This window comes from Acanthochromis polyacanthus, chromosome 7 (genome assembly GCF_021347895.1).
Source record: "Acanthochromis polyacanthus isolate Apoly-LR-REF ecotype Palm Island chromosome 7, KAUST_Apoly_ChrSc, whole genome shotgun sequence".
In the NCBI taxonomy this organism is placed as follows: Eukaryota; Metazoa; Chordata; class Actinopteri; family Pomacentridae; genus Acanthochromis; species Acanthochromis polyacanthus.
The window spans coordinates 10,187,081-10,427,876 of NC_067119.1; the positions used below are offsets into that span (position 1 = coordinate 10,187,081).

General features: G+C 40.6%; 18 protein-coding genes and 1 long non-coding RNA gene across 63 annotated transcripts; 12 read left to right on the forward strand and 7 right to left on the reverse strand.

Annotated features, from left to right (window-relative positions):
* The first annotated feature begins 12,193 nt into the window (after positions 1-12,193).
* On the forward strand, positions 12,194-30,191 carry LOC110945268 (LIM/homeobox protein Lhx6-like). Of its 4 annotated transcripts, none has more exons than XM_051951171.1 (9): positions 12,194-13,136; positions 21,185-21,315; positions 21,775-21,906; positions 22,170-22,291; positions 24,230-24,450; positions 26,824-26,924; positions 27,009-27,104; positions 28,346-28,517; positions 29,480-30,191. In XM_051951171.1, exons 2-9 carry the CDS (start codon positions 21,313-21,315, stop codon positions 29,560-29,562), a joined length of 930 nt encoding a protein of 309 aa, XP_051807131.1. In that variant the 5' UTR covers positions 12,194-13,136; positions 21,185-21,312; the 3' UTR covers positions 29,563-30,191. The 4 variants fall into 4 exon arrangements, with proteins under 4 accessions (XP_051807131.1, XP_051807132.1, XP_051807130.1 ...); XM_051951170.1 differs by lacking the exon at positions 12,194-13,136 and adding an exon at positions 15,644-20,610; XM_051951172.1 differs by lacking the exon at positions 12,194-13,136 and having other exon boundaries at positions 15,639-21,315; positions 24,233-24,450.
* A 5,942-nt stretch (positions 30,192-36,133) lies between these two features.
* On the forward strand, positions 36,134-50,291 carry LOC110969672 (keratin, type I cytoskeletal 18-like). The gene is made up of 9 exons (XM_022219801.2): positions 36,134-36,246; positions 36,836-37,242; positions 38,095-38,177; positions 39,546-39,702; positions 43,178-43,342; positions 43,429-43,554; positions 46,457-46,674; positions 47,349-47,377; positions 47,914-50,291. The coding sequence occupies exons 2-9, from the start codon at positions 36,844-36,846 to the stop codon at positions 48,027-48,029; spliced, it is 1,293 nt and encodes a 430-aa protein (XP_022075493.1). The 5' UTR covers positions 36,134-36,246; positions 36,836-36,843; the 3' UTR covers positions 48,030-50,291.
* A 3,644-nt stretch (positions 50,292-53,935) lies between these two features.
* shoc1 (shortage in chiasmata 1) lies at positions 53,936-72,005 on the forward strand. Its single transcript, XM_051951117.1, has 28 exons — positions 53,936-54,020; positions 54,364-54,433; positions 54,700-54,829; positions 55,639-55,729; positions 55,811-55,986; positions 56,074-56,236; positions 56,326-56,434; positions 56,512-56,653; positions 56,741-56,839; positions 56,994-57,120; positions 57,389-57,483; positions 58,640-58,870; positions 59,281-59,673; positions 61,536-61,712; positions 62,102-62,296; positions 62,403-62,495; positions 63,025-63,206; positions 63,399-63,471; positions 63,683-63,749; positions 64,585-64,760; positions 64,840-64,945; positions 66,004-66,115; positions 66,250-66,371; positions 67,515-67,602; positions 68,099-68,230; positions 68,573-68,722; positions 70,158-70,890; positions 71,553-72,005. Coding segments are annotated over exons 1-28 (4,320 nt in total). The 5' UTR covers positions 53,936-54,018; the 3' UTR covers positions 71,639-72,005.
* On the reverse strand, positions 62,164-76,018 carry LOC127534845 (uncharacterized). Its single transcript, XR_007943410.1, has 3 exons — positions 75,896-76,018; positions 67,482-67,590; positions 62,164-62,269 (listed from the first exon to the last, which is right to left on the reverse strand). It is a non-coding gene; the product is annotated as an uncharacterized LOC127534845 (long non-coding RNA).
* Positions 76,019-76,410: 392 nt separating this feature from the next.
* Positions 76,411-78,689, forward strand: tal2 (T-cell acute lymphocytic leukemia 2). Its single transcript, XM_022219802.2, has 2 exons — positions 76,411-76,632; positions 77,458-78,689. The coding sequence occupies exon 2, from the start codon at positions 77,472-77,474 to the stop codon at positions 77,808-77,810; it is 339 nt and encodes a 112-aa protein (XP_022075494.1). The 5' UTR covers positions 76,411-76,632; positions 77,458-77,471; the 3' UTR covers positions 77,811-78,689.
* A 4,842-nt stretch (positions 78,690-83,531) lies between these two features.
* On the forward strand, positions 83,532-95,428 carry LOC110969675 (UDP-glucuronosyltransferase 2C1-like). Of its 3 annotated transcripts, XM_051950496.1 has the most exons (7): positions 83,532-84,294; positions 90,588-91,236; positions 91,424-91,572; positions 91,737-91,868; positions 92,487-92,574; positions 93,012-93,231; positions 94,537-95,428. In XM_051950496.1, the coding sequence occupies exons 1-7, from the start codon at positions 83,584-83,586 to the stop codon at positions 94,820-94,822; spliced, it is 2,235 nt and encodes a 744-aa protein (XP_051806456.1). In that variant the 5' UTR covers positions 83,532-83,583; the 3' UTR covers positions 94,823-95,428. The 3 variants fall into 3 exon arrangements, with proteins under 3 accessions (XP_051806456.1, XP_051806454.1, XP_051806455.1); XM_051950494.1 differs by lacking the exons at positions 90,588-91,236; positions 91,424-91,572; positions 91,737-91,868; ... (1 more) ...; positions 93,012-93,231; positions 94,537-95,428 and adding exons at positions 84,461-84,609; positions 84,774-84,905; positions 85,475-85,562; positions 86,670-86,889; positions 88,504-89,362 and having other exon boundaries at positions 83,550-84,301; XM_051950495.1 differs by lacking the exon at positions 83,532-84,294 and having other exon boundaries at positions 90,504-91,236.
* LOC110971137 (apoptosis-enhancing nuclease-like) lies at positions 88,576-175,741 on the reverse strand. Of its 24 annotated transcripts, XR_007942908.1 has the most exons (5): positions 156,647-156,661; positions 123,873-125,287; positions 104,915-105,030; positions 104,037-104,584; positions 88,576-88,725 (listed from the first exon to the last, which is right to left on the reverse strand). XR_007942908.1 is itself a non-coding variant. In XM_051950498.1 (4 exons), exons 1-4 carry the CDS (start codon positions 130,617-130,619, stop codon positions 104,575-104,577), a joined length of 510 nt encoding a protein of 169 aa, XP_051806458.1. In that variant the 5' UTR covers positions 130,620-133,587; the 3' UTR covers positions 104,354-104,574. The 24 variants fall into 24 exon arrangements, 1 of the variants encoding a protein (XP_051806458.1); XR_007942918.1 differs by lacking the exons at positions 123,873-125,287; positions 156,647-156,661 and adding an exon at positions 175,727-175,741; XR_007942912.1 differs by lacking the exons at positions 104,915-105,030; positions 123,873-125,287; positions 156,647-156,661 and adding exons at positions 122,711-122,826; positions 175,727-175,741 and having other exon boundaries at positions 104,037-104,909.
* Positions 98,678-124,203, forward strand: LOC110969671 (UDP-glucuronosyltransferase 2A2-like). 5 transcript variants are annotated; one of them, XM_051950493.1, is made up of 7 exons: positions 98,678-99,425; positions 110,373-111,021; positions 111,189-111,337; positions 111,502-111,633; positions 112,130-112,217; positions 112,742-112,961; positions 121,611-122,446. In XM_051950493.1, exons 1-7 carry the CDS (start codon positions 98,715-98,717, stop codon positions 121,894-121,896), a joined length of 2,235 nt encoding a protein of 744 aa, XP_051806453.1. In that variant the 5' UTR covers positions 98,678-98,714; the 3' UTR covers positions 121,897-122,446. The 5 variants fall into 5 exon arrangements, with proteins under 5 accessions (XP_051806453.1, XP_051806452.1, XP_051806449.1 ...); XM_051950492.1 differs by lacking the exons at positions 110,373-111,021; positions 111,189-111,337; positions 111,502-111,633; ... (1 more) ...; positions 112,742-112,961; positions 121,611-122,446 and adding exons at positions 101,215-101,363; positions 101,528-101,659; positions 102,286-102,373; positions 103,338-103,557; positions 123,732-124,203 and having other exon boundaries at positions 98,678-99,432; XM_051950489.1 differs by lacking the exons at positions 110,373-111,021; positions 111,189-111,337; positions 111,502-111,633; ... (1 more) ...; positions 112,742-112,961; positions 121,611-122,446 and adding exons at positions 101,215-101,363; positions 101,528-101,659; positions 102,286-102,373; positions 103,338-103,557; positions 103,815-104,649 and having other exon boundaries at positions 98,678-99,432.
* Positions 125,333-169,165, forward strand: LOC110971136 (UDP-glucuronosyltransferase 2A2-like). 10 transcript variants are annotated; one of them, XM_051950488.1, is made up of 7 exons: positions 125,333-125,659; positions 141,071-141,638; positions 141,826-141,974; positions 142,139-142,270; positions 143,546-143,633; positions 146,617-146,836; positions 148,284-149,409. In XM_051950488.1, the coding sequence occupies exons 1-7, from the start codon at positions 125,510-125,512 to the stop codon at positions 148,567-148,569; spliced, it is 1,593 nt and encodes a 530-aa protein (XP_051806448.1). In that variant the 5' UTR covers positions 125,333-125,509; the 3' UTR covers positions 148,570-149,409. The 10 variants fall into 10 exon arrangements, with proteins under 10 accessions (XP_051806448.1, XP_051806445.1, XP_051806443.1 ...); XM_051950485.1 differs by lacking the exons at positions 141,071-141,638; positions 141,826-141,974 and adding exons at positions 135,916-136,064; positions 168,924-169,165 and having other exon boundaries at positions 125,467-126,227; positions 148,284-148,526; XM_051950483.1 differs by lacking the exons at positions 141,071-141,638; positions 141,826-141,974; positions 142,139-142,270; ... (1 more) ...; positions 146,617-146,836; positions 148,284-149,409 and adding exons at positions 135,916-136,064; positions 154,753-154,884; positions 155,055-155,142; ... (1 more) ...; positions 156,506-156,748; positions 168,924-169,165 and having other exon boundaries at positions 125,472-126,227.
* On the forward strand, positions 171,968-176,592 carry LOC127534672 (UDP-glucuronosyltransferase 2C1-like). Its single transcript, XM_051950497.1, has 6 exons — positions 171,968-172,724; positions 172,875-173,023; positions 173,188-173,319; positions 173,919-174,006; positions 174,505-174,724; positions 175,586-176,592. Exons 1-6 carry the CDS (start codon positions 172,007-172,009, stop codon positions 175,869-175,871), a joined length of 1,593 nt encoding a protein of 530 aa, XP_051806457.1. The 5' UTR covers positions 171,968-172,006; the 3' UTR covers positions 175,872-176,592.
* zgc:152968 (uncharacterized protein LOC564848 homolog) lies at positions 176,372-182,307 on the reverse strand. The gene is made up of 15 exons (XM_051950478.1): positions 181,924-182,307; positions 181,743-181,838; positions 181,383-181,638; positions 180,844-181,160; positions 180,613-180,756; positions 180,416-180,530; positions 180,228-180,299; positions 180,005-180,145; positions 179,754-179,867; positions 179,408-179,481; positions 179,215-179,319; positions 178,774-178,889; positions 178,309-178,447; positions 177,590-177,710; positions 176,372-176,505 (listed from the first exon to the last, which is right to left on the reverse strand). Exons 1-15 carry the CDS (start codon positions 182,236-182,238, stop codon positions 176,417-176,419), a joined length of 2,214 nt encoding a protein of 737 aa, XP_051806438.1. The 5' UTR covers positions 182,239-182,307; the 3' UTR covers positions 176,372-176,416.
* Positions 182,308-182,503: 196 nt separating this feature from the next.
* LOC127534846 (RNA exonuclease 1 homolog) lies at positions 182,504-184,614 on the reverse strand. Its single transcript, XM_051951118.1, has 3 exons — positions 184,473-184,614; positions 182,622-183,374; positions 182,504-182,511 (listed from the first exon to the last, which is right to left on the reverse strand). Exons 1-3 carry the CDS (start codon positions 184,612-184,614, stop codon positions 182,504-182,506), a joined length of 903 nt encoding a protein of 300 aa, XP_051807078.1.
* Positions 184,615-184,949: 335 nt separating this feature from the next.
* Positions 184,950-192,907, forward strand: poli (polymerase (DNA directed) iota). Of its 4 annotated transcripts, none has more exons than XM_022191507.2 (10): positions 184,950-185,162; positions 185,274-185,381; positions 185,474-185,638; positions 186,172-186,318; positions 186,512-186,748; positions 186,978-187,156; positions 188,194-188,285; positions 188,384-188,517; positions 189,294-189,514; positions 190,476-192,907. In XM_022191507.2, exons 1-10 carry the CDS (start codon positions 185,060-185,062, stop codon positions 191,232-191,234), a joined length of 2,145 nt encoding a protein of 714 aa, XP_022047199.2. In that variant the 5' UTR covers positions 184,950-185,059; the 3' UTR covers positions 191,235-192,907. The 4 variants fall into 4 exon arrangements, with proteins under 4 accessions (XP_022047199.2, XP_022047200.2, XP_051806349.1 ...); XM_022191508.2 differs by having other exon boundaries at positions 185,339-185,381; XM_051950388.1 differs by lacking the exon at positions 184,950-185,162 and adding an exon at positions 185,173-185,191 and having other exon boundaries at positions 185,339-185,381.
* Positions 192,908-193,028: 121 nt separating this feature from the next.
* Positions 193,029-199,269, forward strand: LOC110949433 (ras-related protein Rab-27B-like). The gene is made up of 5 exons (XM_022191511.2): positions 193,029-193,401; positions 194,344-194,429; positions 195,724-195,827; positions 195,977-196,100; positions 197,317-199,269. The coding sequence occupies exons 1-5, from the start codon at positions 193,249-193,251 to the stop codon at positions 197,504-197,506; spliced, it is 657 nt and encodes a 218-aa protein (XP_022047203.1). The 5' UTR covers positions 193,029-193,248; the 3' UTR covers positions 197,507-199,269.
* Positions 198,932-207,662, reverse strand: LOC110949431 (sia-alpha-2,3-Gal-beta-1,4-GlcNAc-R:alpha 2,8-sialyltransferase). Its single transcript, XM_022191509.2, has 4 exons — positions 207,001-207,662; positions 205,613-205,735; positions 204,167-204,724; positions 198,932-203,091 (listed from the first exon to the last, which is right to left on the reverse strand). Exons 1-4 carry the CDS (start codon positions 207,156-207,158, stop codon positions 202,809-202,811), a joined length of 1,122 nt encoding a protein of 373 aa, XP_022047201.1. The 5' UTR covers positions 207,159-207,662; the 3' UTR covers positions 198,932-202,808.
* A 1,042-nt stretch (positions 207,663-208,704) lies between these two features.
* On the reverse strand, positions 208,705-215,016 carry LOC110949432 (cyclin-G2-like). Its single transcript, XM_022191510.2, has 8 exons — positions 214,820-215,016; positions 214,166-214,289; positions 213,915-214,052; positions 213,183-213,433; positions 212,976-213,054; positions 212,785-212,883; positions 212,100-212,302; positions 208,705-209,556 (listed from the first exon to the last, which is right to left on the reverse strand). Exons 2-8 carry the CDS (start codon positions 214,286-214,288, stop codon positions 209,445-209,447), a joined length of 1,005 nt encoding a protein of 334 aa, XP_022047202.2. The 5' UTR covers position 214,289; positions 214,820-215,016; the 3' UTR covers positions 208,705-209,444.
* A 410-nt stretch (positions 215,017-215,426) lies between these two features.
* Positions 215,427-220,007, reverse strand: LOC110949401 (UDP-glucuronosyltransferase 2A2-like). Its single transcript, XM_051951255.1, has 6 exons — positions 219,259-220,007; positions 218,924-219,072; positions 218,628-218,759; positions 217,929-218,016; positions 217,206-217,425; positions 215,427-216,060 (listed from the first exon to the last, which is right to left on the reverse strand). The coding sequence occupies exons 1-6, from the start codon at positions 219,974-219,976 to the stop codon at positions 215,775-215,777; spliced, it is 1,593 nt and encodes a 530-aa protein (XP_051807215.1). The 5' UTR covers positions 219,977-220,007; the 3' UTR covers positions 215,427-215,774.
* Positions 220,008-222,772: 2,765 nt separating this feature from the next.
* smc5 (structural maintenance of chromosomes 5) lies at positions 222,773-236,221 on the forward strand. Its single transcript, XM_051951151.1, has 24 exons — positions 222,773-222,995; positions 224,814-224,955; positions 225,199-225,251; positions 225,419-225,581; positions 225,701-225,835; positions 226,056-226,196; positions 226,313-226,474; positions 227,117-227,188; positions 227,440-227,695; positions 227,854-228,008; positions 228,665-228,778; positions 228,871-228,965; positions 229,116-229,248; positions 229,645-229,818; positions 229,989-230,158; positions 230,311-230,434; positions 230,799-230,921; positions 231,088-231,213; positions 231,349-231,444; positions 231,783-231,887; positions 231,998-232,117; positions 233,397-233,576; positions 233,914-234,009; positions 234,797-236,221. The coding sequence occupies exons 1-24, from the start codon at positions 222,838-222,840 to the stop codon at positions 234,929-234,931; spliced, it is 3,228 nt and encodes a 1,075-aa protein (XP_051807111.1). The 5' UTR covers positions 222,773-222,837; the 3' UTR covers positions 234,932-236,221.
* A 752-nt stretch (positions 236,222-236,973) lies between these two features.
* LOC127534906 (nuclear factor 7, ovary-like) lies at positions 236,974-239,487 on the forward strand. The gene has a single exon (XM_051951283.1). It carries the CDS (start codon positions 237,098-237,100, stop codon positions 238,529-238,531), a length of 1,434 nt encoding a protein of 477 aa, XP_051807243.1. The 5' UTR covers positions 236,974-237,097; the 3' UTR covers positions 238,532-239,487.
* The last annotated feature ends 1,309 nt before the right edge of the window (positions 239,488-240,796 follow it).

Consider the following 240,796-nt stretch of genomic DNA (forward strand, 5'->3'; position numbering starts at 1 on the left):
CATTCTTCTCCTCTTCTGTTGCCTCAGGTTAATGTGCACTAACCCCCTAATTTGCTTATGAAAGTGTCAGGTGAAGTGTTTATTCCCATTTTGAATATAAGAGACGCCCCTCTGCTACACTGGGCTGAGAATTAACCAGATTCACATTCTTCTGAAAATGTAAAGAAAGACTGAGCATTAAATTTGAGCCTGTTTGCAGCTTAAGAGGTTCTTTTTTTTTTTTTTTTTTAAAGCTGAGCCTCTGATTGGTGACACCTTCTTACTGAGGCCTTATCTGAACCAATACCTGTGTGAGATTTTTGCCTCTTGAAGTAACTTTCCTGCAAAATGTAGTAATTATCCTGTTCCATCTTGGCGTGTTAATTGTTTTAAACTTTGCATATTTGTCAGATTCTGGTTACTGAGTGTGTTGTTGAAGTTAAATCAGGTTAGTGTTGTTTAAAAAGAAGTCATGACATTTAAAGTAATCCTACTGATCTACCTACTGAGCTACTATCATCAGAAAGAATTTTGGCTTTAAAAAAGTGTGTTTTCTGACTGAAAATTCAGCTAAGATAGAGAAAATGCTTGTATGGTTTGCAAAGATGGACTTGGGCAAATTATAATTAATTCTTATTTAATGTTTTATTTCTGCATTAAGAAGTCTGAAGCAGGATGACAGTAGAAGCCTCACAGTCCTGTAACTGATCAGTGTTATTTATTAATCAGTTGCACACAAACTGCTGCAGATTTTGCACTTTTGCCTTGTTGTGTTTTTGGAATTTGCATTCTTTTTTTTTAAAGTTGTTGATTTTTGGCTTCCCATGCAAATAATAATGTTGTGTGCTCTTATTTGTGTTTGTCACACATAATAGACGCTTTTTTCTTTCTGCGTGCTATAGATAAAACGTCATAATTGAGAAAGAATTAGCGATGAATGAAAGAGCTTGTACATAGGAAACCAAATATGGTGCTTCCTGGAAAGTGCAAAGACAAAATATTTTAGTAAATTAGCATAGTTATTGTCCAAAATTGTGCTTTGTACAACCTTAGACGGATAAACAGGAGTATATTTCTCTCAGTGGTGCTGGATTTAGCATCTTGAAGGTTTATAAGTAAAAAACTACACACCCATAAATCACTCTTTAGTTGGTTTTCAAACCAACCAGCCGACCGACGTCTCTGGCTTCAAACAGAAAACTGTATTTGAGTTACATTCTGCTTCCTAGACATGATCGATCTGAAAAAGAATGGGACGCATCAGGAACTAATTATCAAGTCATCATTTCCCGCCTTACAAGTGCCTGAAAATGCCTGGTATCCGCGCAGGGCTGGTAGACGTGCCGCTGGTTGCCATGGCGCTGTTGGCGCAGGCTGCAGGCCGAGGCTCGCTGCTTCCTATAGCATTCCTGGTAATTGAGATCAGATGCTCCTCTGAGTGGAACCTGGACTGGGAGTAACCTGGAAGCATTTATTTTATGGAGAAGATGTTTAGTTAAGCCGTGCTCCCACTCTAAATGAGCCTCGGCCCGGCTCTGGTGATGAATACGATTGGTGAAAGCACTGAAGGCTGGTTCCTGACTTCTTCCTTCCCTCGGTTCGGGTTACAGATTAGCAGACTTCCTGTCCAGTTGTGGAACGAGCCAATCCGACTGACGGATCAGCGATTGGCGCACAGGCGAGGGCATCATGTGTTATCTCAGTTGGGGTATCTGACAGAGCCACACAGCGGTGGACCCTCAAAGTAGCATTTGTTAAAGCTGTTAGAAGAAGCAGCTGATTGTGAAGGAGGACAGACCTCCTCTGGAGTCAGATGGTGGTCCACGGCAACTGTATTTTGTAGCTACACTGGTAACATTTTGTATAGAAACACTACATGTAGAGTAAAGGGTGTCTTTCATAATGACAAATTAGCATCGGCAGTTCCCTTCCGTTTTATGGAGCTTTTTTAGCAACATTTAGCTTGTTTTCATATCAGAAATCCCTGCAATCTAAATCACTTAGTTTGGACTACAGCTAACCTCACAAAGTGAATTCTGTTGCATGCAATCAAACTACCAAGACCTAAGCATCACTCCTATATGTTTATTATTAGATCTATTTTGAACTGTACTTTTCTAATGCTCTATGTTGTTGTAAATACCAACAACTTTACAACTTTTTTGTAAATACACGCATTTCTGACACCTTATTTCTTCGACCAGCAATATTTGCATGTTAATTGCACTTTTTTTTTTACGTGGTTTTCCTTGCCCATCTTCAATGAGATGTAATGCGTGTAAGCTGCCAAATACCTTGAATTTTCCCAGAAGGTTGAGTAAAGCATCCATCCATCCATCCATCCATCCATCCATCCATCCATCCATCCATCCATCCATCCATCCATCCATCCATCCATCCATCCATCCATCCATCCATCCATCCATCCATCCATCCATCCATCCATCCATCCATCCATCCATCCACTATAGTATTTCACTTTAAAGGCTCCCTCTAAAGACAATCAAGTTGTTGTTGTTTCATCTTGTAAACATGTCTTCTAAAAGCAAATTAAAAGTCACGTTTCTCAAAGGTTATATGAGGAAAACATCTGTACGGCAGGAGCCAACCCATGTACAAACACATGGCGGATGTTTCTCCAATGAAAAACAGTTTTTATAGGCTACATTTCTTTTAGAGTATTGCTACGTTTGTGTTGCCGCTCTTGTTGAACAATGCAACCCTGAATCATTTCCCTTCTTATATTCACTCTATATGTAAAAACTGTAAATAATCTTTACATGTTGTGTCTAGACATATTCACGGTCTCATAAGAAGGCATAAGATGATGTCACTGTTGTGTTTTCTGCTCATTCTGCTGCAGCCAAGTGGCCAAAAAAGTAAAGCAGCTTTTCCTATTCACTATGTAAATGAGGCTTTTGCATGTAAAGCATATCATCATAATGACTACTAACAGAACAAGGTAAAAAAAAAAAAAAAAAAAATAGAGAGAAAAGGAACCCATCTTCATCTTAAGTTGCCTCCTTAATTATCTTAAAAGAAATCATTCTGTTTCAAGCACCACGCCATCAATGACATGATTGTTTAAGTGAGAATTCAAGTGTGGCGCTGATGAGAAGTGAAGGAAGCAGCTACAATTTGAGGAAGGTTTCTTTAGCAACTGAGAGTGGAAACATTTATGAACATTTAGAAACAAATGACAGAACTTCAGCAACAAATCTTACCTCCGTGTATTGTCCTGTGAGTTTAAGTGGTTGCAGTGCTCAGGCCTGTACATGCTGCAAATGATTTGAGATCTGTGGGAGGAGCGAGATTTGGAGTAATTCATCAGCTGTCAGGGAGCTGGCACAGTTCACCATAGAAAAACACAGAGCCCCCTCTCTGTAATGTAGTCACTCTGCCTGCAGAACACATTTTAAGTGTTCACAGTTTAAGACCTGAAGGGTCGGATCCTTGTAAGTTAAGGGTGCATGAAATACAAACCTGAAGTGTGTGAATGCACCACCTGAGCAGAAACTACCTTGAAATGTGTTTTTTGGTTGGAACCTGCTCACCTCTTGCACCCTCAGCTTTATCACACACTCCTGCTCGGTTTGGTGAATGAGGGCTCTTACCAAAACAAACGGTGAGGGCGTCCTGCTCGTGCTCCAGGTTATAGATCCTCCTCAGTGCCTCTTTTGCTAAAGCGCCCCTCTGTTTCCTGTCCCACCTTCCTTCCACGCTTCCTCCTGGCTGATCAGAGCGCCGTTCACCTCTGCTTGACACGGCTCGACTCTGCCACCCCACAGCCGGAGCTGCTGGGATCAACTTAGCAGCAGGATATTGCAGTCGGCATCGAACTAAACACACAATGCGTCCTGCACCAAGTAATCTCCACGCTGAGCCTATTTGAAGTGACAGTTTAAACACTTGAACTCGTAGTTGGAGGTGCTGTTGGAGGAGGCTGGGTGGGCCGTGGAGGGCTGCACGTGTGCTGACCTGAAGGGGTTTTTTCGTGATTAGGAGCCCTGTTCACCTCTGATTGCTCCGGGTCACCGCAGGTGAGTGCAAGTGGTCGGAAGGAAGTAATTTTCTTTCTGGAGCTGGTTACCTGATTGGGTAAGTAGCTGATCTTTGACACTGACCCTCGAACATAACTGGAGCCGAAGCAAAGAGCTGGACTCTGATCAGAGGCGAGATCAGAGCTAAATTTAATCTGCTCGTGAAACTGAACCTTCTATGTATAATTGTCATATTTTTGTTGTTACACGGAGAGCTGTGGAGTTGCTGCGCCAACAGGAACTTGACTTAAACTTTTTTCTTGTGTCTTATTGTGTGTCATGTCTAATTGGAGATGAGGAAAAGAAACCCTCGAGTTTCTTCACACTGATACATCTACATGTGTTTGTCATTTCCAGCAGAGAAGACAACAAACAAACGAGCCGCTCAAAGAAAAACTCTCCTGGGAGGTGAAGGGTCAGAGTCACTTATAGGGTATAAAAGGAAGTTTGCAGGTCAGATTCTTTAAAAGATCAGAGATTCTGAGTGTCTTGCTAATGGATTGTCCAAAACGTAATGACATAAAGAAGGGCGTTTTCTCAGCATTCAGAAAACTATTCTAGATCCAAAAAAGATATGTTGTCACATGCTAAATAGTGCACCTCATGACAAGTAAAATGTGCAGAATTGCAATGGTAGTTTGTTGCAGCAGAGTCCACATTAAAGAGCAACCTTCCCTTTTTGGGATGTCATTTTTTAGTTTTCTATCCAATACATTCATAAAGAAGCGAACTTTAGCTACAAATAAAACAAAAACTGCTCTTTGTGGTGAAGTCTTTGTGAAATTTTTTTAATGTAGAGTTTTTATTTAGCACATCTGTGTCTTAAAGCTGTACAAGGCAGCATTTTTTTTGGCATCTTGGGTAAAAATCCCCAAATAACCTTTTTAGCTTGTTGTAATTTTAATTTAGAGAGGAAATTGGATTTTTACATCTCCTATTGGCTTAGTTTTTAGGCTAAAGAAGTTACCTTGCAATGGGAGACTTTAGTCAGTGAGCACAGCAGGTGAGACAATATGAATCTCAATAAAGACCATAAACTGTATATAAAGATAGCCGAAGCTTTGGTGACATCACCTATGAATAACTTTAAGCTTTAATATAATTTAATTTGATGAGTCATATAAACATGCAACCTCTGTACAGTTGTCACAAATGGAAAAATTAGCTATAGAGTCGAAAACTGTTGTCTGTACTGGGCTGTAAACATGTTTATTTTTGCTGTAAGATTTGCCATTTTAACACTAGCGTCTATGAAGATTGACTGTCTTTTGGAGCCAGCCTCTAGTGGACATTTAAGAAACTGCAGTCAGTTTTTCAGCACTTTCACAGTGGTTTAATTTTTCAGGTCCAGAGGTGTCTTAATTAAGAGGGTTGGCTTTGATTCCCAAATGAATGTTGACTTTTAGTTTTGCTATCTTTGCACGTTTGAAACTTGTGCTTCTCTAGTCTGAGGGACTTTAAATAAAGTGGAGCGAAGGAAGATTTCTGTTTTTGCAGGTTGTTCATGCTTTTCTCAATAATTTTGCGCACTGAAAAAAACTAACTTGGCGCAGTATTGTGCAGAAGACTGTGTTTCATGTGATTTATGACAATATAATGTATCATTTGGCTTTGCAGAAGAGCTTTATAGCACGTTTCATCCCATCACTCATCGATGTGGCTGCAGTGTCTCTAACGTAGTTCACTCATTGTTCATTTAGCATCGTTTTGAACTCTAGCATGCAACAAATTTTCAGTGAAGACATTCTGTATACAACCTGCCCAGCATGACAGACACGGTCAACAGCAAGTTGGTGAACATAAGGGAGCTTCAACACCGTAAAAGCCAGATATGTCTCTCAGATGCTGGTAGAGCCCAAAAACGGAGCAAAAAGAGATTGAATTTTGGCATTACATTCACCATGTGGACCCAAATGCTTCTTAAAATAAATGCTAATGTTTCTCTGTAAGTGTTAGATGTGTAAATAGAAAGACAGTTATTTTGACGGGTTGTTTGTGCTGCCCCCAACTGGCCAAAAAAAATTAAATCGATTAGCCCAGGTTTACGTACTAACATGGTAAGATGTGTTCTTTCAAAATTTGATGTACATTTTGGATAATTTTGAGACTTTGGCTTCTCTAGATGTTTTCTTTTGTGCTGGAGGAAACAATCTGCATTTAAGCTCACATTGGCTACTTGAGGTTTATATTTTTACCTACAGCAGAAGAAAAAACATCAGCTCTTCTGTAGTGGAATTGATCAGCTGCTTCCTGTCTGTAAATAAAGCGGCATGCTGTAATGCACTTGATAAATATCAAGGAGAATACGGCAATCAGCTGAAAGCAATTTGCATGTCTGTGCGCAAGCCAGCGGCTCGTGATTTTCTCTCCTGTCATCTATCATAGACCACACGCTTGGGCCAAAATACACAATGCTCCCAAATTGCTGTCATATGGAGTGCAAGCCCAGGAAAAAAAAGCCCTTCATTTTTCTTTGTCTGTACTTCAAATAAACTTGTATTTGTTAAATAACTGGAGAGGGGTTTTTTCTCTCTCTCTCTCTCTCTCTCTCTCTCTCTCCAATGCAACTGTTCAGAGAGAGGGATGGTGTAATGTGCCGTTTCCTTTGTTTGTTGAAAGCTTGGCTGCAGGACTGTAATCTAGATGGGTTTGATCTCAGCCTGTTGAACGTTGGACGCTGCTGGATGGTGAGTCTTCTAATGTCAAACTGATCTGCAACAAGCTCCCATAGGCAAACATCCATTGGCAGCAGCTCAGTGTCTCAGTTTTTCTAGTATTATTCATGTATCTTCACGTTCTCAGCAGCTACACCCCCTTGAAATTTTTCTTTGCCCACATCACAAAGGAGGATTTAAACAAACATCCAGTGGACACTTTTGTCTTTCAGCAATTGTTCCCAGCCTTTTTTTTTTCTGACCCTATGTGAGCTCTAGTAGCCTTTCAATGGCACCATCCATCATTTTCCAAATGTAGCTGTTATAAACCACATTATTACCGTTAAGAGTAATGATGTGGTAATCACTGATGGGGCTGTTAATAATAATAAAAAAGTGTTACACATCATTTGCTGCTTTTTTTTAAAGTAATGCATTATTTTTCTCAACATTCTGTATATTAAGCAGTTTCTGGCTGTTTATTTGCTCCTGTCACATTTTTTACTTACTGTGGGCTCCTTTTTCTCTGCAATATAAAGTCCTTCACCTCAAGGGAAACAACATACATGACTAGAAGTAGAGAGAACTCAGAAATGTCCTCTGTGCAATATGACACAGTTCTTATGCCATAAATCATTTTAAAAAATTAAGAACTAAAGTTGAATTTCTTTTAGTATTTATTTTACTTCAATTGAAAATATATGGAATCAATATATGCAACATTATTTCCAAATGCCCACACATGATGTCACCAGTGGAAAACAATGGTAGCTCTACTCACTATCAGTATTTTATGTATATTTTTATTGCTGGGCTGCACAGTGGACAGTGGTTAGCATCGTTGCCTTGCAGCTACAAGATCCCCGGTTCTTTCTGCATGGAGTTTGCATGTTCTCCCTGTGCGCGTCTGGGTTTCCTCCAGGTTCTCCAGCTTCCTCCCACAGTGCAAAAACATGTTGAGGGTAACTGGTACTCTTAATTGTCTGTAGGTGTGATTGTTTGTCTCTCTGTGCAGTCCTGTGATAAACTGGGGGCCTGTCCAGGGTTTCCTCTCCTTTCCCCCAAAGTCAGCTGAGATAGACTCCAGCTTCCCGCAACCCTAATGAGGATTAAAGAATGCATAGATGATGGATGGATTTTTATTGCTGTTATGAACTCTGTGTTTTTACCTCTAGTTTGTGCATCAACCCTTCAAGGATGTTTCACCATCCAGAACATATCTTCCACCAACTAAAAACCCACCTCTGTATACTGTTTTTGAGCCATGCTGCTTTCATTTCATTTATCAGGTATTATTTTATTTTCCTCTCAGTCTCACTGATTCATTTAGATACTTGTCCTCTCTGTTCACACATTGTGCCACATGACTGTCGGTCGCATGGATTCTCAGCTGCGTTGCACAGCACAGGTTTTGTTTTTGACGTTGTTTTATAGAGTCTGGTTTCTACTAAAGGTTTGTTTCTGGTGACATTTTGAGTGAGGCATGTAGAGTATAATGAATTTAATGAAATATCAGAATTTTAAGCTTAGATTTGGTTCATATTCTTGACAGAACCACGTCACACATAATTTGTTCAAGCATCATAGGAAATTAGAAAATTTTGATGATCCTATTTTTAGTTTCTGGTTCTGATAAATGGTGAAATTTTGGCTTTTTAAAAACAAAACAAAAAAAAAATAAGCCTTTTAAACCCGCTATCAGGTCTTGGGGTTCAGAGTGAACATGTAGAAAGTAATTATTTGTATTAATCACATTCTATTTATATTTACTTCTGCAATACTTTGGAACATTTACATATTTCAGAGATAACAGAATTACATGAAGCCTGATGTATGGCAAAATATCAGCACAAATCCCTGCCTTAATAGCAAGACCATATAGATGATTAGTTTATGTTCTTTAACACAGTATGACCACAAAGCCGACAGAAAAGTCGATGAAAACAAGCTCTAAGATAACTTCACAGAAGATTATTGTGACGAGAGAAAGGCTCAGTTGAATGTCTGAAAGAATCAAAGTGGCAGTAACGATACTGCCTCAAAATAAAAGTAGTTAGCAGCTGTAATGTCATGACTGAGTTTAGGAACAGTAATATGTCACATTACAGCTTTACACACTATTATAAATGCAGCAATGCATTCATTTCTAATGTGTTACTGTGGAAAAATGAACATTAACCCAGGTTTGAAGCAATTTTTTCCCCATTCTCTCAGAATATAAGAATATATTTTGCTTTCTTAAAGTAAGTCGTAACTTCTGTGTTTAGTAGAAAATGTTGAGGTTTCCACATTCCACCCTGTTGACTGCCGATTTACCCCCGAGGTACCCCTGGTCTAAAATCAGCTGGTAAAGCAGGTACACGACAGCTGCAGCAGTGAATATTTTAACCCTGCTCTCACACAGAACCGGCCTGTGATCCTGCTCTTATCTCCAACATCTAACAATATTCACACGGACTTGCCGAGGCAGAAGTTCTACAGAAACAAGATAAGACCTCAGTGTTGCGTTTAGGGCTCGCTCCACCCTTCTCCAAACATTTTCCTCCAGCCAGCATGCCAAGCAGAGCATCAGTCATCGCCGTAACGTGACTTTGTGCTGGTTCTCTGTAACGTGTAACCCCTGGAAGAAAGAGGAATGAATCTCGCTCGCTGCATTTTGTCTGCAACTTGCCCAGAGGAACTGCAGAAAAAAGAGGACATTGTTGTTCATGTTTTAACTGTGTAATCCCACAATCAAAAATGTATGTTTTTGTTCATTCAACAAGAACAAGACAGATAAACACTATTAAATAGGAAGAATTAATGCAAGATGTCATAGTGTCTCTGTTTAGTAAACTGGACAACTAAACAAACAAATGAACAAAACAGATTTGGGATGAAAGCAGCCAAACAGATCAGACTGGCTGATAATACATGTGTACTGTATGTTTGCTGTGTTATTGCAGCAGAGTGTGTGAGTACATACAGGTGTGTAACAGTGGATCTGTACCATTATCATTATCATGTCACTATTTCTAAATTCACTGTCTGTAATTTCCTGGTTTGTTCAGGACCACAGCTGATCCCAACGTGACCACAAGCTGTTGTAATGAGGCTTTATTCCAAAATGAAGCTTTTACAGCAAAACAGTTGACATGTAACAAGACAAGTTTAGTTTTAGGTGACAAATACGCTTCTTGTGCCTTTTTCAGCTCTGTGTGTTGCTGTGACCACTGGCGGTTGTGGACAGATTGCAGACAAATTATGTTTAATTGAGAATAATCCATCAAATTTTGCTGCATAAATATGATATGAACAAAAATAGACTGATATGTTTTTGCACAAACATAATAAATGAGCCTGAGAATTATGGTTAGTCATGTTTCATGTTTTTAGCCTAGTTTCAGATATGAGATGTGAATATTTTTGAGCAATTGGGCAACTAGCAAGCACATTTTTGGATTATTTATTCGTAGTTTGATCATCATGAACTCTACCATACTCTGCATCAAGGGGCTTTACTTTAATCACATTTCATAGACAACATGACAACCAGTGCTAAATCCTGATTTGTGCTTGAGCTTCGTGGAAGTGAACTCCAGACTCACTACAAACCAAAGAAGAGCAAATCTGCAGAAACAAATTTCTTTCACATGAACTAACTGCAGCTGGTCCAAGTTTGGCAGAAAATACTGTGTCCATGTCGGATGCTGTCGCTCAGAGCAAGACGCTGATTGAAGAAAACAAAAACAGGTTTCAGCGATGAGAGAGCGTTCTGATGTTGGAAGTAATTATTGCATGATTTTAAGACGTAGGAGTGAAATTAACATTTGTCACCATCCCAGCAGCTGTTGGCTGTTCTAAAGTCCTCACACTCAACAGTTTCACATCTAATTAAACAATGTACATGAATGATTTAAGCTTGATTGCGTTACTGTCAAATGTAGGTATATTTCCTCCGCTAAGGAACGGGTTTGTCTGTCTGTTGTCTGTCTGTTTGCAACATTGGTCAAAAACAGGCAAACAGATTTGGATGAACTTTTCAGGGAAGATCAGAAATGACACAGGGAACAACTGATTAGATTTTGGCATTGGTGCAGCTTATAGTCTGGATCTACAGGTTTGTTAAAGATTTCTGTGTCATTGCAAGATAGCGGCACAGCGTCACTGTAACTACGACAAGTGAACACTACATCAGATGCCTGCTGACGATCACGTGATTGTGATCCTACTACAAATCCACCGCTGCAGATTTATCGGGACTTAATGGTCAGAAATGATAAAAGGAAAAATTTATTAAATTGTGGGGGTGTTTGAGTCCCATCAATTCCCGCCGCCTGCTACATATTTAGGAGATGTGATTCGGTATCTGTACATAACGTACACATGCATAACGCACGCCTGTGCTCAGCAAAGGTCATTTAGTTTGTGGGTACATCTATATTAAATGGACACATTCTATGGTGCAATGATTTCTGATCATCAGTAACTAATCTCCCAATTCTGTATCAATATTTGTCTTCAGAATCCGTTTCTGGTTTGAATATGTAGCAGCTGAATTTCTCCAAGATTACAAAGTGACATTGTGTAGCCTACACTAGTTTTACAGTGTTTGAGCAGAGTCATAGGTTGGGCTGCCATGACTGGAATCTCCCAACACAAAGGCTCAACAGGACACCACCCAAACAACAGGACAGCACACAACTGCTTGTGGCTGTAACACTCTACAAGATGTAAAGGAGCCCCATTAATGTTTACTTTTTAATGGCAATCACAATATTGTTGAAGGTAGAATGATGGGTTTTTTTGTGGATAATTGAACAATACAATGTAATGTTATTAGTCTTTCTCTGGATTTTGTGTTTGCCAAAACTAAGAAGTTTCCCTTTTGAGTTTTTTGCCAGTGAAGCTTTAGGTCAGAAAGTCAGGTGAGGTAGCATAAATAGCGACCAAGTCCACACAAGGATGAGTTTGGGGTGGATGAATGGGTCAAATACAAAACCTTCACTTAGGAGACTGTGTGAAACCAAAAGTCAGTATTGACTTAGTATTTTTAAATGTCCCTCAGCAGTTGTTGATTTAGCCTCTAAAAGCTCATCTCTGTTTTTCATAGTTACATATTCAAAAATGTCTTTCTATTTCTGCCTGAAATTGGCTTAGATGTAACCCTGCACCATTTCTTTCCCTAGAATGTATAGTTTTATGTAGTTCCTGGCAGTATCTCTCTCATAGCCTGTATTAAAAGATATTTCTCTCCACCACTTCCCAGTCATGGCAGCCCAACCTATGACTCTGCTCAAACACTGTAAAACTAGTGTAGGCTACACAATGTCACTTTGTTATCTTGGAGAAATTCAGCTGCTACATATTCAAACCAGAAACGGATTCTGAAGAAAAATATTGATACAGAAAATCCCTTTCTTAAAGTTTTTACAGAATTGGTTTCTTAGGTTTGTTCCACATGAAACCCTGGAAATCAAACTTACAGTTTTTTAAATTGTCTTACAACTTCACATTTAGTGTATTTAACTTCTAATATCAGTTTCAGCGCTTACAACATTTAAGTTCAATCAAGTTTTGTACCCATTTCCTCCGTTTTCTAGAGTACATTCAACACATATAGACTTAAAGTGAAGATGAACCACTCATGTATTGCAAAATAACTACCAGTGAGGAATCAATGCAATTAATGACTAAACCTCCATACAGTAACTATATAGTCTAAACAGAGTTTGAAATAAAGAATAAATACACGTACTGGGTTAGGCTTAGGGAGACTGTGCTCATGTTTGTTCTTACAGCCTCTGTATTGAACAAACTGAAGACTCTTTCTTGAAAACCCTTTTGAAGACTCCAAGTTTTGATCCAGAATGTGTTTGACAAAGCTGCCTGATCTATCACTGGAACAGCGTCATCAGCTCTGCAAATATCACCATATACCAGAATAAACCTCAATAGTATTGCTTCCTTTGCACCCACACAGTTTTGCACACTTCTCTTTGCTGTTGAAACCACTATAAGAGAACTACAAGCTTAATGGCTGCCATGAAGGCTGAGAAAAACATCCTCCAGTTTTCAGACTTGAACAAATAATCTTCATGAGTGAAGGCCAATATGTTGTGCAAGCATTGTTTTTAAGTTTTGGCCAAAGGACCCCGCCTTCATGCCCGGTGCTTCCCAACATTCAGCTCTGTGAATAAGATTTCGCCCTCATTTGAACCTCGCTGCACCTCCACAGCCAGCGGACGTCACACATTGTTGACATACCAGCCATCAAACGCTCCTCCGGGGCCCATTGGATGAGTCTAATAGCTTTAGCATGTGCTACGGTTTGTGTCTAACTGCTGGTTGCTTGTGTGTGTAGCAGCGCTGTCGCATCCACGGAGCTGATCAGGAAGCATCAGGGGACCCATCCTCAGGTGTTTGTCCAGAGGTGGACGTTCGCTTCATGTTGCCAGATTTCTGAAGAGGAAATGCTGTGAGGGTGAGGTGCAGGGAAATGAGAAGCCACACATGTATGAAAAAAACTAAACTTGTTGCATAATGCACATTTTTCTAGATAGCCTCATTCTTGAATAGCGGTTGAGAAAATAATCTGCACGAAAAGCTCATTTACTTGCTTGTTGTGGAGCTTTTGATTGCATCACTGTTTTCATTTGCATCCGAGCTTGTCATGAAACTACAAATGCTCAAAACTTCTGTCACTTGGTAATGATCATAAGGCCTATATACTCAAGAACAAACATGTCTGGGGACTTTTTGTCCATATATACAGGTGTAGAGTTTCAGGTGTTTAAATAATCCAAATTCTAATTAAATATGTTTAGTCATGACCAGATAATGGCATTTTCTCCCTTGATTCTAGTTTTAAAATCTCCTTTTTCTTAATGTGCATGAAACTATTAACTTATGATATTTTCTTAGTTTTTATCAGATGTAAATAGTGAACCTAATGCAGTTTTACAGGTGTTCAGATGGTCAAAATATTTGCCGTTTGTTGTTTTTAGGGATGAAATCAATCTTTTTTAGCTTCTTTAATGGTTAAAATCTACCTTGATAGCTTTAGTAAACATACGGTCGAGGTTGGGGTGGATGAAGGGGTCAAACATAAAACCTTCACTCTGGAAACTGAGGTTTGTGTCCTGAGTGAAATGAAAAATCAGTGCTGCTTTTCAAGTTATGCTTGAACCGTCTAAAAACACTTGTGTTGACATCAGCGAACTAAATCCACTCTGCATTGGTCGGAAACTGGTCGAAACCAGTCAAGAATATGGTCCAAACTGGTCCTTGCACAGCATCGCTAAAGAGCAGCGATAATGGAGGTGAAATGACACTCTTCCCTCCTTTAAGTCCTCCTGCATCTTGACCAGTCCACTTCCAGCTGACCCCCCTCCATCTGGTAATTACAGTTAATGCACAGAGCTGCTGAAGTGCGTTACACTGACAATACAAAGAGACTGAGACGATGTAATTGTGCTGTTACAGATGCTTTTTAAGTGATCAATAGGAATTAAATTTTCATTGATTTCATGGAAACCTTTACTTATGGTCATTTTATTGCCTCTCTGGAGGTGTTTTGAGTGAAGCCTTCTTCCCACGGGAAGACTTCCTTCATGATGTCATTCATATCAAATAGAGCTTTTCTAAGTTGGCACTGACAAAGGGAGAAGAGTTAAGAATCACTTTTACATTGTGGACCTCTGCTGTTAAATTGAACATAATGACGTCATTTCTCCTAAGAAGAATGACTGAAATGTTCTTTTTGGCTGGGATGAATTCAATTACAGATATCTGCATTACATATCCAGTCTAGCTATTAAATTGTAACCGCATATGGCAAGCCTGAGGCTGAAGATCAACTAAATTTCGACCACAAGTCTCTGATGAATGAAGCTCTCATTCTCCACAAACCTCTTACTGATAAGCTCTTCCTATTATTTTTATTCACTGCAGAAACCACCTTTAACCTACTTCTACTAACGCTTGTTCAAAAGTTGGGTTAAGGCTCATATGAGCAGCGTAACACACAACAATTCAGAGTAGCTGTAATGATGTTTAGGATATCTGCAATTATTGTTTTGACAAGTCAAAGCTGAATTACAGACACCTCTGTTGCTTTGACATGGCCAGTAAAGTGATATCAAAGCTTTTTAAAGATGAGCAAGGCCATGAAATCCAAGAAAACAGAAATGAAAATTAACTACTAAATTACACCATTGTTGGGTAAAGGGAGCTGGTTTGATGATTTCCCAGCTATAGCATCTCTGATGTCTGTGTATATTTGAATCACTGTAATTGTCTTGCTGCTGAGGACACCTGCACCAAATCTTCTACTGAGGAGGAGCAGCCCTCCGTTCTTCAGAGATGTTCTCTATCGTCTGGTTTGCATCGTTGTGCAGAAACACTAAAGCAGGATGAGAAACCAAAATGAACTTTAAAGCTTTGGCTTGAAGACTAAATAAACAAAGAGTGTCACTGACTTTCCTTCACAGTAATCTGACCTCAACCCAATTGAATATTTACAGAAACCCAAACACTACTGACATGAAGAGAAGCTCTTTGGAGAGGATTGTTCTATAATGTGTTCCTTGAGAACATCAACGAAACATCCTGAGAATACTGCAGCTATAATCTTCCACTTTGGTTCATATATCTCTGCATAGGAACATCTGAAAAAGAACGTTCTGTCTGAAGTCTCATAACATTTTTTTTTAAAAAGTTGTATCAAAAACTTCCCTTATCATTGTGGAACTGTCCTAAAGAAGAACATCATGTAAGGTTCCCTTAACAAAAAGACTAAATGTTCCACATTTAATAAATCAAATTACAGGAACTTTACAAAAAGTTCTGTATTAGAAAAAAAAATGTTCTTCTGAGGCCTCAGTAACATCTGGAAAATATTTTTTGATTTTGGTGTGAGAAAGCTCTTCATTTTGTTATCATGGAATACTGAGATTGTTTTATAGAAGAACGTTCTATAATGTGTTCCTCAAGATCAGCAAAACATTGTCAGGAAATTGCAGCCACAATGTTCCACCTTTGTTACTACATCACAGGAACATCTTAGAAAGAATGTTCTGTCATCTGAGGTCTCAGTAACATTCTTCTTTAATGTTATATTGCAAACAGCCTTCTTTTGCCTTTGTGGAACTCTGTTATAGAAGAATGTTCTGCAATGTGTTCCTCAAGAACGTCCCCAAAACATCCCTAGAACACTGCAGCTACATTGTTCCACCTTTGTTAATATATGGCGGTACAGGGAGGTGGCTGAGATCCAGTTCCAGGGAAGCAGCTACAGGCAAGTACTGCTCCTCCACCTCTTCATCCTCTAGGACCCTCCTGATCAGCAATACCTCTGCTTTCTTTTCAGGTCTCTCCACCCACTCCTTCAGTAGGTTCACATGCAGCACCCTACTTGAGCGGGACTGACCTGGGGTGGACACTTTGTAGGTGGTTGGTCCCATTCTCTGTTGGATCTCAAAGGGTCCTTGCCATTTTGCCAACAGCTTACTTTCGTCACTAGGGAGGAGTATGAGCACCTTTTGGCCAGGATTGAAGGACCTCTGCCGAGCTGATCGATCATACCAGACCTTTTGATGCTGCTGAGCCTCTGCCATGTTGGATTGAGCAAGTTCACTCATCTTTTCCAGTCGATCTCGCATCTACACAACATAAGATATGACATTAACAGCCTCCTTTCCAGTCTGATCGCCCTCCCAAATCTCTGAGTAAGGCGAGAGGACCCTTCACTTCATGACCAAACAGCAATTCAAAGGGAGAAAAACCAGTGGAAGCTTGAGGTACTTCTCGATATGCGATGAGGAGGTAGGGCAACCATTTATCCCAGTCATGACCAATATCATTCACAAATTTTCGTAACATCTGTTTCAGAGTCTGGTTGAAGCGTTCAGTGAGGCCGTCTGTTTGAGGATGGTATGGAGTTGTCCTCAGACTCCTAATACCCAGCAACTGATAGACCTGTTTTAAGAGTGTACATGAAGTTAGTTCCACGGTCTGTGAGGATCTCACAAGGAAAACCAACCCTTAAAAATAACTGCACAAGGCAAAAAGCTACCGATTTTGCCTTTATGGACTTCAAAGGGAAAACCTCAGGATATTTCATAGCATAGTCTGCCATTACAAGCATATAGCGGTTACCAGCTTTACTCCTCAACAGGACCAACAATATCCATTCCCAGTCGCTCAAATGGGGTGCTGATAATTGGCAGGGGCTGGAGTGGGGCTCTGGAGGGGATTTTGGGGGAGGTCCTCTGGCACTGAGGGCAACTTTTACAAAACTGGGCTACATCTTTACGCAAGCCAATGGAAGTGGTTTTTAATTCGAGCAAAAGTTCTGTGTTTTCCAAGATGGCCAGCCCAAGGAACAGAGTGTCCCAGGGTCAACACAGTTTCTCTAGCTGCTCCAGGGACCACCAGTTGCATGTCTGATCCCTGCTGACGATAAAGGATACCACCTTTCAGGATGAAGACCTCACTGCTGCAGGAAACCAAGTCCACTACTTGTTTCTTATCCTTAGCTCTCTGCAAAAGAGGTGCCAATGTAGGATCACTTTGTTGCATTTCAACGACATTGTTTCGGATTTGGAAACCCAAGTGCAATTCAGGCTCAGGGCTAGAAGATAGTGTTACAACAGTGTGGTGAAATTTCTCTTGCCGTCTCTGTCGGCATGACTTACGAGATTTCCCAGGTGCCGTCTCCAAGTCTGCATCGTAGAAAGGCAGGGTACCAAGCATCTGGGATGACTCCTCCAACGTTGTAGCTTGAGCTCTAGTCACTGCCACATTACATCTGTGGCCAGAATCCAGTAAATCAAACAATACAGGCAGGTCTCGACCAGGCACAACAGGAAAAGGCAGATTATCAACAATACCAATATTCAAGAAGCAAATCTGTCCTTCCACCTTTATGTACATGTCTGCTGTTGGATATGGCTTTTCATCTCCGTGTACACAGCAAACAGGGATAGTCTCATTAAGGCTGATAGAATTTGTAGGTACAAAATGCCTGTGCACTAGGGTCTGGTCACTGCCTGAGTCAATGAGTGCTTTTAGGGTTTTACCATTTATCTCAACCGAGGTCATTTTAGCACATGAATCAAATTTGGCTCCAGTTCCAACATTCCGTGGCACAAAACACATTTGGGTCACCCTGGATTAATTCTGGGGACATCTTGGTTTTGTATGACCCTCCATTCCACACAGATAGCAGATTAGCTTCTTAGCAGGAGGTTTTAAAAACATATTGGTTGCCCGATTCTCCCACCAGGGAGACTTACTCACACCTGTGGTTGATTTTTGCTGCTACCGAGGAGTTGGCTTGTGATTGTCCCTCCTTTCCCATGAGGAGTAACTCCATGGCTGCCCATTTCTCCGTGCAGCCACAAACACATCAGCAAGCTTAGCAGCTTCAGCTGCAGACTTTGGATTGGGCTCTTTTAACCAGACTTGCAACTCTGGAGAAAGCATTCTCAAGTATTGCTCCAAAATTATAATTTCACCAGTCGCCTGAACTGTTTTACCTTTTGGATTAATCCACTTCCCATATAACTCCTTCAACCATGCATACAGCTCCTTTGGATTTTCATCAGGATGCACATCAAGAGCATGGAACCTCTGGCGATATGTCTCAGGATTTATATTGTATTTGTCTAGAATAGCTACTTTAACTTTATCATAAACAGAATCATCAATATCCATATGAACATATGCACCTCTAGCTTTTCCAGTAAGTAATGGTATAAGATGAGAAACCCAGTCATCTCTTGGCCAGCGGCAAGCTAGAGCAATACGTTCAAAAGTAATCAAAAAATGTTCAACATCATCATCATTTGACAGCTTCTCCAGTCTAGGCTCATGAGAGCGAAACTGACCTGATGTGTGCTGAGGATAAGTAACAGTCTCACTGGTGGGAGCAGCTTGTGGAGGGACAGCGACTTCCAAAAGGTCAGGGTCCAGTAATTCAAGTTCACCTTGCCGAGAATCAGGGACTGGGGTGGTGGGTTCGTGCACTTCCGACTGCAGAAGCTGGAACTGGTGTTGGAATGCTCTGAAGCGCTGTTCTTGCCGGGCATTTTCCTCCTTCTCTTTGGCCTCTCAGGCCTCCTGCTGCCCCATATGGGAACGAAGAAGGGAAACCAGGTCTGAGAGTGTTGGTTCTTTGCCTTGGTCCTCAGTGCTATCCACCCCTCTAGAAGCTCCATTCTCCTCTTCATCCTCTATCTGTGCTTCCAGTACTGTTGTGCGGTTTTGAGTGTCTCCTCGTCCTCCTCTTCCACTTTTCCCTCCTCTCTGCATGGCTCTGAGGTCACCAAATGTCGTGGGCCAAGCAAACGCAAAATGACACAGGTTTAAAATTTAAAAAAGAAGAACTTATTTTCAAAAAAACAACTTTTACAAACAAATGACCAAAACTAATTAAATCAGAACTATAGGGCCCTTAAAAGAAAGGCCAACAAAATATAACTCTACTTAAAATAAAAGTGACAAAACCTAAACAACTCAAACAACAGACCTCCTCAGCATGAGACACCAGGCAACATATATACCAATGGGACAGACCACACCCACACACAGGGGGAACCTACATATACAGCAAACAAAACCAGCTAAACAGAACCGTGATTCCCCCTATGATGTAGCCCTTCTTGGTGCGGTCCACTTGAGGGCCCCCAGCACAAGGGTCTGCTCCGCCCTTCGCCTCATCCTTTGATTGCCCACACCAGGATTCCATGCCGCAATCAGGTAACTCAAACAAAAGAAACTACCAACAAAACCAAATAATGCAATATGTAAACTAAATGTGCATGCTAATAAATCATTTAAACAACTGTGTGTAATAATTTAAATGACTGTAACTAAAAAATACTTAAACATGTGAAAATAATGTTTGTGAGTGACTGACTGCTGGGACTTTCTGTGTGGCTGTGGGCACGGCCATCACAATTTGTGTTTTTGACAACATCTTCTGAACGGTTATGATGAAATGCTGTATTAACTTCAAATGGACATTACTGGAAATGAAAATTCTTCTTTGAACATTTGATTGAAACATTTTCTTGAAAAAAAAAATCACCAGAACTTGCCGATAATGTTGTGGGAACGTTCCCTGCCAGCTGGATGTTCTGGCTATTCCACATTGCACTGCATCTTTTCTGCTTCTTTTGCTTGAACTTTGCTTTGAAATAGCAGTGACGTAGAATCTAATATCACGTTGTTGCAGCTCTCAGGATGCAGAAAAAATGTTTTCATTAACAAAATAATCTTATTTTTTAGGATTAGAACATAACGAATGCTTCTGTTTAGTGGGAAAAGTAACACAATGAGGAACTTTTCGGCAAAAAAACCAAAACCCCCACAGCTTTGGACTCATCAGATCTGCAGGGAAAAAGCAGACGAGGCTGCAAACATGGAAGGAAGAGCAGAAAAGAAGTTCTATATGATGGATAATTAACATCATTTAACACCTCTCACCGGCACCAACTCTACAATCAGCGCTGATAAGGAAGTGGTTCCAATAAAGTGGCCTCAAATCTGCAGAGAGGAGTTAATTAGTGGCTGTTTACTCGTCTCTCTTTTTTTTATGAATTCATGCTGTAAATCTAAATGTGTCTGTGCCAGAGGAGGGTAAAACCTGCTGGCCCAGCGTGCAGCATCACATCCTGTCTGGGTGTAAAACTCGGAGCTGAGGCGGGCAGAGCAGCAGTACTGGGAGGGACGCTGGTGCCACTGGTTTCCACTCCCAGTCCCACAAAGTTGGATTACTGCATTTTTACGCACGGACTGGAATTGTCTGGATATTTCTCTCTCCTTGCCATGTTCTGGAGAAACTTTGACTGGACGATGTTTGCGCAGCTTTTGGGAGGTTTTCTCTGTAGGAAGTATATGTTCTCAGGCCGTCTCGTCTCATGTTGCTGCCTCCAATATTTATACCGTAGCTGGTAATTAACATAATCTTGCATTCCTGTTAATTTCGGTAAATGAAGGACAACACGCAGTCCGGATTGCCACCCAAACGCGCGTTTTTTGGCACTTTATGAATGCAGCTGTAATCACGCAGGGGAGCCTCGAGTACTTAAATGGGTCCATCACGAGAAAGAGACAATCAAGCTCCTTTATGTCTCAAGATCAGCTGCAGTTTGCGCGCATTGTCTATTATGAATAGACCGATCTCCAATTGAGCCTCTTCACTTTGGAGATTTTTCGATTTTCGATTATACAGCTATTGAAATTAGGATGCGCTGCTTCTGTTTTTTTTCTCCTCCTCTCTTAGCTTGGTGGCTCGGTTGCCTTCTTTTGATTGACACGTGAAATTGACACTCGGGTTGCCTCTTATCAAGCGAAGCGTTTCAATCCAGCGCTAATTGCACATATAGTGCCATCCTTTTCTTTTCACTGCGTTTGATTGCGCTCTGGATACAGCCTCCTATTGCGCACAAGAGGAATGATCGATTATATATAGTTTTTTTTTACCCCCCTCTCTTCTAATTGCATCAAAATTTCTTTTGTTGCCAGGGTTTAAATGCAGGAGAAAGCGTTATTCGTTGTTTTGGACCGGATATAGTGTGGGTTGTGGCAGAGATGCGTAATGCGCAAAGCAAGCTCCGTCTCCTCTCCAAATAGGCAGCGCTCAAGACCCGAAAATGGTGAGTCACAAACATCTGGGCGAGTTTTTGGTTTGCAACCTTTTCATTTCTTTGTTTGTCTCTTCGTCAACTTTTTTTTTTTTTTGCCTGTCGGTGTAACGTTATTTTGGCGGAGGGTTTGATCAGGAGGAGGCTGGAGCTGCAGGGAGATGGAGCAGAAACACGCCAAAACTGCGTTCGTCCACTTTTCATTTGCGGATTGGAGTTCACACAAGGCAACAGTTTAAACTGAGATACACGAGTGTGTTAGAGGGTTTAAATTGCATGTTGTGCGTGGATGGATGTACAGTTAATAGCGAACACAAATGATAGAAAATTGTTTTGTTGCCACAGGATGTTTGTGTGGATTTTTCTGTAAATCTGCTCTTAGAAATAAACAGAAAAATACACAGGAAGTGATGAAATTATTTTAGATTTGCTTTAAAAGTGTGTTGTGTTTTTTCCTTTTTTTCGGTTCAGTCTAAGTCGGAGGTGAAGAAGGAGTCCGGGGAGTCCAGCCCGTCGGAGGCCGCCTGCCTCTGCTCTCCTCCGGCGGCCAAGAACCAGTGCGCCAGCTGCGATATGGAGATCCACGATCGCTACCTGCTGAAGGTGACAGAACCCCAGAAATATAAACTAGAAGACCTCTACACTGCAATTTATTTAGCTCTTTTTATTCTTAAGTGTACGGCTTACTTCTAATCTGGATAAAATAAGATATATCAGGCAATCCTTCTGTTTTTCTTAGAATCTCTTAATAAATACAGGTTAAATATACATTAATTGAGTTTTTAAATTCCCTGTGAAGCATCCTAATAAGAGCTCCAGCGCTTTAATCGTCGCTGCTTTAGTCTGAGGGTGTTTCTGTGTTTCAGGTCAACAACCTCAACTGGCACTTGGGCTGTTTGGAGTGTTCAGTCTGCAGAGCTTCTCTGCGCCAACACAGCAGCTGCTACGTGAAAAACAAAGAAATCTACTGCAAGCTGGATTATTTCAGGTAAGAGCCGCGTTTTCCTACACCGAGTGCTTTTATTTATTTATGTATTTCAGTTGCAAAGCTGCTAACTGATTGTTTTTAAGGCAGTAATTTCTAAAACAATAAATAAATACGTGTCAAATTGAAATGTGAATAAATGTGAAACTCGGTTCATTTATTTTGAAAAACTACCTCCAGTGGATTTAGTTCTGTCGCCGCAGCACTAAAAATGAAGGGTTTTGTTTTTCTAGGAGGCCTGACTTAATCATTTATTACTATATTGTGAATTACGGCCGTAAATTAAAATTCGTAAATTGCGCAAATCCAATTATTAAATTCCAAATTCAAGTTGGTTTATTTCTGTAGAAGGTCTGATTCTCTTTTTTTCTGCCTTATGTCGCTTTAATTTCACCAAGTCAGTCGTTGTTTCAAACAAATCAAATGCAGATTATCTTTATTAAAACTAGAAGTTTAACTGCTAATATCTTAAAATGTAATTTTATTTTATTAATATTGTTATTTTGGAGGCAAAACAAGCTGATGAATAGTAGATTTTTAGACAAATATAAATAAATAATATGACCGGCTCGTTTTTGTGGAACATTTCTGTTCCTGCAAAATCTGCATCGATGCAACATAAGATACTGATTATAGTTTCTTTTTGTTGTTCTTTTAAACGATCATTTGTAAATGTTATGCTTTTATTGCGGTATTCTAAAAACATCCGGATCCGCTTTTATATCAATAAAAAAAACACGCAGGCAAATGAAATGTGCGCAGAAATATCATTGAATATTTTTAGAAACTTGCGAGATAATGAGATGTTTTGCAATATTTCAGATTGAATTAGACCTCAAACAATGTCTTAATGAGTTAAGTATTATTTTGTCCATGTGATAAATCACTGCACGTAATTTGATTCATTTCTGGGTTTTATGGTAAATTGATCTTTGCTCTCCAAGGTGATGTTTGATCTGAATATTATTGAAAAATCTGTTGTGTTACTGAAAGCAGAATCAATCCCAGAAGTTAAACCATTAGAACAGATTGTGAGCAGCCTCTAATGGGCTCCAGCTTCCAGAGAAAACAGCTTTGGGTCATTTGATTGATTGTGAATTTGTTACACAGTTAGCTCCAATAAATGTGCAACATTAACGACATTATGAGGGAATTTTGCAGCTCTTTCTCACAGTGGGAGCCTTATTGTGTATTTTAGTTTATCTTGTGCCACAAATTAACAAACTGGGAGGAATGTCTGCCTTTCTTCTTCTTCTTTTTTTTTTTTTTTTAACAGTTTCAGTTTGATTTATCATCCAAAATCTTTAGTTTTTGCTCTAAAATGCAGCCAGATTTTGGCTTCTATAACTGCTTTGCTCTGCTTTTTGAATTCAAGGCCTCGTGTAGATTAAATGTGTTGATCTATTATTGATTAATCAGAATTAGCTTTAATGATCAACACAACATACAAGGAATTTGCTTTCAGCTGTTGGTGTCACCCTAGAAATAAGGAAAGAGAATAATAAAATACTACAGAAAGAAAAAGAGAGAAAAAATAGTAATAATAAAAATAAATATAGCACAACATATACAGAATATATAAAGACATTCGTGCAACAGGCTGCAATGTGTAGAAGAGAATTTCAAATTTGCAACAAAATTAGTCAAAAAGAGATGCCGGATCAATTAAAAAAGACAATATAGGACAGTGTGTTATCTGTTGGTTTAAAAACTGCAGCTGAACTTCGTTCTGGCACAAAGAGAAGCTGTCTGACTCCAGATTATATCACCAAAAATAAAAACCCACTCTCCTGCACAAAAACACTGATATTCATGCTGCTCTTCTGCCATAAGGTGCTTCATTACTGTGTTTTAATGTTGAATTAAGGACTAACCGTGCTTTCCCTGAGCTCCACAACCTGCAGCCAGCCTTCATCTGCCCCTGTCTTACCCCCCTCACAGTAGGTTTGGCACTAAATGTGCCCAGTGTGGCCGGCAGGTTTACGCCAGCGACTGGGTGCGCCGGGCTCGGGGCAGCGTTTACCACCTGGCCTGCTTCGCCTGCTTCTCCTGCAAGAGGCAGCTGTCGACCGGGGAGGAGTTCGGCCTGGTGGAGGGCCGGGTGCTCTGCCGCAGCCACTACGACATCATGCTGGACAACCTGCGCAGGGCTGCAGAAAACGGTAGGACTCACTTCAAACATGAATCCCTGATGAATTTAGATCACAAGCTTTGTCCTCTGAGGTTGCTGGGAGCCTTGCTGAGCCTCACGGTGCAGATTTAAGACCCCCAGAAACCTGCTAGCAAGGATGAGAGCTTGATTCATCAATAAGTAGCAAACTTTATGAGTAATTAATCATTTTTTATGGAAATATACTGATACTAGCTTCACAAATGTGAGATTTTCATGTAGTTTTTGTGTTGTTGTTTTTTAAATGATAATTAATGCATCATCTTTGGGTTTTTGACTGTTGGTGTCACACAACAAGACATAAGAAGATATTAGTTTGATATTTTGCAGATTGTACACTCAGTAAATTGTTAATATTGACGTATTTACTACATATCTTGGTCAGTATAAGAGCTATTCATGTCTTGTTTTGCTTCAGAACCGCCTTGGATGTTTAGATTTTCCATCATTTGCTTCCAGATTTTGTATATTAGCCTTTAAATGAGGAAATTGAAGGAGATTGTCATATTTTTACATATATCTCACTAAAAAAATGCCTGTAAATAACAGTAGATATATTTTTGTATGACAATGTAGAGGAGATTGTTTCTATCGGTTCAGACTCAGCAGGCTTCAAGCTTCCAGAGAAAACAGCTTTTGGTCATCTGAACGCACAATTAGCTGCAATAAATGTGCAACATGAACAACATTATGGAGGAATCGTACAGATCTGTCTCACAGAAGGAGTCTTATTGTGTATTTTAGTTGATAAGAAGATATTAACTTGATATTTTGTAGACTGGACTTTCAGTAAACTGTTAATTTTGAGCTTTTGGCTGTTTAACGGTAATTTTATTACATATAGCTCGGTATAAGAGCTATTAATACCTTGTTTTTCTTTAGAACCACCTTGGATATTCAGATTTTCCATCATTTGCTTCCACATTTTATATACTACCTTTTAACTGAAGGAAAATCAACATTTTATATGATGGAATTGTTGTATTTTTACTTGTATCTCACCAAAAAAATGCAGACCACAGACATATCTATGTAAAGGAGATTGTCTGGAATGTGGAAATATCATGATGCTGGGAAAAATACGTGCCTCATCTTGACATAGAGTCGCTTAAATTGGCAAACCAGCTAAATGTTTGCATCCACTGCATTGCATAGAGAGGTGCTTGTCTAGATATGAACACATGAGCAACTCTGACCGGATTAAAACATGTGAAGATGAACTCACAGCTGTGTGCAGGTGTTAAATCTGATATAAACTCAACATTTCTTCCCAGAAACAAGCAGCTACCACTGTTTGATAGGTCATGCCCTGTGGTTTTATTTAATATGTGCTACAGTAAATGCTTTGAGAGCAATTCAACCAAAAAGAATGGATGTGAATTTGGATGCAAAATACGTCTGTCGAGCTCCAAGCGTCAAAGAAAATAACCGTCAGACTTACTGACGGTAAAGAAAAAAATTAAAAAGTGGAATAATAGCACAATGCCAGAGAGATTTTTTTTGTGTTAATTGCTTTAAATGGAAGCCATTTTTGAAAAAACTCCAGCTTCACAGATCATGAGCTCAACGTAAACTAATACTTTTGGTCTCTGTCCAAGATGGAGGAGCCAGCATGGTTTATATTCTGCCTCAGTGGTGCAAATTTTCCCACAGTCATGATTGATCAAGTTAAACTAATGATACGGAGCGATTCAAGGGGCTTTTGGGCAGTTTGGCTTTGCCTGTTTGGTATTTGAGCCTCAGTAACGCAAAATATTCTGGCAACTTGAGCTCCAAGTTTCCAACACGTCTTCAAGTGGACCAACAGATTCACTGTGTCTGAGCTCAGTCCAGCTCTTTGTTGCAGTGATGAGAGGTGAAGCTCTTATTGCCGGAAAGTTTTCTCATTATGGATGCATCATTACATCGGATATAAATTCCAGCATAAGCCACTCATATTTGGTGTTTGTCGAATTCTTGAGTGAGAATAAAGCCGTGAAATGAAGCAACGAACCTGCAGCAACATCTAAAAGAATCGCTTTGAACTGAACAAGCTCCAAACAAAAGCAATATTTCACCCACTTTATCATTTTACAGCTGGAAAAAAAGCCCGTTTCCCTGCATTTTTCGCACTCTGTTGTGTTTTCGTGGAGGAAAGTGCAGCCCATAATGATCTAAACACTTTGGACTGTGCGGTTGTTGGCAAGAAAACACTTTAATTATGCGACACGGCTTGTTTGGACAAAACTTCAGTTTCCTGACACAGACTTTTTCTTTACTGCAGAAAGATTAGCTTTTACTTTTGAGCCGTTTTGTGTATTTTCACAATCTGATGACTGAATTCGTGGCTGTTGTTTTTGTGTGCGATTGTGCTGTTTCTGTTCAGGCACAGGGCTGACTCTGGAAGGAGCGCTGCCCTCTGATCAGGACTGCCAACCCAAACCAGCCAAGAGGGCGCGGACGTCGTTCACCGCCGAGCAGCTGCAGGTAGACGCCGCTCTGATGTGTGTGTTTAGAGACAATGCTGTGTTTCATATGCATGTATATTTATGTGGTTTTGTGTCCTGACAGGTGATGCAGACTCAGTTCGCTCAGGACAACAACCCCGATGCTCAGACGCTGCAGAAACTGGCAGAAGTGACGGGACTGAGCAGGCGAGTCATTCAGGTAGGCCAAGAAGTTTACACCGTCTTATATCAATAATGAACCCTCGTGTCATCCTGAGGGTCAAAATTGACCCGTTTTAAAGTTTGAAAATGTGTGTGTGTGTGTGTGGGGGGGGAATAAATCGCAGTGAAACTTCTAATGTCCACATTTTCAACATTTTTGGGAAATTTTTTGAACGTTTTTTGATGAGAAAAAAAGAAACATTAAAAATATTTCTTAAGAACATTCACAACAAAAAAAAAATCTATTTTTTTTATTTTGTATGTGAATGTTCTTCAAGAAAATATTAGAAATTTTACTGATATGCATGTCATCACTGCAGATATTTGTAGGATTTTTACTAATTTTTTGAATATATTTACAAGAATTTTCTTGCCAAATTTGGGGGATTTTTTAAAAATAAAACTTTAAGGGAAACTTTTAAGGAATAATTGGAATTTTCTTCCTGAAAGTTTCTCACATTTTCATAAATTTGGTTTTTTGTTGTTTTTTTTTTCAGACAAGGAAACAATATTTTTTGGTGCCCGTAAATGAAGACAACAGAAGGGTTAATTAAAGGAGCTGGGAGATAATTACCAAGAGAAAAAAGAAAGGAAAAGCAACATTTCAGTTCCACAGAGTTATTTTTAGTTAAAACTTCTACAATCTTCACTCTTTTTTCATTTTTTTTTCCACCTTTTTAGGCCCCTGATAGTTGAAACTATTTGTGTTTTGAGGGATCATATGCAGTTTGCTTTAATCAGTTTGTAAAATTATAGAGAGTTGGTACTGATCCCATTATTTTTTTAAGCATCAAAACAGGCTGGAATAATCTCTAAACGCCTTTATGACTACTAGCTCCCACTATTCTGGCTTGTAATCCATTAAAATCCAGCTTTATCTTTCTATAGCCTGGTTTTCCTTCTGAAATTGCCAACTTTAAATGATTTTTACACCTATGTGGGGAGACATTTGAAGTAATATTCCCTTTTTGTTCTTTGTTTTCCCTTTAAAAATTACGTGACCCCTTAGATTTGGTCCTTTCACATGACTAATTTAGTCATTTTTAAACACTCAAACTCCTCAGTAAGACCTTAAAAATGAAAACATTCAGCACCATCACTCTGATGGGTAAAATCATCCCACACCACGCTGCAATCATCTCCTGGCTTTAGACAAACAAACTAATAAACAGAGTCTGAGAGGAGCCACAGTGAAACCTGGACCCTTTCCATGTTCACATCATCTGTACTATTTCCCAGGTTTGGTTTCAGAACTGCCGTGCGCGACACAAAAAGCAGCCGCCTCAGAGCAGCTTCTCTCAGAGCGCTCCGCTGTCCAGGATGCCGCCGTCGCTGCCAGACGACATCCACTATTCTCCGTTCGGCAGCCCGGACCGACCACACCTGCTGGCCCTGCACGGATACCTGGACAGTGAGTGTCGGGTCTGCTGTGGGTGACACATTCGGCTTTCAATGCTTCCATCAGAGCTCATTTGATCATCTATTTCCAAACATTTTAACTCCACAATCACTTCACTGGGTTTGCTTGTCAAATCAAGACTCAGAGGTTTGATTTGCTGCATTATAAAACCCAGTCAGTGCTGCAGTTAAACTCAAACTTGAGCTTATTCCTACTTTATTAGGAAATATTCTACTAAACTGTATTTTGTGGACAGCTGCAGTCATCTAAAAAGGTGTGATCATCTTAGAAAATGCAACACAGTGTTCTACTTTAAACCACGAGCAGTTTTCTAAAATATCACAGTAAAAAGGCTTCTTACAGAGTTTAACCAAGGTTTGTGTTTTAACCATTCAGCTGCAAGTCGCCCTAAAATATTTGTTCACAAAGCAGCGACAGACAATTTATCATAGGTGGAGTTTGGCAGTTTAGTTTAAGTTTATATCCTGGAAAAATGACAGACTTTTCAGTAAATTATTTACATTCAGCCAGTTTATGTTCTTTAGATCCACTACAGCACGTAAAAACAGCAGTTTTTTCCCTTAACTTGTAGGTTTTCCATCATAACATTGCTGTTAAGACACTGTTGAACTTCAGCTTTGTGCTCTTTTCTACTGAGAAGAGAAGCTGTTTTCTTTCATTTTAGCTGCATTAGTGAAATGAAGCTGTAAATCACAGAGTGTGTGATGGAAAAGTGTTTTTTATGATGCAAATTGAGGCTCTAAGTAAGTCATATCTTTAAGATGAATATTGGATTTGTGCATTTATAAGTTTGGAATACTTAACTGTAACTTTACAAACATGAATTCTGAATCCTCATTTGGTCTCTTTAGGGCTTTCTATCAGTCACCAGCAGCTTTTTCTTCCACTAAATCACACCAAATTGCTCACTTAGCTTCCCAATCTCATGTTGTTTCTCCTCTCTTGTTTTGCAGCTCATCCCTTCTCCGTCCTCGCCGCCCCGGGCCACTTGACCCATCCGTCCATCTCTTTACCGCAGCTTCCCATCAGCCGCTGACCTGCTGCGACCACTTTTCCTCCATCATCACCCCCCTGATGATATTGTGAAAGAAAAAAAAAACCCCAACAAATCCTTTGGGACGTCCTGTCAGCGATCTGCTCCGTTTGGGAGTCTAGTCTTCGGGGGGCAGCAGGATTTCTGTTTCCACTCAGCCGGATTCTTCGTTGCAGACTGCTGAGCTAAACTGTGGTGATGCCTCCAAGCTAACACAGGAGTTACTTTTTTCATGATGCGGAGAAGAAGACCACTTTCCTTTTATTTTCCTTTTCCGCGGGACACAAAACATTGCATCAGGTCAGGATTTGTTTCCTTTTTTTTGTGTTTTCCCTTTTGTACAAGGTATTTTAATTGCTACAACATGGAGAGAAAAAGAAGAAAAGAGGAGTAGCAGTATTACAGTAAAACCTCAGCATTTTTTCCTTTATTTTGTACTGGTGATGAGCACATTTGCAGCTTTACTGTTGTTTGTTCTTGTATTGTTGTCAGGAAATGGAATCTCTTATTTATTCAGAGCAAAACTTCACTTTAAAAAAAAAAAGCACTTTTAAATGTGTCTTGAAATGGAATAATTCAGTGATTGTACATTGTAAATACTGCTATGTTTTAATAAAATGTATCAGATCTGTTATGGAGATTTTAGTGTTTGAATAATAGAAGATGAGGCTGACTTTAAAAGCACGAGGGAGAGTGTTTTCATGTGTGTGTGGAGCAGAAAAATGTGAATCAGAGTATTTCAGGACTGTATTTTTACACCCACTGCTACTAAATCTAAAGGTCGCCTGTCGGAGGTCAAGTGCCTGCAGGAACCTGTTATTGAGAGCAATATCCTGCGACAAAACTGCAAATCATCTCCAATTTACATGCTGTACTTAACAGGAAACGGGATCAATCCTGCTGTGAAAACGATTATAGACGTTTTTGCTCAAAGCGTGGCCATCGATCAGACAGTTTGTTGGCTTTTATGAGCTCTTTTAACACAGATTATCCACAGCTGTTACATTGATTGGCAGCACTTAAGCTGCTGTGATGGGGGGAATGAATGGGATACTTTGAGTTGAAGGATATCGTTAGATCTGGATTTCAATGTGCCAAATTCTCAGTGTGCCACGCCTGTCCTTTTTGTACAAGCATCGACAGTTTACAGGATTTGACAGTTTTTGTTGAAAATTAACAGAAAAGGATGCTTTGGTTAGGCTCTGTGACAAAGTATGTGCTCAAATTGCAGGTTAAAAAAAAGTACATTTTTTTTCAACTAAGTGGAATTTATTCAGTTTATAATTTATAGACTGTTTAATTTGTGAAAACACATTTAAATCAGGAGTATTTCATGCTTTTCTTGCCCTGATTAATTAATTACTAAGCTTTAAAGATGCATTTGTCACCTACAGATGCTTTCTGGGCCCATGTTTCCAGCCTTTCTGTTATGCTAAGCTAACTAGCCGCTAGCTATAGCTTCTTTTTAACAACAACACACAAGAGGAGTGTCAATCTTCTCATCTAGCTCTCTGCAGGACAGTGAAGAAGCTTATTTCCCTAAACAAAATCATCCCCTTGCAGGACTGCTTTGTTGTAAATGCATTTTGCTGGTTTTCCATCTGGAACCATGAGATCACGTCTTCATTAGCAGAGATTTGAAGGATAGTGATGATTGCTTTTAGAGGAGCAGTAAAGTCAGTTTGACACAGGGCTAAAGCAGATAAAAACAGACACAATGTTGCTTTAATAACGCCCAGAGATTTAGCTGAAGATACCCCAACATTGACTAGACCAGCCAGGTGTTTGTGAGCTTCTACATGAAGGACTCTTGTTCTTTCCAAAAACTTTACGAAACTTTCCTCTAATCAATCGCTTTCAATCAATTCAATCCGGGAGGAAACCTGTTCAGGAAAGCGACGCCGCTCCTCGTGAAATCTTAGAACAAAAGCTGTCTTCATGCAGAGCAGAGATGATTATCAGGCTGACACAGTTTGGGCCACCTGCCAGCACTACACTGTAAAAACCCACATTTTCTTCCCCTCTCAGATACGAGCGCTTGAAGGCAGCGTTTAGGCATGTCTCTCTTCGTGCACAAGCATCCCTCGAGCGTTTAAGCCGCCTCGTTTTGTCATGCTGTCATGCGTCCGCCTCTCTGATTGGCAGCCTCAAGTGGTTGCAGATGAAAGCGGGCCCCCCATGCTAATGAATAGGCCCCTGATTGCAGAGCCGCTCGCTCGCTGAATTACAGCGTCGGCCGCCTAATGAGCAGATACACTGCAGTGCCCCTTCTTCTCCGGTATTCACATTTCCCTCCTTCACGCTGATGAGCTCTCCCCTGCACAACAGTCAACAAAACCTCTGTGGAAGATTGCAATATGAGCCATCTTTATCAGCTCCCTCCTCCTCCTATGCTGCCATATGCTGGCAGGGTCTTCAGTTGTTTTTTTTTTTTGTGGGTTTTTTTCTCCCCCTGCTTTACTTGAGGATATTATTTGACTCCGCTGATGATGCTATGCAAAGTATCTGAATGGCTGATGAGCTGATAATGTCTCAGTTTCAGCGCTTTAATAAGAGAGAGTAATTTTTTAAAAGTACGCTGTAAAATTATCTCCTGAAAGAAAACTTATCAAGTAGAGTAAAAAAAATAGGCTCACATAGGAGTATGCAATTAAATTTAACCTATAGTTGGCTGTAACCTGACTATTACATGGATTTATAGCACATATTATTCTGTTTTGCTCAGGGTTTTCAAGCTTTAATTGTGCCATCCAGCTTTCTCATCAGCGTGCTTGGTGAGCAGCAGTTGCTTATTTTTGGAAACACTTCTCTAAATGTGATGCCATCTATCAGCTGTTTGGTGACACAAGAAAAAAAAACAACAGTTTAATCGCCTCTCAAGTCAGAAGGTCTGAATTTGTCACTCTTAACTGGACCGTAAGAGGTTTCAGAGCCAGATCACTTCAACAAACACAAACAGCGCGATGGTTAACACTACATGGGTGAACAGTTTTAGGTGAAAAGTCCTCTTTTTAGGCAAACTGGACCACAGCGAATTTACTTTGTGGCCTAGGGTGTTTTGTTTAACTGTGGATACTGCACAGGCCTACCATTTAACCCCGGTTAGAAAGGCTCCTCACAACTGGACTCAGTATCAAGTTTCCAAACAAAGCCAACACAAAGGAAAGTGAATTTATTTGACTCTGGACTATGGGCGAGTATATAGTGTGCTATAGAAATTCTGAGAAATAAACAAAGAGCCCTCTTTTTCATGTGTAAACTATGATTCTTACAGTAGCACGGGAGAGCAGGAGGGCTGACAAAAAGCAAGGAAATAGCTGAAACTTATGATTCACTTCACCCAGGCTGACGGCCAACTGTGCACTATGCAAAAATAAACACAGGACTCCACAGCAGGTTCCCAGAAAGTGTTTATTTTGGGGGGGACGACAACGGCTTTTGAAATATCACAGCACTTCAGTTTGATTTATAAGAAGCTGGAGCAGGGTCTAAATCACTCTCCTGAGGCGTGTTGGGGGCACAAAGTGCTGCATGTCAGGCACAGATGGTGGCAGAACAGCACACCTGAAGACCGACGATGCTGGGAATGACTCAGGATTACGTTCTCAGAAGAAGAAACCCTCTAAAATTAGCTGCTTGAATACTATTTAGCTTCCTCATATTTCCAAAGACAGACTAGGAGAAATTAAATTTTGCTGTCCAGATGGAAAAATAGGAGAGCGAACCATAGGACTACAAATTTCCAGGACAGGCCTGGCATTCATGTTAGCTTCCTGTCTTGTTAAACCAATAAAAAAATAATAGAGGAGGCCAATCTGGTGCATTCAGCTGTATTACAGATATGAAATAAATGGTCTGACCTCTGCACTCGTCCATTTTAGTTCTGTACATTATGTGAGTATTGCTGTAATTAGTTGCTGACGGCTGGTTAAATGTTATCCAAGTGGTCCTAATGCATTCTGCTCTCCATTACTGATAAAAAATAAGAACATTTTCTGAAATTATACCCAGTGGGGACGCTGTTTTAATGTTTGAAGTATTATAATCAGATTTTGATCAATTGAAACCACTTAAGTTGTGTTTAATACGTGGTACAAGCTGCCACAGTCACGCTTTTTACTAACAAAGAAGTTCTCTGTGATTATGAACCCATAACTGCCATCCAGTTTAGCTTCTGGTCACTAATTATTTGGGCTATATGTTGCACTTGTACTCTGTGTTCTTTCCCATCGAGAACATGTATCAGCTTTTAAGAGTCGGTGGAACCCAAAGCAAAGTGAGAAACAAATAGCATAAGCATATTTACACTCCTATAAACAATTTCATATGCCCACCGATTATCACCACACAGCAGACCACACCAAACAGATGTGGTTCTTTTTTAAAAGGAAATGTGTCATGTATATTACAGGTTGTATGTAAAGATCTTTGGTTATGTTTTGTAGTACAGTGTAGTTTTGTTATGAAGATGGTTACCAATAATATACTGATTGCGGTGCTTAATAAGCCAGACTATAGGGAACAAGGGGGTAGTAATTGGCCACCTTAGGGTTATTTTAAAGGTATTTAAGTGAATACAAGTTGCAGTATCATGTAAAAAAATAACACTTTTTTTGGAAAATGGCCTTTACCACATTGTGGTTTTGTGTAATTTAAATAAAAAGGCAACACAGCATATTTCAGTCCATGTGTCTTATTATGCAGTTAATAATTAACATAGCTCCACGTTTTAAAGCCGTTGTAAATTTATGAGAAAAATGATTATTCTCATTCTAGATCACACAGTGACCACAAAGTCACGAGTGAAACGACAACATGCATTTTACATTTAACAGTAATGATGCATTAATAGGTTTATAATCTTAAATTACACCCTAACAACCAAGGTTAACACCAGTTACCTCCTGTTAGTATTCAGCACTGTAGCCTTTATGAATAATTACACAAAATACGCTGTGAATCATGGGCTGTATTACCAAAATATCAGATCTTAATATATCTTTATATATATAATGGATAGCTTTTAAAGTATTTACTTGCGACGATGTCACAATTTAAATGCCTAATTTTTGAAATTTTGAACCTTAATACTGAAATTACAATGAGTTGCAAATAGACTAGAACTATGTTTTTGGGATGTAGTATGTAATTATACCCACATGGTGGCGGTGTATCCACACTGTAGTAGCTTTTGAGAACTTTTTCAATAGTTTTCTTCTTTTGCTTCGATCTGATTGAAACAATAAACTCAAACAGATATAAAGAAGTGTGGGGAAGTAAAAACACCTGCAGAAATCTGTTCTTACCTACTTCCATGAATCATCTCCTACATATGCCACGTTTTGTACAATATATACTAAATGCATTCAGTTGTGTCGTAATAATTATGTCTGTACAAAAATAGTCCAAACACAATAATCTTTTTTAAAGGGTTTAATTTTTTAAAGGGTTGAATTTATCCTTTAAGACGACAAAGTGTGATTTTCTTGTTGTTTCCGACTTGGTTGATTCATCCTCGTTGTGTGCAGCTCTGGGTTTCTGGTTCAGATAAGGGACAACTTTTATATTCAGATTACAAACAGCACAAAGGATTCAATAATGAGCAATCCACGAGTGAAATGAGTTCACATAGGGCTGTTGCAGCATGTGAGGCAGTAAACCAGGTCAGTGCCACAAAGGATCTGATCTTTTCCTGGAGAATAATGCTCAGAGGAATCAAGAATCATCACAATACACTACAGTAACAAGGGATTACATACTGTAGGATCGCAGCACAGGGCTAGGAGCCGGTTGACTCTTATTAAATGTGTGTGAATATAAGCCAGGTTTCCAGTTCAGTCAGACCCACGCCCTGCATTTCTCAGGGGTCTTCGCTTTCTGTTCATTCTGTCCCTCCATTGTTCCCGCTTCCTCCCGTTTCTCCCCGACCTGCCGGGCCGTCCTCAGGTGAAACCGGCTCCTCACGTGGCTCTGAATGCTTTGTGTCCGGCCTCAATACGATCACTGTGGAGACAGCCGGGTCCCTGTTTCCAGCCAGCGAGCCACACCGGTTTCACCAATCAGGTCAGACGAAAACTGAGGAGGTTGTTGTCATTGCTTGGAGGTATGAGGCCAAATATAGCCCTGAAAGCCCTATTATGTGCTGGGGATAGTACACTGTAGATTTATGTCATAATAGCAAATTATTTGTTGTTTTAATCACATTTGATCCCATATTAGCAGGTCAAATACTTAGTGGCTTAATTTCTACCAATATTCCAGCTTCTCCATCATTTAGATTTGGTACAACAAGCAAAGTTACCAGCACTGACAGTAACAGCACATCTGCTAACATAATGTGTTTAGTAACAAACATGTTTAGTTTTTTCAAGAAACAAGCAATAAGAGAGTTGACCATCTGAATTTTGTTCTTTGAATCAAGATTTATTGAAGTCAGATGTTGATTTAGTGTTACTCATGTACACCTCAGATATTTTTCCTCACTCCTCTACAGGGTGTCATGTTGCCTCCTCCTCTTTGTCACAGTGGGATTGGACACATCAGTGGCTCCTCCCCACAAAGAGTCGTGCCTCTGCAGCCAGACTCACCTGAGAAATGTGGACCAGCAACAGCAGTCAGTCACACCATCAGGGGCAAAAACCTGAGCAAGCAGCACAAGGGAAGACTTATCAAAGAACTGAGCTCCATGTAAGTAGAGTTTGAGGGTTTTTTCCCGTCTTATCCATCAAATAATCACTGAATGAGGGCTATAGCTTTCTACTTCAAAAAGAAAGAGGCAAATTTAAAATTGAGGATGCTTTGAAATCTGCAAGATCTTCCTTGTTATTTTTTTAGAGAATTCTTTTTAAAGAAGCTTGTCAGGAATATCACATCTCATTTCTTATCTTACAGAACTAAAGAAGAAGAGAATCCTAATGTTTAGGATTCAGAGTTTGTATTTTACTGTCATCTGTAAAGTTAACAACAATCTCATCATTTAGTAGGTTAGACACAGGGGCACGTTGGCTCGAAAAGAGACACAGACTGACTACAGAGACACAAAACAACCACGAAAAGATGACAAAGAAGCACAAAACTACAGACGCCAAACACCCGTGAAAGTTTTGCAAAAATAACTGCCAAAGATAAAGCTTCCACCAAAAAAAACTTCATGTTGGCTTTTAGGTTGACATGTTTCCTGCCTGATTTCAGGTCTGTTATTTTGTCTTTTAAGACAAACTGTGTAGATAAGACGTGCCATCATGATAAAACTAACACTAATCTGAATGTCCTGCAGTGGACACCATGGCCTCTTCTCTCTCCATGCGCAGCTACTCAGTGCGTCAGCCCTCCTTCTCCAGCATGTCAGTGAGGGACAGCGGACGCAGCCTCCGGCCCAAACCCTCCGTCTCCCCGCTGTCCACCGGCGGTACATTGTCTCTGTCTCGCTCCTTCTCTGTGGGCAACGGCCTCAACATGCTGGGCACCAACCTCTCCTACAACGGCCTCGGCGTTGGCACCAGCGAGAAGGAGACCATGCAGGGCCTGAACGACCGGCTGGCCAACTACCTGGACAAGGTTCGGTCACTGGAGAGGTCCAACGCTGAGCTGGAGGTCCAGATCAAGCAGCTGATGCTGGAGAGAGCACCGAAGGGACACGACATCGAGGGCATGATGGCACAGGCACATGCCATCGGACAGGAGGTCAGTGTCCTCTTTAATACCGTAAATCTAAGACTGGGTTTTTGAAACTTCTACTTGAAAAACATCCCTAGTTTTATGTAGAAACAGCTGCAAAACCGTTAAGTTGAATGAATGATATTTCTCTGTGGGAATGAAGAGACATTTGGGAGAATCTTAAAAATTAAATAAATGTCATTGTCCTTGTCTTCAGGTAAACAACTGCATCTCTAATGGACATTTTAACTTACTGCCTGGTCAAAAATGTAAATTACAGAGTAAATAACAGCCTGATGTTTTTGAAAATGGTCTAAAAAATAATATCTGAAACTTTACAAAATTTGATGCATCACACATTGAGTATTTTGACACATGCCACATCCATTTTACTTTGGTAAAAATGCCAAACTGGGTTGCAGGTTTCAAATAGTTATGACCAGGCCTCAGTACTGGGACCTCCAGCAGGTAACGCTTTTGCTGCAGACTTTCATATGAAATCTCCATCTCTGAATTTTGTGTTGACAGATTGAACATTACTTGATAAAGACATAATGTTGTAACATCAAATGTTTACTTAATTCATCATAATGGGAGAATCCATTTCGTGTTTTGGGATCTTTTCTTTCCTTTTTTTTAAAAAAGTCTTTTCTTCTGACTTCTCTAATGCACCTGATCTGCATCCACTACTGTGAAGCACAGAACTAAAGATAATAGTGCAGCTTTTGATGGTCCTGGTCAGCATCAGCCTTGAAAGTCTGCGGTTTAAAACTCTAAAGGAAGTAAAATGGCATTTGGGCATATTGAGACATTATGCACCTTATTAAAAGTGCATATTGTATGTTTGTAACCAACTTTGCCTGTTGTTTACCTGCTCAGGTGAGGAAGAAGACACTGGAGAACGCCCGCATTATGCTGGAGATTGATAATGCCAAGCTGGCAGCCGACGACTTTAGGGTCAAGTGAGTGTCACACAGGCCTTTCTTTCTTTTACTTGCCTGCGAGTGTTCACATGGGAGCGCCAGACTGCGAGGCAATGTGAATAAATGACCTTTCTGTCAGGTTGCGAAATAAGAGCCCCATTCCCACGGTGCTCCGGCACCGAGCAACCGAGCCATCAGCTGGTGCAGGATGTGATAGATCGAGCAGGTCAGAAAGACGCTGTTGGTTTCTGAAGAAGGGAAGCTGAAGGGAAAGGTGGCCGAGTCAGGAAACGCCCACTGCTGGCATTTGTTTTTCCACAGTGTGTTGACGGTGTGTTCTGTGGCCTGATGCGATGGAGTGATACATCAACTGACAGTGATTTATGACATTCACAGCGAAGTGCATGTGGAGCTTACATGCAGGTCTTTGCATGAGTTTGCTCGCTATATTTCGCGTCATTCTGGGATTTCCTGAGTGGTTTCTACCCTGAATTTGTGCCTCCAATGTCCAATGAACAAAAGTAAATTTGCTCCTTCAACTACAGTTTTGCAGTCTTTACTTGAGTACTTTGATTTGTGCCACTTTCTACAGGTAATCCACTACATTTCAGAGACATTCATATTCCACTATATTAATCTGTGGTGACTAGTTATTTCAAAATGAACCTTTTGCATGTAAAAATGTGATAATTTTCCATAAATCATACCATAAAACAGCATATCCAAGTATATAATAGCTTCAATTTGACCAGCTACTACATTAAAACCCATTTTTCACTTAACTGCATTAGTATTTAACACCATCTGTCTTTAGACCCCTAATAATCATTTTATTTACTTACAAATATTTTGAATGCAGTTTTGTTTACTTATAATGAAGAATTTTTACAATGTGTTAATAATACTTTTATTTAAGTAACCAATCCAAGTACTTTCCCCACAAGTAATTACCATTAAATTTAACCTTTTAAACCCCAGATTTGAACATCAGCTGCTGTTATAAAAACTCTTCTGCACATGTGGATGGAAGAATATCAAGTCTTCTACACATTTAACTTGTCTACGGAGTCTATTGCTAATCCAATAATGAGGCAACAGGATGAGACTGACATTACTATTTACATAGAGTGATTATTTTTTTGTTTGCTAACCATCTTTGTTTGGATTAAGATGATCACATTGTGGAAATGTGGTTAAAAATCCTACTTTTTATGCAGCAGACATCCTACATTTTGATCCACGTGTATGGAAGACTTTTGAAGATGTGTAAATTCTGGATTAAGTGACACATTTGCAGTAATTTCAAATGCCATAATAGTATGAAACGTGAGAGGACTTTTGTTGCACATGTTTGCTGATGATGTTCTTTCCTCTCATTGTAATCCTCTGTTGTTTTTGCTCCTGCAGATGGGAGGCAGAGGCCACCTTGTGCCAGTCAGTAGAGAGGGACTGCCAGGCTCTGAGGAGAGCGAAGTCGGACCACGACCAGATTATCGCCACTCTGCGAGGAGACCTGGACAGCCTGAAGGAGGAACTGTACTTCCTCAAGAAGAATCACGATGAGGTGAGATCTCTGCTGAAGCAGAGGCCACAGCAGCCATGATCAGTCAACTTTTACTTATCAATAGACGCACTTTTTAGAAGACGTCAAACATAGCCATGTCTAGGTGAAGGATGTCTTTGAACACAGTGGGCTCTCTGAGAAGCATGAAAGTAAGATTTCTGCACCTGGACTTGATAGAATTTTGGCAGGAAGCTGGATTATATAGCAGCTCTGTGCCAGTTTGTGTGTTCACTCAGTCAGGCCGCAAGGGTTTAACAGTGTTCAGTGTCTGAAACATGATAATGTGAAGTGTACAGACACACCCTTTGTCTTTGTGAGTACAGTGCTGGAGGACAGCAAGATAACACCCATGTACACAAGACAGGAGTGCATGAGCTCGTCCAGTGTGTGTTTAGACAGTCAGGCGTGGTGTCCAGGATGTAGAGCGTGTCGGCAATGAAAAGTCTCTGTTATATGCTGAGGTGATCCAAAAGCTGGTTGACCAGAAACCACTAAAGATGTGTGAAACAGACAGTAATTATGGGAATATGGAGGAAATAACAATTCTGTCTTATATCTTGAATAATTAGAATAAACAAACAAACAAAAAAAGAAAAACACTACCGTTCAAAAGTCTGGGGTCAGTTAGAAACGTCCTTATTTTTGAAAGAAAAGCATTTTTTCTGAATGAAGATCACAATCATAAATACAGTCTAGACATTGTTAATGTGGTAAATGACTATTCTTGCTGGAAACTGCAGATTTTCAATGGAATATCTCTATAGGGGTACAGAGGAACATTTCCAGCAACCATCACTCCTGTGTTCTAATGCTACATTGTGTTAGCTAATGGTGTTGAAAGGCTAACTGATGATTAGAAAACCCTTGTGCAGTTATGTTAGCACATGAATAAAAGAGTGAGTTTTTAGGGAAACATGAAATTGTGTGGGTGACCCCAAACTCTCGAATAATAATGAAATAATGCAGATAACTAAAAGGAAAAGAAAATCAGAGGAGAGGTTTCATGTCGTCAACTTTAAATCTATAAATACTGTATGTATAATAAGCAATATTTCATGTATTCATCTTATACAGAGGTGAGGTATACATTATTATTTGTGAAGCCGCTTCAAATTAGGCATTTTCTTGTCTCATGAATGAAAAAATTGTCATGTAAACATTTACAATGAAGTTAGATTTCTTGAGAGCAATGAAACAGTGCATCAGTGTATTTAAGTCCTCAATGTTTGGGCGGTTGTTCGACAGGTGTTTGTGGAGTTTCTGTATTAGAAAAGTTCTGACATCAGGGCAGGACTTGGAGCTGACTTCATTCCAGCAGCACCTACTTAACAATGACGGAGGCTGGTTTCATTTTATTGGGGATAAAGAATAACTGGTGTGGTGTTCAGGCTGTTTACAAGTTTACCAGCCTTTTCAATTTCACAGCTATGTGGCGGCTGCGTCACACACTGGATGGAAGTGATCAGTAAAAACCTTTAACTGTAAACTGTGAGGTCACATGCTAATATTGTGTAATTGGGTAGAGTTGATTCCAAATTTAAAATGACCACGACCCAGTTTGAATCCAACCCACATCTGCCCTACAAACCATCTGACTTGTTAAATAGACAACAATAACTTAGACACAGTTAGCAATGCTAAATGGAAACTCTGGGCCTTTGTGATGGTTACTCACCAAAGAGATTTAAATAAACTGTGTGCTCGGACATGAATACGAACATTTTCTTTTTCTCAGTTTCCCACAGTAGCAGAGTTACTTCCAACAACAACAGTTAACATATAATTAGGTAAATTAATAGGTTAGGAAAAGCTCCATTCTTGACAAATACATCTGATAGCAGCTGTATCAGATTTAAAAATATTAAAGTAGCATTTCAGTCTGCATTTGAGAAGTGCCTTTGCCAAACTTATCGATTCATCCTGATCCTCAAATACCAGAATACTAAAACCAAACAGTAAATATTCTCCGTTTTCTCATTGTAACTCACAGAATGTGCTGCAATATGCTTCCTGCCCCACAACACAACACAACACAACACATTTAAGGTCATAAATGGGGAAACCAACAAAAACATCACACTCAGAATGGGGTAAAAAATAAAAACGGGACCTCTTTTTCTAAAGGGTGACAGTGAGATTTGTCACCCACTGAATCCGTTAGAAGGATAGAACAACTAAAGTTTATAACCCAAAACACAACTTATGTGGGAGTTTTGTAAGGGGATGTTTGGGTGGTGGTGGTGGTGGTGGTGGGGGGGCAGATAATAACTTGATTCAGAAACTCAAACCCAGCATTTCTAAAGAAAGTCAGCTGATGGTGCTGAACCTTCTGAGCCTCCCTCCCCAACTGACTTGGGAGTCAATAAACCTCTCTTTATAAAATCTCCCAGCCAGACTGATCACCAACGACATACAGCTGAGCTCTACTTCAGGTGTAGCTGATCTCCCTAATGAGCACGGTGAGCTGAGACCTGGCTTTGTTTTTTTTTAAAAAAAAAAAGCAAAATCCTTTTTGTATCAGTCCATAACATCTGCAATATAAACACATTCCCAGATTGTAAAATTTGACCTCAGTCCTATTTGCATCAATATATCATCAATTTTCGACTATTTTCAAACTATAAATTCCTAATTATTTGAACAAGTTTATGCAAGAAATAAGTGGTTGTCTTCCAAAGTTAGTCTTTTTAGGACAGAATTCCCTCTTGTTGTTGATCTTTACACTGCAGTGAACCATGTAGGAGAAACATACAGTTAATATCACACTAAAGCCACGACATCCTTGGAAATAACCATTTAATTTATTTGACTTCAACTACAGAAACATCATATTTACATTCTAGTCAGTTCTGGGATTTCTGATGTTGTTGCACAGAAGAGCAGATTTTGTCTTGGAAACGGAATAAATACTCATCTACTTACACCCAGTATGATATACCCAGAATGATTACAGTCATTAAACTGTTTCACCTCAAATGTGACTATTCCAAAACACTGTTAAAAAGTTGTGTACCTGTCCCTGGTGACTGGCGAGTTACAACTGATGATACCTGCTAGCAACAGTTGTCATTTCATCTACTTCTCTCTGAAATCAACAGTTATGGACTTGAAACAAACAGTAAAAGCAGAATTTTTATCAGCATTAACTCCATGCATGCAGTTGGATTGGAAAGCCATAAAGATGTAGCAACAGTCACAGAGAGAAAGAAGGGCTTAGGAAAGGGAAATTTAACAGAAATGACTTGAAAAATAACGTGAAAGACCCTTGAAATCCCTGTACAGCATAGCAAACTCAATTCCTCATCACCATAATACATTAAGACTATCAATAACTCAAGGAGACAAGTTAGATGGTGTTTAAAATCAGATTTCACCAACAGAGATCTTTTATAATCAGGAGCTTAAATGTACTACATCTACAGGAAGACGTATCAATAAATAGTTTTTGTTCTTACTCTGTTTTGTATGATTGCAGGAGATGAGCTCAGTGAAGCTGCGTCTGGCCAACGAGCAGGTGAACGTGGAGGTGGATGCAGCTCAGGGTCCTGATCTGGGGGCCATCTTGGCTGAGCTCAGGGTCCAGTATGAGGGCATCGCTCGCAAGAACAAGGAGGAGGCAGAGGCCTGGTACCTCAAGAAGGTCTGCATGAACCAGTAATACTTGTCTTTTTTTGTATATTACACACCTTACAAAGGTTGACATATTATCCTGGTGTGTATCCACAGCTGGAGGCAGTACAGTCGGAGGTCAAAGAAAGCAACGAGGCTTTGCGTTGTGCTCAAAGTGAGCTCAGTGAGAGGCGACGTTTCCTGCAGGCTCTGGAGGTCGAACTCGACAGTCTTCGCAGACAGGTACAATACAGCTTATATGTACACACCGATCAGGCAAAACATCATGACCACCTGCCTAATGTTGTGTTGGTCTCCTTCATGCTGCTGAAACTCCTCTGACCCAGTTCAGCATGGACACAGGACCTCTGGGGATAATGGCAGTGAATTCTGTGGGTTGTAGGGTGGACCCGTGGGACTAGATCAGTCTTATCCTGACACGCCCAACAGATACTCAATAAGACTTGGATCTGGGGAGTGTGGAACCCGGATGAACACCTTAGCTCTTCTTGGGCCACTCCTGAGCGGTTTTTATGACGTGCCGGGGTGCACTGTCCTGCTGAGGGTGACAACTGGCATGAAGGACTGCTGTTGCAATGAGAAAGGGGGATTGAGGCGTTGCTTGACTTGCAAGGTTTAGGTGGGTGGTACATGTCAAACATCCTCATGCATGTCAGGACTTAAGGTTTCCCAGCAGAATGTTGCATTGTAACAAGATGATCAATGTTTTTCTCTTCACCTGTCAGTGGTCATAATGTTGTGGCCGATCAGTGTATTTTACTACACTATTGTTCAAAATTTTGGGGTCACTTAGACATGTTGTTATTTTTTAAAGAAAAACAGTTTTTTTTGATGAAGATAACATTAAATGAATCAGAAATACAGTCTAGACATTGTTAATGTGGTAAATGACTATTCTAGCTGGAAACGGCTGATTTCTAATGGAATATCTCCATAGGGGTACAGAGGAACATTTCCAGCAACCATCACTCCTGTGTTCTAATGCTACATTGTGTTAGCTAATGCTGTTGAAAGGCTCATTGATGATTAGAAAACCTTTGTGAAATTATGTTAGCACATGGATAAAAGAGTGAGTTTTTAGGGAAACATGAAATTGTGTGGGTGACCCCAAACTTTTGAACAGTAGGGGATATTTATATATACACACACATATTTATTCTAAAAAAAAACAACTTAGACAAACAGATGAGCCGAAGAGCTTTCAGCGGTGAGGTTTTGGAGAGACGCAGTTACGAGAAAGCTTATAAAATGGCACATTAACAACCAATCCTCTACCAGCTCCTCCTCTGCACTGCACAGATGTCGACACCGTCTGTAGATAACAGCTGCTTTCTTGTCAACAAAGAGCTACATGCACAGAGGCACAACATACAGTGCATAGCAAATTTATTATACTCCTGTAATCATCACTGAACACAGACTAAGCAGCATGAAGATGTGTTCAGTGAAGGCAAATATAGCTCTTCGATGTTTGCTCAACCTGATAGTGAGCACACAGCAATGAATGCAGGCATATTATGGTGCTGACAGTCTCTCGTATCTCTGGTTGAGTGGATGAGCTCAGCAGGTAAACATACAAAGCAGCACCGGGTGGTAAAAGTGAGAGATGGATTGTCTTTGCCTTCCAAGAGTGATGACCGCAAGATTGATCCACGTACAGTAAAGATAATGAGTCTGTGTTACTGTATTTCAAAAATCAATGCCCTTTCATGCTATTGTCATAATTTGATAAATATAAATGTTGATTATACTGAAGTAAGTGAAAGCATAATTTAAAAAAATGGTTAAGTGGTCCTTTGATGGCTCACGTTCCTTTGCTGTTTGTCGTCTCTGCAACTTTCACTATAATAAAGGCAAAATAGCTCAAAATTCTAGTTCAGATTGTTTTCATCCTCAGTTTTGATGATTTCTCTTTGGGGCTAAAACATCTTTGAAAAAATTCCCTTGATGCAGCAACAGTCTAAGTTTATCCAAAAACTTTAACCTTTCATCACCCTCAGTGTTTACATTTAAAGTTAATGTCACTGCTGTTACATGTCGCCTGTACTACCATTTCAAATGTATTCTCTCACATTTACAGTCGCACTTCAAAATCTTTTCAAAAAACAATGCATCAAATAACTATATAGACTGTGATGGCAGTTGGTCATAGTGTGAAACCAGCAGAGAAACATCAACAATGTCTGCAGTTTTCAGCTCTACAGAGTATTTTTTAAAAATCTTTCAGCTCTTTGTTTTGGTTTAATAAACCAATCATACACCAACTGCTGTGTGTTAAAATGAAAATATCTGTCTGTCAAACCCCTCATTGTTATTTATAAGTTCAAGATTAAACCATGCAGGTAAAAGTGTAATGCAAAGGTCTGAACAAGAAAAGCACTCAGAGAGCGCAGTACTCCGCCAAGGCTGCTCAGTCGTATCATTTTCGACAGATGAAAAAAAATTTGTGGCAGAAATCACGGCACCATAGAATGTGTCCATTTAATATAGATGTAGCCACAAAATGACCTTGTGCTGAGCACAGGCATGTGTTCTGAATGTGTACATTATGTACAGATACTGAATCACGTGACCTAAATATGTAGCAAGCGACGGTAATTGATGGGACTTGGAAACACCCCCACAATTTAATCAATTATTCCTTGTACATTTTCCAATGGATAAGTCCTGATAAGTCTAGAGCAGTCAATTTGGAGTAGGATCGCAATCATGTGATCATCAGCTGCGTTCACTAGTCATAGTTACAGTGACGGCGTGTTGCTATCTCACAATGATACAGAAATCTTTAACAAATCCGTGGATCCAGACTATAAGCCTCATCACTGCCAAAATCGAATCACTTGGTCCTTGTGTCATTTCTGACCTGTCCTGAAAATTTCATCCAAATCTGTTAGTCTGTTTTTGAGTAATGTTGCTAACAGACAGACAGACGTATGGCGATTGTCACACATGTTCCTTGGTGGAGTAATAATGAATCATCTGTAGAGAACGGATTTATACAGGATGCACCTTTGACTGACTTTGACATTTCAGAACAATCCTGCCTAATTGTCATTGTTTTGTAATGCAGAGGACAAAATCTTACCTGCTGTCGCTGATCATCAGCTGTGTGTCGCGTTTACAGGTCGCCGTGTTGGAGGGAAACCTGGGAGAAACGGGACACAAGTATTCTGTGGAGATGGACCGTCTTCAGGCCACGCTGACGCAGTTGGAGGACGAGTTGTCTCAGCTGCGTCTGGACATGCAGCGCAACAAGACCGACTACGAGCAGCTGCTGCGCATCAAGCAGAACCTGGAGATGGAGATCGCCACCTACAGGAGGCTGCTGGAAGGAGAGGAAACGTAAGTGAGGGCCGGGAAATTGCATACATTCTGAAAGAACAAGAGTTTGTATTTGTCTGTTTGTATTTAGGCAACATCAATACACCTTTGATTCTTGTAAGACAGTTTGTAAGGATGGAAAACAGGCGACAACAACTAGCCCAATGTTGTTGAAAACATAAATCTGCTTTCCAGCAACTCTACACTCCATTAATGACCTTAAACACCTTAAATCTCAATAGTTTAATTAGTTTTGACACATTTTGCACTGATTACATTGTGGACGCAGCTAAAGCTAAGCTAGCCAGCAGCTATGGAATTCTATGGAAAACTCAATATCCTCTGATTCTTTCTGTTTCTACAGTTTCAGGCTCTGATAAATAGTGCAATTTTGGTGACTTCCTCAAAGACAACCTGCCTTTAAAACCCAGCAGTGGGTTTTGGGGTTCATGGGGTTATTATTGCATTAAAGAATGTTCCATAAGCAGCTGGCTCTAATTTTATATTTGTTATAAACACATGAGAATGGTATAAATTATCTTGTTTAACTCTCAGCAAGAACGAGAATAAGCATATTTCCAAAAATGTCAAATTGTTTCTTTAAAGCGTCCAGTGTTGGCTGTTTGGATCGGATATGTGAACTTTCTTCCTGCTTTGCTCTCACTTATTACAATCTCATGTTTTTTGTCCTACAGGGTGAAAGAAACACCTCTACCTCCTAAAAGTAAGTTTAACCTGCTGAACAGTTTTTTTTGGCGCAGTTTCGTCACATGAAGTCCTGTCTACACTTCACAGTTCTTTCAGAATGTAGAAAACCACCTGCATCTTGTTTCTTTAGTCTCATCAGATCCAGTGTTCAATGTCACACCCAAGGCCACATTTGTTGGGAGGAAGTGGGGAAATCTGTAACTTTTCAATAGAAATATTAATCTACTGTTGTCTTTTCTTTCTGCTACAGTTGCTGATAGTTAGTCTGGTTTCATACGTTTTTCAGACTCCTTCTTTTGTCCGCGTGTTCACTCGATACCCACACAGGATCAGGAAAAGACACTGAGTTAAACAGCACCAAGCAAATATGAGTCCTCTGCTTTTCACCCTTGTTGCAGTTTTGTTGGCCAAAGCGTTAGACTTCAGAGCAGCTTCATAACCTCAAAATGGCAAACTACTTATGCAGACAGTATTTTCATTACACTATTAATGATTGCTTTCACAGACGTTAAGTATTAATGTGACTCACCCTGGTTCACTCCTGCGTTACAGAAGACCCCGAAGTGAGGACCAGGAAGATTGTAAAAGTCGTCACTCAGACGATGATCAACGGCAAAGTGGTCGACGAGTCCAGTGAGGTGGAGCAGATCGAGGAGCGTAAAAAATGAGCCAAAGAGTGTTGACACAAAGCAGCAATTAAATCCAAAGTGCCTGCTGACTGGATCAAATTAACTTCTGTCTTATTTAGTCTTCATGTTTTAATACCTAAATCTTGTCAAAAATATACTAAAAAGGAACTGGATATTAAATATACAGTCCAGTTTAACCATCTTCACTAAATACATTTACTCTGCACTGTACCTTACCACAGTTTTGAGGTGTTTATACTTTACTAGAGTGTTTCATGGTTCTGCTGCTGCTTGGTACTTTCTTATTTTACTACATTTTGCAGGTTGCAGTTTTACATGATCAATACGATGCACTGTTCTGTCCGTTGTTTTGCTTTACTGCTTTAACAGTCTTTAACTGACAAGTCTTAATTTCTAAAAAGAGACAAATAACAATAAAAAGTCTGACATTTTTCACATAATTTCAACCTGTTTTTAAAGCAAATCAAGTATTTCAAAGTCAAGTTTCATTATTCACAGTCTAGTTCAATAACCTGATTGTTTTCAGAAAATACAGTTTAGTGCTCGGTTATGTAAATAATATGCTTAAAAGATGAAATTTTCAGCAAAATTAGTCATTTTATTTATAATTACTTTTAATTTGGATTTTGATTCCAGGACTTTTACTTGTATTGGAGTATTTCTACAGTGTGCTTCAAGAAGACATTACCTGAATGTCCACTTACTGGCATTTATAACCATCTTACAGTCTTGTCTTTTAAGATGGAGTTTGCTCAGTCATAAAAATGTGAGATATTCAAAAAATGCTCACATGTGAAGATTTATTTTGTTAAGCTGCTGTTTACAAGGCTAAAAATGAACACATTAGCTTTGGTTTCTTGAAGCTAAAACAGCAAATTGACACTCATGTTCCTGTGCTCAGTTGAAAATGCAGCTAGTGACTAGTTAGCGTAGCTTAGCATTAAGACTGAAACCAAGGAAACACTTTTTGAGGCTAACAATGAGCTTGTTAGCTTTCTTCCTGGGAATTAAAACAACAAATTGAAACCTAAGTGCCTGTGGTCAATTGAAACTGAAGTTAGTGGCTAATTAGCTTAGCATTAAGACTGGAAACAAGGGGAAACACTTTTCAAGGCAAAAAGTGTGCTTCTTAGCTTTGTGATTGGGACTTCGAAAAGAAAAATGGCACTAATGTTCCTGTGAAACCGCAGCTTGTGGCTGTTTAGCTTAGCATTAGGACTGGAAACAAGGGAAAACAACTTTCATCGTGAACAATGTGCTTGTTTGCTTTCTTGGTGAGACTTAAAAGGGTAAATTGACACTTCTGTTCCTGTGATCAATTTTAACTGCAATTACTGGCTAGTTAGCTTAGCTTAGCATTAAGCCTGGAAACAAAACATTTTTCATGGCAAACAATGAGCTCGTTAGCTTTCCTGTTCGGAATCAGAAGAGCAGATTGACACTTTTATTCCTCTGATCAAGTGAAACTACAGCTATTGGCTAGTTAGCTTACCATTAAAATTGGACACAAGGGTAATGGCTAGCCTGAGCACCTAGCAGCACCTGTAAACATCACTACATAACATGTTATATTTGCTTCATCCAGAAAGCAAAGAATTTCTTTCAGTTAGGCTAAGCTCACAAGCTGCTACCTGTAGCATCATTTAGGTTCATCTGAAGTGAAAAATACTGTTTCCTTTAAGATTGATGCCAGAGATACGGACCCGTACCCGTAGCATCTGTACTATACGGATATAGGGCATATATGACATATACATTGCCATTGTTTCATGCCGTGATTTTGTTTGTATGTATACAGCCGTTATATAACTTTAACCATGACATAGATCTACTGAAATACATCTTATACTCTATTATAAACCTTTCTACACCACGGCGATCTCATTCATCTTTATTACTTTTTAAATAACTGGCCAAAGACAGCGGGTGTAACTATAGTGAATGCAGTAGAGACACATGTATATAGAGCACAAGCCAGTTCATATCGACATGGAAGTCCCGTTTGTCGTGAAAATGGCCACTCGATAGGGGGCGCTGGGGTATTTCAGGCAGCGAGAATTAAAGAAGCAAATGGAAGGTGCCGTATCCGTAGGCCACAGGCTACTCGTACGGGTCCGTATCTGTAGACACTACGTTCCTTTAATACTAATCAAAATCTAAATGTGATTAAAATTTGTCTTAACTTAACTCAACACTGCTGAAAAACTGACAGTATCGCCTGTTTTTGTGTGATAGTTTCACTTTAAAATACTTACGGGAATGTTATTTTAGAAATAAAGAAACCAGCTGTACAATGTCAGTAAAACATTGTGTTTAAATTTTGCTCAGATTTTAGCTCCAGCAGGAACTTCGACTGATACTTGGAGAACAAAAGAAGAGGCAGAAACAAAGAAACGTGATTCTGCACCAAGAGGGCAGAAACTACTAAACCTGTATTCATCGGTGTCGGATAACAAACCAGCTGTGTGTGTTTCTTTTAGGCTTGTGTGCAAATGTGTGGAAATTACAGTAAAAAAAAAATCTCAAAAAGCATTACAGATCGAGACTAAGAACAAAATCTTGCAAAGAAAAGCTGCTAATGTGGGTCACAGCGGGTCAGATGTCAGAAAACACAAAGAACCACAGTTTAAAATCATGTCGGTTCTCCACCTGAGACTTTTTTTAGGCGTCAACTTGAAGGATCGAGAGGATTTTTATTGTGAAACTCTCTTTTTGTCTCTTTTTTAAGCCAATACCCGTGAAACTCGATCATGTCTCGAAGCGCTCTGTCTGCAATCATGCTGTCATTTGGGGATTTGAGTTTTGTAGCTGATCACTGAAGCGTGTCGTTGACGAGAAGTTTCTCAGAGGGATCTGTGGAGTGAGGTTACATATAATTCAAAAGCATATGCTATGTTTACTGCATTACTAGTGTATTAGAGCTTTGTTTAATTATAAAAGGCTCTAATTTTCAACCTCAGTGCCACTAAAGGGAGTCTCTTCATTAATGTGAGATTCCTGTTTTGTTTTTTGTCTTTATTTTCAATGACACTTCTGATTTTTCTGGGTTTGATCTGATGATCTGCAGAGAGATGCTCTTCACAGATGATTACTTCCAGCTGCTCTACGCTGGAGGGATTCTTCAAGTCAGAAGAAATACTTGGCCAGAAGAGTCTTTCACTTTTTTTTTCTGCTTTAGAAACTCTCGTGTGATTGTTGCAGTGTGTTTGGCATCGTTGTCATGTTGGAAAATTCTTCTACTCCTGCCAAGCTTCTTGAGACTGGGAGTCATTTTTTCGTTGTGTATTTATTTGTAGTGCCGTCTATGAATGTCAGCGCCACTCCACCCTTTGAACTGCCTCATATCAGCACATTCACTGTGGTATTTCTTGGACAAACAACATGTTGGGCTCCGTCCGATCCAAATGAATTCATTTTGGTTTCATCTGATCGGTGAAAGTGCCCCCAAAATTCATCAGGAAAACTTTAATCTTGCAGTTTTGTGAGCGTGCTTCATCCTCAGCATCTTAACCTCTGCTGCAGCTGTGTTTCAGCTTGTCTTTAGCAGCCCTCTGATGTTCTTGTAACCTCTCACATCTTTATAAGGTCTCTCTGGGTTCTTACCTGTTACAGCAGTTCCTCTCAATGTGGAGCTGTGCAGGATTAGACACAACCCACGCCAAATCTGATGAAGTTGTGACATTCTTTTCCCTGATTTACAGTATATATCCTAGAAAGAGACACAAAACAACCAAATGAGGCACTGATGAGATGTAAATGATCACAAAATTATCAAAATATGGGGCAAAATGACCAAAAAAATCTATGACAGCAACTGCGAAGAGACACAAAATCAATCCTAAAGGTATATAAAACATCACAAATGTGACACTAGATGCCAAACGAGTTAAGAAAAATGCACAAAGTAACTCACATGTAACACAATTTAAATCAAAGAGGCAAAAGATGGCCATAAAGAGATGAAAAACTAATAAAATGTGACAGAGAAAGACCAAAAATGCCCCTAAAACAACTTTAAATAGATACAAAATGGTCACAAAGAGGCACAGATTAATAATATGAGACACAAAATGATCAAATTGGGACAAAAATTACTTCAACGAAACAGAATGACAACATTGAGATGAAACATAATCAAAATCAGATACAAAATGACCATAATGGGATAAAAACGAAGAATAAATATATATAAATTACCAAATTAATACATAGCATATCACAAGTGAGAAACAGAGATTGAAAAACAACCAAAATAAAACCCACATGTCACACAAATGATCTCAAAGATACAAAGAATGGCCACAAAGAGATGCAGAATGATTACATGTGACACAAAAGAAAAATTTGACAAAAAGAACTTTAAAAAACATGCACAATGCCACAAAGAGGCACACAATTAACAACTAAACTGAGATACAACATCTCCAAAATGAAACAAAAAACAACCACAAAGATAGTGAAAATGATCAAAAAAAGACAGAAAATGTCCCAAATGTGAAAAAATCGATACAAAACTGCCAACATGAAACACAAAACGACTAAAATTGGACAAAAAAACAACCATAAAGATAAATAAAACAAGCCATAAAATATCCTAAATGTGACACAGGATGGCTACAGAGAGATACAGCACCACAAAAATACAACTAATGATCAACATTTTAAGCAAATGACCACAAAGAGATGCAAAACTTTAGAAGTGAGACATGCAATGGCATAAGATTTTACTGTTTGTTATACTTGTTATGCTTGACAATTAAATAGTTTCTAATTCTGACTGTTGACAATGATTTAAAAAACAGCCATAAAGATACACTGACACAAAATGTCCTGAATCTGATACATAAGATACAAAAAACCCAAACAAAACAGACATAAAATGACCTAAAGGGGACCAAAACAATGATCACAAAGATACAAAACACCTGCAGGGTGCACAGTTCGACACACAACAACCACAAATCACATCTCTTTCAGTCCTAGTCCTCAACTAGAAATTATGTTTTTATTTTTACTGTATTGAGGTTAAAGTTTTCATATTTTCATGCAGTCGATGAAAACCGTTTGCCTGTTAGTTACACATAAAATCAGATACATTGCACCTGTTGTATTGGATGACTGGATGGTTTTGAAAGGTGCTAATCAAACATTTAGCGCAGTTTGGTGTCAACTGGAATTTTTCTGCAGTTTCTCACTGAAGTGTAAAAACAGGCATTGCTAGAGTCAGCTTTTCACTGAATGTGTCTTAAACTGCAGCCCATGAAATTCTCACCTGGATGAGAAACTAGTAAACTCCAAACATAGAAATTTAAGAGTCCATTAACTTTCAGACCGTCCAGTCAAGTCACACGCAAGATTTACAAGCTCGCAGAGGAGACAAAGAAAGATGGAAAAAAGAAAGAAAGAAAAAACGACAGTTTTCCTCAGAGACTGAACAACAACATCTTTTCTTTCACTTACAGTAACATATTTTACATATTCATTCAAATTTGATGGGGAATGAAGTGATTTAGTGGCTTAAAATTAATAAAACTTTGTCCTGCTTGTCTAATTTTCAGTTTTGGATTTGAGAACTTGCACCAACCACTTTACATCCTCAGTAGCAGCACTTTATTTATTAGCCTGGTCAATGGTGCCTCCCTGTGGTGAAAAATATACAGTGTTCCTGCAGAAAAAAAATCTGGAAATCAGTGGTTTTTGGTTAATTCTTATTAGTCCTTTTGGATGGTTATTATTTAATTTACCTCTTTGTAATGTATATTTTTGTGGAAAAAATATTTAAAAATTACTCTAATGTTATGATATTCTCCGATTGTAATCTTCTGGTTAAAAAATACAATTATTAAAACAAGTTTTAAAATTACTTATATTTCTTGTCAAATTATAATCGTTTAGGTTGGCGCTGCTTCGTACAAGAGCGCATGCGCAGACGTCAGACCCATTGACGGGTATTTGACATAAACTCATAATATTCTCATCGATTTCTGATTGCACCAAAACAGCCATCATGTAAGTATCATATTAACCAACACAATGTCGTTATAGAAATTCGATTTGTTAAATTTGAGCTGCTGAAAGCTTAAATTGTCGAGTTAAAAGCTTTAGAAAACAATTTAATTTCAGCTAGCTAACATTGTAGCTTAGCTAGCTTGAAGACGTTAGCTAGCTAAGCTAAGGTAGCATTAAAAAAAGATTGTGACACATTTATTTTAGTGACATATTTATGCTGGCTAAATATTACATTAATAAATCAAATAGTAAACAATAATAATATGAAAACATGATGCTGTTTTTTCCTGAAAAGCTGCTTTATTTTTGTGGTTTTTTGGATTGTTATTTTTGCTGTTTTCAGGTCCGAGAAGGATGGCTGTGCTGAAGGCTTCTCTGCTATCAGATATAAAGCTCTGGACTATGTTTTTGAGGTGGTTTTGTGACTTGTTTATTTTACCTGCCAGCATCTCATAAAATGTTGTTGTTCTGCCTGCTTTCTTTCTAAGTCAGGGGTATTCAGCATTTTCAGAATGCACGTTTTTGCACTATAACAAAGATGGAAAATTTAAGTTGTGGTTATTTATAGGTTATTATGCTTTGATTTTACTGGTCACTTGAGATCAAATTGGGTTGAATGTAGCCGCTGAACTAGAATGAGTTTGACACCGCTGTTCAAAGTGTTGTGTGTTAATTTCAGTCCAGCACCAGTCTGAAGGTGAAAATGAACCTGCTGGCTCTGCCGACTCCCTACCTGACTGGAACCAGTGACCAGTATCCCCACAGTGGAAAGCTGCCTGAAGTCACCTACAGGACACCATGGGTCAGAGGTACGCAGGAGTCCAAATTATTAGATTGTTCTGTAGCTTTCTGTGTTGTGGCAAATCTTTACATTAAATTTTAGTGGGGTATTTGGCACAAATAGTGTCCTGTTTTGTGTTAGCCATGCATTCGTTAGAAAATACAGTTAAAAATGTGTTCTCTGGTGTTATAGGGACCTGCTTACTTCATAATATTCACATTATTAATGATTTTTCTCTTTAAAATATCGTTTCCAAGTTTCATCACCCTCTACATAACTCTTCAAAGATTTTCCTTTATTAGTTTTTAACTAAATCTGCTACTGCACCTTTACTCTAAAAGGAAGCATTGTGCACAGAGAAGCAATTGCATCCCACCTACAGCCATTTGGCTGGGCACCCGTCAGCCACAACATGAAAACCACTTGATTATTATTGTGTAGGTCCCTCTGTTGCTGCTAAAATAGTTCTGGGCATTTACCTTGAGATCTAGTGGATAGCAGGGTCCATGATTCAGGCTTGTTCCACTGAATCCCATCCATTCTTCTGTTTCTTGAGGCCTTCTTGAGTTGATTATGTGGTGAGATGGGCTGTAAGGTCCACTGCTGTTGCAATGTGGTGGTTTTCTGTGGTGGGTAGTACGTGTCATCAACATCCAGATGATTGCCATGACTAAAGGGTTTCAAGCAGAACTTCAGTGTTTTAATGCTGTGGCTGATTGGTTCACATTGCTGTATAAAACTTGGAGATAATTCTCTGTTGTCTCAGCCTGTAGGTGTCTGTGATTGTGTGTTACACAATTTATTGCAGTACTGTTTCTATATTATCCTCCTTAATAGGAAAGGTGATCTCTACCTGCAAACTCGTCGTCAGTGGTTCTGTGCTTGATGATCTGGGACGAAAAAACCAACCAGTTAATTCAGTCGAAAGGTTCGGTTACTTTGAAACTTAATAAATTCATAATTTCAGTGTCCGATGAGAGATTTTAATAATAGTTCTGTTGCATTTCAGATTTACCGTGAAACAAGATGTGGAGGTGGTACCCAGTTCTAATCCTGATTCACTGGAGGATTTCAATCTGGATCTGCATTTTTGTCTCTTCAAAGAGTCTCTGATCAGTGATCCGTGTCAGGAGTTGTTTTCTAAGTGGACAGTTGAGCAGATGGAAGCTGGAATTAAGAGCAAAGGTAACTTATTTCATGTCAGAGTTTACTCCTACAATAAGGTAAAGGAAATATTTGATTCTGACCAAAACATGTTTACATCTGTCAAAGATCTGCGCCTACCAGAGGAACTTATGGCTGCTGATCATTTAGGACAGTTTAGGAGACATTTACCGGCACTGAAAGCCAAACTGTCCAGACTGAGGACGCTTCCTGTGGCCGACCCTCTGCTGAGTCCAACAGGAAACATCGTTTCTGAGGACACTGTGTTCAGGTGCATCTTGAAACCTGCTCATTACCGACAAGAAAGAGCAGTTCCGCCTTCATTTCCTCATGTAACAATAATGCTAAATCCTCGTACAGCTGTTTCAGGCGCTGTGTGTCTTACAAAAAACCTCCAGATTTGGACGCCGCTGACCTTCATGCAGGCGTTCTTGAGGAGTTTGTGAAGGAGTCACTCACAAAGGGAGAGGTAATTACAACAAACACAAGCTCTAAACACCAATTATGTCATCAGTTTATTCCTCGTCATGTTCTTTTTTTGTTTAGTTGCTGCTGCTACCCGCTGTGGTTGACAATCTGCAGCTGACCAGAGAAAACTACACCTCCTTTTCAAGCGTCTGTGGTCGTATGAACGTGTCTCCTGAACTGCTGGATGACGAGTGTTCAGTCCTGGATCTGCTTCATAAAGGTAAAGACAGGATACAAGTGCTTTTAGATTAAATAAAATTGCACAAGAGTAAACAGCAGAAACATAAACAGATATATTTGTTTTTAGCTGCCGGTTCAGATGTGGATATTTCACAGTATGAAGCACCAGAGGAAGCTGGTGAAGAACGAACAATGAACGGAGGACTGATGGAGTCAGATGTTCCAGGTTCAAGAGAGCTTACAGTTGTTTTTTTGTATCAGGAAACAAATCTACAGAATCTGTCTCTTAGACTGTTTTAGTAGCCAGTAGTTGATTTTTAAAATGACACTAATAGTGCTGCAGACCTCTGCAAATATCCTAAATTTAATATTTCTCTCAGGACGTGCGTGGCTTCCAACTGAAATGGAGCTGGACTTGACTCTGAGCCCGACTCCTAAGAAGAGTCAAACCTACATCTATCTGTCCACATCTGACCTCCAGGAGGAAGAGATGTCTCCTTTTAGACTGTAAGTTACGATATAAGGCCGCGTTGTAGTCAAACTACCGATTAAACAGGTATGCTGATGAGGCTTTAGTTTATTTTTATACATATCAGTGACTGCACGAACAAAAATAGAAATATCACATTTTAACGAAAGTATTTATGTGTTAGGAATGTGCATGAACACCACACCAGATTTAAATATCAGGCAGAGACTCAATGCTATAAAGTAATGTCTCTGTGTTACTGTTTGCAAAGAAGCTCCTCTGACTTTAATTATTATTGTCATGTAGCTCTTTGGTGTCAGCGAGAGCTCAGAGAGAGATGAAGGTGGCACTTTGGAAAGCAGAGAAGCATCCGACCTTTGTGGTTGGATTTCTGTTATCAGGTAACAAGATGTTTAACGTCATCGTTTTGTAATTAAAGGGGGACATGGTTCAGCTTACTTCCCCTTAAGGAACGACACAAAGGCATCTCAGCCATCACTGGTGCTTCAGAAAGTGCTTTAGTCAGTTTTGCTGAATGATATGCTCAAGGGATTTTATTTTAATTTTTTTAAATAACAGAAGAATAAGAAATACGATGATGTTTACGGGAACATTTCCACCATGTACCATCGTCAAGAAATACAAGTAGTGTTTTATGAAATATGTAATGTAAATATCTACCATAAAGTTAAACTACTTGATTCCACAGAGGATACTGGACAGACACATGAAGACTTATTGGAGGATTTATGTGTATTTACTGCAGCACTTCTGAACAAAACCCTTTCTGGAATTTTATTGCACATAAACAATACAGAAACTATAAACTACGAGGCTCAGATCCCAGATAATGATTAAGCCTCATCCTAGACTGAAAACTTTAGTCAAGGAGTGCTGTGTTTAATTCATGTTTTAGTCTAAGATTGAGATTAATCCATGTTATGTCTTGGAAGCTGCCTCAGAGAGTTGCTGCAGTGCTTTGGCCTCAGCCTCTAAGAGCTGCTGTAAGTTCTGCAGACCACCAGATGTCATCATGTTTCCTGAGTTTAAAGTTGCAAATCTTCACGTCTTCATCCCCAGACAGCGACTGAAAACAGTTCTAACGTCTTCTGCAGCTCTGGAGGGAGATTTACAAAATGTCAGGTTGGATGTGGAGATTTAAAGTCTGCTCTGCAAATGAGGGGCGAGAGTTAAAAGATAGAGTCAAGTCACCAAGACTTATACTTAAACACATTTAAAGCAAAAACTGTCGTTCCAAAGTGCTTTCCAGTAGAAAAGAAAAGATTAATGCGATGAAATAATGTTAAAGTCTTGAGGTTCAGACCCTACAGTGTTATTTATGAGATGGATTTACTCCTGAGCTGCACTGTAGGATCCAGTATATTTAGATCTTGACACATTCTGCTGCACCAGATTTTGCTTTTGAATACTATTCCGGAGACAGTCAACAATGTTAATAATAATATGCTTTCTTCTTCCACCTGTGAATGTGGCGAGTTAAATGAAGCTCTAGCCCTGTCAGATTTACAGAGTATGCTACTGTACTTTTATTCACAGAGCCTCAAATGTATGAACCGACCGCTGACTTCCAGCCTCTGAGTGAAGCCTTGAGAGCTGTTAAATTAGAAAAACAAAGCTTTGCCGTCGCTGGTGACAAACTGCAGTCAAACGTGGAGGTGAAGCTGTGCTGCAGTCGTGAGTTCACAGAGAGCTTGATGTCTGAGTTTTCATCCAGCGGGGAGGAAAAGATGGAAGACTTCAGAAAACTCCCACTTGAGCATGTGGAGGGTGAGTGTTAGTTGGTGTAATTGAATGACTGTTGGTGAATTGGCGATGGATTTCAAACAGAAGTGTTTCTTTTTATGAGAAGTAGAGATAAAACTATTTGACGAGTAATTTATTTTTATATAATAGAAAAAAGAACTATCTATTTATTGCATTAGTAATATATTTGTTCAATGTGCCAAAACTATAGAGGTACCTTATCTAGGAGGATAAACTGAACATATTTTGATTTTAGACTAATAATCTGAAAAAAACAAGTAAGGTTTAATGAACGTAAACAACATGGCTATGGACAGTTGAGAGCAACAGTTAGCCTGTTCATAAAAAATTAAGTATTTAGACCCTATTTCTTGTTTCTAGCCTTGTTTTTTGCTGTACATTTGTGACATATGCATTTGTTCTTCTTGTTTCAGTCAAATCCATCATGCCAAATCACACAAACAGAGGATGTCTCCAAACAGATGTATCTCCGAACACATTTCTGATGCATCCTGCCAGCACAGACAGAAATCAAGTAAAATCTGCTGCCTCCACCAGCAGCAAAGACGAGGAGACGTTTTCAGGAGCTGCAGCCACGTCTTCAGCTCAAACATACTTCATCAACACTGGTGAAAATGACTGGAAAACAGAGGAGAATGTCCACATTTCTGAGCAGACTGTGTCCTCCAGAGATGATCACACAGGTCTGCTGTTTACCAGACGTCCACCAGAGAAGGACCTCGACCCTCTGTCCACCTTCATGATGCTGAGGTCCCAGCAGGCTGCTCCAGTTACTGTGACAGCTCCGGGTTCAGACAACTCTCCAGGTAATCTGTAGTTACTATCTGTTCCTCTCACAAAGCCTGACCATGATTTTCAGCACCTACTTCATGTTTCTGCAGCCTTAATTGCAATTTTTGTCTGATGACCTCATTGTTTTTGTATCCATAGATGAAGTTTTTTTTCTTTTTCTTTTTTTTTGCTATTCAGTGTTCCTTTTATCTGAACAGAACAGAAACTGTTGTTAATAATTTAACCAGACAGTCTGACATTATGTATATCCATAATAAAAGTAAATTAAGTCACATAACTAAAATAGACACATAAAAAACCTCATCACTCTTTTGTTTTCACAGATAATGACTTAACACGCTTACCATGCTGGCTCAGAGATAGTCCATGTTGTCAATTTAAACTTTAAGTTGGTAGAATCCAGAAACTTAACAATCAGATACACGCTACAGGGGAAATGATACAATTCTACAATTTCATTTAGCAGACGCTTTTGTCCAAAGCGACATACAACACAAGCAAGAATTCAGACATAAGGAAAAACCTTCAGTAAGTGCAAAAGTGCTTCAAGTGCGATTGGTCAAAGCTGTTGCCATCAAGTTGCAGAAGAATTGCTAACACCCCCCCATGATAACTGTTTATGTTGTGGGTGCATTATTGGTACAATATTTGTCAAACTGTTAGAGAAAGACCTAATTTTATATGTGATGTGTTCGTATGAAGCAGTTTTTAAATATAGACCTGGTGGTGGATTTACTGGGACATAAACGTACTCTTCAGGCACCGAGTACTGAAATTGTTCCTGTATGATTGAAGTTTCACTTTGTCTCCATCTGGTGGTCCTATCAACACACGAACACCAGATTTGGGACTTAAAAGACAAACAATGATTTCCCTTTTGCCAGCGTGGCTCCTCACTTCCTTCCCTCACATCTCTACCCCACCACTTGCCAAGAATGAAATGTGACAATGGAGGAAACAGATTCACCAAACAGTGAGGAGACTGTGGCCTGCTGCTCCAACAGTTAATGTAGATCATGTTCAGCACTGGAATTAATGTGACTGAGAAGTAACACAAACAATTACATGTTTTTTAAAAATTTAAATAAGAGAACAGACAAGAGGCAACAATATAAACTGATCTAGATGTTTTGAATGAAATCTGTGACATAAATAGTTGGTGGCGGATCACAAGTAGAGTCAGTCTGACGCTCCTCAGGATCAGTTCCAGAGCTTTATTCAGAAACATCCTCACTGTTTGTCTCTCTGTATTTAAAAGATTGAAACATCCTCAGCAATGTTAGCACTCAATATCTGGACAAAGAAGTGAGGAAGGAAGGAGAAGTAGTTAAAAAAAAAAAATCACCCCCAAAGCGACCGTCGATTGTTGTAATTTTCCTGCTGAATGTTGCACATTTCTACAAACACATCTAAGGCCTTCAGAACAGTTTGAAGATCTACTGTTCCATATTTGATTTTACATCTACATATGAAGTGTATAAATCTCCAAATAGTAATGTTATTAGCAGTGTTTTTAGCTGATTACAGTAAAATAAATCAGGAGCATGATAATTATTAATCGTTTGAAGAAATGTTTTAAGCAAAAATGGCAAAATCTCTGTTTGATGTTTTTTGGAAGGATTGTGGACTGTATAAACAAAAAAGTAAACTTTGGTATTTATTGACATTTTACTGACAATATGATTGACGGACAGATGGTCAGTAGATTTAACAATAATGTAAATAATCGCTCGTCGCAGCACCAATCTGACTGCTGTCCCACTGACATGATTTAATCCACATGTAGAACGAGCTGTAAGGAAGTTCATCTTCAAGTATAAATAGTGTCGGGTTCAAGCTAAAGTTACGCGCTGTGATCTCATCTCATTTTTATCAGAACCAGAGGTGAGCAAACCATCACTGGAGCTGCAGACTTCTGCAGACCAAACACCAAACAGGAGACCAACGTACACGAGTGTCGCTGCATCAGGAAATGCTACCAGAGAGCAGAATCTCATCAGTCAGTCAAACCTTCAGGAGAAACAGAACAGAGTAGTTCTGGTCCAAGCTACAGGTGCCACACAAACACCACACCTCCAGCTAGACTACATTACCAGGCTGGAAAGTACATTTTAATGTTACTTTTAACTTTTTATCAAGTAGTTTTACACATTTTCCTCCTTAAATTTATTTGGAGGTTGTTATTTTTTGTGTTAGCTTTATACAGAATCCATCATTGGAGGTGATTAGACATTATATGTAATAATTAATGAACCAAAAACAACATAAAAATACTTAAAGCTAACCTACATTAAATGCCTTTTAAAATCTCTTTGCAAGAGATTTTTATTCTTATACCTTTCACTGCTAATACTGATTTCAGTGCTATCTGAGCACTTTCTCACTCACCAATCTGAACTGCAGTGTCTTTGTTGTTGTATTTAAACCTCTGCTCCCGTACAGACAGCCAGCAGCGAGCCTACAGTGAGCTGCTGGCCTTGGCTCAGCCTTGTTTGAGCTTCGCCAGAGAGCTGGGGCTCAACTTCCCGGTGTGGGGGGACTTCAGCTGCCTGGCACCCGACCAAACTCACTTCCTCCTCAAGCAGCAGGAGAGGGCGCTCTGCAGGACTCCTGTACAGAACGCAGAGCTGGTCAGAGGTATGAAATGTCACTTTAGTGACACATTTGTGAGAGTTTTATTCAAGGATTTATCCATTAATCCTACACTTCAAAGCTGTACTTTTTACCGCTGTGTTGCATGCAGATCAGGAGCAGCTCTTCAACCAGGTGGCTCTGATGCATGTGTTGGTGACGTTCAAGGAGCTGCTGCTGAAGTGCAACCTCAGTACTGCACTGGGTCTGTCTGAGCTCCAGCAGTTTGACTTTAAAGCTACTTAAACCTTATGTTTATCAGCCACAGCATAAAAACCCTGACAGCGGTTTTATAACATTAGTTACAGTACAGTGTTGTGCTGGGAAACGTTGGGTCCTGGCATTCATGTGGATGTTTCTTTGACACGTACCACCTACGTAAATGTGTTGCAAACTTGAATCCATGCCCCAATAAATAGGTCAGAGCTGATTTTTGCAGGGACCTACATGATATGAAACAGGTGGTTTTAATGTTTTGGCTGATTATTGTATAATTAAGAGAATTACCAGTAGTATTTAAAATAAACCTCTTTTAGTGGGCTGGAAACATATGAAACAGCATTCTGATTTAAATACAGAAGTACTTGCTATAGATGAAGCAGAGTTTTGTAATTTTGTCATCATGTTATCATCGCTGCTGAATGAGTTTTAAGCTTCAGAGATTCCACAGTGGCTGTGACCTAATACTGTATTTAAATACTGTGATATTGACGGTGTTTTTCTCTACACTAAAGAGTACCTGACCAAGGCAGCGGAGGCTTGTTTAGAGGAGAGTCTGCAGCAGCTGCTGAAGAGGCTGCAGATCATCCTCTACCTCAGTCACAAGAACCAGGAGCCCAACCTTAAACTACTGGAGCTGCAGAAGCTGATGGCTGAATGGATCCACAGCAGGACAGGACACAACATCACAGAGAAAGTCAGTGTCACGACAAAAGCTGCTAGTGACTCCTGGCACTGTTTTATTTTCATGCAGTTATAAAATGCATTATTTAAATGTTGCTGATTAATTTGTGCTGCGTTATTAGTATGTAAAGTTAATTGTGTGCAAAGTCATCAATGTTTGTGTGAAACACTTGATATGATCCTGGCTGACTTTTCTCGTCTGTAGACTCTTATCATAATGTCAGTGGACTCTGATGAGAGCAGATCAGTAATCATCAACAGCTTGAACCAAGTGATGGGTGAGCAACACTTTGACCTCTAATCACAGTATCAGCAGCACGTCTAATGAACTTCACACTGTGGCTAAAGTCAGCCAAGCTGGAATAAAAATTAACCAGCCACAGACTAAACCTTGCTACAATCCTTGGAACAAAATGAAAAACATTTTTAGTTTAACATGATTGTGGTTGTGTCACACAGTTAAATAAGTTTGTGTGTTTGTTGTTTCAGGTGCTGCTGTGACTGCAGTTTGTCCTGAGAACAAGAAAAAGCTGAATGGTGCCAGTGTGGTCAGCAGGTAAAAATGTACAGTTGTCTCAATTCAGCATAGTTTACGTCTATATTTCAGCAGAATCCTCTTAAATATAGATTTGTGAGTATTTATTATCTTGGCATTAATAAAATAAAAATACATAGAACAGATAATGGTTTGTACTTCTTTATAGTTTAACCCTTGTGTCGTCCTGTGGGTCAGAATTGACCCGTTTTAAAGTTTGAAAATGTGGGGGAAAAAAAATGTATTCACAGTGAAACTTCTGATTTCCACATTTTCAACATTTTTGGGAAATCTTTGAACATTTTTTGGTGGAAAAAAGAAATGTTAAAAATGTGTCTTAAGAACATTCACATAAAAATCAACCAAAATCCAGCGAATTTCACTGGATTTTGGTTGATTTTTTTTTTGAATGTTCTTAAAGAAACTATTAGAAGTTTTACTGATTTATATGTAATCACTCGAGATATTTTTAGTATTTTTTTTGAAGATTTTAACTTATTTTCTGAAAATATTTACAATAATTTTCTTGCCATTTTTTTTTAAATAAAACTTTTAAGGGAAACTTTTAAGGAATCATTCAAATTTTCTTCCTGAAGGTTTTGCAAATTTTCAGAAATTTGAGGAATTTTTTGCTGAATTTTTGGTGTGTTTTTTTCAGACAAGGACACAATATTTTTTTTGCATGCCTGTAAGTAAAAACAACAGGAGGGTTCAGAACACTGAGTAAAAAAACAGCTTCTTTGTAAGGAGAGGCTGTTGGCATACAGAAGTAAACGCTGTGTTAAAGGAAATATTTGAAGCTGCTATGTAATGCTGTACCAAGTGTTGTTTTCACACTCCCATCCTGTTCCACCAGTGTGCGTGACGGTGTGTGCGTGGTGGTGTACGAGCAGCATATAGGCCCAGACTTCCCCTGGAACTGTTTCTCTCTGGTGGTGGAGTACGACCGTCCAGGCCAGTCTCCGTGGGCCACAGTCTGCAGGGAGAGGAGCATCGGCCACCTCGCCTTCAACACCTGCATCTCTGACACCGGTCTGCTGCCAGCACAACCACATTATTCACATCGTTATACTGAATTAATTTTCTCTTCTCTGAATGTGTTTCCCTAAAGACAATGAGAAAGCCCCATGGTGTCTGGAGGACAGTGTGCCCTATGTGTTGTTTGTAACTGAGGGGCTGATGAACTGTCCAATGCTGCTGCAGGCGCTAGAGTCAGGGTGAGTTTTCTTCTTCAGCCAGTCAAGTAAAAACATCAATTTCCATATTTAGAGAATGCACATGGGGTGGTATGAGCAGCATAAACATCATGATGACTTTATGTGATTTGGGCAGCTATGGCTTCGCTCTACCAGCATTTTAAATGTACTCAAATACAGTCGGCTCAGCGGTTTATTTTACCACCGTCAGGATTCCTGATATCTACACAGACGCTCCAAATATGACAGCATATTAACGGGGAACTCCACTGATTGTAAACGCTGAAATCAGCACTGCATAGATGAAAGAATAAAACCTTTCTAAAGGCTTTGCGGCTCTAGAAATAATCCTAAGGAATTTCTAGTACTCAAGTTGCATTGTGGGTAATGTTAGCAACCACGTTTTGATAAGAGGAATTTATAGACATAAAAACAATGGAAAGTCTTACATTTTGTGACACATTTCAGGAGTTTGGCCTTAAATACAGCTTTAAAAAGAAAAACGGGAAGCTTTTACCAAATATACCAACATCCATTTCAGGTCTGAAATATTTTGCTCTTCATGGGTTAATTTAACTGCTCTACAAATTATACGAAAAGCAGGTAAAAGATCTTGACATAGATATTAAATGCTTATTCTCTGATTCTTTGTGGGTTGACACTAACTACACCTGCATTTTGAAATCTGTGTTTTAATTGTAATGTTTGTCCTGTTGTGGTTTTGACAGATTCAGGTGAATTTCCAAAAAAACGATAAATGAAACTATTATTTCCATTACTGTTAAGTCTGCTGATTGCTTTTTTCATCAGTCATTTTATCCGTTCTTGTTCTGAGATGAAGTTGATTGTATGTGTCCAAAAAATTAATTCAAGAAAAGAAGTTAGAATCACATTTGGACAATGAAAAAACATTTCTTCATTTTTTCCTAAAACGTTCCACGGCACTCACAGCTAGAAATGCCATGGCTAGCCTTATTTCAACAAAGAATATTCCTACAGAGGCCATGTTCCACCTAGAGTAGCAGTGATAAGTCTCCATTGAAATGCCAAATGGTGAAAAATGTCTGCTTGTTTTACAGCTTTAATATAACTGTGCTGGAGAGGCCTCACTGTCCGACCCTGCAGATGCTTGGAGGGATTCACTGCTACACCGTGATCACAGTGGATGAAAGCACCGCTATCATCATTCAGGTACCACACACACACAGATGTGTTGTGTTGCTGGATTTCTATCAGTGTTTTGTCTCCTGTGCTAATAATATCTGCAGAACTAGTACTTAGCTCAGTGTCAGCAGGTATGCTTGTGTGTGTTTTTGTGTGTTTAGGAGCAGGATGAACTGTGTCGGGAGCGAGCCAGCGAAGGACTGGTGATGAGGCTGACCGCTCTGTCTCTTCAGTACAGCTGCTGTTGGCTCATCCTGCACTGCCCAGACAACCCAGGAGGAGGGTTGGTGTTTCCATCTCCTCATAACATCACACTGACTGGCATTCATTTCCTAAAGACGTACACTACCAGTCAAAAGTTTGGATGCACCTTGTTTTTTCTTTATTTTTATTATTTTCTACATTGTAGATACATACTGAAGACATCAAAACTATGAAGCAAGACATATGGAATTATATGGCAAGGAAACAATTGTGAAATACCTCTAAATATGTTTTATATGTTAGATTCCTCAAAGTAGCCACTGTTTGCTTGGATTACTGCTTTGGAAACCCTTGGCCTTGTCTTAATGAGCTTCATGAGGTCGTCACCTGAAACGGTTTTCACTTTACAGGTGTGCCTTGTCAAGGTTAATTTGTGGAATTTCTTGCCTTCTTAATGGGGTTGGGACCGTCCGTTGTGTTGTGCAGAAGTCAGATTGGTTCACAGCTGACAGCAGTGTTTGACAATTGTTACAATCCATATTATGGCAAAAAAACAATCAGCTAAGTAAAGAGAAATGACAGTCCATCATTACGTTAAGAACTGAAGGTCAGTCAATCTGGAAAATTGCAAAACGTTGAATGTATCCCCAAGTGCAGCTGCAAAAACCATCAAAAGCTACAACGAAACTGGCTCACACGTTACCTCTTGTTGGCAAAAGGACCAACAAGTGCTCAGCATCTCTGGGAATTCCTTCAAGACCGTTGGAAAACCATTTCTGGTGACTTCCTCATGAAGCTCATCCAGAGAATGTTAAGAGTGTGCAAAGCAGTAATCCAAGTAAAGGGTGGCTACTTTGAAAAATCTAAAACATCTTTTGAGTTATTTCACACTTTTTATTTACGACATAATTCCATATGTGTTCATTCGTAGTTTTGATGCCTTCAGTGAAAATCTAAAATGTAAACATAAATGAAAAATAAATGAAAAAACATTAAATGAAAAGGCGTGTACAGACTTTTGACTGGTTGTGTTTTAACCTTACATCAAGTCTGTACCCTAAAATTGAATGATTTACATTATGGAAACTTGTTTTTGTGCCTAAATGGGCGCCAGTTACCACAAAATGGCTGTTCAAGTAGATTTATGTTCCCACAACATGAAGCACACACACGCTACATAAAGGCTCACCATCACTGCTTCTGCTTGTGTTTGTCATGGCAGATTTTCCAGTGAAGCCTTCAGCAACTTGGTGTTGGTTTATTCGTCTCTGGTGCTGTTTGGCATGAAGTCCGAGGACCTGGACGTGAAGGTAGAACATGTAACAAACATTACTCATTTCCCCGCCTGTTACGGTTCATAGTTTTCAACAGTGTGTCTAAAGAAAGTACCAAAAATGCTGGTAAAAGTTCAGCACATCATTTAGCCGTTTATCATCATTAAAATGGCATTAATGGTAAAAGTAGTGATGCTGAGGTGTCGTTTTACTCTGTATAACGGTAGGGCTTCTGTGCAACTCTGGTGAAAAGAGAATTTTATGATGATTTTGATGAGAGTTTGAACAAAAAGTTAATTTTGCGTTTCAGTTAATCTGCACATTACTTTCTCAATTTGTGATTTACTTTTTCAAGTGGAAGAAATTAGAAGGAAAAGGTAGATTCTGACACTTAACTAATCAGAATATACCCTTAACGTTCACTAATGACTATGAAACAAGCAGATCCTTCATTTGCTTCAGCCATAATGACATTATTGGTGGAACAAAACAAAAATCAACAGGAGCCAGTTATTTATCTGCTGTCTTTCAGGTGCTGATAGTGTCTGAAATGTTGGAAATGGCCAAATGGATCAGTCAGATCTGCTTCCACAGTCTGATGTCCAGCAGCAGAGAACTTCTCAGCTTCCTGAACAGAGACTGGCTGAGTGTGATGCCTTCACAGGTGAACACATCATCCTCAAACCAAAGCCCTTCATAGAGAAACACACAGGAAAAAGTACAGTCATGTTTTGACTCCATCCACAAGAGGAAGTTTTTAGCTTTTATTTGCATGGTTTGGTCTCCTGTTTGAGAAAGGCTTTTTTTTAGTTTTATTTCCAGCTTTGGCTTCATCCATGCAGCATAAATACACAGTAAATGTTTGAATAGGAGCTTTAGCTGTGCTTAGGGTTCATATAATTACACAACATATTGTTTCATTTTTACACAGAAGATTCACATTATCTACACTTTATTTTACCCCTAAATCTGCTTTGTGCAGTTACACATTTTTCATTCCCTGCAGGAGGAGAAGTGTCTCCTACAGTTTCCTTGTATCAACCCTCTGGTCGGTCAGCTGATGCTGAGCAGAGCCCCATCAGTCCAGTGGATCCTGGAGGCTCCTCTGTCTCAGCTGAAGGAGCTGCTCCCTGAGGTCCCACATAAAGTCCTCAAGGTGATCCACCGCTGTACAAAGCACTTAAATATGCTCAGCAACGCAACTATAATGAATAGAAAATAAAAAATAAGTTTTCAGAATCAGATTACTTTGTCATTCAGGCAGATTACATCAGAGATGCTCTGCAGAATGAAATGATGATGCGGGGCCAGCAATAAAAAAAAAAACACGCAATTAAAACCATCTGAGATAAAATACGTTCTAAATACTGGTGCAGTAGTGCCAGGGGGGTGGGCTGACTTATGGTGAAGGCAGGACACACTCTGAACAGATCATAGTCTATCACAGGACTACATATGGAGACAATCAATCACATTCACACCTATGGACAATTTAGAGTCACCTGTTAACCTCAGCATGGTTTTGGACTGTTGGAGGAAGCTGGAGAACTTGGAGAAAACCAACACAAACTGATGCACAACCGGGGATCTTTTAGCTGCAAGGTGAAAGTGCTCATCACCAAACCACTGTGCAGCCCGTGTGTTTATCCAACGTTTTCTAATCATTTTTTCGATATCATAAACAAGCTACTGTGTTTTTGTATCCAGGCAGATCACACAACTTCATACCAGCTTTGCAGCATGATTTACACTGACAGACAAAAATAAGCAGTGAGGAGGCTAAGCTGCTGCACGTTAAGAACAGAAAACTCAGTATTTTGAATAGACTGAAGGCCATTCACAGCAGGAGAGCATGTTGATGAGTACCTGCAAAAGACCACAGATGACCTAAAGACAAAGACCAAGAGAATGAGAGATGAAGTATGCCAGAGACACTTCAGTATCACTACGCAGAACAAGCCATGTCTTTAGGATGTTCAACACTGAAGGACGAAAGCAGAAGAAGTGTCCTCCTGAACAGTTAGGCGACGACCTGAAGGTTCTATTAGGGAGAACCAAGGACAGGTCGACTGTGACACTAAGAGACTTTTGTTAGGCCATGGAGCAACAACTCCCGTCACATTAGGTCTTGTGTCAGACATACAAGGATGCATGCTGAACATTTTCTGAAAAAATAACGATGTTGAGCATAATAGTGGTATTTCATAAAATGCCAGTAGCTGCAAGAAACAAAATCACCCAGAAAAATAAAGCTAGGATCTCTACTTGTTCTACAATAAAGATTGATTTAAACCCATTACCAGGTGTTTTTCCTCCCAAAAGGCATCTGTAACCTCCCCCTACTATTAGTCATCTGACATTTTGTGTGGGATGAATAAAAGGTTTTATTCGATGAACAACTGTGCCTGGAACAGTTCACAACTCTGAGACAGGTTGCTGACATACAGGAGTGGATGAAGTATGTGACTATAAAACGGTATCCACGGCTGCTCCACCAGGGCTCCATTAGCACGTTATTAAATATACCATCCATGCCATAAATCTGTACTGAGGATCTTTTCAGTGTTCTTCCTCTTTCTTCCTGGTTTTAGCTGTTCAGTGACACCACCTCGTTGTACTCACCGACCACAGATCCCAACCAGCCTGATACAAACCAGCAGAGAAGCCAACCCATCAGCCCCTGGACCCACAACAGCAGCAGTGAACACATGGACCCCCTTCATCCACAGCAGCTCCCTACAGACCACCACACCAGCTTCCTGTTGGAAACAGCGAGCGCAGAGGGGAGCTTCTGTGAACGAGCGGTCCAGGAGGACAACTCGGATTTCAAACTTGCCCTGAGTTGTTCCTTTGGCAGCCCAGATGTTAGCATCCAGAGGAGCTGGACGAGCGGCGATCCGTGGAGAGAGGAGGGGCAACTTCCTGGCTGTAGAAGCAGAGCTGGAGCGGTGGGGAGGGTTGTTGAAAGAGTGGCTGATGAGTGGAGACAGTGGGCTCCACCAAACGACTGCCCCTCCTACCTCCATACCGCTGACAGTCCTCTCAAACTGACCTCCACATTCAGCCCCGTCCTGCAGCAGCCAGCCAGCGGTCACATATCCACACACCCTGCAGTCTACAGCGACCTCCAGGATCCTCTCCACCATCACCTCAGCTGCAGTCTGAGCCCGTCTACAGACAGCACGTGGGCTCGAGGTCAGAGTGGTAACGACTGCTTCTTCAGAAGTGGAGGGTTGACGCCTGTTCCAGCTCAGTACGGCTCCAGATGTTGGATTGGACAGGAGAGGAAGAGGAGTGGAGAAGCTGCAGGCCCGGTGGGAGAAGGTGAATAATGGCAGCTAAACGCGTTTCCATCCACATGATTTTACCTCAAAGCAAAATGCAACAAAGTGCAAACATGACTAGGGCTTCAGTCAGTGATTATTTTCACTGTTGGTAAATATCTTGCTCAGTTGTTTGGTCTAAACAAAAGTCAGAAAGTTTCAATTGGTGTCTCCAAGACCCAAGATGATGCCACTTTTCTTTCAAAAGAGAAAAGAAACCAGATAATATTACAATTTTAAAAGAAAATGTAGAGTTTTGCTGTTAACCAGTTACTCAAACCGATCGATTATCAAACTTGTTTGCATTTAATTTGTTATTTTTGATAAATCATTGCAGCTCTAATCTCAACACATGAAAAACTTGTGATTTAAACATCCAGTAAAAGAAAGGGGGGGGGGGGGGAACCTATAACAAATGACATATTTTCAGTGCGTTGTTTTCCCTTCCAATCTTCAAATCACTTGTTTAATGAAGCCTGACTGAAGAATTCAATCACCTGTTTATGTCGATGAACCAGCTCTTAACATCCATCAAACATTTTTACAGATTTTCTGAATAAAAGTCATGCTAGTACATGTGGATGGAATCTGTGTTCACTTCTTCATAAGCTTCTTTCTTTGTTAAACTGAACAGACAGAGATGTTTTGTTGTTTGTTTTGCAGTGCTGACGCCACTGAAGAAAGGCAGGCTGAGCTATGAGCGAGTTCCCGGCAGAAGTGACGGACAGACGAGGCTTAGATTATTTTAGACCTGAATAGAAGACAAGGAAACGATTTGTTCAATTTAAGTCATTAATGGAATCTTTCAGGTTTTTATTCAAATGAAATGACTAAATTTTACATGTTATGGCATATATTCTGTGTTGAAATAAAAGCTTTTGTCCATTTCTGTTTTGTCTTATAAAATCTCGTGTTCAAGGAACGTTAATTAGCAAAAAAAATAAGAAAAAAGCTGAACAAATTTTTTTCACACTAATAAAATACTAAATTTATTACCATTTTATTATATTAGTGTTACATGTTCTTGACTTTAGCAGCTCTAGTCTATCTGATTTATTACTCAGAATTAATTTATTTCTATTAATAACATGTAATTCCTCCTGTTAAGCCGGTATATAAACAGATAAAGATAACGACAGGTTTTTCTTCATCTGTAAAGTTGTAATTGATGAAACTATTTAGTGCTTTAAATCAACTTAAAACTACACATTAAACAAAGTATTGTACATTGAGATTCTGCTTCCAAGCAATAAAGGTGTTATAGAGGGTGTTCTCTTCACAAAATAAGATTAAACATAATTATAACTGTGCGCACGTTTGGTTTTCCTCCCATTCTGAGCATGCTCAGTAGTGGAAAACAAATTGTGATTTATGGTTGGAGGAGTGGGATCGGGGGTCTTTCCCAGCTGAACTGATAAAGTCTTTCATTTTAGCAGCTCCAATGGTGGGGCTTCTCTTTTTTTTATATAATTTAGTGAAGCAATCCCCTTATCGTTGTCTCTCAGCATGTGGAGAGAGTGCTTATCTTCACGAGCCAGCAGAGTGAAGCCGGCTCCCTCAGGAATGATCCCCAGACAAAGACGACCCCGGGGACATCGACTCCCAGCCTCCCTCCTGCCTCTGGACGGCCACATCCAGCACTGGCTAGCCACCATCAATAACTCGCCAGGTTTTTGTTTTTTTTAAATGTCTCTCTCTGTCTGTCTCCCTGGCCTCTGCCTTCTAAGAAGCAGTGGACAAACAAAGAGAGAAATAGATTGTTTTTATTTAATGGCACGTGAACAAAAGCAGTCAGGCTGGTCAAAGGAGTCCAGCGTTTACAGCGAGGTAAACAGCAGCCTAATGGTGCGGTAATGGCCTCTGACTATACTTAACACTGGACTGAATGGGGTAGGAGACATACTGTGGGAATTAACAGGCTGTTTAAACCACAGCATCCTTTAGTTTGGATCCCACTGGCTTCAGCTGTAAAGGTCACTCTGCTGTTATCTGTAATCACAGGCGGCAATTAACTGTCACCTGTGTGTTTCCTCTGGTCTGTAAATAGGACTGAGCCCCAGCAGAGGCACCTTTTTAGTTAAATGCTGATTTTAGATAAGAGGAAACCAAGATGTATGGTGTGTTTTTGACACAAAAGCAGAACAAACAGGAAGATACAGAGAGGAAGGAATAAGGAAATAGACAGTATAACACATCTAATAATCACAAACATCCGCCTGATGAGCAGCAACAAAACATCCAGGCGTTTTACATCCACATGCAGAGAAATATTGATTTTATGTGATAATGAATATGTCTGCAGATATATTATACGTTTATCTTTTTATCTACAAATTATTCACAATCAGCTCCATAAACAGTGACACGATGTTCACAGACGTGCAGAAATGTTGGCTCCATGTTCATACACGCATTGATTTAGGAGCAACCACGCCTAAAAACATGAAAGAAAAACGTTACCGTTTTGCTCCTCCTATTGCAAGAAATGCTTGTTTGTTTGTTTAAATCATACTGAACCTTCACACTGCAAAAACTCAAAATATTACCAAATCTATTTGTCTTCTTAGTTAAAATGTCTCATCTCACCTGGTTTAAGATAAATTCACTTACCAAGTGACATTTCAGCAAGATGGAGGGACTTGTTTTAAGACAATGCATCTCCAATATCTTAAGTCAAACAATCTTTCAATTATCTTGCTTTGAGTTGAATTTTACATGAAAACTCAAAATAAGTTTAATACAGCTCAAATTAGGAGGTTACATCAAAGCAAAAACCTAGTTTTGAGTGAAAAACTGCTATTTTTTAAGCGTGCCTGTCTTATTTTAAGACAACTAAGCTAAACAGTCGTGGTAAAATAGAGCTTAAAATGAGTTTACCAGCTAATTTTGAGATCTCAATATTGTAAATATCACATCTTATTTCAAGAAATCTGACCAAGCCATTTTTTTCACTTATTTCAAGGTAAAAGTTCCTTGAAATAAGTTTTTTTTTCTTGTTTTGAGAGGCATTTTTTCCAGTGCAACACATCTGTCTGAAGAAATGCAACAATTTCTTCTTAATAATTGGTTCATCTTGTCTTTCTAATGAATCTGCTGATAGACTGAGTGGCAAATGAACCTACAAGCATTGCTCACTGAACTGCAATCGTGCTAGCGGCTGTACTTTAGCATGGAGGAGCTAAACGCTGACGTGCTCGTGATCAGCCGGTGTACAAACATTAAGAACTAAACACAAAGTACAGCCAAGGTAGACAAAAGTGTTTGTTTTTCCAGGTAAAATTGAACAAATCAACACTTTGATGGCTCCAGAGGAAAAAACAGGGAACATGAATTCATGTGCTACATTTTATCAGCAACAAATCCAAAAGTTGTGAAGACATTTCAGTCACAACCGTAAATCTCAGTGTTGCAATAGGAAAAGTCATCAGATTATTAGAATTTATCCTTTAGGCACCATTAATGTCTGTAAAATGCCGTGTCTGCTCACATGGATGTAGATCTATTTCACTGCTTATGTGAAGACACTAACCTGCTCATTCTGCTGCATTAACCGTCCTGTTGTCCTCATTTACAGGCACCAAAAAATATTGTTTCCTTGTCTGAAAGAATACAAAAATTCAGCAGAAAAAAATTCTAAAATTTCTGAAAATTTGCAAAACCTTCAGGAAAAAAATTCCAAAAATTTCCTAAAAGTTTCATTTGAAAAAAAAAAACAATCCCCCAAATTTGGCAAGAAAATTCCTGTAAATTTTATTTTTTTTTAAATGAGTAAAGATCTTCCCGAAAAATCCTAAAAATATCGAAAGTGATTATTTATATATTAGTAAAACTTATAGTATTTTCTTAAAGAACATTCATGTAAAAATCAAGGATCCTCTACCTTAACCCTCGTGTCATCCTGTGGGTCAAATTAACCCGTTTTAAAGTTTGAAAATGCAGAAAAAAATTAATATTTTCACAGTGAAACTTCTGATGTCCACATTTTCAACATTTGTGGGAGATTTTTGAACATTTTTTGGTGGAAAAAAATGTTAAAAATGTTTAAGAACATTCACCAAAAAAAATCCACCAAAATCTAAAATTTTGGTGGATTTTTTGTGAATGTTCTTCAAGAATATATTAGAAGTTTTACTGATATATATGTAATCACTTTAGATATTTTTAGGATTTTTGGAGGATTTTTACTCATTTTTTGAAAATATTTACAAGAATTTTGCCAAATTTGGGGGATTTTTTAAAAATAAAACTTTTAAGGGAAACTTCCTGAAGGTTTTGCAAATTTTCAGAAATTTTGTGGAATTTTTTTGCTAAGTTTTGGATTTTTTTCAGACAAAGAAACAATATTTTTGGTGCCTGTAAATGAAGACAACAGGAGGGTTAATTAAATGTAATATATTTTAGGAGTTTGTCCACATTCTGTTTCCATCCTGACCTGTGTGATAGCAGGCCCGGTTCAGTCATCACCTGGCCCTGCAGGTGAGATAAATATCAACAAACTGGTCAAACCACCCCACAGAGAGTGTGTCTGCAGACCCAGTGGAGGCTGGACCGAGGCAGAGAGCAGCGGCGCCTGGCCTGCAGGTGCAGCCTCTTGGACGTGCAGCAGAGCCCATGAATGGCCGATTCAGAAAACGGCCCCCATCGGGCCTGTTCTCCAGGCCCGGGGCTAATCCCAGCCCCTAATCGGATTATGTAAATTCCTACTCCACACAGAGACTTTTATGGAAGGCTGCGTCTTTGAAACAACACTTGAAGGGTGTAAAAAGAGCAGTGACAATTGGTTAAACTAGACTTGTTTTTTTTTATGTGGACGGAGGTTGAAAGTGGGAGGCAGAAAAGGGGGGAGACAGGAGTGAGGAGTGGCTGCAGAGAGGTGAGTCAGACGCTGTGCTCTCCATGTTTCCTCTGTAATTTATGTGTGGCCCCTTGGAATGGCTCAACAAGATTACCATAGTCATAACAAAACCCATATTGTTCGACTGTCAATCTGGATATGGTATTTTTACCTTTTGTGGCCCAATCAGGCTGAATTCAAAAGCAGAGCAGCCAGTGATATCAAGGTCTTTTCCTCGGTGGAGGGGACGGTGGGTTGTCCATGCCTAATGTCAGAGAAACAGAAAGGAATCAGTGTCCACAGCACTAAGAGACGGATCAGAGAGACGAACGTCTCAGTTTCACTTCAATAGGAATGTATTTGTCACCTTTAGTGCTAACCTTCAAGGATTAAATGAGCAATGAATCATAAAAGCAGCACAAATAGTCACTTAAAAGGCTGTTGGATCATGAAAGCTGCAAAAAAAGACCTTGAATCCCTTCAAATGCAGCACAGAAAGACCAAGGAAAATTATTTTAAGTCATAACTTCTGGACAATATCATCCTAAATCCACATCTGTTGGTTGTAAATGACAGAGAATGAGGGGGTGTGTGTTCAAACACTCACACCAACCTCACACAATGAACACAGAGGCTCCACGACAGCACACGTCACACAATAGGGCTCACCCTGCTATAAAATGTGGGATGCGAGCATGCAGCATCATCACCCCTACTCTCTCTCTCTCTCTCTGTTCCCCATCCCTCCCTCTCTCTCTGTCTCTCTCCCCTTCCTTCTCACTCATTAGGATCTCGGTGAGCATGAGAAGACACGACTAAGTGGACATTCACACCGGACTCCTGGACACTGATGACCTGCAGACAACAGCTCTGCCACTGAGATTTCTGCACATTTCTACACACTTACAGGTGAGAGATTTGCTTTGTACTGATGGATTTTCCTTCTCTGAGGCCACGTGTTTCCACTTCGGTCAAATAAATAATAAATTAAAAAACAAGGACATGTAATACACGGTGACTGTGTGCTTTTTGCTTGTAGTTGTAGCGTCACATGAGATAAATCTGCGATAAGTGGAGGATGAACTTATTATTTGTTCTTGTAGAACAGTCTCATACAAGCAGAAAGTCTGTTAAACACACAAATTCTGCATTTAGAAAGCAAATACTTTATCAAGTTTCACATGTAGTTAGGGTTAAGGTATAGGAAGTTGCTGAAAAATATTTGACTATTTTTCAACAGATTATGCTGCGTGTATATACTAAATACCATAGAAGAGGTTATAATCTGAATGTTACTTACATAAGTCAAAAAACTTCTTCAATACGTAGCAATCTATAAACAGAAAGAGGAAAAATAAGAGTGGTACATTTTGGAGAAAGTAGGAGCAAACAGCCAAATAAATTAGACTAATTCTGGTCTGTTCTTGTACATTTCATTTATAAATTTAGTCATTTGTCATTTTTGTGCAAAAAAATACTAGCTGCTGAGTTTTCCACTTGGCATTGACTCTTTTTCCTCCAAGTGTAAGCGCTGCCTGTGAGTTTTTTGTTTTTTTGTACTTAGAATGTCAAATAAAAAAGTCTTGTTTTGATTCCAAAACTCCAACATAATCAGTTACTGTCATTGATTTGTCAGATTTAAGAAGCTGGACTTGTCTAATTGTCTAATTATTGAGTTAAACGAACGTCAGAATAGCTCCTAATTAATTTTCTGTTGATGGGTAATTGTTGCAGTCGTACTCAGCACCATGACCAGGAAGGTGTTCACCAACACCAGGGAGCGTTGGCGCCAGCACAACGTCAACACCGCCTTCGCCGAGCTCCGCAAGCTCATCCCCACCCATCCCCCGGAGAAGAAGCTGAGCAAGAACGAGATCCTGCGCCTGGCCATGCGCTACATCAACTTCCTGGTGCAGCTGCTGGAGAGCCAGAGCGGTCAGCCGGCCAGCCACTCGCCCACCGCTCTGCTCACCTTTCTCAGGGGGAACATGGAGCAGCTGCACTCCCCTCCGCACCCCTGGGCCCTGAACAGCGACACAGAAGCTCCGTCACCCGGATCCAGCTGCGACAGCTCCGAGGCCTGGTAGAAGCACAGTGAGAAGACACTCCTGAGTGGACTTTAGGACCCTTTTCTTGGGTCTAGAACCTGTCCTGAAGACTGCGTTTTGTCTCTGCGTCGTGTTCTACTGCAGAACATCGTGTGACATTCGTGGAATCCTGAAGAGTGGCGCCGCCTCTATGCTGATCAGTGTTAAAATATGAAATATAATTTGCAGGTGAAAATTAATTTGTGTTCTGCATGGATGTGTAAAACCTGGATGTACAATATTCCCTTCATGTCTTCATGTTAATATTCCTTGCTGCCGGCCCGCCTGGAACTAATTTAGTTTTGCAATAAGGGGGTGTTTGCCGATGAGGAAAATGGAGGGGATTAAGGAATTTCTCATTTCAAGCAATAGATTGAGCAAAGCATTTGAATAGATAATGGCTCAGCCCATTCTCCAGACTGCAATCGTCTCGAAATAGCCAAGGGCACTTTTTTTTTTCCAGTCGACATGCTGTTTTTTTCCTTGAGAAGCCTAAATCTGACCTTTCTTTTCTATTATGAAGGTTATGCCTCATCAGAAGATTCCGTTCTGAGAAAGGCTTTTCCTGTTTCACACAACAACGTTCAGTCTTTGTTGATGAATGATTTCTGATATCTGGATTGGGCTAAGGGATTTTGGCCAAAATGACAATCCTCATTCAGTAATTCTATACAAATGTCTTCTCATTTCAGTGTTTTCACTTGATCTTTTGTAAAATACGCATGTCATATAGCCAAAGATAATGAATTGATTGTCTACTGTGAAGAGTGTGCTGATTTTCTTCTTATACCTCCTTTGTAAGTTATTTTGGTTTTGCTTGTGAATATATAGTATGTTATTTATTTGAACTATTTATTTAATAAATGATTTGTTAATAAATCACTGGTTTTTGAAGTTTTATTGAAGAAAAACCTTCTTGCATTACACTTAAAAAGTAGCTCTCCTAACAACGACGACCAAAGAGTGCTTAAAATAGAGAGAAGTTCTGGGTATCGAGTGCACTGAAACGAAAAAGGAATATTGTAACCGTTAAGTATGTAATATTTATGTGTGCTGCTGAGTAAACTGATAGATTGAGAAGCTACACATAGTTGGAAAAACTTTGGTGGTGAAACAGCTCTACGAACACACTAGATAACAATTACAAATCCTTGACAAACATACGGACATTTATCAGTTAATTTAAGTAACAAGCATATTGTGATGTTCATATTGAATCATTTCCTTTAAGCATTAAAGGTTTGTTGATCTTTGTATGCCATCACAATTAGTACATACAGTGCAAAGTAATGGCTGTAGTGTTAAACTGTTGATTCTACGGACATTAAGGAGCAGAGCTGCTGCCTCTTTGTTCGAGCTCACTAATCCAGGAACACTTGTTTGCTGCAGTCCTGTGGCGACTGTGTGGACACAAAGCTGACCTCTGCTCTGTCCACTGACCAGAGGCTGGGAAACAGCACTCCATGCGAGCGCTTAACTTGTGCCCCCGAGGTCAGAGGTCGCTCTGGAGTCAAACACTGTCCGGTTGACCAGCGTGCAGATGGAGCTTTCTGACGGTAAACGCCACTTTGTTGCTGCACGGAGTGTTTGACAAGCTCTGAAGCCGTAACTACTGAGCAGAAAGGCTGGAACTGCTTGAAAGGAGGCCGAAGAAGCCAAACAGTTCATTCCTGGTAGGTTTAAACCATCCATGTGGACACTAAAAAATCTAATCAATGATAGATGCTGCTGTGCAATTAGACGTGTGCTTTAGTTAACACCATTAAACGATCAAAACAGATGAAAATCAATGACAGTTCCAAATTACAGTTCTAACTCCACAACTGCAACCACAGATTATTTTAGATGTACGTAGTTTAGTCTTTAAAATCCCCAGAAAATAGTCCAAAATGCCCATTATAGTCAGTCCAAATTTAGACTAACAGTCCAAAACAAAAAAATATTCAGTTTGCAATGAGAGAAAAGCAACAAATCCCTCCAGTATAGAAGCTGTTACTAGCAAATATCTGGCTTTTAATTTTTGTAAGTTATCAAAAATTGTTGTATATCAATTTTCTGTCAATCAATAAACTAATTAATGGACTATTTGCTTTACATATCCACAGTTTTCTTTGCCCCCTCTCCCTGTTTAGCAGCCATTTAAACTGAGGTCAGGCATTTACTCGCCTAATCGTCTGTTGTGACTGTAGAAAATGTGGCCCGTTTTAACCAACTGAGCTGAAGAGTAAACACAGAGATGCTTTCGGGTGCTTTAACTCCGGCTGTTAAAACTCTGGCTAATGGTGTGTAAACGACACAGAGGGCAGCTGGACACACCGACTGCAAGCCTGTGGGAAGCGACAGGTGACTCTTTGTAATCCTACAAAAATACTAAACTAATCATATTGCACTGGCAGAATGACAACTCCTGTACAGCAGCAGTCTGGCTCTGACAGCATACGTTTGGGGGGTGTTTAAGTCGTGTGCAATTTCACAGTGAATCCAGCAATTTCATGAAGAATTGAAAAAATAAGAACTTAAATGGCTGTTTATTAATAATTCAACCTCCGGTTAATGAGAAAAAAACAGTTTTTGTTGAAATTCAGACTCCCTAATGTTCTATTATTCAATCATATCCTAAAACCGGATAGAAAAGCATGTGACAGCGTTTGCCTACATGCTGTCAGGCTGTGAAATGCATTTTGCTGATGCACCTTATTTACAGAAACCGCCCAATCGCAGTACAAGCACTACTCTGACCTCAACTTTCCGGCAGGATTATGAAACCCTGCATTGAAAATAATAACAAATCTGTACGCTCCTCATTCCCTCCACCAAGTATATTTGCCTGATTGACTATTCTCTCCCAAGTATGTGGGTAATCGTCTATTGAGAGCACATTTCCTTATCAGCGTCTAGCACACTGTCTGAATCCGTTATCACAATGGGCCAGATCAGTGCAGGCAGCCCCTCGCTCTCCCGGCTGAGGCGCCCATGAAAAAGAATTTCTGGAGTTGGGTGCCAACCGATAGGCCATGAGCTCTTTATCCCCTTAAAGCCAATTCACACTCTGCATGTTTAAATATCTCAGCTCAACCCCTGCCCTCCCACTCCCGTCACACACTCAAACCCCCTCCTCCTCCTCTGCTCTTGCTCTCCCTCACCCATCCACGGCTGCAAGTCCAAGCGAGGACCGCCGCCGTGTCCGACCTGCAGCCCGGGTGTGTGGGTGGGTGGGATGCAGGTGCAGGGCTGGTTAGATGGTGAGAGAGGAGGGGAGTCCTCCATTGTTGGCCTGGACAGCACCCTCTCTCCTCTGGAGCACCCTCTGATGGGGGAGCCCACTGACAATCACACATCCTAATCTGATTATGCAAATATCTACTTCAAAAAGCAATACGCTGTAACCCTTAGCCTGTGGTGGAAAGACAGCGAGAAAGAGGGAAGGAAGGAGAGGAAGCAGCAGGAATGTGGATAGGAAACGGGAGACGGGTGAATTTCAGAGGAAAATTAAATACAAGGGCAAAAATGCAGTTAGAGACTCGCAGGTTCTGCAAGTCTGTTTGCAACACCCTGATTCACCCATTATTAGTTTGTCTCAAACATCCTCTGCACCACCAGGGGAGGTCTAAGGATGAAAACAGTATACACTTACTCGCTCTGAATGGCCACTGATTCCCTCAACAGGGCATTGAATCCAATATTCAAATGCTCATTGTTTTTCCAGGCGCTCCTGAGTCCAGTGTCAAAAGGAATCTACAATGTTAATGAGGGGGACAAAGTACCCAGAGTTAAGATTTAGACGCCCAAACAACCAGAGGTGACATTTCCCAAGAACAACACTGACTCCAGAAAGCATGGCAGACAACCCCCACCTACCAAATATTCAGAGAGAGCTGACCTCTTTGGCCCCAGCCAGTTTCTGAGATCAGCTGCCTGTTTTTCTATTAGCAGATATGTCTCTTGGGGAAACGTTTATAAAATGTCATGTTAGCACCTACAGAAAGCTGTAGGAAGGAACAACAGTACTTTCAGCTAAATGCTAACATTACAATGTTCAACATCACAATAGCTGAGTGTATTAGTGTGGCAACAACAATGCTAACTTAATGCGATGATGCGATCAGAGAAGTTATTACAGTTCTGCCTGACAAAAACAAAACTGTGTAACAAAAGTTAGCAAACTGTCTGATGTAAAGCTTGTGCCGATGGTTTACTACAACTCAGGAGGTGAGAGTCACTAGGAAACGTGCAGCATGAATACCTAAACAACATCCTGAGCCATTTCAACCAGAAGATGCTGATACATTTCATTGGATATGTAAAAATTTTAACCTGTTTATGGCATTAGATGAAAATTATTATTGTCAATTGAAGAAGGCAATTTCTGGGAGTTGATTTAACACCAAAGAACTGATTTCTTTTTCAAAGTTACATGTGTCCACGTTTTAGTCTGTGAAAATGATCCCTTCCTGCCGTAGCCCTATAAGGTGCAGTCAATTCCAGCCATTTTCAGTACAAAAAATCACTAATATTTTATTTGTAAATAAAAATATGACGAGAAATACAGGGAATATTCGACGCACATCACGAGGTGCATTTCCTCGAAAACAACCTATTCGTGGATTATATACCAACTTCAAGACATGTTTTGGACAAAATAGTTTACTGGCTTGTTTTGTCTAGATGTCCAAGATCGGATTATGGCCGTTTTTTTGTGGAATATTTTCATCTGTGTGCAATAATGAACCCGCAAATGCGAGTCGCGCTGTGTACATTAAAGCCGTGTATAGAGAACGGATGGATGGATAATCGTTGTCGGACAAATGTGTTTTTCTCACCCGCTGTGGTAATCACACCTGAAAGTGGTTTATACCGGCGGATTCATGAGAATCTAAGCTTTCCATAGGTGTATAATGTTTCTATCATCGAGTTGGCAGTGTCGTTCTATTTTGAAAAATGCTTATGTAGATATCAAAACGGCCCGCCCGCGGGCCGCTGAACCTTAACAGTTAAACTGGCTCACACCATTGCTTTGTCTACATTGTGCGGATTTACATATATCCTGCCCCTCTGTCCACTCACAACAGCTCAAAGATTTCAATTGGAATCATCCCAAACTCTACCAAATCTCATTTGCATCTATCCAACAGTTGGTGCAACATTCACTAAAATAAAAAAAAGTCAACCTCTTGGTGCCAATGAAGTAAAAGTCAGGGGAGCTAAAGTCAGTCAGCTTCATCCTCTGCAGAACATGTCCAAAGAACACAGCTTCACATTCAAAAGAAATATTACCAACCAACACAGCCATCCCTGGAGCTACAACCTTTATGTGGACAAAACTTAAAACACTTTGAATCCTAAAAGCCCAATAACGGTAAAATGACCGAAAACAACATCTTAACCTAAAAAAGAGCACTTGCTCTGTCTAACACACAGTCACAATTCAGAGATATGCGGGGAAATTTTGCACTGACCCCCACTACTTCCTCAGATTATGCAAGAGTGTCCAAACTCATTGAGCTGCAGTCATTCTTTTGTGTTACTTCACTACGTCTCTCCTCTACCAGCAGCTACAGTCTGGAGCTCTGAGGACAGTCTTCGCATTCCATTTGTGGATTTCTTGTACAGGTTTTTGCTTTGTATTACCGTTACCTTTCACCTGTTATCTCATATGTCATGCAGCTCAAAGAAGAACATAGGTCGACTTTATTTGGTTAATAATTACCATTAGAGGAGCACCTTTGAAAAAATATCTGGGCACAGCTGGCATTTCCACTGAACAACAGCCACCATGGAGCTGCGTCTCTCTGCTTGTGTCCTGCTGGTACTTTGCATGACTTGGAGTGTAAATGGAGGAAAGATTTTAGTATGGTTTACTGAAGGCAGCCACTGGATTAACATGAAGCCGGTGCTGGACACGCTGATCGACAGAGGACATCAGGTGACAGTCCTGGTCCCAAGCTCATCATTATTCATGAACAGCAGTGAACCCTCACGTTTTCGCTACGAACCCTTCAATGTCTCTGTTTCAGTGGAGGACTTGGAGAAACTGTTGAATGACTTCCTTGAATTCTCCATGTATGAGATGGATCATATGAGCTACTTGCAGATTTACATCAGAGTCATAGAGTTAATGAAGAATGAAATGAAGAATTCTTTACAAGTATTGGACGGTGTGCTGAAATCAGAAACCATGATGAAGAAGTTGAAGGAGGGAAACTATGACCTTCTCCTGTCTGACCCCATTTACCCTGGCAGTGACTTAGCCGCAGACATTCTGGGCATTCCCCTCATCTTCTCCTTGCGCTTCTCCTTAGCTAATAACTGGGAGAGGCTGTGTGGTCAGGTACCTGCTCCACCTTCCTTTGTTCCTGGTGCTATGAGCAAACTTAGAGACAAGATGGATTTCTCAGAGAGGATATGGAATGTTCTCTTCTACACTGTGCAGGACGTTCTGATGGAGTATGCCATGTGGAAAGACCTAGATAAATATTACTCTGAAGTCAAAGGTAAGTGGCTGAGAAAGAACACATTTTGTTTGGATCACATTAAGTCCAATGAACTGCAGTGATTATATATTTAACCACATGGCATAACATGAGAAAATGTCCTGTATATTCTCAAGTACTGGTGAAACTTCATAATCCATTTCTTTTGCAATGCAACAGGAACACCCACCAGTGCCTGTGAGATGATGGGCAGAGCAGACATCTGGTTGATGAGAACCTACTGGGATTTTGAATTCCCTCGTCCTCTCCTCCCCAACTTCAAATATGTTGGTGGGATCCACTGCAGACCTGCTAAACCTTTACCAAAGGTAGGACTGTCTCCACTTTTACAAGCCTGTTAATCTGTCATTACAACACAGCTGTACAGTATTCCTGACTTAAACAATGAAGAGAGCCAGCAGTCAAAATGCTGAGCAAGGAAACGTAAACAGCTGTTTGACTGACTGATAGAGAATATTCTTCTTTCTGACAGGAAATGGAACAATTTGTCAATAGTTCTGGAGACGCTGGCATCGTGGTCTTCACATTAGGATCCATGATCAACAACATCACCACAGAGAAGGCAAACATGATAGCTGCAGGCCTCGCTCAGATCCCTCAAAAGGTCAGAAGACCATCAGTCTGTGCTAACTGGAACCACCTTCAATAACCCTCAAACTATTTTATAGATGAAGCATCATCTGCTACAGAGTCAGTGCAGAACTCAACCCAGTGCTTTCAAATGTCTCAGTCAGTTAACTGTGAACCTCTATACATTAGTGCTGACTGCAAGATTAAGAAATTTCAAGCTGGAAGAGCTTTGATCTTTTAAAAATCCTCTTTGCTCTGTAGGCATCATTTAGCTCCATTCTCAGATCCTCAGTCGGTTGGTCAGAGGACCCCCATGGTTATTCTGTTACTACCATGTTTGAAGAATTTAACAGCTCTGGTTTGTCACCATGACAACTCTAATGAGTCCAAATGAGTTTACTGCTTGAAAAACTGTTTTAAAATCAGAAAATACACATACAACTACATTCCCTATGTCAAGTAAAAATAAGTTATCATAAATGACTATTTTTCTAAATTGAAATATGGCACCATAGATCTTTTAATCCAAAGCTATAAAGTGAATGATGACAAAATGATCACTGCGTTAGTCTAAGAATTCGTTTTTTTTACTGTTGTCTACAGGTTCTGTGGAGATACAGCGGAGAAAAACCAAAAACTCTGGGTCCCAACACCAAATTATATGACTGGATCCCTCAGAATGACCTATTGGGTGAGTAACTTTGGTATCCATCACGTTATTGAAGGATATGAAAAAAAAACAAATAACTTTGTTTTTTACCATCAGGAAAAGATACAATGTTCATACAATCAAATGACAATCAAATCACTTTAACAAAAACCTTTTGCTGTTTGCTAAAAAGTGTACCTGGAGCTTATCTCACTAAAATAAATAATAATTTTTTATTGTTTTTTTTGTTTGTTTTTTTTAGTTGTGGGCATTTCCTTCATTTACTTTGTGGATTTAATGCAACGTAAAATACTATTTCTGCTTAAACAATGTGAGCACAATACAACTTGTTGTTCCTACAGCAATAAATGTTATCTTAATTTAATATTGTATGTTGTGTAAACCCTTGTCCTAGTTTACTTTAGATTTTGATCTGTTATCTTATTGCCAGGCGTGAACTAACCATGACGTCACTCGTTGGTTTCAACGCCGAGAAAATGAAGCCCGGATTTTGCTACTTCCTGGTTGCCATTTTGGATTTTTTGGAGCCAGTGACGTAAAAAGCGTCATCAAACAGGCTGGACCGGAGAGCAATTCGGGGCAGGACCAGTCTATGGGCGGGCCAGACTGAGAGCTGAAGACTCTCTTATCCCGCCCACATTTTACCGCAGAGGGTTCTGTTGCTGCTTTTGGAATAAAAGGATCTGTCAATCATTCCAGACAAGACTGTCTATCAAGTATAGCCACGCCTCCTGGCTCCGCCAACTTTAACGATTTATTTAAAATTCAGTATTGATTTATTTTAAGATCGGCCACCTGATCTCTCATTTTGACCATGAAAACTAACAGGAAAAAAATCCTGAGTTGTAGAAAATCAGTCTATCAAATTTTATTTTTCCGGTGATGAATTGGGGTCAATAGAGCAAAAGCTTTTTGGAGCCAACCATAGCGGACGGCATGATATTGCAAGTTTTTGACACTTCCGGGTGGGCTTCATTTTTGGAGCCAGATGCTACGTCCATCTTTATATACAGTCTATGCTTATTGCACAGTTCAAGTATTTGTTTGAACATGCAAATCTATTTCTGTCTAACTCCTCTGGTCATCTCCAGTAATAATACATGTTTCATGATTTCTGCCACAAATCAGGTCACCCTAAAACCAGAGCTTTCATCACTCATGGAGGCACAAACGGGATTTACGAGGCCATCTACCACGGTGTTCCAATGGTGGGCATCCCCATGTTCGCTGACCAGCCAGACAACTTGGTCCACATGAAGGCTAAAGGAGCTGCAGTTACTGTGGACCTGAACTTCATGAAGAGTGAGGACCTTACAGACGCCATCAACACTGTCATCAACAACAAATCGTAAGTTCTCCTACAGTCTGCACTTTCAGGGCATTAAAGGTATTGAAACATTGTTTTCTTTGTGCTTTTTTTGGAGCGTTCACATTAATAATACAGTTGCTCACTCTTGGCATTCTCTCAATGAGCTTCATGAGGAAGTCACCAGAAATGGTTTTCCAACAGTCTTGAAGGAATTCCCAGAGATGCTGAGCACTTGTTGGCTATTTTGCCTTCACTTTGTGGTTCATCTAATCCCAAACCATCTGGACTGGGTTTAGGTCAGGTGACTGTGGAGGCCAGGTCATCTGACGCAGTGCTACATCACTCTCCTTCTTGGTCAAATGGCACTTACACAGCCTGGAGGTGTGTTTGGGGTCATTGTTGTGTTAAAAAATAGGCCAAAGATCAAAGCACATTTTTCCACTGGTCTAATGTCCATTCCTTGTGTTTCTTGGCCCAAACAAATCTCTTCTACTTGTTGCTTTTCCTTCGCAGTGGTTTCTTAACAGCTGTTTGTGTGATTTTCCCAGTCTCTTCTGAACAGTTTATGGAGAGATGTGTCTGTCTTTACTTAGCTGGTTGGTTGGTTCTTGCCATAATAGGGATTCTAACAGTTGTCAAATACGGCTGTCAACTGTGAACCAACTGATGGTCGCAACCTCATTAAAAAGGGAAGAAATTCCACAAATGAACCTTGACAAGGCACACCTATGAAGTGAAAACCATTTCAGGTGACTACCTCATGAAGTTCATTGAGAGATGGCTAAGTGTTTCCAAAGCAGTAATTAAAGCAAAGGGTGACTACTTTGAGGACTCTTGAATATAAAACATCTTGATGGTTATGTCAGAATTGTTTGCTACATAACACCATATATATCTTACTTCATAGTTTTGAGGTCTTCAATATGTATCTACAATGTAAAAAAGTGTAAAAGAAAGAAAGAAGGAAAGAAAGAAAAAAAAACATAGAATGACAAGGTGTGTCCAAACTTTTGAGTGGGAGTGTACGTCGAGAGCATTTTTATTGGAGGAAAAATCTGCTTTGGTCATTATTGGAAGACCACCGTCTCAGATACAAAAGTCCCATTGTAGAGCAGTATTACTGAGGACAACCATTCAGCTCATGGTCTGGTTTCATTCCTGCCCTCAGAAAAATGACAAATAAATTTGGACCAACGACATGAGAAACAAGTTTGATCACCAAGCAGTTAGATTACTGAACATTAGATATTTTACATTCTCACAGCGAGTGAAAATGTAAATGATCATTACTGATTAACATTGATAATTTTCGTTCATATTTATTGTTACTTTTAGGAGCTGAGAGAGAGCCAGGGCATGTGCATTTCATTGTACAACTTCCAACAAACAACTGTACCTTTAAAATGTACATAACAATGAACTTGACTTCAATTCAAACCACTGACTTTCAAACGTCACAATAAGATAATAAAACCCTCGGATGGCTTTTACCCCCTCACACATGTGCTTATCTGAAAGAAATGTAAGTTGGAAATACAAAATAAAACACATGTCCCTGCTTTTATCCCTCATCTTGATTCGGTGAACAATCTTGGAAGTATTAAAGTTAAAACTACAGTGTGATAATATGTATTCATCTCTATACATTGACAGGTACAAGGAAAATGCTATGCGACTGTCCAGTATCCACCACGACAGACCCATGAGTGCCCTGGATGAGTCCGTGTTCTGGATTGAGTTCACCATGAGAAACAAAGGGGCAAAGCACTTGAGGGTCCAGGCCCACCAGCTCACCTGGTACCAGTATCACAGCCTGGATGTCATAGCCTTCCTCCTCACCATAGTTCTGCTCCTGATATTCCTCTTTGTCAAGACCTGCAGCTTCTGCTTCCAGAGGTGCTGTGGCAGGAAAGGAAAGACAAAGAGAAAGGCTGAGTGACGGACTGAACAGAAGTGTGATTGATAAAGAACTGATGCGCGAATAAACTGGTTGTGTATTGGTGGAAAAACATGTAACGTAACCTGGATTTGAGAATTTGTCACCACTTTCAAAGTTGCTTTTAAAAACTCTTTTTGATTTGCTCTTTTAAATATTAATTTCTGACATTAGTGCTAATTTACATCACTGATGTCAATTTCACATTAAATTCTGAATGTTTATTGGCTGGTGTGAATTTAAGACACAGATTTCATTCTGTGTCTTTACTTGAATAATACTGATGTCAGGTTTTCTCAGCACACTATAGTGCCATCACAAATATTTCTACAGACATGGACAAAAGAGCTGAAAATACATTTTTACACAAATCAAGTGATACAATTAAACCAAAAACTAAATTGCCTTCCATGTCTCAGAACCAACAGAGCTTCACAGAAACAGACATGACATTTACGCATAACTATCCTGTCATGTATGAACAGTGAAGATTGTTTTGTTTTATTTCAATCATTTTTTTCAGTTTTCCCATCTTCTTTGATTTTCTTTAAAATAAAATGTTTTTTCTGCTTCAAATATATGTTTATTTGATTACATTTCATTAGAATGCCTAACAATACTCAGTGCCACAAGTGCAACAAGTCTTCTACATACAAAGGCAGAAACACAATCTACTGAATTAGCCAATCAAGGTTGATCAAAACAAGCAGAGGAATACAGTTTCTAAATGCCTGGCTGATAGTTCACCTCTTATTGTGTGAAGTTGACCAAATTCTATCAACACTTGTTAATGATTAAAAGTAACCACAAGCTTATTGTGTAGCTGTGGGTGTGTTTATAGTGCAGTAGACCCAGAACTTCCTGGAGAGATTCCCCCAGGAAGAACTGGAAAGTATCGCTGAGGGGAGGGATGTCTAGAATGACCCGTCTCGTCTGCTGCCTCTGTGACCCAAACACAGATATGCATAAGAACATAAATGGATGGATTATTACTGATAAAACCCTCTTAACAACTATCTATAGTCTAATGTTGGGTTCATTATAAATCCAGGTGGAGTATCACAGTAACATTACTGAATTTCATATTAAACCTCCACACAAACAAGAAATAGCTGCAAAATGTGACACTGTTGGTCTTTGTCATTGCATCATGTTCTTTGCATATTTTATCATAAATTATCAAACTGTTCAGAGGTAATTAAAGTTAGTTTGTAATGTAGCTTTTAAATTTAATGGAGGTCTTGCATTACCCAATTTATAGTTTTATTATGGGTCAACACACATTCACAAATTCATATATTGACTTCAGACTCCTGGGTTGTCATGGTGTAAACTAGAGGCTCAGTTACTCTCTTCATCTTCCCTAACGACCTTACTCTCCTCCTCCCTGCCATTGAATCCCTCTAATTTTACAGGTAATCCTTTGATGCTTTCCTGCCTTAAGATTTGGGTACAATTCAGGCGCCATTTTAAATTTGTGTCACCATCCAATTATCCATGTCTTTAAATTCATTCATTTTTCCTTCCTTTTTATTAAAATTCATTTATATATGGTTTTTATCTACCACCACTGTGCACGTTGCATAGTTACATTACCGTTTATCTGTTATCTCATACGTCACGCAGCTCATAGAAGAACACAGGTCAACTTTATTTGGTTAATAATTACCCTTACACGGGCATCTCTATAAAACGATCTGGCCACAACTGCCATTCCCACTCAACAGCCACCATGGAGCTGCGTCTCTCTGCTTGCGTCCTGCTGGTACTTTGCATGACTTGGAGGGTAAATGGAGGAAAGATTTTAGTGTGGTATACGGACGGCAGCCACTGGATTAACATGAAGCCGGTGCTGAACACGCTGATCGACAGAGGACATCAGGTGACGGTCCTGGTCCCAAGCTCATCATTATTCATGAACAGCAGTGAACCCTCCCGTTTTCATTATGAACCCTTCAACATCACTGTTTCAGTGGAGGACTTGGACAAACAGAACGACGACTACTTTGAATTCGCCATGTATGAGATGCATGATATGAGCTACTTGCAGTTCTACATCAGAGTCATAGAGTTAATGAAGAATGAAATGAAGATTTCTTTACAAGTAATGGACGGTGTGCTGAAATCAGAAACCATCAAGAAGAAGTTGAAGGAGGGAAACTATGACCTTCTCCTGTCTGACCCCATTTACCTTGGCAGTGACTTAGTAGCAGACATTCTGGGCATCCCTCTCGTCTTCTCCTTGCGCTTCTCCTTAGCTAATAACTGGGAGAGGCTGTGTGGTCAGGTACCTGCTCCACCTTCCTTTGTTCCTGGTGCTATGAGCAAACTCACAGACAAGATGGATTTCTCAGAGAGAATATGGAGCGTTCTCTTCTACACTGTGCAGGACGTTGTGGTGGACTATGTCATGTGGAAGGAAATGGATAAATATTACTCTGAAGTCAAAGGTGAGTGGCTGAGAAAGAACACACTTTTTGTATGGATCACTTTAAGTCTAATGACGAAAGAATTGCTTTGGATGAACTGCAGTGATTTTATATTTAATCACACGGGATAAAATGCTATGAGAACATTTGCTGTATATTCTGAAGTACTGGTGAAACTTCATAATCCATTTCTTTTGCAATGCAACAGGAACACCCACCAGTGCCTGTGAGATGATGGGCAGAGCAGACATCTGGTTGATGAGAACCTACTGGGATTTTGAATTCCCTCGTCCTCTCCTCCCCAACTTCAAATATGTTGGTGGGATCCACTGCAGACCTGCTAAACCTTTACCAAAGGTAGGACTGTCTCCACTTTTACAAGTCTGTTAATCTGTCATTACAACACAGCTGTACAGTATTCCTGACTTAAACAATGAAGAGAGCCAGCAGTCAAAACGCTGAGCAAGGAAAAGTAAACAGCTGTTTGACTGACTGATAGAGAATATTCTTCTTTCTGACAGGAAATGGAACAATTTGTCAATAGTTCTGGAGATGCTGGCATCGTGGTCTTCACATTAGGATCCATGATCAAGAACATCACCACAGAGAAGGCAAACATGATAGCTGCAGGCCTCGCTCAGATCCCTCAAAAGGTCAGAGGACCATCAGTCTGTGCCAACTGGAACCACCTTCAATAACCCTCAAACTGTTTTATAGATGGAGCATCATCTGCTACAGAGTCAGTGCAGAACTCAACCCAGTGCTTTCAAACGTCTCAGTCAGTTAACTGTGAACCTCTATATATTACTGCTGACTTCGAGATTAAGAAATTTCAAGCTGGAAGAGCTTTGATCTTTTAAAAATCCTCCTTGCTCTGTAGGCATCATTTAGCTCTATTCTCAGACCCTCAGTCGGTTGGTCAGAGGAGCCCCATGGTTATTCTGCTACTACCATGTTTGAAGAATTTATCAGCTCTGGTTTGTCACCATGACAACTCTAACGAGCCCAAATGAGTTCATTCCTAAAAAAAAAAAAAAAAAAACAGTTTAAAATTCAGAGAACAGAGAAATATTAAATAAAAGGACATGACCATTTGGAGGAAGTCTTACTTCTGCAAATTATTTGATGGCATCAATTCATATTGGCTAAATTCTGTACGTCAATTGAAAATAATTTATAAAAAATTATGTATTTAATCCAATGATTAAATACATTGTGCAAAAATGATCATGGTGTTACTCTTTAAAAACATTTTTGACTGCTGTTAATAGGTTCTGTGGAGATACAGTGGAGAAAAACCAAAAACTCTGGGTCCCAACACCAAATTATATGACTGGATCCCTCAGAACGACCTACTGGGTGAGCAACTTTGGTATCCGTCACATTTCTGGACAACTGATCCAAAGGTCAGAGGTTCAAACCCTGATGCGGCCACTGTCGGGCTCTTGAGCAAGACCCTTAAGCCTTCCTGCTCCAGTCGCGCCATTCCATGCTCTGATCTGTGAAAATTGCAAATTTCCCTTCATGGGATTCATAAGGATAAAAAAACAAAAACAGCTATTTGTTTCTGCTTGAACAACGTGAGCACAATAAAACTGGTTGTTCAAACAGCAATAAATATCATCTGGATTAAATACTGCTTGTCATGTAAACCCTTGTCCTAGTTTAGTTGATTCTGATCTGTTATCTTGTTGCACAAGTTAAGTATTTATTTGAACATGCAAATCTATTTCTGTCTAACTCCTCTGGTCATCTCTAGTAATAATGAATGCTTCATGATTTCTGCCACAAATCAGGTCACCCTAAAACCAGAGCTTTCATCACTCATGGAGGCACAAATGGGATTTACGAGGCCATCTACCACGGTGTTCCAATGGTGGGCATCCCACTGTTTGCTGACCAGCCAGATAACATGGTCCACATGAAGGCTAAAGGAGCTGCAGTCACTGTGGACCTGAACTTCATGAAGAGTGAGGACCTTACAGATGCCATCAACACGGTCATCAATGACAAATCGTAAGTTCTCCTACAGGTCTGCACTTTCAGGGCATTAAAGGTATTGAAACATTGTTTTCTTTGTGCTTTTTAGAGAGTTCACATTAATAATATGGGTGTCAGATTGACATGTCCTGAAGGAACCATGGTCTTTCTTTGGATTGTGGCATTTTGTTGCTGCTTTTTGAGATCTTTTGGCCAACTTCACTTTGTCAGACAGGTTCTATTTAAGTGATGTCTTGATTAAACAAGTCAAGAGGTAATCAGGCTTGGGTGTGGTCAGTAAAATTGAACAAGCTTTCCAAAAAATGTGATTAGCCACAATTAACTCTAAATTTAACGGGGGGGTTACTTCATTTTCTCATAGGGTCAGGTAAGTTTGGATAGCTTTTCTTCTTTTAAAACATTAAATCATCATTGAAAAACTGCCTTTTCTTTTACTTTGGTTATCTTTGTCAATATTTAAATTTGCTTGATGTTCTTAAAAATTAAAGTGGGAGAAATCTTTAAAAAAAATAAGAATTCGAGAAGGGGGGCAAATACTTTTTCAGAGCACTGCTTGACTGTGCTGCAAAATTTCACAGTATTGTGAGACTCAGACACCACAGTGATTCGACAACAATTAGGACACCTCAAGGAAGAAGAGGGACCAATCGATATGGTGTCAAGAAAAACTGTTCAGCAGCCAGTCTATTAACAATGTCTCTGTTGAACCTGAATAATTTTAGATTCTCAGACAGTCAGATCTCAGATTTGCTCTCCTGATCTTTAAGCACCAGTGAAGATTCTCTGTGATACCTTGATAAAACTGAAATATTGTCAAATTCCAATGGGATACATAGAGAGCAAAATCTGCTTTGGCCATTACAGTAGGACTACCATCTCAGATGTCCCACTGAAAAGCAAAGCACTAAAGATTATTGAAGATGTCATTTAGCACGTGGTCTGGTGTCATTCCTGTCCTCAGAAAAATGACTAATAAATTCAGACCAACCACCTTAAAACAGGTCTTGTCTTTAGGCAGTTAAATTACTGAACATTAGCCCATTTACATTTTCACAGTGAGTTATCTCAGATTTGGGGAATTTCATATTTGCTGTTGTTTTTAATTTCCTTTGTATTAAAATAGGATACTAAGATAATAAAACCATTGGATGATTTTATCCCCTCATATACCTGCTTATCTGAAAGAAATTTAAGTTGTAAAATACAAAATATTACATATATCCCTGTTTTCATCCCAAGTCTTTAAAAGGTGAGCAATCTTGAAGTATTAAAGTTAAAACTACAGTGTGATAATATGTATTCATCTCTATACATTGACAGGTACAAGGAAAATGCTATGCGACTGTCCAGTATCCACCACGACAGACCCATGAGTGCCCTGGATGAGTCCGTGTTCTGGATCGAGTTCACCATGAGAAACAAAGGGGCAAAGCACTTGAGGGTCCAGGCCCACCAGCTCACCTGGTACCAGTATCACAGCCTGGATGTCATAGCCTTCCTCCTCACCATAGTTCTGCTCCTGATATTCCTCTTTGTCAAGACCTGCAGCTTCTGCTTCCAGAGGTGCTGTGGCAGGAAAGGAAAGACAAAGAGAAAGGCTGAGTGATGGACTGAACATAAGTGTGATTGATAAAGAACTGATGCGTGAATAAACTGGTTGTGTTATTGGTGGAAAAACATGCAACTTATCCTGGATTGGAGAATTTTTCACCAGTTTCAAAGTTGTTAAAAATAATGTTTTGGTTTGCTCTTTTAAATATTAATTTCTGACGTGTGCTAATTTGCATAACTGCACTGGATGTCAGTTTCACATGAAATTCTGAATGTTTATTGGCTGATGTGAATTTAAGAAAAAAAAGAAAGAAAAAAAATCACAAAGTTACTTAATTCTGTGCCTTTACTTGAATAATACTGATGTCAGGTTTTCTCAGCACACTATAGTGTCATCACAAATATTTCTACCAACATGGACAAATGAACTGAAAATAAAGCTTTTACGCAAATTAAGTGATGTAATTAAACCAAAAATTAAATAGCCTTTCATGTCTCAGAGCTGACAGAGCAATCATAGAAACAGACATGACATTCATGCATTACTGTGTTTGTTTTTTCATGTATGAACAGTGAAGATTGTTTATTTCCTTTCCAGAATTTTTCAGTTTTCCCATCTTCTCCGACTTTCTCAGAAATAAAATCTCTGTTCTGCTTCAAACATGTGTTTATTTGGATTTTTATTTAGATTTCAAGTTGAGTAGATGGTGATCTGCAAATGTTAAGAGGATACTGAAAGAAGTAAAAACATTGTGATAGGATTACTAAGAACTGAAAGAATCATAAAAGTGGATATGTCGGTACTAAAGAAAAAACAAAATACATTTCATCTTCAAGATTGCTACATAAAATTTATCTCACCAACTTGGTCTATAATTCATCTCGTATTTATTTTTTGGGGATCGTGTCCAGTCCACCTCTCTTTCCCTTCAAAGGACACGAGGACAACTCAATTCATGTTTCCAACTCAAACTTTTGTTTTCCATTTAGTTGATTGGTTGTGTTCTTGCAATATGTTGTAAACCTTTAAAGAACACGACCAACCAACTAAATGGAAAACTTTTGTTTTCCATTTAGTTGGTTAGTCGTGCTCTTGCAATATGTTGTAAACCTTTAAAGACAGAAAAACAAAGTTAACACCATCAAACACAGAACCAAGAAAATTTACATATTAACCATTTAAATGAATCAATCGTTTAAGCCTTTTAAAGCAAATAAAAAATAATCCAATTTTTATTAAGTTTCCACATGGTAAGCCTTTTAAATTGAATAACGAACAATCAGCATTTTAGGAAAGTTTAGTAAAGTTTTAACATTTAACAGAACATATATTATATATATATATATATGTATATATATTCTATATTTTTACTTTACTTAAACTCAAAATGAAACATCTTAATTCAAACTCATTGACATAAAATCAATTTAGTAAATGCTGCAGTGCTTTCATTAGCCAATCACACAGCAGTTAACATAAACTCGACCATAAGAAGAAACATTCCAGAATACCAAGAAAGCAAATAAACATTTCACCAACCACTGGTGTCTTTGGACTGAATCCATGAGTGGATTTGGATCTCCTTTGTTCTTTCCTTGTTTCTTTCTCCTCTGAAGACGGTTTGTCTGAATGACTGAGCTTCCCCCAGTCCTTCCCAGGTGCTCTCAATCAGTGATGACTGATCAGGTATCAAGCACCTGTTTGCTGCTACCGGTGCATTCTGGGAAGTTTAGTATTTAGTCCCATGTCCTGAGATTCAGCTCAACACTAGGTTTGTATGTGATAGGTAATAGCACAGAGACCATGCTCTTGGTGACTGAGAGAAAAGCATGATTATCCTTCATTAGAATGCCAAACAATTCTCGGTATCACAAGCACAACAAGTCTTCTACATGTAAAGGCACAAACACAATCAGTCTACTGAAATAGAAAAAAAAAAAAGATCAAAACAGGCAGAGGAACACAGTCCAAATGCCTTGCTAGAAGTTCACCTCTCACTGTGTGAAATTGACTAAATTCTATGAACACTTGTTAATGATTAAATGTAACCACAAGCTTATTGTGTAGCTGTGGGTGTGTTTATAGTACAGTAGACCCAAAACTTGCTGGAGGGATTATATATCTTGTGTGACCTAGCAACGCCTCAGGATCCCCCAGGAAGAACTGGAAAGTACCGCTGAAGGGATAGACGTCTAGAATGACCTGTCTAGTCTGCTGCCTCTGTGACCCAAACACAGATATGCATAAGAACATGAATGGATGGATGGCTTATTACTGATAAAACCCTCAGAACAACTATCTATGGTCTAATGTTGGGTTCACTATTAATCCAGGTGGAGTATCACAGTAACATTACTGAATTTCATACAAAACCTCCATACGAATAAGAAATAGTTGCAAAATGTGACCACTGTTGGTCTTTGTCATTTCATCATTTCTGTTGCATATTTTATCACAAATTATCAAACTATTCAGAAGTAATTAAAGTTAGTTTATCCTGTAGCTTTAAACCTATGAGGACTGAAAAATTTAAATCTACCCAATGAAGTTACAGAGATTGTGCCTTTTCATCAGGCGTTTCAATTGCTTAGTCACTCAGCTGTACATCACATCATCAGAGTCAAATCTATTATTAAAAATAAATGCATCGATAAAAGAACATAAACATAAAATACAGTGTTCGAATGACTAGATGAGAACAAGAATTATTCAGAAGAATTATGTGTGAAACAACATTTAAAGATGCTAAAATGTGACTGGCTTTCTGTAACAAACCTCCTGTTTTATGTGAACACACTCATTCTGATTTTTAAAAAAAATCCAGGGCTTTTATAATCACCTGTGTAAGATGTGGCAGATGTGAAAGCAGCTGTGCAAAAGTCAGTGTTGTTTTAAAGTTTGTAGTGGTCACCTTCAGTAAACAGAGGTCTGTTTCACGGCCATGTCCAATGAGAATGGTGCTGATGAAGCTCAATAACGTCTCTTGAACCTCTCTGAGAGACGTGTGGGTACACGTAGGAAAACAAATTAATATCATTACATTACCTGGTGTTATAGCCGATAACTTCATTATCAGGTCTGTCTTTGACGACTCGAAGGCTATAGTTGACGACCATCACTCTGGATTCCTCAAACCATGAATTGTATGACACTATAAAGACAGACAACAACACAAAATATATTATCTTGACTGTTTGTCCACAAAGCCACTGATCAATGTTTGTTTTGATGTCAGGTACCCTCCCACCGTGTGTCCACAGAACTGTCTTGCAATGATGAGACTGCCTCCTTGGACCACAGTCTGACTTCTCGGAGTGCTGATTTGTTTCGTTTCATCATAGATTTGTACATCGCTTTAAGCCTGACAGCTCGGTGACCAGAGTTGCTGACGAGGGGTGAGGCTGCTCTGGAGGAATTTCTTTTGTTTGTATAAACATAATGTGTTGTTGCCCCTGGTTGTACATTTCGCATGCTGATAAAATTTGCCTGGTTGAAGTCTCCAGCTGCAATGAAGAAAGCTTCAGGACTAGCCATCTGCAGCAGGCTGATGTTGTGGTTTTGTTCACTCATAGTCTCCATCACATTGGCACTCAGCAGAACATAAAGTAGAACAATGATGACTGCTGTCAGCTCATGCAGCAGGTAGAAAGGTCAGCCTGTCACAGTCATGTACTCCAAGAGCAGTGAGAAGTGTGTAGAGACCACTTTAGGGCCTGACACCACAATCTGTTGACAAAACAAAAAACAAAGAATGTGTGCAGGTTAGATGTTGTTGATTTGTAATGCTGTAACCTTTATGGCCATTACCTTTTACCTGTTACCTCATATGTCATGCACCACAAGGTGGAACACAGGTCAACTTTATCGGGTTAATAATTACACTTAAAGGAGCGCCTATTAAAAAGGATCTGGCCACAGCTGGCATTTCCACTGAACAACAGCCACCATGGAGCTGCGTCTCTCTGCTTGTGTCCTGATGGTACTTTGCATGACTTGGAGTGTAAATGGAGGAAAGATCTTAGTGTGGTATACTGAAGGCAGCCACTGGATTAACATCAAGCCAGTGCTGAACACGCTGATCGACAGAGGACATCAGGTGACGGTCCTGGTCCCAAGCTCATCATTATTCATGAACAGCAGTGAACCCTCACGTTTTCGCTACGAACCCTTCAATGTCTCTGTTACAGTGGAGGACTTGGAGAAACTGTTGAATGACTTCCTTGAATTCTCCATATATGAGATGGATCATATGAGCTACTTGCAGATTTACATCAAAATTGCAGAGTTAATGAAGACTCAGTTTCAGGCTCTTTTAAAGTTGTTGGACGGTGTGCTGAAATCAGAAACCATCATGAAGAAGTTGAAGGAGGGAAATTATGACCTTCTCCTGTCTGACCCCATTTACCCTGGCAGTGACTTACTAGCAGACATTTTGGGCATCCCTCTCGTTTTCTCCTGTCGCCCTTCCTTAGCTAATAACTGGGAGAGGCTGTGTGGTCAGGTACCTGCTCCACCTTCCTTTGTTCCTGGTGCTTTGAGCAAACTTACAGACAAGATGGATTTCTCAGAGAGAATATGGAACGTTCTTTTCATCGCTCTGCAGGACGTTGTGATGGAGAACGCCATGTGGAAAGAAATAGATAAATATTACTCTGAAGTCAAAGGTGAGTGGCTGAACAAGAACCACTGCAAGTAGACATTTTTTGTGGGGATCACATTAAGGAATTGCTTTGGATGAACTGCAGTGATTGTACAGACGTGGACAAAATTGTTGGTACCCCTCAGTTAATGAAAGAAAAAACCTACAATGGTCACAGAAATAATTTGAATCTAACAAAAGTATAATAAATAAAATTTCGATGAAAACTAACCAATGAAAATCAGACATTGCTTTTGAACCGTGGCTCAACAGAATTATTTAAAAAATAAACTCACGAAGCAGGCCTGGACAAAAATGATAGTACCCTTAACGTAATATTTTGTTTCACAACCTTTTGAGGCAATCACTGCAATCAAACGATTTCTGCAACCGCCAGTGAGACTTCTGCACCTCTCGGCAGGTATTTTGGCCCACTCCTCATGAGCAGACTGCTCCAGTTGTCTCAGGTTTGAAGGGTGCGTTCTCCACACGGCATGTTTCAGCTCCTTCCACAGATGTTCAATAGGATTTAGATCAGGGCTCATAGAAGGCCACTGCAGAATAGTCCAGTGTTTTCTGCTTAGCCATTCTTGGCTGTTTTCAGCTGTGTGTTTTGGGTCATTATCTCGTTGCAAGAGCCATGACCTGCAACTGAAACCAAGCTTTCTGACACTGGGCAGCACATTTCTCTCTAGAATACCTTGCTATCTGTGAGATTTCATTGTACCCTGCATAGATTCAAAACATCCTGTGCCAGATGCAGCAAAGAAGCCCCAGAACATAACAAAGCCTCCTCCATGTTTCACAGTAGGGACACTGTTCTTTTCTTGATATGCTTTATTTTTGCGTCTGTGAACATAGAGCTGATGTGCCTTGCTAAAAAGTTCCAATTTTGTCTCGTCTGTCCATCGAACATTCTCTCAGAAGCTTTGTGGATTGTCAACATGCAGTTTGGCAAATTCCAGTCTGGCTTTTTTTATGATTTGTTTTCAACAATGGTGTCCTCCTTGGTTGTCTTTCATGAAGTCCACTTCGGCTCAAACTGCGACGGATGGTGTGATCTGACACTGATGTACCTTGACCTTGGAGTTCGCCTTTAATGTCTTCAGAGGGTGTTCTAGGTTATTTTATTACCTTTCCTATTATCCGTCTCTTCGATTTGTCATCAATTTTCCTCCTGCGGCGACATCCAGGGAGGTTGGCTACAGTTTCACGGATCTTAAATTTCTGAATAATATGTGCAACTGCGGTCACAGGATCATCAAGCTGCTTGGAGATGGTCTTATAGCCATTGCCTTTAACATGCTTGTCTATATTTTTCTTTCTAATCTCCTGAGACACTCTCTCCCTCGCTTTCTCTGTTCCATGTCTAGAGTCTTACACATCATGTCACCAAACAGCACAGTGACTACTTGTAACCCTATAAATAAGCTGACTGACTGATCACAAGTTTGTAGGCACCTGTGATGCTAATTAGAGGACACACCTTGATTGAACATGTCCCTATGGTCACATTATATTCAGTCTTTTCTTGGGGTACCATCATTTTTGTCCAGACCACGGTTCAAAAGCAATGTCTGATTTTCATTGGCTAATTTTCAGAGAATTTTTATTTATTATTACTTTTGTCAGATTCAAGTTATTTCTGTGACCATTGTGGGTTTTTCTTTCATTAACTGAGGGGTACCAACAATTTTGTCCATGTGTCTATATTTAATTACATGGTATAAAATACAATGAGAACAATTGCTGTATATTCTGAAGCACTGGTGAAACTTCATAGTCCATTTCTTTTGCAATGCAACAGGAACATCCACCAGTGCCTGTGAGATGATGGGCAGAGCAGACATCTGGTTACTGAGAACCTACTGGGATTTTGAATTCCCTCGTCCTCTCCTCCCCAACTTCAAATATGTTGGAGGGATCCACTGCAGACCTGCTAAACCTTTACCAAAGGTAGGACCGTCTCCACTCTTACAAGCCTGTTAATCTGTCATTACAACACAGCTGTACAGTATTCCTGACTTAAACAATGAAGAGAGCCAGCAGTCAAAATGCTGAGCAAGGAAAAGTAAACAGCTGTTTGACTGACTGATAGAGAATATTGTTCTTTCTGACAGGAAATGGAACAATTTGTCAGTAGTTCTGGAGATGCTGGCATCGTGGTCTTCACATTAGGATCCATGATCAAGAACATCACCACAGAGAAGGCAAACATGATAGCTGCAGGCCTTGCTCAGATCCCTCAAAAGGTCAGAGGACCATCAGTCTGTGCCAACTGGAACCACCTTCAATAACCTTCAAACTGTTTTATAGATGGAGCATCATCTGCTACAGAGTCAGTGCAGAACACAACCCAGTGCTTTCAAATGTCTCAGTCAGTTAACTGTGAACCTCCATACATTACTGCTGACTTCAAGATAAAAAAATTCAAGCTGGAAGTGTTTGATATTTTAAAAGCCCTCCTTGCTCTGTAGGCATTATTTTGCTCCATTCTCAGATCCTCAGTTGGTTTGTCAGAGGAGCCCCATGGTTATTCTGTTACTACCATGTTTGAAGAATTAATCAGCTCTGGTTTGTCACCATGACAACTGTAACGAGTCCTAAATGAGTTTATTGTTCTTAAAAACTGTTGTAAATTCAGATAATAGGGAAGTACAAAATAAAAGGACATAAAGGTAAAAATAAAAGTATAAAAATCAAAAGCCTTATTTTTCAAAAACAAGTGATTGAATCAAATCCCAATGGCTACATTCTATATGTTAATTAAAAATAAGTTATCATAAATGATCATTATTCAATCCAAATTATACAGTGAATGATGACAAAGGTGTCGCTGTGTTATGTTATGACTTTGTTTTTTTACGGTTATCTACAGGTTCTGTGGAGATACAGCGGAGAAAAACCAAAAACTCTGGGTCAAAACACCAAATTATATGACTGGATCCCTCAGAATGACCTACTGGGTGAGTAACTTTGGTATCCATGACATTTTGTTTGATGGAGGGATACAAAGAAAGTCTAATATATATATATATATATATATATATATATATATATATATATATATCGATATCGATATAGATATATTACTATCAGGAAAAGATACAATGTTCACACAATCAACTGACAGTCAAATCACAACTTTGACAGTAATGCCGCCAATTTAACAAAAATGTTTTGCTGTTTGCTAAAAAATTTACCTGGGGCTTGTCTCACTTCCATCGATATGAAGCTAATTTTTTTTGAAGCTGTTGGAATTTCTTTAATTGACTTTGTGCTTGGCTGTACAGTGGTCTCGTGGTTAGCACTTTCGCCTTGCAATGAGAAGATCCCTGGTTCGCATCCCGGCTTTCCCAGGATCTTTCTGCATGGAGTTTGCATGTTCTCTCTGTGCATGCGTGGGTTTTCTCTGGGTACTCCAACTTCCTCCCACAGTCCAAAAATATACTGAGGTTAATTGATAACTCTAAATTGCCCGTAGGTGTGAATGTGAGTGTGACTGTGTGTCTGTATATGTAGCTCTGCGACAGACTGGCGACCTGTCCAGGGTGTACCCTGCCTTCACCCGAGTCAGCTGGGATAGCCCCCCCCCCCCCCCCCCCCCCCCCCCGCGACTCTAGTGAGGATTAAGCAGTATATAGAGAATGGATGGATGGACTTTGTGCTTTTAATGTCATGTCAAATACTATTTGTGGTTTCTGCTTAAACAATGCGAGCACAATACAACTGGTTGTTCATACAGCAATAAATGTTGTCTTGATTAAATATTCTATGTAGTGTAAACCTTTGTCCTACTTTATTTGATTTTGATCTGTTATCTTGTTGCACAAGTCAAGTATTTATTTGAATGAGCAAATCTATTTCTGTCTAACTCCTCTGGTCATCTCCAGTAATAATACATGTTTCATGATTTCTGCCACAAATCAGGTCACCCTAAAACCAGAGCTTTCATCGCTCATGGTGGTACAAATGGGATTTACGAGGCCATCTACCACGGTGTTCCAATGGTGGGCATCCCACTGTTCGCTGACCAGCCAGATAACTTGGTCCACATGAAGGCTAAAGGAGCTGCAGTTACTGTGGACCTGAACTTCATGAAGAGTGAGGACCTTACAGATGCCATCAACACGGTCATCAACGACAAATCGTAAGTTTTCCTACAGGTCTGCACTTTTAGGGCATTAGAGGTATTGAAACCACCACCAGAGTGAGAATGTGTGAGTGAATGAATAATGGATTCAATGTGAAGCGCTTTGAGTGCCCTGAAAAGCGCTATATAAATCTAATCCATTATTATTATTATATCCCTGTTTCTGTCCCTTGTCTTTATTATGTGAACAACCTTGAAGTATTAAAGTTAAAACTACAGTGTGATAATATGTCTTCATCTATATACATTGACAGGTACAAGGAAAATGCTATGCGACTGTCCAGTATCCACCACGACAGACCCATGAGTGCCCTGAATGAGTCCGTGTTCTGGATTGAGTTCACCATGAGAAACAAAGGGGCAAAGCACTTGAGGGTCCAGGCCCACCAGCTCACCTGGTACCAGTATCACAGCCTGGATGTCATAGCCTTCCTCCTCACCATAGTTCTGCTCCTGATAGTCCTCTTTGTCAAGACCTGCAGCTTCTGCTTCCAGAGGTGCTGTGGCAGGAAAGGAAAGACAAAGAGAAAGGCTGAGTGATGGACTGAACAGAAGTGTGACTGATAAAGAACTTATGTGTGAATATACTGGTTGTGTACTGGTGTAAAAGCATGTAATGTAAGCTGGATTAGAGAATTTGTCACTCTTTTTTGGTTTGCTCTTTTAAATATCAATTGCTGAAATGCTAGGGTGAGGGTTGTGAATGGTGATAAAAAATTGCAGAGAGATACGCTAAAATGTGACTGGCTTTCTGTAACAAACCTCCTGTTTTATGTGAACACACTCATTCTGATTTTTAAAAAATCCAGGGCTTTTATAATCACCTGTGTAAGTTGTGACAGATGTGAAAGCAGCTGTGCAAGAAAAGTTAATGCTGTTTTAAAGTTTGTAGTGGTCACCTTCAGTAAACAGAGGTCTGTTTCCAGGCTGTGTCCAATGAGAATGGTGTTGATGAAGCTCAACAAGGTTTCCTTGACCTCTCTGAGGGAGGTGTGGTTACCCTTCACATCTTCCTCACTGATGCCTGAAAATCGAGAAGAGTCAAGTGTCAATAGACCTGTCAACTGATTAAAAACACAGATAAACACAGTAGTAGCATAATTTTGTTATTTTTAATCACCTGGTACCTTTCACATAGTGGCAAGCCTATTTCTTTGTTTTTTTTTACTGCCACTCTACATCCTCATTAAGATACAGCACAAGTGCTCAGCCTTTAGCTTCTTGCCAGGTTTCTTATCAGGATCTTGTTGCCAGTAGGAGGAAGGTAGATTTTAAGTAGGTACACAGTAAATGTGTTTCGCTTAAGAAAAGATGAGAAAAACAAAACAAAAAGCAAAAAATACACTTATCTTACCTGGTGTTATAGTCAATAACTTCATTATCAGGTCTGACAAATGTGTCATAGACGACTTGAAGACTAGAGGTGACCACTGTCACTCTGGATAGCTCCAAACCATGGATGGTATAACACTATAAAGACAGACAACAACACAACATATATTATCTTGACTGTTTGTCCACGAAGCCACTGATTAATGTTTGTTTTGACGTCAGGTACATGCGCACGTGGAATGCTCATACAGTATTAGTATTAATCTGAATTAATTACTTTAGCATATGCACAGTGCTAAATATATATATATATATATATATATATATATATATATATACTAGACCACCTATCATGAAAACCAGAAAACAAATATTTTAGAAATCTGTCAAAAAATTGTTTCAAGTTAAAAATGGCATTGTTACTTTATAGGCAAATAAGAAACTTGAAAAACTAAATTGTCCTTCATCATATATATTAACATATTATATTAACCAAAATATGAATATTTTGTTTTTCCAACACTCGGTGCAACATTCAGGAAAGAACAGAAAAGTAAACCTTTTGTACCTCTTTACTTTGCAATGAAGTAAAAGTCAGAGGAGCAAAAGTCAGTCAGCTTCATCCTCTGCAGAACATGTCCAAAAACACAACTTCACATTCAAAATTTATTTTACCAACCAACACTGCCATCCCTGGAGCCACAACTCTTGTGTGGATAAAAATATCAAAACTTAGAACACTTTGAATTCTAAAAGCCCAATGATGGCAAAATGACATTTAAAAAATCTTAACCTAACAAAACTAGACGAGCCCCCACTAGAGGGCAGAACCACGCCTATGCATGATACTCTATATTAATTTTGATCATCCTACGTATATCCCTTCCTACTTGATCTGCTGACCTGTAACTCCACAACTGAGCGGGGGACCGTAGACTGATCTTCAGTGCCAAGTTTGATTATCCTGACTTCAGCAGTTGCAGAAATATCTGCTTGGACACACACACACACACACACACACACACACACACACACACACACACACACACACACACACACACACACACACACACACACACACACACACACACACACACACACATACATACTTACCCAGCCAGATACCGCACCGAATGCAGTAACCCCGCTGACGTACGTCAGGCGTGGTTAAAGAGCACTTGCCCCCACTAAACCCTCAGATTACACAAGAGTGCCCAAACTCATTGAGCTGCAGTCATTCTTCTGTGTTACTTCATTCTGTCTCTCCTCTAACAACAGCTACAATCCAGAGCTCTGAGGACAGTCTTTACATTCCATTTGTGGATGTCTTCACGATTCACAATTTCTTTATTGGTCATTTCTCTGTGCATCTGTATACACACAAAAGGGAAATAGCATTTCCCCCCAGCCCACATCAGCACCACAGAAAACACAACAATCAACAGTTGGTCAAAAAAGTAATAATAAAATACAATAAACGGAGATTTTTTAAAAGACAAGTACTGTAACGTAAAAACATAAAAACTCAATGGTGGGGCAGGAGCCCAGTATTAAAAGTGCTATTTAGCGCTCACTTAGCAGCAAAGCACGTCCAAAGTGCTAGTGCAGGTCAGCGGGGAGCAGCACAGTATGCTAAGGCGCTACAGTAAATACAGATTCAAACAGAGGCATCACAATATTTTAAAGTGCTAGAAAATTGCTGAATCAGTGTGTTTGCATGTTGATGTGAGGAGAAAAGAGTGGGGGTGTGGTGTTGAGGGGCATGCCAGGGGGAGGGGGTAGTGTCTGTTAATAATTCTGACAGCTTGTGGGAAGAAACTTTTCAGTATGCTGCTGTATCTGGCACAAAGGCTCCTGTATCTATTCCCTGATACAGGAGGGAGAAGAGACCATTGGAGGGGTGATGAAGGTCCCTTATTGATTGTGGGGGTCCTGTGCATGCAGCGTTGGTTGTAGATCTCCAGTAGGGAGGAGAGAGGGGTGCCAGTTATCTTGGTGGCTGCTTTTACAATCCTGCTCTGCTGATGTTTCTCCGCTGCTTTTAAGGTGCCGAACAGGAAGTGAGGCCATATGAGATAATGGTTTCAACGGTGCCTCAGTAGAATGTGGAAAGATGGGGGGGCGAGAGGACTATGGAATAAGATTACTGTCAAAAGTATTCATCCACGATTCTAACCATTCGTATTCGTAATGCTAAACATTTGTATGTTAATAAAAAATGTGTACACAAAATTCTGCTGTCATATGCATGAGTTTGATAAATTAAGGGTTAGGATTGTTTTTACGAGTATGAACCTAAAAGTTGTGAGTGCAACTCTAATTTCTACGACTACGAAGTCTTCCCTGTGAGGACGAATTCAAGTTTATGGGTACGAGTAGAAAAATACTGGAATGACGTCACATAGGTCACAGGGGAAGGTAATCGAACACCGATTGCTTCAAACGCGCATGCGCCATTTATAAAGAGTAGACGCCATAGATATATACAAACACGAGATGGCTCATGAGCGCTGTCAGCCTCTGGGGAGCAACGTCGCCACATGGCGGCCATCTTGGGACAGGGCTGCTCGATCACTCAACATTAAAGTCAATGGAGCATGGATTTTAAAATCACTGTAGATTGCTCAATTTTCAACCGATTTTAGAACAGCTTTGTTTGTTATAAACGTCAGAGATGTACTTCTTTTACTGCTTACAAAAGAATAATTAAAACCATTGAATTCATATAATAATGAACACAGATATCATCTTTTTTCAGCATAAACGGATGTAAATGTAATTTTATTATTTAGCATTGCACTTTTTTATTACTATCAGCTTTCTAATGCACAGATAAAAACAAAGCTCAACCAAAATCAATGCACAACAAACAGAGATGTTGTCTTTTCTTTTCATGAACCTGGTGCCTACATTACCCACAATGCATTTCGGCTGCAGGCTAACTAATCCAGGCATAGATGTATACAAACAATAAGTCTAAGGTCTCAATCAAAGTCTCTTAACAAGCAAATAAATACAACCACAACCACAAAGAATGTAATTTCGCCTAAAGATTAGGTTCTAAAAAAACGTTGGTCTCAGGAAAACCTAATAATTGAAAATCAGATTGTGAGTAACACCATCTTCAATGTGAGTAGCCAGGCAGAAAAGACACACAACTATGCCGCATTTTTCAAAACGAAAAGCTGCGATTTCGGAATTGAGCCCGAATCATAGCCACGTTAACAAGGTTTGTAATAAACTAAACCGTTTGTAAATCAATCAAGTATTGAGCGAGTTGTGAGTGTTAAAGTGAGGAAATCATCCACCTTACCATTGACTACAGTACAGTGCGCCAGAGCAGTCCCCTGTCCTAAGATGGCCGCCAAGTGACGACGCCGCCGACTCCGTCTTGAGACATCTCGTGTTTGTATATATCTATGGGTGGACCTACCGGGGCAGGTGACGCCTCACAGGTCAAGTAAATAACACATCCAACTTCTTGTAATTTATTTATTTCATGAAACTGTACTGTTTTAATTGATATACAGTTTATGGACGAAAGACGGTACTGCTTAGCTTGCACGCTAACGAGCCGGGCCGGTGACACATTAGCCTTCTAATGCAAGGAGGCTAATGAGGAGGCTCAGGAGGCTTAATAACAAAACAAACATAATTTGAGATTATGAATCGTGGCAATTGGCGTATGAATCAGCCCATTGTACAGCCTAAATTGCTGTAAATTAAGTCCAGTTTTAGTTCTTTGCAAACTCAGACACGTGCATTAGTTTAGTTTACAATGAATCTGGCGGAGTTCGGTAAAGTTGGAAAGATATTCACAGACTTCCGGCATCAATAACTCATGAGATATATGTTGTCAAAACATGAACGATGCCTCTTTCAAATCGTTGTAAGGTAGACAATGTGCTACAAGGCCAATTTTATCAAAAGTCGCTGTATTTCAAGCTACAGAAATAACATTGGCGTCTATGAGCAGCCGGCGGTGCAACGAGTGAACAGGGACCGTCTGCAAATAGCAAAACCGCTGCAGTCCAATTAATTTTTGCCCAGCTGGATTATTGTATTTCCAGACAATGTCTATATTTCTCTGATTCACTTACCCGTAGTCTGGGAGTTATTGAAAAGCAGAGTAACAACAGTCCATTCAGCAGATGGTGTCCAGCCACTTCTGATGAGGCAGGAGTTGACTCACTATAACCATTTTAAGACATACACAAAATATATATTCAAGAATAACAACTCATTATGCTTTGATGAATGAAATAGTATGTTTTATTGACAATGGGAGAAACAATGAGGGTGTCTTCAGTGAGGGCTCTCGGGATACTGGCGGATAGATAGATATTAATAAATATATTTGTTAAATACTTACAAGTATAAGTTTATGCATTATAAAGGGTCTCATATAAAGGACGTAGTCTTGACAATTAAAAAGAGGTAGCGATGTAGCTAGGTAGCCTTCAAAGAAGCGCTAACAAGCACATAGCAATGCCTGAAAGTCGGTCATCTGCCAATATTCACAAATACAGATAAATGTATGCACCACAAAGGGCTTCTGCTATGATATAAAGATGTTAAAATTAAAAAGAGGTAGCGACTCATCAACAATTAATCCGTCAATATATCCCTGGAGATAACTTCACAGCTAACAGCAGAGTCGAGCTAAAAAAAAGTAGCAGAAATTCAGTCGTCTACCAAGATAAAAAAATATATATAATTACGCTGCGCAAATACAAATAAAGCTCAGCATATGCATCATAAAGAGCCTCTGATAAAATATAGGCAGTTGACAATTCAAAAGAGGGAGGCATTTCATCAACTTACCTCCACATATACTCAACGACCCGCAGTGCAAATGAACGGTGGCTATCACTGTCGAAGCGGTGCTTGGAACTAAACAAGCCTCCACAACCCGGAAGTAGACTGGAAGAAAGCGTACAACGGCACCCTATGGGAGTGTCGCAACTCTTACTATCTCTCGAGCTCTGGTCAGGACTAGCCGTCTGTAGCAGCCTGATGATGTGGGACAGAACACCTACATTGGCACTGACCAGTACATAATCTACTACAATGATGACCGCCATCAGCTCCCGCAGCAGGAAGGAACGTCGACATTTCACTGTCATGTACTCCAAGAGTGGTGAGCAGTGTGTGGAGACCACCTTAGCGTCCTCACACTGAAGGCTGGTGGCAAAAAAAAAAAAAAAACTAAACAGATCTGCAGTTTAGATGTTGTTTTTGATTTGTAATGCTGTCACCTTTATAGCCATTACCTTTTACCTGTTATCTCACACGTCATGCAGAGCAAGGCGGAACACAGGTCAACTTTATCTGGTTAATAATTACCATTAAAGGAGCGCCTTTAAAAAGGATCTGTCCACAGCTGCCATTCCCACTGAACAACAGCCACCATGGAGCTGCGTCTCTCTGCTTGTGTCCTGATGGTACTTTGCATGACTTGGAGTGTAAATGGAGGAAAGATTTTAGTGTGGTTTACTGAAGGCAGCCACTGGATTAACATGAAGCCGGTGCTGGACACGCTGATCGACAGAGGACATCAGGCGACGGTCCTGGTCCCAAGCTCATCGATGTTCATGAACATCAGTGAACCCTCACGTTTTCGCTACGAACCCTTCAATGTCTCTGTTAGAGTGGAGGACGTGGAGGGATTGATGAACGAATTCCTTCAATTCTCCATATATGAGATGGATCATATGAGCTACTTGCAGATTTACCTCAGATTTGCAGAGTTAATGAAGGCTCAGTGGCAGAGCGTTTTAAAGGTAATGGATGGTGTGTTGAAATCAGACACCATGATGAAGAAGTTGAAGGAGGGAAATTATGACCTTCTCCTGTCTGACCCCATTTACCCTGGCAGTGACTTACTAGCAGACATTTTGGGCATTCCTCTCGTCTTCTCCTTGCGCTTTTCCATAGCTAATAACTGGGAGAGGTTGTGTGGTCAGGTACCTGCTCCACCTTCCTTTGTTCCTGGTGCTACAAGCAAACTTACAGACAGGATGGATTTCTCAGAGAGGATATGGAATGTTCTCTTCTACACTGTGCAGGATGTTGCGACAGAGTACATGATGTGGAAAGAACTCGATAAATATTACTCTGAACTCAAAAGTGAGTGACTGAGAAAAAAACACATTTTTTGTATGGATCACATTAAGTCCAATGAACTGCAGTGATTTTATATTTAATCAAATGGTATAAAATGCTACGAGAACATTTGCTGTATATTCTGAAGTATTGTTGAAACTTCATAATCCATTTCTTTTGCAATGCAACAGGAACACCCACCAGTGCCTGTGAGATGATGGGCAGAGCAGACATCTGGTTGATGAGAACCTACTGGGATTTTGAATTCCCTCGTCCTCTCCTCCCCAACTTCAAATATGTTGGTGGGATCCACTGCAGACCTGCTAAACCTCTACCAAAGGTAGGACTGTCTCCATTCTTACAAACGTATTAATCTGTCATTACAACACAGCTGTACAGTATTCCTGACTTAAACAATGAAGAGAGCCAACAGTCAAAATGCTGAGCATGGAAAAGTAAACAGCTGTTTGACTGACTGATAGAGAATATTGTTCTTTCTGACAGGAAATGGAACAATTTGTCAATAGTTCTGGAGATGCTGGCATCGTGGTCTTCACATTAGGATCCATGATCAAGAACATCACCACAGAGAAGGCAAACATGATAGCTGCAGGCCTCGCTCAGATCCCTCAAAAGGTCAGAGGACCATCAGTCTGTGCCAACTGGAACCACCTTCAATAACCCTCAAACTGTTTTATAGATGGAGCAACATCTGCTACGGAGTCAGTGCAGAACTCAACCCAGTGCTTTCAAATGTCTCAGTCAGTTAACTTTGAACATCTATACATTACTGCTGACTTCAAGACTAAGAAATTTACTACCATGTTTGAAGAATTTATCAGCTCTGGTTTGTCACCATGACAGTTCTAACAAGTCCAAATGAGTTTGTCATTCTTGAAAACTGTATTTTCCCTACTATCTGTTTTAAATTCAGATAACAGGGAAATAAAAGTACATGAAAGCCTGATTTTTGAAAAACAAGTGATTTCATCAGATCACACTGGCTACGTTTTGCATGTCAATAAAAAATAAGTTCTTAGAAATGATGATTATTTAATCCAATGATTAAATACATTGTGCCAAAATTATCATGGTGTCATTCTATAAAAAAGTTTTTGACTGCTGTTAATAGGTTCTGTGGAGATACAATGGAGAAAAACCAAAAACTCTGGGTCCCAACACCAAATTATATGACTGGATCCCTCAGAATGACCTACTGGGTGAGCAACTTTAGTATCCATAACATTTTGTTTGATGGAGTCACATGAAAAAAAAAAACCCTAAATAAGTTTTATAACATCAGGAAAATATACAATGTTCATATAATCAGATGCCAGTAATTCCACAACTTTGATAGTGGCACTGATAATTGAACAAGAATGTTTTGCTGTTTTCTAAAAAGTGTACCTGGAACTTGTCTCACTTCAATTCATGTGAAGTTATTCTTTCTGAAGTTGTTGGAATATCTTTGATTGACTTTGTGCTTTGAATGTCATGTAAAATACTATTTGCTGTTTCAGCTTGAAATGTGAGCGCAATACAACTGGTTGTTCAAACAGCAGTAAATGTTATCTTGATTAATTCTTGCATGTCATGTAAACCCTTGTCCTGCTTTAGTTGATTTTAATCTGTTGTCTTATTGCACGAGTCAAGTATTTAATTGAACATGCAAACCCATTTCTGTCTAACTCCTCTGGTCATCTCTCATAATAATACATGTTTCATGATTTCTGCCACAAATCAGGACACCCTAAAACCAGAGCTTTCATCACTCATGGAGGCGCAAATGGGATTTACGAGGCCATCTATCACGGTGTTCCAATGGTGGGCATCCCACTGTTTGGTGACCAGCCAGATAACTTGGTCCACATGAAGGCTAAAGGAGCTGCAGTTACTGTGGACCTGAACTTCATGAAGAGTGAGGACCTTACAGATGCCATCAACACTGTCATCAATGACAAATCGTAAGTTCTCCTACAGGTCTGCACTTTCAGGGCATTAAAGGTTTGTAACATTGTTATCTTTGTGGTTTTTTGGAAAGTTCACATTAATAATATGGTGTCAGATTGATAAAATGTTCTGAAGGAGTCATGGTCTAATGCAGTGACTGACATGACATGACAGTCTGTCACTCTACAGTCTGTTCACATATGACTGTGCTGCCAACAGTGATGGGAATAACGGCGTTAAAATAAACGCCGTTACTAACGGCGTTACTTTTTTCAGTAACGGGTAATCTAACTGATTACTTTCTCTGCCGTTACAACGCCGTTACTGTTACCAACACGCCGTTTATGCGGTACTTTATTGAAGCTGTCATCCTTTTTTTTTTTTTGTGTCTGCAAGTCCGCTCAAAAATGACACCAACCAACCATGGTGTCATTGCTTAAGCTTCATGTGCAATTTTTTTTCTTCTTTGTGACTGTGACCATCACCTGTCCTCATGGCAAATTAACCTATCATGTTTATTTCAAGCTGTTTCCTACATTATGCCATTGAGGGTTGTGCACACCCAAGTGAAACATAAAACAAACACAGGACAGACAGAAAGGTGAGGCATAGACAGTGTTCTAAGAGAAAAGGTGCATTTTATTTGTTTGTGCTCTTTAATTCACACCTTAAAACCAGTTACAAATCTAAGACCCTTCACAAACACCAAATACGACAAAATCCCAACTGGATCAATGATGAAGATGTCAGGAGACCACAAGAAGGATAGATAGAGCAGAGTGAGATCCACAGACACTAACCCAGCAACCTCCACTGACTCAGCGACCGGAGGAACAAACTCTATTGAGTTTTGGTAGGTGCCAGAACGGGCCATAGCAGACCCCCACGGCGCCCCACCGGCCCACAGCCCCACTTCCCCCACGACCACCCGCCCCCCCATCCTCCCTCACAACCCGCCCCCCCGCCCCCAAACCCCGCCCCCCCACCCACACCACCCCCTCTCCCCCACCATGCCGCCCCCCCACCAGGCCACCCCCCCACCCCTCGCCCAGCCACCCCACCCCACCCCATCCAGCCACACCACCCACACCACCCTCGCCACCCCTCCCACCCCCAAATCCGGGAGGCCACCCGCTCACCGGAAAACAGCACCAAGGGACCGGGCAACAGCACTGCAAGGGCAAACAAGCCCAGCCCACCCCTGGCCGCCCAGAGAGATGCAACCCTGAGGGGGGGAGGGAGGGAGAGGAGGGAACACCAGGTGAGGCACAACAACCCGGACCCTCGGGCCCGGCAGGGAGAAGCCCCGGAGATCACACCAGTAAACCTATTGTGATTTACACTGTTACTGAGTTCATCAGTTCCCAGACTGGTGAACACTAGCCCTGCACCGTGAATGTGACCTACCCAAGTGTATATACAAGTGTGTGTGGTGCCTTAAGATTGGGGGTTGGTTAGGCAGAGCAGAGGGTAACGAACCCCCCCAGTCTCCCCGCAAGCCCAAAATGTGAATGTGTATGTAGTGCGTTAAAATTGGGGGAAGAAGTGTCAGGGTGGGGGCATAGACGGGGGACCACAGTACAGCTGTCATCCGACTCATCTTTTTTTTCCTCCTTTGGTGATGGTGGGAAGGGAGAGGCGCGATAACTGCCTTCGTAATGATGATTGGCTAAGGTAGAGTAAGATTTCATGTTCAGCCAACCAGAGACATCAGGTGGGCGGGTGCTGCTTTACACACAAACCCAGCAGCACATAGCAGCACACATACACACACAAACTATGATGAGATGGCGAGTCCGGAGTTGAGAGGAAAGACGGCGTTTTCAAGATGGAAATACAGACACTACTTCAACCTCATCGAGGTAAAAGGCAAAAATGTACATGCTGAGTGTACATTATGTCGTCCCTGTGATGACCCTGGGTCATTTTGTGTAGTGTTCATGTTGAGAAACTTGGTCTCCTCTCCTCCTCCTCCTGTGTGTGTGTGGCTGTCCAGCAGAGTCAGTAGCAGTGATTAGATCCTGGTGCTGAGGCTGATTGGACTGCTGGGAGGATTGCTGCCACCTGAGAGCCTGCCTGGAGGCTACAAAAACCAGCTGCTGCAACCTGCTCATTCTCTCCCGATCCGGCCACCCTCGATGAAGCAGCCTGTTGTCAGCGTGATAGACAGTGGCGGTTCTAGCCTTATTGACTCCCTAGGCAAGTCTGTCTGTCGCGCCCAGTCACCGGTAAACACGCACCCCTCTCGCCTTTCCTGTTGACGGGGGGGGGCGGGGGGTGGATTTATACACTATCGGACCATCTTCGCCGTCTCCGCCGCAGCCGCGCGCCCCCACGGTCTTGTCGGTTAGAGAGCAGAGGGCGCACCTCTGAGTCTTGACCCGAAGAGGGCGCCATTTGTTATGTAACGTAACACCATCAGAGTGTCAATGGATGCTTACTCAGCTGCGTGCTTATGAAGGGAATTGTATTTAATGATTTTTTTTCCCCCTTCATCATGCCGCCCCCTTGAGTTTCCCGCCCTAGGCGGCCGCCTAGTTGACCTGTGCAAAAAACCGCCACTGGTGATAGACTTGGAGACTGATCCTGTGGTAGGAGCAGGAAGCCCAAAGACCTGTTAGTGACTAAGTTTGTTAATTGTTTATTCTAGGAACCCCAGTCTAGAGTTGCTTTATAAAATTAGAATTTTATGTTACTGGGAGTTTTAAGTTACCTTTGTTTGCTTTGTTTGAAAAATAAACCTTTTGTGCACTTTTTGAGAATTTTCCAGGCTGGCTTCATTGGGGGTGGCTGAGTCCAGAGCATTATCATGTTGCATTCATGGTTCCCCTAGACTAGGGACGTAACATGATTTGGGGGCTCGTCGTCTATTTTCAATTTCGTTCGTTCGTTGCTTCGTGTGTCGACTTCGGTGAGTATTTGTTTTTCTTCTTTGATGGTCTTGTTGGCAGTTTTTTCTTTGGTGGTGGGGTCAGGTTATGGAATTTAAATTAGAGGAGTTTGCTGAGAACCCAACAAAGGAAAAGTTGGCTAAATACAAAAAGAATGAGTTAATATCAATTGCTGAAGCTTCTGACATTCAGGTGCCTTTAAATGCAAAAAAGGCTGAAATAAAAAGCCTCATTTGTGATGCTTTGAGTAAAAAGGGCTTGTTTGGAGAGTCTCCAGATGACCTGGCAGGTATTTCTGCCCCACTCCCTGAGCAGCCTCTTAAAGCTACCACCTCAACAGAGGACCTAAAACTTACCCTCCAAATAAGAGAGGTTGAGCTCAGACAAAGGGAGTTGGAGGTGAAAGCCATGCACTTAAAGGTCAGGGCCTTGGAATTGGAGCAGGGAGCCACTGCTGCTGGGCCTGCATCCTCCCAAACATCTTCTTCAAGCCCTAAAGAGCCCTTTGATGTGAGTCGTCACATTGCTTTAGTTCCACCTTTTAGAGAGTCTGAGGTTGACTCTTATTTCAATGCCTTTGAACGCATTGCTGCGACGCTACACTGGCCTAGGAGTGTGTGGCCACTGTTATTGCAGTGCAAATTAGTTGGGAAAGCCCAGGAAGTGTGTAATTCTTTGTCAATTGAAGAAAGTCTAAAGTATGATGTGGTTAAAGCTACTGTCCTGCGTGCCTATGAATTGGTGCCTGAGGCATACAGGCAAAAATTCCGCAAATGTGAAAAAACTGCCAACCAGACTTTCGGTGAGTTTGCAAGGGAGAAAGCAGCTCTTTTTGATAAATGGTGCCAAGCTGGTAAGGTTGGCACATTTGAGAACGTTTGGGAGTTGATATTGCTGGAGGAATTCAAAAGTCATAAGATTGTAGTTTATTTAAATGAGCAAAAAGTCACCTCCCTAGCTGCTGCTGCTGTGCTTGCAGATGAGTTTGCGCTGACCCACAAGCATGTGTTTTCCCCTTCTGTTCGTCGTGACCCAGTTTTGAATGGAAAAAAAAATAAACCTCTAATCAGTGGTTGTTCTAGTCCCCCTTTGTCCCCTGAAAAGCGTGAATGCTTTTAATGTCGCGAACAGGGCCATCTCATTGCTGTTTGCCCCATTCTTAAAAAGAAAGATCAGTCAAAAAAGGTTAAATCTCCTTCTCCAGTGGGGCTTATTCAAACAAAGGCTCCTCTTAAAAATCCTGTGAGTTCGACAAATTTTCCCAAAACCGAATTGGATGAGGATTTCAGACCATTTATTTCACGTGGGTTTGTATCCTTAGGGGAGTCAGCAGAGAGGGTCCCTATCACTATCCTGCGAGATACGGGCGCTAAACAGTCCCTAATCCGTGGCGATGCTCTGCGTTTTTCAGAACAGTCCTATTGTGGTTCAGACATTCTGGCCTGGGGAGTGAAAATGAGTGTAGTCCGTGCACCTTTGCATAATGTTTGGTTGTCCTCTAAATTTGTGTCCGGCGTAGTCCGCGTTGCTGTGCGACCTCAGCTGCCAATTTCAGGTGTTGATCTGATCCTCGGGAATGATTTGGCCGGTGAAAAAGTTTTCCCTTCTCCCGAGGTTGTTGATAATCCAGTGCTCGATGAAGTTAATTCTCATTCCGCGGCGCGTGACGCAGCCCCTCTTTTCCCTGTGTGCGCTGTCACTCGTGCTCAGGCACACAAACTTGGAGATGTGGTGGATCTTAGTGATTTTTTTCTGGTTGATGTTAATCCATCCAGCTCCATTTCAGATTGTGAACCAACCCAAGTCTCGTTTGAGCTTCAGCCTGACAAAGAGTTAACATTACCCATTAATAAAGAGACTCTAATTAAAGAGCAGGAAGCTGATGACACTCTCTCTTCTTGTAGGTCTCTAGTATCAGAAAAGACAAACAAATGATGTAGCTCATACCTTTTTGAGGATGGTGTTCTCATGCGCCGATGGTCTCCGCGCTCTGGCATTCCTCATGGCTCAGTATGCCAGATTGTAGTGCCACAGTCCTTTTGTTCCTATGTTCTGAGTTTAGCCCACGAACATTACATGTCAGGTCACTTGGGAATTAGAAAAACGTATCACAGAGTTCTTCGTTATTTCTTTTGGCCAGGAATTAAGGCAGACATTGTTAAATTTTGTCGTTCGTGCCATGTTTGCCAAGTGTCCGGAAAACCTAACCAGGCAATTCCTGTTGCTCCGTTAAAGCTGATCCCTGTTGTTGGTGAACCTTTTGAACAGGTTATTGTGGACTGTGTTGGTCCTCTGCCCAAAACAAAATCAGGTAACCAATACATTTTTACTGTAATGTGCGCCGCCACGCGCTATCCAGAGGCCATTCCGCTGCGCTCCATAAAGGCTCGTGGTATTGTTAAGGTGTTAGTGAAGTTTTTCTCCACATTTGGTCTCCCCAAACAAATTCAGAGTGACCAAGGGTCCAACTTCATGTCCAAAATCTTCTCTCAAGTCATGACAGAGCTAAACATCCAGCACCACACTTCCAGCGCCTTTCATCCTGAAAGCCAGGGAGCTTTGGAGCGTTTTCACCAAACGTTAAAAAGCATGCTGCGTAAACACTGCTCGGAGGCAAATCGTGAGTGGGATGAGGGTTTGCCTTGGCTGTTATTTGCGGTGAGGGAGACTCCGCAAGAGTCCTTGGGGTTTAGCCCTGCTGACTTAGTTTTCGGTCACTCTGAGCGCGGCCCTTTACACTTACTGAGGGAGCAGTGGCTCTCTCGCTTCAACCCAAGTGAAAATGTGTTAGACTTTGTAAGTTCGTTTAGAGAGAGGCTGCACAAAGCCTGTGAGGTGGCCCGTGAATCCCTCTCTTCTGCTCAGTCCAAAATGAAGACTCGTTATGACAAAAAATCCGTTGCCCAGTCATTTCAGGCAGGCGACCGTGTGCTGGTTCTGATGCCCGTTACTGGCTCTAGTCTTCAGGCCAAGTTTTCCGGGCCTTATGTTGTTGAAAGTAAACTGAGTGACACTGATTATGTCATCCAAACTCCTGATCGAGGAAAGAAAACGCGTGTGTGTCACATAAACATGATCAAAAAGTATGTTGATCGTGATAATGATGTGTGCTCATTACCTGTTGCCACTGTTTCCTCTGTTACAGTCGCCTCGCCTCCTTACTGTCCTACCTTGGATGGGTTAGACGACAGCCGCAGCGCAGTCTCCGGCGCCGTATTAAAAATTCTGAAATCCTGCCAAAGTTAGATGCTCACCTTGGCCATTTACCTGACTCCACTCGCTCCGATATGTGTCAGCTTGTTAAAAAAATATTCTGTTCTTTTTGGTGACATTCCATCTCAGACCACGGTGCTCAGCCACGATATTGATGTAGGTGACCATAAGCCAATTAAACAACATGCATATCGTGTCCATCCAAATAAGAGACCAATTATGAAAAAGGAGGCAGAATATCTACTTGAAAATGGCTTTGCTGTACCCAGCAACAGTTCCTGGAGCTCACCTTCACTTCTGGTCCCCAAACCTGATGAAACTCCACGTTTTTGTAATGATTATAGGAAAGTGAATGCAGTCACCAAACCAGATTCCTTTCTCCTTCCACGCATGGAAGACTGTGTGGACCGAGTAGGGTCATCCCAGTTTGTCACCAAACTGGACCTTCTTAAAGGTTATTGGCAGGTCCCCCTCACTCAACACGTGTCAGAAATCAGTGCTTTTGTTACTCCAGATCATTTCCTTCAGTACACCGTAATGCCGTTTGGGTTAAGAAATGCGCCTGCAACTTTCCAGCGACTCATGAGCATCATTTTGAGAGGAGTGGATAATTGTGAGGTTTATCTTGACGATATTGTGGCTTATTCTTCCACCTGGCCAGAACACCTGAAAATCCTCAGAGAAATTTTTGAACGTTTGCGTCAGGCTTCCCTGACTTTAAATCTAGCCAAACGTGAATTCGGAAAGGCTGTGGTTACCTATTTAGGTAAACGGGTAGGACAGGGACACGTCAGTCCAGTAGTTGCAAAAGTTCAAGCCATCCTTGATATTCCTGTTCCCCAAACGCGTCGTGAGCTCCGTCGTTTTCTGGGGATGGCTGGCTACTATCGTGCATTTTGTAAAGAGTAACGAGTTTGTCAACATCCAATACAAGCAACTCAAATTTAATGAAGCACCTCTCGACTGCACACGCTTCTACTACGCTAGTGGCTAAAAACACCATTGACCCCGCTAATGATGGCAAGCCAGGTGCTGTTAACGTGAGCTCCGCCAACGAAAGACACGGAGCCACGCCGTCCAAAGCTGGATTTTTCCGCCCCAGCTCCACAGAAACTTGTGACACAAATGGAACTTAACGAACTGATAGGCCGTTATGTTGTTGAAAACATGCTGCCGATGATGTTTTTGCTGTTCCATTCTGTGCACCTGGCTTATGAAACCCGCTCTGGGGGGGGGGGGGGGGGGGGGGATTCTTTGTTTTTAAACTTAAAAGAAAAAAGTAATGTAATAATTACTTTCCCTGGTAACTAGTTACTTTCATAGTGGAGTAACTCAATTACTAACTCAGTTACTTTTTTGGAGAAGTAACAAGTAACTATAACTAATTACTTTTTTAAAGTAACGTGCCCAACACTGGTTGCCAAGTATCACAATCAGAGTATTGTGAGACTGACAGAAAACACCGCAGTGATTCCACTGATTAACAACAATTCGGACGCCTGCAGAAAGCAGAGGGACCAATCTATATGGTGTCAAGACAACAAAGTGTTCAGCCACCAGTCTACATCATCAATAATTTTAGATTCTGAGACAGCAGATCTCAGACTTGATCTCCTGGTCTTTAAGCACCAATGGAGTCATTCGGATTCTCTGTGATACCTTGATAAAACTGAAATGTTGTCAAATTCCAATGGGATACATAGAGAACATTTTTGCTGAAGGTAAAATCTGAATTGGAAATAATCTGAAGACCACCGTCCCAGACACTGATGCCCCATTGTAGAGCAAGGCATTAAGTATTATTGAGGACAACCATTCAGCACATGGTCTGGTGTCATTCCTGCTCTCAGAAAAATGAATAATAAATTCAGACCAATCAACCTAAAACAGGTTTTATCACCAAGCAGTTAGATTACTGAACATTAGTCCATTTATATTTTCACATTGTGTTATCTAGAATTTGTGGGATTTCATTTTTACTGTTGTTTTTTATGTACTGTTTATTATTGATAATTTACTTTCATATTTATATATATTTTTAAGAGATGAGAGCAAACCAGGGCATGTGCATTTCACTGTACAACTTTTAATGCACAACTGTACCTTTTAAGTGTATAGTCAAGTCTAAAATTATTTATACCCCGAGCACACTTTAACTTAGAGTTACTTTTAAATGTAAATCAATGCGGAGAAATGATTTTTTCCATAATGATGCCTCTTGTACATCATCTTATTATCTGTGTCATTTTTAAACAAAAAAAACTTGCTGGTTGAAAAAAGCAGCTTTAAGTCAAAATTTGCTAGGGCTTCACTGTATAGAACAATGAAGTGACTTCAGTTCAAACCACTGACTTTCAAAGGACACAATAAGATAATAAAACCAATGGATGATTTTATCCCCTCATACACCTGTTTATCTGAAAGAACTTTAAGTTTCAAAATACACAATAAAACATATATCCCTGTTTTTGTCCCTCATCTTTATTATGTGAACACCGTTGAAGTATTAAAGTTAAAACTACAGTGTGATAATATGTCTTCATCTATATACATTGACAGGTACAAGGAAAATGCTATGCGACTGTCCAGTATCCACCACGACAGACCCATGAGTGCCCTGAATGAGTCCGTGTTCTGGATTGAGTTCACCATGAGAAACAAAGGGGCAAAGCACTTGAGGGTCCAGGCCCACCAGCTCACCTGGTACCAGTATCACAGCCTGGATGTCATAGCCTTCCTCCTCACCATAGTTCTGCTCCTGATATTCCTCTTTGTCAAGACCTGCAGCTTCTGCTTCCAGAAGTGCTGTGGCAGGAAAGGAAAGACAAAGAGAAAGGCTGAGTGACAGACTGAACATAAGTGTGACTGATAAAGAACTTATGTGTGAATATACTGGTTGTGTACTGGTGTAAAAGCATGTAATGTAAGCTGGATTAAAGAATTTGTCACTCTTTTTTGGTTTGCTCTTTTAAATATCAATTGCTGAAATGCTAGGGTTAGGGTTGTGAATGGTGATAAAAAATTGCAGAGAGATACGCTAAAATGTGACTGGCTTTCTGTAACAAACCTCCTGTTTTATGTGAACACACTCATTCTGATTTTTAAAAAAATCCAGGGCTTTTATAATCACCTGTGTAAGTTGTGACAGATGTGAAAGCAGCTATGCAAGACAAGTTAATGCTGTTTTAAAGTTTGTAGTGGTCACCTTCAGTAAACAGAGGTCTGTTTCCAGGCTGTGTCCAATGAGAATGGTGTTGATGAAGCTCAACAAGGTTTCCTTGACCTCTCTGAGGGAGGTGTGGTTACCCTTCACATCTTCCTCACTGATGCCTGAAAATCGAGAAGAGTCAAGTGTCAATAGACCTGTCAACTGATTAAAAACACAGATAAACACAGTAGTAGCATAATTTTGTTATTTTTAATCACCTGGTACCTTTCACATAGTGGCAAGCCTATTTCTTTGTTTTTTTTACTGCCACTCTACATCCTCATTAAGATACAGCACAAGTGCTCAGCCTTTAGCTTCTTGCCAGGTTTCTTATCAGGATCTTGTTGCCAGTAGGAGGAAGGTAGATTTTAAGTAGGTACACAGTAAATGTGTTTCGCTTAAGAAAAGATGAGAAAAACAAAACAAAAAGCAAAAAATACACTTATCTTACCTGGTGTTATAGTCAATAACTTCATTATCAGGTCTGACAAATGTGTCATAGACGACTTGAAGACTAGAGGTGACCACTGTCACTCTGGATAGCTCCAAACCATGGATGGTATAACACTATAAAGACAGACAACAACACAACATATATTATCTTGACTGTTTGTCCACGAAGCCACTGATTAATGTTTGTTTTGACGTCAGGTACATGCGCACGTGGATTGCTCATACAGTATTAGTATTAATCTGAAATACCTAATTACTTTAGCATATGCACAGTGCTAAAAATATATATATGTATATATATATATATACTAGACCACCTATCATGAAAACCAGAAAACAAATATTTTAGAAATCTGTCAAAAAATTGTTTCAAGTTAAAAATGGCATTGTTACTTAATAGGCAAATAAGAAACTTGAAAAACTAAATTGTCCTTCATCATATATATTATATATATATGATGAAGTATTTATTAGAATGAGCAAATCTATTTCTGCCTAACTCCTCTGGTCTGGTAATAATGAATGCTTCATGATTTCTGCCACAAATCAGGTCACCCTAAAACCAGAGCTTTCATCACTCATGGAGGCACAAACGGGATTTACGAGGCCATCTACCACGGTGTTCCAATGGTGGGCATCCCACTGTTTGGTGACCAGCCAGATAACTTGGTCCACATGAAGGCTAAAGGAGCTGCAGTTTCTGTGGACCTGAACTTCATGAAGAGTGAGGATCTTACAGATGCCATCAACACGGTCATCAATGACAAATCGTAAGTTTTCCTACTGGTCTGCACTTTTAGGGCATTAGAGGTATTGAAACCACCACCAGAGTGAGAATGTGTGAATAATGGATTCAATGTGAAGCGCTTTGAGTGCCCTGAAAAGCGCTATATAAATCTAATCCATTATTATTATTATATCCCTGTTTCTGTCCCTTGTCTTTATTATGTGAACAACCTTGAAGTATTAAAGTTAAAACTACAGTGTGATAATATGTATTCAACCGTATACATTGACAGGTACAAGGAAAATGCTATGCGACTGTCCAGTATCCACCATGACAGACCCATGAGTGCCCTGAATGAGTCCGTGTTCTGGATTGAGTTCACCATGAGAAACAAAGGGGCAAAGCACTTGAGGGTCCAGGCCCACCAGCTCACCTGGTACCAGTATCACAGCCTGGATGTCATAGCCTTCCTCCTCACCATAGTTCTGCTCCTGATATTCCTCTTTGTCAAGACCTGCAGCTTCTGCTTCCAGAGGTGCTGTGGCAGGAAAGGAAAGACAAAGAGAAAGGCTGAGTGATGGACTGAACAGAAGTGTGACTGATAAAGAACTTATGTGTGAATATACTGGTTGTGTACTGGTGTAAAAGCATGTAATGTAAGCTGGATTAGAGAATTTGTCACTCTTTTTTGGTTTGCTCTTTTAAATATCAATTGCTGAAATGCTAGGGTGAGGGTTGTGAATGGTGATAAAAAATTGCAGAGAGATACGCTAAAATGTGACTGGCTTTCTGTAACAAACCTCCTGTTTTATGTGAACACACTCATTCTGATTTTTAAAAAAATCCAGGGCTTTTATAATCACCTGTGTAAGTTGTGACAGATGTGAAAGCTGCTGTGCAAGAAAAGTTAATGCTGTTTTAAAGTTGTTCACCATGAAGTGTGCATAAAAGTCATTGAGTTGGTCTGGCCGTATGGGGTCCAAGTAGCTTGCCTGTGGTGGGGAGGGCTTGTTGTCAGTAATTTTATTAAAACCCTGCCACAACCTCATGTGTCTTTGTTGTTCATGAAGTGCCAATCAAGCTCCAGTCAGGAAAGCCTCTTCAACTCCCTGATGACGTGACAGAGGTTGTCTTGTCAGTCTGTATGCTTCCATGTCCACAGATTTAAAAGCAGCATTTAGTCCCCTAACAGTGACCAGACTTCCACAGTCAGAAAGAGTTTCTGATTTTCATGCTTCCTGGTGGTTTTTACAAAAAAAACTCATCATCAATACATTTAGGTGAATAGCCAGGGACCTGTATATTCCTCATGTCCTGATCAGTGACATCATCCTTTAGTGCTGCCTAATTTCCCACTGTGTGTTCTCAGAACAGTCTTGCAGTGATGGGACTGCATCCTTCGGCCACAGTCTGACTTCTTTGAGTTCTGCTTTGTTTTGTTTCACTATTGGATTGTACATGGGTTTAAGCCTGACAGCGAGGTGATCAGAGTTACTGATGAGGGGGGGAGGGTGCTCTGAAGGAATTAACGATATTTCGATTCACATAATCTGATGTGTTGATGCCCCTGGTTGTGCATTTCACATGGTGTTAAGATTCTGGTAAGACAGACTTGACACTTGCCTTAAGTCTCCAGTCGCTACGAACAAAGCGTCAGGACTAGCCGTCTGTAGCAGCCTGATGATGTGGGACAGAACACCTACACTGGCACTGACCAGTACATAATCTACTACAATGATGACCGCCATCAGCTCCCGCAGCAGGAAGGAACGTCGACATTTCACAGTCATGTACTCCAAGAGTGGTGAGCAGTGTGTGGAGACCACCTTAGCGTCCTCACACTGCAGGCTGGTGGCAAAAAAAAAACTAAACAGATCTGCAGTTTAGATGTTGTTTTTGATTTGTAATGCTGTCACCTTTATAGCCGTTACCTTTTACCTGTTATCTCACACGTCATGCAGAGCAAGGCGGAACACAGGTCAACTTTATTTGGTTAATAATTACCATTAAAGGAGCGCCTATTAAAAAGGATCTGTCCACAGCTGCCATTCCCACTGAACAACAGCCACCATGGAGCTGCGTCTCTCCACTTGTGTCCTGCTGGCACTTTGCATGACTTGGAGGGTAAATGGAGGAAAGATTTTAGTGTGGTATACTGAAGGCAGCCACTGGATTAACATGAAGCCGGTGCTGAACACGCTGATCGACAGAGGACATCAGGTGACGGTCCTGGTCCCAAGCTCATCGATGTTTATGAACATCAGTGAACCCTCACGTTTTCGCTACGAACCCTTCAATGTCTCTGTTAGAGTGGAGGACGTGGAGGGATTGATGAACGAATTCCTTCAATTCTCCATATACGAGATGGATCATATGAGCTACTTGCAGATTTACCTCAGATTTGCAGAGTTAATGAAGGCTCAGTGGCAGAGTGCTTTAAAGGTAATGGATGGTGTGTTGAAATCAGACACCATGATGAAGAAGTTGAAGGAGGGAAATTATGACCTTCTCCTGTCTGACCCTATGCACCCTGGCAGTGACTTACTAGCAGACATTTTGGGCATCCCTCTCGTCTTCTCCTTGCGCTTTTCCTTAGCTAATAACTTCGAGAGGTTGTGTGGTCAGATACCTGCTCCACCTTCCTTTGTTCCTGGTGCTATGAGCAAACTTACAGATAGGATGACTTTCTCAGAGAGAATATGGAACGTTCTCTTCTACACTGTGCAGGATGTTGCGACAGAGTACATGATGTGGAAAGAACTCGATAAATATTACTCTGAAGTCAAAAGTGAGTGGCTGAGAAAGAACACATTTTTTGTATGGATCACATTAAGTCCAATGAACTGCAGTGATTTTATATTTAATCAAAGGTATAAAATGCTACGAGAACATTTGCTGTATATTCTGAAGTATTGGTGAAACTTCATAATCCATTTCTTTTGCAATGCAACAGGAACACCCACCAGTGCCTGTGAGATGATGGGCAGAGCAGACATCTGGTTGATGAGAACCTACTGGGATTTTGAATTCCCTCGTCCTCTCCTCCCCAACTTCAAATATATTGGTGGGATCCACTGCAGACCTGCTAAACCTCTACCAAAGGTAGGACTGTCTCCATTCTTACAAACGTATTAATCTGTCATTACAACACAGCTGTACAGTATTCCTGACTTAAACAATGAAGAGAGCCAGCAGTCAAAATGCTGAGCAAGGAAAAGTAAACAGCTGTTTGACTGACTGATAGAGAATATTCTTCTTTCTGACAGGAAATGGAACAATTTGTCAATAGTTCTGGAGATGCTGGCATCGTGGTCTTCACATTAGGATCCATGATCAAGAACATCACCACAGAGAAGGCAAACATGATAGCTGCAGGCCTCGCTCAGATCCCTCAAAAGGTCAGAGGACCATCAGTCTGTGCCAACTGGAACCACCTTCAATAACCCTCAAACTGTTTTATAGATGGAGCAACATCTGCTACGGAGTCAGTGCAGAACTCAACCCAGTGCTTTCAAATGTCTCAGTCAGTTAACTTTGAACATCTATACATTACTGCTGACTTCAAGACTAAGAAATTTACTACCATGTTTGAAGAATTTATCAGCTCTGGTTTGTCACCATGACAGTTCTAACAAGTCCAAATGAGTTTGTCATTCTTGAAAACTGTATTTTCCCTACTATCTGTTTTAAATTCAGATAGCAGGGAAATAAAAGTACATGAAAGCCTGATTTTTGAAAAACAAGTGATTTCATCAAATCACACTGGCTACGTTTTGCATGTCAATAAAAAAAATAAGTTCTTAGAAATGATGATCATTTAATCCAATGATATACAGCACATTGTGTCAAAATTATCATGGTGTTATTCTACAAAAACATTTTTGACTGCTGTTAATAGGTTCTGTGGAGATACAGTGGAGAAAAACCAAAAACTCTGGGTCCCAACACCAAATTATATGACTGGATCCCTCAGAACGACCTACTGGGTGAGTAACTTTGGTATCCATAACATTTCTGGACTACTGATCCAAAGGTTAGAGGTTCAAACCCTGATGCGGCCACTGTCGGGCTCTTGAGCAAGACCCTTAAGCCTTCCTGCTCCAGGGGCGCCATTCCATGCTCTGATCTGTGAAAATTGCAAATTTCCCTTCATGGGATTCATAAGGGATACAAAAAACAATTGCTATTTGTTTCTAGCCTAGCTAGACTGTATTCCCGTTATAAGGGATATACGGGAATACGGTCTAGCCCTCCTCCATTGACACATTTTGACAGGTTGTCAAGCTCCGAGCAGATCAGACCGAACCAATCAGAGCACCAGAGGCGGGAGTTAACGATGCGTCATCTTCAGGGCCGAGATTACCCCGCAACAGAGCGAGGTTTCTCTTGTGCGCTTTCCTCTGTTTTGCATGGGCTGAATTTCTCCTTAAAACCTCAACAAGAAGCAGCTCTTAGAGCTTTTCTTTTTAAAAAGGATGTATTTTTAATTCCGGCAGGCTGTATGATAGAATGCATAATGCTGCCCTCCACTGTTGAAAGGGAGAGCTTAGATTTTCCTCAGGACCCCTGTACGGCGAAGGAAGCTGTTAAAACTACAAAACATCATGGCGGAAAGGCAATTGTTAGGTCACTTCGTGATTGCATCACACATGCGTTACGCTGATTGGCTCTCTCCAATTCAAGCTGTGATCGGTAGTCCCGCCTCTGGGCTAGATTTGGTTCAATGGAGCAGTTCCAGACTGACTTTATGTGTATTTGTAATACACTATAAAGGCTGTCTGGTCCCCAGGCAAATTTGTTTCTGCTTGAACAACGTGAGCACAATACAACTGGTTGTTCACACAGCAATAAATATCATCTGGATTAAATACTGCTTGTCATGTAAACCCTTGTCCTAGTTTAGTTGATTCTGATCTGTTATCTTATTGCACAAGTAAAGTATTTATTGAATGAGCAAATCCATTTCTGCCTAACTCCTCTGGTCATCTCTAGTAATAATGAATGCTTCATGATTTCTGCCACAAATCAGGTCACCCTAAAACCAGAGCTTTCATCACTCATGGAGGTGCAAATGGGATTTACGAGGCCATCCATCACGGTGTTCCAATGGTGGGCATCCCACTGTTTGCTGACCAGCCAGACAACTTGGTCCACATGAAGGCTAAAGGAGCTGCAGTTACTGTGGACCTGAACTTCATGAAGAGTGAGGACCTTACAGATGCCATCAACACGGTCATCAATGACGAATCGTAAGTTCTCCTACAGGTCTGCACTTTCAGGGCATTAAAGATACTGAAACCACCACCAGAGTGAGAATGTGTGAGTGAATGAATAATGGATTCAATGTGAAGCGCTTTGAGTGCCCTGAAAAGCGCTATATAAATCTAATCCATTATTATTATTATATCCCTGTTTCTGTCCCTTGTCTTTATTATGTGAACAACCTTAAAGTTAAAACTACAGTGTGATAATATGTCTTCATCTATATACATTGACAGGTACAAGGAAAATGCTATGCGACTGTCCAGTATCCACCACGACAGACCCATGAGTGCCCTGAATGAGTCCGTGTTCTGGATCGAGTTCACCATGAGAAACAAAGGGGCAAAGCACTTGAGGGTCCAGGCCCACCAGCTCACCTGGTACCAGTATCACAGCCTGGATGTCATAGCCTTCCTCCTCACCATAGTTCTGCTCCTGATATTCCTCTTTGTCAAGACCTGCAGCTTCTGCTTCCAGAGGTGCTGTGGCAGGAAAGGAAAGACAAAGAGAAAGGCTGAGTGATGGACTGAACAGAAGTGTGACTGATAAAGAACTTATGTGTGAATATACTGGTTGTGTACTGGTGTAAAAGCATGTAATGTAAGCTGGATTAGAGAATTTGTCACTCTTTTTTGGTTTGCTCTTTATTAATTGCTGAAATGCTAGGGTTAGGGTTGTGAATGGTGATAAAACATTGCAGAGAGATACGCTAAAATGTGACTGGCTTTCTGTAACAAACCTCCTGTTTTATGAGTGTGGGGAAGGTAGATTTTAATTAGGTACACAGTAAATGTGTTCCGCTTAAGAAAAGATGAGGAAAACAAAACAAAAATACACTTATCTTACCTGGTGTTATAGTCAACAACTTCATTATCAGGTCTGACGAATGTGTCATAGATGACTTGAAGACGAGAGTTGACCACTGTCACTCTGGATAGCTCCAAACCATGGATGGTATAACACTATAAAGACAGACAACAACACAACATATATTCTCTTGACTGTTTGTTCACGAAGCCACTGGTTAATATTTGTTTTGGCATCAGGTACATGCGCATCTGGGATACTCATATCGTATTCGCGGTAACCTAAATTACCTAATTACTTTAGTATATATACAGTGGTTAACAGGTTTATTAGACCACCTGTCAAAAACCAGGAAAAAAATATTTTACAAATCTGTCAAAAAAAATTGTTTCAACCTTAACCCTTTAACATCCTCACCAAGAAAAAGGCAGTGAAAAAAAACAACTTCTTTATATTTCGTATCTCTTTGTGGCACTAATAACAATCAATGCTTTTTTTTTTTTTTATGAAGAGACCCAGCAGTTTTTGAAATACTGACCTCTACAGCAATACATAAAAAGTATGACTGTGTCTTTGAAAATCACAGCAAACCGAAACCTCATGTGAGGAGGGATTTTGCTCGTGCTAACTTCCTGTGAGCAGACTAACTTGCTCTGGTCTGAACCGGGGATCGGCGGCCGTCGTCGGTTCCATGGGGGGAGTCGAGTGTGGCGGCAGATGGTTATGGGATCCCTGGCGGCGGCGGGGCTCGGTTTGGGGACGAAGATCGAGGAGGGATGGCGCCGAGGGAGAAGGGAAGGCAGACGCAGATGATCCAGGCGGGGATGAGGGGTGAACCAGGCTGATCAGAGGCAGAGGAATCCGGGGGGAACCAGGAGGGAGGAAACCAGGAAGGGATCCGGAGGGTTTCGAAGCGTCGGGAGGGTCCAATGGGGGGAAACAGACAGAGCACTGCAGGCGAGAGACAGAGTCCAAGGGGAAACAGGCAGAGCACTGCAGGCAGGAGTCTCGACAGCCGGTTCTGGGTGAAGACAGGACACGTTAGTAACGTTTCACAAAGAAAAACCACAAGGTTACGATGTGGCTAGAGCGAGACTGACAGGTAAGTCATGTACAACAATCTGGCGGAAAAAGAAGGAGTGAACCGGTCTTTTGTAGCAGAGGCAGGTGATTAGTGGAACGATCTTCAGCTGTCCAGACTCCCACGAAGCGGCTGATTGTCTCAGTGGAGGCAGCTTTGTCTGCGCTTCACTCAGAGCCCTGCTGGAGAGAGAGAGAGAGAGAGAGAGGGAGAAAGGGAGAAAAGAGAGATGGAGAGGAAAAAGTGGGAGACAGATAGGAAAAGGGTATTTGGATGCCAGATAGGGAGAGGGTGAAAAGAGGGCTCTGACAATGAATGAAACTTTCGTGTGATCTATTTTTGAACTCAATGAATTCAAATCTGTTGAACAGGGTTCAAGTCGGGATTTTGACTTGGCCAGTCCATCAGTTCCAGTACTCCAGATGCTTTTTTCTTGGTCAAGTAATCTCTGCACTGCTTTGAAGTATGTTTGGGATCACTGTCTTGGTATATAAGCCCACGACCAATCAGCTGGATGGCTCAAAACCTTCTTCAATTAAACAAATCAAAATCTGAAGTACTACTTTTAAACCCTCCAAACCTACACAGCAGTCTCACTGCCAACAACCTCGGTCCATTCTCCACCAAGCTGCCAGAAACCTAGACGTTTTATTAGATCCAAACCTCAGTTTTGCTCCCCACATCAGACCTGGAAAAACTTGAACATACACTTATCTTTTCCCATCTCGATTATTATAACTCCCTCCTTTCTGGCATTCCTATAAAGTGCCTCTGTCGCCTCCAACTTGTCCAAAACGCAGCAGCTAGGCTTCTTACCAGTTTAAACAGACGACGTCACATCACACCCATCCTGGCTTCCCTCCACTGGCTCCCTGTTCATTGCAGAATTGATTTTAAGAATTTGCTGATCACTTTTTAAAGCTCACCAGGGTCTCGCCCCAAGCTACATTTGCGATCTGCTGACCCCTTATGAGCCTGCTCGCAGCCTTTGATCCTCAAGTGCATCCCTTCCAGTCCTTCCAAAGTCAAAGCTTAAATCTAAGAGTGACCGAGCCTTTTCCATCAGGACCCCTCGACTTTGGAACGACTTGTTTGAGGAGACAAGGCTTGCAGAGTCAGTAACTTCTTTTAAATCGCTTCTTACAACCCACTTTTATAGAATTCAGTTTATGTGAAATTTACTTTTAGGTTAAATTAGTTTTAGTGTTTTATTCTATATTATGTCCTGTATAATTTATATGTTCTCTCCTGTTTTATTTTCATTTAAGCTGCATAGTTCTTTGGTGTGATGTCTCATATTTTCTTTATTTTCATTTTTTTTATTTTTAATTTTGAACTTTTAGCCTTCAGTTTTATTCTTTAATTTTAGAACTGCTGAGTTCCTTTGTTTGATATGCGTGCTGCTTAACTAATAACTAATTTAACTTATCATTTTTTTTCAGTTATTTATTTATTTTTTTACATTCAGCCTTTAAAAACCTGTGTCCACTGGCCATTCAGTAAATAGGTTGTAAAAGTAAAATCTGCGCTTAAGTGTCATTTGTTTATGCCTCCATGGCTCCCTGGAGAACCTGTCTCTGCAGCTGAAAAAATCTGAGAGGAAGCACTGTTACTGATAATGAAAATAATCACCACTTGCCCACCTCTATTCTCAACTGCTTTCCCATAATGATAAATTGCATTCCGCTATGCAAATGAGCACATTGCTCCACATCGACAGCAGATCCTCTTCAGGACTTTTGCCAATAAAACAGAAAGAGCTCCTCATCATCAGAGAAGTGAGCTGAGACACAAAATCCTCAGTCCAAATACAGCAGTAAAGTGTGCCCTCTAGTGAAAGAAAAGGAAAACAACACTGAGATCTGATCACTTAAGATTAGCATGCACTCTCTTATTCTCAGTAAAAACTACAGGACATCCATGTCTCTCTGGATGCTGGACAGGATAGCTGCCCTCAGTTAGACTTTCAGCAGTAAAAATATAACAATTCAAACTCCCACACAATGCCATGCCATGCCATCTGCTGGAAAAACAAAAATACTGAGAAGCTGTTAAATATTTCAATTAAATGAGAAATCCATTTGGAAGACATTAATTATCAAAGATTGTTTTAAACTTCTTTAGGTGAAGTGTTATGTTACCGTTGGCTGTTGACTTCATTTTCAATCTGAACCTTAAAAGCATAAATGCATTAAATTCAACAAGTTTTTTGTTGCATCAGCTTCGATCAAACGGCTCATAAATAAAAGTATGGTTTCCTTGCAGATGTTTTTCAGAGGTTCTCTACTGAATATTACTCAAATAAAAAACTGTTTACCCTTCTTTGATGATGAAAATGATCCTTTCCGCCTTGAACTGGCTTAGATGTAATGCTCGACCAGAGGTCGGCAACCTTTAACACTCAAAGAGCCATTTCGACCTGTTTCCCACAGAAAACACCGGGAGCCGCAAAATCCTTTTGGCATTTAAAATGAAGACAACACTGCATATATCACTTTTTTACCTCTATGCCCTTGTTAATCAGCCTCTAATTAGACAGATTCATTTTTTAATTGTGTCCTTCCACTAATATTTATCTTACTTGGTTAATGTCATTTTTGCTCCTGGACCTCATATGTTACATAACGTTAGCTGGAAATCAATATTTTGCGAATGTCTATTTAACTTGTAAAATTTATTTATCTATTTATCTTAAGCTAATAACTTTTCTCCGGTAAGTCGCTGCCCTATTTTCCAAGACGACACTCCTCTGACTCTCTGACCTGCTGCCTGGACATCGAGCCGTGTTCTTGCGAGTAACGTGTATTACCCTATCATGAGTACTTTTGACTCAAAGACAAAACGTGTCTTTCTTGAAGTGGAGCTTTAATATACAGGCTTGCCATTCTTGAGGACAAAACGATGTGAAACTACAGGCGTTGCTTCTCCAGGAGTAAAACAAACAAAAAAGGCATGAAACGTGTGGGAATCTGAAGCTCCGTGTTGTCTCTTTGCTTCAACTCTGCGCTCTCATGCAATAGTACCCCAGCAGCACATCCGGTGGAGTGACACGTCAAAATAAGAGCGGTAATTTCACAATAAAATTGTCTATATTAAAATGCATTGAAACGCGCCTGAAAGGCAGATCAACTTATTTTCCAAAGTTACAGGGAGCCACAACAGAGGGCTGAAAGAGCCGCATGCGGCTCTGGAGCCGCGGGTTGCCGACCCCTGTGCTAGACCATGCTTCCTCAACAATGTGTTTATTTACATAAACCCTGCCCTTATGTCCACTCAGAACAGCTCACAGGTTTCAATACCAAACTCTATCATTTCTGATTTGCATCTATCCAACAGTTGGTGCAGTATTCACTAAAAAACAGAAAAAGTCAGTGTCTTGTACCTCCTTACTTCAGCAGCAAAGGAAAAGTCAGGGGAGCTAAAGTCAATCAGCTTCATCTTCTGCAGAACATGTCCAAAAAACATAGCCATCCATCTGAAATAAATTTTACCAACCAACACAGCCATCGCTGGAGCCAAAACTCTTGTTTGGATAAAAATATCAAAACTTACATTTTGAATCCTAAAAGCCCAATGATGGTAAAATGGCAGATTCCAAATCTTAAGAGCACGTGCTTGGTCTCATTCACACGGTCACAATTCAGAGATATTCAAGGACATTTTGCACCGACCCCCACTACTTCCTCAGATTATGCAAGAATGTCCACAAACTCATTGAGCTGCAGTCATTCTTCTGTGTTACTTCGTTACATCTCTCCTCTACCAGCAGCTACAATCTGGAGCTCTGAGGACAGTCTTTACATTCCATTTGTAGATTTCTTCAAGACTCATAATTTCTTTGTCACTTCTGTGTATCGATACAAGGTTGGGGGCTACTCTGAAGGAATTTTTGACGTTTGTATACACATGATCTATACATATGATCTGATGTTTTATTGCAACAAGTTGCACATTTCACATACTGATAAAATTTGGTAAGATAGACTTGACACTTGCCTGGTTGAAGTCTCCAGCTGCAACAAAGAAAGCGCCAAGACAAGCCATCTGCAGCAGGCTGATGTTGTGGTATAGTTCACTCACAGGCTCCATCACATTGGTGCTCACCAACACATAAACTGCAACAGTGATGATCGCCATCAGCTCCCACAGCAGGTAGAAAGGTCGGCATTTACAGTCATTTACTCCCAGAGCAGTGAGAAGTGTGTAGAGACCACATTGACACCACAACCTGTTGGTGAAAAAAAAACAAAAAACAGAACACATTTGTAATTGAGAGATTTTCATTGCTTTGTAATACTGTTACCTTGATATCAATTACCTTTTACCTGTTATCTCATTTGTCATGCAGCTCAAAAAAGAACATATGTCAACTCTATTTGGTTAATAATTATCCTGAAAGGAGCGCCTTTTAAAAAGGATCTGTCCACAGCTGCCATTCTCACTGAAGAACAGCCACCATGGAGCTGCGTCTCTCCACTTGTGTCCTGATGGTACTTTGCATGACTTGGAGGGTAAATGGAGGAAAGATTTTAGTGTGGTATACTGAAGGCAGCCACTGGATTAACATGAAGCCGGTGCTGAACACGCTGATCGACAGAGGACATCAGGTGACGGTCCTGGTCCCAAGCTCATCATTATTCATGAACAGCAGTGAACCCTCACGTTTTCGCTACGAACCCTTCAATGTCTCTGTTTCAGTGGAGGACATGAAAGAACTGAGGAACAACTTCTATAAATTCTCCATATATGAGATGGATCATATGAACTACTTGCAGATTTACATCAGAGTTTCAGAGATAATGAAGACTTATTCGCAAACTCTTTAAACGTTTTTGGACGGTGTGCTGAAATCAGAAACCATGATGAAGAAGTTGAAGGAGGGAAACTATGACCTTCTCTTGTCAGACCCCATTTACCTTGGCAGTGACTTAGTAGCAGACATTTTGGGCATCCCTCTCGTTTTCTCCTTGCGCTTCTCTTTAGCTAATAACTGGGAGAGGTTGTGTGGTCAGTTACCTGCTCCACTTTCCTTTGTTCCTGGTGCTATGAGCAAACTCACAGACAAGATGGATTTCTCAGAGAGAATACGGAACATTCTCTTCTACACTCTGCAGGACGTTGTGGTGGAGTACATGATGTGGAAAGAAGTAGATAAATATTACTCTGAAGTCAAAGGTGAGTGGCTGAGAAAGAACACACTTTTTGTATGGATCACATTAAGTCTAAGGATGATGGAACTGCTTTGGATGAACTGCAGTGATTTCATATTTAATCAAATGGGATTATTGGTGAAACTTCATAATCCATTTATTTTGCAATGCAACAGGAACACCCACCAGTGCCTGTGAGATGATGGGCAGAGCAAACATCTGGTTACTGAGATCCTACTGGGATTTTGAATTCCCTCGTCCTCTCCTCCCCAACTTCAAATATGTTGGAGGGATCCACTGCAGACCTGCTAAACCTTTACCAAAGGTAGGACTGTCTCCACTTTTACAAGCCTATTAATCTTTCATAACAACACAGTTATACTAGCTTAGCCGCGCTAGACAACCCACGGCAATGAATTTAATTCTCTGCCAGGGTGGGTCTAGTTACCCTCCATAAGGGTCGAGGTTGGATGCTCCTAAAACTGGCCGGATGAATCACCATGAAGTGTAGAGTCACAAGGCGGGCGTAACTAAGTGACGACAGAGGCATGACAATTCTGACAGAAACAACCGGCGCACAATAAACAGTTATCTTTCAACTCGGCTTTGGCCACAGCCCTTAAAGATTTGAAGCTAAAATTCAACTTGAACGATAAACAAAGGACGGCACTTAAGTGTTTCATTGAGAAGAAAGACGTATTTGGAATTATGCCGACGGGATATGGCAAATCCTGAATATACCAGTTGGCTCCGCTGGTTGGGAAGCTAATGGGACTTAGCCACAATCCGGCGCTCGAGGAACTACGTCAGCCTATTCGTTGCGCTGATTGGTTGTATACCTACCCAGTTGCTGCAGAGTGATTTGAAAGACAACCTTTTAGCCCGCCTCCCTCCCTGTCGAGCGTTCCTAGACCCTTGTGTCTTAAGAGCTGGGTCTAGCGCGGCAAGGCTACAGTTATACAGTATTCTTGACAGTATCACCAACCTGTTGCTATTCAAGTCCAGACTGAAAACCCACCTATTCGGACGTGCCTTCGACTCCTAAGCCTGTTTTATTTTTCATCTTGTCCAGAATGTCTCATTTAAATTCTACTGATTAAGCTGTGCTGCATTTTGTTTTTTGTTTTTTATGGTTTTCATGGTTTTATGGTTTTGTAGTAACCATATGGTATTGTTTTGTTTCATCATGCCGAAGGAAAGCACTTTGGTCTTCTTTTATGTTGTTGTAAACTGTTCTATAAATAAATTTTGATTGATTGATTGATTGATTGACTTAAACAATGAAGCGAGCCAGCAGTCAAAACGCTGAGCAAGGAAAAGTAAACAGCTGTTTGACTGACTGATAGAGAATATTCTTCTTTCTGACAGGAAATGGAACAATTTGTCAACAGTTCTGGAGATGCCGGCATCGTGGTCTTCACATTAGGATCCATGATCAAGAACATCACCACAGAGAAGGCAAACATGATAGCTGCAGGCCTCGCTCAGATCCCTCAAAAGGTCAGAGGACCATCTGAAATGGAGTGCACTGAAGACGGTGTCCTCGGCCGAGCAATTGACTCTAGATGCAAACTGTAGTGGGTCTAAGTTTGCTGAGAGGTGGTCCTTGATGTGCTGCAAAACACGATGCTTGACACGGCTGTGGGTGTAAGGGCCACAAGGTGGAAGTCATTCAGGAAAGCTGGGTTTCACTTGATTGGCACAAGAATGATGATGGCACTCTTGTGGCAGGTGGACACAACTCTTAAGATTAAAATTTCTGTAAAAGGCTTCTTTCAACTGCTCAGCACACTCCCTCACAACACACCCAGGGAAGCTGTCCGACTCCACCACCTTGCGTGGGTTGATGCTGGAAAAGACTTTTTTAATCTGGGCTGCTGTCACCTGCAGTGTCTGGTCACTGCGTAACAGTGAGGGCCCCTGTGCCTTGTTGCTGTTTACCTTGAAGTGTGCATAAAAGTCACTGAGTCGGTCTGGTCGTGTGGGGTCCAAGTAGCTTGCCTGTGGTGGGGAGGGCTTGTTGTCAGCAATTTTATTAAAACCCGGCCACAACCTCATGAGTCTTTGTTGTTCATGAAGTTCAAATTAAACTTCACTCCAGACAGCCTCCCCGCCTTCCGGATGCCCCAGTTTGTCTTGCGAGTCTGCATGCTTCCATGTCCTCAGATTTAAAGGAAGCATTTCATCCCCTAAAAGTGACCAGACTTCCCCAGTCAAAACGTGTTTCCTATTTTCACGTGTCCTGGTGGTTTTTACAGAAGTCACATCATCAATACATTTCGTGAACTAGCCAGGGACATACTGTATATTGCTGTGGAGCATGGAGATATGGGATCCCAAAGTCAGCCATTTATACGGGCTGACTGGGATAGTTTTAGTTCCTCAAACAGGAGGGGTCTTATGATCAGTTGGAGACGGGCTGTCTGGACAGTCCAAATTAGATAGTTTTACTTCCTCAAACATGGCAGAGGTGTGCGAGTTGGGAGGGGGGAGAGATGAAGTCATTACTCAAGTTAATTTAGTATGAGATCATTGCTATGTTAATTAAGGGTGCAGTCATTGCATATGCAGAAGTTTCAGTTCACTATAAATTACACTTGATTGAGACGCAAGTTGGGAGTCGTTGGGCGGTAGTCACTCGATGTAAACCAGGGTAGAAATGCTCTGAGCAAAGGGGATTTTATCCTGTAACTTGGACGGGGGATTCAACATGATCTGCAACGGAATAACTGTTCTATTGGAATTATGGACGAAAGTACTGCATTTTCTGCAGTGTTTGAGGATTATGGAACTGTGATCTAAAAATAACACTGACTGAAGGAACATTACTAAACTCTATTTTCTCCTTGAAGAACAACACCAGAATGGATTAACAAAGTTTTTACTGGTCCAAACAACAAAAATGGGGGCTGGACAGACAGGGGCCAGACAGGGAATTGGAGGTAGGGCCGACGGTGGTCCTCTGGAGGCCGGACTGTCGGCCCCCACAGGAACTGGAGGCGGGGCGTCGACCCCCACAGGAACTGGAGGCGGGGCGTCGACCCCCACTGGAACTGGGGACAGGAAGATGGTCCCCATGCAGACAGGAAACAGAGGGGTGGCGTGGGGCCTCTCCTCACCCGGAGGGTCAGAGGCAGCCTCGACCTGCTTGGGAGGTGAGGGAGTGCAGGAAACCTCTGGAGCAGGAACCGGGGAGCCACAGCGCCTCCTGGCGGCGGGCCTTCGGCGGCCAGGTCTCTTGGTGGGGGGCTCTGAGTCTGGCGGAGAAACAGGCTCGGGTTGGTTACTAAGGGAGCCATAGGGTGAGGAAGTGTCAAACCCCTCAAGGACTGGGGATGAGGTGGCATCGGGCCCCTCCAGGTCTGGGGGTGAGGTGTGGATCAGCAGGCTGGACAGGTTAACTGGAGTGCGCAGGAAGCGCAGGAGATCGCTGGGCAGGTAAGGAACTAACCCTGGTTTCTTCGCGGCCTCCTGGCGCGCCAACGACACTACTGCGTCCCTGATTCCCTGCCCGGCTGCCTTTTTCCACATGCGTCGTAGGATGTAATCGCGTGCCTCGACAGATTCAAAAAAGATGCCAGTGGGGCCGACGGGGGACAAGGGCAGGTCCAGGTAGTCTGGGTCTGGCGGTGGTACTGGGGAAGCCGAAGGGACATGAGGTTCATGGCTCGGGGGAGGGGGTCGATCCGACCTCAGCAGTGGGTTCTCCGGGTTCATTCTTGGCCAGATCGTACTGTCACGATTTCACGAAGGCGAACCCGAGCAGAGAACACACCACTGAGGCAGAGACAGGCTGCAAGGCTGGTTTATTGTGGAGAAGGCGGGGGGATTGTGGAGGGGGTGAGGAGCCAGAGGAGGGATCCAGGATGGAGCGAAGGAGAGGAGTCCGGGGACGGAACGGCAGAGCCGGGGATCAGCGGACAGCAGGAGATCCGGGGGAGATTGAGTGAAGCGGACGTGAGTGGGTGAACGCTCGCGGATGCAGGGAGACAGAAGGCTGGGATGCCAGAGGTAGGAAGCCAGGTGCAAGTGGTCCGGGGTGATGAGGCGGCAGGAGGACTGAGGGCGCCGGTGGTCCGGGATGATGAGGCGGCAGGAGAGTCCGGGGGTCCAGGGAGGGAACCAGGAAGAGGTATCTGGAGAGGAGCACGAAGGGGCAGGCAGGGCGGGAGGAGATCCGGGCAGCTGGGTCGCTCTAGGCGCAGGAGAAGATAAACAAATGTAAATATGAAAAACGGGTTAATAGACAGGTTTAAGTGGCGAGAGGGAAACTGACTGCGTTGGCAGAGTTTACGATCTGGCGGAGATTGAATGCAGGAACCGGTCTTTTATTGATTGAAGTGTAGTCACTGTATGAGCTGCAGCTGTCCGGATTCTGGGGAGAGACGCTAATCCCCAAGTGGAGGAAGCCATGAGGCTGCACTCCACCTGGTGCAGCGGTGGAGAGAGAGAAGAGGGAGAGAGAGGGGGAGACAGATAGGGAAAAGGGATTTGGATGTCAGGAAGGACAGGGGGAGGAGGAGGCCCTGACACGTGGGGTTTCAGGTGAGTAGCCGACTGCTCTCCCCCTCCAAATTACATGATCTGGGTGATTATTACTTTTCTTTTATGAAAGCATAGTTTCACTTTTGAGCCGTTGTATTCACATGATCTAATGTGTGGGTCTCTGATTGTACATTCCACATGCTGATAAAAATTTGGTAAGACAGATTTGAGACTTGCCTGTCTGAAGTCTCCGGCTGCAATGAAGAAAGCTTCAGGATTAGCTGTCTGCAACAAGCTGATGATGAGGTCAATTTCATCCATAGTCTCCTCAAGTTGGCATTCACTAGTACAAAAACTGCTACAACAATGACCGCCATCAGTTCTTGCAGCAACATCAGCATTTCACAGTCATGTACTCCGAGAGTGGTGAGTAATGTGTACAGACTACCTGAGCGTCCTCACACCACAGCCTGTTGGCAAAAAAAACTAAATTTAAAAAAATAATGTGTGCAGGTCAGATGTTTTTGATTTGTTATGCTGTTTTTATAGCCGTAATCTTTTACCTGTTATCTATTATTTCATGCAGAACAAGGCGGAACATAGGTTAACTTTGTTTGGTTAATAATTTTCCTGAAGGGGAGAACATTTTAGAAATGATCTCTCCACAGCTGCCATTCTCACTGAACAACAGCCACCATGGAGCTGCGTCTCTCTGCTTGTGTCCTGCTGGTACTTTGCATGACTTGGAGGGTAAATGGAGGAAAGATTTTAGTGTGGTATACTGAAGGCAGCCACTGGATTAACATGAAGCCGGTGCTGGACACGCTGATCGACAGAGGACATCAGGTGACGGTCCTGGTCCCAAGCTCATCATTATTCATGAACATCAGTGAACCCTCACGTTTTCGCTACGAACCCTTCAATGTCTCTGTTACAGTGGAGGACATGGAGGGATTGATGAACGAATTCTTTAAATTTTTCATGTATGAGATGGATCATATGAGCTACTTGCAGATGTATCTCAGATTTGTAGAGTTAATAAACACAGAGATAAAGACTCTTTTAAAGGTATTGGACGGTGTGCTGAAATCAGAAACCATCATGAAGAAGCTGAAGGAGGGAAATTATGACCTTCTCTTGTCTGACCCCTTCCACCCTGGCAGTGACTTAGTAGCAGATGTTTTGGGCATTCCCCTCATCTTCTCCTTGCGCTTTTCCATAGCTAATAACTGGGAGAGGCTGTGTGGTCAGATACCTGCTCCACCTTCCTTTGTTCCTGGTGCTTTGAGCAAACTTACAGACAGGATGGATTTCTCAGAGAGAATATGGAACGCTCTTTTCATCGCTCTGCAGGACATTGTGAAAGAGTACGACATGTGGAAAGAAATAGATAAATATTACTCCGAAGTCAAAGGTAAGCAGCTGAGAAAGAACCACTGCAAGAACACACTTTTTGTATGGGTCACATTTAGGAACTGCTTTGGATGAACTGCAGATATTGTAATATTTAATTGCATGATATAAAATGCTATGAGAACATTTGCTGTATATTTTCAAGTACTGTTAGAAAAATATCATCCACTTCTTTTGCAATGCAACAGGAACACCCACCAGTGCCTGTGAGATGATGGGCAGAGCAGACATCTGGTTGCTGCGACTCTACTGGGATTTTGATTTCCCTCGTCCTTTCCTCCCCAACTTCAAATATGTTGGTGGGATCCACTGCAGACCGGCTAAACCTTTACCAAAGGTAGGACTGTCTCCACTTTTACAAGTCTATTAATCTGTCATTACAACACAGCTGTACAGTATTCCTGACTTAAACAATTTAGAGAGCCAGCAGTCAAAATGCTGAGCAAGGAAACGTAAACAGCTGTTTGACTGACTGATAGAGAATATTCTTTTTTCTGACAGGAAATGGAACAATTTGTCAATAGTTCTGGAGATGCTGGCATCGTGGTCTTCACATTAGGAGCCATGATCAAGAACATCACCACACAGAAGGCAAACATGATAGCTGCAGGCCTCGCTCAGATCCCTCAAAAGGTCAGAGGACCATCAGTCTGTGCCAACTGGAACCACCTTCAATAACCCTCAAACTGTTTTATAGATGGAGCATCATCTGCTACAGCAGTGGTCGGCAACTGGCGGCCCACGGGCCAAAACTGGCCCATCAGGAATAATATCTGGCCCGCCAGATGATTTTGAAAATTTGATTTGGCATGGAGCCAAGCCAGTCCGTCACCGCAACACGAAACTTGCGTGGTCGGCTGCTGCCGGGCATTTCCGCGTTTGCGCTACTGGCCGGACACGGTTGTACCAGCCAGATTTCACTGAGAAACAGTGTGTGCAAAACATGTGTGCGTCTCGGTAGTCATTTTTAATACATCTGTGATCAGAATTGAGACGTGTGTCCCAAGCAGCGGCGATCAGCTGTCGAAGCTCCGCTGCTCGCGGTATCGCCAATCGTTTTTGAGTTCTTGCTGTCACAGACAGCCAATCATAGGGAGGTTGTGGCGAGCACTGGTATCCGCCCACAAATGGTCAAAAGTCTTCTCCCTGCGCGTGTAAATCAGAGCTCCACGGATAATTATGGCACCATACACGGACGAGTAGCAATGTCTCCACGCGTGTAAGAGGCTCCTCGCGCGCAGAGACATTGCCACGCGCGCAGAGTGTTTTTTGTGCCTGTGGAGAATTTTTGCCGCTCGCGCGGGGTATGTGTTCCGCGCGCGAGAGAGAGTGTTGCGTGCGCGCGACTTTTGACCCAAATTTGACGCCATCGGGATCTTTCTGCATGGAGTTGCATGTTCTCTCTGTGCATGTGTGGGTTTTCTCCGGGTACTCCGGCTTCCTCCCACAGTCCAAAAATATACTGAGGTTAATTGATTATTCTGTGTTTGTCTGTATATGTAGCTCTGCGACAGACTGGCGATCTGTCCAGGGTGTCCCCTGCCTTCACCCGAGTCAGCTGGGATAGGCTCCAGCATCCCCCACGACCCTAGGGAGGATAAGGCGGTGTATAGAGAATGGATGAATGGATGGGTTTGTCACCATGACAATTCTAATAATTGCTAAATGAGTTTGTCATTCTTGAACACTGTTTTAAATTAGGATGACAGGGAAATAAAAGGACATAAACGTTTGAAAAGAAACAATTTATTTTTGAAAAACTAGTGATTTCATCAAATCGCACTGGCTACATTCTGTATGTCAATTACAAATAAGTTATTATAAATGATGATTATTTCATCCAATGATATACTGTGTCAAAATGATCACGTTGTTATTCTAAAATAAGTTTTCAACTGCTGTTAATAGGTGCTGTGGAGATACAGTGGAGAAAAACCAAAAACTCTGGGTCACAACACCAAATTATACGACTGGATCCCTCAAAACGACCTTCTGGGTGTGTAATTTTGGTATTCATCACATTTAGTTTGAAGGAGGGGCACAAAAAAAATCGGAAAGAACATACATACATACATAGATATATACACATACACACACACACACACACACACATATATACACTGCTCAAAAAATTAAAGGAACACTTTTTAATCTAAGTATTGCATCAAGTTAGTCAAACATGTGGAATACTGATCTGGTCAAGTAAATAAAAGAAGGGGTTTGTAGTCAGCTTCAGCTGATTTGGTGTTCATGAATTTTACAACAGATGCACTAGAGGGGTAACAATGAGACAACCCCCAAAACAGGAATGAATTTATCAGTGAAGGCCGCTGGCATTTTTTTCTTTCCTAATGTTTTCTGACTGTTTTTCAATAGTTTTGCATTTGGCTAGTGCCACTGTCACTACTGGTAGCATGAGGCAATACCTGGACCCTACAGAGGTTGCAGAGGCAGCCTAACTCCTCCACGATGGCACATCAATACGTGCCATTATCAGAAGGTTTGCTGTGTCTCCCAGCACAGTCTCAAGAGCATGGAGGAGATTCCAGGAGACAGGCAGTTACTCGAGGAGAGCTGGACAGGGCTGCAGAAGGTCCTCAACCAATAAGCAGGACAGCTATCTGCTCCTTTGTGCAAGGAGGAACAGGATGAACACTGCAATAGCTCTACAAAATGACCTCCAGCAGGCCACTGGTGTGAATGTCTCTGACCAAACAATCAGAAAGAGATGTAATGAGAGTGGTCTGAGGGCCTGACATCCTGTAGTGGCCCCTGTGCTCGCTGACCAGCACCGTGGAGCTCGGTTGACATTTGCCATAGAACACAGGAATTGGCAGGTCTGCCAATGGCGCCTTTTGCTTTTCACAGATGAAAGCAGGTTCATCGTGAGCACATGTCACAGACATGGAAAGGTCTGGAGAAGCCATGAAGAATGTTATGCTACCTATAACATGGTTTAGCATGACCGGTTTGGTGGTGAGTCAGTGATGGTCTGAGGAGGCATATCCATGGAGGGACACACAGACCTCTACAGGCTAGACAACGACACTCTGACTGCCATTAGGTATTAGGATGAAATCCTCGGATCCATTGTCAGACCCTACACTGGTGCAATGGTCCTGGGTTCCTTGTGGTGCACAACAATGCCTGGCCTCATGTGGCAAGAAAATTCATGCAGTTCCTGGAGGATGAAGGAATTGACAGCATTGACTGGCCCCAATACTCACCTGACCTGAATCCAACAGAACACCTTTGGAACAATATGTTTTGTTCCATCCGACACCACCAGGTTGCTCCTCAGACTGTCCAGGAGCTCAGTGATGCCCTGGTTCAGATCTGGGAGGAGATACCCCAGGACACCATCCATCATCTCATGAAGAGCATGTCCCGATATTGTCAGGCTGCATACAAGCATATGGAGGTCATACAAACTATTGAGTACCATTTTGAGTTGCTGCCAACGAATTTCAGAAAATGGAACAGTCTGCCAAATCAGTTTTTCACTTTGATTTTGGAATGTCTTGAATTTAGCCCTCCTGGGGATTGATAATTTTCATTTCCATCAAACAATGTGGCATCTTTTCATTCCTAACACATTATCCAGTCCATATCAATGTAAATATCCAGTTTGTTTATTCCCCGCATTGAAATATGATGTGTTTTCAAAGTGTTCCTTTATTTTTTTGAGCAGTGTGTATATATATATATATATATATATATATATATATATATATATATATGTAAGGGATAATGCCCTCCCAGGCATGTGGTTATACGATTTATTTGCACTCTGCGGAGGGAAACCGCCCGACGCTGCGCGTTTCACTGAGGATGAAGGATGACCTTGTCAGCTCACGGTTCCCCTCCCTGCCCCGCCGAGCAAAACACAGTTGGATGTCAAACCATACTTTTCTGACCAGTCCCAGGGGCATATCAGGAGACATGGCAGGTGAGGTTCTGATCTTCTCAAGATCCGACTCAGAAATCCGCGGATGGTGGGAGCTAGTGTCGTTTCCACCTTTCCTGTAGCGCTTCACTATGGCCTTAAATACGGCATTACTCTTAAATTCAGGGTCACTGATGATGTTAACATGTGGTAACTGGTGATTAATGCCACTTCTCAAAGCATTCATGCTGGCAACACTGTATTCGCACCCGTCCCTCGTTGACGCGTAAAACTCTCGCATGGCACTATTGAGACTCGTAGCAGTGTAGCTCTCAAAGTTAAGGTCCATATTCTTCTGTACCAGGAAATCTCTAAATGTTTTAGCAGCCCATTTCGTTGATTGTTTTATGTTTAGTTCGTCCTTCTCATCCTCTAAACTGTTCAGTTCATCGGGTGTCACCTCCTTATGTTCATTTCATTTCATTTATTCTTTTCCATGGTAATGCGTAAAAAAAAAAAAACAACAACAAATGGATACAATTTATAAAGCACAAAATACGCACATCCCATGTACAAGAACAGGAGTAGGATGAAGAATAAGTCTTTTTAACTCGTACCCCAGTCTTTTTTCCAAACTCAAACAGAAAACAACCACAACATCTTCTCTCTCTCTTTCTCCTCCGCTGCATCCCAATCATCAAAATTGTCAAACTCACCAAGAAGGTTAAATGAAACTTTAAAATCATCCATGTTTTGCCTGTTGTCTGTAGTGGTTTTATTCGTAAATCGATGGTTGTATCTTGCTGTCTCACCGTTATCGTTGAGACGCGTTGCCAAGGTAACCAACATGCGCATAGATTTTTAACAATTAGGCTATTTGATTGGAACAACTTTCCTAACCGTGCGGAATATACAAAATTAATCAACGCCCAACAGCCAATCAGAATCGAGGATTCACCCAGACCATGGTATAAATATATTTATCTTGTTGCACAAGTCAAGTATTTATTTGAACATGCAAATCTATTTCTGTCTAACTCCTCTGGTCATCTCTAGTAATAATACATGTTTCATGATTTCTGCCAAAAATCAGGTCACCCTAAAACCAGAGCTTTCATCACTCATGGTGGCACAAATGGGATTTACGAGGCCATCTACCACGGTGTTCCAATGGTGGGCATCCCACTGTTTGGTGACCAGCCAGACAACTTGGTCCACATGAAGGCTAAAGGAGCTGCAGTTACTATGGACCTGAACTTCATGAAGAGTGAGGACCTTACAGATGCCATCAACACGGTCATCAATGACAAATCGTAAGTTCTCCTACAGGTCTGCACTTTCAGGGCATTAAAGGGTATTGAAACATTGTTTTCTTTGTGCTTTTTTAGAGAGTTCACATTAATAATATGGTGTCAGATTGATAACATGCACTGAAGGAGCCATGGTCTAATGCAGTGACTGACATGACATGACAGTCTGTCACTCTACAGTCTGTTCACATTAGACTGTGTTGCCAAGTATCAAACATAGAATTGTTACTCAAGGTGAAATCTGATTTGGAGATTATTGAAAGACCACTGTCCCAGAAACTCATGCCCCTTGTAGGTCAATGCACTAAATATTATTGAGGACAACCATTCAGCACTAGCCTAGCCGCACTAGACAATCCACAGCAACAAATTTAATTCTTTGCCAGGGTGGGTCTAGTTACCCTCCATAAGTTTCGAGGTTGGATTCTCCTAAAACTGGCCGGACCAATCACCATGAAGTGTACAGTCAGAAGGCGGGCGTAACTAAGTGACGACAGAGGCGCGACGATTCTGACAGAAACAACTGGCGCACAATAAACAGTTATCTTTTGACTTGGCTTTGGCCACAGCCCTTAAAGATTTGAAGCTAAAATTCAACTTGAAAGATAAACAAAGGTCGGCACTGAAGTGTTTCATTGAGAAGAAAGACGTATTTGGACTTATGCCGACGGGATATGGCAAATCCTTAATATACCAGTTGGCTCCGCTGGTTGGGAAGCTAATGGGACTTAGCCACAATCCGGTGCTCTCGGAACTACGTCAGCCTATTCGTTGCGCTGATTGGTTGTATACCTACCCAATTGCTGCAGAGTGATTTGAAAGACAACCTTTTAGCCCGCCTCCCTCCCTGTCGAGAGTACCAAGACCCTTGTGTCTTAAGAGCTGGGTCTAGCGCGGCTAGGCTAATTCAGCACATGATCTGTTCTCATTCTTGTCCTCAGAAAAATGGCAAATAATTTCAGAACAACTACTTTAAAATGGGTTTTATCACCAAGCAGTTAATTACTGAACATTAGGCCATTTACATTTTCACAGTGAGTTATCTAGAATTTGTGGGATTTCATGTTTACTGCTGTTTTTATTGTCCTGTTTATTATTGAAAATTGTTATTCATATTTATATCTAATTTTAAGAGCTGAGAGAGTCAGGGCATATGCATTTCATTGTTCAACTTTTAATGCACAACTGTACCTTTTAACTGTATAGAACAATGAATTTGACTTCAATTCAAACCACTGACTTTCAAAGGTCACATTAAGATAATAAAACCATTGGATGATTTTTACCCCCTCATACACCAGCTTATCTGAAAGAACTTTATAAGTTATAAAATACACAATATAACATGCATCCCTGTCTTTATCCCTCATCTTTATAAGGTGAACAACCTTGAAGGATAAAAGTTGAAACTACAGAGTGATAATATGTCTTCATCTATATACATTGACAGGTACAAGGAAAATGCTATGCGACTGTCCAGTATCCACCACGACAGACCCATGAGTGCCCTGGATGAGTCCGTGTTCTGGATCGAGTTCACCATGAGAAACAAAGGGGCAAAGCACTTGAGGGTCCAGGCCCACCAGCTCACCTGGTACCAGTATCACAGCCTGGATGTCATAGCCTTCCTCCTCACCATAGTTCTGCTCCTGATATTCCTCTTTGTCAAGCCCTGCAGCTTCTGCTTCCAGAGGTGCTGTGGCAGGAAAGGAAAGACAAAGAGAAAGGCTGAGTGATGGACTGAACAGAAGTGTGGCTGATAAAGAACTTATGTGTGAATATACTGGTTGTGTATTGGTGTAAAAACATGTAACGTCACCCGGATTTGAGAATTTGTTACTCTTTTTTGGCTTGGTCTTTTAAATATTAATTGCTGATATGTGTGCTAATTTTCAGAAGTACAATGGATGTCAGTTTCACAGTAAATTCTGAATGTTCATTGGCTGGTGAGAAAATAGGGCTGGATGCTTCAGATCTGTGGTTGCTGTCCCACCAACTGGTCTAGTCTCTATCATGTCTACTTTGGGATGCTGCTGCTGACCTTTCTATAGCCCACTGCTTCCAGCTGTCCATTTCTACCAGTCTACTCTGTTTTGCCCTCACTATACTTGATATGCTCATCGACACACTGTTTGAATTTTACTACCAGTTATATATGTAATATATTTCATATCAGGGCCTTATACCATAAGTGTAAACTTATGAATCAATTTCACTGTTAGCTTGTACTTCGTATCGTCTAGCTTATCATGCATGTATCCAAGTGTGTGTTCTATGTTCCTTGTTCCCCACCCTCCTCTTCTCCCATCCCTCCCCTCTCCAAGTCTCCACCTCTCCCTCCTCCGTTCCTCTCAACTGGATGGTCCCCCCACATAAAGAGCCAGGTTCTGCTCAAGGTTTCTTCCCTAATAAAAGGGAGTTTTTCTTGCCAATGTCACTTTTGGGTTTGCTCTAGGGTTCAGACATGTGGGCTCTGTAAAGCACCTTGAGACAATTTGACCTGTAATTTGCAACATGTAAATAAAATTGAATTCAATTGAATTTAAGAAAAAGAAAATAAAAAAAGCAACAAGAGATTTCATTCTGTGCCTTTACTTGAATAATACTGATGTCAGGTTTTAGCAGCACACTATAGTGCCATCACAAATATTTCCACAGACACATGGACAAATGAGCTGCAAATAAAACTTTTACACAAATCAAGTGATGTAATTAAACCATAAATTAAAAAGTCTTCCATGTCTCAGAACCAACAGAGCTTCAGAGAAACAGATATAGCATTCATACATTACTGTGTTTGTCTTTTCATGTATGAATATTGAATCTCTTGGTGCAGTCCTGGACAAGCAGATTGAACAGCAGGAGACTCAAGACACTGCCTGGAGGAGATCCTGTGCTCACTGAGACTGTTCTTGAAGTGAGACTGCCCACCCAGACTCTCTGCTGCCTCTGCGACAGGAAGCTGAGGATCCAACTGCAGGTTTCAGAGTCCACCGCCAGCATTTTCAGCTTGATCACCAGATGCTCGGGACTTACGGTATTAAATTTTGAACTGAAGTCGATGAAGAGAAGCCTGGTGTATATGGTTCTCTCCTCCAGGTGTGACAGAGTGAAATGGAGTGCACTGAAGACGGCGTCCTCTGCCGAGCAATTGGCTCTAGATGCAAACTGTAGTGGGTCTAAGTTTGCTGAGAGGTGGTCCTTGATGTGCTGCAAAACACGATGCTTGACACGTTTCATGGCTGTGGGTGTAAGGGCCACAAGGTGGAAGTCATTCAGGAAAGCTGGGTTTCACTTGATTGGCACAAGAATGATGATGGCACTCTTGTGGCAGGTGGACACAACTCTTAAGATTAAAATTTCTGTAAAAGGCTTCTTTCAACTGCTCAGCACACTCCCTCACAACACACCCAGGGAAGCTGTCCGACTCCACCACCTTGCGTGGGTTGATGCTGGAAAAGACTTTTTTAATCTGGGCTGCTGTCACCTGCAGTGTCTGGTCACTGCGTAACAGTGAGGGCCCCTGTGCCTTGTTGCTGTTTACCTTGAAGTGTGCATAAAAGTCACTGAGTCGGTCTGGTCGTGTGGGGTCCAAGTAGCTTGCCTGTGGTGGGGAGGGCTTGTTGTCAGCAATTTTATTAAAACCCGGCCACAACCTCATGAGTCTTTGTTGTTCATGAAGTTCAAATTAAACTTCACTCCAGACAGCCTCCCCGCCTTCCGGATGCCCCAGTTTGTCTTGCGAGTCTGTATGCTTCCATGTCCTCAGATTTAAAGGAAGCATTTCATGCCCTAAAAGTGACCAGACTTCCCCAGTCAAAACGTGTTTCCTATTTTCACGTGTCCTGGTGGTTTTTACAGAAGTCACATCATCAATACATTTCATGAAATAGCCAGGGACATACTGTATATTGCTGTGGATCATGGAGATATGGGATCCCAAAGTCAGCCATTTATACGGGCTGACTGGGATAGTTTTAGTTCCTCAAACAGGAGGAGTCTTATGATCAGTTGGAGACGGGCTGTCTGGACAGTCCAAATTAGATAGTTTTACTTCCTCAAACATGGCAGAGGTGTGCGAGTTGGGAGGGGGGAGAGATGAAGTCATTACTCAAGTTAATTTAGTATGAGATCATTGCTATGTTAATTAAGGGTGCAGTCATTGCATATGCAAAAGTTTCAGTTCACTATAAATTACACTTGATCGAGACGCAAGTTGGGAGTCGTTGGGCGGTAGTCACTCGATGTAAACCAGGGTAGAAATGCTCTGAGCAAAGGGGATTTTATCCTGTAACTTGGACGGGGGATTCAACATGATCTGCAACGGAATAACTGTTCTATTGGAATTATGGACGAAAGTACTGCATTTTCTGCAGTGTTTGAGGATTACGGAACTGTGATCTAAAAATAACACTGACTGAAGGAACATTACTGAACTCTATTTTCTCCTTGAGGAACAACACCAGAATGGATTAACAAAGTTTTTACTGGCCCAAACAACAAAAATGGGGGATGGATAGACAGGGGCCCAGACAGGGGCCGGACAGGGAACTGGAGGTAGGGCCGACGGTGGTCCTCAGGAGGCCGGACTGTCAGCCCCCACAGGAACTGGAGGTGGGGCGTCGACCCCCACAGGAACTGGAGGCGGGGTGTCGACCCCTACAGGAACTGGAGGCGGGGCGTCGACCCCTACAGGAACTGGAGGCGGGGCGTCGACCCCCACTGGAACTGGAGGCGGGGCATCGACCCCCACAGGAACTGGGGACAGGAAGATGGTCCCCATGCGGACAGGAAACAGAGGGGCGGCGTGGAGCCTCTCCTCACCCGGAGGGTCAGAGGCAGCCTCGACCTGCTTGGGAGGTGAGGGAGTGCAGGAAACCTCTGGAGCAGGAACCCGGGAGCCACAGCGCCTCCTGGCGGCGGGCCTTCGGCGGCCAGGTCTCTTGGTGGGGGGCTCTGAGTCTGGCGGAGAAACAGGCTCGGGTTGGTTACTAAGGGAGCCACAGGGTGAGGAAGTGTCAAACCCCTCAAGGACCGGGGATGAGGTGGCATCGGGCCCCTCCAGGTCTGGGGGTGAGGTGTGGATCAGCAGGCTGGACAGGTTAACTGGAGTGCGCAGGAAGCGGAGGAGATCGCTGGGCAGGTAAGGAACTAACCCTGGTTTCTTCGCGGCCTCCTGGCACGCCAACGACACTACTGCGTCCCTGATTCCCTGCCCGGCTGCCTTTTTCCACATGCGTCGTAGGATGTAATCGCGTGCCTCGACAGATTCAAAAAAGATGCCAGTGGGGCCGACGGGGGACAAGGGCAGGTCCAGGTAGTCTGGGTCTGGCGGTGGTACTGGGGAAGCCGAAGGGACATGAGGTTCATGGCTCGGGGGAGGGGGTCGAGCCGACCTCAGCAGTGGGTTCTCCGGGTTCATTCTTGGCCAGATCGTACTGTCACGATTTCACGAAGGCGAACCCGAGCAGAGAACACACCACTGAGGCAGAGACAGGATGCAAGGCTGGTTTATTGTGGAGAAGGCGGGGGGATTGTGGAGGGGGTGAGGAGCCAGAGAAGGGATCCAGGATGGAGTGAAGGAGAGGAGTCCGGGGACGGAACGGCAGAGCCGGGGATCAGCGGACAGCAGGAGATCCGGGGGAGATTGAGTGAAGCGGACGTGAGTGGGTGAACGCTCGCGGCGGCAGGGAGACAGAAGGCTGGGACGCCAGAGGTAGGAAGCCAGGTGCAAGTGGTCCGGGATGATGAGGCGGCAGGAGAGTCCGGGGGTCCAGGGAGGGAACCAGGAAGAGGTATCTGGAGAGGAGCACGAAGGGGCAGGCAGGGCGGGAGGAGATCCGGGCAGCTGGGTCGCTCTAGGCGCAGGAGAAGATAAACAAATGTAAATATGAAAAACGGGTTAATAGACTGACTGCGTAGGCAGAGTTTACAATCTGGCGGAGATTGAATGCAGGAACCGGTCTTTTATTGATTGAAGTGTAGTCACTGTAGGAGCCGGAAAAGGGATTTGGATGTCAGGAAGGACAGGGGGAGGAGGAGGCCCTGACACGTGGGGTTTTTCAGGTGAGTAGCCGACTGCTCTCCCCCTCCAAATTACATGATCTGGGTGATTATTACTTTTCTTTTATGAAAGCATAGTTCCACTTATGAGCCGTTTTATTCACATGATCTAATGTGTGGGTCTCTGATTGTACATTCCACATGCTGATAAAAATTTGGTAAGACAGATTTGAGACTTGCCTGTCTGAAGTCTCCGGCTGCAATGAAGAAAGCTTCAGGATTAGCTGTCTGCAACAAGCTGATGATGAGGTCAATTTCATCCATAGTCTCCTCAAGTTGGCATTCACTAGTACAAAAACTGCTACAACAATGACCGCCATCAGTTCTTGCAGCAACATCAGCATTTCACAGTCATGTACTCCGAGAGTGGTGAGTAATGTGTACAGACTACCTGAGCGTCCTCACACCACAGCCTGTTGGCAAAAAAAACTAAATTTAAAAAAATAATGTGTGCAGGTCAGATGTTTTTGATTTGTTATGCTGTTTTTATAGCCGTAATCTTTTACCTGTTATCTCTTATTTCATGCAGAACAAGGCGGAACATAGGTCAACTTTGTTTGGTTAATAATTTTCCTGAAGGGGAGAACATTTTAGAAATGATCTCTCCACAGCTGCCATTCTCACTGAACAACAGCCACCATGGAGCTGCGTCTCTCTGCTTGTGTCCTGCTGGTACTTTGCATGACTTGGAGTGTAAATGGAGGAAAGATTTTAGTGTGGTATACTGAAGGCAGCCACTGGATTAACATGAAGCCGGTGCTGGACACGCTGATCGACAGAGGACATCAGGTGACGGTCCTGGTCCCAAGCTCATCATTATTCATGAACAGCAGTGAACCCTCACGTTTTCGCTACGAACCCTTCAATGTCTCTGTTACAGTGGAGGACACGGAGGGATTGATGAACAACTTCATTAAATTTTTCATGTATGAGATGGATCATATGAACTACTTGCAGATGTATCTCAGATTTGCAGAGTTAATGAAAACAGAGATAAAGACTCTTTTAAAGGTATTGGACGGTGTGCTGAAATCAGAAACCATCATGAAGAAGCTGAAGGAGGGAAATTATGACCTTCTCTTGTCTGACCCCTTCCACCCTGGCAGTGACTTAGTAGCAGACGTTTTGGGCATTCCCCTCATCTTCTCCTTGCGCTTTTCCATAGCTAATAACTGGGAGAGGCTGTGTGGTCAGATACCTGCTCCACCTTCCTTTGTTCCTGGTGCTTTGAGCAAACTTACAGACAGGATGGATTTCTCAGAGAGAATATGGAACGCTCTTTTCATCGCTCTGCAGGACGTTGTGAAAGAGTATGCCATGTGGAAAGAAATAGATAAATATTACTCCGAAGTCAAAGGTGAGCAGCTGAGAAAGAACCACTGCAAGAACACACTTTTTGTATGGGTCACATTTAGGAATTGCTTTGCATGAACTGCAGAGATTGTAATATTTAATTGCATGATATAAAATGCTATGAGAACATTTGCTGTATATTTTCAAGTACTGTTAAAAAATATTATCCACTCCTTTTGCAATGCAACAGGAACACCCACCAGTGCCTGTGAGATGATGGGCAGAGCAGACATCTGGTTACTGAGATCCTACTGGGATTTTGATTTCCCTCGTCCTTTCCTCCCCAACTTCAAATATGTTGGTGGGATCCACTGCAGACCTGCTAAACCTTTACCAAAGGTAGGACTGTCTCCACTCTTACAAGCCTGTTAATCTGTCATTACAACACAGCTGTACAGTATTCCTGACTTAAACAATGAAGAGAGCCAGCAGTCAAAACGCTGAACAAGGAAAAGTAAACAGCTGTTTGACTGACTGATAGAGAATATTCTTCTTTCTGACAGGAAATGGAACAATTTGTCAATAGTTCTGGAGATGCTGGCATCGTGGTCTTCACATTAGGATCCCTGATCAAGAACATCACCACAGAGAAGGCAAACATGATAGCTGCAGGCCTCGCTCAGATCCCTCAAAAGGTCAGAGGACCATCAGTCTGTGCCAACTGGAACCACCTTCAATAACCCTCAAACTGTTTTATAGATGGAGCAACATCTGCTACAGAGTCAGTGCAGAACTCAACCCAGTGCTTTCAAATGTTGTTTTTGCTGTTTTACTCTAAGAATTAATTTTCTACTGTTGTTTATAGGTTCTGTGGAGATACAGTGGTGAAAAACCAAAAACTCTAGGTTCCAACACCAAATTATATGACTGGATCCCTCAGAATGACCTACTGGGTGAGTAACTTTGATTTTGATCTGTTATCTTGTTGCACAAGTCAAGTATTTAATTGAACATGCAAATCTATTTCTAACTCCTCTGGTCATCTCCAGCAATAATACATGTTTCATGATTTCTGCCACAAATCAGGTCACCCTAAAACCAGAGCTTTCATCACTCATGGAGGCACAAATGGGATTTACGAGGCCATCTACCACGGTGTTCCAATGGTGGGCATCCCACTGTTTGGTGACCAGCAAGACAACTTGGTCCACATGAAGGCTAAAGGAGCTGCACTTACTGTGGACCTGAACTTCATGAAGAGTGAGGACCTTACAGATGCCATCAACACGGTCATCAATGACAAATCGTAAGTTCTCCTACAGGTCTGCACTTTCAGGGCATTAAAGGTATTGAAACATTGTTTTCTTTGTGCTTTTTGTGGAGTGTTCACATTAATAATACGGTGTCAGATTGATAACATGCTCTGAAGGAGCCATGGTCTAATGCAGTGACTGACATGACATGACAGTCTGTCACTCTACAGTCTGTTCACATATGACTGTGTTTCCAAGTATCACAATAAGAGTATTATGAGACTCACAGAAAACATCACAGTGACATGGTGTCAAGAGAACAAAGTGTTCAGCCACCAGTCTACATCATCAATAATTTTAGATTCTGAGACAGCAGATCTCAGACTTCATTTCCTGGTCTTTAAGCACCAATGGAGTCATTCAGATTATCTGTGATACCTTGATAAAACTGAAATGCTGTCAAATTTCATTAGGATATGTAAAATCTACTTTGGTCATTATATGAAGACCACTGTCCCAGATACTGATGCTTTATTGTAGAGCAAAGCACTAAGAATGATTTAGAACGGTCATTCAGCACATGGTCTGTTCTCATTCTTGTCCTCAGAAAAACAATGAAAGAGCTCAGACCAACCACCTGAAAACAGGTTTTATCACCAAGCAGTTAGATTACTCAATATTACGCCATTTCTATGTTCATGAGTTATGAGTTATTTAGAATTTGTGGGATTTCATATTTACTGTTGTATTTAATGTCCTGTTTGTTACTGTTAAATTTCATTGATATTTCAAGAGCTGAGACAGAGTCAGGGCATATGCATTTCACTGTACAACTTCCAATGCACAACCACTCACTTGCAAAGGTCACATTAAGATAATAAAATCATTGAATGGTTTTTATCCCCTCACACACCTGCTTATCTGAAAGAAATTTAAGTTGTAAAATACACAATAAAACATGCATCCCTGTTTTTATCCCAAGTCTTTAAAAGGTGAACAACCTTGAAGGATAAAAGTTAAAACTACAGTGTGATAATATGTATCCCTCTATATACATTGACAGGTACAAGGAAAATGCTATGCGACTGTCCAGTATCCACCATGACAGACCCATGAGTGCCCTGAATGAGTCCGTGTTCTGGATCGAGTTCACCATGAGAAACAAAGGGGCAAAGCACTTGAGGGTCCAGGCCCACCAGCTCACCTGGTACCAGTATCACAGCCTGGATGTCATAGCCTTCCTCCTCACCATAGTTCTGCTCCTGATATTCCTCTTTGTCAAGACCTGCAGCTTCTGCTTCCAGAGGTGCTGTGGCAGGAAAGGAAAGACAAAGAGAAAGGCTGAGTGACAGACTGAAGAGAAATGTGACTGATAAAGAACTGATGCATGAATAAACTGGTGTATTGGTGGAAAGACATGTAACTTATCTTGGATTTGAGAATTTGTCACTCTTTTTTGGTTTGCTATTTTAAATATTAGTTGCTAAAATGTGTGTTAATTTGCATAACTTCAATGCATATCAATTTCACATTAAATTCTGAACCTTCATTGGCTGGTGTAAATTTAGGGGGAAAAAAGGCACAAAGAGATTTCATTCAGTGCCTTTACTTGAATAATACTGATGTCAGGTTTTATCAGCACACTATAGTGCCATCACAAATATTTCTACAGACATGTCTCAGAATTGACAGGGCTTCAAAAAAACAGAAATGACATCCACATATGCATAACTGTGTTTGTCTTTTCATGTATGAACAGTGAAGATTGTTTTGTTTTATTTCCATAATTTTTTCAGTTTTCCTATCTTAAATAAAATCTCTATTCTGCTCTAAATGTGTGTGTATTTGGATTTTATTTGATTACATTTCATTAGAATGGCAAACAATACTCAATGTCACAAGTGCAACAAGTCTTCTACGTGTACAGGGAGCAACACAATCTATTGAAACAGTCAGCAAAAATGTGTCAAAATACACCCAAGAAAACAGTGTCCAAATGCCTCACTGGTAGTTCACCTCTCATTGTGTGAAGCTGACCAAATTCTATGAACTCTTGTTAATGATTAAAAAGTAACCACAAGCATATTGTGTCGCTGTGGGTGTGTTTATAGTGCAGTAGACCCAGAACTTCCTGGAGAGATTCCTCCAGGAAGAACTGGAAAGTATCACTGAGGGGAGGGATGTCTAGAATGACCTGTCTAGTCTGCTGCCTCTGTGACCCAAACACAGATATGCACAAGAACATGAATGGATGGATTATTACTGATAAAACCCTCTTAACAACTATCTATGGTCTAATGTTGGGTTCATTATAAATCCAGGTGGAGTATCACAGTAACATTACTGAATTTCATATTAAACCTCCATACAAACAAGAAATATTTGCAAAATGTGACCACTGTTGGTCTTTGTCATTTTTATCATTTCTGTTGCATATTTTAGCATAAATTATCAAACTGGCCAGAGGTAATAAAAGTTAATAGTTTCTAAAGTAGCTTTAAACCTATGAGGACTGTAAACTGAAATCTCGCAGCTGCAGTGAGAGAGATTATGCCTTTTCATCAGGTGTTCCAGTTGCTTAGTCACCAAGTTGTTCATGAAGTTAAAAGGGTGAAATTTATAACTAAAAATGAATACATAAAGCAAAAGAACATGAAGACAAAGTATATCATTCCAATGAATAGATGATAACAATTATGTCAAAGAATTACGTATGAAATAACATTTCCAGAAGGATCATGATGGAGAAATGGTGATAAAACATTGCAGAGAGATACGCTAAATTTGACTGGCTTTCTGTGTCAGGATTCTGCCTTTTGTTCCTGTTTCTGTTTTCCTCTTGTATTGTCTGGTCTCTCTGTCTCCCTTCTGTCTGCTGCTCCCTACCCATTCTGCACCTGGCCTCTGATTGCTTTCAGCTGATGCAATGAAGCCAATTCATTCCACCTGGTTCCCCTTGCTAATATTTAAGCCCTGTCTTTTCCTTCAGTCATTGCTGGCTCATTATCTTGGACTCATTCAGTTTCAGTCTCTGTTCCCTCCTTACCTCTGGACAACACCTGCTCACTGGATTACTCTGCTTTTCTCCCTGGTATGGATTTACACTTTTTGGACTTTGTAGTTTTTTTGATTTGGACTTCAGTTTGTTTCCACCTTCAGTCATAGTTCCTATGTGTGAGTATTCGTCCTCAGCCCGGTTGTTTTGTCACTGTTCAGTTGTAGCCACTTCAGTCTTGTTTCAGTTAAGTTGTAGTTTTGTTAAAATAAACCCTTTTTACTATAATGCCCGGTTGTCTGTCTACTGTGTCTGCGCCTGGGTTCTCCACACTCCACATCCCTGACATTCTGTTACAAACCTCCTGTTTTATGTGAACACACTCATTCTGGTCTCAAAAAATCCATGTGAAAGCAGCTGTTCAAGAAAAGTTAATGCTGTTTTAAAGTTTGTAGTGGTCACCTTCATTAAATAGAGGTCTGTTTCCAGGCTGTGTCCAATGAGAATAGTGTTGATGAAGCTCAACAAGGTTTCCTTGACCTCTCTGAGGGAGGTGTGGTTACCCTTCACAGCTTCCTCACTGATGCCTGAAAATCGAGAAGAGTCAAGTTTCTATATACCTGTCGACTGATTTAAAACGCAGATAAACTCAGTAGTAGCATAATTTAGTTATTTTTAAACACCCGGTACCTTTCACATAGTGGCAAACCTATTTCCTTGAACTTTGTTTTTTTTTTTTTACTGCCACTCTACACCCTCATTAAGATACAGCACAAGTGCTCAGCCTTTAGCTTCTTGCCAGGTTTCTTATCAGGATCTTATTGCCAGTAGGAGGAAGGTTGGTGCACAGTGACTGTGTTTTGCTTAAGAAAAGATGAGGAAAACAAAACAAACAGCCAAATATATATTTACCTTACCTGGTGTTATAGTCAATAACTTCATTATCAGGTCTGACAAATGTGTCATAGATGACTTGAAGACGAGAGGTGACCACTGTCACTCTGGATAGCGCCAAACCATGGATGGTATAACACTATAAAGACACACAACATATATTATCTTGACTGCTTTTCCGCAAAGCCACTGATTATTTGAATTACCTAATTACTTTAGTGTATGCAGTGCTAAACAAATATACGAGACCACCTATCACGAAAACCAGAAAACAAATATTTTAGAAATCTGTCAAAAAACAGTTTCAATTTAAAAATGGTGTTTTTTTTATTTGGCAAATGAGAAACTGAAACTAAATTAACAATTTAATCAACTATATTACAGTTTTTCTTAATTGCTAAAACATTAAACTCTATTGTCCGAACCAAATTCTCAGTTGCCTGAACCCACTTATTGAATCAGTCACTCTTTTGGCAAAACCATAAGCCCTTTTCACCTGTTTAGACACATCTTGTCAACACATCGTCATTGTGATGCACCTGCGTAGCAAAATAGTGAGCACTGGTGAGCAAAAGTGAAACACAGTTAAAGCTCAGGCGTCACCGGTTGAACACAACAACTCAAAATTGATCACACTTGTGGCTAATGATGTGAGGGTACATATAAGCCAAAGCACTGGTTTGTGAGGCACTACAATGGACAGAAATCTAAGAAGAGGAGCATGGATACGGCATGCCAGGGTTTTTTTTCCCCTCCGTTGCCTGGCCAGAGAAAATTCTGCTTCACAAATGCTGGTAAAATTACAGAAAGTGTACATGACTGACTTTTCCCTCTGTTTTGTGTGTATTTGTCCCAGAGAGTTTTTCAGTTGGATTTTGATGATACACATAAATACACCTGGGACAATGTTAGTTTTCATAGAGGACTATTGATTTGGGAATGGTTCAATATGAACCCTCAAGTTATTGTGATTTTTCTGCCTCTATATTCTCCCTTTCTGAATCCTATAGAACAATTATTCTCTACATGGAGGTGGAAGGTTTATGAGCAGCAGGAAAATCTTTTTCCATCAATGGTCTTGACATGTGGTGATGTTTCTGTTGATGCATGTTAGGACTGGATCAGACACACTCAGTCCTTCTTTCTAGAGAAAATGTGGCCTGTGATGTAGATGAAGTCTTGTGGCCTGACCCAGTACGGAGAAATGATGCTGTGGCAGAGTAATGCACTTCTTTTCGTTGTACTTTATTTGTACATTTTTGTGCTTTATTTTTACGTACAAGTGCTACATGTAAATGCACAGCATTTCTGTTTTTTTTTTTTTTGCAAATTCTTTTTTCTATGTACAAGTGTTACAAATGCGCAGGTATTTTGTTTTGCAACATGCATTTAGCCTAAATAACCATTTATTTCTACCGCTTCATGTCCTGAGCATTGTGTTTTCCTTTTTTAAATGTAGTGTTTAGTGACTGCTCAGTAGAGTATTTAATTTTGATGATTTGACAGCAAAGTTCAGTTTTGAGCACAGACTGAACCGTTTTGGGGTGAAAGTTTGGTTTTGCAAGAAGAGTCAGAGGTTTTGTGAATGTAGCTTGAAAATTGGGTTTTGTGTTCACATTTTAGGGAAAAGGAGAGCAGCTTTCCAGAAATGTGTCTTAGCAATCGAGAAAAACTGTAACCAAAAATCTTAATATTTTATCTTTACAACACTCTGTGCAACATTCAGTAAAGAACAGAAAAGTAAACCTTTTGCACCTCTTTACTTTGTAATGAAGTAAAAGCCAGGGGAGCAAAAGTCAGTCAGCTTAATCCTCTGCAGAACATGTCCAAAAAAACACAGCTTCACATTCAAAAGAAATATTACCAACCAACACAGCCATCCCTGGAGCCACAACTCTTGAATGACTGAAAATATCAAATCTTACAACACTTTGAATTCTAAAAGCCCAATGATGGCAAAATGACATTTAAAAAATCTTAACCTAACAAAAAGACCACTTGCTTGGTCTCATTCACACAGTCACAACTCAGAGATGTTGCACTGGGCCCCACTACTTCCTCAGATTACACAAGGATGTTCACAAACTCACTGAGCTGCAGTTAATCTTCTGCATCACTTCATTACATCTCTCTTCTGCCAACAGCCACAATCCAGAGCTCTGAGGACAGTCTTTACATTCCATTTGTGGATGTCTTTCATGATTCATGATTTCTTTATTGGTCATTTCTCTGTGCATCTGTATACACACAAAAGTGAAAAAACATTCCCCCCAGCCCACATCAGCACCACAGAAAACACAACAATCAACAGTTGGTCAAAAAGTAATAATAAAACACAATAAACAGAGATTTTCAATACAAGTGTTGTAACGTAAAAACATTCAAACACACTTGTGGGGCAGGAGCCTACAATGATGATGGCCATCACAGCCGGTAGAAAGGTCGGCATTTCACAGTCATGTACTCCAAGAGCAAGCAGCAGTGTGTAGAGACCACCTTGGCATCCTGACACCACAACCTTTTGGCAAAAAAAAGAACAAAAAAACCCAGATGTGCAGGTTAGATGTTGCTTTGTAATGCTGTCACCTTTATAGTCATTACCTTTTACCTCATATTTCATGCAGCACAAGGCAGAACATAGGTCAACTTTATTTGGTTAATGATTACCCTGAAAGGAGCACCTTTGAAAAAGGATCTGCCCACAGCTGACATTCCCACTGAACAACAGCCACCATGGAGCTGCGTCTCTCTGCTTGTGTCCTGCTGGTACTTTGCATGACTTGGAGTGTAAATGGAGGAAAGATTTTAGTGTGGTATACTGAAGGCAGCCACTGGATTAACATGAAGCCGGTGCTGAACACGCTGATCGACAGAGGACATCAGGTGACGGTCCTGGTCCCAAGCTCATCATTATTCATGAACATCAGCGAACCCTCACGTTTTCGCTACGAACCCTTCAATGTCTCTGTTTCAGTGGAGGACATGGAGGGATTGATGAACAAATTCTTTAAATTCTCTATGTATGAGATGGATCATATGAGCTACTTGCAGATTTTCCTCAGAGGCATAGAGGTGATGAAGACTCAAATAAAGGCTCGTTTAAAGTTGTTGGACGGTGTGCTGAAATCAGAAACCATCATGAAGAAGTTGAAGGAGGAAAATTATGACCTTCTCCTGTCTGACCCCATTTACCCTGGCAGTGACTTAGTAGCAGACATTTTGGGCATCCCTCTCGTTTTCTCCTTCCAAATTTCCTTAGCTAATAACTGGGAGAGGCTGTGTGGTCAGGTACCTGCTCCACCTTCCTTTGTTCCTGGTGCTTTGAGCAAACTTACAGACAAGATGGATTTCTCAGAGAGAATATGGAACGTTCTCTTCTACACTCTGCAGGACGTTGTGATGGAGTACATGATGTGGAAAGAAGTAGATAAATATTACTCTGAAGTCAAAGGTGAGCGGCTGAGAAAGAACACATTTTTTGTTTGGATCACATTAAGGAATTGCTTTGTATGAACTGCTCTGATTGTATATGTAATCACATGGTATAAACTGCTATGAGAACATTTCCTGTAAATTCTGAAGTACTGGTGAAAAAAATTATCCATTTCTTTTGCAACGCAACAGGAACACCCACCAGTGCCTGTGAGATGATGGGCAGAGCAGACATCTGGTTGCTGCGACTCTACTGGGATGTTGATTTCCCTCGTCCTCTCCTCCCCAACTTCAAATATGTTGGTGGGATCCACTGCAGACCTGCTAAACCTTTACCAAAGGTAGGACCGTCTCCACTCTTACAAGCCTGTTAATCTGTCATTACAACACAGCTGTACAGTATCCTGACTTAAACAATGAAGAGAGCCAGCAGTCAAAACACTGAGCAAGGAAAAGTAAACAGCTGTTTGACTGACTGATAGAGAATATTGTTCTTTCTGACAGGAAATGGAACAATTTGTCAATAGTTCTGGAGATGCTGGCATCGTGGTCTTCACATTAGGATCCATGATCAAGAACATCACCACAGAGAAGGCAAACATGATAGCTGCAGGCCTCGCTCAGATCCCTCCAAAGGTCAGAGGACCATCAGTCTGTGCCAACTGGAACCACCTTCAATAACCCTCAAACTGTTTTATAGATGGAGCATCATCTGCTACGGAGTCAGTGCAGAACTCAACCCAGTGCTTTCAAATGTCTCAGTCAATTAACTGTGAACCTCTATATATTACTGCTGACTGCAAGATAAGGAAATTTCAACTGAAAGTGCTTTGATCTTTTATAAATCCTCCTTGCTCTGTAGGCATTATTTTGCTCCATTCTCAGATCCTCAGTCGGTTGGTCAGAGGAGCCCCATGGTTATTCTGTTACTACCATGTTTGAAGAATTTATCAGTTCTGGTTTGTCACCATGACAACTCTAACGAGCCCCAACTAGTTTATTCTTTTTTTTTTTAAAAGTTCAACACTCAGTAAACAGAGAAATACAAAATACAACGACATTAGTGTTTGACAGAAAAGCTTATTTTAAAAAAAACGATTGAATAAAAGCTATACAGTGAATGATGATAAAGTTATCACTGTGTTATTCTAAGAATTAGTCTTTTACTGTTGTCTACAGGTTCTGTGGAGATACAGCGGAGAAAAACCAAAAACTTTGGGTCAAAACACCAAATTATATGACTGGATCCCTCAAAACGACCTACTGAGTGAGTAACTTTGGTATTCATCACATTTGATGGAGAGCTCCAAAAAAATTTTTTTAAAAGTTTGTTTTGTACCATCAGGAAAAGACACATTCTTCACACAATCAAATGTCAGATCACAACTTTGACAGCAATGCTGCCAAAATAAAAAAATAATAATTTGTTGCTTGCTAAAAAGTGTACCTGGAACTTGTCTCACTTCCAACCATGTTAATCTTTTTGAAGCTGTGGGTATTCACTTCATTTCCTTTGTGCTTTGAATGCAATGTAAAATACTCCTTATTGTTTATGCTTAAAAATGTGAGCAACAACTGGTTGTTCATACAGCAGTAAATGTCTTGATTAAATGTTGCATGCAGAAAGATGTTTTTGATCTGTTATCTTGTTGCACAAGTCAAGTATTTGTTTAAACATGCAAATCTATTTCTGTCTAATTCCTCTGGTCATCTCCAGCAATAATACATGTTTCATGATTTCTGCCACAAATCAGGTCACCCTAAAACCAGAGCTTTCATCACTCATGGAGGCACAAATGGGATTTACGAGGCCATCTACCACGGTGTTCCAATGGTGGGGATCCCACTGTTTGGTGACCAGCCAGAAAACTTGGTCCACCTGAAGGCTAAAGGAGCTGCAGTCACTGTGGACCTGAACTTCATGAAGAGTGAGGACCTTACACATGCCATCAACACGGTCATCAATGACAAATCGTAAGTTCTCCTACAGGTCTGCACTTTTAGGGCATTAAAGGTATTGAAACATTGTTTTCTTTGTGCTTTTTTTTGAAGTGTTCACATAAATAATATGTCAGACTGATATGCTCTGAAAAAGCCATGGTCTAATGCAGTGACTGACATGACATGACAGTCTGTCACTCTACAGTCTGTTCACATATGACTGTGTTGTCAAGTATCACAGTAAGTATTATGAGACTCACAGAAAACACTGTAGTGATTCCACTGTTCGACAACAGTTAGAACGCCTGCAGGAAGCAGAGGGACCAATCTATATAGTGTCAAGAGAACAAAGTGTTCAGCCACCAGTCTACATCATCAATAATTTTAGATTCTGAGACAGCAGATCTCAGACTTGATCACCTGGGGCCTCATTTATAAAACATTGCGTAGGATCCATACTAAAGTTTGCATACGCTGAAAATACGAAATGGGCGTATGCCCTTCGCCCCTGATTTATGAAACTGTGCGTATGAATGAATGAATGAATGAATGAATGAATTTATTTTGGTCAGACACTTCAACACAACATTATATTCTCAATTTCATCATCATAACCAAAATGGGATGGGCATGAAGCGTAAGCACAGCTGCATGCAATTTCTTTATAAAATCACACACCAGCTGGAAGATTGCACAGGTGGATCCACCTCACATTCCGCCCACAACACACCCACATTTTACCATGAATGGTCAATGCAAAGTAACTCATGAATGTATCTGTATATAAATAAGCTGCTGGATGCACGACATTTTACAGCGCCGGCCTGCAGTCTTTTCCCTACACTGCTGTGCGTCAGAATGAATGAGTCATGTGTTGACCCAGGCCACCCTGCCACTAAATTTGTTATGATCATGTCCGATGTACAAATAATTTGTACACTGATTGAATGTACATTTTTTCGGTTCACAGACAAATTCATTTTCACTCGGAGCCCTTACAGCAACATGAGTGCAGTCAGTTACGCCGATTACATTTGGGAAACCGGACATTGCTGCAAATTGCCGTTTAATGTTGGCCTGTTCACCCACAGTGTAAGGAAACTTGATGTATTGACTGGTCATGTTTATAATGTCATCCAAAACAGCTGGCATTATAGCACTGAGGGAAGGTTGTGATATCCCAGACCTAAAGGACATCATGTAACTGTATATCAGACCCAGATAGGATTTAGACAACAAATGTAACCTCATATATTCTTCATATAAAACACATACCCGTCGGCCAATTCCCGCTGGAAGGAGCCGGTGTCGCCAGAAACCCCCCAGTCGTCAGCTCCTGTGTCTGTACTGGGATGGCGTGGTTTGGGCGGGTGGGTCGGTCTAAGACGGCCGAGTTCAGCACATAGATCCAAGAGTACTGCTCTAGGGAATCTGAATTGGCTTATTAGCCAGTCATCATCATGGGCAAATCCCCGTGATTCCTAAAATCTCTCTCCATTCTTAACGGGATCTTCCAGCAATGCCAGCGCATCCATTGTGCCACATTATGCACGGCTGTCACCCGCTATTTATCCGCTTGATCAGCGATTGGACTGATTGTCACATGCCTTTTCCAAATTAGTAATCAATCAGCGCCACTCACCACTCTATATCATTTGAAGATGGAAGTTTGAAAAATGAACTTAGTTCTGCAAATACAGTCGTAGGCCGAATGGCGCACTATAGGAACATCTACAACAATGAGGGTTTATGATTATCCGGCTCTACAAGTCTAATATGTGATCAAGGTTTGAGATCAATCTGGTTTCAATTCACCACTTCACCCTCCGGCACTGCCGTTCCCTCTGTCTCCAAAATGTGCTTAAACAAGCATCAAAGTTGGCGCACATTCTAATGCCAAGTTTGTTTTTAGAAATCACAACATACACAGCATACGCCACTTTCTATGCAAAGTTTGTGATTTACGCCCGGTTTTGTGCGGAAGCAAGCATCAAGCATCAAGGTTGGCGCACCGGTGCGCACATTCTCACGCCAAGTTTGTTTTTATAAATCACAACCTTTGCTAGAAAGTGGCGTAGCCCTGTTTTGTGCGTACGCAAGCTTTATAAATGAGGCCCCAGGGGCCTCATTTATAAAACATTGCGTAGGATCCATACTAAAGTTTGCGTACGCCGAAAATACGAAAAGGGCGTATGCCCTTCGCCCCTGATTTATAAAACTGTGCGTAAGCACAGCTGCATGCAATTTCTTGATAAATCACACACCAGCTGGAAGATTGCACAGGTGGATCCACCTCACATTCCGCCCACAACACACCCACATTTTACCATGAATGGTCAATGCAAAGTAACTCATGAATGTATCTGTATATAAATAAGCTGCGGGATCCACAGCATTTCACGCAGCGCCAGCCGGCAGTTTTTTCACTGCTGTGCGTCAGGATGAATGAATCATGTGTTGACCCAGGCCACCCTGCCACTAAATTTGCTATGATCATGTCCGATGTACAAATAATTTGTAAACTGATTGAATGTGCATTTTTTCGGTTCACATAGACAAATTCATTTTCACTCAGGGGTTGTGGTGTGAAGCACCACAGTGGCCTCCATAACCCTCAAATGGAAGAAGTTTGGGACGACCACAACTCTTCCTAGACCTGGCCGTCCAGCTAAACTGAGCAATGGTGGGAGAAGAGCCTTGGTGAGAGAGGCAAAGAAGAACTCAAAGATCACTATGGCTGAGCGCCAGAGATGCAGTCGGGAGATAGGAAAAAGTTCCACAAAGTCAACTATCACTGCAGCCCTCCACCAGTCGGGGCTTTATGGCAGAGTGGCCCGACAGAAGCCTCTCCTCAGTGCAAGACACATGAAAGCCCACATAGAATTTGCCAAAAAAGACATGAAGGACTCCCAGACTATGAGAAATAAGATTCTCTGGTCTGATGAGACCAAGATTGAACTTTTTGGTGTTAATTCTAAGCGGTATGTGTGGAGAAAACCAGGCACTGCTCATCACCTGCCCAATACAATCCCTACAGTGAAACATGGTGGTGGGAGCATCATGTTGTGGGGGGTGTTTTTCAGCTACAGGGACAGGACGACTGGTTGCAATTGCAGGAAGGATGAATGCAACCAAGTACAGAGATATCCCGGAGGAAAACCTCTTCGAGAGACCTCAGGACCTCAGACTGGGCCGAAGGTTCACCTTTCAACAGGACAATGACCCTAAGCACACAGCTAAAATAACAAAGGAGTGGCTTCAGAACAACTCTGTGACCGTTCTTGACTGGCCCAGCCAGAGCCCTGACCTAAACCCAATTGAGCATCTCTGGAGAGACCTCAAAATGTCTGTCCACCAATGTTCACCATCCAACCTGACAGAACTGGAGAGGATCTGCAAGGAAGAATGGCAGAGGATCACCAAATCCAGGTGTGAAAAACTTGTTGCGTCATTCCCAAGAAGACTCATGGCTGTACTAGCTGAAAAGGGTGCTTCTACTCAATACTGAGCACAGGGTCTGAATACTTATGACAACGTGATATTTCAGTTTTTCTTTTTTAATAAATTTGCAAAAATTCCTACATTTCTGTTTTTTCTGTCAAGATGGGGTGCTGAGTGTCCGTTAATGAGAAATAAAATGAACTTTTTTGATTTTGGCAAATGGCTGCAATGACAGTGTGAAAAATTTTAAGGGGTCTGAATACTTTCCGTACCCACTGTGTGTGTGTGTGTGTGTGTGTGTGTACATATATATATATATCACAATATGTGTGTGTGTCACATTAAGAACATAAAACCACTGGATGTTTTTTACCCCCTCATATACCTGCTTATCTGAAAGAAATGCAAGTTGTAAAATACACAATATAACATGCATCCCTGTTTCTATCCCAAGTCTTTAAAAGGTGAACAACCTTGAAGGATAAAAGTTAAAACTGCAGTATGATAATATGTATTCATCTATATACATTGACAGGTACAAGGAAAATGCTATGCGACTGTCCAGTATCCACCACGACAGACCCATGAGTGCCCTGAATGAGTCCGTGTTCTGGATCGAGTTCACCATGAGAAACAAAGGGGCAAAGCACTTGAGGGTCCAGGCCCACCAGCTCACCTGGTACCAGTATCACAGCCTGGATGTCATAGCCTTCCTCCTCACCATAGTTCTGCTCCTGATATTCCTCTTTGTCAAGACCTGCAGCTTCTGCTTCCACAGGTGCTGTGGCAGGAAAGGAAAGACAAAGAGAAAGGCTGAGTGACGGACTGAACAGAAGTGTGACTGATAAAGAACTAATGTGTGAATAAACTGGTGTATTGGTGGAAAAACATGTAACTTACCCTGGATTTGAGAAATGGTCACTCTTGTTTGGTTTGCTCTTTTCAACATTAATTGCTGAAATGTGTGTTAATTTCAAAACTGCAATGAATGTGAATTTCACATAAAATTCTGAATGTTCATTGGCTGGTGTGAATTTAAGAAAAGAAAAACATAAAGAGATTTAATTCTGTGCCCTTACTTGAGTAATATTGATGGCAGGTTTTTGCAGCACACTATAGTGCCATCACAAATATTTCTACAGACATGGACAAACGAGCAGCAAATAAAAATTTTATACAAATCAAATGATGTAATTAAACCAAAAACTTCATCCTCTGCAGAACATGTCCAAAAAACAAAGCCATCCATCCGAAATAAATTTTACGAAACCAACACAGCCATCCCTGGAGCCAAAACTCTTGCGTGGATAAAAATATTAAAACTTACAACACGTTGAATCCTAAAAGCCCAGCACTTGCTTGGTCTCATTCACAGCCACAAATCAGAGATTCAAGGACATTTTGCACCGACCCCCACTACTTCCTCAGATTATGCAAGAATGTCCACAAACTCATTAAGCTGCAGTCATTCTTCTGCGTTACTTCGATACATCTCTCCTCTACCAGCAGTTACAATCTGGAGCTCTGAGGACAGTCTTTACATTCCATTTGTAGATTTCTTCAAGATTAATGATTTCTTTATTTGTCATTTCTCTGTGCATCTGTATTCGAGGGGGGCTGCTCTGAAGGATTTTTTATGTTGTATACACATGATCTGTATTATGTATAGATCATGTGTACACACGTGGACAAAATTGTTGGTACCCCTCAGTTAAAGAAGGAAAAACCCACAATTCTCACTGAAATCACTTGAAACTCACAAAAGTAACAATAAATAAAAATTTATTGAAAATTAAATAATCAAAAACAGCCATTACTTTTGAATTGTTGATTAACATAATTATTTTAAAAAAAAAACTAATGAAACAGGCCTGGACAAAAATGATGGTACCTCTATAAAAGATTGAAAACTATTTGACCAGAGTGACATGATTAACTCAGGTGTGTCATTTAATTGACATCACAGGTGTTTCCAAACTCATAATCAGTCAGTCTGCCTATTTAAAGGGAGACAAGTAGTCACCCTGCTGTTTGGTGAAAAGGTGTGTACCACACTGAACATGGACAACAGAAAGCGAAGGAGAGAATTGTCCCAGGACATCCGAAAAAAAATTATAGACAAACATCTTAAAGGTAAAGGCTATAAGACCATCTCTAAACAGCTTGAAGTTCCTGTGACAACAGTGGCTCATATTATTCAGAAGTTCAAGACCCACGGGACAGTAGCCAACCTCCCTGGACGTGGCCGCAAGAGGAAAATTGATGACAAATTGAAGAGACGGATCGTTCGAATTGTATCCAAAGAGCCCAGAGCAACCTCCAAAGAAATTAAAGGTGAACTCCAAGGCCAAGGTACATCAGTGTCAGATCGCACCATTCGTCGTTGTTTGAGCCAAAGTGGACTTCATGGGAGACGACCAAGGAGGACACCACTGCTGAAAAAAACTCATAAAAAAGCGAGACTGGAATTTGCAAAAATGCATGTTGACAAGCCACAAAGCTTCTGGGAGAATGTCCTTTGGACAGATGAGACCAAACTGGAGCTTTTTGGTAAGGCACATCAACTCTATGTTCATAGACTCAAAAACCAAGCATACGAAGAAAAGAACACTGTCCCTACGGTGAAACATGGAGGAGGCTCAGTAATGTTTTGGGGCTGCTTTGCTGCATCTGGCCCAGGGTGTCTTGAAAGTGTGCAAGGTACGATGAAATCTGAAGACTATCAAGGCATTCTGGAGAGAAATGTGCTGCCTAGTGTCAGAAAGCTTGGTCTCAGTCGCAGGTCATGGGTCTTCCAACAGGACAACGATCCAAAACACACAGCCAAAAACACCCAAGAATGGCTGAGAGAAAAGCGTTGGACTATTCTAAAGTGGCCTTCTATGAGCCCAGATCTGAATCCCATTGAACATATGTGGAAGGAGCTGAAACATGCCATTTGGAGAAGACACCCATCAAACCTGAGACAACTGGAGCTGTTTGCTCATGAGGAGTGGGCCAAAATACCTGTTGACAGCTGCAGAACGCTCATTGACAAATACAGAAATGGTTTAATTGCAGTGATTGCCTCAAAAGGTTGTGCAACAAAATATTAAGTTATGGGTACCATCATTTTTGTCCAGCCCTATTTCATTAGTTTGTTTTTTTAAATAATTATGTTAATCAACAATTCAAAAGTGATGGCTGATTTTGATTATTTAATTTTCAATAAATTTTTATTTATTGTTACTTTTGTGAGTTTCAAGTGATTTCAGTGAGAATTGTGGGTTTTTCCTTCTTTAACTGAGGGGTACCAACAATTTTGTCCACGTGTGTATACAAATTCAATCTAATGTGTTGTTGCACATTTCACATGTAATAAAAATTCAGTAAGACAGACATGATACTTGCCCGGTTGAAGTCTCCAGCCACAACAAAGGAAACATTAGGACTTGCCATCTACAGCAGGCTGATGTTGTGGGACAGTTCACTCACAGTCTCCATCACATTGGTGCTCACCAACACATAAACTACAACAGTGATATTCGCCATCAGCTCCCACAGCAGGCAGAAAGGTCGGCATTTCACAGTCACGTACTGTAAGAGCGGTAAGCAGTGTGTAGAGACCACCTCAGTGTCATGACACCACAGTCTGTTGATAAAAAAAGAACAAAAAACAAAACATTTGTGCAGGGTATAGTTTGTTATTGCTTTGTGATACTGTTACTGTTATCGGTATGACCTTTTACCTGTTATCTCATATGTCACGCAGCTCAAAAAAAGAACATAGGTCAACTTTATCTGGTTAATAATTAAAATTAAAGGAGCACCGTTGAAAAAGGATCTGCCCACAGCTGACATTCCCACTGAACAACAGCCACCATGGAGCTGCGTCTCTCCACTTGTGTCCTGATGGTACTTTGCATGACTTGGAGTGTAAATGGAGGAAAGATTTTAGTGTGGTATACTGAAGGCAGCCACTGGATTAACATGAAGCCGGTGCTGAACACGCTGATCGACAGAGGACATCAGGTGACGGTCCTGGTCCCAAGCTCATCATTATTGATGAACATCAGTGAACCCTCCCATTTTCGCTACGAACCCTTCAATGTCTCTGTTTCAGTGGAGGATGTGGAGGAATCGAGGAACAACTTCTTTCAATTCTCCATGTATGAGATGGATCATATGAACTACTTGCAGATTTACATCAGAGCTGCAGAATTAATGAAGACTCAGTTGCAGATTGTTTTAAAGATATTGGATGGTGTGTTGAAATCAGAAACCATGATGAAGAAGTTGAAGGAGGGAAATTATGACCTTCTCCTGTCTGACCCTATGCACCCTGGCAGTGACTTAGTAGCAGACATTTTGGGCATCCCTCTCGTCTTCTCCTTGCGATTTTCAGTAGCTAATAACTGGGAGAGGCTGTGTGGTCAGGTACCTGCTCCACCTTCCTTTGTTCCTGGTGCTATGAGCAAACTCACAGACAGGATGGGTTTCTCACAAAGAATATGGAACGTTCTCTTCTACACTCTGCAGGATGTTGTGTTGCAGTACACCATGTGGAAAGAAGTAGATAAATATTACTCTGAAGTCAAAGGTGAGTGGCTGAGAAAGAACACACTTTTTGTATGAATCACATTAAGTCTAAGGATGATGGAATTACTTTGGATGAACTGCAAAGAACATTTGCTGTATATTCTCAAGTACTGGTGAAACTTCAGAATCCATTTCTTTTGCAATGCAACAGGAACACCCACCACTGCCTGTGAGATGATGGGCAGAGCAGACATCTGGTTGCTGAGAACCTACTGGGATTTTGAATTCCCTCGTCCTTTCCCCCCCAACTTCAAATATATTGGTGGGATCCACTGCAGACCTGCTAAACCTTTACCAAAGGTAGGACCATCTCCACTTTTACAAGCCTGTTAATCTGTCATTACAACACAGCTGTACAGTATTCCTGACTTAAACAATGAAGAGAGCCAGCAGTCAAAACACTGAGCAAGGAAAAGTAAACAGCTGTTTAACTGACTGATAGAGAATATTCTTCTTTCTGACAGGAAATGGAACAATTTGTCAATAGTTCTGGAGATGCTGGCATCGTGGTCTTCACATTAGGATCCATGATCAACAACATCACCACAGAGAAGGCAAACATGATAGCTGCAGGCCTCGCTCAGATCCCTCAAAAGGTCAGAGGACCATCAGTCTGTGCCAACTGGAACCACCTTCAATAACCCTCAAACTGTTTTATAGATGGAGCAACATCTGCTACGGAGTCAGTGCAGAACTCAACCCAGTGCTTTCAAATGTCTCAGTCAATTAACTGTGAACCTCCATACATTACTGCTGACTGCAAGATTAAGAAATTTCAAGCTGGAAGAGCTTTGATATTTTATCAATCCTCCTTGCTCTGTAGGCATTATTTTTGCTCCATTCTCAGATCCTCATTCGGTTGGTCAGAGGAGCCCCATGGTTACCATGTCTGAAGAATTTATCAGCTCTGGTTTGTCACCATGACAACTCTAACGAGTCTGAATGAGTTCATGGTTTAAAAAATGTTTTAAAATTCAGAAAATCTAGAAATATAAAATAAAAGGACATTAACAATTGGAAAAAGCTTTACTTTTTAAAAACAATTGATTGAATCAAATCCCACTGGCTATATTCTGTATGTCAAATAAAATAAGCTATCATAAATGCTGATTATTTAATCCAAAGCTAAACAGTGAATGATGATAAAGTTATCACTGTTTTCTTCAAAGAATTAGGTTTTTATTGTTGTCTACAGGTTCTGTGGAGATACAGTGGAGAAAAACCAAAAACTCTGGGTCAAAACACCAAATTATATGACTGGATCCCTCAGAACGACCTACTGGGTGAGTAACTTTGGTATCCATCACGTGATTGATAGAAGGATATGAAAAAACTAAATTGTTTGTTTTTTACCATCAGGAAAAGATACAACGTTCACACAATCAAATGACAGTCAGATCACAACTTTGACAGTAATGCCGCCAATATAACAAAAATGTTTTGTTGCTTGCTAAAAAATTTACCTGGAACTTGTCTCACTTTTATCGATGTTAAGCTAATTTTTGTTGAAGCTGAGGGCATTTCCTTCATTTACTTTTTGCTTTAAATGCAATGGAAAATACTCCTTGTTGTTGCAGCTTAAAAAATGTGAGCACAAAGCAACTGGTTGTTCATACAGCAGTAAATGTCTTGATTAAATGTTGCATGCAGAAAGATGTTTTTGATCTGTTATCTTATTGCACAGCTCAAGTATTTGTTTAAACATGTAAATCTATTTCTGCCTAACTCCTCTGGTCATCTCTAGTGATAATACATATTTTGTGACTTCTGCCACAAATCAGGTCACCCTAAAACCAGAGCTTTCATCACTCATGGAGGCACAAATGGGATTTACGAGGCCATCTACCACGGTGTTCCAATGGTGGGCATCCCACTGTTTGGTGACCAGCCAGATAACTTGGTCCACATGAAGGCTAAAGGAGCTGCAGTTACTATGGACCTGAACTTCATGAAGAGTGAGGATCTTACAGATGCCATCAACACGGTCATCAATGACAAATCGTAAGTTCTCCTACAGGTCTGCACTTTTAGGGCATTAAAGCTATTGTAACATTGATTTCTTTGTGCTTTTTTTTTTTAAGTGTTCACATTAATAATACAGTGTCAGATTGATAAAATGCTCTGAAGGAGTCATGGTCTAATGCAGTGACTGACATGACAGTCTGTCACTCTACAGTCTGTTCACATATGACTGTGTTGCCAAGTATCAAACACAGAATTGTTACTCAAGGTGAAATCTGATTTGGAGATTATTGACAGACCACCGTCCCAGACATTGATGCCCCTTGTAGAGCAAGGCACTAAGTATGATTGAGGACAACCATTCAGCTCATGGTCTGGTTTCATTCTTGTCCTCAGAAAAATGACAAATAAATTCAGACCAGCTACTTTAAAACGGGTTTTATCACCAAGCAGTTAATTACTGAACATTTGATCATTTGCATTTTCACAGCAACTTATCTAGAATTTGTGGGATTTCATGTTTACTGCTGTTTTTATTGTCCTGTTTATTATTGATATTTTTTTATTCATAATATCAAATTTTAAGAGCTGAGAGAGTCAGGGCATATGCATTTCACTGTACAATTTTCAATGTACAACTGTACCTTTTAAATGTATAGAACAATGAAGTGACTTCAGTTCAAACCACTGACTTTCAAAGGTCACATTAAGATGATAAAACCATTGGATGATCTTTACCCCCTCATACACCTGCTTATCTGAAAGAAATGCAAGTTGTAAAATACACAATATAACATGCATTCCTGTTTTTATCCCAAGTCTTTAAAAGGTGAACAACCTTGAAGGATAAAAGTTGAAACTACAGTGTGATAATATGTATCCATCTCTATACATTGACAGGTACAAGGAAAATGCTATGCGACTGTCCAGTATCCACCACGACAGACCCATGAGTGCCCTGGATGAGTCCGTGTTCTGGATTGAGTTCACCATGAGAAACAAAGGGGCAAAGCACTTGAGGGTCCAGGCCCACCAGCTCACCTGGTACCAGTATCACAGCCTGGATGTCATAGCCTTCCTCCTCACCATAGTTCTGCTCCTGATATTCCTCTTTGTCAAGACCTGCAGCTTCTGCTTCCAGAGGTGCTGTGGCAGGAAAGGAAAGACAAAGAGAAAGGCTGAGTGACAGACTGAACATAAGTGTGATTGATAAAGAACTGATGCGTGAATAAACTGGTTGTGTTATTGGTGGAAAAACATGTAATGTCACCTGGATTTGAGAATTTGTCACTAGTTTGAAAGCTATTTTTAAAGTGTTTTTGGTTTGCTCTTTTAAATATTACCCATGATTACTACAATTGCTCACAGGTGTGCTAATTTGCATAACTGCACCTGATGTCAATTTCACATTAAATTCTGAACCTTCATTGGCTGGTGTCAATTTAAGAAGAAAAAAACCACACACAAAGTTATTTTATTCTGTGACTTTACTTAAATCATATTGATGTCAGGTTTTCTCAGCATACTATAGTATCACCACAAATATTTCTACAGACATAGACAAAAGAGCTGAAAAATCAAACACTGACACAAATCAAGTGATGTAATTAAACCAAAAACTAAATGGCCTTCCATTTCTCTGAATCGAGCTTCGTACAAACAGGCATGACATTCACATATGCATAACTGTGTCTTTACATGTATGAACAGCAGAGACTGTTTTTATTGCTATCATTTTTTCATTTTTCCATCTTCTTTGACCTTCCACAGCATGAGCTCCATGCAGGCAGCAGCGTCTTCTGCAGTGTCATGACCACAAACTGAAAAACAGTAATGCATTGATTTAACTTATGCAAACAATGTAGCAGTCTGCATTCTCAGCAATAAAACCTACATTCTGCCTCAAATGTGTTTATTTGGGTTTAATCTAAATTTCAAGCTGGGCAAACAGTAATCTGCAAATGTTAAAAGGACACGTACACAAGGGAAAACAGACGGTGATCGGATTACTAAAGACCGAAGGACTCGAGCTTTGAGGTTATCAGTTTTGTTTGTACTAGAGAAAACAGATTTCATATTCACTATTGCTACACAAATGTTATCTTGCACATTTTATCTTAACAACTTGGTTTCTAATTCTTCTCTGATTCATTTTCTGGGGATCTCTAGGTTTGTGCATGATAGGTAACAGCTAGCTCTTTTTGTCACAAGTTACAGCAACATGCAGCACAGAGATCACAATTTTGGTGACAGAGAAAAGCATGACTACATTTCAACAAAATGTCTAACAATATTCAGTATCCCAAGTGCAACAACTCTTCTACAGGTAAGGGCAGAAACACAAACAACTTATTGAAATAGCCAGCAAAGGTTTATCAAAACAGGCAAAAGAATACACTTGCCAAATGCCTGGCTGGCAGTTCACCTCTTACAGAGTTGACAAAAGTATATGAACACCTGTTAATGATTAATGTAACTACAAGCTTATCGTGTATCTCTGGGTGTGTTTATAAATTCACAATCTATACTGTTGTTCTGAAATTCAGTTTCATAGTGCTCAGAGTAGAGTGACTTGCTGATTTGGAGGCAGCAGACAAATTTCCTTGCTTTATTTTCTCCCTTTTTCTAAGTGAATGTTGGTATTGGCAGTGGTAGAAGAGCTAATACTGCCGCAAAATAAAAATGCTTTCAAAGAAAAACCCCTGCATTCAATTTGCTACTTGAGTGAAAGATCAGAAATTCATTTTAAAAATGAAAAAAATAAGGAAAATAAAGCAATGTTCATTCTGTTCTTACAGTGTTTTGCTTTTTCACTTCTCAAACAGAACTGATAAAACTACCAGTCTGATATAACTGTCACAGAGTAGCAGCAGCACTAAAATCTCAATACCCATCCCTACCCACCACTCTCTTGGATGATCCTCCTGAGGTATTCAGCTGTGAGCCTGTTGAGGGTCAGCTTGTGAGGGGGACCCAGACGGTGGGGGAAGACCACTGATGTATCCACCACCGTCCCATGGAGCAACTACGGTAAAGGAGGTAGGAGGAAGATATCTCAAGTGTTTATTACTGATAAAACACTTTTTTAAAAAATGTGGAAATGCCTCATAGGTCAAGGAACTTCAGCTTTCATCTTTGTGTCAATTAAAGGTGTAATGCTGGGTTCACTATTAATCTGGGTGGAGCACCACAGTAACATTAATTGATTTCATGATTTCCACCTCCACTGCTGGTCCTGGTCATTGTATTATGCACTTGGTGCATTTTGTGATGACCTATCAAACGACTGAGAAGTTATTAAAGTTACTGTGTAATGAAGCTGCAAAAATTGTGAGAGCAGCAAGTTTAAATCAGTTTCAAACTTGACACATTTTGAATGCTTCAGCCATGAATTTTTCATTTAAAAAAAAAACAAACAAAATATGGCATTCACTCAAACAAATGACAACATGAACTGTGGGAAGAATTACCTGTGAGGTAACAAACAAAAGCTTTTAGTAGAGAAATGGTGTTACAAACCTCCTGTTTTATGCATTTACTCAAAACCACATGTAAGATGCGACAGACGTGAAAGCAGCTGTGCAAACAAAAAAGTCAATGTTGGCAAAGTTTGTAGTTGTCACCTTCAGTAAACAGAGGTCTGTTTCCAGGCTGTGTCCAATGAGAATGGTGTTGGCATTGATGAAGCTCAACAAGGTTTCTTGGACCTCTCTGAGGGAGGTGTGGTTACTCTTCACATCTTCCTCACTGATGCCTGAAAACCTACATGAGTCAAGTGTCAATAGACCTGTCGACTGATTTAAAACATTCTGATTAACACAGTAGTAGCATAATTGAATTATTTTTAATCACCTGGTACCTTTCACATAGTGGCAAACCTATTTCCTCGAACTTTGTATTTTTACTGCCACTCTACACCCTCATTAAGATACAGCACAAGTGCTCAGCCTTTAGCTTCTTGCCAGGTTTCTTATCAGGATCTTATTGCCAATAGGGGGAAGATGGAGTTTAAGTTGGTGTACATTAAATGTGTTCTGCTTAAGAAATGATGGAAAACAGACACCCAAAAACACAATTATGTTACGTACCTTGTGTTATAGTCAATAACTTCATTATCAGGTCTGACAAAGGTGTCATAGACGACTTGAAGACTAGAGTTGACCACTGTCACTCTGGATAGCTCCAAACCATGGATGGTATAACACTATAAAGACAGACACCACGATACATTGTCTTGAGTGTGTGTTCAAAATATAAAATCTTCATCCACAGAGCCACTGATTGTTTTTTTCCCCACATCAGGCACATGCGCAGCTCACAGTATTAGAAAAAAATAGGACATGTTGATTGTCATTTTACTTCTAAGCTACATGTGTCTTCTGTGAAAACCATCTGAGTTTTACTTTTGTGTATGATGTTTTTGGAAATATACTCAATAAACCGCAGGTTTTTAAAAAAACTACCACAGGTCAGTTTCTGTTGAGCTTTGGTGCTCAAAGTGAAGATGTTGAAAACTCAGCCAACATCACCTTTTCACAGTCCAAGGAGTAAATACCAGGACAGCTGGTGTCTGAGGGACATCTGGAGAAAGTAGATACAAACCCATCCAGGCTGAGGGAGTCATGGACATGCAACTGGTCAAGACAAAACAAAAATAATCAAAACATCATCTGGGACATTTGAAAGAAATTCAGGAAATGTATTCAACTCAGTCTTTTCTACCTTGAACATCTGACATCCAGGGGTTCCCATGACTCCCTCACAGCAGCTGTAGCGGGTTTCCACTCCACCTGGCACTGAAATAGTTTCAAAACATTTCCAATGCATCAAAATTTTTATCATGCATCATACATCTCAAGGCTGCTTTGAAGGTAAAGGGAGGCCCAACTTATTATCTTTATTATGCGTTTCTAATTAAGTGCTTGGTAAGTGCAGTATACTAGCGCAACAGCAGAAGGCAAACAGATGATCAAAAGAGACTACAGTATTATTACAGCCACCACACAATCAGTTAATCACTAAAGTAACTGGCAAACTAACTTATAATGGAAACAGTCTGATTGCTCACCTCTATTCGTAACTGCTTTCCCATAATGATAAATGCACTCCTCCTTGCGAATATGTTTGCCTGTTTGACTCACAGAGTATGTCGCTCCACATCGACAGCAGATCCTCTTGAGGGCTTTTACCAGTAAAATAGAAAGAGCTCATCATCAGAGAAGTGAGCTGAGACACAAAATCCTCACTCCAAATACAGAAGTTAAGTGTACCCTCTAGTGAAATAAAAAGAAAAAATAGCACTGAGATCTGATCACTTACAATCTGCATGCACTCTCTTATTCTCAGTAAAAAGAACAGCACAGCCATGTCTCTCTGGATGCTGGACAGGATAGTTGCCCTCTGTCAGCTTTTCATCAGTCAAAATATAATCCTTCAAACTCTCATACAATGCCATGTCATCTGCTAGAAAAACAAAAATACTGAGAAAGTGTTTAATATTTCAATGAAACGATAAATGCATTTCAAAGAACTTAATTCTCACCGTTTGCTTTAAACTTGTTTAGGTTAAGTGGCACGTTGCCTTTCAATCTTTGGCTGTTGACTTCATTTTCATCTGAACCAAACAAAATATGAATGTATTAAAATCAACTATTTGTATTGCATTAGCTTTGTTCACATGTTTCATCAATAAAGGTATGGTCTCCTTGCAGATTTTCCAGAGATTCTCACCTTTAGCAGCAACAGTGCTTTGGTTCTTCAACTTCTTAAGTGCATTCACTGCAATGCTCATGTATTTGAATTTGTTCACGCTGCGATTGTACACAGTCTTCTCTTCAGCAAGAGCCTATCAACAAAATCACCAAGGTAAAGAATAAGTGTGCAGACTGAAGTTCATTAATGAGAATGACATTTAGTGGCGTACACACCTTTTCCAAGGCAAAATCAGCATTGCCTGTTGTTTTGTAGAACTCCTCTGTGAACAAGCTGATGTAACGCTGGCGGACGTCATTGGGCACTTTTTCTTTGGCAGCATCACACTGCTGCTTCAGTTTACGTTTTGTGGATACTGGCTGAAAGAGCAAACTCACGATTAATATTTCTGTGATTATGCATTTCTTGCCAGAGCTCAGTTAAGTTTTGCTTCTTACCTTAGTCACAGCCTGGACGGAAGCTTGAGGAACTGTAGAGGAAGCTAGACTTGAATGTAAAGATGGTGATGCAAAAGCAGAGGTCAGTGAAGGTTTACGTGCCAGAGGAGGAATGAGCACAGGTGCTGTTGAGCGATATCTCTGCACAGGGGTAACTACAGGTGGATGATACATTTGTTTGACTGTGAAAGCGCTTTGATGCATTTGGCTGATTGGAGTAAGCACTGTAGTAACTGGGCTGGAACTGGAAGCAATAGGCAGAGGGATGGTGCCCTCTGGGAGGATGAAGTGGAAGTTGTTGCCTACAGGTATGTAGTTCAAACAAACTGGAATAAGACAAAAATGTACATGCAGATATAATTCATTCAGGCAAACATGACAAAATATTTTACTTTGTTATGAGGCAGTAAAGTGCATTGATTTTTTTTCACATTTTGTTGTACTTTAGCATTTGTACATTAACTTGATGTTGGCAATTTATTAATAGTACTTTCAAAAACAGAAATAACCCAAACAAATCTAATCCACTACTGCCAACACATGCTTACCATTTTGCATAGGTGCAGGCTGCAGGTTTTCAGGGGTTTGAGTCAAAGCAGAAGGTGCACTCTGGGTTTCTGGCTTATTTTGAAATGAGGAGGAAACAAAAGCGTGACTGCCTTTAACTGAAGCAGACAGCATGGAGGCTCTCTGCTGTACTTGCTGGATCTTGGAAGTGACAGAGGGCCAGGAGCGAAATCCTGAAGCTGCTGGCCCACGGAGAGGAACCAAAACCTGTGGCTGGGGTCTACTCTTAGCCACTAGCTGCTGAACGGAGAAGGTCCATAAAAAGAATTACTTTACATGACACAGTATTGGTCTTGGCTATACAACAGGAGAAGATAATTAACAACACCATGTGCATGTACCTCTGTAGGTTTGGCTTCATGAGCTACTCTCTTTTTTCCTCGTAATGTTGGAGGTAGGGTGATTACCTCCGGCTTCACAACATCCATAGCTCCAATCTTAAACTGACAAGGTTACCAAAAAAACATTAATTTTGAAAAAAAAGTCTTTACTATGAATCTTAAGTGTCCATAGCCTACTTACAGGTAAGTCAAGGTGATCTTCATTTCCTTTATTCTCATTGTTGGCCTCCATGAAGATCCTGTAGCATTCCTCCATTGGGTCACTGTCTGAAAGCTCCATTTCTGAATAGTTGAGCTCTTCTCCCTCATCGTCAGAGCTGATTATTATAACCTCCTTACCATCCGCCTTCACCAAAAGCTGCTCAGTAGTTTCATATGAAGACTCAGCTCTGTTAGTCATATTTGTATTGCTGCATGAAGGGGATTCTGCTTGCTCCTCATATCCAACAGATAACACACTGGCAATATCAGCTTTCCCCTGCATCTGTCCTGACATGACCACTGATGATTGCTCAGGAGGACATTGGCTATGAACCCTGGTCAGAGCTTGCTGCTTTGTTGTCTGGGTTTGCTTGGAATGTTGCGTTTGTGATGAGTTATCAGCTGGAGCTTTATAAAACAGGGAATTCTTTGGTGGCTGCAGTTGATTCATTTTCTCAACATTATTGGGCAGCTCACACCAAGGATTGTTCCAACTGTGATCTTGCTTGTCTGAGGTGGCAAGAAGACTTGCAGGCTCGTGGATTTTCTCCTCTAGTGTTTCAGTAGACTGAAAACCAATAATCTTTTGACATTCACTATTAAGTGCTTTTAAACATCCACTTAAGTCAACTACAGTTCCATGAGTGGGTGTTTTTTCAAGCCCTTCCTTATCAATACAAGTTGGTAGATCTCGGCTGTTCTTAACATCACAATAATTCTGAACTTTATTTGTATCAACTCCTGAAGTAGATGGAGATGTGATCTTTAGAGAACTATCAGATAAAATAGGTACTGTTTCAGCCTCTGTCACTTCCCCTACTGCATCCTGGGAGGATCTGCCAGCTACAGAAACAATAGGTTTCCGAGTCTGACCTTTCTTTTCGTCAGGCGATAGTGGAACATCAATAATTAGGATGCTGTCTTCATTAGAGTCATCATATAGCTCTGGTGATTGTGATCTGGAGAGCAGAACCTGAAATTTGGCTGGCTCTTTTTGGTCACAAGATACAGAAATTCTTGCTTTTTTCAAACCTTGCTGGCTTTTCTGATCCTTGCCTGAAGAGCTGTAAGTCCGCAAGTCAGCAGAGAAGTTGGACAGGGGGTCATACTCCAAATCGGTTTTAGGTTTTGCGTTATCAACCACATACTTCCTTGCTTTGGCATGTGTTTTAGTAAAGCCTGAGCATGAAAGCAGTCCATTAGGACCTCCGTCTACATTTTTACCAGCAGTCTCATACCTGCAAATGGGTGCATTGTTTCTGCCGTCTGCCTGTACAGTCTGGTAGTGTGACAGTCGCCGTTGCTCCTGCTCTACCTCATGTCTTACGGTCTCAATTTCTTTGTTGATCCGCTCCAGCTCATGAAGGCAGTCTCCGGTCTCATCATTCGCTGAAGCGCCACAGGCAGGAAATAAACAGCCATTCTGGACCCCTGTTTAATATGAAAATGAAATAGGTCTTACTAGTAATATTGACATGGTGGAAAATAATACTGGATGGAATTAGATAACATATAAATATGTTTTTCTTTATTAGTAGTTAGGTTTCAAACCATTTGAAAGAATTACTTGTGCTTTTCGTGTGCATTTATTTTTGAACACCAGAGTACCACAAACTGCCCCTTTAAACACTGAACTGAGAATCTTCAATAATTACACACCATGAAGAAAACCATTTTCCCCATTTCCTCCTTTGACAATAGTGAATGCACAAATGCGTTTAACTTTATTACATTTCTCCACAACTTATTAAATTCAAGGAGTCAAAAGAGTGAGTAGCTTTAGTGCCAGTGCAATACCATCCAGGTTGTTAATCAATTATGCTAATTTAAAGGCTTTAAAATTTTTGAATGGGGCATCTAATCCACTTTATTCAAAAATCACAGAGTACGTGTTTTATATCGTCAGTCACGCATATACAACCAAGACTGAACTGAAAAGTAGTTTCTAGGCACACGATTAATGCCGACTATTCGAATATTCGGTTCGGCTCCTAACGTCTGACAGAGTTGGGGGGTATTTTGAACATACTCACATATAGCCTCTTCACAAAACGAGTAACGGTTTAGAACCCGTATTTAAAGATTCTTCAGCCTCTCTGAGACCAGTCAAGGCCAGATTTGACCTATCCAATTATAGCACGTTTAAATCTAGACCTCCTTTACACTAATCCACATTTTAAAAAACGAGCAAAATTTCCTCTTTGTTGCACTGTCACAAATAGAACAAAGGTTTCCCATATCAGAAACTTACATTAAATAATCTCTAGCCTCGTTGTCACAACCTACTTCAGATATGACGAGTCTACATAGATCAGTAGAAGCAGTTAAAGCGAAGTATTTTGCCGCATTTTACAAACACGACAACCGTTTCACAAATTTTTAACGTTGGTTTAGCTAAAGTTTGTAACACCTTGATGTGTCATTAAAAAGTTTACCTCTTCCGTTGAATGGGAAGCTAACTTCAACGTCCTAAACTAATGCACACCTGATGTAGCAAGCAACTCCGGCTAACATAGCCTATGGACTGACCTGCGAAAACCAACGTCGACGAGGCACCAAACGTATGCCGCGCTTTTGCGGCATGCTTGAACAAACACTGAGGTCGCTCACACTGTCCACGCTCTGCCAAGGGACAGTTTATGTCGGCAAAAAGTCCGAAAGAGGGAAACATTGTCGAAGACGACGGCTCTCACGTTGCGCAAGTACTTCAAATTAACGGCCGACCGTCTGCAGGCGCTCCAACTGAACTCCAGGTGACGTCAGTCTCTTTTATATAGGGCCGTCAGGTCGCGCGACGACCGTTACAAAACTAATTCCTTAAAATTACTCGAGATAATGTATTTTTACGACATATATTTAATTTAGTTTAGTTCAATTATATTATCTGGTTCATTTAGCATACTTATAGACACACGGAGTCTATGCTTAAAAAAACAGTATTTTTGTGAGGTTAGTTGCTGTGTTGCCGTTACCCCTCCACGTCGGCAGATGGCGTTGCTGCACAAAACTGAACTGAGACCAAAAGCGACCGCAAGAGTAAAACAACAAGATCACAGCAGCAGCGGCACTGCTCTGCTGAATTTTAGCGGCTACAAAACTCGCACATTTTATTAGAAATGGATAACAGTGCGGACGAGATGGAAGAAGATGAAACAGAGTGGCAGAACAGTTTCGTGGATCCAGCTGCACCCACCCCCGCTGCTGCCGCCACTGCCTCTGGTAAAGTGTGAAACTTTAAGCTAGTTACGGTAACTGACAGCTGCTTTCGGCTTTCGTTTTACATTTTCACATGCAATAATGCACTTATTGTATGTAAAACGTGTGTTTCAGGCCCAAGCATCACTAAGACACACAAAATCATTCTGCATTTTGACCTGGACTGCTTCTATGCTCAGGTGGAAATGATCAGGAACCCAGCACTGAGAGAAGTCCCTTTAGGTAAACTAGCTAACTGCACATCATCCTCAGAGGCTGAAGAAGTAACGTTGACATGTTCCCATAAAGCCCAGAAATGCTTTTCATGTCACCAGGTATTCAGCAGAAATACATCATAGTAACCTGTAACTATGTGGCAAGAGAGCAAGGTGTCACCAAGCTGATGTCTGTGACTGATGCTAAGGAGAAATGTCCTGAACTGGTGCTGGTTAAAGGAGAAGACCTGACACACTACAGAGAAATGTCCTATAAGGTGACAGGTGAGTGGGAACAGCACCTTACACTGGGCTCTGCAAATAAAGCTGTAGTTGGAAAAGCATTAATGTTTACAGAAAAGTCTGCACTGTAAATAACACAGTAAATAAATCTATTTATTGGGTCCATTTTCTGTTGTGTGGGGAATTTTCCTGAGTGACATGTGAGTTTCATGTGTGATTTTCAGCCCAGAGCATGCATATGAAATAGTAGAGAATAATTTGGGCTTCCTGAAAAAATGAATGTACAATTTCAAAATTCCTGATTTTCATGTCAGTCTCACAGAAAGTAATTGTATGTCTACTTACAATAATATCAAAAGCTTTAATTTAAGACAAAAAAACAAGCCATTTTGACGCAGCTCATCTGTAAAAATCTCACACTCTTATTGTGACTATTATTACTACATTTCCTTGATTGCACACACATTATAACCCACAGACTACCTCATGCTACAAAGCTCAGTTAAACTGTTGTCCTCAGCTGTCTTTACTTTCCTGTGCTCACCTTGCTTTATCTTCTCTTGTCCACCACCCAGAGCTGCTGACATCCTACTGTCCACTGGTAGAAAGACTTGGATTTGATGAAAACTTCGTGGACATCACAGAGATGGTTGAAAGAAGGCTCGCACAGACAGTGGAGTCTCACAAGTTTTCATTCAAAGGACATGTCTACAATCATATTAGTATGTCACAGTTCTCAGTTTCCATGAGCCAGAGGCATAAATGAGTTGTGAAACAAGCCAAGAAGCTAAAACTTCTGAGATATTTGCATAGAACTCTCGGTTTCTCAATACATGAAAAGTTCACCTATAGATCTTCTTGGAGAGGTTTTCACACCCACACTTACCAGATTTCTGGGGCTTTTTTCTTGTCCAGGTGCAGATGTTCAAGCCGGTGACCATCCAAGGTTGGTTTTAGGTTCTGAAATTGCAGCAGAGCTGAGAGAAGCTATTCACAGCTCACTGGGCCTGACTGGCTGCGCTGGCATTGCCACGAACAAGCTGCTGGCCAAACTGGTTTCGGGCACCTTCAAACCCAACCAGCAAACCACCCTGCTGCCGGAGAACGTCAGTGACATCATGGGCTCCCTTAGCAGTCTCCGCAAAGTACCAGGTACAGGTATTCTAAATAATAGATAAGAGATTTTTTTCATGCAACGAAGTACATATTTTTGTGTTTTTATCAGGTTTGGACAAAATGAAATAATACAGCCAACTTACTGTAGATAACCAGTTTTATTTGTTTGCTGTTTTACATATTCTTTTGTGCAGTACTGCTTCAATATTTTCCTGCCAAAGTTATTTGATGTGTTTCTGCTTGTGGTCTCGTCATGCTTCCTTAGGGGTGGGTCACCAAACTGCTAAAAGACTTCAAGCCCTGGGAATTATCGGCGTTAAAGACCTACAGCTCTTCCCACTGAATGACTTGGTGAAAGAATTCGGAGGTCCCACTGCTCAGCGCTTAAAGAATCTGGCCCTCGGTGTTGATGATTCACCAGTCACCTGCACTGGGGCCCCTCAGGTAGGCTGGGACATCTGGGAAATTTTTAGTGTCTGCTGAAAATGAAGGAGTGTTTTAGTGTTGTGTTTTGGCAGTCAGCCAAGAAGTTATATATTCAGTTATATATCTTTTTTGTCACATATTTCTGGTCTTTTGAAGGTGACTCTTAAGCCTTTACAGTTAAAATGAGTATTTTAACAATGTTTCATGATAAAAATAAAAGTAAATTTCGAGGTGTGGTTTTGGATAATCTCCATGAGGGTAGGACCTTTTCCTTATAAATCAGAGAATCTGCCAAAGCAAGAATTTTGAAAGTTGGACATCTCAAAGTGACTACTGATCCACTGGTACAGTTCACGAAGATGGCTGGTAATGTTGTCATCAGTTTTTCAAAGTGAACCACATTCATTTAAATGTTAGTTTGAAGCATTAATCCATTAACATTTACCCCCCTTTTTATTAAAAACGACCACAAGCTTGGAAGCATTCTGTTTGTTTCACAGGGAAAACAGTTCAGAGCACATTGTAACTCAGCAAGTTTGTGCTCCTACAGATGGGAGAATAGGAAAAAAAAATACTCTTTGAGTGTAAAATCTTCTATTCAAATGCAAAAAAAAAAAAAAAAACTGCTGGTATAGTATTACTGTTTTACAATGAGTCTTTGTGCTTTTGAACCACGTACATTGAACATGATTGAACATTACTCCAATGTCATTCAGATTTTTCCTTCGCCTCTTTTAAGGCCGATGAGTTTTAAAGGGTTAAGTTCAGTCCAGTTTTCCTCTTCCTGTGTCTTCTTTGGCTCTGTCAGACCTTCCCAAAGTAAGGATATATAACTCAGACAAGGTCATTTGGGTTTGGGATTGATTGGAAAGTCAGCCTTATTAACTGGACGTGTACGATTTGAAAGAAGTGGCTAATGAAGCAGGACGGAGCAAAGAAAAGGTTATTACTAATATTATTGGAAATCCATATAAAGTACTGATCCCTCTGTTTCCAAATCTGTCTCAGTCTTAAGCCTGTGATATTATTCTATCAGTATCCTTTTCATCTTTCAGTCTCTTAGTGATGAAGACTCCTTCAAAAAAATGACTTCAACTCAAGAAGCTTTGGAAAAGGTTCAGCAGCTCCTGAGCAGTCTGGTGGAAAGGTCGGAGCCAGTTTGACACCGCCTCATTGAATCTGTTATTGTCATCTTTAAGGCACAACTTACTGAATGAAACTTTTATCTCTTTGGTTAAAAAATAGAATGCACAAGGATGGCAGGCAGCCTCAAACCTTCAGACTTACAATCCGCAGATACTCAGCGACCAACAAGTGGTTCGGTCGTGAGAGCCGCCAGTGTCCAATCCCGAACCACATCGGACTGAAGATCACCTCTGGTAGGGCCGTCCACCAGGAAACACACTCTGTCGCTTGTGTAAGAGCTCAGGAAGACACATGAGGAGGATTTATTTGGGCTTCCATCCCAGTAAAATTATCTAAAAGTGTATTCATTATGTAGCCTTTAGCAGCACTGATTGTCATGATTTGTTGGGTTATCAATGTCATTATAAAGTTTTTATAATGTCTGTTCATGTCGAGCTTTAACTCACAAAGGAAGACTTTTAAAGCTGATCTTAATGGTTATTTGTAAAAGTTTTATGGGGTTTTTCAGCATCTTTCAGACCATTGTTTCCAATTTCAGAGAAAAAGCTCCCACAGACTCACTGTTTCCTGTTAACAACCAAAGACAGAGATGATCGTTGAATGACTAATGAACACTGAAAATTCTCTGAAAAGCAAAAACAGACTTAATTGGAAGCATCAATAGATTCCTGTCTAAATCAATGAGGTTTCAGTTTATTTAGTAACTGAATTAAAATCAAAAAGTTTGCCAATATTTCTTGCTTTAATTCAGTGCAAAAACTCAAAAAGAAGCTTCTTCTAGAACGTCTAGATGAGCCTGATGTCAACCGTTACTTTTTAAACTATGAAAATGTCAAGGCCTTAAATTTGTCGAAACGAGTTGAGAAAGTTTTCAAATGTGTTTCCAAAATGAATGAGTAAACCCTCTTTAGTTATTTTTTGCAGTCTCTGTGAACCCATCTGTTCTCACTTAGGAACCTTGTCATCATATCCTGTTCTCCAAAACTAATTTTCTGCATTGTCTCTACAGGTAGCAGTGAGGATGCTGTGGTCCAGCTGCTCCCTGTGGCCATGAAGCTCTTCCACAAAATGGTAGACGGCAGCGCTGCTTTTCATCTCACCCTTATTAACGTCTGCTTCAGTAATCTGCAGCCCAGAGGACCTGCTGTCAGCGGGAAGGGCTCCATAACGTCGTTCTTCTCACAGAGCACGTCCCCCAGAAAAACACAAACCTGCTCATCACAATGCCAGGTGACGTAATGCTATATAGTGTTCAGAAAATGCTATCCTAGTTTCATCATCCCATTAGCAGGTCTTGAAAAGTTTGACAAAGGAACTAAATAGATTTTCCTCAAAGAAAGCCTAAAATGTATATGAAAACCCTTTTTTAAATTACCTTACAGATGTCGTAAAAAAAGGTTTTTGCATTTGATTTTGGGCTGTTTGAAAGTAGAATTGTGGTAAGGCTGCAACACTTACCTTTAGCAAAAGGTAATATGCTGATAAATAAAACAATGTCAAAAAGCAATGAAAAAAAAGTGACTAAAACTTTTTAAATGTCTTACTTTGTCCAAACAACCAATCTAAGCCCACAGACATTCAGTTTATTTAGAACGAAGATCAGCAGCAAAACTACTCCTCTGAGAATCTACACCCTTAAAATGTGTAGCATGTTTTCACATTTTTGCTTGAAAAATGGCTGATGTTATTTTACAGTCGATAAACTGATCATAGAATGCTGCAACAGTGCATTTTGCTTTAGGAGGCTGTTTAAATGGCAGCAAACATTGTCACTTACAGGAGCTAGGATCCTCTTTGTCTCATGATGGCCATGTTTGGATTTTAGTCCCAACCTAAATGAATGAACCGTTTTTGTTTCATCCATCTATGTTTTGCCATTGACCTCGAATCACTGTGAATCTAGAGTAATCCAAAAATGTGATACAATTACTATTTGAGGCCACATTGGCTCTATTTGGTGCCGTGTGATCTCAACCCAAGTATTCAATTTCATTTTATTTCATTTTCTGTTGTATAAATGTTATTAAGGGATGTTCAGTTTAACTTAATGAGCAGAAATCCTGATGCTGCACTGAAGAGATCTTTGTGTTTTCTTCTTCTTTCACCCTGTGCTGCAGAATTTTCCCCTCTTATAAAGAGTACATTACTGCTGTGTGATCATTCATGGTCCTCCTCTTTTACCCTCCAATAGGATGATTCCTGTCAGAGTGGCGATAGTCGCCTCATGGATCGTCACGTCGGCACACACATTCAACACAAAAGCCAACTCGCCATGAACAGCACTTCTAGCTCTAAGGCAACATTACATGGGTTCAAATGGAAACAAAGCTCTGTTGTTGCTGTAGAAGAGAATCAAAAAGCCTCCTGCAGCACAGCGGGATTAAACACTACAGAAACTAACAGTACGAAAACACACCTACTGCCCCCGAATGTTGACCCAGAGGTGTTTAAGCTTCTTCCAGAGGAAATCCAGAATGAACTGTTATCACCTGCTTATTCAGACTCCCTTTCCAGCACTTCTAAGAGCTCATTGGCCACTGATGTCCCCCATATACCTAAAAACAAATCTTCACAGCCTTTTACAGACTCACAAAATATAACAGAAGTAAAAAAGGCTGCAAACCAATTGGATTCATCCGACACAGCGACCGCCATGAATCACCAGGGGCCTCCAGGCACAAGCGCCGTTCCAGAAGTAAACATCACAGAGAGGCTGTCATTCCCTCGGTCTTCTGACTGCGAGTTCCCGGGAAATGTGGACCCTGAGGTGTTTTCTGAGCTTCCGCTGGACGTTCAAAGGGAGCTGATGTCCGAGTGGAAGCAGCAGAAGCCGATCCTGAAGGTTCCTTCGTCCAGGAAACAACCGAGAAGCTCGATGAGCAAAGACAGAAAGGCTGCAGGAAAAAGCAGCCAAGCAAACAGTTTGTTCAAGTATTTCAAACCCACTTAAAGAGGGATGTTCACAAGTCTGCTCTGCTGAGGAGGATTCATGACCGTTAAGTTTGTCCTGTAAAGAAAATCTCCTTTCTTACTGTTGCGTTGCACTGCTGTTAGTAGAACAAAATAAAACAAATACTTATTTCTACAAAATCTTGTCACCTAATTTTGGTGACAGTACTGTAAATTATGATTTTACAAAAGGCAGCGTCACAATATGTAGGATCTCTGGAGTCGTTAAAAGATTAACGATCCATTAAATTATTTGATATTACAAATGATTTCAGCAGAAAAATGTGATGAAAATATTAAATAATTATTTTGAGGGCTAAATTCTTTTCAAAATCATTCCTGTTGCCCTATAAAACAATATCCAGTTCTAAAATACTTTGTAATTATTGTAAAATTATTTGTGAGTGTAAATCCTTTTATTGTCCAAATAGACATCAGTTAATAGAGTTTGGCATTTTTATTATGCAACTAAGCAGCCAGTCACTGTTCTAAAGCATTACACACAAACAGGAAATCTGAAAAAATGTCTTTAAGAATTATAATATCAGATCAACAGCATCAATAATAGATATAACACCTGCCTGAAAAATTACAGTTCATTTTGACCAAGACAACAAAGGTAACAATCACACTAAGGTAAAAGTATTAAGAAGTGTTTTCACCAGCTTTCAGTAAAGAAAATAAAAATATAAAATTTGATATTGAATTTAAAGCATCTTAATTATTTTGACGTGTTTTCAGCATTGTGTTAAACGCTGGAGTTTACCTAAAGTTCACTCATTTTGTGCAGTAATTGTATTCATAAATATACTTTTATAAGGCGATTTGAAATTGGATCCGAAGTCATTCAGCTTAACTTTATTGTTTTTTTTTGTTTGTTTTCTTATTGTTTAGAGAAGCAGGCTTGCTTTGCTGAACCTTTTAGAACTGGGGCCGGTTCCTTGGTTGAACAATTTCCACTAAAATCCACAAATGTACACGTTATTTATCAACTGGGGACATAATCCAGTTTTCAAATAACCTTTCTTTTTCTTTCTTTCTCATGAGAAACAGCAGAAAACACAAGGTCTGTAAGCTCAGCCCCACTTGCAGGCCTGAAACTCCTCCCTGGATCACATGTGACACGGGGAGGAAAGGTTCAGGCTATACAATGTGCCATGGTATCATGAAAGTGCTTATTTTATTGATTGAGGACGAGTGGAGCGACTTATTAATGGACGTTGGTGCTTCCCGCCGATAGACTGGTAAGGTGCTGAAGGTTTCTCTTATGCTTGCTGAGGGTATTTCCAGGAAAAACCCAAAACAGTGTTTGTGTGTTAATCTTGAAATATGCTAAATACAGATTTCTGCAGGTTGGAGGCTTTATTTCTCTGTTTCTTCTCACTCTACTGATCCCAAGAAAACCACTGATCATGCATAAAGGGAAACTATTCCAGATTTCATGGCACCATCCCATGACTCGGACCCTAAAATTTTGCCAACGAGCAGACTTTAGAATATAATAAATAGATGTTCTCTCTCAACCAACTTGCATAACCAAATCTGATTTTCCATGCTGCCTTTATTGGCTCGCCTTGGTCCCTGCAAGTGTAACCGAAGCGCTGCGGTGTCATGCAGTGTGGAACTGCCTGCCCAAAGACCTTTAAGCCAATAAAAGGAGTTCTGTCTGCCAAACAGGCTGTTGTTTTCTTGCTTAGAAAAGTCAGAGAGAACTCTGGAGAGGCATTTGACTGCTCATGTGGAAGCCAGCTCCGGTCATGTGCTAGTCCTGCTCTGATCAGCGCCTAATGAGTGGGGAGTTATGACGGCCCACTAAGCCTGGGTGATGGTCCTGCAGCTTCAGACTGGAAACTGCAGCTTAAGTGGAAGAATTTCTTTTCCAGTGAACTCGAGCTATGAGTATTTACTGAGCTTAACCCACGTGTGTCTAATGGTTTGGTGCATGGTTCAGGAAAAGCAGCAAAGCATCGTACTGTGAGTTCACCTCTGTGGCAGGTTCAGCACTCAGCTGCACTATGGCTGACTGGGAATATGACTATCTGATCAAGCTGCTGGCTCTGGGGGACTCGGGCGTGGGGAAGACCACCTTCCTCTACAGGTACACCGACAACAAGTTCAACCGCAAGTTCACCACCACAGTGGGCATCGACTTCAGGGAAAAGAGAGTGGTGAGCGATGGACAAACATTTAAAAACCTGAACTGTTGTGTTGTCTGTTCTGAATGAAATGTTTGTATTCGCATTGCTGTCAGGCTTTTTGCAGATCAGTAAGATAAAGGGAAAAACTGGGCAGCATCAAGGTCTGCTAAAATAAAGTCTTACTTTATGAGGAAAAATTCTATCAGCCCTCTTTTTAATTTGATTATTTAATCTCTGAGGCTGAAAGAAACAAGTTTAATGTCTGTCATCACTGCTTACAAGAAAACAGGCCACAGCAGTAACTTCCTAACAGTAATATGATTTTACTGTCTTACTCCCATTTGTGCAGATAAAGCCAAAAAAGAAAAGAAAAAAAAATTTGTGTAGTCACGTCTCCTCAGTGTTTTTTTTTTTAAATATGTTTTAATGGCTCTAAATAGACTTCATTTCTATTTCAGTATTTATTTATTATATTACTGTCATGACCTGTCCAGGGTGTCCCCTGCCTTCGCCCGAGTCAGCTGGGATAGGCTCCAGCACCCCCTGCGACCCTAATGAGGATAAAGCGGTGTATAGAGAATGGATGGATGGATGGATATTACTGTCATAACAAAAAATGTAATTAAATAGCAGTAACTTTAGGGATAATTGCATTTACAAAAACAGACATTATCATTAGTCTCTCTTTCTCTTCTTCCTCTAATCCAAAAACAAGCAAAAGCACAAAAAACAACTTCAATCAGTAAAGTGTGAAACTACTGATCCAGACAGCAGTGTAGCCAAAATGAATAAATACTTAAAATATATGTTCTGTTTAAATAGAATGCAAATGATTACCAGACAACATTTATACATCCACACAGGGGATCTCCAACAAATGAAACAGAAAACTAAACAACAACATGCTCCTCAGTTGAGTGGTGGAGCATTAAGAGCTTTTCAGATGCTTCATTATTCTCTGATTCGGTTCAGGTGTACTCAGGGACGGGTGCGGATGGAGCGACTGAGAAGAACTTCAGAGTCCACCTTCAGCTCTGGGACACAGCAGGACAAGAGAGGTCAGTCTGACCTGGTATTCACAGCATATTTCACTTCATTTTAGATATTTATCCAAAGCCTTTATGCATACAGGTTGAGCATTTCTTACCATGTCTTACCACCAGCAACTTAAAACCTGAGAACAAATGTGCTGAAATCAAGCAATGTATAGATTTAGACCTGCATGTGTTTTTCTTTCAACTAATACCATCAAAAAATTTGGAAAATACAGCAGGAATGCTAGTAGGAGAAGGCGTGGCTGCTAAATAATGAGACTCATGCTGTAACTCATTCTTATTTGTACCAGTTTTATGTAATTCAGTTTTACAACTTTCTGGGGTTGTTGAGAATTATGTGGATCATGTTTGTATCTGTTTTTTTATATCTGTCTTTTTGATCATCTCATGACTTGTCTCTTTTATTTTGTTGTCTGTGTGAAGCACTAATTATTATTGATATTTTTGTTATTAATAATCCTATGCTTTCCCGTTGGTCAGTGTATACCACGTGGTTCACACATGCATACTGTGGTTTAACTTACATAAGCCCAGTCTTGTTTTTTAGTAGCCACACCTCATACAGTAAGGCTGGATTTTTGTCACTATTTGAAGGCACAATTCTTTTTTTTCTTTTCTTTTTTTCTTTAACCTAATATTCAAAAAATAACTTGTCCTATAGTCCCAGACTTTATAAAGTCTCTCTCTGGTCATGTATTTAAGCCCTCAAAGCTCATTTCTGTGAATTAAAGCTACATATTCAAACTTTTTTCCATTAAAATATTCTCTTTTTGCCTCAAAATGGCTTAGATGTGACTTTACTCTGTTGCTTCCTCTAAAACTGAAGAGAAAGCAGGATTGATTTCTTATGTTTGCTACATGAAAACATAGAAAAATTTGTATTTTTAAGACTGTTTCAAGAAAGAGATGTTCAGCCACAACACTGACTACTTATTTCATTCCTAAAATATCTTCTAGTAAATAAAAAACATAAAATCATCACTTTAACAAGGTGAAAAGCTATTTTTTTTACCTTTATTCTTTATTTATGTCCTGTATAAATGTGATAGTTGCAGCTCTGTGACTGGTTTGAGGTAAATACGAACATCTTAGTATTTGTATTTCATCCTGAGATTAAAATGTCAACCAGATTTCAATCCAGCACGTGTTGGGACATTTGACTACTCATCACCAAAGACAGTCAGATTCACCCTCTGGGGTCCATGAATGCAAATTATTTCCATCCGTCCAGTAGCTGCTGGGATGTTTCAGACTGGTCCTTGTTTGATTACACGCATTGCTAATAAACTGTTTTCAGGTTCCGCAGCCTGACTACAGCTTTCTTCCGAGACGCCATGGGCTTCCTGTTGATGTTCGACTTGACCAATCAGCAAAGCTTCCTCAACGTCAGGAACTGGATGAGTATGTGTCCCCTCCTCAGTTTCACGCCTCAGATCAATATGTTTTCCCTCATGTAGCCTTTTCTACTCGCGTCAGCCTCGACTAATTCTGAGTTTCAGGTTTGCTCATGCATGCCAGAGGTGTAAATGACTTCTTCTGTGTTGGTTCAGGTCAGCTGCAGGCCAATGCGTACTGTGACAGTCCAGATGTAGTGCTGGTGGGCACGAAGGCCGACCTCAGAGACATGAGGGACGTTCACGCCCGGCAGGCCAGAGATCTGGCCGACAGATACGGGTGAGACTTCACAGACATTACATTCAAACACTGTCTTAGCATGACCAGAACAGGAATACATGTAGAGTCCCAATAATATGCAGTAACACTTCATAAGCAAGGACTTCTAGCTTCTGTATTTTTTTCAAGAAACATTCACACATATTCTGAAGGAGTTGGAGTTATATATGAACGTTTTATTTTTGTTTGCCATCTATATCTTGTTTTGTCTCTAGATAAGCTTTGATGATAAACTAAAACAGACTGCGTCCAATATTAAAAACTAATTGCTTCTTCCAGTTTTGTCTTTAATTTTGCTGATGGTGCTGCTTGTTTGATTACATTTAGATGAATCATCTGCCAAATTGAATTCAAGACTTTCCAGTAAATATTTATTTGGTTGATTAGATGACTGTTTCACTAATTATTTTCTTTCTGATTTTCTTTGAACCATCTTGCACTTATTTCTGTGTGCCTCATTCAGTGTAATGTCCTAGCCAGGTCTGCTAACCTGGTTAAATAAAAGTTATTTAAACAGTAAATAGTGCATATATTTTCTAATCGCTGCCAGCTAGTTTCAAGGTGTTCTTGTGCTTATATAGCTGGTGTTTTTCACAGGGTCATTCTGAGGTATTAATTTATCTTTAGACAGATTTCGGAGGACTTACATAAGTCTTTTGATCAAATGTTAAAATCAATTTGCCCATTGATCATGACTGAACTCAAATTAAGTTTGCACCAGTCACCGGTTTGCCACAAGATGGTGCTAGTCAACCCTAAAACGAGATTTCTGACATGAGCTTGTGAAAGATAACTACACCGTCATATCAGAGCAAAATCCATTTTTTTATTTGGCACGTTGAGGCATTGATGAAAGGAATATTCAGGGACATAATGGATATTTATCATGGAGCATTAAAAAATATATTTAGGAGATTATTTTTTAACATGCATGGTCACACAGTTCTCCGATTAACCACAAGATGGAGTTAGTCAACTCTTTTAATCCTTGATACCCTGGTCTTTTTTCTTTTTATTTGACACTGAATTGTGAAATATTGTATAGTTTTATCGTTTTAGGTCCCTGAAACACATTTAAATGAAACTATATAAGAAACATTTCTGGTCAAAGTGCTCACTGATAGATATTTCATCCAAACACTGACATGCAGCCCCCACACCATCGCTAAATGCTGCTGCTAATGTTTCTTCCACATGCCTTCCTCTTTCTCCTCAGCATCCCCTACTTTGAGACGAGTGCGATGACGGGTGTGGAAGTGAACCAGGCGGTGACCACCCTGCTGGAACTGGTGATGAGGAGGATGGAGCAGAGTACGTACGGAGGCCACGGCTCCGAGCCCAACGGCAGCCCCCTCTCCAGCCACGAGGTTGAGGAGATTGCTGCCACGAGGAGGTGCTTCTGCTGATGTTAACACCGGCAGCCACTCTTTTAACTTTTGCCCCACGTAACGCTGCAGTTTCAGATGCTTCTGTTTCCTGGAGGTTGACGGTGGTGCCTGCTAGGTGAGACAAAATCCACTAAAACGTGACCCATTCATGAGATGTAAAGAGCTTTGGAAATCTGTCCTCTTCTACAGTACTAGATACAGCATGGAAGCTCCTATTTATTCACAGTCTGCGCATTGTTATGTGAGAAACGGGAGCAGGGGTACAAGTCTTTGTTGAACGTGCACTGTAACTGAATGTGCGGCTGTGTGGAAATGAAAACTGTTTGCTCATTTGACATATCTGAACAGGCAAACCTTTGATTATCTTTAAAGAAGTGTCTTTTAAAGGTAACAAATGACAAAAAGAATGAACATTTTGTACTTTTGTACAATTTAAATGAAGAAGAAAACATTCAATATACTTCCAAATTCATTAAATTGATATGAAGGTTTCCAGATTAGATGTCTTAGATGTTGTCTTTGCTATTAAATGTGGTGGTGTCATCATGCAAATATCTATAAAGCTCTCTAAAGCCTTCAGAAAAGAGGTTGTGGGTGTCTGTGATCCCCAAATAGTTTGATATACATCATTCCGATATAAGAAAAATAATCAACAAGTGCGGCATCTACAATCAGAAAACCATTGCACAAATCTGAGCTTTGCTGTTTAAAGAGAATATTAAAAATAGATTACATTTTGCCAGTGATCATACAGGCAAAGCCCAGGCCTTTTGGAATGATCTGCCCTGGAAAGACGAATCAGAGACAGAGTTGTTTAGGGATTGCTTCGCTGCCTCGGGTATTGGGCGTCATTGATTCAACTCTGACTTCTATATCATATCAAAGAGTGAGTGAAAATAATGTAAAGCCGTCTCTCTGAAAGTTGCAGATAAACCTGTCTTTGACGTTTCCTTTTCACCAGGATAAGGATCCTAAACAAACTATCAAATCCCCCAAGGAATGGCTCAAACAGAAGAAATTGAGGGTAATAGCTTGACCTAGTTACAGCCAAGATTTGAATCCCATTGAAATGTTGGAGGGGGGTTGAAACAAACATGAAAACCCTCAAACATCTTGCCTCTGAAGGAGTTTTTCCTCAAACAGTGTTCTGTAATTTTAGCACGCTGATGTCCAGAGACTTGTGAGCAATTATACAAAACACCCACAAGCGGTTGTTTCTGCTAAAGGGGCCAACACTGATTTCTGAAACTGCAAAAAACACTATATCGATTGGAAAAAACTCAATTTTCTCGTGGTGTTGGCCAGGTATATCACCTTTACCTGTGTTTCAAAGAGGATCAAATGTTTGCTTGTCCAGATATGTCAAAGAAGTCAACCATGGGATGCAACTTGTAAAAAGTGGGTTATAATTCATAAAAGAGTCAATTATCATCGTCAAATAGGTCACATCAGAGCAAAATACTGTTTTTATTTGACACGTTGAGGCATTGATGGAAGGAATATGCAGGCACATAATGTATATTTATCATGGAATATAATCAAAAAACATTTAAGACATGGTTTCTCACATGGATGATCGCTTTTGTTAGAACAACCAAGATAGCACAGTCCCTTACATGACTTATGACTTTTATACGACATGTACATAAGCAGCCAAGCTTTTTTATGCATTATGGAACAACGTCACCATGCAGACCGAAACACAGGTACAAGAATGTTAAAGGGTTGTTGGAACGAATCCTGTATAGTGCTGAATTTGGAATAAAGACATTTTATGTTTATGGTTCTGCATTTCACTGTCTGGTCATTGAAAGTTACTGTAATGCACAAAAAGCTGTACCATTATTCTGATCAGAAATTACAATCCTCACAGACTTTGTTAGCATCGTTATCTTTTACACACATTCTGAACATTGATTTTGATCGTTAGGAGAAACGTTTTGGAGAAGGAAAGTGTCCAGCATTCATGTTCATTTCAAACATATCAATCTGAAGGAGGACATTCACAGAGTCAATAATAAATTCCACCACGTTACTTTGGCAGGAGCCACAGAAACTGATATTCAACATCAAATTCAACATCAAAAAAAGGTATTCTCTTGACAGCGATGCTTTCTGTTAGTTGTCATACATCTTCCAAAATCCCACATCAATCTATCATTGTCTTTGGTGTACCTACAAAACATTCCTAATGAAGCGACTACAGTAATGAAACTGGCACATCTATGACGTCATGACCTAAAATTCTGCGTTTCAACTTCTGCACCGGAATGGTGTTTTCATGGTTGTGACTGCACTGTGGTTTGAAGACGAGATGCACAAGTTAACAACTTTGAATCGGACAGAAAAACGTTTTGTGTGAGACACGATGGCAAGTAAAATGCCACCCGCACTAAATCTGAATGAGAACAAAAACGCACACTGCATCTGCTCAAGTGTGAATGACTGCATTGCTCTGTGTATTCAACCTCAGCCTAAGCCAGATTCTGCAACAGGGAGCACATGTTGCAGAGTCATGAGACGGTCATGTGGCCAGCTTTTCAGTGTTTGGGTCGAGTCGTCCTCAGCCAGCCTGCTTCAGTCTGGCATGACCGAGTAGACCGTTTATGAACCCAAGATTATCTACAGTTATAAAAAATAAAGCTTGTTCATTTTAAGTTGATCTGTAGAGGTTTGGTCCCATGTGGAATATAGCAGTAGGGTTCTTTTGTAGCCTTCAAACATCTCATACAAAGACACTGGCAGTATTCTTAAGGAATACACCACCAGGAATACAAACAATAGCAAATAACTAAATTTTTACCCTCAAAACAATCTTCAAAAAGGTTGTATAAAACTAGCCTAAAAGATTTGTTAGTGCCTCACATGCAATGTCATTTAAATGGACCATGCTCTTTATACAAGATGCAGTACATAATATAACATTCATTCATTTCTGTTTTACGCCCAAATATTGAAATTGATATACGATGAATAAATAATTTTTCTCCAGTCAACAAAATCTCTATAATAAATAGTGTATCCTCTTGTTTAGTGTTTTTAAAATTGAAACGACCGTAAACCTCAAGATCAGTTTTTAGTCGAAGAAATTCTGTCCTAAATGTCGTATTTCCTGATGTTGTTAGCCACGCTAGCTGCATGATTTAGGTCACAAGATGGTCTTTGTGTGTTAGCCTCAGGTCTCTTAAGTTTTGTTTTCTGTAGCCGCTTTAAACCGTTAGGAAGCTCGTGTTTACTCAGTGAAGATTTACACATCACGAATCAAAACCAGCCTGGTGTCGCTGATAGCTACTAGCTAACAGATTTCTTATGACGAGAAACGTTTTGGAGAAAAATGTCCATTATTCATGTCACAGTCAGTGAATATGTCAAATAAATCGATCTGAAAGAAAACATTCATGGAGTCACATACATTTCAACACAGTACTTTGACAGAAGCCACAAAAAATGATATTTCACATCAAATTCAACATAAAAAGTCTTTCTTTGTGTGTTACTGTCTGGTTGAATGGCTAAATTTTCTCTAAGTTGTGTTTCCTGTGGCCACCACAAAGCTAGAAGTTTAATAAATATTAGTTGTTGTAAACATTTTCACCTACAAAACTGTCCAACGTTGCTAATATCCGACATTTCGATGAAGGGGTAACACAGATAATATGGAATCTGACACATCTGAACAGATGATGTGTTGATGTGTAACTTAACACAATATTGTACAAAAATAAAACAATGTGAGTCAAATTATAAATTCTATGCCAGCATTACACCAAATGATGTTGAGTAGGTTCACATAATCGGATACTAGCTACTGATAGTGAACTATTTCACCCTAAAAAAAACACAACTTGAAAAAAAGAAAAACAATATTGAGTTTTTATTTTGAAGAAAAATACCTATTTGCTTTGTTTATTTTTTTCAGTAGAATCAAAAGTTTTAGCCTTTAGCTTAGCATAAAGACTAGAAACTGAGGGAAACTGCTAGCCTGTCTCTTTCAGAAGGTAATAAACTCCAACTATCAGAAATTCTAAAGCTCACTAATTAAAATTTAAGATATTTTGCTTGTCACTTATATACAGAAAATATGTGTAAAAACTGTGGTTGTACAAATTGCTCTGGGAGTTGGCATATTTGGGTTTCACCAATGACTTGATGTCCCAATTTACTCATTTTAGTCAATTATTATTTGTAGAAAAGACTTTGCACACAAACATAGTGTTTCATTACAAATAGCTGTCATTTGACCCACTTTTTGACTATCATGTGTTTTTCTACATTTAAGTAATCTGATTTTCTAAAGTAATGAAGATATTTAAAAAATGCCCTTGTTCAGTTTGTACATCATTAGCTAAACTTGAAAAAAAATACAATTACTGATATTGAAACATAACTGTTGTAAAATTGTACTTTTTTTGTACTTATTTTTGGAAAATCAGAACTCTGTGACTTAAATGTTGCTGCTAGTGTGGCTACAGGCTTGTAATCTTGTTGGAATTTGAAATGTCTTATATTCTCAGAACCTAATGTAGGCCGACACCACTTTCTGCTGTTCTGTTCTGTAATGACAATCGTCTGTCCATGAATTTATGGCTTATTGTTGGAATGTTGATTATTATTCCAAAAATTTGAGGAATCTCAACAAAATTTGAAGTGGACAGTTGCACTGTCTACAGAGAACAAAAGACACACACGTGTATATATTTATATAGAGTACAGTCTTGTAAACAAATACCATCTTCCAGAGCAGTGCAGATTTTCTGACACCTCATGGGGGGAAAGGCCTGAAAACAGGAACTGCACCTCTCTTGAGGCATTGAATCTGATTACAAAAAAACACTGATCTAACTCCTTCCCTGAGATTAGGCAGTGATTTCAGTGTACAGAATCAGTATACTGTTCTAAAGGTGATTAATCAATCTATATTAAGCAGAACTGGAAGATTTGACCGTTTGTGTTCCCACAGCTGAATCCCCTGCGGACTCCAGGTAAAATTGTTCTGTTTGAACTGTTTAGCCACAGCCAGCAGCCATGCAAAGGAGAGTAATGGAAGCAACTGAGCAGCATCAATGTACCCTAACTGTGTTACCTAACACAACAATGTGTCAAATGAAGAACAAAGCTGTGGTTGACAACTCGAGTGAGCCTGACATCTTCACGTGAAATTACAGCGAGACATGAGTGTGCATATGCAGAATGATAATAAATTGCCTTAACACTTATCATGCTTATCATGTGTGTCACAACAGAAGTTTGAACTGAGCTGATGGATGCGGGTCACGGTCTCTGGAGCCCCCTCTTGAACCGTTCAACACCCGCCGAATGTCTAAGAGCAGTGCGTCAGGCCGAGTTTGATCACGCCTTCCCTGTGCAGCTTGTAGAGCAGCTTGAACTCGCTGGGCAGCTGGTGGGTCTCCTGCCACTTGGTGGTGAATTTGGTCCCTTTCTTGTCGTAGTAGTGGTAAGGCAGCTCCTTGCCCGTGTTGGGGTCCCAGCCGAAAGGCCAGAAGCCGTAGAGGTGGATCTCGTCGCACATGGCCGAGGCCAGCGTGTACATGAGGATCCCAGTGCTGAGACGTTTGGGAGACAGGTTTTTAGTCTTCCAGTATCTGTGAGAGAAATGACAAGCTCTTCAGAAACTAAATCCAACACGTCTGATTTTCCTGAGAGCGGATTACCGTGACTAATCCTTATTGCCTTTTAACAAAAGCTTACCATAATCTCACTTCCATTATGATTTTTATATCCTCTATCATGTCTATTTAAGTTGTCCTTTAATGTACGTGGTTGTGGTTTTATTATTTGGCACAATATTAAGTTTACGGTCAAAGCCAAGGTTTCACGATTACTAAGTCCTTCCAATGTCCACACACTTAAGCATTTAGATTTTTCACGTTATAGCCCTTTGCCATTTTTTGATAATAGCAATGACTTAAATTACAATGTTTACATGAAAGCCATTGTTTGTAGAGTCAGTAGGGTTAGAGAGCATTTCATTCCTCACTTTTTGGCTCTCGTGAGGATTGTTTCCAGAGTGAAACAGATTAACATTTTCTAAAGCAGATGGTGGAGACCAAAAACGGAGCCAAAAGAAACATGAGTATTGAAGTAACAGTCACCAGACAAACAGAAGCTTAAGTAAATAATAAAGTATTTCTGAATCAGCTGAAAAGGGAATAATGATTATGTTTTCTCTGGCCTCTAATGATCAAAAATATTATATTATTAAATTAACAGATACATTAATTTAATAAAACAAGAATTTTCCTAGATAAAACAATGTGATTGTTCTCCAAACTGCCAGGATAAAAAATTTGTTGTAGAGATACTGTTTCATACAGAGCTTGGTATCATAAGGCTTTTTGGGCATCTGTAACACTGATTATCAAAAAAATATAAATTGGCATATATAAATTGATCTTAGGTGGTTTCCTATTTAAATCAGGACACTGTCTAACTTTAGGTTATATGTTATTCATGTAAAGTATTTATTTAATGCTGGTGCATTAAGAATTTTGATATTTTCTGCAAGATAAGACACTAGTTCAAAGTCACATCCAGTGCATTGCTTTATCATTTCTACATATTGAGTATACATATACAGAAATCAGCCAAGTCTACGTCTTTTTTTTTCAGTCGAATTCTGCCACTTTAGCTGTGCACAAATGATCAATTAGATCTTACTTGTTGACATCATGCATGATGTTGCCCGGCCATGCCAGCTCCACCTTCAGCTGGCCCTTGTGCTCCACAAAGAAGTCCACCAGGGTCCGGGTTACTGTGGCTGAGGTATGAAGGAAGAAGGCAGGGATCCACAGGATGGCTCCCTCTAGCTTCTTTAGGTTGAGGAAGAAATTATTCCTGTCTTGGATGGTCAGCAGGTTGTTGTAGTACCTCTCCAAGATGCTGGGGTTGAAGGTGGTCAGGTTGGTCTTCTTGCCCACGTCCTTGGAGTAGACCTCGGTGGGGGCGAAGTTACAGCGGAAGACAAAGTCGGCCTCGTCGATTTCCGGGCCGCAGTGGCTGCCCGTCAGGATGCCGCTGTTTCCCACCACAGCGCACATGCTGTAGTGCTTGTTGTGGATGGGAGAGGTTTCTGGAAGCAGGGACTTGAAGTTGTTACTGATGGAGAAGACGTATTTGTGGCTGGAGTAGTCGAAGTGCATCAGCTGGCCGACGCGCACGCTGTTCTTCGTGAGGGAAAAGTTGTTGGGAATGTCGATGTAGCTGAAGATATCTTTCCTGGAAAAGGGAAGACACTTTAACACTGGTGTAGGATGACACAGACCATCAGTTTCTGTCATTTGTCTTACTTCTAAAGGTATCCGACCATCTAAACACCTCTTAGAAGCAACATCCAACCATCACACATGAACAAAAATGCAAAAATCTAATTTCACAGCAGCTTAAAAGAAATACAAAAGGCATGCAGCCACAAGACATGGTGCAGAGGTGCAAAGCTGTGACTTACTGTGCAGTGAATCAGCTATTTTCATAAATTAAGGCGGTTTTTGTTGTAAAAAACAATAATGTCATAGTTCTAGCTTCTCACGTGTAAAGATATGCAGCTTTTCTTTTTTTATATCATTGTAGTTTGAATTTTGGGTCGTCTGAACAGTTGGTTGGAAAACACAAGCAAACTAAAGATGTTTTTAGACCAAGCGTTTATCTGATTAATTCTGAAAATGATGGACTGAAAACCTGAAACTGTAAAAATCCTCTTTCCTCAAGTCATAAATAGACAGTTATGCTCAGTATTCTTGAAAGGAGCATGTAGATAGTGGCTCTAAATGGTTAAAAATCCATATTTGCTACCATGCCATTGGTAATTTAAGGGTGGTAATTTGTGGCAACAGTGGAAATTTAAACAGTACTGAACTGCAGCATTTGTCTACTGGTATTTATTGGCATTTTAATGCTTCATAATCAATTTTGACAATCTGAATAAGCCCATTGAAAAGTAGAAACATGTGAGAAACAGAAAAAAATTTGTTGATCACCCAGTTTGTCTGAAGCTCTTTAGAATATCTGTCTTCAGAATATTCCCTTTCACGATGTGGGGGCATTGCTCTGCTGTCTACTATGTAAGCCACACATACAATTCTATAAAAGATGTACAAAAAATCCTACCTCTGCTGATAAAACGCCGTCTTGTTGAACTTCCATTTGGACGGTTTTCCTTGCAGCTCCTCGTTCAGGGCGTTAGTTAAGGGGATGAAGGAGGGGTCCAGGAAATTCATGGCAAACTGAGACCTGAAAAAACAACAGAAAATGGAGTTAACACTATGTGACAGACATGACTGCTCACTTTGGTGTTTTCTCCTGTTGCAGATTATTGGTTGAAAACTTCTAGATGATTTCAAAGAAGGGCTTATTATGCAGAATGTCCTATTTCAGTGAATACATATTATTATTATTATTATTATTATTGTTATTACTATTATTATTATTATTATTATTATTGGACAGTTCAGTAATGTTGCAGCTTCATCTTAATAAAGATCAACAAACTCCAGTTTTTTCTAAATGCATCATAATCCACACATACATACAAATCACTCACATAATATAAATATGAAATCATTTAAACATGAGATATCATTCTCTTATAGCTTTCTTCCAGATGCCTTGAAGTTACTCTCACTTGCTTCTGGGATCATATTTGGCTGATGGAGTTGTTTTTTCATGAGGAAATAAAAAATATACGAGATTTCTTTGTAATTGCATTTCATGTAATTCATCTGAAAAGCAACTAAAGCTATCAAATAAGTGTAGCACAGAAAGAAGTGTGATATTTCCTTCTGAAGTGTAGCATGAAATACGATGTAAGATTTTACTGCAGCAGCAAGACCTCAGTGTACAAATAAAGTGATGTATTCAACAGTTACTGGAAGCACTACAAGTAATAGTACTTTTAATCTGGAATGTCTAATTTCAGGATAATTTATATTCTATTATTATTTGACAGGTCTTTAATGTTGTATCTCCTCTTCTTTCTAAACATACAGTATAGGAATACATTTCTCCTTTATAGATATTTATGGAAAAACCAAAATCCATTGGTCAAATCAATCACAGATCAGAGCATAAGGCTTTTTGTGAAAAAAAAAATCAATGAAACATAAGATTTTATAGTAATTATACTTCATGTGAGTATTCTGTAAGGTAACTAAAGTTGTTAAATAAACCTAGCAGAGTGAGAAGTGCGATATTTCCCTCTGAAATGCAACACAAAAACGGAATTGCTGTCTTGTGAGCCACAGAAATTAGACGCTGATGGTGCACAGGCTTACAGTCCTGCTTTGACGTCTTCATGGATGCTCACGGCTTTATCATAATAACATATACAGATTCATGTGTGTCCATCAGGCTGCAACATCAGCACCTCGGGCAGCTCCCAGAGTGGATATTGAGGGGGAAAGTGTGCAGCTGGAGTCGTGCGCAAAAGGCCACACTCCTGTGTTTATGTGCGCCCAAACCACCACCACCAGCAGCAGCTGCCCACATTTATTACTCACCGAAAGCCTGCGTGGAACATAATCCTCGGACCTCCCATGTAATATTTAGAGGAGCCGAAGAGGCTGTCTTTCCTCAGAGACACGTAGCTGATGAGCGACAGGATGAGCACGGCGACGCAAAGAATAACCAAACCCAGGGCCTTGGCGATGCGGACCATCTTGGGAGCGTTTTCATTCCCTGTACGTAGCTGCGTCGGGGCCTACAAGCATGTAGTCATGGCCGGGACTGCACACTGCTGCTGCCGGTCTGCGGGGCTCGGACAAACAAGCGCTCATGGGCTCATATAATCGCGTAAAATGGACGCTTTCTGCTGCTGGTGGTGGTGTTGATGGAGGTGGCGGTGCTGCTGGTTGCGGTGGGGCGCATGGTGGAGATGCTGCTCTCATTCCTCCGCCTGCCGCTGCTGCGCTCTGCCCTCCAGGCTGCCGGTTTAATCGAGGAGATGGAGCAGAAATGCGCGTCAACACGTCCGAGCAGCTACAACCGACGAGCCTCTGGTTTCACCAGCAGCAGCAGCAGCATCAGCTTCAGCAGCTTCAGCAGCATCAGCACCGCCTCCACCCCCTCACTGGCTCTGATGCAGGCTGCTGCGCACAAAGGAGGGATTGTCCGCTAATAAATTGAATGGGACAGAAATAGAGAGATGAAGGAGGCTTTGGAAAGATCAGAGGAGCAGACAGACAAATCCCCCACTCAAAACTGGTGCCCTCTTTATGTTTGATCTGGATTCTGGATGGGCAAGAATGTGAAACCAGAAAACTGAATGTGATTTTTGTATTGCTTACATTGAAGTTTAGGCCAAAAAAAAGGAGGAAAAATCTTCCACTGAAGTGATCTTGTGATTCTGTTTCACATCATCATCTGGTGTCTTTACATACAAAACATATGGAACAAAAAGCATCAGTCTTTTTGAACTGCAACAACTTCTCATGAAATTCTGTCTAGCCAGCAGTGGAACCAGTCTTTCACCTGCGATCAATTCTATTCTAAATGAACAATTAATCAATAATCTGTGGTATGAACCCAAGTTTTTAAAGACTTAATACCTTTAACTCAAGGTGGAGTAAAATCAAATCAATTTAATTCTTCTACTGCTACTTGAATTTTGTATAAAACAATTAATGCAAACATTTCGGTTTAAATTGCGCATAATATTAAGATACCAGCATTATCATCTCAACACAACTCATCAGCAGCTCAAAAGGTTTACACAAATCAATGATTTAAAAATGATTTTCTTCCAGATGCCGATAAACTACTGTCACTTGAAACCGATTCAGCTTTACAAGAATCTATGAAATATAACATTTTTGGGGTTAATTCTGTCATGTGATTCATCTGTGGTCAAATAAATGCAGCTGAGAGAGAAATAGGATTTTTCCTTCTGGAATGCAGCATAAAATGGAATTACTAAAGTAAATGCATTCAGTTATATTCCTCTGCTGTCTTTGGCGCCACAGAAATTGGATGCTGATGACGATGCAAAGGCTTACAGTCGATTGCTTTTCAACCATGTGTTTAACTAAATGATGCAAATTTCCCATCAAACGATGACTATTTTCCAAGTTATAGGCTCTTAAAGTGCATAACGGTGGCTTCTTTATCCCTAATTTCATATTTTTCCTTTTTTTCAAAATATAAAATAGCCGTAGCGGACAATTCAAAACACAGCCAAGTCAACTACAACAAATCAGAAACCCATGGTTGATAAAAAGTACTTTTTTTTTTTATTTGGAAGGATTATTTCTGACCTCCCAACAAATTTCAGATTATATCTGAATACATCACACTTTGTGCAGCATTCACAAAACATTTTTTCTTACTTTTATACAGGTTATGTACATTTTTTTTAAACATTTTGGGGTTTTTTTACAGTAAGCTTATCATGGTACACGTTCAACAACATCCATTCATCATCACAGAAGTCAACGTATTCATGCTTTTACAGTCTGCTATTTTCACACGTCGTCGTATGTCACATTAGGATAATACATTTGCATACATACTTTTGTAGAATACGGTATACATGTCTGGTAAGGAGTATAAAAACGGTTGTAAAAAAAAAAGATTGAGGATGTGCTAGTGTGTTAGCTGGTATTCAACGGTGAGTGTACCTCATGACCAACATCTTCATTGTGCTTCACCATTTTTCCTGGAATGTGTCGAGCTCGGACACAAACAAAAACACAAAGAGAACATCTCGGAAGAAAGGCATTCACATGTATTGCCATCAAGCTGCCAAAATACTGCAATTTTTCCATTTTTGCATCGTTACGATATGTTTGTTTTGACATCAAAAGAAACAGACGGTAAGCTGAACGAGCACAGGCACTTCATGAGAAAAAAACCTGTCACTTGGCAAAAATACGAAACACAAGTGAAATCTGTTACAATTCAGGGGACAAATACACATCATCGGGTGTTGCTGCACAACAAGGACTCGCTACTTTCTGCTTTTAAGAAAAGTGGAGGGGAAGAAGGCTCCTTCACCGTCGCTTCCTAAAGAGCCGTAAGGACTGTCTTCTCCACAGCTCATGTCCTCGCAGGAATCCTCGCTGAGAGACAAGAGGGGAAAGTTCATCATCAGTGCTGTGCTGACACACATTAAAAAAATCTTTCACAGGATAAGATAAGATGTACTTTATTCATCCCAGAGGAAATTATTTGGCCAGAATAAACAAAGGTTAGTGGAATATACACAATCACAAAGAGGCTAAAAGTAAAACAGAAATAATAAAGAATACAATATGTAAGTTTCTAAAAGTGTTTGTGTGAAGTGTCTCAGTGTGTCAAGTGTCCTAAGCGTGCAAAGTGTCTAGAAAAAAAAAGAATTCAAGTAAATAAGACAAATAACACAAGAACAAGATGCAAACTATAACTAACAAGAAGGATTAACAGAAAATGAACTGAGGCAGAGTAAACCGTTGTATTGCACTAGAACAATAATAACACAGATCGAGAGTCTACTAGGAAAGAGTCTGATGATAATGCACATAGAAAAGTTTGCTGATTATGTGAGGAATCATAAATAACTGTTCTAATAATACGCTACAACAACAGAACAGTCGACCTGGATGAGGTTCAAAGGCATCAATTTTACATCTAACACTGACTCCACTTCTTCAATTTGATCCCTTTCAAAGGTTACAGTAACTACAACTTGCAGGTGTCTAATCACACCACGACTACAAGAACCACAACACTACCGAGGCAGCCTCAACTACAAGATATTTCCTCCAAATACTAACACCACCATTAAGGTAAGAAATAAAAGCTCAGAACAGATATGAATCAAAGTTTAACTGGGGGATCCACAACCCATCTGACAGCGTGATGCATCTTTTCACTCACAGTAAATCTCTGGCTGCACAGCAACACCAGAGAGTTAGCCAAACTTTTCATTTGTGCCATTAAGATAACACAAACTTAACTGATCCCTCACCGGGGAAATTCACGTAGCTAAAATAATACGTTAAATACCTCAAGCTAATTCCATCTGTGGCTGGAGAGATCTCACTAAAAATCCAAATTTTTGTCACTAACATAACAAAAATTTGGAGTGTAATGAGCCTGGATATCTTGTCAGTAAGCATCTAAAATGACACAGTCCATCAGAAGCCACACTTACTTCCTCACTGTGCTGAGGGGGAGAGATAAATGCAAAACTATGGGTTCTAACATACAGATATTGTGGCTGCAATGCATCCTGGTCTATTAATAGCTATTCTGTGAGGTTTATAACCACTCATCGTGCTATGGAAAAAAATAGCTGTTTACAAGTGGGTCACTGTTTGCTACTCCACTGACCTACATGATACAGAAATACAGCACTGGGTCAACAACAGCAGCAAAGGAAAAGATAGTTATGGACTAGAGATGGATGTTTACCTTTGAAAATGTTATCTGAGCAAGGAAATGCATTTATTTTGTCACTCTGACCTCACGTGCTTTAGTGAGTAACGCTGAATGTGAACATGGTCATGTTTCTCAGGAACACTGCTAACAGAAATGCAATTATGCAGCTTCTTTGGGTATAGACAATAACGATGCTTTTTGTTTTTACGATATTGAACACTCAGTATTCTGCTTCTGTCACATTTCTACTCACTGTGGGCTCATTTTTCATTGCTTAAATTTGGGAAGCTTACTGATCGAACTGAGCATCACACTTGAGTAGTCTATGAAACATCGGAAAGCTGAAAATCCAACAAATGCTGATTTTTGTCTAGACAACACGCCTTTCGAACCTGCCAGTAGGTTTTGGAATTAAGAGGAGTACTTGACAAACAAAATAACTGTTAGTTGCAGCTCTAGTCCAGAGGGATAACAAATAAGTCGCCAGACTGATATGTTCAGGCTAGACCATCAGCAGTAGCTATTCAGGACAGGTTGACTCAGTTGTTCAGCAAAGACTTAACCAGAGATTAATCCAGTTCAACTTTACAACTGAACTTAAAATACCTCACCACTAGCCTAGCCCTGCTAGACCCATGTTCTGAAGGCACAAGGGTCTAGGGAGGGGATCGACAGGGAGGGAGGCGGGCTAAAAGGTTGTCTATCAAATCCCTCTGCAGCAATTGGGTAGGTATACAACCAATCAGCGCAACAAATAGGCTCCTAGAGCGCCGGAAATCAGAGGATGCGGTAGTTCGATGAAGCCTTATTTATACAGTCAATGGGTGAAGCTCAAGTATATTACAGACATATTAACAGAAAGATTATTCAGAGTCGGTGCTAATGGAGCTCAACGACTGTTGCCGTTTTTGTTGTCGACCCTGGCAGAGAATTAAATTCGTTGCCGTGGGTTGTCTAGCGCGGCTAGGCTAGTTGTTTCCGCTTGTTTCTGTCAGAATCGTCGCGCCTCTGTCGTCACTTCGTTACGCCCGCCTTCTGACTCTACACTTCATGGTGATTGGTCTGGCCAGTTTTAGGAGAATCCAGCCTTGAGCCTTATGGAGGGTAACTAGACCCACCCTGGCAGAGAATTAAATTCGTTGCCGTGGGTTGTCTAGCGCGGCTAGGCTATCTCACCACAGTACGGTAAGCTAAATCAGATGAAACTTCAGCATGAAGGAGAGAAAAAAACAGGACTATTAACCTCTCACTCTCATCCCAGCTCCTCTCAGGAATAGTTGGCAGACCAGGTACACTGACGTGACTGGCCTGAAGATTCTGTGCTGTTCTCCGGGACACGATCCAGACAAGCTTTTTGTTGTCTGGTTTATTACATTCACTCGAGCGGTACTCGGTCATGCACTTGGCCACGAGTTCCTTCCAGTGGATCAGCTCGCTGCCACTGATCTGTGAAGATGACAAACAGGAAACATCTGAGAAACAGCCCTAAAATATGCTGCCATCAACACATCGAGAGTTTTTCCACACACTGGAAGTGCACGTGACATCGCTCTGTCACATTGTGCAATTTCAACATGTTCCAACACGTTTCAAGACTTCTTCATGGAAAGACAGAAACCTAAGAAATACTAGCATTAGAGTCATAAACACACAAAATTTGAGCATATTTGCCACATTGTGTCTTTCTAGTCTTGAAATACAGCTTAGTGCTAAAATATTTTGGATCCAGTCTGACAAAATAAGTCAGTAAGCATCGGTATTGGTTTGTCAAAAATGAAAGATTTCTTCAGACAAAATAAGGAAATAAAGGCAGAAGCTGGGATTTGTGTTGTTCCCTACATGCAGACATTTCACAGATCAAACAATATTGTCGAACTGAGAAACTGATGAGATGTTGCCGGAGCAGCAGCACCCTCCTCTCCTCATACCTTTAGATGTCTTTGGAATTGCTGGACAATCTTCATCAACATCGCCGCCTGAAGGGCTTCAAACTCCTGAGCAATGAGGGACAGCGCCAACACTGACGGCTGTGAAGGAGAAAAACAGCAAAACAATTAGTCCCCAGGCTCAACGGGAACGCCGCTATGCTCTGAATGTGTCGCCTGAGAACAATCCTTACTTTTGCTTTAGAGAAAACAAGCCGGCATAAGCAGGCTTTTAGCTGGGCTTCCAGTCTCCCAATGCTTGGGATCTCCTCCCTTAAAATATAGAGGGAATCCTACTGTGATCCGCCAGTACAAACCGCATGAATCTATTTGACCAGCTCCAATCAAAGTGGTGCAGAACGTCAGCAAGACCAACAAGTGACACCAAGCGTAAGGCTCACCTTGCAGCAGGCAGGGATGTGAAGGCTTCGTAGTAGAGGTGTAGAAAGGTTAAGGCGGTCACTGCTTTGGGCTCCACGCTGAGCTTCTCTGAGATGATCTTCTCCATGCGACACAGGTCTGACACAGTGAACTTGCTTTGGCTGATGCGAATGAGTTCTTGGGTGGGTGCGACATTATTCTCTTCCTCAACCATTTTGGCAGCAATGTGAAGACAGCAGACTCCAATGCAGGGCAAGTGTTTAGGCTGGACCTGTCACATTAACATGGAAATGCGTGAGTCAACATCTCATGACTCGAGGTCAAGCGAGATCCTTGTTGCCGTGCTTTCTTCTTATTGTTGACAGAAACTACAGCTGAACAATTAATCGAGCTGAAATCAAAACTGTAATTTGAAACAATTCAACTAGCAAATCATAAAATTTGTGAGTTAGGATACCTCGTGCAGTGCATGTGACACAGGAATTAAACTGATGCGTCACTGGGTTTACAAATTCATGCCATCCTCTGTGTGATAGTCATGATTTTAATAGCTCACGATAATTCTCTGTCACATGTTTGAAATCTATTACACAGTGAACACTGAACTGAAACGTCAAAAAATATTATCACAAATCAAGTCCTAATTAAATATTTTCTCCTCAATCATTCAGCCCTAAGATTCATGTGATATTACATATTTAAAGTTTTAGACAACAATCAAAATACAAAACAGTTACACCTGAAATTATTACCTTCATAATGGTGAGAAATCTGTCAAGCATATTGACGGCTTGAACAAAAGTCTGGGTGCTGTAGCCAAAAAAGCTGGTCAGGCTCCACAGTTCTTCTACTCGGACGTCTCTGCATTTTGCAGAAACTCCGCTGTGGTTCTGAAAAAGCATCATTATATATTAGAAAGACATCACTGGATGCAGTGCAGATTTTAGCAAAACCATATGCGTGTGCAGACAGCCAAAAATGTGAAAGTGGGTCAGGGGGTTACCTCCGCAGAGGCCGACTCCATCAGCTTCAGGCCAGTCTCCTTGGGAAGAAAGTTGTACTCTTTGGCACAACATGATTTCAGTTCCTTCAGGACCAAGCTGTCAATGCCTTGAAGATCCCTCATCCTGGAAAACAACATATTTCAACTGTTGTGCATTGAAATCCAAGAGAAATCCACACACCAAGTATCTCCTATAGGCTGAGGAGAAGAGTGTACATAAACGTTGTCTCTTAAACCACACCTACTGGGTGTCAGGTATCCTCCACTGCCCAGAACCTACAAATACGTGACTTGTTTGATAATTAAACCACTGTTACAATATTGTGAATTTATTGGAGTCATGTGTGAAGACATGCTAAACAAAAACAGTGAGGCAATCTCTAAATCTCGAAGCCGCTGTTTGAGCTAACCGTTTACTAAACTACAGAAAGTAGGTCAACTAGCTAATTCTGACTGGGACTTTATTACACACTTCAGAGGATGTTTAATTAACATATATACGCCGTTAACTTTATCGAACTCTTGAAATATGAAGTTCGGATAAACAACAGGCTCAACAAAATTCCTAAAATTCAAGGTGTCACTGTGGGCGTCACTCACACAAACAACCTCAGTTAGCTAACTTAGCTAGCTTGAGCCAACAAACCGTCTTACCTTGTCCAGAAGCCGAAGACTGCAGGACAACAACAGCTCAGCGACTGAACTATAAGCTCCAATTCTTCATGTTTCCATTTTGATTACGATTGTGAGCAGCGTATGTGAAGAATTTAAATATTGCTCCCTGCGAAAAAGCAGCGGCCGCCCCGAATAAACAAGTTACCGCTAACCAGTCTTCAAACTACGAGGACCAGCATGCACCACGGCGCACGTTTGGCCCTGCGCGGTTACGTCACGATAAAATGCAGACAGTAGATAGGCGTTTGTATACAGAAGTGAGCTACCTACTGGGCAGTTGAGGGAAAAATTAAGGGTGAGTTAACTGACAGCACTTAACTGTTTTATTCCTCATTTCAGTGGTGTAAATTCTTGTTTTTTGTGACATTTTGGACAATGTTGGATTGACTGGTCAAATCTGGACTAGACTGCCCCACAACAATCACATTATAGTATTTCTTACAATATAAGCCAAAGTGACTGCAATCGGTCTGCATCAAAATTTCAATGGCTTGTCCAGGATATTTTTGGATACATTGTGAAGGAAAATATGACAAATTGTTTATCTTTACGAGGTTAAACTCACAAAAGTAGTTCATATTCTGAATCTCTGAAGCTCTCCAAAACGTTTTAATAGAATACATCATACGTAGAATTCAACAAGGAGGGCCACTTATTCAATCCACTAACATCATTTTGTGTTCTCTTTTCTTCTTAAATTCAACCAGTGAACATTCAGAATTTAATGTCAAATTGACATCTGTTGCAGTTATACATATTAGTACACCTGTCAGAAATTAATATTTAAAATGGCGAACCAAAAAATAGATTTTAAAAAAGACTTTCAAAGTGGCAACAAATTCGCAAATCCAGGTTACGTTACATGCTTTTATACCAATATACATCAAGTTATTCACACATTAGTTCTTTATCAGTCACACTTCTCTTCAGTCCATCACTCAGCCTTTCTCTTTATCTTTCCTTTCCTGCCACAGCACCTCTGGAAGCAGAAGCTGCAGGTCTTGACAAAGAGGAATATCAGGAGCAGAACTATGGTGAGGAGGAAGGCTATGACATCCAGGCTGTGATACTGGTACCAGGTGAGCTGGTGGGCCTGGACCCTCAAGTGCTTTGCCCCTTTGTTTCTCATGGTGAACTCAATCCAGAACACGGACTCATCCAGGGCACTCATGGGTCTGTCATGGTGGATACTGGACAGTCGCATAGCATTTTCCTTGTACCTGTCAATGTATAGAGACAAATACATATTATCACACTGTAGTTTTAACTTTTATCAAGGTTGTTGACCTTATAAAAACGAGAGATAAAAACAGGGATGCATGTTTTATTTTGTATTTTACAACTTAACTTTCTTGTCGATAAGCAGTTATATGAGGAGGTAAAAGCCATCCCATGATTTTATTGTCTTCATGTGACGTTTGAAAGTCAGTGGTTTGAATTGAAGTCAGGTTTATTGTTAAATACACTTAAAAGATACAGTTGTACTTTAAAAGTTGTACAATGAAATGCATATGCCCTGGCTCTCTCTCAGCTCTTAAGAGTAACAGTCAATATAAACAAAAATTACCCATAATAAACAGGACATTAAAAACAACAGTAAACATGAAATCCCACAAATTTTTGGTAACCCAATGTGAAAATGTAAATGGCCGAATGTTCAGTAAATAATTACTTAGTGATAAAAAAAAAAAAAAACTGTTTTAAGGTGTTTGGTCTGAATTTATTAGTCATTCTTCTGAGGGCAGGAATGAGGCCAGACCATGTGCTGAATGGTTGTCCTCAATAATACTTAGTGCTTTGCTCTACAATGGGGCATCAGTGTCTGAAATGGTGGTCTTCCTATAATGACCAAAGCAGATTTTACCTCCAGTAAAAATGCTCTCTATGTATCCTAATGGAGTCTGACAACATTCCAGTTTTATCAAGGTATCACAGAGAATCTGAATGACCCCATTGGTGCTTAAAGACCAGGAAATGAAGTCTGAGATCTGCTGTCTCAGAATCTAAAATTATTGATGATGTAGACTGGTGGCTGAACACTTTGTTGTCTTGACACCATATAGATTGGTCCCTCTGCTTCCTGCAGGCGTCCTAATTGTTGTCGATCAGTGGAATCATTGTGGTGTTTTCTGTAAGTCTCATAATACTCTTATTGTGATACTTGGCAACGCAGTCTTATGTGAACAGACTCTAAAGTGACAGACTGTCATGTCATGTCAGTCACTGCATTAGACCATGGTTCCTTCAGAGCATGTTATCAATCCGACACCTTTATTATTAATGTGAACACTCCAAAAACACACAAAGAAAACAATGTTTCAATACCTTTAATGCTCTAAAAGTGCAGACCTGTAGGAGAACTTACGATTTGTCATTGATGACCGTGTTGATGGCATCTGTCAGATCCTCACTCTTCATGAAATTGAAGTCCAGGGCAACTGCAGCCCCTTTAGCCTTCATGTGGACCAAGTTGTCTGGCTGGTCACCAAACAGTGGGATGCCCACCATTGGAACACCGTGGTAGATGGCCTCGTAAATCCCATTTGTGCCTCCATGAGTGATGAAAGCTCTGGTTTTAGGGTGACCTGATTTGTGGCAGAAATCATGAAACATGTATTATTACTGGAGATGACCAGAGGAGTTAGACAGAAATAGATTTGCATGTTCAAATAAATACTTGACTTGTGCAATAAGATAACAGATCAGAATCAACTAAACTAGGACAAGGGTTTACACGACATGCAGTATTTAATCAAAACAACATTTAATACTGTATGAAGAACCAGCTGTATTGTGCTCACATTTTTATGCTAAAGCAACAAGTAGTATTTTAAATTGCATTCAAAGCACAGAGTAAATGAAGGAAATGCCCACAGCTTCAAAAAAGCAATAAGTTGGTGTGGGGGTGGAAGTGAGACAAGCCCCAGGTACACTTTTAGCAAACAGCAAACACTTTGTTAAATTGGCAGCATCACTGTCAAAGTTGTGATTTGATTGTTGGCATTTGATTGTGTGAACGTTGTATCTTTTTCTGATGGTAAAAACCGAACAAACAGTTATTACGTTTTTTTGTACCAAAGTTACTCACCCAGTAGGTCGTTCTGAGGGATCCAGTCATATAATTTGGTGTTTTGACCCAGAGTTTTTGGTTTTTCTCCACTGTATCTCCACAGAACCTGTAGACAACAATAAACAAAGTCATAACATCACACAGCGATAACATTGTCATCATTCACTTTATAGCTTTGGATTAAATAATCATCATTTATGATAACATGTTTTCAATGTACATATAGAATATTGCCAATGTTATGTGATTCAATCACTTGTTTTTAAAAAATAACGCTTTTTTCAATTGTTAATGCTCTTTTATTTTATATTTGTATATCTTCTGAATTTTGAACTATTTTTTAACGAAATATTAAACTCATTTGAACTCATTAGAATTGTCACGGTGACAAACCAGAGCTGATTAATTCTTCAAACATGGTAGTAACAGAATAACCCTGGGGCTCCTCTGACCAACCGAATGAGGATCTGAAAATGGAGCTAAATGATGTCTACAAAACAGGGAAGATTTTTAAAATATCAAAGCACTTGCAGCTTGAAATTTCTTAATCTTGCAGTCAGCAGTAATGTATGGAGGTCCATAGTTAACTGACTGAGACATTTGAAAGCACTGGGTTGAGTTCTGCACTGACTCTGTAGCAGATGATGCTCCATCTATAAAACAGTTTGAGGGTTATTGAAGGTGGTTCCAGTTGGCACAGACTGATGGTCCTCTGACCTTTTGAGGGATCTGAGCGAGGCCTGCAGCTATCATGTTTGCCTTCTCTGTGGTGATGTTCTTGATCATGGATCCTAATGTGAAGACCACGATGCCAGCATCTCCAGAACTATTGACAAATTGTTCCATTTCCTGTCAGAAAGAAGAATATTCTCTATCAGTCAGTCAAACAGCTGTTTACTTTTTCTTGCTCAGCGTTTTGACTGCTGGCTCTCTTCATTGTTTAAGTCAGGAATACTGTACAGCTGTGTTGTAATGACAGATTAACAGGCTTGTAAAAGTGGAGACAGCCCTACCTTTGATAGAGGTTTAGCAGGTCTGCAGTGGATCCCACCAACATATTTGAAGTTGGGGAGGAGAGGACGAGGGAATTCAAAATCCCAGTAGGATCTCAGTAACCAGATGTCTGCTCTACCTGCCACTTCACAGGCACTGGTGGGTGTTCCTGTTGCATTGCAAAAGAAATGGATTATACAGTTTCACCAGTGCTTCAGAATGTACAGTAAATGTTCTCATAGTATTTTATACCATGTGTTAAATATAAAATCACTGCAGTTCATCCAAAGCAATTCTTTCATCATTAGACTTAATGTGATCCATGCAAAAAGTGTGTTCTTGCTCAGCTTCTCACCTTTGACTTCAGAGTAATATTTATCTATTTCTTTCAATATGCCGTACTTCATCACAACGTCCTGCACAGTGTAGAAGAGAACGTTCCATATTCTCTCTGAGAAATCCATCCTGTCTGTAAGTTTGCTTGTAGCACCAGGAACAAAGGAAGGTGGAGCAGGTACCTGACCACACAGCCTTTCAACACTATTAGCTGTGGAAAAGCGCAAGGAGAAGACGAGGGGGATGTCCAAAATGTCTGCTACTAAGTCACTGCCAGGGTAAATGGGGTCAGACAGGAGAAGGTCATAATTTCCCTCCTTCAACTTCTTCATGATGGCTTCTGATTTCAACACACCGTCCAGTAACGTTAAAACAGTCTGCATCTGAGTCTTCATTAACTCTGAAATTCTGAGGTAAATTTGCAAGTAGCTCATATGATCCATCTCATGTAGGAAGAATTGAAGGAAGTTGTTCATTAATTTCTTCATGTCCTCCACTGAAACAGAGACATTGAAGGGTTCGTAGCGAAAACGGGAGGGTTCACTGATGTTCATGAACATCGATGAGCTTGGGACCAGGACCGTCACCTGGTGTCCTCTGTCGATCAGCGTGTTCAGCACCGGCTTCATGTTAATCCAGTGGCTGCCTTCAGTATACCACACTAAAATATTTCCTCCATTTACACTCCAAGTCATGCAAAGTATCAGCAGGACACATGCAGAGAGACGCAGCTCCATGGTGGCTGCTGTTCAGTGGGAATGGCAGCTGTGGACAGATCCTTTATCAAAGGCTCTCATTTAAGGGTAATTATTAACCAGATGTTGACCTATGTTCCACCTTGTTCTGTATGACATATGAGATAGGTAAAAGGTAATGACTATAAAGGTGACAGCATTACAAAGCAACAACATCTAACCTGCAGTCATTTTTTATAACCAGCAACTTGTGGTGTCAGGATGTGTGCATGACTGAGAAAAGATGACCTTTCTACCTGTAGTTGGATCCTCAGTTTCCTGTTGTACAGGCAGCAGAGAGTCTGGGTATGCATTCTCACTGTAAGAATAATCTCACTGAACGCAGGATCCCCTCAAGGCAGTGTCTTGAGTCTACTGCTGCTCAATCTTTTGTCCGTGACTGCACTGTCAGATTCAACACTAATTGCATTATAAAGTTTGCTGAGGACATGACTGTAGTGGATCTGATCAGCAACATTGAGGACTGTATGACTGTATGTAGGAAGGAGGTCAAGCAGGTAACACCATGGTGCAGTTCGTGCAATCTCTGCCCTAATGTTGACTAAACAAAGCAATTGGTGATGGACTTCAGGAGAGCCAGCTCCACCATACGCTGCTGACCATCAGCTGCACCACTGTAGTCAGCAGCATCAAGTTTCTGGGGGTCCACCTGGTGGACAATCTTCACTTCACGACCAACACTATACCCATTGTTAAAATGGACCTCCAGCATCTCCATCTCCATCCCCTACGGCGTCTGAAGAAGACAGACCTCCCTGTCCTCCATCTTACCACCTTCTTCAGAGGCACCTTTAAAACAATTATGCCTTATGGCCTCACTTCGTGGTTCAGCAGCTTTAAGCCAGCAATGAAACATCAGCTGAACAAGATTGTAAAAACAGCCAGCAAGATAATTGGCACCCATCTCGCCTCCCGACTGGAGATCTACAACGAATGCTGCGCTCACAGGGCCACCAATTGGTCTCCTTTGATCTTATGTTCATCTGCTATTATTCTAGTATACTTAGAAACCTGCATTCACCAAGCACTTAATTAGAAACACAGAAGAATTCATTGCAGGCCCTCCCTTTACTCTTGAAGCAGCCTCGAGATACAAGATGCATGATAAAAGTTTTGATGCATTGGGGTTTTGAAACTTTTTCAGTACCAGGTGGAGTGGAGACCCGCTACAGCTGCTGTGAGGGAGTCATGGGAACCCTTGGATGTTCAAGGTAGAAAAGACTGAGAGTTGAATACATTTCATGAACTTCTTTCAAGTGTACCAATTTGGGTTTTGCTTTGTCATGACCATTTGCATGTCCATGATTCCCTCAGCCTGTATGGGTTTGTATCTACTTTCTCCAGATGTCCCTCAAACACCAGCTGTTTTTTTGTTCACTGTGTAATTTTTCAGCTTATCTTAATGTGTGTATGTATATACACTAAATTTAGGAAGTAATTAGGACTACTACTAATACTGTGCAAGCTGCACATATGCCTGACATCAGAACAAACATTAATCAGTGGCTCTGTGAATGGAGATTTAATATTTTGAACAAACAGTCAAGGCAATATATCATGTTGTTGTCTGTCTTTATAGTGTTGTATTTTCCATGGTTTGGAGCTATCCAGAGTGACAGTGGTCAGCTCTAGTCTTCAAGTCGTCTATGACACATTTGTCAGATCTGATAATGAAGTTATCGACTATAACACCAGGTACGTAATGTAGTTATGTTTTTGGCTGTTTGTTTCCTCGTCTTTTCTTAAGCAGAAACATTCACTGTGTACCAACTTAAACTCTACCTTCCCCCTACTGGCAATAAGATTCTGATAAGAAACCTGGCAAAGATCCTGATAAGAAATCTGGCGAGTTGTTCAAAGCTGAGCACTTGTACTGTATTTTAATGAGGACATAAAGTGGCAGTAAAAATTCAAAATTCATCGAAATATCCTTGCCACTATATGAAAGTTACCAGGTGAATAAAAATAACTAAAATCTCCTACTACTTTGTTTATCAGTATGTTTTTAATCAGTCACACTTGTCAAGGTTTTCAGGCATCAGTGAGGAAGATGTGAAGGGTAACCACACCTCCATTAGAGAGGTCCAAGAGACCTGGTTGAGCTTCATCAACACCATTCTCATTGGACACACCCTGGAAACAGACCTCTGTTTACTGAAGGTGACCACTACAAACTTTGAAGCAGCATTGACTTGTTTTGCACAGCTGCCTTTGCATATGTCACATCTTGCACAGGTGACTGAATATTAAATGACTAGGATTGGATTGGGAAAGTTGCACACTGGTTGGTGGTTAACACTGTCACATTGCAGTTAGAAGATCCCAAGTCCCTGCCCTGGCCTTTCTGCATGGAATTTGCATGTTCTCCCAGTGTGTGTAAGTGTGAATGTGAGTGTCCGTCTCTATATGTTACCCTGTGATAGACTGGTGACCTGTCCAAAGTGTCCCCTGCCTTCACCCTGAACTGGGATAGACTCCAGCCCCCCTGCAACCCTAATGAGGATCAAGTGAATGTTTAGATAACTGATGGTAGCATTATCTATCTATTAAAAATTGTGATTTGACTGTTGTTTTACTTTCAATGCATGTTTGGGATCTTTTGTATATTTTAAATTTTCTTTTTTTTTATTATTTTTGTAAGTTCACAAAAGGGCTGAAAAGTAAGAATCCTCCATAAATTTCTTAGTTTTGTTTTTATCATTAGTGTTGTCTCGCGATAATAAACGCTATCTTGATGCTCGCGTCCGCCACGTGACTGATTTCGTCCAACCAGGTTCAGCTACTAGTTAGCAAAGCGCGCGAACCAAGTGGACCCAGTGAGCGTGCTCGCGGTTCTGGTCGCTATGGCATCGTCCGGCAAGAAGCAGCGGCTCAGTCATAGCAGCAGGAGCTCACAAACCTCCAGAGGGACCATGTCCGCGGCCAGTCAGACCGCTGGGACCGACGGAGAGGAGCGGTTCGTGGAGGGAGCCATACTTCGCATCACCATGAAAAACTTCCTGTAAGTTGCCCCTCCTCAGCTGCTCGTCAACACCGCAGACCAGCGTCTGTCAGCCGAGCAGTCTGTTGTTAGCCACAGTTGCACGGCTAAGCTAGGACGCAAGCTAACGTGTCAGAACTGTATGGCACCGTATCATGATGATTTGACCTTATAAACATAACGAAAGCATATACGCCCTAAAATAAGCTGCTAGACTCCAACTAACTGCTGCAGTGGCTCTAAAATAACTACGACAACATAAACCTACTGTATTCATGCAGAATACAAATCAGTGAATTTAACATCACCTGTCATCACATTTTAAGCGACTAGTTCAAGTCAGGGGTTGAAGTGGGGACCCATTCATGTCTCAAGGTCTTAAGGGAAAACGCCAAATCAGTAATGATCGTATCTATTTCTAGCATATTCTATTTCACAGAGCTTCTGTGATGAGTTTCCAGATTGTCAGGTCCACCCAATTAAAGCTACTGCAGTCAGTTTATATACTAATGTAGCGATTCTGCTCCCATCTATTTAACAACATTAAGCTTTTGTTGAAATTGGCATACAGAAATGCTTTAGTTTTATTTTGCAAGCCGAAGTTTGTGATACTGTTGGCCCATTTTACACTGAGGTGTTTTCAACATGCTGTTTAACCTTTTTTTTTTTTTTTTTTTACAGCAAATGTGCACTGAATAAGCATCTAATATTGCACATGCTATACGAAACATTATTACTTCATTAAGGAAAGCCTCCTAAATGAACACAACTTTGGGAGGTTAGGATCGGCTGCAAGCCGGTTTTTCACTTTAAACCTTCAGCATGATGGAGTCAAGAAGCTTTTAGTAGTACTATCGGGTGAAATGGTCCTCTGTGCTTTGACTCTGTGGCTTGCTTTAAAGACCATCATGGCCTTCAGAGGAGCTACAAAGAAAGCTTGTGTTGTAACAGGACTAATGTAACATGGGATTCTTTTGAAAGATTGTCTTTTTTTGCCCCTTATTATATGGACAATTAAAGAGAGACAGGAAAAAACTGAATAGAAAGAGGGCGAGCAACATGCAGGAACAGGTCCATTATTATTTTGAAATAATAAGTACTACATGTGTTTTTCAACCACATGATCTACAGGAGATTTGAAGTTTAATGAGTTCATGAAAGTTGTAAGTATTTTCCAAACAGAACTTTCCAGATCATAATGTATCATATAAATATAGAGTCAGGTTTATGGTTTCAGAATTATTTTCATGATGTTAGTGGACATGGTTCTTTATTTTAGGCAAGGTAGCCCACCTCTGCCTTAAAACATCTTAAAAACCCTTAAAGAACCTCCCAGGTTAAAATTTCTTCTTTCTTTCTTTTTTAAAAAATGATTAATTATCAAAATGATGCGTACTGAGGACAGTCTCAAAAACATGGATTCACTCCTAGGGTTCACGTCCAACAAATATACGGAGCAGTTCCTGTCAACTTGCAGGATAGAGATTTCTGTATCATTTTTCTTCTTCAGAACTGTTTTCCAACTCGAACGTGTTTGGCTGGACGACTTCTTTATTATAGCTTGTCATTGTTTAGTGCAGAGGAGTTTAACAGCATTTGAGCAGAGTTGTAGGTGAGCTGGTGTGCTTGAGCTGTCACAGAGCGTGGAAGAGTGTAGGAAGAGGCAAGGACTTTATAGCTCTGCATGTTCAAGAGGAAGTGATGCTGTAGATTAAATATTGAGGGCAGAAAGGGATTTTTTTCTGACAATTTTTTTTAGCTTAAATACACAGATGAGTTTGTAGGGATTTAATCAACAACTGGTGAATGTGCATAAATATCTACTTTGTGTTCTTACAGGACCTATGATTACTCTGAGGTGCGTCCTGGACCTAATCTGAACATGATTATTGGAGCCAATGGAACTGGCAAGTCTAGCATTGTGTGTGCCATCTGTCTGGGTCTGGCTGGGAAAACTGCTGTTCTGGGCAGAGGTGACAAGGTAATCAGCAAAAGAACACAGCACTTTTTTGCTGGCTTTTATTTTCCAGAAGACCAGCGAGTAAGCTTAAATGAAGGTTAGCAGATAGGTCAGCATAAAATAGGTGCTATGTTTACAGTTACTTCAATTGTTGACTCTCTTCTTATGTCACATGTAATAGTGTGTCTCATTGAGCTGACAAATACATTAATTGGAATTCAGATTCTGATTATTAAAGTGTTGATTTGTTTTTTTCATTTGTAGGTTGGACTCTATGTCAAACGTGGATGCAGTAAAGGCTATATTGAGATTGAACTGTAAGTTATGCAAAATACACTGCACACACTGTCACTTTACCAATACAAACTTATGAGATGCATATTTGTGATGCATGTTTTTAAAAGTTCCTGATACTCATGTTTAGAAATTAACTATTAACTCTGATTTAAGAAAAAAGTTATAATCAAACTCTTTGTGATTTAAGGTACAAGAGTGGTGGCAATGTAGTGATAAACAGAGAGATCCATCAGGAGAACAATCAGTCACTGTGGATGCTGAATTGGAAACACTGCAACCAAAAAACGGTAGAAGAGGAGGTCAAGGCTCTGCGTATCCAAGTCAGCAACCTCTGCCAGTTTCTCCCTCAGGTGTGTTTGTGTTACTGCAATAGAATTCTGCAGATACAGAGTGGTCGCTGTTCAAATATGCTTTGGAGTTCTCACCGTTTCCCTTCTCTCTGTTGATGTGGTTCTGTTTTTCCGTGCAGGAGAAAGTGGGCGAGTTTGCAAAGATGTCCAAAGTTGAGTTGCTGGAGGCGACTGAGAAATCAGTGGGTCCACCAGAGATGTACGAGTACCACTGCGAGCTGAAAAACTTCCGCAACAAGGAAAGAGAACTGGAGGTGACATTCAGTTTCTGTGTACAGCAGTTTACACAAGTTGCTGCTTGTACCGGTTTCTTATTTTGCCTTTGATCTCTGGCATTTAAAAACAGTAAAAACAGTTTGTGGAAAAATTATGTGAACGCATGTTTTTTCACGTCACTTAAAAGGTGTAAAGGCATATTTGTCTGAGGGTTTTTAGATTTTTTTTAACCATTGTTGCTGCTTTGCCTCTGTGTAGAACGTTGTGAAGGAGAAGGCAAGCTTCCTGGAGAAGACCAAGCAGAGGAATGAGAGGAACAAGCATGATGTTAATCGCTACTATGAAAGGAAGAGACATCTGGATGTGATTGAGTTGCTTGATAAGAAGAAACCATGGGTGGTGAGTGGTCAGGATTAAACCATGTGTGCAAGAGAGAAGCAGTCATATTATGCAGTCATAGAAAAGGTGATTTTTATTTTTGACAGCTTGCTATTTCTTCTTCCCTGTGACACCAGGAGTATGAAACCACCCGCAAGGAGCTTGAAGGCGTGAAGAAGGAGCGTGAAGAGGCCAAAAGACAGCTTTCTGCCCTGAAGCAGGCTCATGCACCCATGCTGAGGAAAATCCAGCTGATTGAGAACCAGCTGCAGCCCACAGAGGCACAAATAAAAACAAAGGTGACAAAGCTAAAGTTATTGTTGTCTAATAGGTCTACAATGTGACATTTGTGCCTTACAGAACCTGTAGTCTGCTTTTTGGGTTTCCCCCTATGATGTGTTATCATTTTTTGTTCATGGAAGCAGTCTGCAAACTTATAAAACTCAAAATCCACAGCAAAGGACTCATTCTCTCCCACAGAAGACACTGCTCCTTAGCGGCCTGACATGCCTCATATGAAATCCAGGCTATTCTATTCTACCAGCTAGTTTGTCATTCTGTTGTAGAAAGAGCAGCTGTCTCGCAGTTGCCCTTATTTCCTTTCTAGAACCTGCGAGGGCTACATCTCTTTGCTTCTACTCATAGATTTGAGGTTACCATACATACCAATGTTACCTCGCTGCAACCTGTGAAAGAACTTCATATTGGCTCGTTAAAGAATCCATTTATCAATTTGTCATTTTTGAAGTATGACTTTTTGACAGGAGAGACGGTGCATAATAACTTTATTGGTGAATACGGAACTATTTAAGTACAAACCTTTAGAATGTCATTAAGGATAGAGAGGCTCCACGTTTAGAGCATGTTTTTGACAGCAGAATGAATACGTCTGAAGTCTGTGATATTATCAGGATGATTAAAATGAGGTTGGTGTTTTTCAGACTGCTGCCATCAAAGACGCCTCTCTGAAGTGCAAACAGAAACAAGATCAGTTGGATCGAAAACACAAAGAGGTGAGGCTGAGTGGGAGGAAAAAGCCCTGCTGCCGTCATAGTTGATAATTCATCATCTACTATGTGCATATTCCTGTTTTGCATTAAATACATTTGAATTATGCCGTATGAATCTGTATCTTTTGTTTTATTTGTGATGCAATTATATTTTATATAGCTGCTATTGTTTCCTGTCCATCTAACCTTTATCACAGCATAACAACAGCTTTATTTCAGAGCTAATGAGAGCTCTACCCTTCTCTTCTCCACAGATTGAAGATATTAAACAAACGCTCAAGCTGAAGCAGATGGAGGAGGAGGACCACCAGAAGCGAATCAGTAACACCAAGCGAATCATCGAAGACTTGAAGGCAGAGCTTGCCAAAGTTGGCGACCAACCAGACGTGACCCCACGCATCAATGCCGTCAACATGGAGCTGAGGCATATCCAGGAAGACAGAGCCAAGATCGAAGGAGACAAGGCTGACCTGCGCAGGGAGAAGGACCATCTCATTGCAGAGTCCAAAAGTGAGTTTCCCCACATTACGCGTTTCCAAAAACAAAGATCTACTGTTTTGCCACATTTACATTTGACTGTTTTCACTGTTGAAGACCACCTGATAGATTAATTGAGAGGCCTCAGTCTGTGGTTCACATAGATTATGTTTATTTATGTCTATTGCCAGGTTTGGAGAGGAAGCTCAGAGACATGAACAACATGATGAATGCCAAAGAGGAGAAGCTGCGAGGACGCCACAAGGACACGCATGCTGCCCTCCAGTGGCTCAGGAAAAACAAACAAGTATTTGTTGGAAATGTCCATGAGCCGATGATGCTGGTGGTGAGTTCCAGTAAACCATGAAGACAGAACTTTACTTCAACCCATAACTGTAGCATTTATAAGCTGTGCATGGATAATCAATGCATGGCACATTAGAAATGGTAATACCTTGATTTGTGTAACACCATATGAAAATATTTAAGGCATGCTTTACAATAAAACAAATGTCAAATTTAAAAAATAATGAAACAAAATCTACAAATAAATAAGATTGCAAACATGCAGCACAAACAAAATAAAACAGTTATGTCAAGACAACATTTTTATATTGCGTATCTAAAACAGCTGCTGCTAAAGTGTCCTCCAGTAAAAAGGCTAGTGATTAGGAAAGTAAACATTACAGTTAAGATCCTATGCCTTTATTTAAGGCGTGATTTATACCTGAGTTATTTACATGTTGGAAATTTTAAAAAAAATGGATACAAAGCAACCATTTTACCAGAGTGTAACTAGTTATGGAGAATAGCCCCACAATGAGCACATTTCCGGATAGCAGGATGCCTGAAAAAGAATTCCAGTTGGTTTTCTTGACTTTTCGGCTTTTGTGTTTTGTCTGCAAATCTTTACAAAATGCCCGAAAAAATATTCAGGAAGCGTTTTATGTGTTTTAATGTTGGTTGTGGAGTGCTAATACTAATTCTGTCTTTATTCCTCAGATCAATGTGAGGGATCCTAAATTTGCTAAGTATGTGGAGAACCACATCTCATTCCACGACCTTCGGGCATTTGTCTTCCAGAGGAAAGACGACATGGAGAAGTTCATGACCGAGGTAAGTTTGCTGCATGCTATGATTTTTTTCAAACTCAATATATGTTTTCCCTCACGAAGACGAACTGGAGGTTGGTCTTTTCTGACTCTCAGGTCCGTGACAAGATGAACTTGAAAGTGAACTCCATTTGTGCTCCGGACCTGTCGTGTTCTAAGCGAACACCTTCCCGAAATATCGAGTCCCTGAGGTAAGAAAAATGTCAGATTAATTGATCTGTAATCACTGACACATTCAGTTCTATCTATATTCATATATTTTTGCAGTCTAATCTTCATCTATAATGTTGCCGTTTTGTTATTATGTTTTATCTGTACTTGGTCTTACCTTTTATTTGCAGGCGTTTTGGGTTCTTTACTTACCTCCGTGAGATGTTTGATGCCCCTGATGAGGTGATGAGTTACCTCTGTCACCAGTACAAGGTGCACGATGTCCCGGTGGGCAATGACCAAACCAAAGCCATGATTAAAACAGTACGTGCCTCTTCTGAAAATATTAACTCTTCTGTGGTGATAGATAGTCGTGGTAAGGGTTGTAAATGGACATTACCATTGCTATAAAAATTATATAATGTTACATATTCAGATATGTCAGTAAATTACGTTATTTGATTTTATGTCAAATTGGTAAATTGTCTCCTGACTGTCTATACATAGAGTGAGTTAAATCTCACTGCTGTATATTTTTCTCCTGAAGTTTCTCGCTGAATCACTGGAGTAAAGTGAAATCATAATTGTAACCGTCTTGGAGTTCTTTGTGTTGTATTTACTCTCAGATGTACGCCGCTTTGGATAGTGACGTACATCTGATTGAAACTGGATTGAAATGGATATCTGTGACCTTCATCTTTATGTCTTTTGTTCTCTCAGGTGATTGAGGAGCCCTATCTGAAGGTGTTATTTACAACGGAGGAGAGATACACCGTGAAAAGATCCTTTTACTCAAATCAGATTAGTACCAGTAACTCTGCAGTGCACTCCTCGCAGTACCTCACCATCACTGTGGATGCTGAAGAGAAACGGCAGCTGGAGCAGCAGATGAAGGTGAGAAACTGACATAGAAGTTGTAAGCGCGACCCAAACCTTTTACTTCGTTAGTGTTTGATCAGTTTTCCTTTAAATGTGCTGTACCCTGAGACTTTTCACTGTTACATTGTTATTGTTTAGACTTTAACTGAGGCCAGAGTTTGATTGTTAACCTCTGTTGTGACCAGGCCTGTCAGTTAAAGCTACGAGAAATTGATGAACGGATGAAGGCCCTGCAGAAGGAAACGGCCGCACTCGATCGGCGTGACAATGAACTGTTGGCAGAGAAGAAGCAACTCTCTGAACTGAAGGGTAAAAAGAGACAACTGGAGCAAAAAATCAGCACCAAACAGGACAGGTAAGGCTGCCTTGAGAGGTCATAGGCAACTAACATGCACATTTTATTGTTCCTCTGGATCAAGATGTTTTACAAATGTCTTCACTAGCAGATCAAGTCTGTAAAGAGACATTAGTTGCAAACTTTAAAAACTGATCTCTTTGCCGTTTCAGTCTGAAGCAGATGGAGCACAATGTTATTGACCTGAAGAAGGTCGAAGAGGAAACTAAAGAGAAAATTGCAGCCGTCAATTCCCAGAAGGTGACCATAGTCACTGAGTTCATGGCCCAAATGAAGGTATGAATCAACTTATAACCGAGAACCTGGTGCGGCTGCATTGTATTTGTTATCTGTAGAAGGTTGACATTAACATTTTGGATATTGTCCAATGTTCTCTTGTGTTTCTCTACACCGACGTTTCTGTCTGTTCCTGTATTTATTGCATCTCAGCTCTGTTTTCTGGCAAATATTGTCACACATTTAACCCTCTGAACCTCTAGTGGTTCCCAGGCCATTTCTGATATTTTGTCAGGAGCTTTTTAGAGATGCAACCTTTTCCTTTGTTTTATTCTCTTCGTGAATTTTCTCTGCCTTTTTTTTAAAAAAAAAAAAAACCTTTGAATCTTTGTATCCTGTTTTCTTTTGTCTCCATCACTTACAGCTAAGAGCAAAGCTGACCATGGAGAAAGTCTATCTGGCTTTGGAGACGGTGGGACTGACAGCAGAGAAGACAAAGCTGGAGAATGACTGTAGAGAGCGTGCCTCTGAACTGAAGACCACTGATGTAAATATTTCACACACATCCATGTACAGTGTACAGTTGATGGCTTCAAAGCCCTCACACCACTAATCATCCTCCTGCTGCAGTGCTCATGGTGTGCTTTCATGCATTTCATCTTCTCCACATTCTGTATCGCTGCTCTGTGTTAACTTTCCATGTGTTTTTGCAGCAAAAATGCAGCCGACTGGAGCACAGGAAAGTCCAGCTGACAGAACAGTGCAAAGGCTTGTTGAAGAGAGCGCAGGCCACCTGTAGGATGCAACCTGATCAGTCATTACCTGAAGACCTGCGCAATGTTAGTGTTTATCACAACGTTATTATCTGAACGAGTGAAGCAAGCCTAAAGAACATTGTTATTGTCTAACAGCTGATGTGGAAGCCTTTTATAGTATGAAATAGTAATATTAATTTATGGTTCTTGTTTCTGCAGGCTTTCAGCAAGCTGCCCGACACGTTGGATGAGATCGAGGCCATGCTGAATGAGGAGCGGTCCAGAGCCGAGTGCTTCACTGGCCTCAGTGAAAATGTGAGCACGCATAGCAATCAGAGTTTAATGTTTAAATCAAAGTCAGGACTTAACTCTTAGAAATCAGATGCATTTTGAACCAGCTTTCTCCAGAATCATGTGGAACTGGCCTGGAAATGTCAAATAAAAATACTACTTTTTATTGCTGGAACTGGAAATGCCTTCAAAAATCAAGTGAAGTGACACTTCATATATAAAAATATAATCTGGAAACTACCTTCTATTCTCTACAGGGCAGTGTGATCAGACCTTTGATAATTACTATTTCCAATAAATGCCGAACAACTCATTTAGCTTTCTTCAGAACATAAATATTTGTTGTGTTGCCATCCTTTAAGGTTGTTGACGAGTACAACAGGAGAGAGCAGGAGATCAAACATCTGGAGAAAGAGCTGGAAGAGAAGAGCAACGCCCTGAACGCCTACAGACAGAACATATCAGAGGTGTGTGTTCATGTTACTGCTTTGGTTCCACTCAGATTTTTTTTCATGTTTATTTATTTTTTGTTCAGTGATATGTTCCAGGATGACATTATTCATGATGTGTGTCCCAGGCTAAGGAGCGCTGGCTGAATCCTCTGAAGCAGCTGGTTGAACAGATAAACGACAAGTTCAGTGATTTCTTTCGCTCCATGCAGTGTGCAGGAGAGGTTGATCTGCACTCAGAGAATGAGGTAATGTAGACACACTGGTATCTCAGGGTTAAAAGGGGATTTCAGCAGTTGTTTCTGTTATTCACTAAGCTGACTTAAATAGATTTGATAAGAATTAACCCTTGACTGCTGACGTCCCACTTTAAAGCTGTGTGACAGTGAGTGAAATACTCATATCCAACATGCCATTTTTTAAAATAAAATTCCGTCAAATAATATTTACTCTGTTTTTCACATTTCTCATTTATTCAGTAAAACTGTGATGTAAGTATCTGAATCCTAGAACCTTCTGGGGGCTTTGAAAGGCTTATTATCCTTAATCACATCACTAAAACTACACCATTTACAGCCAGAAACTGTAAAAACAGAACAAATCGGTCAGTCTTTTGTCTATAATGTGCCATCGGTATGAAAACTTCACCAAATCGAAGCTTAAAATTGTGACCAGATCACGTCTCCATTATATTTTTTTGCCAATAGTGAACTGTTTTCATTGGTTGCAACTAACGGTCACATAACAAAAATTCAGGGACTTTGTGTCTGAAATTCAGTGACTTCCCACAGCTTTTGATTGCTCATTAAGAATAATTTTCTCTTCTCTCACGTCTTCATATGGTCTGTAAGGGTGGCATCTATATGTTTACATTCGTTATATGTCAGCATATCTTGCAAACATGGACTGTAGATATACATAGAACCAGCTAAAGCTAATCATTTGTCTCTTTGAAGCAATCGCTCAACCAGGCTGTGTTCACACAAAGCTGATAGAAGGCAAATTTGGCAAAAAAAAATTAAATCAAAGTGCTTAAATATTTACAGTATGCAGTGTTGTCATTTTCCAGTATTATTTACACCTGTGGACAACAATGTTCTATATGTTGTTTCATGTTAATTCCCAAAAGACATTTTTGAGTCCTCTCTACTTGTATTCACAGTTGTGCTGTTTCCATAGAGGTACTGGACTTTATATTGCAGTGAATAATGAGCCCACAGTGAGTAAAAATGCAATAGGAGAAAGGAAAAACACCCAGCAACTGCTTGGGGTTTTAGGAGGTTAAAATAAGATCTGACAGTCTAAACAGTGCTTTGATGTACAACCTGCATGTGAATGGTGAACCTCCCCAGTTGATCTGAGAGTGAGGAAGACATTTTTATTCAAATATAGAATCTGACATTTACATTCCAGGTCATTCAATCACTGTTGTTGATGGCTAGAATGCTGACCTTTCTCTTATGGGCATTGTTTTTGGTGTGGGTTGATTAGATTTTAATTATTAACCCTGCCGTCTTTGCACTGCAGGAGGAGTATGATAAGTATGGGATCCGCATCCGGGTGAAGTTCCACAGCAGCACTCAGCTCCACGAGTTGACGGCTCACCATCAGAGCGGAGGAGAGCGCAGCGTCTCCACCATGCTGTACCTCATGGCCTTACAGGAGCTCAACCGGTGTCCTTTCAGAGTGGTGGACGAGATCAATCAGGTAGCTAACCCACAGTCACAGCAGTCGAAGTGCCTCAGACCTCTCTTCTTTTTGCTGTGTTTCATATTTGTTTATTTTGTCATTTATTGTCTCTTCACTTGTTAGCAAATAAGCACATTTTTCTATTTTCTCACTGATCTTTGAGGGATCAAACCACTCACCAGACAGATTTAAAGGATCAGCGTTTGTGTTCCTGTCTTCAAGGATTTTAACTTTTGTGTAAAGAATGTTTCGGTCTTTTAAATGTTTATGTATTCAGACATTCGCATACCGATAGGCATTAATCCAGCTGCAGTCATCCCTCTGCTTACATGGATGTGTCTGTCGTGTTGTGCAGGGAATGGATCCTGTAAATGAAAGAAGAGTCTTTGACATCGTGGTCCGCACCGCCTGCAAAGAAACAACATCCCAGTACTTCTTCATCACACCAAAAGTGAGTGCTTTTACCTGAGACTGTCAACTCTCACCATGTCTGGCAGCAGGCAGCTGTTTAAATAGAAAAAATGCCACTGAACAGTAACCGATCGGCGCCAAATGGCCGACAGATGCAGTTACCAACTCCTGGTGAACGTGTGTAGTAGACCAAAAACAGAGCTCTGACTACAGTGACTTGGCTTACATTCATCAGATAGCCAAAAAATAAGAGACTCCAATGCATGGTAATGTTGCTCTGTAACTGGTAGATGTTTAACTGAGTAACTCTTTGTAGCAGGTTCTTTTGTGTTTACAGCCTGTCAGCGTGGGCCTGAAGTGACAAAAAATAATTTATATTTTAAAGTGTTTTTAAGTAAGTCTATGGATGCATTCCAGTACCCATTCTGCTATAGTGTATTGAATACCAGAAGAAGAATTGGTGTTCCTAGTACATGATAGGTCAAATACAGTTTGCCAAAAACAACTGAATGTTCAACTACATCTAGTCAGATTTGCCACTGTGCAAGTTCTGCATGTTTTTCTGGCTAATTTGATCCACAATCCTCTGCACAGTTACATGACAGATGTAAGTCATCTCACTCAACAGACTACAGCAGTCAGAGTTTACAGCATCATTTTATAATGAGGTTTTGTGCCCCAACTACATGAATCAGGAAACAACATGTACTTTGTAAGAGAGCTGTTTAAAGTATACAACAAGGAACACAGCTTGTGTATCTGCTGTGTTTGTGTACACACCGGTCTGTATTTTCCTGAACTTCCTCTCTTGCTGTTTTTGTCTTCAGCTGCTGCAAAACCTTGAGTACGCCGAGAAGATGACGGTTCTCTGTGTCAACAACGGCCCTCACACGCTTTCCCCCAGCGAATGGGACGAGAAGGCTTTCATCAGACGCTGTCTCCAAAGAAAAGCCAGGGCATGAATTCACAGAGCCGACTTGATGTTCGTCAGCTCGCTTGGTTTCCAGATCAAAAGTTCAAAAAGTTCAACTGATATTTATAATTTAGGTTCAAATAACTGTCTTCATATATTCATTCTGAACTTTTCACGGTTTTAAGGATGGACGTTATGTAAAACAAGTTTATTGAAAACAGAACTGTATTTGTTTCATTTGCACATTTTCTTAGTTTTGTCTGTTTCAGTAACAATATGTTCTTGTTTATATATTTGAATAAAATATTTTGCTGTTTCTGTATCAAAGGAGTTTAATATTCACTTTAAAAAAAACATAAGTGCTCCTCAAAGCACTGAAAGAACTCATTTATTTTGCTTAATAATGACTGAGCTGTAATTGTGCTCTCTGCTGTATCTCCTGTTTAAAAACTTGCGTGAAGGAATACTGGCTTGGTTCGTCTTTGAGACAAACCTCACTACAGAAAGACACATTTCTCTGAGATTTAGCTTCCATCAGAATTTGCATGAGAAATGTTGCTGACGTGAGTTTCGATTAGGCCCCACTCCGACTGGTCCTATGAGAAACCAGTGCTTGTAAAGGTTTCAGAGATACATATTGAATATGCACAAACCGGCGGTGGGGGAATGGATATGCTGTCTTGGCTGCCGTCTGAATGAAAGTGGTATGTTACGAATTCGCGACAATGGGCATCAAAGGACTAATCCCGGCTGCTTCAATCTCGGCTACAAACCGCCTCAATTCACGCTGAAGGTCACGTCCTGAACAAGCCAATTGCGTCACATCGTCTGCAAAAACAAAGATGCTCTCAAACCAGAATGCAACAACCGGGGATGGAGACAAGGAGCAACACTGGTGGAGTCCACCACCCACCAGACTCTTGGACTGCAGCATCATCTGTCCATTGTGTTGTTTTAAGCTGCTGCTGTGTTTTATGATCTGTCAGATGAACAGATCAGTGTTCATGCAACTCACAGTGTTTCATCCAGTATATGCTGTACATGTTATGACTGAGTGTCTATTTTCCGCCTGTGTGTGTCTTTTATGCATCACAGGGTCAAAAAAGACTCACAAGGACACACCTGTACATCGACTCTTCAAAATGTTGTGCAGTGTGTTGTACTGCACAGGTGCATGCTTGTGCTACTTTCTCTGCTACTTTTTTTGACACATTTGAGATTTTTACGTGTATAAATTGTAGTATTTGTTACAATTACATTATTTCACATCAGAATTTGGCTACAAAATGCTGAAAATGAATCACTTCAAACTGTACAAATAATATATATTTACTTTATAGTGTTGTTTAATCTTGTCAGTGTTTGTGCATCTGTTACTTGCTGAAACAAGTTGTTCAGTGTAATTTTATCCAGATTCAGTCTTTATAAAGATGAGTCACTGGATGTTTCTGGTCAAACTATCAAACAGCTGCAAAACTACATTTTGTAAAAACTCTTCATGTAAGTATCTTGCGTTGTTAACATGTTTTTTTTTTAAACTGCTGAGTGAATGAATCAACAAATCAGAATCAGAAATTGGTCATGAGAAGTGGTCACATAAAATAGATAAAAAGGTTAAACAACATTAGAAAAGTGAGAGTTGAACTGAAAACTTTTAGTGAATCAAACCATTTAATGAAACAGTAAAGAAGCACATTGATACTAACACGTTGGAAGAACATGTTTCCTGTTCAGGTTGGTGAAGAAAAGAAAGCTGTAAAACTGGTTTACTGTGAGCTTTGACACAGTCAGAAATATTCACTCATCACTGCAGGACAAAAGCACAAACCTCCCTTTTTGAAAATGTTTTTATTTTATATTTTATTGTTATTGCTGACCTGTATGAAGTGCATACTTTGTGAAGTACAAAAGAAACACCAGAGATTAAAATAAATAAAATGAGTAGAATGCAGCACATGACTGAACAGGAAATAGTGCTGCATTAAAAGTTCAATATTTACATTTGGAAGACTCATAGCACCATCTACTGGGGTCAAAACTACATGACTGGAAATAATTCAACCGACACTGATGTTGAAGTGAAAGTAAAGTTTGACTTTGTTGGAAGGAGGTGAGACGCCATTACAGGGAGTGACAGCTCTGAGAGAAAACACATATTTGGAGGATTTTAAGTGAAGAGACTGTAAACTAGTGAGTCCTGCTGTTAAAACCTGAGATGGCTGAGAGAGCTGCTGTTCTTGAAAGTTTCCTGAGTTGCCACGTGTGTTCAGAGACTTTCAGAGATCCTGTATCTCTGAGCTGCAACCACAGTTTCTGTTCAAGCTGCCTGAAGAAATTCTGGGAACAAACTAAAAACAAAAACTGTCCGATTTGTAAAAGAAAATCATCTAAAGACGTTCCTGGCATAAACTTTGGACTGAAGGAACTGGCTGATTCCTTTGCTGGAAGACAGAAAATTGGATCATCTGAGACAGAAAAAGTAAAGAAGAAAGTGGAGGTGGTGTGCAGTAAACATCCAGAAGAACCTAAATTGTTCTGTAAAGATGAAGATAGAGCTATTTGTCCTGTCTGTGAGTTTTCTCTCCACCAGAATCACAAAGTGGTTCCTATAGAACAAGCAGTCAGTGACCTGAAGGACCAGCTGAAATCTGAATTAAAGTCTCTGCAGGACAAGAGGGACAAATACAAACAAGTGGACAAAATGTACAACGATGTGATTCAACACTCCAAGAAGCAGCTGTTGTCCACAGAGAGGCAGATCAGAGCAGAGTTCAACAAGCTCCACCAGTTCCTGAAAGAGGAAGAGGAGTCCAGACTGGCAGCTCTGAGGGAGGAAGAGGAGCACAAGGGGAAGACTATCAGCAGAGAGATGAAGAGGATTCAGGAGCACATCTCCTCTCTGTCAGACAGCATCTCTGCTGTTGAAGAAGAGCTGCACAAACACAAGGTGGCGTTCCTCAGCACTTATAAAGACACTCAGACCAGAGCCAGAGCCCAGAGCTCACTGTCAGATCCACAGCTGCTCTCAGGAGCACTGATAGATGTGGCCAAACACCTGGGAAACCTGTCCTTCAGAGTGTGGGAGAAGATGAAGGACAAGGTCCACTTCAGTCCTGTCATTCTGGACCCAAACACTGCATACCCCTGTCTCTATCTGTCTGATGATCTGACCAGTGTGAAACGTGGAGACACAAAGCAGCAACTTCCTGATAATCCAGAGAGAAACACCAAGTATACCACTGTTCTGGGCTCTGAGGGCTTCAGTTCAGGGAAACACAGCTGGGATGTGGAGGTAGGAGATCATCCTCGCTGGACTGTGGGTTTGGCTAAAGAGTCAGTTGACAGGAAGGGAGAGTGTAATGCTTCACCAAAATATGGAATGTGGTGTTTACTGTATGGTGATGGAAAAAATAAATACACTAATGGTGTTGGTCAGGCTGTCATAGTGAAGAAGAGTCTCCAGAGGATCAGAGTCCAGCTGGACTATGACAGGGGGGAGGTGTCCTTCTATGACTCTGAAGACATGACTCACATCTACACTCACAGAGACACTTTCACTGAGAAACTCTTCCCATATTTCAGTGTTGGACAGTCTGATGATGCAAAAACTACTGATATCAAAATCTGTCACTCTGAGATTTCTCTGTGATGATCAGGAAAGTTAGTTAATTGTCCAAACTCTCATCTTAAAATCATCAAAATAATTCCAGGTTTATTTCTCTCTTAACTCATCGTCACACTTTACAGTCAAACCTTCATTCTTGATCTTCAGATTTTTCATTCTGTCTTTAAAACACATTTGATGTCACTTCATAGTTTTTATCACTGTGTCTGACTTGTGAAATCTGTGAAACAACCAAAATGATTTTCATCAACAACACTGTTAAAAGCTGTTAAAAAGTGCTGAAACTACATTTTCTATCCTTTGAATTCAGTGTGTTTAAATAAGATGAGAAGAAGCAGATTAAACAAGAGATCATTTAGTGAAGTCAAAGATCCACTAAACACTGAAACTGGATGACATCATCAGTTTAAAGGTGGAAAATGTTGAAATGTGTACAAAGTGAGGCTGATTATTTCAATGTAGATGATTATCCTGGTTAGCAGCATCTGGACTCATCAGCTGGATCAAATACTTTGTTTCTGCTTCTTTGACTTTTTTCTTTTATTGTCATCACTCATGTTTTTACTTTGTGATATTTCTTCATTTGTTGTTGACTTATTTTAGTCTTGAAAATGTTTTCATGTGATTTTTTTACACTTGAGAACTGATTTGTTGTTGAGCGTCACACAAGTTGTTAATCCAACTGTCTCTGCTTGTGTCTGAAATGAATGATGGAAAGTCGAATTGCTTTCATTTCTTGTTTTAAAGGATTTACTTCTTTTCTTCAGTGACAATTTATTCAAGATGGAAACTCCTGTTTTTATAATCCTCTGACTTTAGATGGAATTCTCCAGAATATTTTCTCCTGTTGTTCAATAAATCCTCTGATGGTATTGTAATCTGACTGTTGCTGCTTTATTGGACTTTAACTCATGTGTTGAGTGTGTGCAGTCAGTTGTGTCACTTCTTAGAAGAACATTAATCCACATGAAACTGAGTCACATCAGCAGGAGAGGAATTTACAAATCAAAGATGTTCATGATCCTGATTATCAGCGAGGAATTTTGCAGCACTTTTGATGGATTCTGTTTGATATAATTTGTAATGAAAACATTGTAATTATCTTCAAAGAAGATGTAGTTTATGACACTGTTTCCAATTTTGTGAAATTTTTACATCTTAAAAAATGATATTAAAATAAACAAAGAAAAAAAGCATAGAATACAATCATATGACCAATTTTCTGAAATGAAAAAATGGATCTTTCATCCTTACATACAAATGTTTTGTCAAATGTTAAAGTGAAACTGATTCATTTCATCTTTTACAGACAAAATGCTCACATCTGCATAAAGTCATCAACTGTTCACTTTACATTCAGTCTGTGATGGTAGAAAAGTGTTTTTCTTCCTGTCAACACCACAAGATGGAGACAGAGATTTCTTCACAGTCTGCTCATTTACATCACTGAATATTTTCATTCCTCTTTCTGATTCCTGTAGCGTACTGAGGAGCACAACAACAAGTCATTAGCAGACACATTCCAAAGCAACACTCACAGAATCCACAGAGCTTTTCTGTCAATTTGGTCCCAGACCATCTGAGAAAACAGCAAAGCTAAAACCTTCATCCAAAGCAAACATCTGCATATGGGATGTTTACTGCAGAACCATTGTGTACGGCCCTTTTGGAGACAACAGGATGTAACTGTGAGGAGAACCACACCTCCTGACCTTCTTCTCCTCCTGACATCCACACCTTTCTACACAACAATAACATGATATTAAAGGCATTAGAGGAGATTTAATTTCCTACGACTTTGAACGCAGCATGCGCACATACAACCTCTCCCTCACCCCCCTCTAACCTCCCCCCTCTTAACATTTACAAAGAAACGCCCCCTCCAGAAACTTGCGTAGGACTCGTGAAGTTGTCTTTTACGGCTGGGTCCCCCTGGATCTTTATCTGCCATTATGTAAAAAAAGATGAGCAAAACAAGTCGCCAGCTAGCTACGAAGCTATACCAAAGCAACATAGAATTCTTAAGTCTTATTTTCCTATAATTGAATGTGTATGTTTGTATTTTTAGTTTTATTAGAAGTTTGCTTTCCTGTTTCCTGAAAATCCACAATTTATTTGCATGTTTACACCTTTTTATATGATTTCAGGCACAGCATGAGACAAACTTACCATGTTTGACATCATTTTAATCTCCTGTTCAGTGGTATTTCAGATTTATAATAGTAGATATTTAACAAGTGGATTTTACGTTTAAGCCATGAACTCAGATTCAGAACTAAACGTATTTGA

Excerpts from the sequence above, each read along its gene's own strand:
- LOC110949401 (XM_051951255.1), bottom strand. The coding sequence starts at position 219,976 with ATGGAGCTGCGTCTCTCTGCATGTGTCCTGCTGATACTTTGCATGACT. Across the intron at positions 219,073-219,258 it reads ATATTACTCTGAAGTCAAAG|GAACACCCACCAGTGCCTGT; the intron begins GTGAGAAGCTGA and ends GCAATGCAACAG. Across the intron at positions 218,017-218,627 it reads TCGCTCAGATCCCTCAAAAG|GTTCTGTGGAGATACAGTGG; the intron begins GTCAGAGGACCA and ends TGTTGTCTACAG.
- LOC110969671 (XM_051950493.1), top strand. The coding sequence starts at position 98,715 with ATGGAGCTGCGTCTCTCTGCTTGTGTCCTGATGGTACTTTGCATGACT. Across the intron at positions 111,634-112,129 it reads TCGCTCAGATCCCTCAAAAG|GTTCTGTGGAGATACAATGG; the intron begins GTCAGAGGACCA and ends TGCTGTTAATAG. Across the intron at positions 112,962-121,610 it reads ACTGTCATCAATGACAAATC|GTACAAGGAAAATGCTATGC; the intron begins GTAAGTTCTCCT and ends ATACATTGACAG.
- LOC110971136 (XM_051950488.1), top strand. The coding sequence starts at position 125,510 with ATGGAGCTGCGTCTCTCCACTTGTGTCCTGCTGGCACTTTGCATGACT. Across the intron at positions 141,639-141,825 it reads ATATTACTCCGAAGTCAAAG|GAACACCCACCAGTGCCTGT; the intron begins GTAAGCAGCTGA and ends GCAATGCAACAG. Across the intron at positions 143,634-146,616 it reads CCCTCAAAACGACCTTCTGG|GTCACCCTAAAACCAGAGCT; the intron begins GTGTGTAATTTT and ends GCCAAAAATCAG.
- LOC110969672 (XM_022219801.2), top strand. The coding sequence starts at position 36,844 with ATGGCCTCTTCTCTCTCCATGCGCAGCTACTCAGTGCGTCAGCCCTCC. Across the intron at positions 43,343-43,428 it reads AGGCCTGGTACCTCAAGAAG|CTGGAGGCAGTACAGTCGGA; the intron begins GTCTGCATGAAC and ends GTGTATCCACAG. Across the intron at positions 43,555-46,456 it reads TCGACAGTCTTCGCAGACAG|GTCGCCGTGTTGGAGGGAAA; the intron begins GTACAATACAGC and ends TCGCGTTTACAG.
- LOC110949432 (XM_022191510.2), bottom strand. The coding sequence starts at position 214,288 with ATGAGGGATCTTCAAGGCATTGACAGCTTGGTCCTGAAGGAACTGAAA. Across the intron at positions 212,303-212,784 it reads AATTCCAAAGACATCTAAAG|ATCAGTGGCAGCGAGCTGAT; the intron begins GTATGAGGAGAG and ends TCATCTTCACAG. Across the intron at positions 209,557-212,099 it reads AGCTGGGATGAGAGTGAGAG|CGAGGATTCCTGCGAGGACA; the intron begins GTTAATAGTCCT and ends CTTGTCTCTCAG.
- shoc1 (XM_051951117.1), top strand. Across the intron at positions 66,372-67,514 it reads CCAGACAACCCAGGAGGAGG|ATTTTCCAGTGAAGCCTTCA; the intron begins GTTGGTGTTTCC and ends TTGTCATGGCAG. Across the intron at positions 67,603-68,098 it reads CCGAGGACCTGGACGTGAAG|GTGCTGATAGTGTCTGAAAT; the intron begins GTAGAACATGTA and ends GCTGTCTTTCAG.
- tal2 (XM_022219802.2), top strand. The coding sequence starts at position 77,472 with ATGACCAGGAAGGTGTTCACCAACACCAGGGAGCGTTGGCGCCAGCAC.
- LOC110949433 (XM_022191511.2), top strand. The coding sequence starts at position 193,249 with ATGGCTGACTGGGAATATGACTATCTGATCAAGCTGCTGGCTCTGGGG. Across the intron at positions 194,430-195,723 it reads GACACAGCAGGACAAGAGAG|GTTCCGCAGCCTGACTACAG; the intron begins GTCAGTCTGACC and ends AACTGTTTTCAG. Across the intron at positions 195,828-195,976 it reads CAACGTCAGGAACTGGATGA|GTCAGCTGCAGGCCAATGCG; the intron begins GTATGTGTCCCC and ends GTGTTGGTTCAG.
- LOC110945268 (XM_051951171.1), top strand. Across the intron at positions 27,105-28,345 it reads TGAGCAGGCGAGTCATTCAG|GTTTGGTTTCAGAACTGCCG; the intron begins GTAGGCCAAGAA and ends ACTATTTCCCAG. Across the intron at positions 28,518-29,479 it reads CCTGCACGGATACCTGGACA|CTCATCCCTTCTCCGTCCTC; the intron begins GTGAGTGTCGGG and ends CTTGTTTTGCAG.
- LOC127534906 (XM_051951283.1), top strand. The coding sequence starts at position 237,098 with ATGGCTGAGAGAGCTGCTGTTCTTGAAAGTTTCCTGAGTTGCCACGTG.
- LOC110949431 (XM_022191509.2), bottom strand. The coding sequence starts at position 207,158 with ATGGTCCGCATCGCCAAGGCCCTGGGTTTGGTTATTCTTTGCGTCGCC. Across the intron at positions 204,725-205,612 it reads ACGGCGTTTTATCAGCAGAG|GAAAGATATCTTCAGCTACA; the intron begins GTAGGATTTTTT and ends TCCCTTTTCCAG. Across the intron at positions 203,092-204,166 it reads ATCATGCATGATGTCAACAA|ATACTGGAAGACTAAAAACC; the intron begins GTAAGATCTAAT and ends TTTCTCTCACAG.
- zgc:152968 (XM_051950478.1), bottom strand. The coding sequence starts at position 182,238 with ATGTCAGGACAGATGCAGGGGAAAGCTGATATTGCCAGTGTGTTATCT. Across the intron at positions 181,639-181,742 it reads ATGAAGCCAAACCTACAGAG|CTAGTGGCTAAGAGTAGACC; the intron begins GTACATGCACAT and ends TCCGTTCAGCAG. Across the intron at positions 181,161-181,382 it reads GCCTGCACCTATGCAAAATG|TTTGTTTGAACTACATACCT; the intron begins GTAAGCATGTGT and ends GTCTTATTCCAG.
- poli (XM_022191507.2), top strand. The coding sequence starts at position 185,060 with ATGGATAACAGTGCGGACGAGATGGAAGAAGATGAAACAGAGTGGCAG. Across the intron at positions 186,749-186,977 it reads CAGTCTCCGCAAAGTACCAG|GGGTGGGTCACCAAACTGCT; the intron begins GTACAGGTATTC and ends ATGCTTCCTTAG. Across the intron at positions 189,515-190,475 it reads CCTGCTCATCACAATGCCAG|GATGATTCCTGTCAGAGTGG; the intron begins GTGACGTAATGC and ends ACCCTCCAATAG.
- LOC110971137 (XM_051950498.1), bottom strand. Across the intron at positions 122,827-130,156 it reads CCCGGTTCAGACCAGAGCAA|TGTTATACCATCCATGGTTT; the intron begins GTTAGTCTGCTC and ends CTGTCTTTATAG.
- smc5 (XM_051951151.1), top strand. The coding sequence starts at position 222,838 with ATGGCATCGTCCGGCAAGAAGCAGCGGCTCAGTCATAGCAGCAGGAGC. Across the intron at positions 224,956-225,198 it reads TTCTGGGCAGAGGTGACAAG|GTTGGACTCTATGTCAAACG; the intron begins GTAATCAGCAAA and ends TTTCATTTGTAG. Across the intron at positions 228,779-228,870 it reads TGGAGAAGTTCATGACCGAG|GTCCGTGACAAGATGAACTT; the intron begins GTAAGTTTGCTG and ends TCTGACTCTCAG.
- LOC127534672 (XM_051950497.1), top strand. The coding sequence starts at position 172,007 with ATGGAGCTGCGTCTCTCCACTTGTGTCCTGATGGTACTTTGCATGACT. Across the intron at positions 172,725-172,874 it reads ATATTACTCTGAAGTCAAAG|GAACACCCACCACTGCCTGT; the intron begins GTGAGTGGCTGA and ends GCAATGCAACAG. Across the intron at positions 173,320-173,918 it reads TCGCTCAGATCCCTCAAAAG|GTTCTGTGGAGATACAGTGG; the intron begins GTCAGAGGACCA and ends TGTTGTCTACAG.
- LOC127534846 (XM_051951118.1), bottom strand. The coding sequence starts at position 184,614 with ATGTTTCCCTCTTTCGGACTTTTTGCCGACATAAACTGTCCCTTGGCA. Across the intron at positions 183,375-184,472 it reads GTCGACGTTGGTTTTCGCAG|GGGTCCAGAATGGCTGTTTA; the intron begins GTCAGTCCATAG and ends CATATTAAACAG.
- LOC110969675 (XM_051950496.1), top strand. The coding sequence starts at position 83,584 with ATGGAGCTGCGTCTCTCTGCTTGTGTCCTGCTGGTACTTTGCATGACT. Across the intron at positions 84,295-90,587 it reads TAGATAAATATTACTCTGAA|ATTTTAGTGTGGTATACGGA; the intron begins GTCAAAGGTAAG and ends AATGGAGGAAAG. Across the intron at positions 92,575-93,011 it reads CCCTCAGAACGACCTACTGG|GTCACCCTAAAACCAGAGCT; the intron begins GTGAGCAACTTT and ends GCCACAAATCAG.